Source organism: Rhinatrema bivittatum, chromosome 2 (genome assembly GCF_901001135.1).
Source record: "Rhinatrema bivittatum chromosome 2, aRhiBiv1.1, whole genome shotgun sequence".
Taxonomy (NCBI): Eukaryota; Metazoa; Chordata; class Amphibia; order Gymnophiona; family Rhinatrematidae; genus Rhinatrema; species Rhinatrema bivittatum.
In genome coordinates, this window is record NC_042616.1 from 134,620,344 (window position 1) to 134,908,701 (window position 288,358).

A 288,358-nucleotide genomic window follows, 5' to 3' on the forward strand; every position below is an offset into this window, starting at 1 on the left:
CAATTAAAAACTCATAAAAACTATTAAACATTCTCCAAACACCAATAAAATATTTCAAAACAGCAGACATCACACAATTAAAATGGCAGTCAAGAAAAATAAACTTAAAGCCACCTTTACTTACCCCCTCCAGCAGCTCTCTTACTCCCCTTCCCTGCAGGCCGTGGCACACACCAGAAGCAGCAGTAGAAGCTAAGCTCTATACTTATGGTCCTCTTCCTTAGTGCCCATGTCTCTCACACACACACCATACCAGTCATGCCCCCATGACCAGTTTCTGTCTCTCACACACCAATCATCTCCCAAACAGTCTTTGGCACACACACACCAGTCACCTTCCTGAACAGTTTCTCTCATGCCATACACACACACACAGGCTTCCCACTCCCGTGTTCTACTTACATATATGGGCTTCTCACTCTCATAATCACTTTCTCTGTCTCTCTCTCTCTCACACACACACACACACACTCACTCACCAGTCACTCACTCCCATGCCTGTTCTCTCCACATGCACAGGCTTCTCATTCCCATAATCACTTTCTCTCTCTCTCTCACACACACACACACACACACACACACACTCACCAGTCTCTCACTCCCATGTTCTCTTTCAGATATACAGGCTTCTCCCTCCCATGATGTGTCTCACACACACCCAGGTTTCTCACTCCCATGCTCACTCTTCACATGCACAGGCTTCTCATTCCCATAATCACTTTATTTCTCTCTCTCACACACACACACACCAGTCACCTGATCTCACTCATGCATACACACACACACAGGCTTCCCACTCCCAAGTTCTCTTTCAGATATACAGGCTTCTCCCTCCCATGCTGTCTCACACACACCCAGGTTTCTCACTCTCATGCTCACTCTCCACGTGCACAGGCTTCTCATTCCCTGAATCACATTCTCTCACATTCACACACACCAGTCTTTCTCTCACACACACCGTCACCTTACCAAGCAGTCTCTCTCTCTCATGCATGCACACTCACCCAGGTTTCTCACTCCCACAACACCAGGCTTCTTACGCTCATGCTTTCCCACATACCCAGACTTCTCACTTCCATGCTTTTTCTCTCAAACACACACACATCAGTCACCTCCCTGACTAATGTCTCACACTCTCACATACACATCAGTCATCTCCCTGAGCAATCACTTTCATTGCCTCTCACATACACACATACATCAGCTCTCTGACCAGTCAATCACACACAGGCTGGCTGGCTGCTTCTCTCTCTTTCTCTTACTCACTTCCTCTCCCCCCCCCCCCCCCCGAGCACAAATGGGAGCTGCAGCAGCCCCCGCAGGCCAAGAAAGAAGAATCCCATCGGCCGCGGGAGGCTCCTGCTGCTGACTCCTTTCTCGATTACTAGCTGCTTCAATTGCTCGGGGACCGACGCTGCAGCCGACGCAGCACGGCTCTTTCTCCTTCCCGCGCACCGCTCCGTGTATCACTTCCTGTTCCGGGGGGGGAGGCAGGCGCGGGAAGAAGAAAAGGCCAGCCGCAGGTGCCACAGCTTCTTCTTGCACCACTGCCGTTCCCACTGGGCTTGAACGTGCTGACAGCCCAGCGGCAACGGCAGCGGGAGAGACTGGGAGCGCGCGCCGCGGACCGGCAAAAAACTCCCACGTCCCGGTCCGCGGACCGGTGGTTGGGGACCCCTGAGATAAGAGACCACGAAAGGCGGAACTGTGACATATGCAGGAAAGAAACTCGAGCGAAGGCACGCTGCCCGATTGGCCGGTGCTGGGCAAGGCTTGCCCAGCACCGGCCAATCGGACAGCGTGCCTTCGCTCGAGTCACTCCCTCCCCCCCACCGGACGCTGTAAAAAAAACAGTTCATTCTCCGCTCCCTCGCTCCCCGATTGGCCGGCCAATCGGGGAGCGAGGGAGCGGAGAATGAACTGCTGCCTTCCCTCTGCCTACGGCTCTGCCTACGGTCTGTGACCGTAGGCAGAGCCGTAGGGCGGGCCGGTCACAGACCGTAGGCGGGCCGGATTCAGCCCGCGGGCCGCCCCTTGCCCAGGTCTGCCCTAGACCCTTAAATCACTTCAGTTGTGGCTAGTTTTTATTTATTTTTTATCTTACACCTCTTCCATAGGAGAAATAAACTTACATACTACTGGACCTGTGTGTACACCCAGGCCAGACCCCGAAATGCCCATGCCCAGACCACACCCACGTCCGACCCCTTTTTTAAAACTTTTGAGATGTGCGTGCAGAGGGAGATATGTGTATATCTGGGTGGCTTTTAAAATCCGGTCGGTGTGTGCCACCCCAACTTGTGTGCACATCTCCTAATTGATGCATGCCCCGGGCTTTTAAAATTCACCTCTAAGGGGTTCATATTCAGTAAGCCCTTTAGTGGCCGGTAGCCGGGTAACTTGTCCCTTATATCCCGCTGACTATGCTTGCTGAAAGCTATCTCACTAACCATAGCCGGATAAATTTAAAGATAACCGGATATTCTTTGTGAATATCACCGGTTATGTATAAAATTATCCAGCCTCGTGGGTGTTACAGTCCTGCCCGCGAGGAGCGCGGGCAGACCCTTACCTCCATGCGGCCAGTCGGGCCGCTGATGCTGCTGCCGCTGCCGCGGTCCCTCCGCAGTGTCCGGGCTCCTCCCCGGCTGCCTGCTTCTCCGTGCAGCGGGACCGACCCACCGCGAGCTCTCCCTCGGGGCCAGGAACCCCGCTGTCTGTCCGGGCTCTCCCCGACGTGCCTCTGCCTTCCTGGGGTCCTTAGCCGGCAGGGAGGGCGTCCCTGCCGGTGCCCGTGCTGCAGTCTGGGTCCTCGCCCGGCAGGGAGGCCGTCCCTGCCGGTGCCTGCAGCCTACTCAGCCTTACAGCCCCTGCAGCCAGCCTTACCTTCTCTCCTGCTTCTGACTTCACAGCTGGAAGCCGCTCCAGCAGCCTGCCACTTCTCCAGCTTCAGGGCAGGGCTGCCCCCATGCTTGCCTGGCTTCCATGGCTCCTCCACGTGGCTGAGGACGCCACCAGCTTCCAGCACTCATCTCTCCAGCTTCCTAGGGCGCGAGCGCGTGCCTCTCGTCTGTTCTTCAAGGGCCAGCCAGGTGTGGCCCCTGCTGGCTCCTCCCTGGGCGTTGTCCAACTCAGCTCTACAAAGGGATTCAGCGTCCAGTCTGTCTTTGCCTTCGCAAGGAGTTGGTCACTCCTGAGATCTTCGTTCCAGGAGCTGCCTGGTGTTCCAGCCTTCTGCAAGGTCCAGTGTTCCATGTTTTCCGTTGAAGCTTCCTGTCCTGTGTTCCAGTCCTGATGTCTCTAGTGGTTCCAGTCCTGATGTCTTCAGTTGTTCCAGTCCTGATGTTCGCTTGTTCCTGTTCCTGCCTTGAGGTCTGATTCCTAATCCGGTATCCATGATCCAGTCCAGATATTACAAGCCTTGTACCTTGATCCTGAAACTCGCCTGAAAGCTAAGTACCTTGCCTTGAATCTCCTGAAAGCTAGCACCTTGATCCTGTGTCTTCCAATGTCCTGCTACCTCGCGGCAAGCCACGCCGTGGTCCGTGACCAACCCTCGGGGCGGGCTGGTTAGGGCCATCTGTGATGCGAGCCATGTACCTCATTTCTAAGTCTCTGAGAAGTCCTTGTTCCTGACCCTGTATCCTGCCTTGGCTGCCAGTGCGCAGCAATCCAGCTTCTCCCCTGTGACCTTTGATGTCGGTGCCAGATCCAGTTCCTGATCCAGTCCTTTATGTGCTGCCCCTTCATCTTTGTCTGGTTCCTGAGCCTTCTGGCCTGTTGGGCCCTGGAGTGGCCAACAGGTGGGATTCATCCCTGCGCTTAGGAGCTTCTGCCCTGCCAGCCGACGGGGCTTCGGATGTCAGTATCCCAGCATCGGAGTTCGCGTCGCCTGGTTCTCTCCTGCATTATCCCAGCGTGGTCCGTGACCTGCCCTCCAAGGCAGTGTTGGGGACGCGTGGGACAGGGTGGCCCTTGACTCAGTCCCAGGAGTGGTCTGAGCAGGGTGCTCTGAGGGACTGTGCTCATGTCTTCCTTCAGTCCTTGTTCCTGAGTCTACACCTGCACCTTCAATACCTCACTTCTGAACCTACCCCTGCATCTTCAGTACCTCGCTTCTGAATCTACCTCTGCATCTTCAGTACCTCGCTTCTGAGTTTACCTCTGCACTCCCAGTACCTTGCTTCTGAGTCTACGTCAGCACGTCCAGTATCTTGTCTCTGAGTCTACGTCTGCACTCCCAGTACCTTGCTTCTGAGTCTACGTCTGCACTTCCAGTACCCTGCTTCTGAGTCTTGTCTGAATCTACCTTCCAGCCTTCGCTGTCCTGGCCTCCATCCGGCCTGCTGCTTCGTGCCGTACCCTGCGGCAGGTCCGAAAGGGCAGGGAACGGTCGGAGGACTGTTCACAAGACCAACATTGCGTTGTTGGGTCTTCCAAAGCATGCAGGTCCGGAGGAGGGCCTGTCGCCTGGTCATCACTCCAGTCTTGTTTCCGTCCTACCCATGCTCGGGCATGCCACGCCTCCCGCGGCCCTCTTCGGAATCCTCTGGGGCGAGCCGCGGCCCAAGGACACACCTCTCTCAGGAAGTGGGATCGCTCTCCGAGCGCTCCGCAACAGTGGGGTAGGACCATAATCCTAAAACCAAACTTGCAAAAAGGTATGGGGCAGGGAGGAGAAGGGAAGGGGCATTGGTAGGTGGGGGGAGCAATCTGGAGGGGACAATTTTGAATTTTTACAGTTAGAAGGGAAAGTCGGAGCAGGGGTGGGGGAGGGGCAGGGGGACTCCCGGCAGCAATAATTTAAAATCGTACTTTAATCGTGAGGCTTTGGGGGGTGACTAGTTTGGCCCCACAGGGCCTTGGCAGATCAGATGGTGGGAGGGAGGTGCTGGACAGGCCACAATTTTTTTTTAAGGGAACAAACCTTAACCGTATATATTCCCCAAATCGCGCCCAAAACACCCCTTTTATATCTAGGAAAATTATAGCTGAATAAGAACATATCTGGCTATAATTTAAGAACATAAGAACATAAGAACATAAGAAAATGCCATACTGGGTCAGACCAAGGGTCCATCAAGCCCAGCATCATGTTTCCAACAGTGGCCAATCCAGGCCATAAGAACCTGGCAAGTACCCAAAAACCAAGTCTATTCCATGTAACCATTGCTAATGGCAGTGGCTATTCTCTAAGGGAACTTAATAGCAGGTAATGGACTTCTCCTCCAAGAACTTATCCAATCCTTTTTTAAACACAGCTATACTAACTGCACTAACCACATTCTCTGGCAACAAATTCCAGAGTTTAATTGTGCGTTGAGTAAACAAGAACTTTCTCCGATTAGTTTTAAATGTGCCCCATGCTAACTTCATGGAGTGCCCCCTAGTCTTTCTACTATCCGAAAGAGTAAATAACCGATTCACATCTACCCGTTCTAGACCTCTCATGATTTTAAACACCTCTATCATATCCCCCCTCTGTCGTCTCTTCTCCAAGCTGAAAAGTCCTAACCTCTTTAGTCTTTCCTCATAGGGGAGTTGTTCCATTCCCCTTATCATTTTGGTAGCCCTTCTCTGTACCTTCTCCATCGCAATTATATCTTTTTTGAGATGCGGCGACCAGAATTGTACACAGTATTCAAGGTGCGGTCTCACCATGGAGTGATACAGAGGCATTATGACATTTTCCGTTTTATTCACCATTCCTTTTCTAATAATTCCCAACATTCTGTTTGCTTTTTTGACTGCCGCAGCACACTGCACCGACGATTTCAATGTGTTATCCAGCCGAGCACACTGTATAACCCGCAGTTGGACGCAGGCTGTACAGGCGCTAATTAATCCCCTTATGCAATAAGCGGATTAGCGCCTCTACAATGCATCCAATGGGGAGTGAATCTAATAGCGCTAATTACATGCAAATGCACATGATTGAGGCTATTAGCATTCATTCCCAATGCAAAAAAAAATAATGTGCGTCTAGGATGCACATTTAGTGATCAGAAATTAACGCCTGTCTGAAGCAGGCGTTAATTGCTGAGCACTCCTTAAACCAGTACAGAAAAGCAGAAAAAAATTGCTTTTCTGTACTGCCTCCTACTTAATATCATTGCGATATTAAGTAGGAGGAAAAAGTAAACAAATTTAATTAAAAAAAAAACAAACCCACCAGCAGTTGGGTGCAGGAAACGGATGCTCAATTGAGAAGCATCCATTTCCTGAACCCCCTGGCTGTGCGGTATTTCGGAAAATTGACGCCGATAAACTCGGCGTCGGTTTTCCTAATCAGTGGAGGGCCGACACATTCAGGCTCTCCTTGCTAATGTGATCCCCTAATTTAGATATTGCATGGCGCCCCCATGGGGGGCGCCTGGGGGTGCATTAAGAAAGTAGGCACTGACTGTTCAGCACCCGCTTTCTCCACCAAACTATTACATCAGCACCTTTGGGGGGGCCAATGTAATATTTGCCTGTAGACTTTAGCCGGTGCACATTGAACATATTCACAGGGAGTTACACCTGATCCCAAGCAAGTCTGTCTTTCTGCATGTATGTGCATACTTTAAAAAATAAAAAGTTTGCACATAATTGCTTTCTGCCCTCTCGAGTGCTTGCCGCCAATGTGGGGAATATTATATGCAAAATTGTGTTTTGTGCATACTTTTCCTTGTACAACCCTTCCCCCCCCCTGTTGATTTTCAAAAACCAATTTAAATACATAAACTGGGGTTTATGCATGAAAATCTATTTAAAAAGTACCCCCCTAATGTCTGGGATAGAGCATACATTAATGTGATAGTGTCAAGCTTCCTCCAGCCTGGGAGGAACACGGCTACAGGAACAATGGAGTCCCCTGCTCAAATACAATCAAAGGGCCTGATTTTAAAAAGAATTTACATGAGTAAGTGGGCTTTTGGAAGTTGCTACACCATAGGCATTGAATTGTCTGTAGGCTATACTTGCGTAACTGCACTTTACTCGAGTACATGGCTTTTGAAAATTGCTCTGATAGTTACATTTATATGCATTAACTCTTTTGAAAACTACCTCCTAAGGGGATTACTTAAGGCAAGGGAGATAAAGCAACTCTCTCAAGGTCCTGCCAATCGCCACTAGCGAGTAAAGCAGGATTTGAATCTTGGTCTACTTGTTGCGCTCGGGGGTGGACCCTTGTCCTGGAGCAGTGGAGAACGGCTCCCTGGTAGGGTCCAGGTAGCACCTGCCCCCAGGGGGTGGAGCACTGGAGGAGACAGATGCTAGGATGAGCTTCACCACTGGAAGTCCGTGGTTCCCCCGGGTGGAGCCCGTAGGGACCTGGGCCGCTTGAACTTAGGTGAGCCTCGCAGGGTCTCCTGGAGAGATGGTAGACAGGCGTGCCCACAGACAGGAGAGGAGCGTGATCGGGTTCAAGACTGGAGGTTAGATGGAGCAAGGAGGACCAGAACAGCGTAGGTGATGACAAGGCATGGGATAGAGCTAGAATCAGGAGACATAGTCAATCAGGCAGAGGTCAGAATCCGGGAGTCCGTCCAAGGAGTGGTCAACAAAGCAGACGTCAGGTTCCGGAGGTCAGACGAGGTCACAGGCAGGCCGATGTCAGAAGGCAGGTAGCAGGCAGAGTAGTCAAGAAATAAGCTGAGGTCAGAAGGCAAGCAGCAGGCAAGAGGGTCAAGGAACAAGCCAAGGTCAGTACCAGTGAGACAGTCCAGAGGTACTACCTGGGGAGATGACAGATGAACACAGGAACAAGAGGAAACTGGAATGGAAGGATGCTGGAACAAGGCTGGAACAGAAGGATCCTGGAATGAGACTGGAACAACACTGGAACAACACTGGAACAAGGCTCAGAAGGCAGTGACAATCTAGCACAATACTAACCCGATTGAAAAGGCAAGGAAGTGCAGGCAGGGACTTCCTTCTATCAGGCAATCAATCAGGGCGCGCCGCGGAACTAAGACCCGCCCCTGGCCCTACAAGAGGCCGGGCGGTCTGCATGCGCGCGCATAGCGGCGGGGCCAACGCCTTGGAGGGCGCCAAACTCTGGCATGAGGCCTGGTGCGCAGTGGAAGGCCCAGCGACCGCCGCCACGGGACGCCGAGGCCTGGAAGCACTTGCAGCTGCCACTAGGGAGGCCGACCCAGGACCCGCCGTGGAACCGGAGAGGTGAGCAGGCCCGTGTGCGAGCCAGACGCGGATGGGGTGCGCAACACTACTGGCTCTCAGTCTAACCACTAGGCTACCCATTCTCTCAGCTGACTTCACAAGAGCTACACCACTACAGAGAGCAAGTGGATTAAATTCATTTATGTTGGAATGCCCTACATGACTGGATGCAAGTTCCAAAATACTGTGTGGAATATAATATTTTGGTCCTCATCGAAAAGGATGAGCTATAGAATTAAATGGAGAATGTAAATTTTGGCAGGCCAGTGGTGAATAATCCAAAAATATAAATCAATTGACTGGTAGTGTAAGGAAAGGGCTATTGACTGAATATCTCCAGATACTCAGGAATTCTAAAGCACTGAGATTATCACTCTTGATGATTTTTTTGTTGTAGTTTTACTAATGCATTCTTCTTCTTACCATCACAGGAAAGTTTTCTGAACAAGCAATACACACACAGCATGATGAGCTCAAACAATATGGCATCACACAATCTAGATGAATTTAACTTTTATTCTTAATGGTTATTAAAATCACATATGTACCAAGATAAGGATAAAATATGACAATACTCAGTTTTGTTTTCAGTAATAAACAATAAACTAAAATTAAGTAGAATTCTTAATTCTTGTAATTCTTGTAATTCTTACAAATAAAACTACTTTATATTATACAGTCTTGTATTTTATAGTGCCAAATTTTGACAACATATATTTAGCAATAATGAGAGAAACATCATGATTCATGTATTACATTTTCAACAAAAATGGTATTTAATACAACATAAAATCCATCATTTTGACAATCTAAGACATTTGTTATATTAACTTATCATATTAACTGTAAACATATTAAGTGGTAAAGAGGCCTAGATGAACACTTCAGTGTGAGTGTGCTAAAAATGTGATTGTGCATGCAAAATCTGTACTTCATTACTATGCAAAGAGTTTATGCATCATCAACTTAAAATTTGACCACATTAATGAAGATATGAGAGTGGTGTGTATGGTAATCCCCCAAAAATCAATGGTGCATGTCACTACCATTAGAAAGTCCCAGTGCTAAGTAGCCAGAAGTGAAAGGGCCACTTAGCAGAGGGGATTTTCTCCCTCTATCTCCTGCAGCAGTGGAATTTTCCCCTCTCCACACTGATAACAACTAGGGATGTGCAGAGCAAAAGTTTATGTTCATATGTACATATGTCCAAAGGGGGTCCCATTTGCGGTCAATATGGACATAAAAAAAATTAAATGAGTTGGGTATATGTACATATGTGCAAAAAAAAAAAATTTTAACCCCCTCACCCTCCTTAATCCCCCCCCCAGACTTACCACAACTCCCTGGTGATCGAGCGAGGAGTGAGGACGTCATTTCTGCAATCCTTGGCGAGAAGCATGTGACGTCGGCGGCATGTCGCGTGACGCCGGCGTCACGTGATTCCCGGCGAGTTCGCGCCGGAAGGCTCGTTCGGCCCAAAAAGAACTTTTGGCCAGCTTGGGGGGACCTCCTGACCCCCCCAAGCTGGCCAAAAGTTCTTTTTGGGCCGAACGAGCCTTCCGGCGCGAACTCGCCGGGAATCACGTGACGCCGGCGTCACTCGACGTGCCGCCGACGTCACATGCTTCTCGCCAAGGATTGCAGAAATGGCGTCCTCACTCCTCGCTCGATCACCAGGGAGTTGTGGTAAGTCTGGGGGGGGATTAAGGAGGGTGAGGGGGTTTAAATTTTTATTTTGGCTCAACAATCGCGATTTCCCACATATCCAACATAGCTATGTTGGATATGTGGGAAATCCGATCGTTTATGTCGAATCCTTTTTTTAAGTTAAAAAAAAATATGAGTAGCGTTTTACATATGCGGTCAATACGAATGCACACCCCTAATAACAACCCACAATTCCCCCAAAAGCGAGACTCACCCTGCTCTGCAGTGATTAGACCCTCCAGCAGCACATGTAATTACCCCAGCATATTATCCCTCTGCCTGGGCCCCCTATTGCAAAATGCAGTCATCGCCCCCCACAGGTCTCTTCTGTACCCAACTCCATCATCTCCACAAGATGCAATCATCTCCCAGAGCCCTTCTCTGTTTGGGAATAAAGAGTTTTCTCTGATCCATTAAAGAGAGCAATACGTTAGCCATTACTAAGACAAGCAACTTTGCATACTGCTCGTGTCTAATGTAGTGATAGTTATACCACTGAATATCCCCACATCGGAATTGATTTATATTTATTTTATGAAATATTGAAGGTACTGTATATACATACTGAGCTTTAGTATCTTATCAAGTGAACACTTTAGTTAAAGGCAAGAGCAATTTGTACATATTTTGTTAGTTTATATTATTAGTAATGGCTCAAAAAAAAAAATCATGATCACAATTCTAAACCTTACTTTTAATCTAGGAATTTACCCATTTGTGAATTTTAAGGGTATAATGATCATTTATCACAATAAGATTCCTGAAAACAATGGTTATATTCCTCATTCTACTGGACACCTTGTTATTTTTCCTGGAATTTCAATGTTCATGTTATCTGAATCTGTGATCAGCATCTGAAAATCTTCCCTGTGCCTCCCTTTCCCTGTTAATCATCAAAAGTGTATGACACAATCTTAAATGATGACTTTTCAGTTCATCTCTGTATTTTAAATAACACACGTTTTTCCCTACAATCTAGTATTTTCTTCATCCATTTTTATGGCCAAGGGGCGCTTGCTCTTTTCAAGTGCAACGTTTTCAGAAGAGCTGTCTTCCAAAAGTAGTGCTAAAGATGAGAGTGTTGTGTTAGGGTCAAGTATTTTAACAAGAGGTACATTTACCTTTCTGTCATGAAAGATGCGATTTTGTAGAGTTATACCTAACATTGAATCCAATCCCAAAAATGTAGGAGATGTGCTTAGAGTAATATCACTGGTACTGATATTACTAAGTTCACTTATCACTGTCATAATATACTCCTGAGGTTTGACAACAGACTTTGCCTGCAGAGCATCTAGGTCTAAAATATCCTCCACTGTGCTGAATTCTTCCTGTAAAATTGTATAGCAGCGGTGTTTCAGTGCAGGAATGTCAGAAATAACCTTCTCATATAAAGCTCTAAAATCCAGTTTCATTACAGCTTGTTGAGGGCTGTTCTGGACTAAGCTTTTTCTAAGATATTCATAGAATTCTGGTAACTCCAGGATAAGTATTCCTTTGGCTTCCAAAAAGTGCTGAAGATAATTTTGATTCAGCAGTAATCCCAGATTTAAGGCACCCCAGTTGATGGACTGTCCAGAAAGCCCACGGTTTCTTCTGTAGTGACAGAACATGTCCAGAAATGAATTAGCAGCTGCATAGTTTGCTTGTGATGAGTTCCCTATAAATGAAGCAATGGATGAATAACATACAAAATAATCAAGTTCTTGATCTCTTGAAGCACAATGAAGATTTATTGCTCCAGCAATTTTTGGACTGAGGACTTTCTCAAAGTGTGATAAGCTCAAAGTTTCAAGAAGTCCATCATGCAGAACTCCTGCACTGTGAAAAATACCTTTGATTGGAATTTTTGAAAAAATCTCAGTTATTGATTTGAAAGCTTTCTCAACCTCATTAGAAAAGACAATATTGCATTGCATAGTGATTATTCTGGTTCCTTCCCATTGATTCTGTAGCATCTTTATTTCTTCTTGTTTCTCTCTGGTTGGATTCCTCCTTGACAAAATCACAATAGAGCCACCTCCATGCTGAGCAATAAACTTTACAGTTTCAAATCCAAGGCCCGTGAGTCCACCTGCTACTATATAAACAGCACCATGTTTAAATAGTTTCCCTTCCACACCATACACTGAAATGTCTGAAATCTGTTTGTTATGATCATCTTTAAGCATGACAAGTGGGATAGATCTGCAGGTTAAATAGGACGATACTATGGCACTGGTGTGATCAGGGTTTCCTTTCTGCTGAAAAACGAAACTGGAAAGGTTAAAGCGTTTCTCTGCTTTTATTGACTTTATCCAGTGATAGAATGATTTTGTGGATTGTGTTAGATATCCCTTCTGAAAGATAGTGGCAAGACTTACTGTATGAACTCGCATCTGTTCGTGACAGTTTCCAGTCAGGTTTCGCAAATATTCAGGCTGCTGATTACCCCCCACCATCACAATGTCTTTGACGAGAAGAAGATGCGATAGCTCTTGCTTTGACATGTCACCCAGTGAAGGAAGGAAAATGAGAGCGCTGCATTGCTTCACGTGCTGCCACTGAACCTGAGCTGATGCTCCAATCACTGTTCTCCAGCCAGCCTCTTCTGCGGTTAGAGTCAGCACTTGGCACAAAACCGATGCGGGTTCAGGAGTAATAATTGCTAAACCTGGCTGGCCTTTCACTTTTGGTAGTGTCTGATGAAATATTGTCCAGGCTATCATGAAGTAGGAGACACATGGCACATTTCTAAGCACTGGAACTTTCTTTGTACTGTAACAAGCTGTTTCTGGAATTGTGACTTTTGAAGATGCAATGATGGGATAGCATGAAATAACACGGTCGCCTACTTTAAGCTTTCTGACTTCTCTGCCTGTAGCTGTAATAATACCACTGAAGTCAAGAGCCAAAAGCTGATGCTTCTTTGCTGTGTATCTGTTCCAGTACACTGTGTTACCAAAGCTAGCACTAGAAGCAGTAACAGGATAGTAATCTTCTGAGTGGCTACATATTTTATGAACTTGAACTTCCACACTGTGATTTGTAAGTTTTGTGACCAGAGCTTTACTTACTTCAGCAGAAAGTTCTGTTACTTTGTAAGGATCTGCACTTTGCAAAGTGAAGCCCTGAGAGATTTGCAGGGGCATTTTCAGATGATGGTTTTTAGCATCCTGGAACACTGTGTGGGTGATTTCAGCAAAGTAAATTTTACCTTCATTTATCCAAATTTCTGCATAATCCTCTCCTTTAGATTCTACAATAAGTTTTGTTAAGGCTGCAATGTCCGGTGTATTTAAAGTACTAATATCAATTAGTTGAAATTTGATTTCTTTAATTTCAGTTAGACAGGATCTAGTCATACCTTGCAGAACAAATCCCGGATTAATATGATCCACCGTTTTGTCCGTTGTTCTGTATGTGATTGTTCTAAATGAAGCCTTGTACTTCTGTTCGCTCAATGCTAGAATAATTTGGCGATAAGCTTCGAGGCACACAGCTAGATACTGAACCAGGCTGTCTGGGAATTCTTCATTTAATCTGTGAATTCCCCACATGAATATAACTTCACTGTAGTCCCTGGAATTTATTTTCAGTTTATGCAGTACAGATGTTGCTGTGCTTCCAGTTTGCAGCATTGTCTCCCATTCTTTGTACACAATGTATGTTGACTCTTTATGTAAATGTTTCTTCAGGAGGTCAGCCATTCCAAAAGTGTCAGCAAACACTAAGGCCTTTGGTGGTTCTTCTGAGTTTTTTGTTTTCTGTAACTGAGATATGTTTCTCCATCTGCTTTCAAATAGGTAATCATTGCCTTCACTAGAATTATGACCCAGTTTTGTAATTCTAACATTTTTAAATTCTGCCAAAGTCAATCCACTTTTATCTGTAAAACATCCACAAACCTCTATGAAGTTCTCAGTAATACTGCAAGTTCTCATGTATATTAACATTTTATTCTGTAAGGGTCTAAAAACTACCAGACTGCCTATTGCAGAAGGGAAGCCAATTCCAGTTTTCAGATTTACATTAGCCATAATTGCTGACATTTGTAGAAAACCATCTAACACAACAGGATGAATAAAGTAGTCATAAAGTTCCTTTGCTATCTCTTCATGTACCTGCAAGCTTGCTATTGCTTCACTGAGTTCTTCACCATAAAACACATCATTTAGCTGTCTGTACACCAGCCCATACTGAAATCCCAATTGGGAGAGAGATTTGTAAATTTCATCTACTATTAATTGCTTTGTACACCTCTGAAAGATATTTCGAAATGCAATGCAGTTCTCTTCAGCCAGATTATTAATGTTCTGTTTAATTTTCCCTGTTGCATAAATGGAATGTGATGACCATATTTTAAAATTGGTCATTATGTCATTTGACTCCAATTGCACTTTGAGTTCATGAGAATTTTGACTTACGACACATGGACTGGAAAAAGTGATGCTAACTTGATAGGTACTTAACGGCACTTTAGGTTTTGCGCTGCTCATCACAGATGCCAAGACAAGCTCTACAAAAAGAGAGCCAGGGACTATAGCAATGCCATTATTCTTGTGTTCATACACATAGGGTGTCCTTGTTTCTGACACAGTGCAGCTGAATTCCATGTTGTCTTTGCTTGCACTGTGGAGCAGAGGATGGCTAGAATTTGCTACGATATGGTTTTGTGACTGATTCTTTTCAGAATATTCTTTTGCCTTTCTGTGATCAAACTGATATCTGGGATATGCTGTTGGAATAGTTTTATATCCTTCGTAGAAATGTTTCCAGTCAAGATTATAACTCTGTGCAAAAAGGTTTTCTATAAGTGTAAAAATTGTCTCATATTCTTTACTGGGTTGCACAGCTGGAAAAACTGAAGTTGTGCTGCCTAGAACTTCTGTTATGTTTCTTTGTAAGGCTCTTCTAGGCCCTATTTCAACAAACATTAGATTTTCCCTTCCTTTGGCCGCTGCTTGTAAGGCCTTTTCGAAAGCAACAGGCTCTCGAATATTCCTGGCCCAGTATTTCCCTGTAGCAAAATCCTTATCAAAAGCAACTTGACCAGTCACTGTTGAAATAAGTTCAGTTTCTAGCTTCTGACACTCTAGGCCTTGTAAACTCTCTTCCATCTCCTTTAATATTGGATCCATCATATGGCTGTGGTATGCTGCCGGAACATCTAAAATATGAAGGAATATATTCATTTTGCTGAACGACTGAACTAACTGTTTGTGAACCTTGTCTATTGAGTCAGCATCTCCTGACAATGAACAGGAATGAGAGCTGTTAAAAGCAGCAATGCCAACCCTTCCAGCGTATGGGTCAAGAAGTTTCAACAGCTCTTGCACTGGGACATTTCCAACTACCAGCATTTTTCCTCCTGTAACTTTTGACTGTAAAGTACTCCTGTAATAAATTACCTTTACAGCATCCTGAAGGGAAAGACATCCAGCGCAATGTGCAGCAGCAACTTCTCCCACTGAATGACCAATGATAGAAACTGGTTTGATTCCCCAGTAATTCAAAAGAGTCACTAAAGAAACCTGAATTGCAAAAAGCAATTGTTGTGCGATTTCTGGTTTTGAAAAATCATCATAATCATTTTCTATTAAATCTAAGATCCTGATGGGTGTGTATGCCTGAAACATGTTTTCTATTTCTTGGCATTTTTCTCTGAACACTGGCTCGGATTTTAGTAATGCCTTGCACATGCCTTTGTAATTGACGCCATTTCCACAGAACACAAACACTATCTGAGGACTCACCCTCACTTGTGCAATTTCTTTATTAGCTGCTAAAGCAAGTTGTTGCTGTAAGTGCTTTAGAGAAGAGGTAACAAAAGCCTTCCTGTATTTGTAGTTTGTATGGCTTCTTCTGCAGGCAGATGTGTAGGCCAGATCCTGCAGCTTGACTGAATCAGGTTTGCTTAACTGCTGAGTTGCATCTTCAATTGCTAGCTTGAGAGACTTTATAGAAGCTGCAGAGAGTACAAATATTTCAAGAGGTCTTTTCACAGAATGCACAGTCCGTGTTTGTTTGTATTGTCTGACAACAACGTGAGCATTTGTCCCCCCAAAACCAAAGCAATTGACACCTGCAGCCCTGCCCAGTTTTCCAGAATCTTTCCATTCTTCTGGACCTGTTGGAATTGATAGACAAAATTCCTCTTCATTTATATTACTGACGTCTGTTGAATAATGCAGGGATGGAACAATTACTTCATGGTGCATCATTAAAAGAACTTTAATTAACCCTGCAACCCCAGCAGCTGACTCTGTATGGCCAATGTTCCCTTTAACTGAACCTATTCTTAGAATGGATGATCCAGAAGACCTTTTTTTAGCAATGATGCTGCTTAAACTGGCTGCTTCTGCAGGATCTCCTACTGGTGTTCCTGTACCATGCGCTTCAACATACTGTACAAACGATGGGTCCATAACTGTTGAATATATGCTCTGCAGGAGCTTTTCTTGTTGTATCTGAGATGGTTTGGTGATAGGTGTTACTGATCTTCCATCCTGATTTACTGCACTAATGCTTATTACACCCCATATTTTATCACAGTCTTCTTCTGCCTGTTAAATAAAAATGAAAGAATGTTTATGGATATTATTTATTTATAGAATAGAATAATCAAACCAGAGAAATCACCAGAGTGCAAATCAATCAATTTTGTTTTAAATGAATGTGCATTCATTTAAAACGAAACTGCAAAACACGACAAATGAGACTCATTTATTTGTTTCATTTTAAACTGATTCAGGCATAGGTCTAGGCCCAAAAACAGGACCTCGCCTAGGGCATAGGCCGAGGCCCAAAGTAGGAGCCATGGCCTATGCTCAAGTGTGATGTAGGCACCTGGGTCAGGTTGTGACATCGGGTTTGGGTTTGGGCCCTGGCCTAGGCCGAGGCCACGGTGTGCGGACCCAGCTTCCAGGTCTAGTTGGAGCATCAGGCCTGGGTCTGGGCCCTGGTGTTGGGACCTGGCCTCCAGGTTGAGTTGTGACATTGGGCTTGGGTCCAGGCCGAGGCTCCAGCTTCGGGTCTGGGTCTGGGCCCTGACCTAGGCTGAGGCCCAGGAGTTGGGACCCAGCCTCCGAGTCAAGCTGAAGCCTTGACCTTAAGTAGGCCAAGGTTGCAGCAACCTATTGTGCTTCAGCCTCCACTGAACCAGGCTAAGTGGGGGCTGGTGGGGGATTGTGGCTCCAGCATTTTTTCAGGTGGGTGGGCAGGAGGCCCAAGGAGGCCTAGTTTTCGTCTTTTGGCCCTTCTTTTTTAAATTGTTTGATTCATCTTTTTTCTCATGAATGAAAATGAATCAAGCAATTCATGAACCAAAATTCCCGAAAATGTTCAGAAAACAAAAAAAAAACCCAACATTTTTCTCCTGCACATTCCAATCTGCTAATGCAAGGTGATCAAGCTTGGAGATTAAAAACCTTGTAGGTGAAAGATCTGTTGACATGCTCCACCATAATTCATTAATTGAAACAATTTATGAAAAGTAAAACTGCGATAGAAAAAGGATGCTAAGCAGAATAAATGTATATGGTGGAAATAGGGAAAGCTCATACTCTTGCTTTACATTCATATTCCATCTCAAGTATAACTAGAAGAAAAGTGAATCAATTTAAGCAATATTGTCACATGGGCCATTACTACCTACCAAGTCCAGCAAAAAAAGACCCATCGTAAAAGCATTCCAAGGAGGCTAATAGTTTATATACAGGGTGGCCCATGGAAAAGTAGCCCGCCTCCAATATCAGTGCATTGGAGGCAGGCTACTTTTCCATGGGCCACCCTTTATTAGGCAATGATTAATGAGAGGCTGATATCTGAAAAATGCTGAGCACCTAACATTATGGCCCTAAGGCTTAGATTCATCATTTCGCTATAATTGTAATTATAATTATAGTGAAATGATCGGCTGTGGTAGAAAAAGGGGCGTGGAGAGGAAAACGAGCAGCTGGCCGCATTGCAGCGTATGGTAATGCACGAGGTGTTGCATTATCGTATACGGTGATATCGGACGTGCTAGTCATTGTCGCCCCCATAGTGCCCCGGGAAAAGGGGTAGCTATTTCCTGTGAAATTGTCCATGCTAATTTGCGATGATTTATCGCACACAGCGATAGCAGCCCCTAGTCTCCCCAAACCCCGCCCAAACTCCTCACTGTTTAATAATACATTTTTAATTTGCATACGCAATTTGCATTAGGCTGTCATCGCACACGGTATGGCGTTTTCTCACAGGACAAGCAGGATGGTTGTCCTCACAAATGGGTGATCATCCTCGATGTCACCCATTTTCCGTGGTGGAAAACTTCTGTCAAAGTTTAAACAGAACTTTGACTGGCCCCTACTGGGCATGCCCAGCAAGGCACTGACCCTGCAGCCAGCAGGGGTCTCCCTTCAGTCTTCTTTTTTCCGCGTAGCAGTTGCCACGCGGTGAAAGGAGCTCTTCTTACCACGTTCCTGACAGGAATTCGGTTTTTCTTTCCGAAGAAAATTTGCCCCTCAGGGGTCTCCCTTCGACAAATTTTTGTCACCTTCGCGGACTCCGGTAAGTTTTTTGCCGTTTTTAATCGACTACCGTCGATTTTGGCCCTCGAGGCCTGTTGGCACTTACCGATCCCGCGGCTAAATTTGGCCCTTGGCCATGGCGACGGGGTTCCGTCGTTGTCCGGACTGTACCCGGACTATGTCAATCACAGACCCCCATAGGGTTTGTGTTTTGTGTTTGGGTAGTGAGCATGATGTCCTGACTTGCACCAAATGTGCCTTAATGACACCTAAGGGTCGCAAAGCCAGGATGGAGAAGATGGGGCTCCTCTTCCATGCACCCACCCCAACGCCATCGATAGCATCGACGACATCGGAACCGGCACCGTCGAAGTTGCACCACCATCGTCAACCCTCCGGTGACCGTCCACCATCGATGACTTCTCGGCCGTCGACTCCTGTCCCCTCCCCGGATGGGCGAGGAGAACGAAAGGACAAGCATCGCCATCGACGGCACAAGTCTCGGCCTGTCGAGGATCAACAGTCATCGACCTCTGAGCAAGCCGAGCCACCGACTAAGAGGCCTCGATCAGACTTGGCACCATCCACGTCTCGTTCGCAGGCATCGAGGAAACCCTCACCCTCTCAGGGTGTGGGAGCCGTGATCCCACCGGTTACGGTGGTCCCTCCGGCTCTGCCTCAGCCTCCCTCTCCCGTCGAGCCGGGTATTGTTACCCCTGGTCTCCGGGCAGAACTGGACCGGCTGGTCCAGGAGGCCATCGAGAAAGCGATGCAAAGGTTCCAACCTCCACCGGCACCGTCTCCGGCACCGATTCCGGCACCGCCTCCGGCACCAACTCCGCCACCGAGGAGGGAACCGTCCACCGAGCCTTTGGTGGAAGCGCTAGCACCGCTACTACACTGCATGGAGGCACTTGTACATGCCCTTCCATCGATGATTCCAGTAGCACTGACAGCGCCACCGTCTCCGACAGGATTCTCATCGGCGGGAGAAACACCGTTCCTGATTCCCCCTTCCGGGGTGGTCCCATCGGTGCCTTCTCGTATATCTCCACCGATTTATCCTTCGGCTCCATCGATTCCAAGACCGGCACCGACTCCATCGGCAGCACCGAAGCCCTCGATGCCATTCCCAGTACCACTTGCAGCACCGGTTCCTTCAAGGTTTCCTTCGATGCCTTCGGATCCTCAACCAGGTCCGTCAGGGCTTCAACCCCCAAGTGATCCCTACGATACCTGGGGTGATGATACATCTTCTGACACAGATTTACCATCACCACCTTCTCCTACAGAGAGTAGAAAAAGATCTCCTCCAGAGGATCTCTCCTTTATTAATTTTGTAAAGGAGATGTCCGAAATTGTACCTTTTCAGCTGCAATCTGAGACTGATGACAGACACCAGATGATGGAACTGCTCCAATTTTTGGATGCTCCAAAAATCATCGCTTCCATCCCCATTCACCAGGTGTTTCTCGATCTCTTAAAGAAAAACTGGGAATCTCCTTCATCTGTGTCACCAGTTAACAAGAAAGCTGACTCCACATACCTCGTCCAGTCAGCACCAGGCTTTCAAAAGCCTCAACTGGATCATCGCTCTGTTGTGGTTGAGTCTGCGCAAAGAAAGGCCAAGCGTCTAAAGCCACACTCTTCCACTCCACCTGTCAAGGACAATAAATTCCTGGATAGTGTGGGACGGAAAGTGTACCATGGAGCTATGTTGATTTCCCGCATAGCTTCATATCAACTTTACATGACTCAATATAACAGAGCCATCCTTAAACAGATGCAAGATTTCGCTGACACATTACCGGACCAATACCAGCCACAGCTTCAAGCCCTTCTTAACAAAGGGTTTGAGGCGGGGAAGCACGAGATCAGAACGGCTTACGATATCTTCGATGCTTCCACAAAAGTTTCAGCTACTGCCATCTCGGCCAGACGTTGGGCTTGGTTAAAGTCATCCAACCTTCGCCCAGAGGTCCAGGATCGTTTAGCGGATTTACCCTGCTTAGGGGACAATTTGTTTGGAGAACAAATTCAGCAAATTGTAGCTGAATTAAAGGATCACCACGAGACATTGAAACAACTTTCCTCTGTTCCGTCTGAGGTTTCCTCCAAACAACCACTTAAGAAGGACTCTAAAAAGTCGTTCTTTCGGCCACGTCGTTACTATCCTCCATCGGCCAGGCCTCGTCCAGCTCGATCCTCTACCAGACCTCAGCCACGTCAGCCTAGGAAACAAAGGCCTACTGTAGCCCCTCCTCCTGGGCCTGCAGCTGGCCTTTGACTCCCCTGTAGGGAGCACATGCCAAACCCCTCTTCCAGACATCCCTGTAGGAGGTCGACTGTACCATTTTTTACAAGCTTGGTTGCAGATCACCTCAGATCAGTGGGTATTAGCAATTATCGCACAGGGTTACCACCTCAACTTCATAACTCTTCCGACAGACTCCCCGCCTCTTCAAGCGTGGAGTCTAACCACCCATTTGGCTCAATTACAACAGGAAGTATCTCTTCTTCTGCAATCAAATGCTATAGAACCCGTCCCTCCCTCTCAACGAGGGAAGGGGTTCTATTCCAGATACTTCCTAATACCAAAGAAATCAGGGGGACTACGTCCCATTTTGGACCTTCGAGCCCTCAACAAATACCTTCAAAAAGAAAAGTTCAAAATGGTAACCCTTGGCGCGCTGCTCCCTCTGCTACAAAGGGGGGATTGGCTGTGCTCTCTCGACCTCAAGGATGCTTATACCCACATTGCGATCACACAATCCCATCGCAAGTATCTGCGGTTTCTGGTAGGCCGCGACCATTATCAATACCGGGTACTACCTTTCAGTCTGGCATCTGCTCCACGAGTCTTTACCAAATGTCTCGTAGTGGTAGCAGCATTCCTAAGGAAGGAAGGTGTCCACGTCTACCCCTACCTGGACGATTGGCTAATCAGGGCCTCCACCCAACAGATTGCTCAATCCTCCCTAAAATTGACAATACAAACCCTCCATTCCTTTGGGTTTCTTGTCAATTACGAGAAATCTTGCTTAGTCCCATCTCAAACCTTATCCTTCATTGGAGCAGACTTGGACACCTTACAGGCAAAGGCCTACCTTCCGCTTCAACGGGTCCAAACTCTCATGTCCCTAGCTCGCCAGCTCCAGTCTCAAAACACTGCTACGGCTCGCCAATTCCTCATTCTCCTAGGACACATGGCATCCTCGGTTCAAGTCACTCCCATGACCCGACTAGCCATGAGAGTAACCCAATGGACTCTGCGACACCAATGGATTCAAGCTTTTCAGCCTCTGTCCTCCATAGTCACAGTTACACAAGCGATGCGCCTGTCTTTAACCTGGTGGACGACTCAGGTCAACCTCCTTCAAGGCTTACCTTTTCTCCCACCGGATCCGCAAGTAATCCTAACCACCGACGCTTCTCACATCGGTTGGGGAGCCCATGTGAACGACTTCCAAACCCAAGGGTTATGGTCAAAAGAGGAAGCCGAACACCAGATAAATTTCCTGGAACTTCGAGCAATCCGCTATGCGCTCCGAACTTTCAAAGATCATCTATTCCATCAGATAATCTTAATCCAGACGGACAACCAAGTGGCCATGTGGTACATAAACAAGCAGGGAGGCACAGGATCCTTCCTTCTGTGTCAGGAAGCTGCACAGATTTGGGCGGAAGCCCTCTCCCACTCTATGTACCTCAGGGCCACTTACCTGCCGGGAGTAGACAATGTATTGGCGGACCAGCTGAGCCGTGTCTTCCAACCACACGAGTGGTCACTCAACCCTCTCGTAGCGACCTCTCTGTTTCGGAAGTGGGGTTTTCCCCGCATAGACCTCTTTGCATCCCCTCAGAACCACAAAGTGGACAATTACTGCTCTCTCATTCGGAGCCAGCACTCTCGGCCGAGGGATGCGTTCTCCCTCAAGTGGGCAACCGGTCTGCTCTATGCATTCCCTCCACTTCCTCTTGTGTCAAAGACTCTCGTGAAGCTACGCCAGGACGGAGGAAGCATGATCCTGATAGCACCTTACTGGCCACGCCAAGTATGGTTTCCCATACTCCAGGATCTCTCCATCCGCAGGCACATTCCTCTGGGAAGGGACCCGCATCTGCTCACTCAAAACGACGGATGCCTCCTCCATCCCAACCTCCAAGCCTTGTTCCTGACGGCATGGATGTTGAAAGGTTAGTCCTTCAACCATTTAACCTTTCAGATTCCGTTTCTCGGGTCCTGATAGCTTCACGAAAGCCTTCCACAAGAAGATCTTACTCATACAAATGGAAAAGGTACACATCATGGTGCACTTCTCAGTCCCTTGATCCCCTTTCCTGTCCAATCTCGAAATTCTTGGACTATTTATGGCATCTCTCTGAATCAGGTCTTAAAACCTCTTCTATAAGAATGCATGTCAGTGCGGTAGTCGCCTTCCATAAAGGTATTGGGGGTAGTCCTATTTCAGTACAACCCCTGGTAACACGCTTTCTTAAGGGCTTGCTCCATCTGAAGCCACCCTTGCGTCCTCCGGCCCCATCCTGGGACCTTAACCTGGTTCTTGGTCGTCTAATGAAACCACCTTTCGAACCTCTGCACTCCTGTGCCTTGAAATATCTCACTTGGAAAGTGTTATTCCTTTTAGCTGTTACTTCAGCTCACAGGGTTAGTGAATTACAGGCCCTAGTTACCTATCCGCCTTACACTAAGCTCCTGCAGGACCGGGCGGTACTTCGCACTCACCCTAAATTTTTGCCTAAGGTAGTTTCGGAATTTCATATCAATCAATCTATCGTGCTACCTATCTTTTTTCCCAGGCCCCACTCCAACTCTGGAGAACAGACCCTGCATACCCTAGACTGTAAACGGGCTCTAGCTTTTTACCTAGACCGCACAGTTTCTCACAGAAAGAGCACACAATTATTCGTCTCTTTCCATCCTAACAAGTTAGGACAACCTGTGGGTAAGCAGGCTCTTTCCTCCTGGTTGGCGGACTGCATTGTTTTCTGCTATGAGCAAGCTGGCATCCCTTTTCAAGACCGTGTTAAAGCACACTCTGTGAGGGCCATGGCGACGTCAGTGGCACACCTTCGATCGGTGCCGCTTCCGGACATCTGCAAAGCTGCAACCTGGAGTTCCCTCCATACATTTGCAGCCCATTATTGTTTGGACAAAGCTGGAAGACAGGACTCCATCTTCGGCCAATCTGTCTTGCGTAACCTTTTTCCAACCTGATGTACCAACACCCTTCCACCTGCCCGGTAGGGTGCGGATGCCCTTTCCCAAATTACACCCCAGTTGTTGTGCCTCTTGCACGCCGTTGGGTGCATTTGGTGCAAGTCGGGACATCCTCAGCTCGGTACTCACCCATTTGTGAGGACAACCATCCTGCTTGTCCTGTGAGAAAGCAAATGTTGCTTACCTGATGTAACAGGTGTTCTCACAGGACAGCAGGATGTTAGTCCTCACGAAACCCGCCCGCCACCCCGCGGTGTTGGGTTTGTTTTGTTTTTGCTTTTTAGGCACTGCCTGTAGCTTTGAAAATCAGACTGAAGGGAGACCCCTGCTGGCTGCAGGGTCAGTGCCTTGCTGGGCATGCCCAGTAGGGGCCAGTCAAAGTTCTGTTTAAACTTTGACAGAAGTTTTCCGTGGTGGGCTCCATCCTCGATGTCACCCATTTGTGAGGACTAACATCCTGCTGTCCTGTGAGAACACCTGTTACATCAGGTAAGCAACATTTGCTATCACACATGTAACTTGTGCGATAACAGCCTATCCCAAAATGATGAATGACCTGGTGAGTAAGGTGGCTAATTTCAGTGAAATTTAAGGGCCCAAGGGGTACATTTCCAAAGGGTTTATGCTACCAACTTTTGATTTTAGTTCCCTAAATTGGCCCTTTTGAAAAAGTACAAGGACTATGTGTGCAAATTTATGGGCCTAAAAATTGAGGGGTTATGGGAACTGAGTTGGGGGAGTAGAAAGGTTAGATGCCTAACACAAACTTTCAGCACTAAGCCCTTAATTTAGGATCCTAACTCTACGACGGTATATAAAAAAAACACCTAGGTAGGCAAATGAATAGTAGATCTAAATCTTAGGTACCTAAGTGTCCTAAATTTAGTGGCTCAGATTTCTTAATATTGGCCTGCTAATGTTGCTGGGCTTCTAAATTTTGGGGCCCTGAAAAGTGAGTGGCCATGGAAGCAAAATTAGGGCAGAGACAAAAGTTAGGTGCTTAGCACTGATTTTCAGCACTAGGCATGTAACTTAAGATCCAAAATCTAGGCAAATTAACAGCAGTTCTAAATTTAGAACCCTAAGGTTCAGATACATAAATGTAGGTGAATTTTCAGCCAAATATTTAGGCCCTTGTGTTTGAATGAAAATAGGCACTGACAACCAGTCCTATATGCTGAATTTATTGTTATACAGGTTTGATGCAAGAAAATGAAGTCATGAGGGAAAGAAAGCTGAGCATGCTCAGTTTAGAGCACACTCACTCTTTTTTTTATCAGCCCAAAATCAATGCATTTCAAAAGTAGCCTTCAGCATCCAGATGCACCCTCATGCCGCCTTCAGCATAGATCCATCATTCTCAGGTTCTAACCGTGTGCTCTCCAGAAAGAGCTAACCCCACACAGGAAGTGTCATAGGGGCCATGGAGTCAGAAAGATCCAACTTTTTACTTTCTAAATGCCAAATAGTTTTCTTCCTGCCTAATCCCAGTAGGTAATTTGTTTTACACTGTGGAGGCAATAATAGAAAAAGCTCTTGTTTGACACTGTGCTTGCCTTACTTCTTACACTAAGGGACCTCTAATTAGGTCCCCTGACTAGATCTGAGTGCCCTTGCTGGAACATACTATTTAATCTTTTTCATAGGTTTTCTGGACCCCACTCAGGAACCTAAAAGTCATGGTAAGCTTAAACATAGCCCTAACTCTTATGGGGAGCCAATGCACTTGGTGCAGAACTGGGGTAACATATTCTTATCTAGGCTTAACCTAGTATCACTTGCACAATTAGGGGTGCGTGAGGTTCCTGGCGCGCACACATAGACGCGTGGATTTTTTAACATGTGCTTGCTAGTGCACGCATGTTATAAAATCCATGGGCCGCATGCACAAGTGCACCGTATTTTATAATCCACGCGCGCATGTGCAGGCAGTGCGTGCAGGAGGGGATTTTAGTAAATTACATGTGGCGATGAAATTAGGCTTTCCCCCGATCCCTCCCAGTCCGCTCCAATTAACGAGCAGACTGAGAGGGAACTTCCCCACCCCTTACCTAAACTCCCTTACTCTTCCCCTCTCCTCCCTCTCCTCCCTCTCCTCCCCATCCTCTAAACCGTTCCTATCCTATTTTTTTGTTTGTTTTTCAATTTACTTCAGGGCTGGAGCTGAAGTAAGTTGCGCACACCAGCTGGCTACCAGAGCATGAGTCATTGGAACAGCAAACAGTGGTGCTGTCCCAGCCCGCCCCTGCCCCTTTGTAAGGGCCCGGCACTTGTGCTCATATTGGCAGTTACACGCATGGCCAGGCCCTTTTCAAAATGCGCACAGTGTGCACAGGGCCCAACCACGAGCGTAATTGCTGGAATTTGCACGCATGGCCGATTTAAAATTCAGCCATTACTTTTTAACCATCTGCAGTTTTTGTGTTAACTTGAGTAGTAGGCCAGTGTTTAAAGTATTGCAATAATCTAATTGTGATACAATCCATAAGTGCATTACTGACCTAAATGCCTTATTGTCCAGATAATAGCACAGTTTTTTATCATTCATAATATAACCCAGCCTTAAGATGAAATCAGTTATCTATAAGTTTCCCCTATCACAGTGCCCAAATTCTTCTTTAAATGGCCTATGTACATTTAAAGAAGAAATGACACTACCTCTCCATATTATAACAATAACAATCATGACAGGTTTCCCTGGAGGTAGGGGACAGAGGCTGGCACATATTTTTTTTATTAGATTTAAAACTATAAAGTAAATTTAAATTTAATGAAGATAATCACACTTACACAATAATTAAAGGTTTTATTTTAAAGTTTTAACAAATTATTTAATAAATAATTTTAAATATTTTCTAATTTACTTTATCACAAAGGAATCTTTAAATAGTTTCCAAATTAATCTATCCCTTTCTTTTGTTTTCAGGAATATCTCTAAAAGATATTTTTAAAAAGGTGTGTGTGTGTGTGTGGGGGGGGGGGGTCAAGAAGATATTCAGAGGGGCTCAAGGAGGCACAATTTTCTTTTTTTTGTTTGTTTGTTTTGAGGGTTTTATGTTTCCAATTTCATAAAGAATCCAAACCAAAATAAATATTAAACAAATCAAAACCCGAACTCCTGCCACCAAAAAATGAAATTTCAGGGGCTACTCACTCCTGGTAAGTATAGAGGGAGGAAATGGAGGACTAGGGGATGAGTGAGAGACAAAAGGGGAACATAGGCTGGGGAAGGTGTGAGAAATGTGGAGTGGGAAAAGAGATGGGATAAAAGTAGGAGTTAGAAAACTGGTAGGTAGGTGAGAGATGTGTAGAGAGCCTAAATGATCTCTACAAAGAGGATTGTTCCATTTTACTAGGGGGGACAGAAGTAGCTTATTGTGGGTTTTAGCTCCCTCATTTGGGAACCTGAAATGGTGAGTTTTTTCAGAGTATATAAACCACTGCCATCATTTTAGGGTGTGGACTTTTTAGTTAATCCTTGTAGCAGCAACAGGTCACTATGTTGTCCACTGCTTTTCTTAGTAAAGGAGCCTTGGGTCTCTAAGGGAGAGTTCTGGGTATATGAAAGCAGATAAAGTGCCTTTGCCTAACCTTACTATGTCTTTTTGGAAACCTATTGTTTTGGAGGAGGAAGTTGTGCCACCCTTTCTTTCTCTATTTCTGTTTCCCTTTCTTAAGACTTTTATTTTTCCAACATGCCTGAGTACAATAAGGACCAGGGGCTCAGTGTATGCCATCTAAGAAGAGTGGTGTCTCTCAACCACAGAGCATGGATGGACTATCATTAGTACTGTTGGAGGAATGAACCTGGGCCAAAGAATCTGATAACTTTGAAAAATACAAGACAAACTTCTACAACCTCTGTTACTCTTAATAAACCATTTAAGTCACAATGCAAAACACGTCATCTAGGACCTTCATAAATGAAAGGGCGAGGTGCTCAATTCTTGTTCTAATGGCACACTATTCAATTATGTGCCCAAAGTTTAGTCATTGGTCCATATCATTAAATGTCACTTTCTTTTATGTTCTCTTTTTTTTTTTTTAACTTTTTTTGTTTGCAAGTAAAGCAGTCTTACAACAAAATGAAAAATCATTAAAACAATCTTCATAAAGGATTTCACCCAGAACTTCCATGATATAGTCCGTGTTTCAAAACACAAGTCTCCTGCGTTAGGAGGACATTCCAGACCATCAGCATTTTTGTAAAGGCAACAAACACATGTGCATTTAAATCTTTACTCTGTCCAATCAATTTCTTACATGTGTCCTTCTTTGATTGCAAAAACTGATTGTATTGTAGCCAAAATAATGCAATCTCCCTGATTGTCTACTCTGTGAACTGATACTAATCAACAATTATAAAAAATTATACAAATATATACCATTCTACTTCAGAATTTAAACCTACAGATTGAATAGTGTTCTTCATGTCAATTTAACAAAGCTTCTCTGTTGCCTTCTTGCCAAGAAACTTGTACCTGCTAAATCACCAACCATTAGAGATCTGAAAACAATCGACATAATGTTGTACAACTGGTGCATGTAACTTACATGTGGTAAAAGAACTGAAATGTTCATTGAGTTGTATTTTAATGGTGCATTTCATGTGCCCAACATTTAAGAAGAACATACAATGGCATATAAGGGCATATTTTACCCATGAGGCCAAACAATCAGTGTGTTGTCTAAATTTGTTGATGCATTCCTTTAGTGGCATGATGCATTCAGGGCTTGTAATGGCTTGTACACAATGTGAACCACATTTAAAATGACTTGGGATCAGTACCATTAATGCAATTTGAGTGACAAACTTTATCTTTCTGCTTCTAGTAAAAGTGAAAAAAGTAATTGCTTGAAAGCTGAGTGCCAAAACAATATATGCCAATGTTTTTTGATGATATTCACAACAGATCTAGATTTTTCTGAGTGCTTCAATACGTATTTCAAACGCTGTGACTCCCTATGAGCTTCAGTATGCCATGCCTCCCTGCATCCAGTTCCAGACTTCAGTTTTACACCTACCTGAGCAAGGCAAAAGCAGAAGGCTTGGAAAGCCATAGAGCCAAAGCTGGAACAGAAGGCTTAGGAAGCCAAAGAGCAGAACTTGGAACAAGAAGGCTTAGGAATGCCACAGAGCATTCAGAAACATTGGGCCAAGCAGGGAGCAGAGCAGAATCAACGACAAGGCCCTGAGCATAACCAGAAGTAGGATTTAATAGTCTGGACCCTGATGATTCATGGGATAGCAATGACTATGAGTGGAGAAAGGGAAAGAGCAGCTCCCCAAGGGCCTCTGGTGATTGGGAGGCTGCATGATTAGCAAAATCAAAACAGCTGGTGCTTTTAGAAACTGGTAGCCCTGTGTGAAGGGGGCCACCATCATGTATTTTCGCCTTTTCCCTTCTACATTTTTATTATGGGTTTTTTCCGCAATAAAAAATATCCCAGGCAAATGGCCAAGATATTTTATCAGGGAGGCACCAAATATCATGAGACACCCCCCACCCCTGATATATAGGCAGCCTAATATGAAGACTTTGGCTCAGACTTTGATAAAACGGAAAATGTCATAATGCCTCTGTATCACTCCATGGTGAGACCGCACCTTGAATACTGTGTACAATTCTGGTCGCCACATCTCAAAAAAGATATAATTGCGATGGAGAAGGTACAGAGAAGGGCTACCAAAATGATAAGGGGAATGGAACAACTCCCCTATGAGGAAAGACTAAAGAGGTTAGGACTTTTCAGCTTGGAGAAGAGACGACTGAGGGGGGATATGATAGAGGTGTTTAAAATCATGAGAGGTCTAGAACGGGTAGATGTGAATCGGTTATTTACTCTTTCGGATAGTAGAAAGACTAGGGGGCACTCCATGAAGTTAGCATGGGGCACATTTAAAACTAATCGGAGAAAGTTCTTTTTTACTCAACGCACAATTAAACTCTGGAATTTGTTGCCAGAGAATGTGGTTAGTGCAGTTAGTATAGCTGTGTTTAAAAAAGGATTGGATAAGTTCTTGGAGGAGAAGTCCATTACCTGCTATTAAATTCACTTAGAGAATAGCCACTGCCATTAGCAATAGTTACATGAAATATACTTAGTTTTTGGGTACTTGCCAGGTTCTTATGGCCTGGATTGGCCACTGTTGGAAACAGGATGCTGGGCTTGATGGACCCTTGGTCTGACCCAGTATGGCATTTTCTTATGTTCTTATGTTCTTATCCAGAATCCTTTGCTGTCTCTGCCTACCTGCAACTTCTGCAATACAAGAAACTCAGACTGAACTGAGCTTGAATGGCTTCTGGGAGACATCTGGAATGAATTCAGACCTTTTCAGATATGATGGAGGGTCATGAAGTCACAACGAAAATATGGACCAGGCCATGTTCTCACAGACTACTGTCTAGACTTGAGGGACCCAGTGTAACTGGAGAACCCCATGAGATTAGGAGTCTGATCAAAGGACTGGAACGAGTGATAGAACAAAGAACTACTAGGATAATTGACAGCCATCAGCAGACACGTGGGCCTAATTGGATCTCAATATGGGAGGTGGGACCAGGGTATTTTAGATATAGGTTGTCTGATTTGGACATAGGACACATGGTACCTGATACTCTATGAAGTCCTATAAGGGATCATTATATGTTTTACCTATAAAAAGTCAGCACTCACTGACAAACACTGAGACACGCAGGGAGAGCCTTTAGAAACATAAGGCTCCCACTCTATATCTTCCAGAGGTCTCATATGATTGGCTTTCAATATTAAATAATAAACTTAAATTGGTTTGTATTAAATTTGGCCTCTGTGTGTTCTTGGGGCAGCACTTTGAAGCTGATTTTTCAACATTTTGGCACCCCAGATGGGACCCTTTAATGCTGCGGCTGTTTGGAGATGGTGTGAGTTTGCTTAGTCCGGAGGAAGATACCCAGATCCGTCTGGATGGCTGTTTTTTCAGCAGCAGTAATTCTTAGGAAGCTTTCCTAGATGCCTGGCCACATTTGGTCTAGAGAATATGGTAATTCCCAAAAGCTTTTGGAGGGCTGATTCTTCAGCAGTAAATCCCGGAAGATGGTAATGCTTGCTTTGGCAAAAGACAGATCTGTGTTCGGTGTAGGTAAGTATTTCATACCTTGTAATTATAATTGTTTAGTTAGTAAGCTAGATTTTCTTTGGCCATTTGTACATAAAAGTGCTTAAATTGTTTTGTAGTATATACTGTTTCTGGTTCATATGCCTGTATAGTTGTTAATAGATTTGCACTGGAAATAATACACTAGGGTTTTAAAACAACAACAGTCATTTCTTTGTCCTCGGACATATGGCTGGGCAGTTTGGTGCCACAATAGTTTCATATTACAATTGCCCGGGAGCTGCGGAGTTACTTATGGAGTTCAGTTAACTTCTAGTACACAGAGGGCTAAACAGCGGCAGTTAGTCCTTTGTTCTAAGCTGTTGCCTGGCATGCATGCTGAGAGGTTGAGACTCACAGCAGTTTCAACAGGAGAAAGAGGGAATTAAGTAAATTTCAAAGTTGTTTGTATGTGAACATAGACGCAGTGGGTAAGTTTGAAAGTTATAATTAGCCCGATGAGGAGTTACGGTTATGGAGACATGTGTTGCTTTCTACAGAAAGGGGATTTTAATTAGAGGATTGTTTACAAAAGTTGGGTTTAATCTGCTCTCTAAAAGTGCAGTGCTTTTAACCTGAATGGCAGGAGTCCTCGTTGTGTGCTGACTGGATACTGTAGTTTTCAGCTGTCTGTTGTTCCATGTGATTAGAGGTATAAAGATGCATTACATTTCTTTCAGTCCATGAGATTTATTTCTATAAGTTCATACATGAGTTTGCTTTGTTATTAAGGTGCTTATCTTAGCTGCATGTGTAAATTCGTCCTTTATTTCCATTTACTTTTTGTTGAATTTTTCTTTCATTACTGACTGTGCCATGAGGCTGTACTCAGTCTTCACAGTGTCCCTACTGTATTATAGCAGACATCCCAATTTAGTATGCTGGTGGTGCGGTATGAAGGGACATTTTTTGTAAGCATTTCGCTGTTTATCTAATGGCATTCTCTGTTCCCCGCGTTGTGTTATGCTTATGAAAAACTGTGTTTATTTCAAGCAATAGGGAGACTCCATTTTATTGAATCAGGGAATGCAGAAATTGAAATGTTATTACTGGAAGTTGTTTGAAAGTACGTGGAAGTGAATCTTATGGCATGAGTGGTGACATGGTAATGTTAAAGAGAGAATTGAGATTTATTTTTATGCTGGATGCGGGTGTGTAAAGTGATTTGTCAGTAAATTAACTATGCGTTACAGTGTAAAAGTAAAATAGGCAGATTGCTGTTTGGCGGGAGATTCGGAATGTCTTTGTTCGAGTAGAGAAAAATAAAATGTGAGTCAGTTGCATTTAAAAAACAAACAAACCCTGCACCGTGGGTTTGCTTTTAAAATGCCTTGCTGAGCTTTATTGTAGTGAGCAAATTATGTTTTATGGTTTTGGTAAGTTAGAGACTGACTGTGGCAAGTTAAATGTGTTAGAGTGAGGAAAGTAGATTGAAGATAAAAAAAAGAACTTATATGCATACAATCCAGGCTGCAGTATTTGTTAATTAAAGAATTTATGTTATATATCTGAGAGGAGAAATAGTTTGTGGGACAGTAAATAGCAGTATTTGTTAGTGCCCGCAATGCATCGTAAGCTGGTGTTTGAAAAAAAAAAAAAAAAAGGGAAATCCCTCATATACAGTTTTAGATCTTAGCTAATGCATATTAATGTAGGGCACTGTTATGTGTTACTTGTGTGATGTTGAAAATGAAGAATGAATGAATGCATGCCTTTATGTAACTGGTTCAGTGAAATATATGTTTTTATGTAATGTCTGAGTATTTAATTTGTTTGTGGTTTGGACTATTGCACGCTGCTTTGACATAATGTGGGAATATTATGCAGATGTAGGGATTAATAGATGCAGGGAGTCCATGAAATGATGGAATTTTCTTATTGATTAATTTGAGTTGTTGTACTTTTACCTAGGCTCTAATTCATAAATATGCATCTAACCTAATAAGGAGTTGAAAGACTCTGCTCCGATGTCAGCACTGAACCCTACTGAGAGAACTGTATACGCACTGATTGGTGCCTCTGCACAAGTTGTCTTCTATCTTATTCTTTCTTCTACAGCCTGCACCTAAGGTAATCACTTTGCTGGTCTTTAATATCTCAATATCCTATTCCCTTTTTATTATGATTTCTTTCTTGTAACCCTTTTTGAACATTGCTTCCTGTAACACTATCTATTAGGTTTTACCTAGAGTTTGTTTACACCCTCTCACTAATGTTTCCTGGTAGTGTGGCCTTTGGTGCTTATGATGAGATTGTCCTCCTTGAAAAAATGCACCCCTTATACATGATGCTCACTGTCATAGGGATATGAAACTATTCTATTACTATATCTTTTTGCATACTAATTGCTCATTGTTCTTTTCATCCTTATCTTGGCTCCAATACTATGTAGAACATAAGAACATAAGAACATAAGAAAATGCCATACTGGGTCAGACCAAGAGTCCATCAAGCCAAGCATCCTGTTTCCAACAGTGGCCAATCCAGGCCATAAGAACCTGGCAAGTACCCAAAAACTAAGTCTATTCCATGTAACCATTGCTAATGGCAGTGGCTATTCTCTAAGTGAACTTAATAGCAGGTAATGGACTTCTCCTCCAAGAACTTATCCAATCCTTTTTTAAACACAGCTATATTAACTGCACTAACCACATCCTCTGGCAACAAATTCTAGAGTTTAATTGTGCGTTGAGTAAAAAAGAACTTTCTCCGATTAGTTTTAAATGTGCCCCATGCTAACTTCATGGAGTGCCCCCTAGTCTTTCTACTATCTGAAAGAGTAAATAACCGATTCACATCTACCCGTTCTAGACCGCTCATGATTTTAAACACCTCTATCATATCCCCCCTCAGTCGTCTCTTCTCCAAGCTGAAAAGTCCTAACCTCTTTAGTCTTTCCTCATAGGGGAGTTGTTCCAGTCCCCTTATCATTTTGGTAGCCCTTCTCTGTACCTTCTCCATTGCAATTATATCTTTTTTGAGATGCGGCGACCAGAATTGTACACAGTATTCAAGGTGCGGTCTCACCATGGAGCGATACAGAGGCATTATGACATTTTCCGTTTTATTCACCATTCCTTTTCTAATAATTTCCAACATTCTGTTTGCTTTTTTGACTGCCGCAGCAGACTGCACTGACGATTTCAATGTGTTATCCACTATGACACCTAGATCTCTTTCTTGGGTTGTAGCCCCTAATATGGAACCCAACATTGTGTAATTATAGCATGGGTTATTTTTCCCTATATGCAACACCTTGCACTTATCCACATTAAATTTCATCTGCCATTTGGATGCCCAATTTTCCAGTCTCACAAGGTCTTTCTGCAATTTATCACAATCTGCTTGTGATTTAACTACTCTGAACAATTTTGTGTCATCTGCAAATTTGATTATCTCACTCGCCGTATTTCTTTCCAGATCATTTATAAATATATTGAACAGTAAGGGTCCCAATACAGATCCCTGAGGCACTCCACTGTCCACTCCCTTCCACTGAGTAGTGCTTTGACCTACAAAATATTATATGTGATTTAAACATTTTTCCCATCCTGCTATACTATGTTTTTTTCCTTTTCTTTGTCCACTTATTACTTTCACTGTACCCTTTAAGAATGAAGTCTTCCTTCTGCCAGTTGTTTAGTTGTTTACACTGTTCTTCTGATATTTATGTAATATAAATTGAAGCTTAAGACTAATGTGATGATAATCTAGTTGTATTTGCAGAGCTGACTGACTTTTATTGTAACTTCAGCCTTAATGCTGCCATTTGCTGTCTGAAGACTGCTTGAATCTGTGAGTATCACGTACCTAATTTAGGGATCTAGAGGGACACATGCTTGACACACCCAACACAAACCAAAGGTTAGTGGCTAGAATATACCTATAGGCCTATTTGCCCTAGATTGTCTGCTGTCATCGCCTCTGATGCTTTGATGTGCCACTTATGCCATTTGAAGTGACACAAGAGGGAAATGATATATGGGCAGGCTAATATGAAGACTTTGGCTCAGATTTTGGTTCACTCAGCTTATCCAGAATCCTTTGCTGTCTCTGCCTACCTGCAACTTCTGGCATACAAGAAACTCAGACAGACCCGAGCTTGAATGGCCTCTGGGAAACATCTGGAATGAATTCAGACCTATTCAGATATGATGGAGGGTCATGAGGCCACGATGAAGATATGGATCAGGCCATGTTCTCACAGACTACTGTCTCGACTTGAGGGGCCCAGTGTAACTGGAGATCCCCATGGGATTAGGAGTCTGATCAAAGGACTGGAACGAGTGACAGAACAAAGAACTACTAGGATAATTGACAGCCATCAGCAGACACGTGGGCCTAATTGGATCTCAATATGGGAGGCGGAACCAGGGTATCTTAGACATAGGTTGTCTGATTTGGACATAGGACACATGGTAACTTATACTCTATGAAGTCCTATTAGGGATCATTGTATGTTTTACCTATAAAAAGTCAGCACTCACTGACAAACACTGAGACACCCAGGGAGAGCCTTTAGAAACATAAGGCTCCCACTCTGTAACTTCCAGAGGTCTCATATGATTGTCTTTCAATATTAAATAATAAACTTACATTGGTTTGTATTAAATTTGGCCTCTGTGTGTTCTTGGGGCAGTACTTTGAAGCTGATTTTTCAACACCCCCCACCACCACCGTGATCTTTCTCCCCTCCTGTGTTAAAATATAGCATCATAGTAAATAACCCCCTAAGTTTGCCAACCAAGATCTTCTTACATTTCAAGCTCATATGGAGTCACAGCAAGTGAAATATGTGTTGAGGCACTCGGAAAAAATCTAGATTTATTGTTAATATCATCAAAAACATTGGCACATATTGCCTTGGCACTCAGCTTTTAAGTAATTTCCTTGCTTCGCTTTTACTAGAAGCAGAAATATTAAGTTTGTTAATCGAGCAGCGCTACTGAGCAATATGCCTATATCTGTATTTCCCCAGGTCATTTTAGATATTGAGGTTTACATTGTGCACAAGCCATTACAGACACTGAATGGGACGTGCCACTAAAGTAACATACTATCAAATTTAGATAACACACTGACTGTTTGACGCCGTAGGTAATATATGCCATTATATGCCCTTGCATGTTGATATACATTGAGTGCATGAAATGTGTCATTAAAACACAACTCAATGAACATTGCCATTGTTTCACCATATATATGTTATATGCAGCAATGATACAATACTGTGTCTATCACCAGCAATTGTTTTCAGATCTCCAATGGCTAGTGATTGAGCAGATACAATCTTCTTGACAAGGAAGCAACAGAGAAACTTTGTTAATTGACATGAACAATTTTGGATATTTATACTCAAAACTATGCAGCCTGCAGGTTTAAATTCTGAAGTAGAATGGGATACATTGGTGTCATTTATTATAATTGTTGATTAGTATCAAATCACAGTAGACAATCAGGAAGGTTGCATTATTTTGGCTACAATATAATCGGGTTTTCCAACAAACAATGACACATGTAAGAAACTGATTGGACAGAGTAAACATTTAATTGTGCATGTGTCTGTTTGTCTTTACAGAAATACTGATGGTCTGGAATGACCCTATGATGTAGAAAATTGTATTCTGAAACACAGACTGTGTCGGGGAACCTCTGGCAGAAATCCTTTAAAAAGATAGGTTTGGGGATATTTCATTTTTGCAGTAAGTCTGTTTTACATGGAAACAAAAAAAGATTTTAAAAAAGACAACATAAAAAAGTGACATTTAACGATAAGGACAAATGATTAAACTTCAGGGGCTGGATTTTCAAAGGGTTACGCGCGTACCCGGTCATATGCGCACTGGGCCTATTTTCAAAAGACCTGGCGATGCGCGTAAAGCCCCAGGAAGCGTGTAAGTCCCGGGGCTTGCAAAAAGGGGTGGTCCAGGGGCGGGGAGGGAGTGGGACGGGGTGTGGCCAGAGGCCTCTACATGGCCGCTGTGCTGGGGATCACGCATCGGCAGTTGGCCGGCACGCGCAACTTACTTCAGCCCCAGGGCTGAAGTTTTGTAAAAAAAAAAGACGAAAAAGGTGGAGGGAAAGGGCTGGGGAGGTAGGAGAAGGGAAGGGAAGGTGGGGTGGGGGTAGGGAACGGGGAAGGCAGTGCAGCTCAGAGCGGGCTCGGTGCGCGCAAGGTACACAATTGTGCACCCCCTTGCGCGCGCCAACCCCTGATTTTATAACATGTGCGCACATGTTATAAAGTCAGGCATATATGTGTGCACGCCCGGTAGCGCACACACATGTACACACGCGTGCATCTTTTAAAATCGATTCCCAGGTGCATAAGTAAACAGTGTGGCAGTAGCACAAGATTTGAGCACACCGCCCTTCCATTTATGAAGGTCCTAGTCACAGCGTTTCGCAGGAATGAACCTGGGTTCATTCTTTTGGAGAAGGAGGTGGTAAAGAAGATCTATGATCCGTTGTTAACCACATGTACATTTATTTATTTAGGGCCGGATTTTAAAATCTCTACATGCACCGGGCCTATTTTATAAAGGCCTAGCAATGCGCGTAAAGCCCCGGGATGCGTCTAAGTCCTGGGGCTTTACTAAAGGAGCAGTCTGGGGGTGGGGTGGGGCCAGAGGCCTCTGACACGGTGGCCATTTGCCACTGTATCAGAGGATGGTGTGCCAGGCAGGCGCAAAAGTTTAGATAAGAAATTGGGGGGGGGGGGGGTAGAGAAGGGCTGGCGGGGAAAGGTTAAGGGAAGGTTAGTTAAGGGGGGAGGAAACAGGGGAAGCCCTCGGGTGTTGGCACGCACAAGGTGCACTAGTGTGCAGCCCCTTGTGCGCGCTGACCCCCGATTTTATAACATGTGCGCGCATGTTATAAAATCTGGCATACATGTGTGCATGCCGGGTAGCGCGCACACATGTACGCCGCGCGCAGGTCTTAAAATCTACCCCTTAGTGTATTTAGCTCACACCTTTTCATTGAAGTGCAAGGCAAGTTACATTTAGGTACATCATTAAGATGTTGAAAGGAGGAGCTATCAGGGGTAGCAGGATTCAAATCCGTAGCCCCGGGGGTTCAAGACCAGAGGATAAGAACATAAGATAAGAACTGCCGTACTGGGTCAGATCAAGGGTCCATCAAGTCCAGTATCCTGTCTTCAACAATGGCTAATTGAAGCCACAAGTACCTGGCAAAATCCCTAGCAGTACAAAGTTCCCATATTTTTAATGCTCGGCAATAAGTAATCGCGCCAGAGCCACGGGGACTCTGAAGCAACAAGAATCCCCTGGTAAATATCAGGCAAAGTAATGTTAGGGGAGTCCTGCCTCTGGTGCCTCCTACTGAAACAACATTAGGTGTGGCCCTAATAGGTAGCTGTATATAAGGAAGCCCAATCTGCCACACCTTTGTTGGTCCAACAGCTCACTTGACTTCTGCTCCGTGGAAGCACTGTCAGTCTGCTTTCCTTTTACCTGATCATGTTCCTGTATTCCTGAATCTTAGTTCCTTCTCTGGTCCTGGACTGCTTCCTGCCTCAGTCTTGCCCTTCAGTGATGCTCCCATTTCCTGCTCTCTGCCTGGAAGTCCTGGTGACCGCCTGCACCCAAGGGCTTAACCCGTTGGGGGAATGGTAGTTGCTTCAGGCAAAGACAGCAGCTTCAGCACACCTGGTCTCTCAATGGTACTCCTGCTCTAGCAATAGTACTTAGCCACAGCGGAGTGGGCCATGACAGGAGCATGGAGGTACCCTCCTGGTACCAACAGGGAAGTAAGGAGAAGGAGTAAGAACTATGAACTACTGGACTAAGCTATGACTTGTGGGTCCTGATTTTCTATTAACCAAGTTGGGACTTAATATCTGATCCACCAAATTCTAGGAAGAAGCTCCAAAATGACCCCATTAATTAGAAAGGATTAGGAAAGAGATAAATTAATGGACAATAATAACTGGAAGCTAAATTTCATAACTTTATTAGAAGAGCTAAAAATGTAAATTAGATTGTAAATACCAAGAACTTGCAATTCAATACTTTCATGAAATTTCTATCTTTAATCAGTATAAGTTAACATATTAACATAGTAAGGATGGCAGAAAAGGACCAAATGGTCCATCCAGTCTTCCCAGCAAGCTTCTTATGGTACTATCTGCTGTGCCATGCAGGTTACCCTGTGTTTACCGTAAGGTTAGCAACTGCCACTCTGTGTACTTATTCAATGAGTTAAGTCTCAAATTATCATTTGCTTCCAGCATGATTATTAGTGCTATATATAAGCGAATTTAATGTTGAATATACTATTGAACAATGCTGAGGACCTTAGAAGATAATTTTCCCCCTGACAGGGAATATTGGACATCAGATTGGATTACTATCATAAGAGAACTTTAACAGCTTAAACCCTTATTTGATGTGTGGTCTTTGAGATCCTGGGATGCTAGCCCAGGGATTACAGATTTATTTATTTATTTGTTTGTTTATTTTTTAGTTTTTATATACCGACGTTCCTGTATAGCATACACATCACACCGGTTTACATAGAACTGAACAGTCGCCTGGGGGCGATACAAGGAACACAAGATACAAGAAACTTAAAAACTTTGCTAACAGATCAACTTAGCTACAATACGAGATACAAGAAACTTAAAAACTTTGCTAACAGATCAACTTAGCTACAATACGAGATACAAGAAACTTAATAATTTTGCTAACAGATCAGCTAAGCTACAAATTCAACTAGGGTACATTCAATTAATTACAGAGGAACTAGGAACTGATGAATGCTCGGTGAAAAAGTACACAATCTAAGCAACCGGATACAAGAGTACATTAGAAAAAACATATGCGATCCGTTAATTTTCAGAGTTAATTAAATAGGAACTTGATGCAGTTTAAGTAAAGTACCAGGTCTGATAGACTGGGTAGGGTGAGCTGGGCAAGCTGGATGGCAGGAGGCCAAGGGGCTTGGGGGAATGCCCATGAGAGACGAGGGCGGACTAAATCGATAGGGCGGCATGACCTTGCCCGATAAGCGGCTTCAGCGGAATATTATCTTTCCTGCAAGTCTAGGCTGAAAAGCCAGGTTTTAAGCTTTTTTTTTAATGCCAGAGGGCAGGGTTCTTGGCGGAGGTCCGGGGGAAGTGCATTCCAATGGGAGGGACACGTTGTTGATAAGGCTCGCTTCCTTAAAGAGGTTTTTGCAGGGGTGCAAAACAATGTGCCTTTGTAGGCACTTCTGATGGGTCTGTCTGATATGTGAGGGTGTAGTTGGATGGTAAGATTGAGGGGGGAGATGTTGTGAATAGCCTTGTGAAGACTAAAGATTGCAGAATGAGAGAGGGGAGGAGTGAAATCTATATATGAGAAACATTCTCTATCTAGAGATTCAGAAAAGAGAGAAATGGAGAAAAAAGATGACCAGGAAAGATCAATGTCAAAGACAGGTTTAAGAAAGAAAGTGAAGAAGACAGGATGACAGAGCAGAAATGACAAATGAATAGCAAATCCTAGAAAAATAATTGGATGACAGAGTAAAGAGGAAAAGAAAGACTAGAAGCAATGAAATGTCCAGATAGCAAAGATAGAAAAAAAAGCATTTTATTATCAGTACAATTAATATTTCAGCTTTGGGATGTGTGTCTCTGATATGTTTGTATTTTGCTCAGTACAGGAAGAGATGACTCCCAATTACCTCTTCTGTGGAAGGTCCTATTAGTAAAAAGGGCAGAAGGGCTGCCCACTCACCTTCTGTCTTTCAGACTTTGCTTCAAAATGGCACCAACTGGCCCAGAGACAGTACACAATATCGACATCAAAATGGTACTGCTGAGAGGATTTATCAAGCTTCTTTACCAATACAGCTCTACACAGCCCGTCCTAGATCTTCAAAAAAAGGGGTCAGGTTACCCCTGCCCCATCACTAACTAAGGGCACTCACTCCACCTAAACTAGTAGTGGAAGGACTTTGCTTGGAGACTGTAGAACCAGTGACCTGTATATTACCACTCACTTCTAATAGGCCACCCATCCTCATGCAGGAGCCTATCCTGATCTTGGAAGAGGATGTCCCACCACTTCTGCCAGTCCAGAGGACACATCAGTCGCTTGACCAAATTGCAGACTTGGTGAGGAGTTTCTTTACCTCTTTGACCAGATGGAAGGAAAATTTCATCCTCTCCATTCTACTATTGCTATGGCGATACCACAGACCAGAGTCCTGATATTAACTATAGGGGTAAAATCATCATCAGAACCCTTGCTAAGGGGTTCTTCATTGTCTACTGCAGTGGATTCTAGCACATCAGAGGTGTTAGACCAGGCTGAGTCAACCAGAAGCCCTTCATGGTTTAACTTCTTTGTCATTGGAGTCCTGGGTAAATGATCCAATACCTTTTAGGCTCAGATGAAGATTCTATTAGCAATACTCTGATCCAGATTCTTCGGACCACACATCCCCACCAGAGGATCTTACCTATTCTTTTATGGAGAACATAGGTACTGCACTTGGGGTCCATGTCCTGAAAGACAAAGACTCCCCCTATGAGCACCAGCTGAATCAGCAGTCCTTCCTGTTCACAACATACTCAATGTTTTGCAGATGAGAAGGTGGGGTAATCCCTTTTTGGTGATTCCTACAGCTAGAAAGTTGGACCTCTAAATGTGATAATGAATTCCTGAGCTGGTAAGTGATTTGGAAACTGGTTTATGCCACTGAGGTCATAGGGTTCATTCAGTTTGTCTCATGTGGATATATGCCAACAGTGTTACATGTATTGTTGATGCCATAAGGCCCAGCATCCTCAACATATCCCATGTTGATATCTGCAGCCTCTCCTTTATTCTTTTCACTATGGGGAACAAGTTGGTTATATTTTCTAGTGGAAGGAAGGCTTTTTTCCAGAGCTGTGTTTAGCAGAACTCCTATGAACTCCAAGTGTGATGATAGGCTTACGTGGGATTTCGGGTAAATTATTATGAACCATAGTAACTCCAACCCCCAGATAGTTTTGTTCATTCCTTCTGTGGCACTTCCTTGAGATGTTGTTTTGACCAACTAATTGCCATACTAGGTCAAACACAAAGTCCATCAAACCCAGTATCCTGTTTCCTACAGTGGCCAATCCAGGACACAAATACCTGGCAAGATCTTAAATAGTAGATAGATCCCATGCTGTTATGCCCAGGGATAAGTAGTGGCTTTCCCCAAGTCTACCTGGTTAATAACATTTTATGGACTTTTACTCTAAGAACTTGTTCAAATCTTCTTCAAACCCATTTATGCTAACTGCCTTTACAACATCTTCTGGAAATGAATTCCAGAGCTTAATTGTGTGTTGAGTGAGAAAATTACTTTTTCTGATTTGTTTTAAATGTTTTAACTTCCTGGAATGTCCCTGAGTCTTAGTATTTTTGAAAGAGTAGGCGACTGATTTTTATTTACTGTTTCCACCTCACCCATGGTTTAATAGACCTCTATCATATTCCCACTCAGTCATCTCTTCTCCAAGCTGAACAATCTTAACTTCTTTAGCTTTTCCTCATAGAGGAGCCATTCCATCCCCTTATTTTGGTTGACCTTCTCTGTACCTTTTCCAGTTCAACTATATATTTTTTGAGATGTGGTGACCAGAATTATACACAGTATTCTAGGTGTAGTCTCAGCATGGAACAATACAAAGTTATTATGACATCCTCCATTTTATTCTCCATTCCTTCCCCAATAATTCCTAATATTTTATTTGCTTTTTTGACCACTGCTACACACTGAGCCAAGGACTTCAAAATATTGTCCATGATGATGTATAGTGTAACTATAGTTTGAATAAAATTTCCTTATATGCATCACTTTGCTCTTATCCTATGACTCTAATTTTCTTAGGAGTCTCTTATGACGGATGTTGTCAAATGCCTTCTGAAAATTCAAATTCACTATATACACCAGCTCTCCATTAACCACATGTTTATTAAGCCCCTTCAAAAAATATAGTAGATTGGTGAAGTAAGATTTCCCTTGGGTAAATGCATGTTGGCTGTAGCACATTAAACCATGTTTTTTTTTTATATGTTCTGTGATTTTATTCTTTAGAGTAGTTTATATGATTTTCCCCAGCACTGAAGTCAGGCTCACCATTCTATAGCTTCCTAGATCATCCCTGGAGCCCATTTTAAAGATTAGCATTACACTAGCTACCTGCCAATCTTCAGGTACAATAGTTAATTTTAATGATAAGTTACAAATTAGTAGTAATATGTCTGCAATTTCATTTTTTTTAGGTCTTTTAAAACTCTGGAGAGTATACCATCTGATCCAGGTGATTTGCTACTCTTTAGTTGGTGATGATTCAGAGAAACTGAACCAAATCACTGTGAACCTGGAAGATATAGTAGGCCAGATTGACAAACTAAAGAGTAGCAAATCACCTGGACCAGATGGTATGCATCCCAGGGTTCTGAAGGAACTCAAAGATGAAATTTCAGATCTATTAGTTTAAATTTGTAACCTATCATTAAAATCATCCATTGTACCTAAAGACTGGAAGGTGGCCAATGTAACCCCAATATTTAAAAAGGGCTTCAGGAGTAAAATGGGAAATTATAGACCAATGAGCCTGACTTCAGTGCTGGGAAAAATAGTGAAAACTATTCTAAAGATCAAAATCACAAAGCATATACAAAGACATGGTTTAATGGAACTCAGTCAACATGGATTTTCCCAAGGGAAGTCTTGCCTCACAAAACTGCTTCATTGTTTTGAAGGGATTAATAAACATGTGGATAAAGGTGAACCAGTAGATGTAGTATATTTGGATTTTCAGAAGGTGTTTGACAAAGTCCCTCATGAGAGGCTTCTAAGAAAACAAAAATGTCATGGGATAGGACGCAATGTCTTTTTGTGGATTACAAAGTGGTTAAAAGACAGGAAACAGAGAGTAGGATTAAATGGTCAATTTTCTCAGTGGAAAAGGGTAAACAGTGGAGTGCCTCAGGGGTCTGTGCTTTTCAATATATATATATAAATGATCTGGAAAGGAATACAATGAGTGAGGTTATCAAATTTGCAGATGATACAAAATTATTCAGAGTAGTTAAATTACAAGTGGATTGCAGGAGGACCTTGCGAGACTGGAAGATTGGGCATCCAAATGGCAGATGAAATTTAAAGTGGACAAGTGCAAGATGTTGCATATAGGGAAAAAAACCCATGCAGAAGTTACATGATGTTAGGTTCCATATTAGGAGCTACCACCCAGGAAAAAGATCTAGGCATCATAGTGGATAATACATTGAAATCGTCAAAAAAGAAAACGAATGTTAGGAATTATTAGGAAGGGAATGGTGAATAAAACGGAAAATGTCATAATGCCTCTGTATTGCTCCATGGTGAGACTGCACCTTGAGTACTGTGTATAGTTCTGGTCACCACATCTCACAAAAGATATAGTTGCACTGGAGAAGGTAGAGAAAAGTGACCAAAATGATAAAGGGGATGGAACAGCTTCCCTATGAGGAAAAGCTAAAGAGGTTAGGGCTGTTCAGCTTAGGGAAGAGATGGCTGAGGGGGGATATGATAGAGGTCTTTAAAATCATGAGAGGTCTGGAACGGGTAGATGTAAATTGTTTATTTACACTTTTGGATAGAAGGACTAGGGGGCACTCCAAGAAATTAGCAAGTAGCACAGTTAAAACCAATCAGACAAAATTCTTTTTCACTCAATGAACAATTAAGCTCTGGAATTTGTTGCCAGAGGATGTGATTAGTGCAGTTTGTGTAGCTGGGTTTAAAAAAGCTTTGGATAAGTTCTTGGAGGAGAAGTCCATTAATTGCTATTAATCAAGTTGACTTAGGGAATGGCCTCTGCTATTACTGGCATCAATTGCATGGTATCTTCTTAGTGTTTGGGTACTTGCCAGGTTCTTGAGCCTGGTTTGGCCACTGTTGAGAACAGGATGCTGGGCTTGATGAACCCTTGGTCTGACCAAGTATGGCAATTTCTTATGTTCTTAAGTTGTACAACTACCACTGCTAAGCATTTCATGAATATGCGTGGTGCAGATGTTAGATTGAATGGCAAAAAAGCAATATCAGAGGTAGGTGTAGGTATCCTTTAAATCTAAAGAACAGAGCCAGTCTCCTTTTTCCAGGCAAGGGATTAAGGTGTTTAGGAAAATTATTTTGAACTTTTCCTTTACTAGAAACTTGTTCAAGACCCTTAGGTCTAGCAGTTCTTAATACTGAGAGGAAGACTATGAGCCTCCCATTGGCAGTCTGGTAGGGTCTTCATTAGATATAATTTGTATCCATTTTGAATTATACTGAGAACTCAGCTGTCTGAAGAAAATCTAGGTCAACCGTCAATGTAAAACTTTAGTCTTCCTCCCACAGGTTTTGACTGGGGAACCAACTGTGACTTAGGAATCCTCTGATGCCTGGGTTGAGATTGAGGACTGTGTTGTTGATGGGGTCAAGGGGGCACAAGATAATGGATGCTTTGATGATAGAAGTGCCTTCTTGCCACCCTACTCTGATACCTTGTAGTTGATGTGGAAGTTGTGTCAGAAGTGGCTGTAGAGAAGATCTGAAGAATGGCACTTTTATTTGATTTTTATCTCCACTGCAGGGCACATCAGCAAGCCTGTCTTGCATGTTTTCATGGCGATTTGAAGTTCTAGGTCATGACAGTTTGTGTGCTTCAAACCCAATGGCAGAGGTTCTTGGTGCTGTTTCAAAACATTGTTAGTTGATTTGACCAAATGATTCTTAAACTCCTGACCCTTATCCACTAGTGACTCCAGCTTGATAACTCTCCTGAAAGAATAAATTTGACAGGGCCTTTACCATCTGCAGAATGTTTTTCATGTACTAGCCCATGAAAAGTTAGTAGGATGCTATGTGGGAAGAGAACATAGTATTCTGATAATCCTTCCTCCCAAAAAGGTCAAGGGTATATGTCTCTCAGTTGCTATTTCTCAAATCCAGGAGCTTTTGATATAATATATTGAGCCCATCTTCCTATTGACTGGAGGTATAGAAATGGGATTGTCTCCCATATTCTTATTTGTTTGTCTTAAGAATATCATGGGAGATAGGAGGGGGTCACGTGGGGTGATGTGCTAGGGAAGACATGTTTTCTCTTAACTCCGGGTGCCACAGATGCAAATCTACCTGCACTGACTCTCCTTAACGGCGGTACGAAGTGCTAGCTGTCAGACCCTTACTAGCTCATGTCGATAGTCCATTTCATGAACAAATCGCCACAACCGATGGCCTCTCGAGGAGGAAAATGAGACAAGGAAAAAGAAAAAGGGAAGGCCGCGGATCCCAAGATGGCGGCAGGAGCAGGAGAGCCGGGGCCTTCGTTAACCAACCCGCTTACGGTGGAAGTTTTGCAAGCACTCTAGAGAGCATGCTGGATACTAAACTGGCCGGGATCACACAACAATATTTAGAACTTGGCCTGAGAATCAAGCTCTTAGAAGGGAGAATTGTCGGGCTGGAGGAGGGGCTGACAGAGAACACCGATAAAGTTAGCGCCCAAGCAGTGGCACTTCAGGAGTGTCAACAAAAATTAGACAACCTAGAGAATCGCGTGCAGAAAGATAATTTGCGGTTCCTAGGGCTGCCAGAAGCAGTGGACAATAAGGAACTAGTGGCGTTTTTGGAGGAGTGGCACCCGGAGGCCGTGGGCCTGGCGGAATTGAGGGGCGAAATCAGAGTTGAAAAGGCGCACAGATTGGGGAACAGGCGACCATTAGTCTTGCGGCCACGAATCACGATCGCAAAGATTTTAAACTCAGCGATCAAACAAAGAATTTGGTGTTACGATCCCGGTCACTAGCCTAGTGACCGGGCTCTTACCTTCCTCCGTGGCGCCGCGAACCGCCGGGTTTCTGGCCTCCAGGGCCGCATGGCAGCGGCGTCTCCTCGTGGAGACGTCGTCAGAAACTCCTCCCCCCAGCCCTGGTACGCGCGCGCGCGCGAAGAGCCGTGTTTTAAGGCGTCTGCACCCGGATGTGCAGACACGCCTCTTTTGACGTCAGCTGATTGAGCAGGGGATTTAAGCCGGGACTTTTGAAGTTGCAATTCGCCTTGCAACGAGGTTTCTCTTCGGAGTGCTAGTTGCCATCGTTCATCTGCCTGCCTGGTTCCTGACTTCAGCCTGCCTGACTCTGGTATCGTTCATCTGCCTGCCTGGTTCCTGACTTCAGCCTGCCTGACTCTGGTATCGTTTATCTGCCTGCCTGGTTCCTGACTTCTGCTTGCCTGACTCTGGTATCGTTTATCTGCCTGCCTGGTTCCTGACTTCTGCCTGCCTGACTCTGGTATCGTTTATCTGCCTGCCTGGTTCCTGACTTCTGCCTGCCTGACTCCGGTATCGTTTGCCAGCCTGGTTCCTGATCTCTGCCTGCCTGACTCCGCTCTCTGCCTGCTTGTACCCCGGTTCGTATCGCTTCCTTGGATTCTTCTGTTATCACCTAAGACCCAGCGGTCCGGGTCCCTACAGGCTCCTCCTGGGGGGATCTCGGGCTTCCAGGGCGAAGACTCCTAAGCCCTAGTGACCCGGGCCTCTACAGCTCCTCTGGAGGGGTCACGGGTTCCCAGGTGAAGATTCATCGTTTCATCTAGTCTGCCTCCCGTCCGTCTCCCTCCGGCGGTCGGCCCAAGGATCCACTTCCGGATTGGTCAATCACAACAGTTTGCAAGGCCATGGATCCGGCAGATCTCGCTGGGCTTCAGGCCATTCCTGGGTTGGCACAACGCCTGGTGCAGCAGCAACAGGTGTTGGATTCGTTAGTAGCCACGGTTGAGCGCATGGCTACTCGAATGGACAATGAACCTCCTGGACAGGCTCCGCCTCCGGTTCCGGCTCCAGTAGTCACATTCCAGACTCAGACCCAGCTGCCTGCTCCTTCTCGTTATGCTGGGGATGCCAAAGCTTGTCGTGGTTTTCTCAATCAGTGCTATGTGCGGTTCGCTCTACTTCCCAATCAGTTTCCTACTGATGCAGTCAAGGTGGCGTACATTTTCTCCCTGCTGGATGACAAGGCGCTGAATTGGGCATCTCCTATGTGGGAGAAGAATGATGCCGCTCTCTCGAGTCTGGACCTCTTTGTGGCTGAGTTCAGAGCCGCGTTCGATGAGCCTGCTCGCCAAACTTCAGCGACTTCGGAGCTCTTGCAAATTCGCCAAGGACCACGTACACTGGCAGAGTACGCTCTGGAGTTCCGCACCCTGGCGCTTGAGGTGGGGTGGCGAGATGATGCCCTTCGGGGGATTTTTCTTGAAGGTCTAGCAGGCCGGATTAAAGACATTCTTGCTGCCAGAGAGCTCCCTGAAGATCTCAATGCTCTCATAGAGCTTGCTGGACGCATTGATCAGCGGTTGCAACAGCGGGCTAGAGAGGTACGCCCACTACGGCGCATGTCGCCACTAGCGCCGGTCTCGTCTAGACCTCTTGCCTCTGTTCCCCGGTCTACGGGGGCTACCGCAACACCATCTTCTGATGAGCCAATGCAGCTGGGAAGAACTACCCTGACTGAGGAGGAGAAGCGCCGCCGCAGGACACAAGGTCTGTGTTTGTATTGCGGCGGGAAAGGACATTTCCTGTCTAATTGCAAAGAACGGCCGGGAAACGCTCACGCCTAGGAGTAAGGGAGGAGTGTCCCCTGGGCTGTTTGAACGCTGCTCCTCAATGTACGGTACCGGTAACTTTAAAATTTCCCGAGGAGTCTTTTGAAACTCGGGCTCTGATCGACTCAGGGGCTGGAGGGAACTTCATTGCTCAGTCTCTGGTTGAGCGCCTGCAAATAACTACTCAACCTCGGGAGCCCTCCTTGCGAGTCACCTCCATTCAAGGGACTCCATTGGCCGGGAGTATCTCCTTGGTTACAGCTCCGATTTCTCTCCAGACCGGCCTATTCCACAGCGAGGTGATCTCTTTCCTGGTCTTGGAAAAGTCGGTACATCCTATAGTTCTTGGCCTACCGTGGTTACAGCAACACTCTCCCATAATTCACTGGGACAATTTACAGATTGCTCAGTGGAGTCCACAGTGCTTCCAGTCCTGCATTACTACTACTGGGAGTTCTCCCATCACTCTGGCACATGCGGGGCCAATTCTTCCGGCGGTGTACAGTGAGTTCTCCGATGTATTTTCTAAGGAAAAGGCGGAGTTGCTGCCACAACACCGTCCCTTCGACTGTGCCATCGAGCTTCTTCCCGGTACTACACCACCCCGGGGTAGGGTGTATCCGTTATCCCAACCAGAGACTAAAGCCATGTCCGATTATATTAAGGAGAACCTCGCTAAGGGGTTTATACGTCAGTCTAAGTCTTCTGCAGGGGCAGGATTCTTTTTTGTAGCCAAAAAGGACGGATCTTTACGTCCTTGCATCGACTATCGTGGTTTAAATAGGATTACTAAAAAGAACCGCTACCCGTTACCCTTGATCCCAGAACTTTTGGACAGACTCCAGGGGGCTCGAGTTTTTACCAAACTGGACCTAAGAGGAGCCTACAATCTAGTGCGCATCCGTCCCGGGGATGAGTGGAAGACTGCTTTCAACACCCGGGACGGGCACTACGAATATCTGGTTATGCCATTCGGCTTGTGCAATGCTCCTGCCGTATTCCAGCATCTCATGAATGAGATTCTTAGGGAACTGCTAAACACTTGTGTCATTGTCTACCTGGATGATGTTCTCATATTTTCGCAAGATTTGGATTCTCATCGCCGACAGGTCCGGCAAGTTCTTCAAATTCTCCGAGACCAGCACCTTTACGCCAAACTGGAAAAATGTCTCTTTGAGCAGGACTCTTTGCCTTTCTTAGGGTATATCGTGTCTGCCACAGGATTTCGCATGGACCCAGAGAAGGTTTCGGCCATCAAGAAGTGGCCTCAGCCTACAGGATTAAAGGCGTTGCAACGCTTTCTGGGCTTCGCCAACTTTTACAGACACTTTATTCCAGGATACTCCCGGCTGGTGGCACCTTTGACAGCCTTAACAAGGAAAGGAGCGGATGTTCGCCACTGGTCTGCAGAGGCTTGTAAAGCGTTTCAAGATTTAAAGGACGCGTTTCTGTTGGATACTTGCCTACGACACCCTGATCCGTCACGTCCCTTCATAGTGGAGGTAGATGCGTCCAGTGTGGCGGTAGGTGCAGTACTTTCTCAGCACTCTAGTGCAGGAACTTTACTCCCATGCTCGTATTTCTCGAAGAGATTCACTCCTGCCGAAAACAATTACGGTATCGGCGATAAAGAACTTCTCGCCATCAAGTTGGCGTTTGAGGCATGGAGGCAGTGGCTAGAAGGAGCTCAGCACCAAATCACGGTGTACACTGACCATAAGAACCTGGAGTTTCTTTCCCAAGCCCAACGCCTCAATCCCAGGCAGGCGAGATGGTCATTGTTCTTTAGTCGGTTCGATTTTATCCTCAAGTACCGACCCGCCGCTAAGAACATCCGAGCCGATGCTCTGTCCCGTAACACCATCCTTGAGGAAAGGAGTGACTCTCCACAGTATATCATTGACCCAGCCAGGATTTCTCTTGACTGCACTAGTGTATCTCAGCAAGGACGAGTAGTAGTACCTCGACGAGACCGAAGGAAGGTTCTGGAGTGGGCTCACGACTCCCTTACAGGGATTCTACTGGTGGCCTCGGGTACGTCAGGACGTTCAGGAATACGTGGCATCTTGCCCAGTATGTGCCAGGCAAAAGCCACTTTCAGGTCGACCTTGGGGTCTGCTACAACCGTTACCCATTGCCACAGAACCATGGACACATATTGCCACAGACTTTGTGGTAGATCTCCCTCCTTCAGAGGGTAAGACTGTAATTTGGGTTATTGTGGACCGTTTTTCTAAAATGGTACATCTCGTACCACTGGACAAACTGCCTTCTGCACCTGAGTTAGCACAGCTGTTCGTACAACACATCTTTCGAGTCCATGGTCTTCCACAAAGTATAGTCTCTGACCGTGGACCTCAGTTTACAGCTCGCTATTGGCGAGCCCTTTGCAAACAGTTCGGGGTTCAGTTAAATTTCTCCACCGCTTTTCACCCCCAAAGTAATGGACAGACGGAAAGAATGAATCGGTCTCTCAAGTCTTTTCTCCGCAGTTTCATTTCTGAGAAAAGAGATAATTGGGTGGCGTTGTTGCCTTGGGCAGAATTTGCATATAATAACCATGAACACTCTGTCACGGGCCAATCACCTTTTCAAACGGTTTTTGGTCGTCATCTCAAACCTCCTGTCCCAGTTCCAGTGGAGGTGGCATCTCCTGCGGCTCAGTCAGCAGCGACTCAATTTCGTCACCTATGGCAATCACTTCAGCATCGTCTTTCGTCTGCAGCACGGAAAGCACAGACAATAGCGAATCGTCATAGACGGGCTGCTCCGACACTACTACCTGGTACTAAAGTATGGTTAAGTACCAAAAATTTGCACCTTTCAGGCTACTCTCGCAAGTTGGCTCCTAAATTCTGTGGTCCATTTCCAGTGGCAGAACGTATTGGATTGGTATCCTACAGACTTCGACTGCCATCATCATTGCGCATTCACAATGTATTTCATGTGTCCCTGTTAAAACCTGTGGTCCACTCCCGTTATCATCACCTCACTCCGGATGATGTCTCAGCATCATCTCCTGGGGATCCGGTCTATCAAGTACACGAGGTACGGGACGTACGATTTCACAATCGTCGGTGGGAATATTTGCTAGCCTGGGAAGGCTGTGGTCCTGAGGAGGATTCCTGGGAACCTGCGCGGAATATCCTGGATAAGACTCTGCTGTCCCAATTTCACTTGGACAACCCTGGAAGGCCCGGTCCTTCAAAGAGGGGGCGTAAAGTGGGGGGTACTGTTACGATCCCGGTCACTAGCCTAGTGACCGGGCTCTTACCTTCCTCCGTGGCGCCGCGAACCGCCGGGTTTCTGGCCTCCAGGGCCGCATGGCAGCGGCGTCTCCTCGTGGAGACGTCGTCAGAAACTCCTCCCCCCAGCCCTGGTACGCGCGCGCGCGCGCGAAGAGCCGTGTTTTAAGGCGTCTGCACCCGGATGTGCAGACACGCCTCTTTTGACGTCAGCTGATTGAGCAGGGGATTTAAGCCGGGACTTTTGAAGTTGCAATTCGCCTTGCAACGAGGTTTCTCTTCGGAGTGCTAGTTGCCATCGTTCATCTGCCTGCCTGGTTCCTGACTTCAGCCTGCCTGACTCTGGTATCGTTCATCTGCCTGCCTGGTTCCTGACTTCAGCCTGCCTGACTCTGGTATCGTTTATCTGCCTGCCTGGTTCCTGACTTCTGCTTGCCTGACTCTGGTATCGTTTATCTGCCTGCCTGGTTCCTGACTTCTGCCTGCCTGACTCTGGTATCGTTTATCTGCCTGCCTGGTTCCTGACTTCTGCCTGCCTGACTCCGGTATCGTTTGCCAGCCTGGTTCCTGATCTCTGCCTGCCTGACTCCGCTCTCTGCCTGCTTGTACCCCGGTTCGTATCGCTTCCTTGGATTCTTCTGTTATCACCTAAGACCCAGCGGTCCGGGTCCCTACAGGCTCCTCCTGGGGGGATCTCGGGCTTCCAGGGCGAAGACTCCTAAGCCCTAGTGACCCGGGCCTCTACAGCTCCTCTGGAGGGGTCACGGGTTCCCAGGTGAAGATTCATCGTTTCATCTAGTCTGCCTCCCGTCCGTCTCCCTCCGGCGGTCGGCCCAAGGATCCACTTCCGGATTGGTCAATCACAACATTTGGCTGGCAGGAAAAGCCCGGAGATAACATACAAAGGGCAACGCATTTGGATTACCCAAGATTACTCAGCCCAAGTGTCGCAGCAGCGCAGGAAGTTCTGCCTGATTTGCTCCAAGCTGTTTGAAAAAAAGATAAGGTTTGCACTTCAGTTCCCAGCAGTGCTGAAAATATGGCAGGATGACAAAACTCACGTTTTTAAGGTCCCAGAAGATGCCCAGAAGTTCTTACAAACAAAATTGAATGGCCAGACATGAATTCCCTGATTAGTCTTGGGCTCTAGACATGCTCCAGGGCAAATGGCCTTAGCATTGTGTTTTATTATTACTTTTCAACATACCAGTTATAAAAGTTTCAGTGCCATTTTGATACTGCACTTCACCCACCAGATACACCTTCATGAAGGAACAGCTAGCCTAACCATTCTGGGCTTTAGCTAGGAACGGACTTATGCAGGAAATCATTGGAATGGATCCCACCGAACTCCACATTATGGATATAGGCAAGGAATAGGGATCGGAGATGCTATGGCGGGAGCGCAGCATATGAACAATTTTAAGAAGTTGGATAGTATTGGTCGTTAAGATGGCTATCGAGTCTGTGGCACCCAAGCATCCTAAACTGACCCTCTCGATTGGAACCTCACCTTAGGGAGAGTATCCGATCGTTGACTACTTTTCTGTGTAGATGGGGGGAAGGGTAGGGAGCGGGAAGGGGGGTTGGATTGGGTTAGAGGTCACTTGGGTAGTGATATGCTAGGGCAAAGGGTACGGATATTTATTTTCTGGATTGCACGGATGATAGAGAGCGTGCATGAATGTATGATGGAAACCAGCAGGACTGGGGGGGGGGAGGGGGTGGCAGCTGGGACCCTCAACCCTGTAGAGCTCTTTTGTTTCATATAGACGATATGATACTGCTTGCTTACCCCTATGGTTAAGCTGGTGTTTTGGAATGTACACAGTCTGGGATCACCCATCAAGCGGAAGAAAGTTTTGTCACATTTAAAACGACTACATGGAGACATAGTATGTATTCAAGAAACACACCTTAATGCTACGGAGAGCCTTAAGTTATGTAGGGAATGGGTGAGTGCCTGTTTTTTTTGCAGAGGCAAGCCATTGTAAGCCTGGAGTAGCAATTCTTATAAGCAAGTCTACAGACTTTGTGTTAGACCGTACTATCTCTGACCCAGATGGCAGATACGTGATAGTGATCAGTCGTTGGCAAGGGAAGCTGGTTACCATCTGTAATGTTTATACGCCCGCTAGTAACCCTGAGAAGTATCTGGAATCACTTACAGTAGTATTAATGATGCACAGAGAGGGGCTGTTATTGGTTGCAGGGGACTTTAATTGTGTTATGGATGGCATGCTGGACAGATCACACCTGGGAGGGACCGGGACGGGGAGAAGAGGGGAAGGAGTAGATGTCATATGTACACAAGGTGGTGTGATTGATGTCTGGAGGATACTCCACCCGACAGAGAAGGCGTATACTTTTTATTCCAACCCCCATAGATCTTTTTCCAGAATTGATTATATCTTAATGGCTAGCTGGGTAACATCAAGCTAGGTGGAGAGAACATTGTACAAATCTCATCTTGGAGTGAGTTTCCTCACTCTGAAAGCCATCAGTTCTTCACAAGAGACCACTATACTGTTCATACGTGTCACGTAGAATGTCAAAGTGGCCCCTAACCCCCTACACTCATACCTAAACCCCACCTCAAGTTACTAGGTGGGCCTACCATAGGGTTACAAATACCTACCTATGGGGATGACATTATGGCCAGGTGCTCTCTCTCTCTCTCTCTGACTTCAATTCCCCTGAAATAGGCCTTACAGGAGACATCACAAACAGCAATGAAACCTTACCACATAGTCACAGCAGCTATCACACAGCCTAACACAATTCAAAAATCAGCGTTATGGCTGTGCAATAGCTCTTTGCAAACAGGCTAACCCAGCCCTCCTCCTATTTTCTAAATTTGCATCACACCATACGATATGGTGCTATCGCATGCGTTGGTGGGGCCTTTCACATGCAATAAGCCCTTAATGCATGCGAAAACGCCTTATTGCATTTTGATAAAGCCTAAGAGCAGGGCCTAGCTCAAAAGGACTTCTCAACCTGCCAGACTGCCCATGACCCTTAAACTCCTATGGAGGCGGGAATGAATATCAGATCAGTGCAAAGAGCATGGAGACCGGAGGAAGGAAGAAGCCCTACAAAACACCCTCCTTCTCTGTTCTCTTTTTTTTTCTTTTTTTAAGCTTTACCTGAGCTCAGCCCATCCTGACTGAGTACAGAGTTGGTTTCTGGTTGCGAAGGATGAGAGCATATACTGTCATCACTGTGCTCGGCTTCCTGCAGCCACCCCGGCTGAAAAACCAGCTACCAGACCAAGGCACTCATCTGAGGGACCATGGAAATCACCTCAGAAATTCTCAACTGGGGGGAAGGAACATTTGGTATCACCGCAGGAGAGTGGGGTGAATTAAATTTCCTTCTTTCTCCTTCTAAAACTTGAAGCAATCTCCAGTAGAGAGATGGACATCCACCATTGCTGGAGACGGAGAATACTGGCGAGCTGATGTCACTGCAGGGGTATATATACTGTGATGTCAGCTTTGCTCTGTCTCAATCTGCTGGTAGAGGTACATAATCCACTGGTTCTGGATTCATCTATCTGGACACTAAGAAATTTATAAATTTATATCACACATCAATCTCTTTTGCTAAGTGCTATGTACTGCCATGAGGAAAGTCCCTAGTTCATGCTCTGAGTCAACTCTTTCATTCTCCAGATTGGCTGGGGCTAGGGCTGGGACTGGGGCTGGAGCTGGGGATGCCGTGGAGGCAGCATTCACAGCACCTGGATGGGGAGAAAGAGAATCATGGTCATTGCTTAAAGATAACATCTACTGGCTGGATTCAGGATCCATAATTGCAGGGTCCTCGAAGGAGTCCTGGTACATGACCCTCAGCCTAGAACCTTCACAACAATGACCAGACTGGATATGTTAGGGGTTGGGGAATATGAAATAGAGGGAAAAGTAACCTGGAGTAGTTGCGAATGAAAGCTCATGGTGCCAGATCCCAGTCCTAGTACCAACTGTGCTGAAAGTACAAAGGAGAAGGAGGAAACTGCTGGATGACAAAGAAGGTTCCACAAATCTTTCTTGAACTACATTGTGCTTATTAAACTAACCATAAAATAAAAATAAACACTTTTGCACAGCAGAAGAACTAAGACAGCACGGTGAAAGCACCAACACAAAGCAACTAGACCAAGAGAAGATTAAAGAAAATCATTTCATCTTTCAATTGTTCTTTATCATATATATTTTGTAAAATAATTTACCTTTCTTAATGGTTTTAACAAAACCATGCCGCAGCCTTCTCCCCTTCCATAACCATCAGCTTTTATGGAAAATGGTTTACTAGTTCCTTCAGGAGAGATCATTTTTGCTTTGCTCAGAACGACAAAATTCCGGGGTTCTAAAATGCAATTCACGCCACCACAGATAACCATCTCACAGTCTCCTGTTGTAAAAGAATGCAAAACAATTTCATTAAATTTGAACCTCTACAGAACAGTAAATACTGCAAACCTCACTTGCTGAAAGGAAAATAAATATTAAAAAGTACAATTTTCCATACACCAAGGTGCATGTGGCAAGGTGGAAGAAGCAAACAAAAAAGAGTCCCAACTTTCACAGCTCTCTGCAGTGGACAATTTGTTCAGGGTAGTGGATGCGTGGAAATTTAAGCAAGGATTTAATAAACTGTGGGTGCTGCATTTCTGTCCTTAAAGTATAGATAGATAGATAGATAGATAGATAGATATAGATATAGATTTTCCAAAGCCAGAAAATACTTACTTTATCTATTTTATAAATGTACTCATTTATATTTTAGATGTATTCAAATATATAACATGTCTGTGTAATAACCCTGAATTAAACACAGAGGCAAGTATTTTATAAAGTATGAACATATGCCATTCTGAAAATACTTACATGCGTGCATACTTGACATCACTAGTTTGCTGATACCTCCACAAGGTCACCCAGTCTATCTCCAGTTCAACGAGACTCTCTGGCTCTTGACCCTGAAACCACACCAGTTTACCCAGACCTCAGAATCGAAAACTGCAGACAGCAGACAAGTCCAATTTCAATTGCAAAAGTCCATTAGCAAGCATAACATTTCGGACATGTTGGGTAAAGTATGCGTGTACCTCTTACAAAATAGCAATTTACATACATACGTCTGAGCCCTGCCCTGGAATGCCCCCAAAACGGATGTACTCTCAAGGTTTATAAAATAATACATGCTACTTACACACACATATATACTGTTTTTATATGCAAAATCCCTTTGAAAATTCTCTCCAGAGTGTGCAATGTGTACATTTATATTGGGTTTGGTGAAAAGGCTCCAGCAAAAGAAACCACAAATATATCACAACATATTTAGGAAGAACAGTTTCAGTGAGGTGTGAATTAACAGAGGTGTATTTGTTAAACTTTCTCTATTTGATTTTACCTGCAGAAATCATCAGTTTGAAAATTGCAGGTAAAAATACAAACACTGTTCCATAAGGCTCGCACTTATACCCTCATTGAAGTGAAGGAGGGTCTGAGTGGAAATAGGTCAAGGATGAAAACTTTGGGATAAATTTTCAAAAGGATTTTTCCTGTAATATTATCATTTATTTATGTACGTAGTAGCAACTTATGTACATGCTATGTTATAGATGTTGAGAGTACGCAGGTGTTTTCCATTTCATGTAGACATGTGGCGAAAAGAGGCAGGTTAGGGCCATTCTGGGACAGGACTCAGAAGTATGCACAGTAGTTACTATTTTGTAAGTGATATACAAGTATATACTACGGAATTTATTTGTTCATTTTTACATCTGCTAATTGGTGCAAGTGAAACCGGACTCATCCATTGTCTGCAGTTTTTGGGTGGGGGTTCAGGACGAAGTGCTAAAGGGTATCGGTGAACTGGACATGAAACTAGTTGAACTGGTGGAGATATCTGCAAACCGGTGATTTTAATACACGCATTAAGTATTTTCAAAATAGTATATGCTTATACTTTATAAAATACCTGCCTCTGCGTAGAAGTAAGAACATTAGATTTGCCATATTGGGTCAGACCAAAGGACCATCAAGCCTAACAGTAGCTAGGGATGTGAATCGAGTGCCCGATCGTTTTAACGATCGGGTTTGGCTGGGGGGGGGGGGAAATCTGATCGTTACGAGATTTGAATTGGAATCGGTTCCGATTCCAATTCACATCACTAATTTTTTTTAGTGAGGCCCGCGCCGATAAAAAAAAACCCCACCCCGACCCTTTAAAATTACCCCCTTAGCTTCCCCCACTCTCCCGACCCCCCCCAAAAAAGTTTTATACATACCTGGTGGTCCAGGGGGACCGCGGGGAGCGATCTCCTGTTCCCACGCTATCAGCTGCGCTACAAAAAATGGCGCCGATAGCCCTTTGCCCTTACCATGTGACAGGGCAAAGGTAGCGCCGGCACCATTTTGAATATTGGCAATACGGCCCGCGTGCAGGAGATCGCTCCTGGACCCCCACTGGACCCCCAGGGACTTTTGGCCAGCTTGGGGGGGGGCCTCCTGACCCCCACAAGACTTGCCAAAAGTCCAGCGGGGGTCCGGGAGCAACCTCCTGCACTCCAGCCATGTAAAGATGTCACAGGGGCCGACCGTCGGCCCCTATGACATAGTGAGGGCAAAGGTAGCGCGGCGCCATTTTGAATACTGGCAATATGGCCGGAGTGCAGGAGGTCGCTCCCGGACCCCCGCTGGACTTTTGGCAAGTCTTGTGGGGGTCAGGAGGCCCCCCCCAAGCTGGCCTACTGTTTATTGCTAGCCGTTGAGTTAGCAAGGGTGATCTTATGGATGGGATTCACTCTCCGTACCCAGCTACACTGCCTTCCAATTCCATTTGGACTCTTTCTGCTAACAGGGTACCAGCTCCTTGGGAGCCTCATTGTTTCTTTCAGGTTGCTATCAGGTAACCTGTACTCGCTCCTCGAGGGCCCATGTTCCCTGACTCGCTGCCTGCATCTATCTCCTCTTCTACTTGGAAGAATTCGCTACAGACACCATCAGTGAGTACTACTATCATCCACTCCTCATAGCTGTCTCCCTGGAACCAGGTACTCGCTCCTTGAGGTCCTGCCTCCATTCCAGTGCCAGTGCCATCACTTACGTGGAGCTGCTGTGTGAGTACTTTGCCAACAAGTCTCTCTACCTCCAGGGATCTGGTACTCGCTCCTCGAGGGCCAGCTCTCCCTATCTCGAGGCTTCTCCATAATTGGGACTCTGTGAATGTTCTATTGTACTCACTTTCTCAGTTCTCTCCACTACAGCACTGCTACCGGAGAAACCGCAGTTCCAGCGCCCTGGGGAATACTAGCCCAGCCGGGCTACATCATCTACTCACTACTGCCACCTCTGGTGGCTTCTCAAACTGTCTAAATAAAGAAATATCTGTGTTTGTGTGTCCAGAGCTGAGCCTGACCTGTGGCCACTCACGGAAATTCCCTGTGGACGTGGTCAGCTGCCACAGTGTTCAAGGGTCCACCCAAACCTCAGTAACTATAACAGGTGGAGAAATCCTTTTCAATACAACTCTAATGGCCCTATGGATACTCAGGTCTAAAAGGCTGAGGAGGGAAAGAGAGCAGAGGATTAGGAGGAGGAACCCCTTATACAAAGTATTCAGGATTAGGACACAGTTTTTGGATCTTTCTGAAGAGAAAGTCATGCACAGGTTCAAGTTCAACAAGGAAACCATACTGTAGCTATGCCAGCAGTTACAGTGGGACCCGCAACCTACCACCAAAAGGGTCCATGCTTTGCCAGTACATGTCAAGATCACTACCACCCTGGCATTTCTCACCACTGGTACTTTCCAGACACCTCTAGGGGTCAAGGCTGGAATAAGCCAGTCTGTCCTCGCTGTGTGTATAGATCAGTTCCTGGCTGCCTTGCTCAGGATAACACCCTACTATATATCCTTCCCTCGGAGCAGACACCAAAAACAACAAATCATAACTGATTTCTATCAAATAGCATGCTTCCCTTCTGTATTGGGAGCTTTCGTTTGCACTCACTCCCTATGAGGGCACCAGGGGAAGACGAGGCCACCTACTGCAACCACAAAGGCTTCAACTCCCTCAATATGCAGGTAGTCTGGGATGCCAAGGGCAACATTCTGGACGTCATGCCTAGGTTTCCAGGATCCACTCACAATGCCTACATCCTCTCACAGTCAGCCATTCATGACCGCTTCCAAGAAGGACAAATTACAGGGAGCTGGTTTCTAGATACGAATGCACTTATTACTACCACCACACACCAATTAATCTCTTTCTATTGTCTCCCTCAGATCTAGGTGGTCTGACAACTTTGGCCCAGGAGGACTGTTCTAATACTTCCCTGTGAACCTCCCTGCTGCCCAACCCAAACACATATCTAACTGCAATTCTTTGCTACAGATAATAGAGGATATTCACTCAAAACCTGGATCATGATCTTGCTGGCTAACCCCCAATCTGTTCAGAAATTTGCTACAACAGGGCCCATCAGCAGACCAGGGCAATCATTGAAAGAACCTTTGGCCTACTCAAAACATGTTTCTGCTGCCTGGTCACATCTGGGGGATGCCTTCTCTTCAACCCCCTAAGGTCTATAAGATCTTTCTAGCCTGCTCCATGCTTCATAATCTGGAAAATGCAGATGCCTCCAAAGAGACTGGAAGAAAATCCAGATGAGGAGGAGGAGGAACAAGAACTGAGTCAGGAAGAATTGCAAGAGATGTATCACCAGAGTCAATGGCAGACTATATAGGAAAGAACACTCTGATACAAAGAACGTTTTGCAGGTGATTGAGAATTTATTTACATAGTGTGCTATCGGTGATCCATGCTATGATAAATGTTGTTAGTGCCTCAGTGGCCACCATCTTTTTTGGGCTAGGAGGAGCTCTGGAGCCTTACAGATACCGATTCTGGCACTCTTCTTCAATGGTGTGCAATTGCAGCAGATTTTGCTCTCAGATGGCTTTGGATCTGGTAGGTGTGAGATCTCTGAGCTGCTGGAGGGGCCTGCATGGCTATTAGACCTCCAGAAGAAAGACCAGCAGCTGTGGTGGGCCTTTCTTCTTCTGCTTTCTGTGCCCCAGGAGAGGTAGTAGCATCTCTATGAGCTCGTGGCAGCGGTGGTGAGGCTGCAGGCTGCATGGCTGGAGATAGTTGTAGTGGTGGTCCTATAACAGGTGGTGGTAGAATGATGGGTGCAGGTGGAAAAGCTGCCACTAGTGCAGGTGGAGCTGCAGCCTCGGGAGGGGCCATCCAGCATGGTGCTGCAGCAAATGCTTGTGGTGGCTACATCCACTTGGCCATTAAACAGTAGGGAGCTAGTGGTAGCTATGGCTGCCAGGAGGCATTCTCTGCAGCATCTTCCTCCACACTGCAGTCTAGGCATCAATAACATTGTGAATGCCCTGCATTATATCCCTTGCCACTTCCTGTAGGACCTGCATCTCTTCTCTCACAATGTCTTGCAGGCCCTGCACCTCCATCCGCAATTCTGCTATCTCCTCCACCACTCTGCTGTTAATGTCCATAATGCTCCTGTCTGCAGGAGTGACCAGCATGTCCTCTTCTTGAGGCGAGACAACTTCCTCTCAGAAGAGCTGGACTCCTACTGGCCATCAGCTACCTGCCTCAGATCTGGTGTGCCCAAGTGAATAGGTACAAGCTAGGTCTCCTCCTCTTCCTCCTCAAGCCTCATGATGTGTTCTTTTGCCCCTCTGCAGCTCCATCTTCTGCCTCTGTTCAGGGCTATCAGGCAGCATTCATGCACGGCATCTTGTCCTTCAGAGGCCACTAGGTCCCGGGTGGTCTGACTCTTGACCAGACTGCTTCCCTGCAAAAATGAAATATGTACAAACTATTAAGATTCATGTTATGGATATATATTTTCACAATCTGTGGTAGGCGTGCATAGCAGGAAAAAAATTGTTTCATTTAAAAATTAATTTCATGGGGACCCCAATTCAAAACAAAAAAATGTGTGTTTTAGTTTAATTCATTTTCATTTGCCATTAAAGTAAACGTGGGAAGCAGTATAGGTCATTTACAGCCTATATTGGGCTCCAGAATAGAGGGTTTTAAATCAATTGTCTTAAAACTGATAGGAAGAAATCAACATAAGGTGGAAAGAACTCCAAGGTACCTAGAAAGATTGAGGAAATTCAATAGTGGCATCAAAGGTGGCATGAATGGCCTACAACTTCATAAAGGGACAAAGAAGTACCAGCATTTGCAGGATTTCACCAAGTTGCCGTGAGAGAAGCAAGGAAACAGAAAAAGTTGGAAGAACATCCCAAGGCTGCAAAAGAGGACACCAGCAAGGGTGACATGAGCATTTGATGGTATCTCAAGTGGCACTGGCAACCTGGAACCTAAAGTGCATTAGCATCCTAAGGCAGCATGAAGAGGAAATGAAGAAGAAAAAGTGGCAGAAAAACCTCCAAGGCAGGCACTGATAAAGGGGCCAAGTAGCATAAAAAGTGGCTGCAAGATTCCAAAGCACAATGAGTGGTACAAAGCAGGCCCCCACCCAGACTCACAAGGTGTTAGGTTTGGGGTATGACAGCAAGGGACAGTAGTAAATATAACTCCAAGGTGTAAGGCCTGGCCATGGAAGCAAGGCTGAGTGGCAGAAAGAGCCCAAGGTGCAAGATGGAATTTAGATTTTCTTATAGAATGAGCTTTCAGAATGTAAAGGATATCACATTCAGTATATGGAAATAGTTTCTCAAAAGATTGTGGCGTGGTTTTTCTGGAAAGTGGTAAGGGCTGCTTTATTTAGAAACTGTTTCCCATATCATTTAGCTGCCTTCAGCCTGTTCCATTTCTTGATTTTCTGGTCTTGCATGAAATATCTGGCACTACTCTGAAGTGTTATCACATTCAGAACATTGAAATGGTTATTTTTGAGCATCCTCTATCTTGTGCCAATATTTTGTCCTTCAGAATTAGTGCTTTTTTAACAAAAAAAAACCAAACCATCTCATATCCTGTCCCTGAACTCTGTTGCATTTTCTGATTTTGTAGTTTTGCACAAGTTCCCTCTTACTACTCTAACCTCTTATGACATTCTGTACAAGAAATTATTTCTCTTGAATATCTTTTGTCTTGTGCCGGTATTTCTTCCTCTGAATGATGGTATTTTTGGACAAACCACCCTAGTGTAATTAACCATCAAATAGGGTGAGAGAACCAAGCTGAGATTGTGGAGGGGCTGTATGCCTGCTGACTGTAGCACAATAATGCGTGTGTGCGGGGAGCACAGAGACACTGCTGCACTGATTGTCAAACTATGTGTCTGTGCACTAGTTCTCTGACACTGACAGGCTTACAACACAGCCTGGTATACTTCAGTTTCTGTTCTGCCCTCAGTGCTCACCTTGTGCCCACTGCCTATAATGCCCACTGCCCAGGCAGAGACAAAAACAGTACCAATTCTGCACAACTCTCCAGTCTGTCTCCAGTCACCACAAAGGTAAAAAAAGAACAGCAAGCAATAAATGTCTGCTCTGATGCAGTGCTGCTTCGCTGCTTTCCTCTATTGTGTGACTGGCACAGTGACAATGTAAAATGACAGCAGTGAAAACATTGTTTGAGAAAGCTTAACCTGGAACTCAGAGAGAGCTCAAATACTGCCCTTCTTCACAGACAATGCCTTCAGAAGAAATGCACAGTAAATCTCTGACATAGACTTCAAGATCAGCATAACTGTACCTGGTGCGCAGTGATAGGTCATATTGGAAAATTGCTTCACTACAATACGTTATCCCTGTTGTCTCCTTGACAGCATGTCCATCCTATCCATGTCTGTTGGCTGCCTGCTCTATACTTTATATCAATTAATTGTAAACGTGTTGTTCTCCTACTGATTTCTATGAGTCCTTTGAATATAATAGCTTATAGAAATCATTCAATTCATAGTGAATGAAATGAATAGTATTCATTTAATTTGGGGAACCCTCTCAATTTGTTTTGAGGCCCCCTGAAACAAGTTGGCCCCTATTTGTTTTATTGTTCCCATTCTTTTAAAACTAATGCACAAGCCTAGTCAATGGATCTTCCTTTCTGCCTAAGAGAACAGCTCTCTGATCCCTATTAAATCTCCTTCTGCTACACCACTAACTGTAGAGAAAGCATTCCCATAGTATTAATATATAACTTGGAAACACTTGTTAAGCACCAGGATGCAAAACCGGAGAGAAGACTGTGGATCTTCAAAAGAGTTGCAAGCCACTTGGTTACTCCTCCCTTGAATGCTCAATTCCATGATTCCCAGCATTGGGACGGAATTGTAACAAAAGAAGCTCAGAGGAAATTAGAGGAGTAGCTTTATAGATAATAATTTCAGAGAAGTTGATAACAGTGAGGAGAGAAAGAGGAACCAACAAGCAGACCAGTAGTATAAATGGAGATGCAACAGGTAGGGCATTCCAGCAAGGACCAGTCACCAGAGTCAGAGTCTGCTAACCTACAAGCTCCCCTAGACAGTAAGCAGAATAAACATGACATGGAGAAAGGAATGCAGCTATCTACCTTGTAATAGGAGTTGGGGGGACAGGGTGAAGTGGTACCTGTCCCTAAGACTACAGTCATGTATTGTGGGTTTGGAGGGTGACAGGAACATGGGTTCAAGAAGTTTCTGTGTGCATATTGATACAGAGGCTGCACGATATAGAAAATGTTCCTTGTTAGAAATTCCTTTCCAAATCATCTATCATTATGACTTTTCCCAGGCTATCAAGCCACAGTTTCTTTTAGGAGAGTTTCACTATAGAACAGGAAAAATCTCAGTGCTGACACTTGCATGATGGCTATTATAAGACCCAGTTTTTTTGCCTGTCCAGAAACCCAAGGAGGTCAGAAGGCCTAGAGTTCTTAGGCCCTTCCTTTGTGTATAAGTGCACAGGACCTTCACAAGACAAAGGGGCAGATTTTCAAAGGGTTACTCACGTAACTTATGCGTATAACCCCGAGAAAGTTCCCCTGCGTGCACCGAGCCTATTTTGCATAGGCTCGGTGACGCGTGCAAGCCTGGAGGCAGGCGTAAATCAAGAAACAAAGGTAGGGGAGGGATTTAGATAGGGCTGGGGGGCGGGTTAGATAGGGGAAGGGAAGGAAGGTGGGGGGGGGGGGGTGGAAGGAAAGTTCCCTCCGAGGCCACTCTGATTTCGGAGCGGCCTTGGAGGGAACGGGGAAAGCCATCAGGGCTCCCCTTGGGCTCAGCGCGCGCAAGGTGCACAAGTGTGCACCCCCCTTGTGCGCGCCGACCCCGGATTTTATAACATGTGTGCAGCTGCACGTGCATGTTATAAAAATTGGGCGTAGATTACAAAATCTGGCCCATAGTCTAGGAATATCCCAAAGAGGAAAAATACATATAATACATCAATCTATACACACAATTTTTCAGAGTTTTCTATACACAATGCTCATCTTGCTGGCATCCACGTTGGGAGGAGTCCAAAGGGCCAACCCCTCCCACTTTAGCTTCTGATATGGTGCTCAGCACCAACTGCTCTGCAGTGGTGAAGGCGATTTGGCTGTCAGGTCCCTCTGCAAGCATCATGGTCGGCTTTCTCTTTACCAGCTTTCTCAAGTCCTGCCACTTGTAGCTCAACTCATGTACACTGTGGTTATTTTTAAATATTGCATTCATCTTGTGATGGTTTTTTTCCCAGAACTGTTCCTTCCTGATAGGGGGCCATACAGAAGATGATGGACTTTCATAACTTGGAAGTTAGGCTTCCTGTTTTATTCGCAGCTCATGGGAGGCACCCCCAAGTCACACTAATCACATCGATGCTGGGCCTTTCTCCTCTTCGTCGTACAGCAGGACGACACCACGTCTGCTGCATCACTGTGCCCAATGTCCTGACCTTTAAAAGGCCTGCAGTCGGAAATGGTCGCAGTTCCTGAACATGATGTCACCAGCCTGAGTTCTGTTTAAGGACCTCACCGACAGTCCTTCCTTGCCTCAGCAACAGGTCTAGCTACTGTGTGTAGTGCATGTTGCTTCTTTGCCTTGTTCCAGCCTCCATCTTTAGTCTTATTCCAATCTTCGCCTTCAGCCTTTGTCTCAGCCTGTTCCAGCCCTCATCTGCCCTACCCGTTTTGCCTGCTCTTGACCTTTGCCTGGACTCTCATACAACTGATTATTACCTGCCCTTGAGGCTCATCTGGACCCTCTACATGTCAGTTCGCTGCCAGCCTATGACCTTAGCATGGCCTTGGACCACCTCTTCAGTCATCAGCAGGGACCCTCGCCAATATCTGTTGTCCCTGGCACCCAAAGGCCCAACTCGAGGGGAATGAGGGCTGGTAAAGGTGAAACTCTTGACTGGTCATTGCTTTGGCTGGATCTGCCTGCTGATAGTGAGAACCTGCAGGGCTCCTCCTTGCAGGTACAGCCAATTTCACTTCAGCCCAAGGATCCACTGACACACTTCTTCCTTAATAAAGCTCCACTTCTCTGTGATGTAGTGCAAGTAGGAAAATATGCATTGAAAGCCTACTCTTTTTTACCTGCATACACGCATAAATTGCACGTATTTGTATGTTCAAAGGTGCATCATTTATGCAGGTAAATATTTCACTTGTATATAAATAAAATAACTAAATTATGTGTGTTCATTGTTATTCAATAGGAAAAGGAGACGAAGGTACTCTCCACGGATTCAATCACACATACAAAGGGGAGAGCAGAAAACTTAAAGTAGTCCACAAACTTCCAAGTTCATATCAGAAAAGAGTTGTTTAATTCAGCTTTAAACGTTTCCAGATGGCTACTCCAAACATAATATACAGTATGAGGTTTTCAACCAGGTCCCCCGACACGGACCGTGTTTCGCAAAAAGCTGCGTCGGGAGGGACTGAGAATAGTATATATTTTCAACTACTACAAGGGAGAAGATAATATACATCAATATAATGTGGACTAATACTGAGGCAATAATTTTAAACATACTAGCCGGGACGCATACCTTAACTCAGGTCCAGGTTCAGATTGTAAGGAGAGCAAACAGAGTATACAGAATCGTCCATTTAACAAATGTCAAAAAATGGCGCCAACCCAGGAGCCAATCAGCCTGTGATGTCAGCAATGACGTCAATGTAGCAAGGTAGACAGAGTCTGACATAGTGATGGCAAAAGTAGCGCTAGCGCCATTTTGACTTTTGCCCTCACTATGTCAACATAGTGAGGGCAAAAGTAGCGCCGGCTCCATTTTGAATATTGGCAATACGGCCCGCGTGCAGGAGGTCGCTCCCGGACCCCCGCTGGACTTTTGGCACTTGGACTTTTGGACTTGGGGGGTCAGGAGGCCCCCCAAGCTAGTCAAAAGTCCCTGGGGGTCCAGCGGGGGTCCGGGAGCGATCTCCTGCACTCGTGACATCGGGTGACAGGAACCAAAATGGCGCCGGTGCTACCCTTTGCCCTGTATATGGTAAGGGCAAAGGGCCACCAGCGCCATTTCTATTAACGCAGCTGTGGCCCGAGAGCGGGAAGATCGCGCCGGGACCCCCCCCCCCCCCCCACTGGACCCCAGGTAATTTAAAACATTTGGGGGGTGGTTCGGGAGGGTGGGGGATTTGTTTGAAAGGGTTGGGTGGATTTTAGGGTTGTTTTGGTGTGCCGGTTTTTCCGCCCTCCCCCGATTTACAATTTTTAATGATTTAAAAAAAAAAAAAAAAACCATGACGATCAGATTTCCCTCCCCCCCAGCCAAAATCGATCGTCAAGACGATCGATCACACGATTCACATCCCTACTGGAAACTATTGCCAGGGGTCGGTCAGTTGTTGACGTGTGTTGCGAGTGTTGCGTGTTGCTGTTGACGTCTGTGACTTGCCCTGATATCGAGTGTTGCGTACTGTCCGAGGTGGTTGTACTGGAGGTGGTGGTTAAGGTGGGATATTCAGAGGTGGGTCTAAAAAAGAGGGGGATTTAATACTGAAGGAATAGATGAAGAGGAAGGACCACCAAATCCAGAAGAAATTACAGGTGCGGGGTACACAGTTCCTTGGCATCTGGTTGTATTTGTATTGTCTCCTGAATGTTGAATCTCGTCCCCTGATGAATCGTCGGAAGAATTGGCGAACGTGACCTTCCTGCGTGGGGGATGGATGGGGGCCATCCATGTGTACATAAAACCTTTTGAATAATCACCAGCGTCCCTCTGAAATTTTCTATACTTGACAGCTTTTAAATCACATTTAAACTTGTTTAAATTGGTATTAAAGTCCGCAAGTTGTTGGTCGAATAATTCCACTGAAGATTGTTGTTTAATCAAGTCCAGTTGCACTGCGAATTCGTCTTGTAATACCGGAGTAAGCTTTTTGGTAGTCTCAATAATGAGAATCATTAGATCAAAGGAACATTTATTCAAAATTTGGTTCCATCTAGTCACAAACTCTTTATTTTCTGTGTGTAAACGCGGTTCTTTTTGTACTCGGAGCCCGCGTGGGATCCTTTTCACTCGGCAATATTCAATAAGCGTTAGAGCGTGTAACTCTGCCCTTGTTATACGCTTCTGCAGATTAATAATGTCAGTCCAGGAGGGGTTATCAGTTACTGTTTCATCTTGAGCAAAAAATGGAGTACTAGTTAGACAAACCATGGCTGCCTCAGCTACACTGGAGCTATAAGCATCATTTCCACTTTGTCTGATATACATTTCTGTATTGTGCAATATATTAGCGGAATTGGAGGATAGGTGTATAAGAGGCTTTCTATCCAAGGAATCAGGAACACAACCTGGGATATTCTTTGATTGCTGGAAAGAAATGAACAGAAGATTTCCATCTTCATGTTACGTTCCATTGTAAAAAGATCTATGCAGGGAACTCCCCAGTGATCGAGTAGATTGTTCTCTATCCTCTGTTCCAGGGATCACTTGTGTGGGTGAAAAACTCTGCTGAGTTGGTCTGCCTTGGTGTTCACCAATCCCAGCAGGCAAGATGCCTGGAGAATCATTCTGCTCTGTTCCCCCCATTTGCAGATCTGCACAGCCTCTTTGCGGAGAGTCTTGGACCCTGATCCTCCTTCCTTGTTTATGTAGAACATGGCTACTTGGTTGTCCATGTGGATCAGCACAGACCTTCTTCGTATCATTGATTGAAATGTATGCATTGCATTTTTTATGGCTCTTAGTTATCTGTAGGTGGCTTTCTGCTGGGGACCATAATCCCGGAGTCTTCCAATGAAGGAGATGGGCAATCCAACCTTTTGTTGATGCATCTGTGTGGGCACCCATCACACCCCTTCCCTCAAAACAGCACACCACGCCTTCACCAGAGACAGAGCCTTCTCTATTGCTGGCCCCTCCCTATGTAACTCCCTACCTACCGAACTCGCTAGAGACATCTTTACGCAATTTCAAAAAAGGAATCAAGACATGGCTCTTAAAGCAGGCTTACCCTGATTTGAACCAAACCTAGCCAGATGCCCGACCTAGCCAAATGTCCTATATTTTAGCACATCCTCATATGCTGTCCATATAGTCCCTTAGTTTCCCCGCTCCTGTACCCCCAGCTCAGCCCCTTTGCCAGAATAGTTCTTCTGTTTAACATTGTATCTCCAATCAAAATAGTTCATCTTAGTAACATTATCCGTAACCGTTCAGTAATGTTATCCTCATTGCTAATTGTAATGTTGTAATATCTGTAAATGGTTTTTTAGTGTTTGTAGTATTATCCTCTCACAATTATTATAGTATATATCTTATGTTTCTATTGTATTTAGGTTATATTTCCACCTCAATTTCCAGAGCTTTGATCCTAGCTATTTTCTCTCTCTAATTCATTATTCTCCCATCGCCCCCTCCCCCTTCTTCTGGCCTGCTCCTCCTCCCCCTCTCCCTTTCATTGTAATTTCCCTTCTTCTACAGTTATTTGTAAACCGGCGTGATGTTTCTTACGAATGTCAGTATATAAAAGTGTATGAATGAATAAAGAAAGAAAGAAAATTAATTGATGAGGAGGATTCCTGAATGGTGCTCCTCTGAATAATACCGAAGGTTTCAGCCTCCGTTTGATGTCCTTCTTCATTGAGGTCATGAGGTCATGAATCAAATACTTTTTTACATTGGTTGATGTCGCTGATTCCATTGAAACTTTAATCCCCATGGTAATCACCTCATGTGAAGCTGAGTGTGTAGAATGACATGTATCGCTGCTGCCATGTATCCCAATAAGATTAGCACTCAGCATACTGTAGTAATAGTCTGCCTCTGGAGAATTCAGCATTGGGAATACAGGGTCTGAGCCCTGTCCTGGGGAAGGAATGCCCTGCATATTGGGGTGTGAACACTTGCTCCAATGAACTGAATAGTCTGCAGGATGAAGTTGGGATTTTTTGTAGTTTATGAACCAACCCAAGTCCTCTAAGCATTGAATTGTTCCTTCAGATGATCCTGCAATGCGTTTGGATTTGGAGACACAATTAGCCAGCCATCGAGATATGGGAATATTCGGATTCTCCATTTCCGTAAGTAAGCCACAACTACCTCAAGACATTTTGTAAAAACTCTTGGGGAAGATGAGAGTCCAAAAGGGAGGACTTTGTACTGGTAATGTTGGTTCCCAATTTGGAAACAAAGGTTCTGTCAATAGGCTCTGAGGATGGGAATGTGAGTGTAAGCATCCTTCAGAATCAAAGTGCACATCCAGTCGGGTTGTAGAAAGGGGAGGATTGACTTCAAAGAGGTCATTTTGAACTTCTGTCTTCAGACAAACTTGTTGAGAGAATGTAGGGCTAGGATAGGATGGCGACATCCTGATCTTTGGGGGATAAAGAAGTATTGGAAATAGTAGCCCCTGCCGACCTGCGAAGGTGGAAGAGGACAGATTGCTTGTTGGTTTAACAGAGTTTTCGCTTCCTGATGAACCATAGGAATGTGAGAATGTGTGGTTGGGGGGCTACTAACTGTAGTAACAGGGGTAGATGAATGAATTCCAGTCTTTAGCCCTGGGAAATTATATTTAGAATCCATTGATCGGTCATTATTTTGGTCCAGGCATGGAGGAAGGATGAAATTCTATCCCCAGCATGCTGTGGGTGTTGTAGTTAACTCTTCTTCAAAATCTCTGCTGTTTCTGAAATTGCAATTACTGCATTTTCTGGGGTCATTTACCCCTTGTACGGTTCCTCTGCCCTGCTGTCTTGGTTGCTGATAGACAGGTGGTTGGTAGGAATAGTAATAAGCCTGATAACTTCTATACAGTCTACAATGGTAGAAGCTTTTTCTGTATTGGGAATAAACATTTTTGCTGGAAGGCTGAGTCTCTGTTGGCAACATTAAGGAATCTACTGCTACTTTTTGCTCTTTGATCTGAAAGACTTTATCTAAGTTTCTCACCAAAGAGGTTGTTGCTCTTACATGGCAAGTTCGCCAACTTATCATGAAAATCCTCTTGAATTTCACTCGAATGGTGCCAAGTAAGGTATTTGGCCACAATAGAAGCTGCTGAGGATTGGGTCGACGTATCGAACCATTCGTAGGTAGTCTGCCAATGGCTAAGGCATCCCTATGTCTCCCTGCTCTCTTGAGAAAAGGCCCAGATTTTGAATGCATTCATACAGATATTGCATTATTTAAAATTGGTATTGGTGAATATTAGCACTGAGCATGGAATTCTAATACATTTTCTGCCCAAATTCATCCAGCAACCCGTTGTCCTTCCCAGGAGGTGTGTTGGAATGTAGCTCCGTTTTCTTCACCTTTTTCATGGCTGATTCCATTACTACAGAGGCATGTGAATCTGAAACATGCTGTTAGTGGTTGGATTTTTGCATTTTGTATTTGCAGTCCAACTTTCTAGATGTTGTAGCATATAGAATGGGGGGGATTCCCATTAGGGATGTGAATCGGGCTTTGGACAATTGAAAATATCGTACGATATTTTCAAAACCATCAGAAATCGGGGGCTCCCCCAAAACAATAGGAAAACCCCACGAAATTATTCGTAGGGGTTCTCTTATCGTTTTGGGGGAGGGCGGGGAAAAAACGGCACACAAAAATAACCCCCTAAACCCAACCCCGACCCTTTTAAAACTAATCCCTTAGCTTCCCCCACCCTCCTGACCCATCCAAAAACTTTTTACAGGTACCTGGTGGTCCAGTGGGGGTCCCAGGAGCGATCTCACGCTCCCGGGCCGTTGGCTGCCTATAATCAAAATGGCGCCAATGGCCCTTTGCCCTTACCATGTGACAGGGTATCCGTGCCATTGGCCGGCCCCTGTCACATGGAGGGAACACTGGATGGCCGGCACCATCTTTAAAAATGATGTCCATCTTGGAAGGTGATGGAGGGTGGTCAGAGTGAAAAGAACAACATCCCTCCATTGAAGTGGGAAGTGAGGGGCCCCAGACATCTGCTGAGATGGCAGGTTATAAAATAACGGACTGCAAAATAGAGGTGATCTGTACCATCATTTATGTGTGAGAGATGACAGGCAGTTTAATATGAGACCTCTCCAATGAGGAGTGTGAGGCAGAGCCTAGTGATGGCTGAGACCTGGATCTCTTTCCCTGTGGTAAGGGAATTGCTGCTATTAGATTGTTTTCCCTTGGTGCAATAGGTCTAGGTGCTGGAGGCTCAGTTAGTTGTAGCTTTGGCCTATCCAAAAGAAGCTCTTGTAAAAAAGAAGAATGACTACATTGGTTCAGGGAAAGTTCCCCATCAGATTGACCTGAATCTAGGGAGGAGACCAATGTTGAGACCGTCACTGCCCGACGGCTTCACTCCACCTACCTCTCCTTTTCTGCGACTCCTCCTGCTCCTCATGGATGCCTGGCTGCTGTAACGTCTGCCTGCCGTCCTCTCTGGCGTCCCCGGACTGGCTTGGGCACTGCCTCCCGCCATGCTCTTCAGGTACCTTAGGGCATACGCGCCGCGCAGCCCTCATTCTTATTTCCTCATTGGCGCATTCCTCAGGGGTGTCCCCCTGTGATGACGTCATTCTGCCTGGATATTTAAGCCTACTGTTTATTGCTACCCGTGAGTTAGCAAGGGTGATCTACGGATGGGATTCGCTCTCCGTACCCAGCTACTCTGCCTTCCAATTCCTATTGGGACTCTTTCTGCTAATGGGGTACCCACTTCTCGGGGGGGCCTCATTGTTTCTTTCAGGTCTCTATCAGGTAACCGGTACTCGCTCCTCGAGGGCCCATGTTCCCTGACTTGCTGCCTGCATCTATCTCCTCTTCTACTTGGAAGAATTCGCTACAGTCATCATCAGTGAGTACTACTATCATCTACTCCTCAGAGCTGTTTCCCTGGAATCAGGTACTCGCTCCTCGAGGGCCTGCCTCCGTTCCAGCACCAATGCCATCGCTTACATGGAGCCGCTGTGTGAGTACTTTGCCAACAAGTCTCTCTACCTCTAGGGATCTGGTACTCGCTCCTCGAGGGCCAGCTCTCCCTATCTCGGGGCTTCTCCATAATTGGGACTCTGTGAATGTTCTATTGTACTCACTTTCTCAGTTCTCTCCACTACAGCACTGCTACGGAGAAAGAAACCGCTGTTCCAGAGCCCTGGGAATACTAGCCCAGCCAGGCTACAACATCTACTCACTACTGCCACCTCTGGTGGTTTCTCAAACTATCTAAATAAAGAACTATCTGTGTTTGTGTGTCCAGAGCTGAGCCTGACCTGTGGCCCCTCACGGGACTTCCCCATGGGCGTGGTCAGCTGCCACAGTGTCCAAGGGTCCACCCAAACCTCACTAACTATAACAACCAATTCCACTGGAGAGTCCTCTTCCATCTCCTGATCAGACAATTGTAGTAAGATCTGTGAGATGGCAGTCCAGCTGCACTCCCAGATGGTGACCGATCTGGTCGAATAATAAATTTTGAGCACGCTTCAAGATTCTTTGAGGCTTTGTTATCCCAATGCTTGGTTGATCGGGAACCAGCAATCCTGCTGGATTTAGCATGCATCGAATCTTCTGATATTTTAGTGGGCTTCGACCAATGTGATGTCGAAAATTGCATCAATGTTTGCGTCGATTTTGCAGACGGCTTATGTGTCAACTTTTCAGATTTTTGCGTTGTCTTCCCCAACATTGTAGTATGTGTCATCTTCTGTGATTTAGTTTGCATCAATTTCTGTGATGCCTTGATCTGTGTCTATTTATTTGATGCTGTCTGTGCCGTGTTCGACACTGTTATGTTCAACACTCTGATTTGCATCATGTCCAATGCTCTGCTATCCAACACTTTGATGCGTTGTACCTGATGCTTTCTTTTCTGATGCCTTAATGTGAGTGAAGGCAGTTTGCATCGATGTCATTGAAGATTTTAGCTGCATTGAAGGGTAAGACGTCTTTTCTTTTGTTGACTCCTTCAATGCAATGTGCGTTCATGATGATGCTTTAGAAGTTTTAGCGGCCTGTCTTTGCTTCCCCTCGGATCCGGGGGATCCCACCAAGGAGGCTCACCTTACCCGGTCTGAGTGGTGAATCTTCGGGCCTGGAGAGGACTAAGTGGATCTTCCCTTCCCCGGGGAGGGGGGTGTAAGATCATGAGATTTCTTCCCTCAGCCTCTGAATCTTTAATCGCTCGCTGGCATTGGGCCCTGCAAGACATTCGCCCACAATGTCTACAGGCCTTTTGGTCATGCTCAGGATCGAGGCACAGATAACAATAATTGTGCTTGTCAGTCACTGACATGATTTTTCTGCATTGACAATATTTGAAACCAGGAGCCTTCGGCATGATAGCACTGAAAAGTGCTTTTGTTTTCTTCTCTTTTTTTTCTGAGGAAAAAAGTAGAGAGAACACTCCACACATCAGTGCAGAGCACAGAAAAAAATGAAACTGAGGAGAAATACTCAATTCACGCAAGAGCCACGCAGCCACGAAGGAAGAACTTTTTCAAGCTTAGAGAGATAGCTCCGCCCCATGACGCCTGCTTATTGATGATAAAATCTTTTTATCAATACAAATAAAATCAATGTTTTTAAAAACTATTTACAATGTTGAAATAACAAGAAACAGGGATGAGGCAAACTATGGTGCAAATTATTTACCACAAACAAAAAAGGGCCAAGAACTAGGGCGGCCTAAGAGCTGCAGACTTAGGCATATTGTTGATATGGTGGAAACCTCATTGGAATAAGCTGGACAGCCACAGTGGACCATTCCTAGTTCAGCAAGAGGTGCCCCACCATCCTGAGCAGACTCCTGAGGTTGGCTTGCATCCCTCTCATCTCCCCCACCATGATCTGCAGACCATCCCCAAAAAGGCACTGAGACACAGTCTCATCGCCTGAAGTGGGTTTTCCAGACAATAAGCCTGACTCAGCAGCCCCAGCAGGGCAGCAGATGATGGTAGTTAAAGATGAGTATCATCCAGGCATCCCTCGGCCAGCAAGGGCTGGCCAGTCTGAGCCCCAGCATCCTATATCACTAGGCAGAATGGGGAGGAGGCTGTAATGGGATGAGAAGAGGAATTGTGGGCTGATGGGCCCAGAGTCCACTGGCCGTGGGTAGAAGGGCTGACCTGCTATCACTGGGTTCCCTAGTAGTGGAGGGGTTAGGGGAGGAGCATCCTACTCCTCCCCAGCATTAGCATCGGCTGGGGATAGGGCTGGGGCCGAGATCTCATCTCTGTCTTCCCCTCCTCCTCTGGTGTTACCTCCTCCTTCCCTCTTCCTCTCCCTCTTCTTCCTGGGATGGGTGACAAGGTGTTGTCACCTGTGAAGAGAACAGCCATGACATGTGCTCACATGTGCAGGGTGTGATGTGCATGATCTTTGAGGAATTAGAGAGCATTGTTTTCTCGAAGATGTGTAGGCAAAGGGAAGTGCTCCTAGCTATGGAATACCCACATCATATAGGTGGTGGCAAGACCATAGAATGATCCCTTGACATAAAGAAGATTTATTTCAGTGGTTTTTTTTTAAATTTATTTGATTATCAACTCCTTGTGAAACAGGGACAGAGTTAGGCTTAGACTCAGTGTCTAGGTTTGAGGGTTGAGTTGTGGTCTAATTAGTAGCCTTCATGGGCCATGAGGAAATAAGAACATAAGAATATGCCATACTGGGTTCAGGCCAAGGGTCCATCAAGCCCAGCATTCTGTTTCCAAACAGTGGCCAATCTAGGCCAATCTAGGCAAGAACCCAAAAACCTAAGTCTATTCCATGTTACCGTTGCAAGTAATAGCAGTGGCTATTTTTTTAAGTCAACTTAATTAATAACAGGTAATGGACTTCTCCTCCAAGAAACTTATCCAATTCTTTTTTAAACACATTCTATATAACTGAAGTAACCACATCCTCTGGCAACAAATTCCAGAGTTTAATTGTGCGTTGAGTAAAAAAGAACTTTCTCCGATTAGTTTTAAATGTGCCACATGCTAACTTCATGGAGTGCCCCCTAGTCTTTCTATTATCCGAAAGAGTAAATAATCGAATCACATCTACCCGTTCTATACCTCTCATGATTTTAAACACCTCTATCATATCCCCCCTCATCCGTCTCTTCTCCAGGCTGAAAAGTCCTAACCTCTTTAGTCTTTCCTCATAGGGGAGCTGTTCCATTCCCCTTATCGTTTTGGTAGCCCTTTCTCTGTACCTTCTCCATTTTTATCTTTTTTTTTCTCTGTACCTTTTTTTTTCTCTGTACCTTCTCCATTATATCTTTTTTGAGATCTTCTTAGACTTCTGGCATTAGCATACAGACATTTCAAAGTTTGTTTTTTGTTAGTATTTTCATTCTGCTTTTTAATTGATAGGGATAAGTTAATACTTGTATATGATAGGAAGTATATACATTCAGTAAGCATGAATACCTAGATCAAGGAAATTCCAACAAGTCCTCCTGCCCACCTCCCCAGCCAGTTGGTTTTCAGGATATCTTAAATGAATATACATGAGAACTACTTGCATACATAGGAGGTAGTGCATGCAAATAGATCTTATGTATATTTATTAGAGATCCTAAAAACTCATCTGGCTGGGAGGCCCCCAAGAATTGGTTGGAGCACCCCTGGCCTAGATCTAAGTATGTGTGAATGAAGGTTTGTTTCAGCTGAAAAAGACAGGGTTGTGTAGAGCAGTAGGCAATAGTGTAGCAGATGAGGGAAACAGGGCATAGAGAGACCTTGTGAAAATCTCTCTGATGACCATATCATGAACTTACTTCCAGCCCCATCCTGCTTGGCTCACAACAGGTCCAGTCACCTCCTTTTCTTCTGGCACAGCTCCCGAGCCTTCTTCTTCAGGTCCTCAATCTATACAGAGAGACAGAATGACAAAACTGAATGTGCACTGTGAATGTCACTGTGACATCCATTCTGATAGGAGGCAATTTATTCTACTGACATCTGTAATAAGCAGTATGGCTCTGCGCATTCCCTTAATGCACACAGAAGTGATATGCTGCTACCTGGCCCAAAAGTGGACCACAAGAGGGAGCCTCCATGAATCACCATGGTACCCCTGTCCATGATGAAGCAAGCTGTGCAATCCAGCCAGTAGGAATATCTCTTTCCACAGAGCACACAGTTTAGAGAAGTAACAAGAACCAGATTTCTCTCTTCTGAATGGAAGCCATAGGTTTCCACTGCTATTGGGACCACCATTGAATGTAATAAATGTCCCACAGGAAGTTGTAGCTTGCAATTACACCTTTACTATAATTATGACTATTGATTTAAGTAATTCCTTGTTATCCTAGCATATTATTTCAGTCACATTATTTTAAATTGGCAACATCTGTACATTAATCATGCTACTAATGGAATGTACATCTGTTACTTTATCCAGAAATACCTATTGACTCTAGCCCTATTTGTAGGACTACGTTGGCCCTCTAGTGACCACCATACATAACGGACATGATCCCACCCCCATCCTATCCCACAAGTGACTCCTATCCTGACCCCACCAACACTACCCACATTCTACTCACCGCATGTAGGCAGGAAGCTCTGCCGTTGAAGAGGCTTCGCAACAGCCTCCAGGCCTGCTCATTTCTCTGCAGGTTGTGGCAGACCCTGGGGATGGGAACAAATCCCTTTCATGCTTCACTACCAGGGACATCAAGTTGGTGTCATCCCTGGCGTTTAAGTTGGGTTGCCATGCAGGAGCTGGTATTGCTGCAACAGTACACCTCTGAGGAACTGGAAGTTGTGCATCACGGAAGCATGCACCTGGATGTGCATGCATATTTGTACATAAACTACACATCGCGCACAAATATACACAAAAGACCACGTGCAATGTTGTATTTAAAGTTGTGTGTATTTTAGATCGTGTGTGTGCGAATGAGAACACAAGCACCTACACATTGGGGGTAATTTTCAAAAGGAGTTATGTGCATAAATGTAACTACTATTGTAGCAATTTTCAAACGCTATTTACTCACGTAAAGTGCATTTATGTGAGTAAATCCTATGGACAATTCAATGGCATATATTGTAGGAATTTTCAAAAACCCACTTACTCGAGTAAAGTGCATTTACTCGAATAAAGCCCAGTTTTACTCAAGTAAATGCTTTTAAAAATCAGGCAGCATGCACATGTTTAAACGTTATCTTCCCTGGGCGCACTTTCAGGGCAGAACTATGTGGTATTTTATAAATTGTGCTGCTCCGCCACACAATATATAAAATACTAGTATTAAACTCTGCACCTCCAGTTAAGCTCATAAATGTTGTACCACTGATAGGTTTTGAAATTTAGGATCCTTGTGCATAGTTTGGATCTGAAAAGTATCCGTAGAAAAAAGGAAATATAAAATTCTGCAGGTTTTTTTCCTTAGGCAGTTTTCAAAGTGAAAGTGCATGCATACTTTTCCTTTGAAAATTTGTGCAAAAATGTGTGGGCAAAACATACCTGAAGACATTGCAATAATACAAGTAGATTGAAACTTGCTTTCTATGAGGGTAATGCAACAGCCCACTTAAAACTGATAGCAAATACAAGCATAAGTTGCATCAGTTTTCAAAGTGAACATATGCACGTAAAGTTGCATTGAAAATTCTCCTTACGAACTACCTGCACACAATTATACTTGCTACTTTATGCACAAAAATTTCTCTTGAAATTTTACCTGCATGCTTTTGAAAATGGGAATGTATGTGCATAAACGCAAACTCATCCCCAACCCTGCTCCCGGGAACACCTCTGCTCAGTCCAGTTAAACTTATGCATATACATGACATATATATGTAAGATTACCCACATGTTAGGTAGGCAATTTTGGAGAAGTTCATTTCTGTAGGTAAACCATTGTTTTACTCATGAAAATGCCTTTAAAAATTACTCTCTCTGTGTCTGAGGGCCCTATGCAATAAAACTTGCACAAAAAACTGATTAGTATCTCCTCATATAAACTATTTACATGCATGCTAAATCACCAATTAATGTGGTATACAAATAGATTTTGCAACTACACATAAAAATGTTTCCACACTGTAGGGATAATTCAGACCAATATTTTCAGAGTTTATCTTAAAGGAGCTCATTCTCTCTTAATCTGAGAAATGGAAAATGGGACAGCAAGGCATTATGGACATTCTTCATATGTGCTGAGACTGAAGAAAAACAGGCCTTGCAGAAAGAATGCATATGTTGTAAAACCTATCCATGGCACTGCCGCCATACTGTCTATCTTAGCTCTGACTTGAACAAAGGGGTTTGATACTAATTGGAGGACTCTTATCTCTAATGGTGTTTTGAGGACTATGCAGGTCTCGATGTTAACATGAACTCTTCACTTTTATAAACAAAAGTGTGAAATTCCCAGTTTAGAGAGCTGGGTTGGCCCTAATCCCATATACATTGACTGCATACATTATGTGAATTCACTGCTATAAAGGTGTGTGAAATTAGGGAATGAAGGGTTGGCCAAAATTCCAGCCATCAAGAAGTCTATCAGAAACTTAGCCTGATAAGTAGTGATAGCCAAACTTATCTGGCTAAGGTATGTGGCTAACTTTAAACTTATCAGATATATTCAGCGGCATGGCTGCACCACTGAATATCCAGGTAAGTTATCCAGATAAGTCTTATCCAGCTAATTCACTTAGAGGGTAACTTTCTAACAGCCATGCGGGTGTACATGTATGTCTGTATGCTGGCTCGCACCAATGGAAGCGACCATTTTATAACATGCACGCGTATATGCATGCATGATATAAAATCAACTGTACGCGCATACATGTGCGTGCAATTTTATATGGACGTACACATGTGTATACAAAAGCTGGCTCCATCATGTAAATAGGGGGATTTTATTAGATACGCGCGCTGACACAATTACCAGTTTATCCAGTCCGTTCCCAGTTTGCCCAGGTAAAGGATAGGACTTTGTAATCCCCTTAGTTAATATGCCTCCTTTAACCCCTTTAGCCTCAACCCTTAAAACCCTGCTAATTAGACTCGTTTCTTTTTCATTACTTACACGCCATCAATAGTAGAAATAAAGTTATGTGGTAGGGGACCCCAGCGCACGCTTGTGTGCGTAAATACCTACGCTCATATTTCATTTTACAGACCCGGACTGCTCATGTTCCGCCCATGTTCTGCCCCATTTTTGCCTTTACCGTTTGTGCATATACCAAGAGATACACGCGTACTCGGTCGCTTCTTATAATTCATGCTGCTTGCGCCAACCCGAGATACTCACATATCTCCCCACTTTGGCATCTGTAGGGCTTTTAAAATTCACCTGTTAGCCAACTATGCTTGAATATGGACCTCATTATTATTAGTATTCATACAACAGCTTTAAAGTGCATGTTAAAGTTTAATGCATAGGTAACTAAGTCGCAAAGTTATGCATAAGGAACATTTTTTTTTACATCACAGACCTTCTGAAACTGAACAGAATCAGATGGAACAAATGCTCTTAATTTTAAGTTAAAAATGAAACAGTGAGGCTTACAATCTCGATTAGATGCCAGCATGATTCACTGAGCACAAAGCTGAGCATCTCTGTTTTAGGATGAGTATATATATTTCGTTTTTATGAAAAATGTTACATTTTAATAAAGTGCCTAAAATATATTGGTGTTGGGCAGTGGAAATATCTATCCTTTGGAGAATTATGATTCTTATTCAGTAGGGAGTTAGAAAGTATATGCCCTGCCAATTGTAAAATGTTTTATATTAAAATTAATGAAGAAAAAAATACCATGTTCCCCAATAAGAACCCCATTTCATCACAGCATCAATAGTAGGAGAAAGCATAATTGATTTTAAAAAGTGCAAAACTGAAACATAAAAAAGCATAAGCTTTTTTAAATAGACTTGATTCGATATGTATATCGAGAATGTCGGTATATAAAAACCCTAAATAAATAAATAAATAAATAAGCTATGGGATTAGTAGAATTCAGAGGAAAACTTTTTCTGTCATGAGTCCGACATCGTGGAATCAATTCACAAAGAGGCTAGATTTAAAATCTTTAGAAAAAATCTGAAAGCTCTTTGATTCTGGGATTTGTTTAATTTATAACTCACGCTATGTTTTAAATCAGGGTTTCCCAAACTTTTAGGGGCGGATTTTAAAAGGCCTGCGCGCGCCGGCGGCCTATTTTGCATAGGCCGCCGGCGCGCGTAAAGCCCCGGGACACGCGTAAGTCCCGGGGATTTCGAAAAGGGGCGGGAGGGGGCGTGTCCGGGGCGTTCCCGAAATGACGCAGCGTTTCGGGGGCGTGCCGTGGCATTTCGGGGGCGTGGCGCCGGCCCGGGGGCGTGGTCGAGGCCTCCGGACCAGCCCCCGGGACGGGAACACGAGCAGGGCTGCCGGCCGGCAAAGGTAGGGGGGGTTAGATAGGGCCAGGGGGGTGGGGTAGGCTAGGGGAAGGGAGGGGAAGGGAGGGGAAGGTGGGGGGGGGGCGAAGGAAAGTTCCCTCTGAGGCCGCTCCGAAATCGGAGCGGCCTCGGAGGGAACAGGCAGCGCCGCTGGGCTCGGCGCGCGCAGGTTGCACAAATGTGCACCCCCTTGCGCGAGCCAACCCTGGATTTTATAAGATACGCGCGACTACGCGTACTTTTGTTCACGCCTGGAGCGCGAACAAAAGTACGTGATCGCGTATTTTTTAAAGATATACCCCTTAGCCAATGTGACCTCATTTTAGAATAAGAAATTACTACTTACCTGATAATTTCAGATGAATCCAGAACAAGTGAGTTATGCACCACTAAGAGCAGATGGAGACAGAGCAAACTGATGTCACGGTGCATACACCCCTGCAATGACAACAGCCTGCCAGTATTCTCTTCAAAAGCCACTGTGGACAGACTACCAAAACTTGATTAAAAACAGATAACCATATCAATACTCAGCCAACCAGCAACACTGAGCTCAGACAGGAATGTAAGAACATGAGAACATTAAAAAATTGCCATACCGGGTCAGACCAAGGAGCCATCAAGCCCAGCATCCTGTTTCCAACAGTGGCCAATCTAGGCCTACAAGTACCGAAAAACTAAGTATATCCCATGCTACTCATGCTAGTAATAGCAGTGACTATTTTCTAAGTCAACTTGATTAATAGCAGGTAATGGACTTCTCCTCCAAGAACTTATCCAAATCTTTTTTGAACCCAGCTACACTAACTGCACTAACCACATCCTCTGGCAACAAATTCCAGAGATTAATTGTGCATTGAGTGAAAAAGTATTTTCTTCAATTAGTTTTAAATGTGCTACATGATAACTTCATGGAGTGCCCCAAGTCCTTCTATTTTCTGAAAGTGTAAATAACTGATTCACATTTCCCGGTTCTAGACCTCTCATGATTTTAAACACCTCTATCATATCCCCCCTCAGCCGTCTCTTCTCCAAGCTGAACAGCCCTAACCTCTTTAGTCTCTCCTCATAGGGGAGTTATTCCATCCTCTTTAAAATTTTGGTCACCCTTCTCTGTACCTTCTTTGTCGCAACTATATCTTTTTTGAGATGCAGTGACCAGAACTGAACACAATATTCAAGGTGCGGTCTCACCATGGAGCGATACAGAAGCATTAAGATATTTTCTGTTTTATTCACCATTCCCTTTCTAATAATTCCCAACATTCTGTTTGCATTTTTGACTACCACAGCACACTGAGCTGACAATTTCAATGTATTATCCACTATGACACCTAGATCTATTTCCTGGGTGGTAACACCTAATATGGAACCTAACATCGTGTAACTATTGCATGGATTACTTTTCCCTATATGCATCACTTTGCACTTATCTACATTAAATTTCATCTGCAATTTGTATGCCCAATTTTACAGTCTCACAAGGTCCTCCTACAATTTATCACAATCTGCTTGTGATTTAACTACTCTGAATATTTTTGTATGCGAATTTGATTACCTTTCCAGATCATTTATAAATATATTGAAAAGCACGGGTCCCAGTAGAGATCCCTGAGGCATTCCACTGCCCATCTCCCACCACTGAGAAAGTTGTCCATTTAATCCTACTCTCTGTTTCCTGTCTTTTATCCAGTTTGTAATCCACAAAAGGACATTGCCACCTAGCCCTTGACTTTTTACTTTTCTTAGAAGCCTCTCATGAGGAACTTTGTCAAATGCCTTCTGAAAATCCAAATACACTACATCTACCAGTTCACTTTTATCTACATGTTTATTAACCCCTTCAAAAAAGTGAAGTAGATTTGTGAGCAAGACTTTCCCTTGGGTAAAGCATGCTGAATTTGTTCCTTTAAATCATTGTCTTTTATATGTTCTGTGATTTTGATGTTTAGAAAACTTTTCAATATTTTTCCTGGCACTGAAATAAGGCTAACTGGTCTGCAGTTTCATGGATCGCCCCTGGAGCCCTTTAAATATTGGGGATACATTAGCCACCCTCCAGTCTTCAAGTTACAATGGATGATTTTAATGATAGGTTACAAAATTTTAACTAATTAATTTTGAAATTTCATTTTTTCAGTTCCTTCAGGGTGTATACCATTCGTCCAGGTGATTACTATTCTTCAGTTATCAGTCAGGCCTACCACATCTTCTAGATCACCGTGATTGGTTCAGTCCATCTGAATCATTACCCATGAAAATCTTCTCTGGGCGGGTATCTCCCCAACATCCTCTTCAATAAACACCGAAGCAAAGAAATCATTTAATCTTTCCGCAATGGCCTTATCTTCTCTAAGTACCCCCTTTAAGCCCTCATCATCTAACAGTCAACTGACTCCCTCACAGGCTTTCTCCTTCAGATATATTTTTAAAAGATTTTACTGTGAGTTTTTGCCTCTACGTACCAACTTTTTTTCAAATTCTCTCTTCGGCCTGTCTTATCAATATCTTACATTTAACTTGCCAACGCTTTATGTTTTATCCAATTTTCTTCTGTTAGATCCTTCTTCTATTTGTGAATGAAGATCTTTTGCCTAAAATAGCCGGTTGGTTTCTTTTTTAGAATACACAACATCAGACTTGCTGACACCTTCACTTAGGCTATATTATACATGTTTGTGGTTTCCCTTATTGACTGCAGTTTACTACGTGGGTTACTGTATTTGACTCTCTTTGATAATATAATATGGCAATTGAAATCTCCCACTATTACTTCACTACCAATTTGGTTAGTTTCCCTAATTTCTCTTAGCATTTCACTGTCCGTCTCACCATCTTGGCCAGGTGGACAGTAGCATACTCCTATCATATACTTTTCCCAACACACAAGGAATTTCTACCCATAAAGATTCGATTGTGCATTTAGTCTCATGCAGGATCTTTATCCCATTGGACTCTATGCCATCCCAGACAAAAGCGCCACCCCATCTCCCAAATACTCCTCTCTGTCATTGCGATATAATTTGTATCCTGGTATAGCACTGTCCCATTGGTTATCCTCTTTCCCACCATGTCTCTGAGATGCCAATTAAGTCTATGTCATCATTCACTGCTATATATTCTAATTCTCCCATCTTACTTCTTAGACTTCTGGCATTAGCATACAAACATTTCAAAGTTTGTTTTTTTGTTTGTATTTTCATTCTGCTTTTTAATTGATAGGGATAAATTGGAATCTTTTAGCTCAGGTGAGTTTTTAATTACAGGCACTTGAACTACTTTTCTTATTATTGGAATCTCACTGTTGGGATTGCCCTATTCCTTTGAAGATACCTCCCTCCGAACCATGCGCTGCTGAGTGCTGTCGGCTTTCCCCCTTTCTTCTAATTAAAACTGCTCTATCTCCTTTATAAAGGTTAGCACCAGCAGCCTGGATCCCACCCTGGTTAAAGTGGAGCCCATTACTTTAGAAAAGACTCCCCCTTCCCCAAAAGGTTCCCCTAGTCCTTACAGAAACTGAATCCCTCTTCCTTGCACCATCGTCTCATCCACGCATTGAGATTCTGGAGCTCTGTCTGCCTCTGGGACCTGCGTATGGATCAGGGAGCATTTCAGAGAATGCTACCCTGGAGGTTCTGGATTTAAGCTTTCTACCTAAGAGCCTAAATTTGGCTTCAGAACCTCTCTCTCACATTTCCTATGTCGTTGGGGCCCACATGTACCACGATAGCTGGCTCCTCCCCAGCACTGTCTAAAATCCTATTTAGGTGACGCGTGAGGTCCATCACCTTCGCACCAGGTAGACATGTACCAGGCAATCCTCATGCCTACCAGCCACCCAGCTATATACATTCCTAAAATCACAATCACCAGCTATGACAGCCAATCTAACCCTTCCCTCCTGAGACACATCCTCAGTGCAAGAGGACAATGCACCACCTGGAGAGCAGGTCCTTGTTACAGAATCCTTTCCTGCTGCGACAGGTTGATGCTCTTCAATCATGAGAACTTCTTCCTCCAAGGGCAGCACTGGGCTGTCAGTCTGAAGTTGGACTTGGTACTATGTCCCTGAAGGTCTCATCTATATACCTCTCTTTCTCCTCAGCTCCTCCAGTCTGCCTCCAGAGATCAGACTCTTTCTCTGAGAGCCAGGAGCTCTTTGCATCTCATGCACATGTACAACTTCTCACGATGGGTAACAAACTCATACATGTGACACTTGATGCAAAAGGCTGGGAGGGCCCCCTCTTGCTGCTGTACTGCTGCCTTCATCTCAGATTTGTTCAGTTCCTAGTTAGTTTTAGATTTCTGTGGGAGTAGGAATTTGTCTAATTAGGGTCTACAAGGAATGATCTCCATAAGCTGTGGGGAATTTGTGGAAGGTTAAAAGGCTGATATATGCATATATATATATATATTTTGTGTGTGTGTGTGTGTGTGTGTGTGAGAAAGTGGCACCTGCCTATAAATTAAGGATGAGCTAGGGGTGTGTGAGAGAGGGGTGGGAGGGGTGGGAAATACAAACTATCTTCTATTTATTATCTGCCTTACTGACTATTTAAAAATAAGCAAACAATAAATAATATACCCCAATAGTTTACTTCTCCCCAAAACTTTTAAAAAATTTCACAAGTAGATCTTACTGATTCCGTTCAGCTACCAGCAAGGTGATCCTCTCCTCTCAGTAATCCCTGTAACATGTGGCTACGCAGGAGGACCATAATACAATAATTTGGCAGCTAAGGGGAGGAAAGCTGGATTCATCGGACTGTCCTAAAGAAAAGGAATTGGTTCGGGTAAGTAGTAATTTCTATTTCTTAGCATCCAGTCATATGAATCCCAGAACATTTTGGATGTACACAAGCTACTCCCAAATAGGGTGGGAGGTTGCCCGCGGTCCAATCAAAACTGCACGTGAAAAGGTTGTGTTCTCCTGGGCTTGCACATCCAGATGATAACTTTCTAGTTCTCGGCAAGGTGGAAATTACTGCCGTAGAGTACCATGCTTCAGCAAGCGAGCCCTTTCAAGGGCCATACCATAAGACAAAATTGAATCGGATCTTCATGAAGAACAGGTCCCTGCCACAACAGGTTCCAGTATGCCATAAGTCAAAGGGATGAGTCCACCAGGAGCCTCTGCAAATCCTCACACCATGGTCTCCTGGGCCAACTGGAGAGAAAAAGATCACCATCCCTCTTTGGGCGCTCAATCCTTCGAACCAATCTGCCCAACATGGACCATGGAGGAAAGGCATACAGTAACTATCTTTTGGCCACTCCTGCACCAGTGCATTGATCCCCAATGACTTCAGATCTCTCCTGCGACTGAAGAATCATGGAACTTTCACATTGTGAGAAGTCGCTAGCAGGTCTAGAAAGAGGGGACCCCAGTGATCCAGAATTAGATGAAACGCTTCGTCTGACAACACCCATTCTCCTGGATCCAGACCTTTCATGCTGAGAAAGTCTGCTCTTACATTGTCTTTTCCTGCTATGTGTGAGGCTGAGATCATCTGGAGATGCACTTCGGCCTATTCCATAGGCTAATCTATTTCCGGCGACACTTGTTGGATCTTGGTTCCTCCCTGCTGATTTATGTAAGCCACAGTTGTTGCATTGTCCTACATTAACAAGTCCGATCAACCCTGCAGCCTGTAACCAAAATGCAGGCATGCCAACGGGACTGCCCTGGCTTCCAACTGATTAATGTTCCAGAGAGACTCTACTGATTTCCAGCACCCTTGTGCTGTCAGCTCCTGACAGTAAGCACCATGACCATGAAGGCTCGCATCTGTTCTCAGTACTAGCCAGATTGGTGGTGCTAGGGAAACTCCTTTCCTGTAGCCACCACTACAGTTGGGAGGAGACCTCCATCGGGAGGTGGAGCTGAATCGAATAGTCTTGAGACTGCGGGTTACATTGAGACAAAAGAGAAGGCTGAAGAGAATGCATATGTGCCCTCGCCCATGGTACCCGCTTTTTCAGGATTACTGCTATTAAACCAAGTACTTGCAGGTAGGATTATACGATCGGGCACAAAGTGTTCAGACATAGCTGTGCCATCAACTTCTGAATACAGCTTCTTGTTGCGATCCCCGGGTCGCTCCGGGATCGCCCCCCTACCTGCCTGCGGCTCCGACGTTCGCCCGTGTTCTCCCGGGCCTCCGGGGACCCCCGCTGAGCAGCCCCGACATCGGGCAGCTTCTCCGGGCCTGCAGGGCTCCTGCGGCCTCGTGTCCGCCTCGCCGGAGCAGCCAGCGTTCTTCGGCGTCTGGCCCCGCCCCCTAGACGCGGCGCGCGCGTCTCTGGCTATATTTAAAGGGGCCAGCGCAGGAAATTCTAAAGGGAGCCTCCGGTGACGTCAGACGCTGCAGGGCTACTTAAGCCCTGCAGTTGCTACCCTCCAGTGCCTTGCAACGAGGTTCCCAAGGCTGCTCCTGTCTTCAGTTGCTGCGTTCGTGCTGTCTTGTCTCCTATTTGGCTCCTGACTCGGATTGGCTTACGGATCTTCTTGGCTCCTGACCCCGGACTGGTTTGGTATCCTCTGGCTTCTGACCCCGGACCGGCTTACGTTGACCCCCCCTGGCTTCTGACCCCGGGACCGGCTTACGTTGATTCTCTGGCTCCTGACCTCGGACTGGCTGATGGCGATCCATTGGTTCCTGGACTCTGGACTGGCAAGCAACGACCCTTCGGCACTCAACCTTAGACCACAGCTGACCAGGCCCCCGCGGGCCCTCCTAAGTCCCAGCGGCCGGGTCCCTACGGGCTCCTCCTGGGGGGACTCCGGCTTCCCAGGGTGAATCTCCTAAGTCCCAGCGGCCGAACTCCTACGAGCTCCTCTCGGGGGAGGATCGGCTTCCAGGGTGAAGGTTCCCTCGACACAGTGCCAGCGCCCTTCACCACATCCGCCCTTGCCAGAGCTCTTGGTCGCATAGGGCTCCCAGAGTTCCACCTTCCGGCCAGCCACTAGGTCTGTCCCCCTCCGCCTCCCGGTCGGGGTCGCTGCTACAAACACCTACAGCAGCTCCTCTTCAGGCTCCGATCGGCCCAAGGGTCCACGAATCCAACAGATTGCAAGGCCATGGACCAGCGGACCTCGCCGGCCTCAAGGCTATTCCGGGTTTGGCCCAGAAGAAGCTACAACAGCAACAAATATGCCTCGAGACCTTGATGTCAACAGTCCAACGCCTGGCTGATCGGGTTGAGGGGGCCTCCACAGCCAGCCCCGCAGCATCCTCGTCATCATGCCCCTCCGGGTTTCCTCCGCTCCGGTGCAGATGCCTCCCCCGCCTCGGTACTCGGGAGATCCTAAGGCGTGCCGGGGATTCCTTAACCAGTGTTATATCCGCTTTCGACCCTCTGCCCCGCGCAATTTCCCACGGATCGGGTCAAGACAACATACATCATTTCCCCTCCTGGACGGGAAGCCCTTGGCGTGGGCCTCCTCTCTCTGAGAGCGCCAGGATTCCAGGCTGAATAACCTAGTGCACTTCGTTAAAGCCTTCCGGAGGATCTATGATGAAACCGTCCCGCGCCTCTACCGGCAGCCTCTCAGCTGCTCCAGCTGAGGCAGGGCAATCGCCCTCTTGAGGAGTATGCTATGGAATTCCAGGACTCTCCGCCCTCGAGTTAGCCTGGGGAGAGGACAGTCTACATGGAATTTTCTTGGAGGGGCTCTCTCCACGGCCTCCAGGACGAACTCGCTGCCCGGGATCTTCCGGACGACCTCCAGGAGCTCGTGGAACTGTGCAGGACGAGTCGATAGTCGCATCACAACGCCGCTTTCGGGAGCGGAGAACCGGCCCAGGGGCAGGGCCGGTCGTCGAGCCACGCCCCCCTCGGGTTCGTGCCATCCATCGACGACAGCTGCTCTGCCACCAGAAGAGCCTATGCAACTGGGTCAGGGTCCTCTCTCGGCTGAGGAGCGAGGCGGCCGACGCTCCCAAGGACTGTGCATGTATTGCGGGGGCCCAGGGGGCATTCCTAGCGTGCTGTGCCGAGCGTCCGGGAAACGCCCGAACCAGCTAGAGCTCAGCGGGGAGTTGACTCTAGGCAACATTTCTTCCAACTCCCCATGTACCGTTCCGGTACGACTTTGTCTTCCTGGAGAAGGGTTCGATACCCTAGCCTTACTCGATTCGGGTTCCGGGGGGAATTTCATCCTCCAGGAACTAGTACAACAGCTCCAGCTCGATGTTGGGCCTCAAGAACCGCCCATGCGTGTCTCGTCCATTCAGGGGAATCCACTTCCGGGCACCATCTCCACGCGCACAGCTCCCCTGAAGATGCTGGTCGGGGCCCTCCATCAGGAGGAGATCTCGTTTCTTATTCTTGAAAGATCCATCCACCCAGTCATCCTGGGTTTACCCTGGCTTAGGGAGCACTCACCGGTGATTGATTGGAGATCCCTTCAGATAACTTCCTGGAGTCCCGCGTGCCACCATCATTGCCTTCCCACACGCCCCACTGCAAAACAATTCCGCTCCTCACAACTCCATTGACGGTACCACCACAGTACCGTGCCTTCCAGGATGTTTTCTCTAAGGAAAAGGCGGAATTACTGCCAGAGCATCGACCCTTTGATTGCGCAATCAACTTGTTGCCAGGAACCACACCGCCCCGTGGGAGAGTCTATCCCCTGTCTCTGCCTGAGACCCAAGCCATGTCTGCATATATAAAAGAAAACTTGGACCGGGGGTTCATCCGACCCTCCAAATCTCCGGCCGGGGCCGGGTTCTTCTTCGTAGGGAAAAAAGACAGGTCCCTTCGCCCCTGTATTGATTATAGGGGCCTGAACCAGATCACTCGCCGAGACCGGTACCCGTTGCCTCTGATTCCGGAGCTTCTGGATCACCTCCAAGGGGCTCGTGTGTTCACCAAATTGGATCTCCGAGGCGCTTATAACCTCGTACGCATCCGCCCAGGGGATGAGTGGAAGACCGCTTTTAACACCAGGGACGGCCATTATGAGTATCTGGTCATGCCCTTTGGCCTCTGTAACGCCCCAGCGGTCTTCCAAAATCTTATGAACGAGGTGCTCCGTGACTTTCTCTATACTTCCGTCATCGTTTATTTAGACGACGTATTGATTTATTCTCAGGACCTCGAGGCACATCGGCAACACGTGCGCCAAGTTCTACGGAAACTAAGGGAGAACCGTTTGTATGCCAAACTAGAGAAATGCCAGTTTGAACAGGAATCATTGCCTTTCCTGGGGTATATTGTCTCGTCTACTGGCTTCCGGATGGACCCCGACAAGGTGAGCGCCATTAAGACCTGGCCGCAGCCCTCGGGAGTGAAGGCACTCCAACGTTTCTTAGGATTTGCGAATTTCTATCGACAGTTCATCCCGCACTACTCCGGCCTGGTAGCTCCCTTGACCGCTCTCACACGGAAGGGTGCGGACGCGCAAGACTGGCCGCCCGCCGCTGTCCAGGCCTTCCAGGATCTTAAGGAGGCTTTCTTACAGGACGCTTGTCTCCGACATCCAGATCCTCAGCGTCAGTTTATAGTAGAGGTGGATGCCTCTGACGTCGCGGTGGGGGCGGTGCTGCTCCAGACCTCCCAGACCGGCAAAACCTGGCCTTGTTCATACTTCTCCCGCAAGTTTTCACCGGCAGAAAAGAATTACGGGATTGGTGACAAAGAATTGTTGGCCATAAAGCTAGCTTTTGAGGAGTGGCGCCAGTGGCTGGAGGGAGCCCAACATCCGGTCATAGTGTACACCGACCACAAGAACTTGCAGTACTTGTCCCACGCGCAGGCACTCTCCTCACACCATCCCTCAAATCAGCACATTCATCTCATACCAGAGGGAGAGCGTTCTCCATCGCTGGCCCCACCCTCTGGAACTCCCTCCCCACCCTCCTACGCCAAGAGACATCACTCCACAATTTCAAGAAAGGAGTCAAGACTTGGCTCTTCCGACAGGCCTACCCTGACACAAACCAAACACCATCCCTCAAATCAGCACATTCATCTCATACCAGAGGGAGAGCGTTCTCCATCGCTGGCCCCACCCTCTGGAACTCCCTCCCCACCCTCCTACGCCAAGAGACATCACTCCACAATTTCAAGAAAGGAGTCAAGACTTGGCTCTTCTGACAGGCCTACCCTGACACAAACCAAACATAAATTCTTCCCTCCAGCCCCTCCCTGTCTCGACCATCCTCCGGCTGCTCCCCCCCTCCGTCAGACCCACCCCTACCCCTCTTCACTCCTAGTCACCTTCCAATCCTTTGTCTCCCAGCCGCCCCCTTCCCCCCTTCTACCCCCTACCCCCCCGTACACCTTTCAATCTCCCTCAAATAACCTTTCTCCGAATGAACACCATAGCCCAAGTAATACTGGTGGCTTTCAAGTCCTCATGAGTCCCTCCTTAAGTAAATGAAACCTGTACTTAAGTTACTGATACCTATACTCAAGTTAATGAGACCTGTGCACTCCGTCATCTGTACATAGTTTCCCTCTATTCCTATAGTTTTCATTCCTTTACTTCTCATCTCTCTATCTGCCTTTGTTCTCCTCTCTTCCCCATCCCCACATTGTTAATTGTTATTGCCAGTTATTTATTTACTATCATTATTATAAATATTGTTTTATCGTTACACTGTATTTTCCACCTGAGTTCATTGTAAACCGGCATGATGTGCTGCACGAATGTCGGTAAATAAAAGTTAATAAATAAATAAAATAAATAAATCCCCGACAGGCCCGCTGGTCTCTCTTTTTTAGTCGGTTCGACTTCTCTCTGAGATACCGACCCGCAGCCAAGAATGTTCGGGCGGATGCCCTCTCCCGCACCACAGAGGTGGACGATGTGTTGGAGACCCCTCAATACATTCTAGATCCAGCTAAAGTCCTACTGGCAGCCACGGACCTGGGATCTGAAGGGAAGACGGTGGTTCCGGCTCGTTCTCGGAGAAAGGTTCTGGCGTGGGCTCACGACTCCCTGACGGCTGGTCATCCGGGGATTGCTCGTACCCTTGAGTTGCTCACTGAGTTCTATTGGTGGCCGAGAGTTAAAGAGGATGTTCGGCACTATGTTCAGTCTTGTCCCACATGTGCACAACAAAAACCGCCTCCGGGCCGCCCCTGGGGCTTGCTCCAGCCGCTCCCTATTCCAACAGAACCATGGTCCCAGCTCTCCACCGACTTCGTGGTGGATTTACCTCCCTCCGAGGGTAAGACCGTGATTTGGGTCACCGTTGACCGGTTTTCGAAAATGGCTCATTTCATCCCGCTCCCCAAACTACCTACAGCCCCTGAGCTGGCGGATCTCTTTGTCCAGCATATTTTCCGCCTACACGGACTACCTTCGCATATTGCTTCTGATCGGGGTCCCCAATTCACAGCCAAATACTGGAGGGCTTTATGCAAAAAATTTGGGATACAATTGGACTTTACCACGGCCTTTCACCCCCAGGGTAACGGACAGGTGGAACGGACTAACCGCTCTCTGAAGACCTTCCTCAGAGCGTTTGTAGGTGAGCTCCAAGACAACTGGGTCTCTCTCATTCCCTGGGCTGAGTTTTCGTATAATCGCCATAAGCACTCCGCTACGCTACAACCTCCCTTCCAGCTAGTTTACGGGAGAGTTCCCAGACCACCGTTGCCATTGCCGGTACAGGTCACCTCCCCGGCGGCGCAGCTAACGGCCGACCAGCTCCAGCGCATCTGGCTTGCTACGCAGGAGAAACTCCGTAGTACGGCAGCCCGCTTCAAGGCAAATGCAGATCGGTTTCGACGGCCCGCTCCGGTCTTCCTACCCAGGACAAGGGTCTGGCTAAGTACGAAGCACATCCAATTGAAGACCCCCTCCATGAGACTCGCGCCTCGTTACATCGGACCCTTTCCAGTGGCCGAGCGTGTAGGGGCGGTATCCTATCGGTTGCGGCTACCTTCCACGCTCAGGATCCATGATGTCTTCCACGTGTCCCTCCTCAAGCCGCTAGTGCTCTCCCGGTTTCGGGCTTCCCCGCCGGAGCCCTCCGAGGTTTCCTCCGATCAGGAGGTCACCTACACGGTAAAGGAGGTATTGGATGTCCGGTGCCGTCGCCGTCGCTGGGAGTACCTTCTCTCTTGGGAAGGCTATGGTCCTGAGGAGAATTCGTGGGAGCCCTCTTCCCACATCCTGGATAAGGACCTCCTTCGCCAATTTCATGCCCAGCACCCGGACAAGTCCCGGCCCCTCGGAAGGGGGCGTAGGAGGGGGGGTACTGTTGCGATCCTGGGTCGGCTCCGAGATCGCCCCCTACCTGCCCGCGGCTCCGACGTTCGCCCGTGTTTCCCGGGCCTCCGGGGACCCCCGCTGACGCAGCCCCGACATCGGGCAGCTTCTCCCGGGCCTGCAGGGCTCCTGCGGCCTCGTGTCCGCCTCGCCGGAGCAGCCGGCGTTCTTCGGCGTCTGGCCCCGCCCCCTAGACGCGCGCGCGCGTCTCTGGCTATATTTAAAGGGGCCAGCGCGGGAAATTCGAAAGGGAGCCTCCGGTGACGTCAGACGCTGCAGGGCTACTTAAGCCCTGCAGTTGCTACCCTCCAGTGCCTTGCAACGAGGTTCCCAGGCTTGCTCCTGTCTTCAGTTGCTGCGTTCGTGCTGTCTTGTCTCCTATTTGGCTCCTGACTCGGATTGGCTTACGGATCTTCTTGGCTCCTGACCCCGGACTGGTATTTGGTATCCTCTGGCTTCTGACCCCGGACCGGCTTACGTTGACCCCCCTGGCTTCTGACCCCGGACCGGCTTACGTTGATTCTCTGGCTCCTGACCTCAGACTGGCTGACGGCGATCCATTGGTTCCTGACTCTGGACTGGCAAGCAACGACTCTTCGGCACTCAACCTTGGACCACAGCTGACCAGGCCCCCGCGGGCCCTCCTAAGTCCCAGCGGCCGGGTCCCTACGGGCTCCTCCTGGGGGGACTCCGGCTTCCAGGGTGAATCTCCTAAGTCCCAGCGGCCGAACTCCTACGAGCTCCTCTCGGGGGAGGATCGGCTTCCAGGGCGAAGGTTCCCTCGACACAGTGCCAGCGCCTTCACCACCTCCGCCCTCGCCAGAGCTCTTGGTCGCATAGGGCTCCCAGAGTTCCACCTTCGGCCAGCCACTAGTCTGTCCCCTCCGCCTCCTGGTCGGGGTCGCTGCTACAAACACCTACAGCAGCTCCTCTTCAGGCTCCGATCGGCCCAAGGGTCCACGAATCCAACACTTCTGGCAGGAAAATTTTGCCCTGCTTCATATCGAACTGAACCCCGAGGTATTCCAACGATTGAGCAGGCTGAAGACTGCTCTTGGCCAGACTCAACACCAAGCTGAGCTCCTGCAACAGGGAGATCATCTTGCAGGTCACCAGGAGGCTCTCTTCCAATGACTTGGCTCGAATTAGCTAGTCGTCCAAATATGGGTGTACCAGGATCCCATCCTTTCTCAATTCTGCCACAACTACTACCATTACCTTGAAAAAGGTCCTGGAAGCGGTGGCCAGACCAAAGGGCAGAGATCAAAACTGATAATGGCATCCCAGAACTCTGAACCACAGAAAATGTTGATGTTCTAGTCAGATGGGAATGTGAAGATATGCCTTGGAGAGATCCAGAGAGGTCAGAGATTCCCCCGACTGCATGGCCATTATAACTGAGTGCAAAGTTTCCATGCGAAAATGTTGCACTTGCAGATAACATTTGACATCTTTGAGATCCAGGATGGGACGAAAGGAGCCCTCCTTCTTGGACACAACAAAATAAATGGAATATCACCTCATATTTTCTTGAGACGTGGGCACTGGAACCAAAGCCCTCATACTGAGGAGCCTTGACAATTTATCCTTTACTGCCTACTTCTTCTTCAAAAAGTGGCAGGGAGACTCCATGAACACGTCCCGAGGAACACTACAAAACTTCATTGCATATCCTTCTTTTATCACCATCAGGACCCATTGATCCAATGTGATTTTGACTCATCTCTGACAAAAGAGAGAGAGGCGTCCCCCTATTCACTGTTCTCAGGGATGGGTCAGCAAACTTTCATTGGGAGGCTGAGGAGGTTCCACTACGCGAGCCTGCACCCCTTCTGGGTTGTCTGGGAGGAAAGGTCTGAGACATACCAAAGGCTCGAGTCCTCTGAAAGGTCACTCCTCTATAGGGTCGAAAATTCTTGGATCCTCTAGCACAGAGCTTTCCAAACTTTTCATGTTGGTGACACACTTTTTAGACAAACATAATTTCACGACACAGTAATTCAGTCTACTAGTAAACCAGAGGTTAAAGGTTAAACGAACGAAACATATTTCGACAATTTATGTATGTTTCCTTAAATATATACATAAATAAAATGTTTCACGACACAACCTATCTCATGAAAACCTTAAACTTATATTAAAAATATATATTCCAAGATTCATGTTATTGTTATAATTTATGAGAAACAATAATAAAACAAATTGTCTGTCCCCCACACACTCATCTCTCTCCTCCCCCCAGCACATGTCTGGCCCCCACACACTCATATCTCTCCCCCTCAAGCACATGTCTGTCCCCCCAGCACGTTTGCCCCCCACTCACTCATCTCTCTCCCCCCAGCACATGTCTGGCCCCCACACTCATGTACCTCGTCTTTTTGATTGTTGCCAGTTAAGTGCTTCACTCCCTTCCATGATCACCAGACACTGCTGCTTGCAGTCAGTACTCCTCATGGCCAGGCCTCATCGGCAGCAGCAGCCAATGCAAGGATGGCTGGGCTCGTTCCACCCACCAAGCCCCCCAAAAAAACGCGATTGACAGCAAAAATCACCCAATAATAAGCAACCCATAAACCGAAAAAAAAAAGTGAATCTCTAGAAAAAAAAAAGCCCAAACTCGCATCAGAGTTGACCGCGACACACCTGCACACTGCAGGCGACACACTAACATGTCCCGACACACAGTTTGGAAAGCTCTGCTCTAGCACAACCTCTCATGTTAAAGGAGTGCTGTGTCTGCTTCTTATTCTCTGGCAAACAAGGAAACGGTGATTCACCCCACTTACTGTCTAGTTTCTCCAACTCGCTCACAAATATGAGTGAGAATTTAAAGGGCAATTTTGTGAGGTTAGCCTTGGAGGTCACATCGGGTGACCAATTTCTCAGCCATAACTGAATCCTGGTCACTATTACCAAAGCCACCCCTGTGGCTAAAGTGTGGACCAAATCAGCCCACATCTGCCAAGAAGGCAGCTGCAGGCTCCATAACTGTACTGGAATTTACTAGAGATGTGAATCGTGTGCCAGATCGTCTTAACGATCAGATTCGGCTGGGGGGGGGGAAATCTGATCGTTAAGATATGTGAATTGGAATCATTTCTGATTCCAATTCACATCGCTAATTTTTTTTTTTAGGGAGGCCCGCGCCGCTAAAAAAAAAAACCCACCCGACCCTTTAAATCGACCCCCCTTAGCCTCTCCCACCCTCCCAACCCCCCCAAAATCTTTTAACATTACCTGGTGGTCCAGGGGGGCCTCGGGGGACGATTTCCCGTTCCCAGGCATCAGCTGCGCTAAAAAAAAATGGCGACGATGCCCCTTTGCCCTTACCATGTGACAGGGTATCCGGGCCATTGGCCGACCCCTGTCACATGGTAGGAGCACTGGATGGCCGGCGCCATCTTTAAAGATGGCGCCGACCATCATTTCTCATCAGCCCCTATTATATAATAGGGGCTGATGAGTAATTATATAATGATGAGTATAATATAATAGGGGCTGATGAGTAAAGATGGCGCCGGCCATCCAGTGCTCCTACCATGTGACAGGGGCCGGCCAATGGCACGGATACCCTGTCACATGGTAAGGGCATGTTAAAAGGTTTTGGGGGGGTCGGGAGGGTGGGGGAGGCTAAGGGGGGTCGATTTAAAGGGTCGGGTGGGTTTTTCGGGCCATCGGCGCCATTTTAATTAGTGGCAGCCAAAATGGCACCGATGGCCCGAGAGCGGGAGATCGCGCCGGGACACCCCCCCCCCCCCCCCCCACTGGACCACCAGGTAATTTAACATTTTGGGGGGGTTTGGGAGGGTGGGGGAGGGTAAGGAATTGGTTTTAAAGGGTCGGGGTGGGTTTAGGGGTTGTTTTGGTGTGCCGGTTTTCCCGCCCTCCCCCAATTAATTCCCGTGCCCTATTTAACGATTTATGATGATTTATGACGATAAATCGGGGGCATTTGTATTGTATCGTGCACTCTGACGATTTAGGACGATTTTAAAATTATCTGACGATAATTTTAATCGTTCAAAAACGATTCACATCCCTTAGAATTTACCCCAGAGATATCGACCTCCTGGGAAAGAAGTAAACAAGAGCGAGCCACTAGGGAACAACAAGAAGCGATCTGCAATGTCATTGCCACTGTTTCAGATGCTTGCTTAAAGATAGTCTCAATACTTCTATTATGAACATCTTTCAAGGCCACTCCTCCTTCCATGGGAATAGTGGTTTGTTTGGAAACTGCACACAGTCTGCACAGCTTCGGAAACCTTAAACTCTTGCTTACCACTGGATCCAAAGTATACAGGCCTTCTAAAATCTGGCCCCCTTTGAAATTAGTCTCTGGTACGCTCCATTCAAGAACAATCAATTCTTGAATGGCCTCCTTCACAGGGAGAAAACAAGAGGCTTTATGCAAGGAAACCAAAATAGGAATTTTCTTTGGCTCAGACACAGAATCTGCCCCAGGAAACCTGAGCATTTTCAAAGTCTGGGAAATCAGAGCTGGCAGTTAATCGCTATGAAAGATCCGTAGTATAGTCCTATATAGTTCTAATCTTGAAGGAATTTCACCATCCTCTAGAAAGTCAGGATCAGCCTTATCATGTGTGCCATCCAGATCTCTATCGGGCAGTCCCATTGCTGATCTAGGTATATCACGGTGCTTAATAGTAGGTCCAGGAATGTTTCCCACCTGCAACTCTGCCCTAGGAGCATTGGACAGGGTTGAGGACTACGCCTGAAGAAAGGATTGCAATTCCTGGAAAAATTCTACCTATCAAAATGAAGAAGTATCCATACCAAAACCAGGAGGTACCTGAGGCATACTCACTGAGTTACCTTCCCCTGCTGATAGAACAAGTTAGGGGATTTCCAAAATCAGGCGCCCCACCTGACACGTCTTTACCCAGGCGATGAACCAGGTTTAGTGAAATCAGAGGAAGATAATTCTCCCTGAGCCTCAAAACAGCACTAGCACAAGTTAGCAGGCACTCCAGGCTGAGATGCCTGAATACGACAGGTAGCACAAAGAGAAAGGCACTTAGGTTTCTTAGGCATAGGCGCCATTAGGCCAGCAATGTGCTGAGCAGCGACCGAAGGCATGCGTCCAGCTGTTTATTTATTTTTTTTAAGGCAGCCAAAATATTTAGGCATCCAACCTAGGTGTCCAAAAACCTAGGCGTCCAACACTTAGGCATCTCACACCTAGGCGTCTAAAACTTAGGTTTCCCTAGGATAAGCGCTGCAAAAAATGTAAGCACACAGCAACAATCAACTTGTGCACATAGGTAAGTGTGTGGCCATTAAAGGCACAGCTTAATTTGTATGCACAAAACGAGAGCTGACCAAGCGTGCAAAAACTGGACGTACAACCTTGGTGCACAGGTAGATGCACACACCAAACCGACAACCTATAGAGGGCAGCCTACAGAAAGCGAGCGAAACACTGTTAAGGCCTACCATGTGGTGCACAGCAAAAAAGCCTCAGAGCGAGACCTGGCCTGTAGAGGCTTCTCAACCCACCAGGTTGCACACATCCCTCGACCTTCTCAGAGCGGGTTGAACATTGGAACAGAGCACTGAGCACGGAAACCGGATGAAGGAGGAAGCCCTACACCAAAATACTCTCCATCTCTGTCTCTGAATGTATTTGTTTATTTATTTATTCTCCTTTAAAATTTACCTGAACTGAGCCCTAGCTGGCTGAATACAGAAATGGACTGTAGCTGCAGTGGGAGAGGACATATGATGTCACCACCACGCTCAGCTTCCTGTACCTGCTGCCTTTCAGCTGCTTAAACAGCTGAGTCCACGCTGGCTAAAAACCAGCTACCAGACCAAGGCACTCATCTGAGGGACCATGGAAATCACCTCAAGAATCCTCAACTGGGGGAGGGACATTTGGTATAACCGCAGGAGAGTGTGGTGAATTTATTTTCCTTATGTCTCCTTTTTTTCCCCAAATAAAAGTAATTCCCAATAGAGACATATGCGTCCACTATCTGCTGGAGATGGAGAATACAGGCAGGCTGATGTCATTATAGGAGTGTATATACTGTAATATCAGTTTGCTTCATCTCCATCTGCTGGTAAAAAATGCATAACCCTCTTGTTCTAGATTCATCTGACCTGATGCTAAGAAACTCGAAAATTCACATGACCCCAGAGGATGCAAAAAACAAAATTAGCAGGGGTGCGGTCTCCTCCAACAATCACTTCACTTTGACTTTCCACCCTCACCAGTCAATTTTTTCTCTCAACCTCTAATCCCTCCAGAGGACCTCCTCTCTCAGCCTCTGCCCTCCTAACTGAGCATCTCTTATATCCCCCAGCTCCTCTCACTTTCTCAGCTCATTCCCTCTCTCATCCCAACCAGCCTTTTCATATCATCCCAGTTGATCTTTTCTCAACCTCCCAACCATTTTCACAACCCTCAATTGATCCTCAGTCATCTCTTCCCTCTCACCCTTTTGCCCATCTCATCTCTCTCATCTTCCAGTTTCTCCTCATCCCCTCCAACCCTTCTCTCATATCCTTCTCAGTTGAGCCCCATTCCTCCCTGGCTCCAGTCTTACATACTCCCTCACCCTCCACAGCCAATCCCTCTCCAGCTGATCCAAGCCTCAAACTCCTCCTGCATTTGATCCCTCCTTTCAAACAGTACCACTTCTAAACACCTCCCTCTGACTCCACTCCTGGCTCAAAAAAAAAAGAATCCTGCCTGCCCGGGGCCTAGCTGGGGCTTGCCCAGGGCCCAATGTTTACATGTGCTGGGGCCAAGGAGCTCCTACCTTGGGTCCCACTTACCCTTTTCCCACATCCTGAGTGAAAAAGGCAGGAGCAATATCTACTTGCTCCTTCACCAGGTCCCAGTCTTTTAGAAATGTCGCCATCAGCCTGGAGGATGATGCTGAAGTGACATTATTTTGGCGTCTTTCTCCAGTATATCTCTTGTCATTTTGATGTACAATCCTTTAAAAATGGCACCAGTCACACCAAAAGAATATGCTAAAGTGATGTCACTTCAGCATCATCCTCCAGGTGGACGATGCATTTTTTTAAAGAATCAGGATCCATGTGGGAACGAATGGGTATCGCTTCTGCCCTTTTTCATTCAATACCCGGGAAGGGAATAAGTGGGAACCAGAATGGGAGATCCCTGGCCCCAATACATTTAAATGGAGGGACCTGGGTAATCCCCTGGCAGGCCCCAGCTGGACCAGATTAGTCTTTTGGGTTCGGAGTGGAGTTCGTAAGGGATCCAGAAACCCAACCAGGCAGGCCCGGGCCCTGAGTTCAGGTTTTGCTGGGCAGGAGGGGGGTTGCAAGGCTGTCAAAGGCCTGTTTTGTTTTGTTTTTATGACACAAATATGAAAATACCCCAGAATTTCAGGTATATTCATAGAAGGCCATTTTCAGTTTGTTCCATTTTTTGCATTCCTTTCAAATAACTCTCACATCATGTCTCTATCTAATTCTTGGTGAAGACTGTCAACTAATACCATTAGGACTGACTCGGTACTCCACTAAATTCTAAAACCTGACTGGTAGTTGAAAGTAAACATTAGTACTGTACCTTGTTTAATTGCTTGGCAGGCATAATGTAAAGCAACAAGAGATGATGAACATGCTGTGTCGATTACAAGTGATGGTCCAGTCAGATTAAAGCAATAGGAAATCCTGTTTGCTGCTATGCTCATTGCTGTTCCAGTGCCATTATAATGGCTGATAGACATTGGATACCTGTTAAAAATCAGCTCGTAGTCTCGATTCATAAGTCCTGATAAAAATAAAACATATGTTTAAATTACTTATGTACTAAGTCAAAGAGTGACACTTTTAAGAGTTAGGTGCCTAGATTTGTGAATTAAAAAATGTGCCGTCTCTGAGCACCTAAATTTAGGCTCTTTTAAATCAATGGGGGAAATTTTCAAAGGGTTTAATCTCCTAACTTTCAGAGTCAGGCTCCTAAAATGGCCCTTTTAAAAATGTTCTAGGGCTAAGTTTCTAAATTTAGGCTGCTTGTTTCATTAGGTTCCTAAAAAGTAGGTGGCTATTAGGACAGAGTGAGGGTAGGGAAACAAAGACAGGAGCTTAGCATTGATTTTCAGAATTAGCCACCTAATTTAGGTCCCTAAATCTAGGATCTCAGCATTTTTTGAATATTGGCCCCAAAGCACCTAAATTTAGGCCTCTAAAAAGGAGGCAGGGCCAGGTCAAGGGAATCGACTAAGGTGCTCAGAGCTGATTTCCAGCACTGAGTGACTAAGTTGGATGCTTAAACTTAGGTGAGTCAATATCTGCCCTCTGTTAGGAGCTTTAATTTGGATCCTTATTCAGGTGCCCATATTCAGCTGTTTTAAAGCCTCTTATTTAAGCGGAATATAGGCACCAAAATAAGGCTTCTAATTAAGAAGTGTTAAAACAAGGGCTGAGCCCTTTTTGAATAATGTGTCAGTAACCCTAAAAAATGCAATGCCAAATTGTGTATTTGGGGGATTGTCCTTGTCTGTGGATATTTTGGGTCTCTTGAGTCAATGTGTATCCTGCAATAAAGTATTTTTTAAACTTTATTTTAATAATCACATGGGAATATAAATTGAATTGCCAACAAATATATTCCGTACAATAAAATCTTTGAAATGACTAAAATATATTGGTAAACATAAAAAACACTTCCCATTTTCTTCATGAAAGGAAAGAAAAAGAGAAAACGAATAACTCCAAATTTAAATTATATCATTCCACTTATTTTTTAAAATGTATGCATAAAGAACGGAATTTGAATTGAACCCTCTTCGCACAAAATTCCAAAGGCATTGCAAAAACATCCCATAAAAACAGAAAGATCCTTCTCCTGGAAGACTCTTATCAAAGACATGAATTGAGGAACAACATTTGGAGGGAAACACAAAGCTAAAATGTCTACCAGGATCATCAATAATCAGGAATACAAAAAAAAAACCAGATTCTTATAGCAGCTAGAAATTGTTGTGGCATGGCACTGTATGTTAATGATTCCAGAGTCAAGAAGGATACAGCTTCTACAGGAAACAAACTGTATTCTGGAAAGAATATGAATAGAAAGTTCATGTGTGATAGGGAGGAGTATAACAGTAGAGGTTTACTACCATCTAGCTGACCTGGATGGTGAAACAGATTGTACAATGCTAACAGAGATTAGTAAGGCTACAAAGCATGGAAATACAATAATAATGGGAGATTTCAATTAGCAATACACTACTCGCACAAGGGAGTCGGTGGTTAACCACAACACAGAATCAAATATACAACAATGTGGAACCCAAATAATTTTCAAGAAATAGCCTATGAAGGTGTCAGCAAGCCTTGACGTTATGTATCTTTCAATTAGACACTAACCGGTCTTATCGATCATTCACCTTCCTCATTTATTTAATTCAACAATTTTTATCTTTTTTCTTTTTTCGAAAGATTAAAAATGTCCTCCGTTCAAATAAGCAAGAATGACTCTTTCATAAATATTTAACAGCATTGCCCAACACTGGCCGGTGTTTCGCTGGGTGAGCTTCCTCAGGGGCATATAAAAATAATTCAAGTAAGAGCCATGTATCTAGAAGAAAAATATTTAAAAAGTACCATTAATAATGTAGAGGAAGAAACGAAAATAGTACTTATCTCAATTCACCATGGCTACCTTCTTCAGCGGGACCAGACGTCTCAACCAACTTATAGAAGAAACAAACGGAGGAACCGGAACCGAGGCTAGGCGTCCCTTTAAATACGCCATTTTAAATTGACGTCAGCCATCGATGATGATGTAATCACTCTGCCAAACAAAATACTGTTAGTAATGTTTGAATTTAACCCAAAAACGCATGTAAATCCAGTTCATTATTCAATCCCAATGGGTAGACAGTTTTTAGACGATAGATCCAGCGTTGCTCTGATTGTAATAGAATACGCTCACGATCGCCACCACGCCAATGTGAGGGAACGTGATCTATTGCACAAAAACGTAAATCTTCAAAGGTATGTCCCTTATCCAAACAATGTGACACTAATGGTTCATTAATCCTAGCATTTTTGATATTAGAGCGATGCTCGATCATGCGTGTTTTCAAAAAACGCTTCGTTTTTCCAATATACAGTAGAGAACATGAACATTCAATCAGGTACACGACCATAGATGAATCACAGGTAGTATCAAAATGTAAAAAAATCTTATAACCAGAGGAAACAATCAATTGTTCACGAATAGTCATAGAGGAATGACAAACTGAACATGAATTGCATGGATTATGTGAGCCAGTAGTCCGCTGAGAACTCGATGATGTCAAAGAACTGTCAGATTTCACTAAGAAATGATGTTACAGACCAATGATGTTTTTACAATTCCTCCGCACATTACTTTTTCACGCGCTATGAATTTAAAAAATTTCTTAGTGAAATCTGACAGTTCTTTGACATCATCGAGTTCTCAGCGGACTACTGGCTCACATAATCCATGCAATTCATGTTCAGTTTGTCATTCCTCTATGACTATTCATGAACAATTGATTGTTTCCTCTGGTTATAAGATTTTTTTACGTTTTGATACTACCTGTGATTCATCTATGGTCGTGTACCTGATTGAATGTTCATGTTCTCTACTGTATATTGGAAAAACGAAGCGTTTTTTGAAAACACGCATGATCGAGCATCGCTCTAATATCAAAAATGCTAGGATTAATGAACCATTAGTGTCACATTGTTTGGATAAGGGACATACCTTTGAAGATTTACATTTTTGTGCAATAGATCAAGTTCCCTCACATTGGCGTGGTGGCGATCGTGAGCGTATTCTATTACAATCAGAGCAACGCTGGATCTATCGTCTAAAAACTGTCTACCCATTGGGATTGAATAATGAACTGGATTTACATGCGTTTTTGGGTTAAATTCAAACATTACTAACAGTATTTTGTTTGGCAGAGTGATTACGTCATCATCGATGGCTGACGTCAATTTAAAATGGCGTATTTAAAGGGACGCCTAGCCTCGGTTCCGGTTCCTCCGTTTGTTTCTTCTATAAGTTGGTTGAGACGTCTGGTCCCGCTGAAGAAGGTAGCCATGGTGAATTGAGATAAGTACTATTTTCGTTTCTTCCTCTACATTATTAATGGTACTTTTTAAATATTTTTCTTCTAGATACATGGCTCTTACTTGAATTATTTTTATATGCCCCTGAGGAAGCTCACCCAGCGAAACACCGGCCAGTGTTGGGCAATGCTGTTAAATATTTATGAAAGAGTCATTCTTGCTTATTTGAACGGAGGACATTTTTAATCTTTCGAAAAAAGAAAAAAGATAAAAATTGTTGAATTAAATAAATGAGGAAGGTGAATGATCGATAAGACCGGTTAGTGTCTAATTGAAAGATACATAACGTCAAGGCTTGCTGACACCTTCATAGGCTATTTCTTGAAAATTATTTGGGTTCCACATTGTTGTATATTAGATTTCAATTAGCCCAATATTCATTGAGGGGTCAAATTTCAACACTTTACACATAAAAATTAGCATAGACATGTGTAAGTAGCATCATCTACTAGCTTAGCATCTATTAGCGTAATCCATATTTTATAAAAGTAAAAAATACATGTATTTCATTTTTACATGCATATATACATGCACAAAAAAAGGGCAGACTAGGTGCATGTAAGTTGCTATTTTAAAAGACAAGTGCATACATTTTACCATTTACTCATGAATTTTTACAGCTGATAATTATTTGGAATAAGTGATACCAACAGGTTTATCGAGTAGTACCCGCAAGGTGGGAGGTTTGGGTAGACTAGGAAGAGTTCAGGCTGAAGAGCTAGGAAAGTCTTGATGACCTGAAGGACTGGGCAAACTGTCGGACTAAATGGCAAATTGGTTAATTTCATTTACACACATATGATTTAAAAATGGCTGATTTAATGCACATAAATCGAGACTTACGCAGTAAGACCTACTTTCCTTTCGGGCATACATGTTTGAAATAGGAAAAGTATGCATGTTCAATCCATTGATATATGTGGTTTCCGGCATTGCATGTATTTGCATGTAAGACTATATACATACATATATTGTGGTTAGAGATACGCATACTTTATAAATGCATGTATATTATGTGCATGTGTTACAAAATACTTGCGAAGATCTGCTCATGCCAATATATGCACATATATGCCTCTGCACACATTTGTTTGAAAGTTAACCTTCCTGTGAATATCTCATTTGGGCATATCAATGAGATTAAGTTTCAAGATACATAAATGACTGCTTTATGGAACAACTAACTGGTCCTAGAATAGACAAGAGGGAGAGTTACTTTATATCTAGTTCTCATTGGAATGCAGCTACTGTTGAAAGGTAGTGACGCCATTTGGCATAGAAACATGACAGCTGAAAAAGACCATATCCGTACAATTAATTTAGCATTATAATTCGCATAACTTCCTTAGAGATTCTCTGTATTTATCCCATGTTTTCTTTAATTCAGATACTGTTTTTGTCTCCAGTACTTCCAATGGGAGGCTGTTCCAAAGATTACCCCTTTTGTCTCCAGTACTTCCAATGGGAGGCTGTTCCAAAGATTACCCCTTTCAATCACATCTCATGACCCCTCGTTCTAAAGCCTCCTTTGAATTGAAGAAGGCTCACCTCCTGTGCATGGAAATCTTTCAGATATTTGAATGACTATCATATCTCCCCATCTCGCCTTTCCTCTAGGGCGAGATGGGGAGATCTTTAAGCCTATTCTCATATGCTTTAGAACAAAGACTACTGACCATTTTAATAGTCACCCTCTGGACCGACTCCATCCTGTTTATATCCTATTGAAGGTGTGGTCTCCAGAACTGTACAGAGTATTCCAAGAGAGGTCTCACCAGGGACCCATAAAGGAGTAATATCGCCTCCCTTTTACTGCTAACCATTCCTCTCCCTATGCAGACAAGCATCTTTCTGGCTTTTACCGCTACTTTATGCATCTTTTTGGCCACCTTAAGATCACAGATACAATTATCCCCCAGATCCCGCGCTTCCTTGTGCTTAGAAGAATTTCACTTCCAATATTGTACTATTCCCTTGGTTTTTTGCATCATAAATGCATTACTCTGCAGTTTTTAGCATTAAATCTTAGTTGCTAGACCTTAGACATTCCTGGAGCTTCGCTAGATCCCTTCCCATGTTTTCCACACCTTCCTAGCTCTCCACCCTGTTACAGATCTTGCTATCATCAGCAAAAAGACAAACCTTTCCTGACAACCCTTTCATTATGTCGCTCACAAAAGTGTTGAAAAGAACCGGTCCAAGGCACACTATTAGTAATAACTAGAGATGTGAATCGGAACCAGAATCGGATCCGATTTCAGTTCCGATTCACATCTCTATAGATGTGAATCAGAACCAGAATCGGATCCGATTTCAGTTCCAATTCACATCTCTAGTAACAACCCCCTCCTCAGAGAAAACTCCATTTACCATTACCCTTTGTCACCTCAGCTAATTTCTAACCCATTCAATCAGTCTAGTATCCATATCAAGGGCAGACAATTTATTTACAAGTCTTCTGTGTGGCGCCATGTCAAAGGTCTTGCTGAAATCCAAGTACACTATGTCTAGCATTCTCCCTTGATCCAACTCTCTTGTCACCCAATGAAAGAACTTGATCAGATTTCTCTGACAAGGTTTACCTCTGGTAAAACTATGCTGCCTTGGATCTTGTAATCCATTGGATTCCAAACATTGCACTATCCTCTGTTTAGAAGCAATTCTATTAGTTTGCTCACTACAGAGGTCAGACTAACTGGCCTGTAGTTACCAGCTTCCTTCTTACTTCCACTTTTTGAATAGGAACTATATCCACCCTTTTCTAGTCCTCCAGAACTACTCTAGATTCTAAAGAAGCATTGAAAAGGTCAGCCAGCGGAGCTGCTAGGACATCTCTAAGTTCCCTTAGTACCCTCAGATGTATGCTAGCTGGCCCCATTGCCTTATCTACTTTAAGTTTAGTTAGATCTTCATGAACACACTGTTCTGAAATTCAATTGAGGTTTACCTCATTTCCAATCTTATTTGTGCTTGTTTTATGTGGTCCTGCTCCAGGCCCTTCCACGGCGAACACCAAACAGAAATATTTGTTAAGCAATTTTGCTTTTTCCTCATCAGCCTCTACATATTACTTCCCTTAACCTTTGGGTCTTACAATGCCACTTTTGCATTTCCTTCCATTACTAACATACCTAAAAATAGCAGAGCTGCTTACCTGTAACAAGTGTTCTCCTTGGATAGCAGGATGTTAGTCCTCACACATGGGTGACATCATCAGATGGCGCCCGGCATGGAAAACGTATGTCAAAGTTTCTAGAAACTTTGACTGGCACGCTGAGCATGCCCAGCATGCCTCTATTCATGCGTTCATGCGGGGTCCCTCTTCAGTCTCGTATCATAGAATTACGAAAAAATAAGAAACAAAACAAAACTCACTCTGCAGGTTTTGTGAGGACTAACATCCTGCTGCCTGTCATGAGAGGACTAGAATAGGTAAGAACATAAGAACATTCCATACTGGGTCAGACCAAGGGTCCATCAAGCCCAGCATCCTGTTTCCAACAGTGGCCAATCCAGGCCATAAGAACCTGGCAAGTACCCAAAACTGGGGGCGTGTCGGCAGCGTTTTGGGGGCGGGTACGGGGCGTGGCTACGGCCCGGGGGCGTGGCCGCGCCCTCCGTACCCGCCCCCAGGTCGCGGCCCGGCGCGCAGCAGGCCCGCCGGCGCGCGGGGATTTACGTCTCCCTCCGGGAGGCGTAAATCCCCCGACAAAGGTAAGGGGGGGGTGTAGACAGGGCCGGGCGGGTGGGTTAGGTAGGGGAAGGGAGGGGAAGGTGAGGGGAGGGCAAAGGAAAGTTCCCTCCAAGGCCGCTCCGATTTCGGAGCGGCCTTGGAGGGAACGGGGGGAGGCCAGCGCGGCTCGGCGCGCGCAGGCTATACAAAATCGATAGCCTTGCGCGCGCCGATCCAGGATTTTAGTGGATACGCGCGGCTCCGCGCGTATCTACTAAAATCCAGCGTACTTTTGCTTGAGTCTGATGCGCAAGCAAAAGTAGGCTGATCGCGCTTCTTTTAAAATCTACACCTAAGTCTATTTCATGCTATCGTTGCTAGTAATATAGCAGTGGCTATTTTCTAAGTCAACTTAATTAATAGCAGGTAATGGACTTCTCCTCCAAGAACTTATCCAATCCTTTTTTAAACACAGCTATACTAATTGAACTAACCACGTCCTCTGGCAACAAATTCCAGAGTTTAATTGTGCGTTGAGTGAAGAAGAACTTTCTCAGATTAGTTTTAAATGTGCCACATGCTAACTTCGTGGAGTGCCCCCTAGTCTTTCTATTATCTGAAAGAGTAAATAACCGATTTACATCTACCCGTTCTAGACCTCTCATGATTTTAAATAACTCTATCATATCCCCCCTCAGCCGTCTCTTCTCCAAGCTGAAAAGTCCTAACCTCCTTAGTCTTTCCTCATAGGGGAGCTGTTCCATTCCCCTTATCATTTTGGTAACCCTTCTCTGTACCTTCTCCATCGTAATTATATCTTTTTTGAGATGCGGCGACCAGAATTGTACTTAGTATTCAAGGTACAGTCTCAGCATGGAGCGAATCAGAGGCATTATGATATTTTCTGTTTTATTCACACCATGCCCTTTCTAATAATTCCCAACATTCTGTTTGCTTTTTTGACTGCCGCAGCACACTGAACCGATGATTTCAATGTGTTATCCACTATGATGCCTAGATCTCTTTCTTGGGTTGTAGCACCTAATATGGAACCCAACATTGTGTAATTATGGCATGGGTTATTTTTCCCTATATGCATCACCTTGCATTTATCCACATTAAATTTCATCTGCCATTTGGATGCCCAATTTTCCAGTCTCACAAGGTCTTCCTGCAATTTATCACAATCTGCTTGTGATTTAACTACTCTGAACAATTTTGTGTCATCTGCAAATTTGATTATCTCACTCGTCGTATTTCTTTCCAGATCATTTATAAATATATTGAAAAGTAAGGGTCCCAATACAGATCCCTGAAGCACTCCACTGGCCACTCCCTTCCACTGAGAAAATTGTCCATTTAATCCTACTCTCTGTTTCCTGTGTTTTAGCCAGTTTGCAATCCACGAAAGGACATTGCCACCTATTCCATTACTTTTTACTTTTCCTAGAAGCCTCTCATGAGGAACTTTGTCAAATGCCTTCTGAAAATCCAAGTATACTACATCTACCGGTTCACCTTTATCCACATGTTTATTAACTCCTTCAAAAAAGTGAAGCAGATTTGTGAGGCAAGACTTGCCTTGGGTAAAGCCATGCTGACTTTGTTCCATTAAACCATGTCTTTCTATATATTCTGTGATTTTGATGTTTAGAACACTTTCCACTATTTTTCCTGGCACTGAAGTCAGGCTAACCGGTCTGTAGTTTCCCGGATCACCCCTGGAGCCCTTTTTAAATATTGGGGTTACATTTGCTATCCTCCAGTCTTCAGGTACAATGGATGATTTTAATGATAGGTTACAAATTTTACTAATAGGTCTGAAATTTCATTTTTTAGTTCCTTCAGAACTCTGGGGTGCAAATCATCCGCTCCAGGTGATTTAATACTCTTCAGTTTGTCAATCAGGTCTACCACATCTTCTAGGTTCACCGTGATTTGATTCAGTCCATCTGAATCATTACCCATGAAAACCTTCTCCTTTACGGGTACCTCCCCAACATCCTCTTCAGTAAACACCGAAGCAAAGAAATCATTTAATCTTTCTGCGATGGCCTTATCTTCTCTAAGTGCCCCTTTAACCCCTCGATCATCTAATGGTCCAACTGACTCCCTCACAGGCTTTCTGCTTTGGATATATTTTTAAAAGTTTTTACTGTGAGATTTTGCCTCTACGGCCAACTTCTTTTCAAATTCTCTCTTAGCCTGTCTTATCAATGTCTTACATTTAACTTGCCAACGTTTATGCTTTATCCTATTTTCTTCTGTTGGATCCTTCTTCCAATTAATGAATGAAGATCTTTTGGCTAAAATATCTTCTTTCACTGCCCCTTTTAACCATGCCGGTAATCGTTTTGCCTTCTTTCCACCTTTCTTAATGTGTGGAATACATCTGGACTGTGCTTCTAGAATGGTATTTTTTAACAATGACCACGCCTCTTGGACATTTTTTACTTTTGTATCTGCTCCTTTCAGTTTTTTTCTAACAATTTTTCTCATTTTCTCAAAGTTTCCCTTTTGAAAGTTTAGCACGAGAGCCGTGGATTTGCACACTGTTACTCTTCCAGTCATTAAATCAAATTTGATCATATTATGATCACTATTGCCAAGCGGCCCCACCACCGTTACCTCTCTCACCAAGTCCTGTGCTCCACTGAGAATTAGATCTAAAATTGTTCCCTCTCTCATCAGTTCCTGAATCAATTGCTCCATCATTTATTCCATCCAGGAACGTTATCTCTCTAGCGTGTCCTGATGATACATTTACCCAGTCAATATTGGGATAATTGAAGTCTCCCATTATTACTGCAATACCAATTTGGTTAGCTTCCTAATTTCTCTTAGCATTTCACTGTCCGTCTCACCATCTTGACCAAGTGGACGATAGTATACTCCTATTACTATAGTCTTCCCCGACACACAAGGGATTTCTACCCATAAAGATTCAATTTTGTATTTAGTCTCATGCAGGATGTTTATCCTGTTGGACTCTATGCCATCCCGGACATAAAGCGCCACACCTCCTCCCGGGTGCTCCTCTCTGTCATTGCGATATAATTTGTACCCCGGTAGTGCACTGTCCCATTGGTTATCCTCTTTCCACCATGTGTCTGAGATGCCAATTAAGTCTATGTCATCATTCACTGCTATACATTCTAATTCTCCCATCTTACTTCTTAGACTTCTGGCATTAGCATACAAACATTTCAAAGTTTGTTTTTTGTTTGTATTTTCATTCTGCTTTTTAATTGATAGGGATAAGTTAGAATTTTTTAGCTCAGGTGAGATTTTAGTTACAGGCACTTGGACTACTTTTCTAATTATTGGAACCTCACTGTCGGGATGCCCTAATTCTAATGCATCATTAGTATCCTTTGAAGATACCCCTCTCCGAACCATGCGCTGCTGAGCGACTGTCGACTTTCCCCTTTGTTCTAGTTTAAAAGCTGCTCTATCTCCTTTTTAAAGGTTAGCGCCAGCAGTCTGGTTCCACCCTGGTTAAGGTGGAGCCCATCCCTTCGGAAGAGACTCCTCCTTCCCCAAAAGGTTCCCCAGTTCCTAACAAAACTGAATCCCTCTTCCTTGCACCATTGTCTCATCCACGCATTGAGACTCTGGAGTTCTGCCTGCCTCTGGTGACCTGTGCATGGAACAGGGAGCATTTCAGAGAATGCTACCCTGGAGGTTCTGAATTTAAGATTTCTATCTAAGAGCCTAAATTTGGCTTCCAGAACCTCCCTCCCACATTTTCCTATGTCATTTGTGCCCACATGTACCACGACAGCCGGCTCCTCCCCAGCATTGTCTAAAATCCTATCTAGGTGACGCATGAGGTCCGCCACCTTCGCACCAGGTAGGCATGTTACCAGGTGATCTTCATGCCCACCAGCCACCCAGCTATCTACATTCCTAATAATCGAATCACCAACTATGATGGCCGACCTAACCCTTCCCTCCTGGGCAGTAGGCCTTGGGGAGATATCCTCAGTGCGAGAGGACAATGCATCACCTGGAGAGCAGGTCCTTGCTACAGGATCCTTTCCTACTGCACCCACTTGATGCTCTCAGGTAGATGTGAATCGGTTATTTACTATTTCGATAATAAAATGACTAGGGGCACTCCATGAAGTTAGCAAGTAGCACCTTTAAAACTAATCAGAGAAAATTCTTTTTCATTCAACGCACAATTAAGCTCTGGAATTTGTTGCCAGAGAATGTGGTTAGTGCAGTTAGTGTAGCTGGATTTAAAAAAGGTTTGGATAAGTTCTTGGAGAAGTCCAGTCAAGTTGGCATGCCTGTAATAGCCACTGCTATTACAGGCATTATTAGCATGGGATCTACTTAGTGTTTGGGTGCTTACCAGTACTTGTAGCCTGGATTGGCCACTGTTGGAAGCAGGATTATGGGCTTGATGGACCCTTGGTCTGACCCAGTATGGCAATTTCTTATGTTCTTATGTCCTAGAGAACACCTGTTACAGGTAGCAACTCTGCTTTCTCCTGGGTAAGCAGGATGGTAGTCTTCACACATGGGTGAACCCCTAGCTACAGGCTGCTCCCGAAAAAAAAAATAAGACCAACAGGCACCTAACCAGGTGCCAAAAGGCACAGTAACACAGGCGCTGCTGGCAACAGAGGGAGACAGTCTGAACCCAAAAAAAGGGCCCTAGGCAGGAATAGTTGGGTTTCATAGCTGAAAGAGATTCCAGAGGACAGACTGGCCAAAGTTGCTATCGCATTGGCAAAAGTGTGGAGGAAAATCCACATCACAGCTTTGCAGATCTCATCCATGGGGACCGTTCTCAAATGGGCCACTGAAGTTGCCATGGCTCTAACAGAATGAGCCTTGACATGGTCCCAAAGCTGCAGCCCCACCTAAGAATAGCAGAAGGAAATGCAACCTGCCAGCCAGTTGGACAAGGTCTGCTTAGCAACCACAACTCCTAATCTATTTCTGTCAGAAGTGATGAAGAGTTGCCTATGGCCTGCTGTTCGCTCCAAATAGAAGGCTAAGGCTCTCTTGCAGTCCAGACTGTGTAAAGCCCATTCACCCTTATGCGAATGAGACTTGGGAAAACAGGTAGGCAGAATGATTGACTGGTTAAGATGGAAATCCATCTCCACCTTAGGTAGGAACTTAGAGTGCATATGAAAAACCATCCTATCATGAAAGAATTTTGTGTAGAGTGGATACGTCACTAAGGCCTGAAACTCACTGACGCTGTGCACTAATGTGCACAGCATCAGTGCACGTCCAAAACGATAACCTTCCAGGTCATGTTCTTGAGGTCACATACCCTGCAACAGTGCCCAAAACCAGATCTGAATGGCTTCTTGGTACAGGAGGAACAACCCCATACCCCCTGCTTGTTGATGTACCACATCACTACTTGGTTATCGGTCTGGATCAAAATCAGTTTGTTGACCAGTCAATCTCTGAATGCCCAGAGAGCATACCGGATGGCACGGAGCTCCAAGAAGTTGATCTGGCACTGTGCCTCCTGGGCGGATCACAAGCCCTGGGTGCAGAGCCCTTCTACATGGGCACCCCACCCCAGATTGGACATATCCGTAGTTATAGTTAGCACAATCTGGACAAGGGGACTTTGAAAAGGCACCACCTGCTCCAAGTTGGCCAGACTATCCCACCAAGACAAGGAGTCCTGGCCAGGTGAAGTAATATGGATGCAGGCATGGAGGTCCTGGGTAGCCTTCCACTACTGGGACCGCAAGTCCACTGAACTCTGCGCATGTGTAAGTGAGCTAAGGGGGTGACATGGACCGTTGTGGCCATGTGTCCTAATAGTCGCAGCATGTAGTAGGCCAAAACCTGCCGACTCTAATAGACCACTCCTGCAATGGATGCCAATGTGAGTGCATGATCTCAGGGAAGATCTCAGCGCCAGGTTGGACTCGGGCATGAGCCGTGTCCAACCTGGCGCTGATGAAGTCCAGCTGAGTTGATGGGTCGAGATGGGATTTCGGGTAGTTGATTATAAACCCCAGGAACTCTAACGCCTGAAAGATCAAGTGAAGAGTTCACACCGCACCCTCCTGGGAGGAGCTCTTGATGAGCCAATCATCTAGGTAGGGGAATACATGAACCCCCAATCTGCGAAGGTACGCACCCACCATGGCCAGTAACTTGGTGAAGATGCATGGGGCCGATGCCAGGCCGAATGGCAACACCCTGTACTGAAAATATTGTTCGCCCACCACAAACCGCAGGTACTTCCTGTGCCCATGGAAGATCCCAATGTGGGTGTAGGCGTCTTTTAGATCAAGGGAGAAAAGCCAGTCTCCTCTTTGTATGAGAGGAAGCAGGGTGCCTAGGAGACCATCTTGAACTATTCTCCTTTTAGGAACTTGTTCAAGTCTCTCAAGGAATCAGGAAATATCAGGAGTAGAACCCCCACCCCCTCTAATCCCACTGAACAGGCTCGATTGCCCTGTCCATTACGAGGGTGGTGAGTTCCACCAACAGTATTTCCTGATGTGAGGACTGACCCCAAGAGGGGCAAGGGGAAGAGTCTGGAGGGACACCCAGAAGATTCAGCCGGAACCCTCAATGCACGATGGACAAGACCCACTGAGCCAATGTGACACTGGGCTAATTTAATTTAATTTAATTTAATTTTAAAAACTTTTCTATACCGTTGCTAAGTTAAATACCATCGCAACGGTTCACATGTAGGCACATATTTAATGTAGGTAAAAGTGTACTATAGTACATTCTAACAGGTGCCGTCATAGGTTCGGTTACAATATATCATTAAACATAGACATTTAGTGAAGTAGTTCATGACCAATTGTATCAAGGTACTTACACCGGTAGTTTTGTCACATATAGTATTATCGTTACGCTTTAATGTGGTGTGGAGTTTGTAGACTAATCTGCTGTACAGTCCTCGGACTGTGTGTCGGTGCCTTTCTGTCTTTTCCTGAATAATTTCTCTCTATTTTCCTGTCTCTTTATAAAATGCTTGTTTAAAAAGCCATGATTTTAAACTTTTCTTAAATGTCTTGAGATCACTTTGTAGTCTGATCTCTGGAGGCATTGTGTTCCAGATTATGGGTCCTGCTAGTGATAGGGCTCTGTCTCTCATTTGGATTAGTTTTGCTGTTCTAACTGATGGAATGATCCCAAAAGAATCGTAGTCAGCCCCCAACTGGAGGGTCCTGCGTTGAGGGGACAGGCGGTTGGCTTATGCTCTCTCGCAGCCATTCTGTTGGGTTTGAGGCATAGTGTGGACTCTTAGTCACAGTGGTGATGACTCCTCCCATGGGGAGGGGCCCCATGGGGAACCAAAGCGAGAGGCTAGACTCAGGGAGCAGACACTGGAGATGGAAAGCTTTATTTACTGCTGTAGAATGATGGTAATGGTGCAGGAGGATATGGCACAGAAGTCCAGCAAGGTGCCAATACGTTCAGACAGCCTCAGATGACTAGGTTTCACCCAGATGTAGAAGGTTGGTTGTGTTCCATAGAGCGGGATAAGCTGAACCTGGTGGGTGGAATTGGAGAGCTGGATCATAGAGGTACTCACTGAAGAGTAGTGCAGGAATCCCCCTGGTGGATGGTGACGATGGGACCCGAGGACTGTGGTGCAGGATACTCTGAGCTGGATAGGCCCTCGAGGAGCGAGTACCTGGAAGCGCAGAATCCTGAAAAGAGGAAAAAGACCCCAGAGGAGCGGTTGTCTAGCTAATGGTAGTAACCCCAAAGGGTAGTTGGAAGTGAAAGGCCCCCGAGGAGCGGGTGCCCAGAGCTTCTTCAGGAGCGAGATACTCCAGAGGCTAGCGAGGAGTCTAAGCGTGCAGCTTAGAAGCGGTTAGAGTAGCTAAACCGAAGTCCTTGCTAACTCGTTTGTTCTGAGTAGAGCGGAAGCTTAAATAGCCAGAGGTATGAACTTCATGCGGTGGGGATACCCCCGAGGTTCCCGCCATGACATGTAGATAAGCGTAGGCAGCGTGCAAGCGCGCACCCTAAGAGGCCATGGGAAGGAGCATGGCGGACGGGGGCACCCATGCTGAGTTGGAGATGCCAAGGGTTTTGGCACTCAGCACCGGAGGCAGCCATCTTACCCATGGAGGTTGAAAAAGGCAAAAAAGAGGTGAGGCAGAGCAGTCGCAGCCGTCTGCAACCGATGGACGCAACACATTTAAATCTCCATAGCAGGGCTTCCCTGGGCCACCAGTGGAGGCCTGGGGTCCACTGCTATCTAGCACGGCCCATAGATCCCACCCACTGGGCTTGAGTGTGAGGAGCAGGAGGATAGTATTTCCTCTGGTGGTAAAAGGACTGTCTTGGGTCTTGAAGTGAGGACTTTCTGGCCGAGGGCAATCGGTCTGTCGCACTGGCCAAGAGATGCTGCAGGGTCTCATGATGCTCATTCATCTGAGCCACAACATCCGTCACTTTATCACCGAAGAGGTTGTTGCCAGTACAGGGCAGGTCCATGGGTCTCTCTTGCACCTCAGGGTGGAGATCTGAGATAAGCATATAGGATGCCTAGTGGCTAAATGATGGAGATGAATAAAAAGGTAACCTGCATTGACTGAAGTAACTGGCACAGAGCAAAAATTACCCTAAGAATAAAACTAATAATAATAATAATAATAATAATAATAATAATAAAAAACAGCTTGCAGGACAGACTGGATAGCCTACTTGGGACTTTTTCTGCTGATATTTACTATATTAGTGGCAAACCGCAGGACTGTTCCTGGGGCTAGTCCTGTTCAATATCTTTGTGAGCAGTATTATGGACAGATTAGAAGGAACATTTTATTTTTTTGTGGATGATGCACGGATCTGCAAGACAAGGGTACATTCCTGAGGGAGTAAATGAAATGAAAAGTGATTACAGGAAGCTTTAAAGAGTGATCGACTGCTTGGCAGCAAAGTTTCAATGCAGAAAAATGAAGAGTATGCATTTTGGGCACAAAAATCCAAGGGAGCGGTGCATGATAAGAGTTGAGATGCTAATGTTCCTGAAGCAGGAAAGAGACCTTGGAGTGATTATAAAGGATGATTTGCAGGTAAAACAGTGCAACAGAGCAAATACTAGATCTGGAGGGATGCTAGTATGTATAAGTGAGTTATAATAACTAGCAGAAAGAAGTAGGTGATTAAGCTGTTGTATAGATCATTAATGAGAACTCACCTGGAGTTCTACCACCAAAAGGATATAAACAGAATTAAGGCAATTCAGAGGATTTCCAAAATGGAATTGGGTCTGCATCAGGAATGCTATGAAATGAGATTTAGCAATCTAAACATGTACAGTCTAGAGGAGACATGAGACAGGAGAGAAATGAGAGGGGCATTTATAATACCCTATAGGCATTAGTAATGCACAGGAAGTAAATAAGCTTCAGGGGGAGGGGGATATTCTAGAACAAGGGGTTATAATATGAAGATCTGAGGAGGCAGACTGAGGAGAATCATCAGGAAATATATTTTCATGGAAAGGGTGGTGGAAGCATGGGACGCCTCCAGGTGTGGTTGATAGTGGCTCAAGCAGTAATATAAGTTAAGAGGATATGGGATAAGCACAAAGAATCTTTAATTGCTTAAAGATGAGAGAGCAGAAAGTATGACCTAGCATAGGAGCCAACTTATGAAAATGATTGGGGGTGCTGATTTCAACATAAATTACATCACCTCCAGCAAAAAAGTAAAAAACAGTACACAGTGGGGCAGATTTTCAAAGGGGTATGCGTCTAAGATACATGTGTACCCCCTCCCCCCCCCCCCCCCGAAAACCTGCCCCAACCTCCCCCTGCACGTGCCGAGCCTATGTTGAATAGGCTCGGTGGGACGCGTGTAAGTCCCAGGGCTTTGCTAGGGGGCATGTCGGGGGGTGTGTCCTGGCGGCACGTCATTCGGGGGCGGGGCCGTGGGCCCAGCCTGGGGGCATTTCGGGGGCATGGCCGAGGCCTCTGACACCGCTCCCGGGCCAGGGAATCGTGCACCGGCCACACCTGCCTCAGGCAGGCGTAACTTTTCTAACAAAGGTGGGGGGGTGGGTTAGGTAGGGGAAGGGAGGGGAAGGTGCGGGGGGGGTGGAGGGAAAGTTCTCTCCGAGGTAGGCTGTGCGGCTCGGCGCGCGCAAGCTGCTGATTTTGGGTAGCCTTGCGCGCGCCGACCCCGGATTTTAAAGGATATGCGCCGCGCGTATCCTTTAAAATCTGGCATACTTTTGTTTGCGCCTGGTGCGCGAACAAAAGTACGCACGGGCGTACTTTTATAAAATCTACCCTAGTGGGTTGAGAGTGTGGCTGACCTGCTTATATTTAAATGTCCAAAGAAAAACAGGTAATGTGGATATGAGGAAGACGTATGTGACCAAGCTACATCAAAGCTAGGGAAGATTCAAAGTCCCATCAGTCATTCTTCTCTCCAATCCCAGCTCATCCCCATCAGTTTCCTCCCTCCTGCTCCATTACCCCTAACAGCCCATCCTCACTACAGCCTCTTCCCTCAACTTCACCTGTCATCACCATGCTTTCTCAAACCTGTTTTCTCTGATTCTCCTAATCTCCTCTTCCTCCTGTCCCCATCTTTTCTTCATTTCCCCCTCCCCATCTTCTCCATCTGCACTCTTAATTCTCTCCCTCCTGCAAGGACATTCTTTGAATTTAATATTTGGGGGAGGGGGTTTAATACCTCTCTTCCAGCTCCACTCCCTAATCCAAAAGCCTGCTCTGCTTCCCATTTCCCACTGACCTGTTCTCTGTTCCCTTACTAGTTCCTTTTCCCCTCTCTTCACTCCCCAGCAGGTTCCTCCTTATCCCTCCTTAGCCAGTTATCCTCTTCTGCAGACTTGGTTCAGCCATCACTTCACTGATTCCCACTCCTCATGAACATGTTAGGCTTCCCTTCATTGGCAAGTTCAGCTCATGTTTCAATTTGTGATTCGACTCCTCCACAGGCTTGGATCACCTCCCCTACTCTGCAGTCCCTCAGACCAGGCACTTTTTTTTCTGGAATTTCTCCTAGTACTCAAAGATTCCAAGCTAGAAACAGTCCCATGCCTGCAGAGTCCACATGAAACACTCCACCACATCATGTCCTGAGTCCTGGCATTCAATAGTCTGTTTCTCCCCAGCGTGTGTGTTACGCTCCGGCCTGTGGACCCCATCCCGCGAACAGGCCCTTCACTTACCACAGGCTGGCCCAACGCTGCTGTGTCCCTTCCTGCGGCCTGGGCTGCCCCTGGGCCATGCTGCCTCCGTCCTCTGTGGCATGGAGTCGCTGGGGTCCCTCCGTGTGGCAGGAGGCCGCCGCTGCTTTCTCTTTGCGGCGGGAGCCACTGCCGGAGTGAGTCTTCAAGGCTCTACTGCCACCACTGCTGTTCCCTCCACCTACGCGACCCGAGCACCGCCGTCGGGGTGCCTCTTCATGGCAGAAAGTCGCCTCCAGCCCTGCCTTCCATTGCGGCAGGATGTCGCTGTATGGCTCTGTTTCCCTGGACTCTCCCGGGCTCCTCTAGGCATGGGTGCGTGCCTCTTCTTCATATTTAAAAGGCCAGCAGCGGGAAAAGCCCGTGGCCCCACCGGATGATGTCATCACCGTGTTCCCTAGTCCAGCCCTATAAAAGGGCTCAGTTTCACTTCTTCAGGGCCTTCGAATCGGATTCCATGGTCGTCCATGTCTCCTCATCTCCAGTCAAGGTCTCCCATGGGTGCTACTGTCCAGATGGCTTCGTGTTCCATGTTCTTCTTGTTCCTGATCTTCTCCGTCTGATGTTCCAGGTCTCATCCCTCGTTGGAGCTCCTTCATTGCATGAAACTTGTTCTGGTGTTCCTCGTCCAGGAGTCCTGATGTTCTTCGTCTAGAAGCCCTGATTTCCTGAAGCCCTGATGTTCCTTGTCCAAGTCCTGATGTTCGGAGTCCTCATGTTCCTTGTCCAGAAGTCCTCATGTTCCTCATCCAAGCCCTGATGTTCCAAGTCCTGATGTTCCCGGTCCAGAAGTACGGGATGTTCCATGTTCCGTGTTCCAGATGTCCCTGATGTTCCATGTTCCAGTCCTGGTCCTGATGTCCTCCTCATCTCCAGCTCTTCGTCCTCCTTCCAGGTTCCTTGCTACTCTCCCTTACCAGGCGTGCCATCGTCGTGGTTCGTGACCAGCCCATGGGGGTCTGTGTAGGGTGCCTCGTGGTACAAGGCCTCATTCCTGCAGCACAAGTCTCCGGAAGGCCCTTGGTTTTAATGCCAAGTTCTGTTCCTGAATTCCGAGTTCCAAGACTTGAATCCTCAGTCTTGTATCCTGTCCCGGTCTTTGGAGTACCTTGCCTGCTTCCATCCATGCCCAAGACTCTGCCTGAACCTGCTCCGCTTCTGCACGGTCCGCAACCAGCCACAGGCGGCTGTGTAGGGCGCACCTCGGTGCAGACCTCTCCTGAATCTTCAACATGTCCTGGTTCCTAGTTCAACTGCTTCACTTGGAGTCTGCTTCGCTTCCGGCATGATCCGTGACCAGCCATGGACGGCTGTGTAGGGCGCGCTGCATTGCAGCTTCCACTCAGTACTATCCTGAATCCTTGCCTGAGACTCCCAGCTTCCACTAATCCTTGTCAGAGTCTTCCAAGCACCCTGAGCCTTCCAAGTCCCCATCTGAGTCCTCCAAGTATCCTGAGTCTTCCAATTCCTTGTTTGAATCCTCTAAGTATCCTGAGTCTTCCTCGTCCTCGCCTGAGTCTTCCAGCACCCTGAGTCTTCCAAGTCCTCGTCTGAGTCCTCCTAGTATCCTGAGTCTTCCAAGTCTTCATCTGAGTCCTCAGTACGACTCCTCCAAGTATACTGACTCTTGTTGATGTCTTCCAAGTAACCTGAGTCTTCTGAGTCTTCAAGTCCTCATCTGAGTCCTCAGTCCGAGTCCTCCAAGTCCGTGTCTTACAAGTATCCTGAGTCTTCTGTTCCAGTTCCATGTCTCATCTTGTTCCTGCCCTCAGCCTCCATCTGGTCTCTCGCACTCATCGTTCCCTAGTAGCGGGTCCGGAAGGGCAACGGAGTGGCCGGAGGGCTACTCCTGAAACCAACATTGAGTTGCTGGGTCTCACTGATGCGTGCAGGTCCAGTGGAGGACTGAGCCTGTCTTGTTCCAGTTCCTGACGTTCCTTGCCTGGTTCTGTCCAGCCTTGTTCCTGCTCCGCCCGTGCCTGTACTCGCTCATCTCCCAAGGTGTGCACCTTGGGGCTCCTCCCTGAGCTGCCCTGTGGCCCAAGGGCTCACTATCTCCCAGGAGCAGGCAATCGCGCCTCTGCGTCCCTCAACAGGATTTGAAGGGCCTGCGGTCACAACAATATGGTGCTTCCTGTGCTCAGTTTGGAAATCCCAGAGATAACTGCTGTCTTAAGGCATATAACAGGGGAATGTTTTATTTATTTTGGTGAACAAGGGGAACAATGTTCACCTAAATTCCCCCTCAGTTCAAGCCCTGACTGCAGCTGCTTACAATATTGGAATATTTAGAAGAGATTCAGAGTCTTTCTTCCTCATCCTTTTAGTAAAATACCTTGAGATCCATATTCAGAGGCATTTAGAAAGATACCTCACAAGTTAACCAGGTAAATGCCAACTTATTAATATTTTGGGCACTTATCTGGTTAAGGTTTAGTTGGCTATCTCATTATCTGGCTAAAATTTAGCCAGATAATTTAGGGGTGTTCTGGGGCATTTCTGGGAGGAGTTAGATTAGCCGGATAAGTTATCTGGCTAACTCTAGCCATACCATAGCACTATCCTAATATTAGGTAGATAAACCTATCCAGCTACCTTTAAGATAGTCATCTATATTCAATAGTGCAGCTGCACTACTGAATATCCCTCCAAAGTTAGCTGGATAAGTGGGTCATTTATCAAATCGCGTTATGGCGTTAAGCACCTTTAACGCATGGTGCGATGCAAGTCTGAAAAACAGGAGGATTTAGGTTTACAAACCCAATCACATGCTGCTATCAGGGAGACAGGGAGAGAGAGAGTAGCCATAATGCCCTCATACTAGATAGGTAATTATATGTCTTTCGGAGTCCCACCTAGTAACTTGAGGTGAGGTTTATGTATTAGTGTAGGGGTTAGGGGCCACTTAGACTTTCAGAGTGAGACGTACGAACAGAACAGTGCTCCCTTGTGAAGATTTGATGTCCTTCGGAGTGAGGAAACTCACCCAAAGATGAGATTTGTGCAATGTTTTCTCAACCTACCTTGATGGACTCTCTACCTGGGTAACATCATAGGTTGAGAAAATATTGTACAAATCTCATCTTTGGGTGAGTTTCCTCACTCCGAAGGACATCAAATCTTCACAAGGGAGCACTGTTCTGTTTGTACGTCTCACTTTGAATGTCAAACCGGCCCGAATGAACCCAAACCCCTACACTAATACATAAACCCCACCTCAAGTTACTAGGTGGGCCTCCTATAGAGATATAAACCTATCTAGTATGTAGGCATTATGGCTTCTCTCTCTCTCTCATAGCTAGGCTGGCTCTCCAGGAGCTTAAAAATGGTCCACCCAGTGGTTGTATGCAGGAAATACAACAGTTCTGGCACTTATCACAAAAAAATTAGCACTTTGCTTGGGTATTAGTATAAAACACACCCCTTTTGCTGTCACATGAGATACTTATCACATTTTGTTAAATGACCCCCTAACTTTGCTATCCAGCCAGTGACAGAATATGGACCTCCTTATTTACCCTGGTGACTACAGGACTGGAAGAAAAGGGAAGATATCATTATTCCTCCTCTCCTGACCCTACCCAGCTGACACAAAAATCTTCAAACTTTAAATAAACAATTTTCCAACCTTTGTGTCTGTATTTTATCCTCTATTTTTGCTTGTGCTTGGCTTTTTCTTAGTTTCTTTTCTGCCTCCTAATTCCTTTTTTCTTTTAACACTTAATTTCTGGTCTTCCATTCATTTCCTTATCATTTATTATTTTTCCTCTGTATGTATATCTCTTTCTATCCACTAGCTGTCTTTCCAAGGTTCATTATTTTCTCTTATCTCCTCCTAGTGTCCCCTCCTGCCACTACCATCTCTCTCCTCACCAATTCTTGCCTCTTCCCTCAACTAAGATCCCCCTGTCTTCTTACAACATTTCTCTTAAATGTACCTCCCTTATTAGCCCCTCTTCTCTGTCCACACAGCTCATTTTCCAGTCACCTTCACCTCTCTTTCCAGGGCCAGATTAAGGTGACGTGCTCATTGGCAGTGAAGAAAGGGGTGTTATCCTTCCCCTCCTCCTTGAGGGGCTGGGAATGGGTTTGGGATGATTCATCCTGCCAAAATACCCTACCCCCTCCCTCCTTACATCCAAGCTGGTGCCTGAAGTGGAAGAAAAAGCAGTGTGGGGCCTTCAGCAGCCCTTATATATTGGTGAATATTGAGATTCTCTGCCCCTTGCATCAGCTTCCCTGGTACTAGGAAGCCTGTACAGGAGAAGAGGGCAGAGCATTAGAGGATCTATTAGTGTGTGAGGACTATTGAAGGCACTTCACTGTTTCCTCGTCAACTTTTGATGCCATTAGAGGACAGAAGCGGCACAGTGGCTGCAGGCTGAAATGTAGGCATGGCAGTGACGGTGATGCTCTGATGCTGGTAAGAATTTGGCACCAGAGGCAGTTGCCTGTGTTGCCTATGGCTAAATCCAAGTATGTCTCTCTCCCTCTTAAGTTCCCTTCATCTAACCACTCATCCTGCTCCTCTTCTTATCACAGCTCATGTCCTCTCTCACAGCTCGGAACTCCTTATCCCTTTTCTCAGCTACTGTCCCCTTTTCACAGCCCAAATCCTCTCTCTCAGCCATCTCTGGCCTCAAGCCTGTGTCTACTCTTCCTCTCCCACAGCTCCTCTCCAGTTCCTCTTCTCCTCACAGTTGCTTGCCTCCAACTCTCCTAGCCAGAATTCCTTCTTTTCAGGGGCGGATTGACCAATCGGGGGATCGGGCTTCCCCCGGTGGGCCGGTCACTCCTGTCACATGATTTTTTTTCTTTTGTATTATAAAGTTTCCAACCAAAGTATTAGGGGGCGCCGCGAGCAGTTGTAGCCCGAGGGGAGCCAATGCCCCCGGGAGCAAGGAGGCTCATGCGGCCGCTGAGCAGCGACAGACAGATGGGCAGGGCCGTGGTGAGGCTCACGTCACCACGGCCCAAAGAAAAAGATCGCGTTTAAACGTGCCGATGCTCATCCTCCTTCCTGCCTGTGCGGCCCCGGAAGTAAATGTTGCCGGAGCCGCGTGGGCAGGAAGGAGGAGGAGCATCAGCCCGAGAAGAGGAAGAGGCTCGGTAGCAGGGCCGCCGCGGCCCGAGAAGAGGAAGAGGCCCGGTAGCAGGGCCGCCATGGCCCGAGAAGAGGAAGAGGCCCGGTAGTAGGGCCGCCGCAGCTCGAGAAGAGGAAGAGGCCTGGTAGCAGAGCTGCCGCGGCCGAGAAGATCAGGGCTGCTGCAGAGCCCATCTTGCGGCGACCCGCGAAGAGGAGGCACAGAGGTGAGAGAGAGGCTGGGGGTCTGTAGAGCGTGTATGTGCGTGTATGAGATGAGTTGAGAAATTGTGTGTGGGAGTGAGGATCTGAATGTTTGCAGAGACAGTATGTGAGGGCCTCTGTGTGTGTGAGAGAGACAGCATGTGAGAGTGAGAGCCTGTGCTTGAGCAAGACAGCATGTGGGAGTGAGAGAGAGCCTGTGTGTGTGAGAGTCAGACAGCATGTGCCAGTGAGAGACTGACAGCATGTGCCAGTGAGAGACTGTGTGTATGAATGATTGTATGAGAGAGAGCATGTGACAGTGAGAGCCTGTGTGTATGAATGATTGTATGAGAGACAGCATGTGAGAGTGAGAGCCTGTGTGTATGAATGATTGTATGAGAGACAGCATGTGAGAGTGAGAGCCTGTGTGTATGAATGATTGTATTGAGAGACAGCATGTGACAGTGAGAGCCTGTGTGTGTGTGTGTGTGTGTGTGTGAGAGAGAGAGAAAGCATGTGAGAATGAGAACCTGAGTGTGTGTTTGAGGGAAGAAGATGGAGAGAAAAGAAATAGAAAAAAAGACAATATAAAAGGAATTGGCAAAAAAATAAGAAAGGGAAGGTGGAAAAAAAAGCCTGTGACCAACCGATTAGAAAACTAAGATCAGCCAGCAAAGTTAAAAAAAAATAAATTACTTTTTAGTGATTGGCACATGTAATCTTTGGGAATGTGCAAGAATAGCACTTTCTCTATGCGGATCTCACAATGTATGAGATCAGCATGGAGAAAGTGGAAGCCCACGGGGCCTGCACAGAGGAGGCAGCAGAATGGGCTTCAATGTCAGTAGCAGCAATCGGCACCTCCCCAATAGCCATGTGGCAGCAGTGACAGTGGCAGCAGAGGAATGAGAGCAGTTCCGAGGTTGTTGGCAAAAGAAAGAGAGGGGGGTCTGCCTTTAGTGTGTGCATGTGTATGAATGGGACTCTGCCTTGGGGTGTATGTGTGTGAATGCACAGGTGCCTGCCTGGGGGTCTGTGTGTGAGAATGACTGTGTGCATGCCTGGGGGATGGGGAGGGAGTGGTGTGAAAATGAATGGGAGCCTGCCTGGGGGTCAGTGTGTGTGTATGTGAGTGTGAGAGCATGAGTGTGTATGAGAAAATCCAAGGGAGTAAGAGTTTGTGTGTGGGGGTGGGGGTGTGTGGAGGGGGAGTGTCTTAGAGCCTGAGAGTGTGTCAGTGTCAGTGAGAGTGAGAAGTTATGGTGGGTATAAGAGCATGAATGTGTATGTATGTGACAGTGTATGTGTGAGAGAGAATGGACATGTGAGTATGTGTGAGAGAGAGAGGATAACCTCCTAATCCTCGACAATATCAGGGTGACTGGAAATAAAGAGCTCCCACAAAAGGGGACAGCAGGGGCTTTTTAAAATCCTTATTAGTTTTAATTATTGATGTTTTTTGATATATGTGCTGTTTTGAAATATTTTATTAGTGTTTGGGGCATTGTAAAAAATGTATATGATTTTAATTAATAGAAATTCTATTTATCAGTAGTTTTAAAATAGTCTTTTATTATGGTTTTACTATTATAACTGATGCTTTATGTTTTTTTATTTTATTTGTTTTATGAGGAATGGTGGTTCCATTTTTCTATTGTTAATACATGGAGTCTGGCTTCTTGGAGTTTCCATTTCAGTTTTTGTCATTTATGCTCCTTCATTTTGTATTCTGTATTTGGTGAGAGTTTGTGTTCTGCATGCAAAGACTGAGATGAAGCATTCTTTTAGCATGTGGTTTCTCTGTAGGGATCTGTAGTAGCTTGGCCTGTTCTGTTTTCCTGATAGAAGGTGTATTGATATTTTAGATTCTGGTGTAATATTTGTGGTATTCTTTTTCATAGGTGGGGTTGTTATTCTTTGAGTGTTGGCAAATAGTACTGTGTTGATATGGGAGGACCATACCGAAATGTAGGGGTGTGTACATATATATGTAAATTATATGTAAATTATATATGTAAATTATATTGTATATGTAATTGGGTACCCATGGGCCAGTATGGAGAAAAATCCCCCAGGCCACTATTTTCCCACAATCCACCCCTGCTTTTTTTAGTTCCTCTTCTAGACCCTCACAGCAGAATTCCCTCTCTCAGCCACTATCCTCTTTTGAACCATCTTCTAGCAGTTCTCTCAGCCCCTCTGTCAGCCTCCTTATAGCTCTCTTTGTTCCTCTTTATCTTTCCCTACCCCTTCAGCAGCCCTCTCCATCTCCACTGCCTTTCCGTAAGATTGTCTGCCTACGCTGTAGCTACTCTCTGGTGCCCCTGCAGCCCATTGGTCAGATATTCTACAGTCAGCCAATGACCGGCAGGGGAAGGCAGAAGCAGAGGCAAGGAGACTGATGTACTTCCTTACTGCCCTCCCCCACAGCCCTGCAGCATGGAGCTCTCAGCTCCTGATTCACAGGAGTGCAGAAGACAATACTGGGGGATATTTAAGCACCCATAGAGCTGATGCATATGTGACCTAGTGACACATGTTTGAGCGGTCATGGCACCATACTTGCTTGATTCTATAACAGATATCGGTGCTGACTGAAGGTATGGCAAAAATATTAATATGAAATGACAAAAACTCCTTGAAGTACCAAAGATATGTCTGGGGTGTCTAATAGACTGTGATGGTGGACTCAACTCACAGCTGGATCTTAAGAGATTTGCAGCCCCAAAAATATTTGGTTTGGTTCATTGTTTCATTCTGTGGGGATTTCATTTTTATTCAGTTCATTATATGTTTTTTTCTTTTCAGTTCATTTGCCAAACCAAAAACAACATTAAACACCCGCTAAAACAAAATGAAATTTAACCACTAAAAAATGAAAGGCCTCCAACTAGGCCTCAGTATCGCGCTTAACCCAGGACTAGGCTTCAGCATCAGGCCCAGCCCAGGGCTAGGCAACAGTGCTGGAGTTAGCCATTGGTACTGAGATTAGGCCTCGGTACTGCTCCCAGCTCGGAGTAGACCTTGTGCCGGGTCTAGACCTCAGTGCTGGGCCTGGCTCAGGTTTAAGCCTCAGTACTAGGCCTAGGCTGGGCTAAGCCTCGGCTCCGGAGCAAGATTTTAGCCAGGCTTCCCTGAGTCTAGGCCTTGGTGCTGGATCTAGGCCTCCATACCAGTCCTGGCCTAGGGCTAGGCCTCGGCACCAGAGCTAGGCTTTGGCGCTGTACCTGGCCTGTGGCTAGACCTTGGTGTAGGGCCCACCCTAGGGCTAGGCCACAGCATTGGGGCTAGACCTTAGCACCAAGTCTATGCTTTGGGTCCAGGCCTTGCCCGGACCTAGGCCTCACATTGAGCCTAGACCTCTGTGCCAGGCCTGGCCCAGAGCTATACCTCCCTACCAGGGCTAGGCATCTGTGCTAGGCCCGGGCTGGGGCTAGACTGCAGCACTGGTCCCCAGCCCAGGGCTAGGCCATGGTGCTGACTGCTGAGCCATCAGAGGCACTTTTTTTAAATGCAAGGAATACAAAAATACCCCAAAATTGTTTGGTATTTTCATCAGAGGCTATTTCGGTTTGTTCCATTCAGAATAACCAAAAATGGCCTCATTCATTTCATTTTTGCATTTGTTAAAAATGAAAACATATCCCTACTGGTTCTCTCTGGAAGGCTGCATGTTTTGAAATAACTAAAAGGCCTAGTAAAAATACAGGCTCATACATAGCCAGGTCTGTCTGGCAGGCTCCAGTGGGAGCACTGAGAGGAGAGGATCACCTTGCTGGTGGTTATAAGGAATCAGTCAGTAAAGCAGCTATTAAACAAGTTAGTGTGTTTGTTTGCCAACTCTCACCCACCCACCCCAGCTCATCCTTTAATTTATAGGCAGATGCCACTTTCACAGACAAAAATAAAAAAATAAGCCCTATAACTTCACAAATTCCCCATATCTTACTGAGAGTTTGATCATTCCCTTATAGGCCACAACCAGATATATAGTGAATATACTAATATATTTAAAGGACCCTAATTTGACACATTCCTACTCCCTTAACTAAGAACTGAACAATTTTGAGATGAAGGCAGCATTCCAGCAGCAAGAGGAGGGCCTTCCAGTCTTTTGCATCAAGTGTCACATGTATGATTTTTTACCCGCTGGTGAGAAGTTGTATATGTGCATGCGATGCAAAGAGCTCCTGGCTCTCAGAGAACGAGTCTGATCTCTGGAACTAGAGTGGCAGACCTGGAGGAGCTCAGGCAAAGAGGTATATAGATGAGACCTTCAGGGGCATAGTAGCCAAGTCCCAACTTCAAACTGGCACCCCTGGTGCTGCCTTGGAGAAAAAAGGTCTCATGATCGGAGCGCATCAATCTGGTACAGCAGGAAAGGATCCTGTGGCAAGGACCTGCTCTCCAGATGGTGCATTGTCCTCTCGCATTGAGGATGTATCTCCCAGGGATACTGCCCAGGAGGGAAGGGTTAGGTCAGCCGAAATAGTTGGTGATTCGATTATTAGGAATGTAGACAGTTGGGTGGCTGGTGCGTGTGAGGATCGCCTGGTTACATGCCTACCTGGTGCAAAGGTGGCGGACTTCATGCGTCACCTAGATAGGATTTTAGAAAGTGCAGGGGAGGAGCCGGCTGTCATGGTACATGTGGGCACCGATGACATAGGAAAATGTGGGAGGGAGAGGGAGGTTCTAGTAGCCAAATTTAGGCCCTTAGGTAGAAAGCTGAAATCCAGAACCTCCACGGTGGCATTCTCTGAAATGCTCCCTGTTCCATGCGCAGGTCCCAAGAGGCAGGCAGAGCTCCAGAATCTCAATGCGTGGATGAGATGATGGTGCAAGGAAAAGGGATTCAGTTTTGTAAGGAACTGGGGAATGGGGAGTCTTTTCCAAAGGGATGGGCTCCAGCTTAACAAGGGTGGAACCAAGCTGCTGGTGTTAACCTTTAAAAAGGAGATAGATCAGATTTTAAACTAGAACAAAGGGGAAAGCTAACAGTCGCTCAGCAGCACATGGTTTGGAGGGAGGTATCTTCAAAGGATACTAATGTCGCATTAGAATTAGGGCATCCCAATAGTGAGGTTCCATTAATAAGAAAAGTAATCCAAGTGCCTGTAATTAGAAACTCACCTGACGGAGAGCAAAATGGCGTCGTAGAGAGAGGACGCGCCGAATCGAGCTCCTGAACTCGTAGAGTTTTCTTTTTGCCCCGAATAATGCCACACACGAAAAGAAAGGGGAAGATAAGGGAGGGAGCCTCAACCCCCCTTGGACCTACCCCAGTTCAAGCGAGGATCCAGGAATTCTTTGACGCGGTGGGGATATTGCCGGGAGAGTCGGCTGTGACACGGGAGTTGGAGCGAGCTTCCGTGTCAATCGACGAACCATCTTTGAGCAATGCAGGCAGTTTTCTGCCATGGAACACTGCCACTGGAAGGAGACAGATGGATCTGGAGGGAGTGGGACAAACATTGCAGGATATACCGGTAACCTCTATAGAGTCTAAGCTCCTAAACAAGCCTGAAAATGTAACGTTAGACTCACTTTGGACTGGAATAGCTACTCTTGAGAAAGCAATTGTGTCACTAATGTTGATGGTAAAAGGATTCCAAGACCAGTTCAATGTAGTTAATCCTATTGTATTATCCAATACAACAAAAATACAAGAAATGGATCAACAAATACATCTAATTCAGCAGATACAAACAGATTTAATCCAAGGAGAGTCTAGACTTGAGAAAAGAATGGAACTTTTGGAAAACAATCTTAGATATAACAGACTAATCAACTTCCCTAAATGTAAATTAATTTCACCTAAAGAGCAGCTAAAGAAATTTTTTCAGGATTCATTGTCTATTCCTACGGAGATTTACCAAAAATTCAAAAGGCCTATTTTATAACTGGGCCTCAGAAAAAAGAAAATGGTGGAGGACTAGGGGCCATTGAAGATCGGAGTAGGCCCCCAGAGACTTCTTCACCATTGGAAGATTTGACGGGATTTCTTGAGACAACTCAAGAAGAGCAAATTGAGGAAAGAGGAATACTTCTAGCAAAATTTGCAATCCCCGAGGAAAGAGACATGATATTAAAGTCCTTTTATAGAAATAGAAGCAAGCTCTATTTAGGAGGGAAAATCTGGGTTTTCCCAGATATTACGAAAACAACGCAAATGCGAACAAAAAAATTCCTTTCACTATGTCCTAGAGCACGGCAGTTGGGTGCCAAAATAATGATTAAATTTCCCTGTAAATGTTCTTTGAGTATTAGAAACAATAAGTATATGTTTATGGAGCCAGACCAGTTAGAGATTTTCCTCAATTCAAGAAGTGAATCTCTACCAGCTCCTGTTATTAGTACTGAAATAGTCTAAACAAACCCACCACTCTCTGGGGTAGATTTACAAAAAATGCGCGATCGCGTACTTTTGTTGGCGCACCAGTCGCAAACAAAAGTACACTGGATTTTAGTAGATATGTGCGTAGCCACGCGTATCTCCTAAAATCCAGGATTGGCGCGCGCAAGGCTGCCGATTTTGTGCAGCCGGCGTGCGCCAAGCCGCGCAGCCTGCCTCCATTCCCTCCAAGGCCGCTCTGAAATCGGAGCGGCCTCGGAGGGAACTCGCTTTCGCCCTCCCCTCACCTTCCCCTCCCTTCCTCTATCTAACCCACCCCCCCGGCCCTATCTAAACCCCCCCCCTACCTTTGTCCGGGGATTTACGCCTCCCGGAGGGAGAAGTAAATCCCCGCGCGCCAGCAGGCCGCTAGCGTGCCGAGACGCGACCCGGGGGCGGTTCCGGAGGGCGCGGCCACACCCCCGGACCGCCCCGTGCCGAAACCACGCCCTCGAAATGCCGCATCCCGCCCCCAAAATGCCGCGTCGATCGGCCCCGCCCCCGACACGCCCCCGACACGCCCCCGACAAAAAACCCCGGGACTTATGCGAGTCCCGGGGCTCTGCGCGCGCCGGCAGGCCTATGGAAAATAGGCGCGCCAGCGAGCAGGGCTTTTAAAATCCGCCCCTCTATTTCAGAAGTAATTTCCTTAGTCTGCTCCTTTAATGTTATTTTTTGCTCTCCCAAATTGCATGGTATGTTCAGATAGTAAGAGTAGAAATTGCTTTAAATATACAGATAGAGTGAAGCTTTAAGGACAGTATTTGAATATTTGGTTTTTCTGGAATATATGTTTCCTGTTAAACAATTCTATTGCCTTATTGTAAAGTACTATCTGAAATTTATGGCATGTATTAATGCTTGTGACAATGATAAAAGTTAATAAAGAAAAAAAAAAAAAGAAACTCACCTAAGCTAAAAGATTCCAGTTTCTCTCTATCAATTAGAAAGCAGAATGAAAATACAAACAAAAAAAAACTTTGAAATGTTTGTTTGCTAATGCCAGAAGTCTAAGAAATAAGATTGAAGAATTAGAATGTATAGCAGTGAATGATGAAATACTTTACTGGCATCTCGGGGCTTGTGCACGTCGCCGAGCCTTTGCCAAATAGGCTCGGTGTGCGCAGCAGCAGGCGCGCGTAACCCTTTGAAAATCCGCCCCAAAATGCACAATCGAATCTTTATGGGTAGAAATCCTTTGTTTGTTGGGGGAAAGTATAGTGATAGGAGTATACTACTATCCACTAGAGATGTGAATCGTGTGCCAGATCGTCTTAACGATCAGATTCGGCTGGGGGGGTGGGGGGAATCTGATCGTTAAGATATGTGAATTGGAATCGTTTCCGATTCCAATTCACATCGCTAATTTTTCTTTTAGGGAGGCCCGCGCCGCTAAAAAAAAAAAAAACCCACCCGACCCTTTAAATCGACCCCCCCAAAACCTTTTTAAGTTACCTGGTGGTCCAGGGGGGCCTCGGGGAGCCTCGGGGAGAGATCCAGGGGGGCCTCGGGGAGAGGAGAGATCCAGGGGGGCCTCGGGGAAAGATTTCCCGTTCCCAGATCTTTACTCAGATCTTTACTCATCTTTACTCATCGGCCACTATAGGGGCTGATGAGTAAAGATGGCCGGCCATCCGGTGCTCCTACCATGTGACAGGGGCCGGCCAACGGCACAGATACCCTGTCGCATGCTAAGGGCAAAGGGGCATTCGCGCCATTTTTTTTTAGAACAGCTGATGCCTAGGAACGGGAAATCTTTCCCCGAGGCCCCCCTGGATCTCTCCTCTCCCCGAGGCCCCCCTGGATCTCTCCCCGAGGCCCCCCGAGGCCCCCCCAGGACCACCAGGTAACTTTAAAAGGTTTTGGGGGGGGTCGGGAGGGGGGGTCGATTTAAAGGGTCAGGTGGGTTGTTTTTTTTTAGCGGCGCGGGCCTCCCTAAATAAAAAATTAGCGATGGGTCGGGTCAGGAGGGTGGGGGAGGCTAAGGGGGGTCGATTTAAAGGGTCAGGTGGGTTGTTTTTTTTATCGGGCCATCGGTGCCATTTTAATTAGTGGCAGCCAAAATGGTGCCGATGGCCCAAGAGCAGGAGATCGCGCCGGGACCCCCCCCCCCCCACTGGACCACCAGGTAACAACATTTTGGGGGGGTTCGGGAGGGTGGGGGAGGGTGGGTTTAGGGGTTGTTTTGGTGTGCCGGTTTTCCCGCCCTCCCCCAAATAATTCCCGTGCCCTATTTAACAATACAATACAAATGCCCCTGACGATAAATCGGGGGCATTTGTATTGTATCGTGCACTCTAACGATTTAGGACGATTTTAAAATTATCTGACGATAATTTTAATCGTTCAAAAACGATTCACATCCCTACTATCCACCAGCCAAGATGGTGAGATGGACAGTAAAATGTGAAGAGAAATTAGGGAAGCTAACCACATTGGTAGTGCAGTAATAATAGGAGATTTCAATTACCCCAATATTGACTGGTAAATGTAACATCAGGACATGCTAGAGAGATAAAGTTCCTGGATGGAATAAATGACAGTTTTATGGAGCAATTTGTTCAGGAACCGAAGAGAGAGGAAGCAATTTTAGTCATAGTGGATAACACATTGAAATCGTCGGTGCAGTGTGCTGCGGCAGTCAAAAAAGCAAACAGAATGTTGGGAATTATTAGAAAAGGAATGATGAATAAAACAGAAAATGTCATAATGCCTCTGTATCGCTCCATGGTGAGACCGCACCTTGAATACTGTGTACAATTCTGGTCGCCGCATCTCAAAAAAGATATAATTGCGATGGAGAAGGTACAGAGAAGGGCTACCAAAATGATAAGGGGAATGGAACAACTCCCCTATGAGGAAAGACTAAAGAGGTTAGGACTTTTTAGCTTGGAGAAGAGACGACTGAGGGGGGATATGATAGAGGTGTTTAAAATCATGAGAGGTCTAGAACGGGTAGATGTGAATCGGTTATTTACTCTTTCGGATAGTAGAAAGACTAGGGGGCACTCCATGAAGTTAGCATGGGGCACATTTAAAACTAATCGGAGAAAGTTCTTTTTTACTCAACGCACAATTAAACTCTGGAATTTGTTGCCAGAGAATGTGGTTCGTGCAGTTAGTATAGCTGTGTTTAAAAAAGGATTGGATAAGTTCTTGGAGGAGAAGTCCATTACCTGCTATTAAGTTCACTTAGAGAATAGCCACTGCCATTAGCAATGGTTACATGGAATAGACTTAGTTTTTGGGTACTTGCCAGGTTCTTATGGCCTGGATTGGCCACTGTTGGAAACAGGATGCTGGGCTTGATGGACCCTTGGTCTGACCCAGTATGGCATTTTCTTATGTTCTTATGTTCTTAGATCTAATTGTCAGTGGAGCACAGGATTTGGTGAGAGAGATAACAGTGGTAGGGCTGCTTGGCAATAGTGATCATAATATTTTAGTTAATGACAGGAAGGGGGTCATTAGGTAAATCTTCTGCTCTAGTGCTAAACTTTCAAAAGGAAAACTTTGATAAAATGAGAAAAATAGTTTAAAAAAAAAAACTGAAAGGAGCAGCTACAAAGGTAAAAAGTGTGCAAGAGGCGTGGACTTTGTTAAAAAAAATACCATCCTAGAAGCACATTGGAGATGTATTCCACACATTAAGAAAGGCGGAAGAAAGGCAAAACGATAACCGGCATGGTTAAAAGGTGAGATGAAAGAGGCTATTATAGCCAAAAGATCTTCATTCAAAAATTGGAAGAAGGATCCAACAGAAGAAAATAGGATAAAGCATAAATATTGGCAAGTTAAATGTAAGACATTGATAAGACAGGCTAAGAGAGAATTTGAAAAGAAGTTGGCCATAGAGAGAAAATCTCACAGTAAAAACCTTTTTTAATGTATCTGAAGCAGAAAGGCTGCAAGGGAGTCAATTGGATCGTTAGATGATCGAGGGGGTAACTGGACACTTAGAGAAGATAAGGCAATTGCGGAAAGATTAAATGATTTCTTTGCTTTGTTGTTTACTGAAGAAGATGTTGGGGAGATACCCATTCCAGAGAAGGTTTTCATGGGTAAGGATTCATATGAACTGAGCCAAATGACGGTGAACCTAGAAGATGTGGTAGGCCTGATTGACAAACTGAAGAGTAGTAAATCACTTGGACCGGATGGTATACACCCCAGAGTTCTGAAGGAACTAAAAAATGAAATTTCAGATCTATTAGTTAAAATTTGTAACCTATCATTAAAATTATCCATTGTACCTGAAGACTGGAGGGTGGATAATGTAACACCAATAATTAAAAAGGGCTCCAGGGACAATCTGGGAAACTACAGACCAGTTAGCCTGACTTCAGTGCCAGGAAAAATAGTGAAAAGTGTTCTAAAAATCAAAATCACAGAACATATAGAAAGACATGGTTTAATGGAACAAAGTCAGCATGATTTTACCCAAGGCAAGTCTTGCCTCACAAATCTGCTTCACATTTTTGAAGAGGTTAATAAACATGTAGATATAGTTAAACTGGTGGATGTAGTGTATTTGGATTTTCAGAACGCAGACAAATGGCAGATGAAATTTAATGTGGATAAGTGCAAGGTGATGCATATAGGGAAAAATAACCCATGCTATAGTTACACAATGTTAGGTTCCATATTAAGAACTACCATACAGGAAAGAGATCTAGGCATCATAATGGATAATACTTTGAAATCATCGGCTCAGTGTTCTCTGGTAGTCAAATAGCAAACAGAATGTTAGGAATTATTATGAAGGAAATAGTGAATAAAACAGAGGATGTCATAATGCCTCTAAAAAGCATCATGGTGAGATCACACCTTGAATACTATATACAATTCTGGTTGCCGCATCTCAAGAAAGATATAGTTGTGATGCCGAAGGTACAGAAAAGTTCAACCAAAATGATACAGGGGATGGAACTGCTCTCCTATGAGGAAAGACTAAAGAGGGTAGGGCTGTTCAGCTTGGAGAAGAAACGACTGAGGGGGGATATGATAGAGGTGTTTAAAATCATGAGAGGTCTAGAATGGGTAAATGTGAATTGGTTATTTACTGTTTCAGATAATAGAAGGACTACAGGGCACTCCATGAAGTTAGCAAGTAGCACATTTAAAAGTAATCAGAGAAAATTATTTCACTCAACACACAATTAAACTCTGGAATTTGTTGTCAGGGGATGTGGTTAGTGCAGTTAATATAGCTTGGTTTAAAAAAGGTTTGGTTAAGTTCCATTACGTGCTATTAATCAAGTTGACTTAGAAAATAGCTACTGCTATTACTAGCATCAGTAGCATGGGATATACTTAGTTTTTGGATACTTGCCAGGTAATTGAAGCCTGGATTGGTCACTGTTGAAACAGGATGCTGGGCTTGATGGACCCTTGGTCTGACCCAGTATGGCAAATTCTTATACTAAACTCCCGAATTTAGCACTTGAAGATAATAAAATCAATCTTGTAATAGGAAGCAACACATGTGATTTAGGAGTTATTATAGACTCTGAACTTAATTTTAAAAAACACATCTCTATTAAGTTAAAAGAAGGCTATAATAAATTGCATATGCTCAAACGATTAAAACCATTATTTGACTAAAATAACTTCAGAACTGTACTACAAACTCTGCTGTTTTCTAACATAGACTATTTTAATGCATTACTGTTAGGTTTTCCTCAATTAACCATTCGCCCTCTACAAGTTCTCCAAAATGCAGCACTAGGGTACTAACAAATACTAAAACATACGATCACATATTGTGCTCCTTACACTGGTTGCCTATAAATTACTGTATTGAATATAAAACTCTGTGTATTATACATAAAATAATTGACGGTAAAGCAACAGAATGGTTCAATGCATCTATCAGGCTACACACAGCCCAAAGAAATTTAAGATCTAGTAACAAAGGGCTTTTATCTATCCCAACGGTACAATCAGCCATCTATCACAAGTTAGAAATAGAGCCATTTCCCTAGCTGGCCCAAAAAATTAGGAATATGCTACCTGAAAAGTTAAGACTACAGTAGAACCTGAAGGATGTAAAAACATGGCTCTTCTGTAAGGCCTATGATGAAAATTACCATGACTAGAATTGCGCCACTATGCAGGACAGTTGATATGAACTCAAGCTTTAAAAGTACTTGGTATTATTGATGTTCTTTTTTTTTTAGTTATTTATTTATTTATTTATTTATTCTTGCCATTTGATTTATTTTACTTTATTGAATGATCATATGCTATGTTCCTTTTTATTTTTGCTTATTGTTATAGTTGTTTATTATTGTATTTTATTATATTTGTTTTTATCATGTTGTATTTCTTTTAATTATTTTATTATGTAAACCGTTATGATGGTATAGTCTGAAAGACGGTCTATAAAAATGTATAAATAAATAAATGTATAAATAAATGTTCTTATATCCTGGAAGACTCACTGGGAATGGTAGTTATTTAGATGATTCTAGGATGATAGAATCAAACTAGCAGTTAGGTCATCCTGGCATACCAAGTTCTAAAATTAATTATAAGTCCTATTAGAAATGCACATGCTCACATGACTGGTTGTATCTGGCAGGCTATGTAGGGGACCTAGGAAGCTAAATGCTTGGACAAAGACCACATTAGTATTGCTGCCTATGTGGATAATTACAGAACCTTGCAGCTAGGAATGGTAATAGTGGGTGCTAGAGGGAATTAAGTAGGGATTTTGTATGGAGGAAGACAAAAAAGAATGTCCTATATATGGGGAAATCTTGCAGGTGGTCACAGTCAATGGCTGGAAACTGGGATGTATCATTAGCAGTGTGAACAGAATAACTGGGCAGACTGGATGGGGCAGATGTTATTTTTTTGCCATCATTTATGTGTTACTATGTAACCCAATATAAGGAAAGAGAGAGGAGAACCCCTGATTAAAGTCCCTCTCTTGTTCAAACAGATTTAAGTATCATCCATTGATTTTCAAACAAGCTATTGCCTTACTGTAGGATTTATAAATCCAGTTTTTAAACTTTTCACCCAAGAAAATACCCATTCACCACATTAAATGAACATAACATAAGAACATAAGAAATGCCATACTGGGTCAGACCAAGGGTCCATCAAGCCCAGCATCCTGTTTCCAACAGTGGCCAATCCAAGTCACAAGTACCTGGCAAGTACCCAAACATTAGATAGATTACAAGCTACTATTGCTAATGCTTATTACCATAATAGCAGTTTATGGATTTATCCTCTAGGAACTTATTCAAACCTTTTTTAAACCCTGTTATACTAACTGCTATAACCACATCCTCTGGCAATGAATTCCAGAGCTTAACTATGCGCTTACTGAAAAAGCATTTTCTTTGATTTGTTTTAAACAAGCTATTTGCTAACTTCATGGAGTGCCCCCTGGTCCCTCTATTATCTGAGAGAAAAATAACCAATTTACATTAACTTGTTCAAGACCTTTCATGATTTTGTAGATTTCTATCATATCCCCCCTCAATCGTCTCTTCTCCAAAGTGAACAGCCCTAACTTCTTTAGCCTTTCCTCATAGGGCAGCTATTCCATGCCCCTTATCATTTTAGTCACCCTTCTCTGCACTTTCTCCAGTGCAGCTATATCCTTCTTGATATGCAGTGAATTAGGCAGAAGAGAGATGAGCAACAGAGAGCATAGCCTTCTGCGACCAATGGGCACAACAGTACCCCCCTTCTTAGGGCCCCTTCCAAGGGGTTTCGGTTTCCTAGGATGCATCTGATGGAAACGTCGAACCAAATCTTTGTCAAGTATGTTGACAGCAGGCTCCCAAGAGTTCTCCTCCGGTCCGTATCCTTCCCATGAGATAAGATTCTCCCATCTTTTACCATTCTTGCATACATCCAAAATGTCATCAACTGTGTAAGTGATATCCTCTTTAGTATCTAGATGTACAGGATCTGGTGTCTTAGATGAGAATTCAGAAAGGATGAGCGGTTTTAAGAGTGCCACATAAAAGGCATTGTGGATTTTCATGGATTGTGGTAATCTCAAGCTGTACGTCAAAGGTCCCAAAAGTCGGAGGATGGAGAAGGTGCCAACGTAGCGTGGTGCGAAGTGCACAGAGGGTAGCTTGAGGCGAAGGAATCTCATACTGAGCCATACTTTATCTCCAGGCTGAAATTGAGGCGCCTCTCTGTGGTGAGCATCATATATCTTGTTGGCCCTTTGATCAGCCTTTAGCATTAGGTCTTTGGTTTGACTCCAAAGTTGTTGCAACTCTGATGCAGTGGATTGGGCCACTGGAGAAGCTACGAAGAGAGGCAGAGGTAGTGGAGGTAACGGCTGGCAACCATTCACAATTTGAAATGGAGTGGATCCAGTGGCAGAAGCGGGATGAGAGTTCAGAGCAAACTCAGCCCAGGGGAGTAATTCTGCCCAGTCGCTCTGCCTGGAGTTTACATATGAACGAATGAATTGCTTGAGTGTCCGATTCATTCTTTCCGTCTGTCCATTGGATTGTGGGTGATAGGCCGAAGTTAAATCCAAGGCAATGTAAAATTTCGACAAAGTGCTCTCTAGAATTTGGTGGTGAATTGGACACTTCTATCCATTAGTATATGTTTGGGCATGCCATGCAGACGGAAAATGTGCTTCACAAATAACTTGGCCAATTCAGCGGCAGATGGTAGGCCCGGGAGTGCCACGAAGTGTGCCATCTTCGAGGACCGATCGACAGGTACCCATATTGTGTTGTTCCCGTTGGAGAGTGGCAAATCCACCACGAAGTCGGTCGAGATCTGTATCCATGGTTCTTCAGGCACTGGCAAGGGTTGAAGGAGACCCCAGGAACATCCGGCAGGAAGTTTCTGTCTCGCGCAGGAAGCAACATATGCTTGGAAATCTTCCTTCATTGAGAGCCACCAATAAAAGCGTCGAAGCATGGCCAGCGTGCATGCCTCTCTGGGGTGACCGGCCAAACAAGAGTCATGTGCCCACTTCAGTAGTTTCTTCCTCATTGTGGGGCAGATTTTAAGAGCCCTGCTCGCCTAAATCCACCCGGATTTAGGCGAGCAGGGCCCTGCGCGCCGGTGCGCCTATTTTACATAGGCCTACCGGCGCGCGCAGAGCCCCGGGACTCGCGTAAGTCCTGGGGTTTTCCGAGGGGGGCGTGTCGGGGGCGGGCCCGATCCGCGCGGTGTTTTCGGGGCGGGACGTAGCATTTCGGGGGCGGGCCCGGGGGCATGGTTACGACCCGGGGCGGGCCGGGGGCGTGGCCGCGCCCTCCGGAACCGCCCCCGGGTTGCGTCCAGGCGCGCCAGCAGCCCGCTGGCGCGCGGGGATTTACTTCTCCCTCTGGGAGGTGTAAATCCCCCAACAAAGGTAGGGGGGGGTTTAGACAGGGCCGGGGGGGTGGGTTAGGTAGAGGAAGGGAGGGGAAGGTGAGGGGAGGGCGTTAGAGAATTCCCTCCGAGGCCGCTCCGATTTCGGAGCGGCCTCGGAGGGAACGGAGGTAGGCTGCGCGGCTCGGCGCGTGCCGGCTATACGGAATCGGTAGCCTTGCGCGCGCTGATCCAGGATTTTAGCGCATACGCGCGGCTACGCGCGTATCTACTAAAATCCAGCGTACTTTTGTTTGCGCCTGATGCGCCAACAAAAGTACACCAAATCGTGCTTTTTGAAGATCTACCCCACTCTGAGGAACTATGGTTTTACCAGCAGGAACCACATGAGTGGCTGCCAGAACCACCTTCTCTGGGTTTATGATGTGGCGAGGCTCATCGGGTACATCTTCAGGAAGGAAGGAGCGGGATAGCGCGTCTGCCCGGACATTCTTCTCCGCAGGACGGTATTTGAGCAGAAAATCGAATCGGTTAAAAAATAATGACCATCTGGCCTGCTGATGGTTAAGTCGCTGTGCATGTCATAGATATTCCAGGTTCTTGTGGTCTGTATACACCATTTTTTGGTGTTGAGCTCCCTCCAACCATGGGCACCACTCCTCGAATGCAAGCATAATAGCAAGCTCTTTATTCCCAATTCCATAATACTTCTCGGCCGGAGAAAAGTGTCGAGAGAAAAATGAGCAGGGGTGAAGTGTGTTGGTATCACTGTGTTGGCTTAGCACGGCCCCCTCGCCGACGTCGGAGGTGTCGACTTCGACAATGAATGACCGACGAGGATTGGGGTGTAGAAGACAAGGGTTTTTTTAGGAAAGACTCCTTGAGAGTTTGAAAGGCAGTTACTGCTTCTGGAGATCACTGAGATGGGTTCGCTCCTTTCCTAGTCATGGCAGTGAGTGGCACAGTTAAGGTGGAGTAATGTTTGATGAATGTATGATAGTAATTTGTGAAGCCGAGAAAGTGGAGTAGTGCTTTTAATCCTGATGGTTGAGGCCAGTCTTGGATGCTTTTAGTCTTCTGAGGGTCCATCTGGAACCCTTCTTTGGAAACGATATAACCAAGAAAGGACACGGACTCTTGGTGGAAGGAGCACTTCTCAAGTTTTGCGTAGAGGTGGTTGTCACGTAGTCTTCTGTTGCGACCGGCGCTGCCCGATGTCTCCTCTCCGCCCTCTTTACCTCTTGGCGACTCCCTCTCTGCTCGCTGGAAGATTTGGTTACCGCGGCGTCATCCTGCCTTTCTCCTCCGGAGTCCCCGGACCGGCTAGACGCTGCACTCCGCCATGTTCCCAGAAGGCCTAGGGGTGCATGCGCTGCGCGGCCCCGACTAAAGTACCAGCAGTGGCACGAACCTCAGGGGCCTCCCCCTGAAATGACGTCATATGCTCCAGATATATAAGGTCTTTGAAATTGCTAACTAATCGAGTTAGCAAGGGTTACTCTACCTAAGCTACTCTGCCTACTCAGACTTACCAGGGGTACCCGCTCCTCGGGGGCCTCGTTCTCTCTTTGCTTTTCAGGTTGCAGGTTGGAACCGGTACTCGCTCCTCGAGGGCCAATGTTCCCGAACTTGCTTCTGAATACCTTTTTGGCCTGGAAGTCATCGCTGCCTACAACACCAGTGAGTTACCATCTCTTTCTCAGAGCTTTCCCTGGAACCAGGTACTCACTCCTCGAGGGCCTAATTCATTCCAGCTCCTGGGCTGCTTCTAAGAGACTGTTTGGTGAGTGTTACCATCTAGGTTCTATACCTGAACTGCATATCCTGCCTACTCACTATATTCAGTTTCTCTACAGCTCAGCCATCCTGGGATCGCTGTTCCAGTATCTGAGGGACTACAGCCCAGCCGGGCGCTACCTGCTCACTACTGCCACCTCTGGTGGTTCAATATTGTGTTTAATAAAAGAATTCGTGTATGTTTGTCTCCAACTTCTGAGCCTGACCGGTGGTCCCTCTCGGGATCTTCCCCCGGGGGCGTGGTCATCTGCCACCGGCCCAAGGATCCACCCACAACTACTCCAAATAATAACATCTTCGTAGTACCTTTACCACATCTGCTTGATGTGTCTGGAGGTCCTGGGAGAAGATTAAGATGTCATCTAAATATACCACCACGCATTGGTAAATCAGGTCTCGTAGAATGTCATTCATAATATTTTGATATACCGCTGATGCATTGCACAAGCCAAATGGCATGACTAAGTACTCGAAGTGTCCATCATGGGTGTTAAAGGCTGTTTTCCACTCATCCCCGTGACGCATGCGAACCAGGTTGTAGGCCCCTTTCAGATCTAGCTTGGCAAAGATCTTGGCCCCCTGGAGTCTGTCAAATAGTTCTGATATCAGCAGTAGAGGATAGCGATCCTTTATGGTGATCTCATTGAGGCCTCTGAAATAAATACAAGGGCGAAGGGATCCATCCTTTTTCAAAAGAAAAAAACCTCACACCAGCCAGGGATTTGGAAGGCCTGATGAACACTTTCTGTAGGTTCTCCTGGATATAGGCCGACATGGCTTCTGTTTCAGATAACGAGAGGGGATATACCCTTCCTTTGGGAGGCTCAGAGTTAGGCTTCAGGTTGATTGTACAATCAAAGGTTCTATGTGGTGGTAGTACATCTGCTGCTTGTTTGGAGAAGACATCCTGAAAGGATGTGTATTGAGGTGGTAAGCTGGGTAGAGATGGAATAGTGGGCACACATGGTAAAGGTGTAATTCTTGATAGACACCGATCATGACATCCAGATCCCCATTTGGAAAGTTCCAGCATAGCCCAGTTAAACTGGGGTGTGTGTTCTTGTAGCCAGGGTAAGCTGAGCACAACAGGGTGGATGGCTTTATCAAGAACCAGGAAGGAGATAGTCTTGGTGTGTAAGGCCCCTGTGTGTAGGCATATGGGCTGTGTAGTAAGGGAGACCTCTCCTGGTGGAGGTTCGCCATGTATTGAAGACAGCAGTAGTGGAGTAGCCATGGGTGTAGTGGGAATCCGCAGGTCCTCTACTAATCTTTTCAAAATAAAATTCCCTCCAGCACCTGAGCCCACGAGTGCAAGTGTCTGGAACTCAAGACTCCCAGATATGAAAGAGACAGGGAGAGATAGTGGAGGAGAGGGTGTAGTCAGACCTAGGAAGAGTCCTCCCGTGGATCCTAGGTCTGCATGCTTCCCGGACAGATGGGACAGGTTTGGACAGCATGGCGGACTGCCCACAGTACATGCAGATACCCATCCATTTTCAGTAGCGCCTCTCCTTAGCGGTTAAATGCTGCGGCCTAGTTGCATAGGCTCGTCTTCTTCACTGGGTGCAGAAGGTTGGGTGGAAGCCGTATGCATGGTTCGAGGGCGAATACCTCCTGAGGTGTGCTTCTTGGGACTCTTTGCCTCCTGGGTCCGATCATGTATCCAGCGATCGACTCTCCCGGCTAAGTCAATGAGAGATTCCAGCCACTAGTTCATCCTTTATACGGGAGTTGAGACCCTCCAGGAAAATTGCATGTAGGCTTCCCAGGTCCCAGTGGAGTTCTGAAGACAGTGTCTTAAATTCAATAACATAGTCCGGTAGAAGTCTTCTCCCTTGTTGAAGGTGTAGAAGAGTGGATCCTGCTATAGTCTGGCAAGCTGGGTCGTCAAACACAGACTTGAAAAGTGTCAGGAACCCAGTTAGGTTGCTCAAGACTGGATCATTGCATTCCCAAAGAGGTGAACCCCAGGCCAGGGCTCTTCCATCGAGTAGCGATAGGATATATGTAGGCTTGGAAACAGCACTGGGGAAGTAATTTGGTTGTAACGAAAAGTGCATACAGCACTGATTAAGGAAGCACCTGCACATCAGGGCATCACCAGAAAAGCGTGTAGGGCTGGTAGGGGCACAGTGGTTCGAATGGTAACCACTTGAGAGGAAGCATCTTTATCTGGACTAGCAGTAGTGTTCAATCTGGAGCTCAGTTGATTGAAGGCGATGGCTAGTGTCTCCAGAGATTTCTGTTGCTCGGTGATCCATTGGGCCAGGCCAGGGATGGCCTGTAGGGCTGAGAGCTGAGCCGGGTCCATGGAGTAAGCAATCTGTTATAATTTGGTTGAAATCGTGGGCCCTTGGTCGCAATAAGAGATGGTTCCTCCCACAGGGTAGAGCCCTGTGGGGACTTATTGCGATAGGTTGGCTCTAGGTAGACAGACACTGAGGACAAGAAAGTCTTTATTATACTGCAAATGAGAAAGGAACCCGAGGAGCGGGTGAAGAACCTCAGTCCAGAGGAGGAGAATCTCCGATGAAGTATTCAGTCTGTGTTCAATAGCATGTGCAACGCAGAGAAGGTTTCTCACCAGATTAGGCAGGATCCGGTAGTGGTACGCAAAGAGGGTATGCCGAGAATCTCAGACTGTAGAGGGAAGGCCTGTGAGCACTGGATCCGGTAGTGATCCACAGAGCGGGGTACACCGTAAATCTGAGCCGTAGATAGAAAGCCTGTGAGGGCTGGATCCAGTAGTGGTCTGCAGAGCGGGGTACGCCATGAATCCGAGCTGTAGATGGTGAGAGAGAACAGAGACAGGTTTGAGAGCAGGAGCACTCACTCTGAACCTAATGACAGAAGTAGAAGGGAACTTCCGTGGAGCGGAAGTCTGGGACGAGACAAGGCCATCGAGGAGCGGGTACCATAAACGTCTTAGCTGAAGCAGTCGACTCCGAGGGGTAGATAAGGAGTGAGGCAAGGCCCCCAAGGAGCGGGTACCTAAGTTGTCCAAGGCAGGAGTACAGCGCGGCGAGCGTCTGTAGTCGAGGCGAAATCAGCAGGAAGGAATCCTTGCTAACTCATAGAAGGGTTAGCGAGGGGAGTTTAAATATACGTAGGCAGTGACGTCATGCAGAGGGGATGCCCCCGAGGTTCCCGCCATGATGCATGTAAAAGGAGGGCCAGCGCGCGCGCGCGTGCGCGTGCCCTAGGTGGTCCCAAGAGGAAAATGGCGAAAGCAATCGCCCATGCCGGTCCAGGGATGCCGGAGAGGAAGGCGTGCAGAAGCAGAGGCAGCCATCTTACCCCATGGAGCTGAATTAGGCAGAAGAGAGGTGAGCAGCCACCTGTGACAGACGGGCGCAACACCTCCATTTTCTTTTCCATTCCCTTCCTAATAATTCCTAACATTCTGTTTTCTTTTTTGATCACAAATTGATCCTAGTAACATTATCAGAGTTTTATTATCCATGGCCACCCATATCAGATTTAGAATTTTGAAAATGTTATTTCCAGTCTGCCAAGAATAAAACTTGCTTGATCATTGGGACTTATGCATTATGCACAAATTATCCAGCTAAATGCTGTGTTGTCAATATTTCTTCTATTTATCCTGCTAAAGTTTAATTGATTAACTCACTACATGGCAAAATTTAGCCAGATTACATAGGGGCATTTTGCGGACATTCCAGAGCAAAGTTAAGATAGCTGGTTACCCAACTAACTCTAGTTATGCCATAGAGTAGTCCTAAAGATAGCCAGCTAAATTTAAGATAGTCAGCTATATTCAATAGTGTGGCTGCATCACTGAATAACCCTCAAGTTTCTCCAGCTAATTTTGCAAACTGGCCAGTTAGTGCATATTACCCCCTAAAAATCTTCACTAAAAGATTTTATGGTGTGTGTTGTTAAAAACTTAATATGCATGCTTAAATGTCATTCAACAACTTATTCACTAAATTTTAGTCTGCATGTAGTAAAAATCAGGTGTAATAGTGCTCCCATACTATTAGTGTGCTTGTTAATGCAAAAATCTATAGCATCTAAGTGTTAATGAGCATGATCATTTCTCTTGTACACAAGTCTCTGCCACCTTTTTCCAAAACTGTATAAAAGCAAACCTTGCACTTGGGGCTGCTTGTCAGTGTTAAGGGCAAAGTGGGAGGACATCTGGACCCCAGGAGAGCAGATAAAAGAAGAGAAGAGCTAAGAAACCAAACCAAAGCACATGCCTCAGATGGGTGCCAAATTGCTAGAGAATATAGCAGAGAAGCAGGAGGAACATGCAGAGGAATTAGAGCATGGAGGTGATGACATCATCTTGAATGCTGTGCCTTACACACATGTGAGATGCCCTCACATGTCATCCAGCCAGGAGAACCTGCAAAAGACTGGCCAAGACATCAGATGGTGTCTTGGCCAGTCCTATCATATTTATCCCATTGACTCCATGGAGACAAATCTGCCAGCTCTGATTCTGGAGATTTGCATCTGTCCACACCCTCCACCACAAACACTCCATCATTTTGGAGCCAGAGCTAGTCATTGCTCCAGAGGTGGCCTGGGCAGGTAATCAAATTATATTGAATTGTGGGCTGCCACTGCAAAAGCAGTTGGAAGAGAGGATGCAGTTACAGCTCTGCCTGAAGCTGCAACCACAGAAATGACACAGACTGTGAGGGCCTCAAAATTATCTGAAAAGAGTATGCAGTCAAACAAAAGGAATTGACCTCAAAGTAGTCCTTATCACCTAGACCTCTGTTCTGGATCAAGATTGAAAATGCCTGCAATGGTCTTTGGATAGATGCACAAGTTCAAGGCCATGTTTTAAGGTTTTTAACAGAAGGTTTAAGCCTCCTGCTTTGGCAATGGTCGTTATATCATCATGTCCTTCTTGCGTTTGAGTGCCAGGGTGCTAACCCCCCTATTCATTTATTTATTTATTTATTTAAAGGCTTTTATATACCGGAGTTCATGCACTTGTGCATACCACTTCGGTTTACACAGAACAAAGAACAGAAAATTACATCAAACAGATTGAACAATTAAACAAATATACAATTATATCCAGCAATTGGGTATAAATAACATGGCTAACTTAGTAGGAACTTAGAGTTGAGGTAAAGGAGAGAAATAGTACCAAGTGGTAACAGAACAATGTTAATGGCTAAATAATAAATATAAATAGTAAATACAGGTGTTTACAGATTACAGTCTTCATGAAAAGTTTACGTCTACAGAATAGGGTTAAGTAAATAAGAACTGGCGGTTATTTCTATAGGAGTGAAGACTTCAAAAAACTGAGGTTACATCTGGATTAAGAGGTATTGGTGTAGCATGCTCAAATATTTAATGATTTGGAATTGTGAGACCAAGGATAAAATTAGGAGTTGTTTGATATGATTATAAAAGCGAGAATGATTCAAGTTCTGGGATGTGGTTCTGAGCTAGATCTTTAGGTGTAGGCTTTTGTAAAGAGCCAGGTCTTGAGTTTCTTTTTGAATGTTCGAATACATGTTTCGAGGCGAATGTCCGTGGGGAGGGCATTCCAATGAAGAGGGCTGGCAGTCGAGAATGCACGTTTCTTGAGTGAGGACTTGGCTGAAGGTACGTGTAAGGTGCCTAAGTATCTGTTTCTGATTGGTCTTGAAGACTCGTGTAGGCGAAGTGGAAGGCTTAGATCTAGCGACGTTTGTGAATGGATGTTCTTGTGTGTTATAGTTAGCACTTTGAAAATGATTCATCAGGTGGACAATAATTAAATCCCATTGGGCCTTCAGATATCAGGATACTGCAGTCAGCCGCAAGACGGGAAACAGTCTCCAGTTGTGAACAACAAATTTTCATTTCTCTGTTTCCTTCCATTTTTTTCTATGCTTGCAATGAACTTTAAAGGGCATTTTCTCTTGTTTTCAAATTCTGTTGCTTCTTTCTCTACATGTGCTGGTATATTCTCACTCATTCCATTTATTCTTCACAACACTTGCCCAAGTTTGATGAGGAAATTTTAGTTATTTACTTTTGTAATTTAGTACCTTTTGAGCATTTGGACCTAAGGGTATTGCAGTTTTTCATGTGTTACAACTTTCATAGATTACTTACCAATGAAAACTCCAGTCTTGCTTCCACTAATATTTTCCAAGGGAATTCCTGCATTTTCCAAAGCTCTGTACGTACACTCTAGTAGTAATTTTTGTTGGGGATCCATGGAATCAGCTTCTATATCATTAATTCCAAACAGTCTATTATCAAACTTATTAAATCTGAAAAAAAAAATGAAAAACACGAATGTAAGGTTGCATGCAATGACAATAGCAAGACATCCAAATATGTTGTATGCTGGTCCATTTAAGGGCAGATTAAGGGCCTTATTTACTAAGGGACCAATATTCAGTAAGACAATGAGCAGTTAAGTTATCCAATTAAACAGATAATTTGTCTTGCATATTCAGTGGGATAAAGGACCCACTGAATATCCCCTATTAAATTTATCAACTTAACAGTAGCCAGACAACTTTGAAAATACCTGGATATTAATTTGAATTTTGCTGGTACAGTCAAAAGAATAGAGCCAGTTAAATGCTTAAGTGTTAAAAAAAAAAAAAGGACCCACATGCTTTAACCAGTCCCCCTCTTCCCTACTATCTTAGCTTCAAAGATTCAGCCTTGATGGGTGAGCATGCTGGCTCTTCCCCAAAGCACAATTGCAAATCGATGGTGCCACCGGTCAATTTTAACTAATATAAATTTTTAGCCAAGTACATATGTGGGCCCCTTACTCTAAGGGTCTGTATTGGAGCACAGACTCTAATATGATGTGGGGTCACCTTACTTTAATTATAACATCATTTTTTGAGATTTTTGTTTTATATTAAAACTTATTATTACTTCCCAGTCTCAGTCAATTATTCATTATCGCTTTATCGCAATGTTCAAAGATACAAGAGGAACAATAATACTCATCTGATCCAATCTTGGTTGATCTCCCGACACGCACGTGTTTCGAACAGAAAGTCCTGCTTCAGGGGGTTTCCTTCAGTATCTACTTCTAAAAGCGTCTTCCATTGTTGAATGATGCGATTTTCACCTTCATATCCTCCTGGCTTTTGTGTTCGTCTTGATTCCACACCAGCCTCTTTAAGCCGCGTATATTCTTGAAATGGCATACCACACAAAGTAATCCTCTTATACCCCGAAACCGGAACTTACGTCACCGAAGGCATCAGTCTCCTTTCACGTCCGGATCGTCTCTCTTAATATCCAGGATTGCCACCTCTTCATCCTTTAAACCAAAATTATTCCAATGAATTTCCAGACCTCCACTATCCTCCTCGATGATCTTATTTTAGATCGGCTTCTTTGAATATTTCCTCCACGTCATCAGTCACGTCGGCTTCCTTCACAATATAGACCACCATCGCGTTCATCTCCAAGTTCTCTGTCACGTCCTCATCTCTTGAAGGAAAGTCATTTCCAATGTCCTCTTTCACGTCGTCACTTCTTCCTTAGGCACATGAATTATAGATCTTATAATCCATCACTTGATTCAATGTCCTTGATCGCAAGAGTCTCTCCCTCGTTTCAACCAGCAATCACGCGGCTTATCCTCCATTAAGGTTGCATAAAATCCATGTTGAAACCCCTTGTTACAACCCCTTATTTCATCACATAATCACGGGTATCTAAAAAATCAGAACTTTTGCTTTCATACAATCAGCGCAGGATCCCTTGTACAGTGATCAATCAATCGGCACTAAATGAGGGAATACCAATTGACCTTCTCGTTTAGTCCAAATGGATCCACTGTATTTAACCAGGAGATCCAGAATTATTCGCGCATATTTAAGCGCAATTGAATGTCTCCCCCAGGTGGGCCACATTGCACCTGTTCTAAGACTAGCCAATTCAAATCTGTAAAATTATGATGTAATGTAGCTCAGTGTTGTACCATTGGTGCTGTTACTTTCTCAGTCTTTATACAACTTCTGTGCTCGATTAATCTTATTCTGATCTTACATTTAGTACGACCAATGTATAACAGATTGCACGGGCACTGAATGGCGTAAATGACCCTTTCTGACTCACAATTTGTGAATCCATTTAGTCTTAAGTCCTTATCTGAGTTTGGCACTTGCCACTGTCTCCCTGTCACTGCCAGGGCACACATGTCGCAGTGGCCACACACCTGGTGGCCATCCGATGGTTGGGGCACTATTGTAGATGCAAACGTCAATTTCACCACCATATCCCTGATGTTTTGGCCCCTAAAGAATGCGAACCTCGGTCCAGTCTGAAATATCGAATGTAGGGTCAATACATGCCAATGAGTCCTAATAATGTTGATCAATGTGCCAGCCTGTTTAGAGTGTTGGAGGGTACATGTGATATTTTGTGAGAATGGGCGTTGTTGGTATTGTAATAACAGTGTCCTATTGGCATATAGGGCCCTCTTATATGCTTTTTTAATAATCGCTCTCGGATATCCTCTATGTACAAATCTTGCTGTCAATTCTAAAGCTTGTGTCCGAAACTCTTCTGTGGATGAACAGATATGCCGCAATCTCAAAAACTGAGAGATGGGTAAGCCATTCTTTAAGCCAAGGGGATGAGCACTAGAATATTTTAAATAATTATTCCGATCCGTATTTTTCCTGTATAAGGTTGTTTTAATAGCATCTCTATCTCGTTGGATGAGAATATCCAAGAATGCAATAGACTGTCGATCAAAATGTGCTGTGAATTGTAAATTCCTATTAACTGTATTCAGCCAAATCAAAAAAAGCTGCAAGTTGTCTACAGATGACACCCAGATAAAAAATATGTCATCTATGTATCTCTTGTATAGTTTCATATATTGAAACCAGTGAGAGGTATACAGTATTTGTCCTTAAAAATCAACCATGTACAGGTTGGCAATATCGGGGGCAACTGTAGCCCCCATTGCCACCCCTTTCACTTGGAGGTATAGTGTATTATCGAACTTGAAAAAGTTCCTGAATAGTAATAATTCCAAAAACTCCAATAGAAAACTTGAAGGAACAGAATGAGGGCGGGGACGAGACTGAAAGATTTTTTTCAATAAATCAAATGCCTCCCATTGAGGGATATTGGTATATAATGTGGTGACATCAAGGGTAACCAACCAATATTCTTCAGGTAAGTCTGATACCTCATCAAGAATCCGCAACATATGAGATGTATCTTGTAACATATGGTGCCCATGCAATCTGTTATACATTGGTCGTACTAAACATAAGATCAGAACAAGATTAATCGAGCACAGAAGTTGTATAAAGACTGAGAAAGTAACAGCACCAATGGTACAACACTGTGCTACATTACATCATAATTTTACAGATTTGAAATGGCTAGTCTTAGAACAGGTGCAATGTGGCCCACGTGGGGGAGACATTCAATTGCGCTTAAATATGCGCGAACAATTCTGGATCTACTGGTTAAATACAGTGGATCCATTTGGACTAAACGAGAAGATCAATTGGTATTCCCTCATTTAGTGCCGATTGATTGATCACTGTACGAGGGATCCTGCTCTGATTGTATGAAAGCAAAAGTTCTGATTTTTTAAATACCCGTGATTATGTGATGAAATAAGGGGTTGTAACAAGGGGTTTCAACATGGATTTTATGCAACCTTAATGGAGGATAAGCCGTGTGATTGTTGCTGGTTGAAACAAGGGAGAGACTCTTGCGATCAAGGACATTGAATCAAGTGATGGATTATAAGATCTATAATTCATGTGCCTAAGGAAGAAGTGACGACGTGAAAGAGGACATTGGAGATGACTTTCCTCCAAGAGATGAGAACGTGACAGAGAACTTGGAGATGAACGCGATGGTGGTCTATATTGTGAAGGAAGCCGACGTGACTGATGACGTGGAGGAAATATTCAAAGAAGCCGATGTAAAATAAGATCATCGAGGAGGATAGTGGAGGTCTGGCAATTCATCGGAACAATTTTGGTTTAAAGGACGAAGAGGTGGCAATCTTGGATATTAAGAGAGACGATCCGGACGTGAAAGGAGACTGATGCCTTCAGTGACATAAGTTCTGGTTTCGGGGTATAAGAGGATTACTTTGTGCGGTATGCCATTTCAAGAATATACGCGACTTAAAGAGGCTGGCGTGGAATCAAGACGAACACAAAAGCCAGGAGGATATGAAGGTGAAAATCGCATCATTCAACATGGGAAGACGCTTTTAGAAGTAGATACTGAAGGAAACCCCCTGAAGCAGGACTTTCTGTTCGAAACACGTGCGTGTCGGGAGATCAACCAAGATTGGATCAGATGAGTATTATTGTTCCTCTTGTATCTTTGAACATTGCGATAAAGCGATAATGAATAATTGACTGAGACTGGGAAGTAATAATAAGTTTTAATATAAAACAAAAATCTCAAAAAATGATGTTATAATTAAAGTAAGGTGACTCCACACCATATTAGAGTCTGTGCTCCAATACAGACCCTTAGAGGAGGGGGCCCACATATGTACTTGGCTAAAAATGTATATTAGTTAAAATTGACCGGTGGCACCATCGATTTGCAATTGTGGTATACACATTAGGGTACACTGGAATACAGTGGTTTGTGGGTGAAAGGTTGTGATTGATATCGTAATCTTCCCCAAAGCATCCACCATCACTCCCATTGTAACTGCTTAGCAAAAACAGAAGCGCAGGGCCCAGATCAAAAGAGGAGGCTACTGCAATCTGGGCTGAAGATAAATATAAATGTAAGGTATAAGGAGGATGGGACATTAAGGGTGGAGATGGTGGCATGGAGTGGAGGTCCTGAAGTAAGGAGATTTAAAAAAAAAAAAGATGGGACCCAAGTTCAGGGGGTGGTGGGAGGGGAACGACAGACACCAACTGTTGCACTCGGGGGTGGACCCTTGTCCTGGGGCAGTGGAGAACTGCTCCCTGGTAGGGACCAGGAAGCACCTGCCCCCAGGGGGGCGGAGCACTGGAGGAGACAGAGGCTAGGATGAGCTTCACCACTGGAAGCCTACGGTCCGCCCGGGTAGAGCCCGTAGGGACCCGGGCCACTTGGACTTAGGTGGGCCTCACAGGGTCTCGGAGAATTTGTAGACAGGCGTGCCCACGGATAACAGGAGAGCACGGTCGAACTTGGAACTTTGGTTCTGATGGAGCAAGGAGGACCAGAACAGCATAGGTGATGACAAGGCAAGGAGAGAGCCAGAATCAGAGATGTGGTCAAGGGCAGCCGAGGTCAGAATCCAAGGATCAGTCTGAGGAGTGGTCAATGAGGCAGGGGTCAGGTTCTGGAGGTCAGATGAGGTTACAAGGCAGGCAGAGGTCAGGATTCAGGCAGCAGGCTGAATGGTCGAGGAACAGGCTGAGGTCAGTACCAGAGAGACAGTCCGAGGGTACTATCTTGGGAGACGAGACAGACGGACATTGGAATGGAAGGATGTCGGGACAAGGATGGAACAGTAGGATGCTGGAACAAGGAGAATGCTGAAACAAGGAGGATGCTGGAACAAGATTGGAACAAGGCTGAAACAAGCCTAGAAAAAGACTATGAACGAGGAGGCAAACTATCACACAAGCAGTGTCGACCCAATTGCCAAGGTAAGGAAGTGCAAGCAGGAACTTCCTTATATCAGGTAATCAATCAGGACATGCCACAGAGCTAGGACCGCCCCTGGCCCTAGATGAGACCAGGCGGAGCACGCGCATGCACATAGGGGCATAGCCAATGCCACTGAGGACGCCGAACTCCAGCATGAGGCCTGGCGCGCAGTGGAAGACCCGCGACAGCCGCGGGATGCTGAGGCCTGGAGGAGCTCACAGCTGCCACTGGGGAGGCCAACCCATGACCTGCAGAGGAGTTAGCGAGGTGAGCAGGCCCATGCGCGGGCCAGGCGCATAACATTACCCCCCCCCCCCCTTCTAGGCCTCCCTCTACGCGGTCTAGGCTTATCAGGATAAGTCCTATGGAAGGTTCTGAGGAACTCCTTATCAAGGATATTGTGGGAGGGTTCCCATGAATTCTCCTTGGCCCCATAACCCTCCCAGGCTAAGAGGTATTCCCATCTACCTCGACGCCAACGGATGTCAAGGACCTCTCTTACCTGGAGAGACGAGTCTGGTTCCATAGAGATCCATGGAGGTGATGGATCTCTACAAGAGGACCAGAAGAGGACCAAAGGCTTCAACAAGGAGACATGGAATGTGATGTGAATGCCCATAGCACAAGGTAGCTGAAGCTGATAAGACACTGCTCCCACTCTTCGCAGCACTGGAAATGGACCGATATACTTGGGAGCCAGGCGATGAGAGGTTAGTCTCAACCTTATGTGTCGGGCGCTTAACCACACTTTTTGACCAGGGTGGAAGAGTGGTGCGGACATCTATGGGCTTCAGAAGTCCGCTTGGAACGCTCAGCGGCTTAGTGTAAGGTGTTCTTTGACTTGATTCCACACCTGACGAATGGTGTGGGCCATTGAATGTGCAACTGGAGAAGGAACAGTCAGAGGGACTAGGAGTGGCAGCCGAGGTTGCCATCCAAATACCACAGAGAATGGAGATACATCGGTGGCAGCAGCGATGTGGGTATTGTCAATAGCTCAGCCCAGGATAGTAGATCATAACAGTTGTCCTGCTGATCATTTACATAGGAATGAAGGAATGTCTTCAAGGTTCAGTTGGTCCTTTCAGCTTGACCGTTGGCCTGTGGGTGATAGGCCGACGTAAAATTCAAAACGATGTTAAACTTCTTACATAGGGAGTGCCAGTACCTGGCGGCAAACTGTGGTCCTCGGTCGTAGATTTCCTTTGGAAGTCCATGGAGGCGGAAAATGTGTTTCAGAAACAACTTGGCTAATTCTGGGGCTGATGGGAGGCCCAGCAAGGGAATGAAGTGACCCATTTTTGAAAAACGGTCGATGATGACCCAGATTATGGTATTCTTCTGGGACAGAGGCAGGTCTGTGATAAAGTCCATTGAGATACTGGACCATGGCTCGGTAGGTGCAGGCAGGGGTTGAAGTAGGCCCCAAGGCCGTCCAGTAGGCAGCTTCTGCTGTGCGCAGACGGGACACGAATCCACATAGTTATCAGAGTCTTGCACCATGTTGGGCCACCAGTAGTATCTCCGCAGCATCTCTAAGGTCCTGGCATGACACAGGTGGCCTACCAGCTTGGAATCATGAGCCCATTTCAGAACTCGTTCACGTAATCTACGTGAAACGACAGTTTTCCCAGCTGGGACTGTAGTGGTCATGGCGAGGGATACGCAGGCAGGATCTATGATGTATCTAGGAACATCAGGCACATCCTCTGGTTCAAAGGATTTTGAGAGTGCCTCAGCACACAGGTTCTTAGAAGCTGGGCGATAGGAGAGAACAAAGTTAAATCATTCAAAGAAGAGCGCCCATTGGGCCTGTCGAGGGTTCAGAAGTTGAGCTTCTTTAAGGTGCTCAAGATTCTTATGGTCGGTGAAAATGGTAAATTTGTGCTGCACCCCTTCCAACCAGGGAAGCCACTCTTGGAGTGCTAACTTGACGGCGAGAAGTTCTCGGTCACCCACGGTGTAGTGCTGCTCTGTAGGCGAGAACTTTGTGAGTAGAATGAGCAAGGTATCAGTTTACCCTTGGGAAAAAACTGGCTTAAGATAGTTCCTGCTCCAATTGCAGAGGCATCAACTTTGACGACAAAAGGACATCTTGGATCTGGATGCTGGAGTCAAGGACCAGAACAGAAAGCTTCCTTGAGCGTCTGAAAGGCAGCTTGTGCTTTGGGAGTCCACACACGAGTGTTAGCCCCTTTCTTGGTCATGGTGGTGAGCGGAGCAGCACTACACCGTGGGTGACTGAGAACTTCTCGCCGTCAAGTTAGCACTCCAAGGGTGGCTTCCCTGGTTGGAAGGGGTGCAGCACAAATTTACCATTTTCACCGACCATAAGAATCTTGAGCACCTTAAAGAAGCTCAACTTCTGAACTCTCGACAGGGAGGGAGCTCAGAGATGTGCTGGCGGGTCCACTGTGTGACCTGTTCAATAGATCCCTAGAAACGGGAGTGGTGCCGAGTGATTGGAGAAGAGCGGTGGTGGTCCCGCTTCACAAGAGTGGGAATAGAGAGGAGGCTGGTAACTACAGACCGGTTAGCCTCACTTCAGTGGTAGGAAAAGTAATGGAGTCACTATTGAAAGAAAGAATAGTGAACTATCTACAGTCCAGAGAATTGATGGACCAGAGGCAACATGGATTCACCAGGGGAAGATCCTGTCAGACAAATCTGATTGACTTTTTTGACTGGGTAACCATGGAATTGGATCAAGGAAGAGCTCTCAATGTCATCTACTTGGATTTCAGCAAAGCTTTTGATACGGTTCCGCACAGGAGACTGGTGAATAAAACGAGAAGCTTAGGAGTGAGTGCCGAGGTGGTGACCTGGATTGCAAACTGGTTGACGGACAGAAGACAATGTGTGATGGTAAATGGAACTTTCTCTGAAGAGAGAGCGGTTTTAAGTGGTGTACCGCAAGGATCGGTGTTGGGACCGGTCCTGTTCAATATCTTTGTGAGCGACATTGCGGACGGGATAGAAGGCAAGGTTTGTCTTTTTGCGGATGACACTAAGATCTGCAACAGAGTGGACACGCCGGAAGGAGTGGAGAGAATGAGACGGGATTTAAGGAAACTGGAAGAGTGGTCGAAGATATGGCAGCTGAGATTCAATGCCAAGAAGTGCAAAGTCATGCATATGGGGAGTGGAAGTCCGAATGAACTGTATTCGATGGGGGGGGAAGGCTGATGTGCACGGAGCAGGAGAGGGATCTTGGGGTGATAGTGTCTAATGATATGAAGTCTGCAAAACAATGCGACAAGGCGATAGCAAAAGCCAGAAGAATGCTGGGCTGCATAGAGAAAGGAATATCGAGTAATAAAAGGGAAGTGATTATCCCCTTGTACAGGTCCTTGGTGAGGCCTCACCTGGAGTACTGTGTTCAGTTCTGGAGACCGTATCTACAAAGAGACAAAGACAAGATGGAAGCGGTACAGAGAAGGGCGACCAGGAAGGTGGAGGGTCTTCATCGGATGACATACGAGGAGAGATTGAAGAATCTAAATATGTACTCCCTGGAGGAAAGGAGGAGCAGGGGTGATATGATTCAGACTTTCAGATACTTGAAAAACTTTAATGATCCAAAGACAACGACAAGCCTTTTCCGTCAGAAAAAAATCAGCAGAACCAGAGGTCACGAGCTGAGGCTCCAGGGAGGAAGACTAAGAACCAATGTCAGGAAGTATTTCTTCACGGAAAGGGTGGTGGATGCCTGGAATGCCCTTCCGGAGGAAGTGGTGAAGTCTAAAACTGTGAAGGACTTCAAAGGGGTGTGGGATAAACACTGTGGATCCATCAAGTCTAGAGGGCGTAAATAAAGAGGAGGCAGCAAAACACTGCACGGAGCGTCAGTAGCCACAGAGGCATTCACGGAGCGGGATGCCAGTGGCCAGTGGTTGATTTTCCACCTTCACGGAGCGGAAGGATGGAGGGCTGCCATCTCCAAAAAAACAAAACAAAACAAAACAAACAAACAAACAAAAAAAAAACCAGGGGTGGGTAAGAGTATGGGGCAGGGGTGTGGCCTGCTTGTTACAGCGGTTGCTACCCCTAATTGAGCTGGATGTTCACTTGGATGCAGATACGGCGCTGCTCTCTACATCGGTGGTGGGGTGGAAGGGAATTAGGGCCTAAGGGTACTGGAAGCCAATAGTAACAGGTAGGAGAGAGAAAAAGGGGAAACAAAATGGATAAAGTGCGTAGCTTGCTGGGCAGACTGGCTGGGCCGTTTGGTCTTCTTCTGCCGTCATTTCTATGTTTCTATGTTTCTAATAATTGGCAATGAAGCTCCGGTAATAATTAGTAAAGCCAAGGGACCTTTATAATGTCCGCAGGCCTACTGGCTGGGGCCAGTCACAGATCCCCTGGACCTTATCTGGATCCATGGAGAAAACTTGATCGAATATGATGTACCCTAGGAAGGGTAAGCGATTCAGCTCAAAGAGGCACTTTTCTAACTTGGCATAAAGGTGGTTTTCTCTTAGATGTTGGAGGACAATCCGGACATGATCTCGATGGGATTCAAGATCTTTGGAAAAGATCAGGATGTCATCAAGATACACGGCTGTTGTGATGGAAGGAATCCGGAAGTGGACCCTTAGGCCGACTGCCCCGCGGGGACAGTCGGGAGGCAGAACTCCCACTGGGCAACTGGAGCTTCACCTGGAAACCCGCGGCTCCTCCAGAGGAGCTGTGAGAGCCCGGGTCGCTAGGACTTAGGAGTCTTCGCCCTGGATGTCCGAGGTCCCCCCAGGAGGAGCCCGAAGGGACCCGGACCGCTGGGACTTAGGCGAGGATGAAGAAACCCAGGAGTGAAGTACGGACCGGAGTCTAGGCAGGCGGCAGGCAAGCAAGAATCGGAGTCACGGACCGGGGTCAAGGCAGGCTGAAGACAAGCAGGAATCGGAGTCACGAACCGGGGTCAAGGCAGGCTGACGATAAGCAGGAATCGGAGTCACGAACCGGGGTCAAGGCAGGCTGAAGACAAGCAGGAATCGGAGTCACGAACCGGGGTCAAGGCAGGCTGAAGACAAGCAGGAATCGGAGTCAAGGCAAGCAGAAGTTCAATAAACCAGGCAGCAGGCAGAATCACGGTCAGACAGACGGAATCCAAGGACAGGCAGCAGGAATCAGGAACCAGGTTAGCAGCAAGGCAACTAGTACTTCAAAGAAGGAACCTCGTTGCAAGGCAATTCGAAAAGCCCCGGGTCCCGGTTTAAATCCCTTACCCGACGTCTGACATCACGGGGAGCGTGTCAGCACATCCGGGTGCTGACAGCAGAAAAACCCGCCCGTCGCGCGCGCGCGTTCCCCCAAAGGGGAGGAGTCCCTCGCGACGGCCGGCGGCGTTTCGCACGAGGAGGAACCAGGCCCATGCTGCCTGAACGAGCCCCGAGCCCGCGGACCGCGGCCTAGACCCGGGACCCGGAAGGAAGGTAAGGGCTCCGGCGCCCCCGTGGCGGCCGAGACCGCAACAGTACCCCCTCCCTTACGCCCTCTCCGCCGAGGACCGGGTTTCCCAGGATTGTCCAGATGGAACTGAGTTAGCAGAGACTTGTCCAAGATGTTCCGAGCTGGTTCCCATGAGTCCTCCTCGGGACCGCACCCCTCCCATGCCAGCAGGTACTCCCAGCGACGGGCGCGGAAGCGGACGTCCAGAACCTCCCGTACCTGATACGTATTCTCTCCTGAAGAAGAAGAAGAAAGTGCATCCGAGGAGGGGTGATGGAAGCGTGAAAAAACCACCGGTTTCAGCAAGGAAACGTGGAAAACGTTATGTATGCGAAGTGCAGAGGGAAGGCGAAGTCTGTAGGATACCGCTCCTATACGTTCCGCAACTTGAAAAGGGCCGCAGTAACGGGGGGCCAACTTGCGAGAACGATTAGGTAGGTGAATGTTCCGGGTGCTTAGCCACACCTTGGTGCCAGGCAGGAAGACTGGCGCTGGACGTCGGTGGCGATTAGCAAACTGCTGAGACTTTTTCGCTGCGATGGTTAGTCTGTGTTGAATTCCCCTCCAGAGACGATGCACTTGACGTGCTGTTGTTAATGCAGCTGGGGATGGAACGGAAACAGGAACTGGTATTGGGGGCCGCGGGTGGCGACCAAACACAATCTGAAAAGGCGTTTGTCCCGTGATGGCATGGGTGTGATTGTTGTAGGCGAACTCAGCCCAAGGCAGAAGAGAAACCCAGTTAGTCCCCTTCTCAGAGACAAAACTTCGGAGGAAAGTTTTAAGAGTACGATTTGTGCGCTCCATCTGACCATTGGTCTGGGGGTGGAAAGCCGTGGACAAATTCAGCTGTACCCCGAATTTCTTACAAAGGGCACGCCAGAAACGGGCCGTAAACTGTGGTCCTCTGTCGGATACGATACTCTGAGGTAGTCCATGAGCCCGGAAGATGTGCTGAGTAAACAAGAGCGCGAGTTCCGGTGCAGAGGGTAGTTTAGGCAGGGGCACTAAATGGATCATTTTAGAAAAACGGTCTACGGTTACCCAAATCACCGTATTACCTTCTGAGGGTGGCAGATCCACCACAAAGTCCGTGGCAATGTGGGACCACGGTTCCGCGGGAATAGGTAGCGGGTGCAGAAGGCCCCAGGACCGGCCATTCAAGGGTTTTTGCCGGGCGCATACTGGACACGAATCCACATATAACCGTACATCCTGACGAATTCGAGGCCACCAGTAATAGCGATTTAGTAGATCGAGTGTCCTTGCCCTGCCAGCATGACCTCCCGAAAGGGAATCGTGGGCCCAGACTAACACCTTTCTTCGGTCCCTGCGGGAAACCACAACTCGACCTAGAGTAGAAACTGTGGAACTGGCCACCTGGATCTTAGCCGGGTCAATGATGTGCTGGGGAAAATCTTCCTTTTCCTCCTGGATTTCATAACGGGAGAGTGCATCAGCCCGTACGTTCTTCGCGGCAGGTCGATATTTTAGTATGAAATCAAAACGGTTAAAGAAAAGAGACCAACGTGCTTGTCTGGGATTCAGTCGTTGGGCCTGGTTTAAGAACTCCAGGTTCCGATGATCAGTATAAATCGTGACCCGATGGAGAGAGCCCTCCAACCACTGTCTCCACTCTTCCAGCGCAAGTTTGACGGCTAGCAACTCCTTATCCCCTATGCCGTAGTTACACTCAGCTGAAGTGAACTTTTTGGAGAAATAGGAGCAGGGCAGGAGATGTCCGGAAGTAGAAACTTGCGAGAGGACCGCTCCCACCGCAATATTCGAAGCGTCTACTTCGACAAAGAATGGCCGAGTGGGATCCGGGTGGCGTAGACAAGTATCCCGGAGAAACGCCTTCTTCAACTGTTCAAAAGCCTCGCAAGCTTCTTCAGGCCAAAGACGGGTGTTAGCCCCCTTCCGAGTTAAAGCGGTTAAAGGTGCCACCAAACGAGAGTACTGGGGAATAAAGTGTCTATAGAAGTTAGCAAATCCCAAAAAACACTGCAACGCCTTAAGCCCCTCAGGGCGGGGCCACTTCCTGATGGCGGACACCTTACTGGGGTCCATTCGGAAACCGGTAGAGGACACTATATACCCTAAGAAGGGTAACGACTCTCGCTCAAAGAGACATTTTTCAAACTTTGCATACAGATGATGGTCCCGTAGGATCTGGAGTACTTGTCTCACATGTTGCCGATGGGAGGTAAGGTCTGGGGAATGTATGAGCACGTCGTCCAAATAGACAATTACACAGGAGTGCAATAACTCTCGTAGAATCTCGTTCATTAAGTGCTGGAATATGGCAGGGGCATTACACAGCCCAAACGGCATTACTAAGTATTCGTAATGGCCGTCCCGGGTGTTGAACGCCGTCTTCCATTCATCCCCGGGACGGATTCGGACCAAGTTGTACGCACCGCGAAGATCCAATTTGGTGAAAACTTGAGCCCCTTGGAGTCTGTCCAACAACTCTGGGATAAGAGGCAGCGGGTAGCGGTTCTTCTTGGTGATAGCGTTGAGCCCACGGTAATCTATGCAAGGCCGCAAGGCTCCGTCCTTCTTTGCAACAAAAAAGAAACCAGCTCCTGCGGGAGACTTTGAAGGGCGGATGAAGCCCTTAGCCAGATTTTCGGTAATGTATTCTGACATAGCCCGGGTCTCAGGCTGAGACAAAGGGTATACCCGTCCCCGAGGGGGAGTAGAACCCGGGAGCAGTTCAATTGCACAGTCAAAAGGTCGGTGTTGTGGTAACAGTTCCGCTTTTTCTTTGGAAAAGACATCCATAAAATCTGCGTACGGGGCCGGTAACTCCGGCTCAATGAGTGCCAACGGAATCCGTTGGACTTTCTTTGCTCGGAGACAGGACTGGAAACAGTCGGGACTCCACTGAGTGATCTGGAAGTCCTTCCAACGAATTACAGGAGAGTGCTTTTGGAGCCAGGGTAGACCAAGGACCACCGGATGTACAGCTTTCTCCAGAATCAAAAATGAAATTTCTTCGGTGTGCAATAACCCCGTCCGCAGAATCTGCGGAAAGGTCTCTGTGGAAATGCACCCAGACAGAGGAGTACCCTGAATAGACTTTACCCTCAAGGCAGGAGTCCTAGTTCGTGTAGGAAGAGACAACTGTTGCACGAGTTCCTTTGTAATGAAGTTGCCTCCAGCCCCGGAGTCGACCAAGGCTTGCGTGAGAAAAGAACCACCAGGATATTCCAAAGTTACCGGTATGGTACATTGAGGAGCGGCGCTAAGGCAGCCTAGGGGACACTCCTCCCTTACCTCTAGGCGCGGGAGTTTTCCGCTCGTTCCTTGCATTGCGCAAGGTAGTGACCCTTACCGCCACAGTACAGACACAGCCTCAGGTTGCGGCGACGCTGCCTTTCCTCGGGCGACAAAGAAGAGCGACCCAATTGCATAGGCTCCTCTGAAGAAATTGCTGAAGAGGCAGTATTACCTCGAGAGCCCGAATTCAGGGTCTTAGGTGCCACAGATGTCAGGCGTCGAAAAGGGCGATCCTCTTTCGCCCTCTGCTGTAAACGCCGATCAATTCGGCCCGCCAGGTCAATAAGGGAGTTGAGGTTCTCTGGCAGATCGCGAGCCGCTAGCTCGTCCTTAATACGGCCCGCTAAGCCCTCCAGAAAAACGCCCCGTAGAGCTTCATCTTGCCAGCCTACCTCCTGGGCGAGCGTGCGGAAATCCAATGCGTAGTCCACAAGAGACCGTGTTCCTTGCCGAAGCTGGAGCAACTCCGAAGTAGCGGAAGCTTGTCGTGCTGGCTCATCAAAAGCCGCTTTAAACTCTTCCACAAAACGGTTCAAATCTCCCAGGGCCGGATCACTATTCTCCCACATGGGAGAAGCCCAGTTCAAGGCCCGTCCGTCCAAAAGGGAGAAAATGTACGCCACCTTGGCGCCGTCAGTAGGGAACTGGTTAGGCAATAGTGCAAAGCGCACGTAACATTGGTTTAAAAACCCTCGGCACGCCTTGGCATCCCCGGAGTAGCGAGATGGGGCTGGAAGCTGCGTAGGAGACTGGAGGGTTACCAGCGGTACAGGAGCGGGTACTGGTACCTGTACAGGTGCGGGCGGCTCGACATCCATGCGAGCCGCCAACCGTTCTACTGTTGCGGCCAGAGAGTCCAAGACTTGTTGTTGCTGAACTAAGCGCTGGGCCAAACCCGGAATGGCCTGTAGCCCGGCGAGGTCTGCCGGATCCATGGCCTTGCAAACTGTTGTGATGGAAGGAATCCGGAAGTGGACCCTTAGGCCGACTGCCCCGCGGGGACAGTCGGGAGGCAGAACTCCCACTGGGCAACTGGAGCTTCACCTGGAAACCCGCGGCTCCTCCAGAGGAGCTGTGAGAGCCCGGGTCGCTAGGACTTAGGAGTCTTCGCCCTGGAAGTCCGAGGTCCCCCCAGGAGGAGCCCGTAGGGACCCGGACCGCTGGGACTTAGGCGAGGATGAAGAAACCCAGGAGTGAAGTACGGACCGGAGTCTAGGCAGGCGGCAGGCAAGCAAGAATCGGAGTCACGGATCGGGGTCAAGGCAGGCTGAAGACAAGCAGGAATCGGAGTCACGAACCGGGGTCAAGGCAGGCTGACGATAAGCAGGAATCGGAGTCAAGGCAAGCAGAAGTTCAATAAACCAGGCAGCAGGCAGAATCACGGTCAGACAGACGGAATCCAAGGACAGGCAGCAGGAATCAGGAACCGGGTTAGCAAGGCAACTAGTACTTCAAAGAAGGAACCTCGTTGCAAGGCAATTCGAAAAGCCCCGGGTCCCGGTTTAAATCCCTTACCCGGCGTCTGACATCACGGGGGGCGTGTCAGCACATCCGGGTGCTGACAGCAGAAAAACCCGCCCGTCGCGCGCGCGCGTTCCCTCGAAGGGGAGGAGTCCCTCGCGACGGCCTGCGGTGTTTCGCACGAGGAGGAACCAGGCCCATGCTGCCCGAACGAGCCCCGAGCCCGCGGACCGCGGCCTAGACCCGGGACCCGGAAGGAAGGTAAGGGCTCGGACGCCCCCGTGGCGGCCGAGACCGCAACACACGACTTCGAAGGATTATAAGAGGTCTCAGAGTATTTAGTTCATAAGGCATTGAAAGACCACTGGGGCATTGCATAGCTCAAAGGGCATCACGATATATTCATGTAACCATCCCTCGTGTTGAATGCGGTTTTCCAGATGTCTTCAGGTCAGATGCGTACCAGATTGTAAGCACCCCTGAGATCCAACTTGGTGAAGATCCCTGCCCCTTTAAGTTGGTCAAACAGTTAGCTGATAAGGGGAAAGGGATATTGATTTTTGCGGGTTTTAGCATTGAGCCCCCTGTAATTGATACAAGGGCGTAAACCACCATCTTTTTTCTTGATGAAGAAAAAACCTGCTCCGGCAGGCGAATCAGAGGGACGAAACAACCCTTTCTCTAGGTTCTCTTTGATATACTCAGACATGGCTAGGGTTTCTGGGTGAGACAATGGATATGTTCTGCCCTTGGGAGGCATGGTACCAGGCAGACGTTCTATGGGACAATTGAACTTGCATAACGGAGGCAAGGTATCCACCTTCTGCTTCGAGAAGATTTCTTCGAAGTCTGCATACTGAGTAGGCAACCCAGCTAGCATGGTAGAGTTTAGAACAGAGACTGCAGGAGATACTTGATGCAGACATGTCTTCTGGCATTTGGAGCCCTACTGCACCAACTGCAGGGAATGCCAATCGAACTGGGGTTCGTGGGCCTGGAGCCAGGGCAGCCCCAGGATGACTGGGTGAGTGGAACATTTTAACATGTTGAAGGACATCTCCTCCTTGTGGAGAGTGCCCACAGTAAGACGGACTGCCACTGTTCAATGGGTTATGAGTCCTGGAAAATGTTCTCCTTGAATGAAGGCAATACGGAGACACACATCCAGTGGCTGAAGAGGAATGTTCAAGTGTTTGACAATGTACTCCATGATGAAGCTGCCACTTGCTCCTGTGTCGACAAGTGCAGTGGTGGCGAAGGAGTGGGCCTCGATGCCCATAGAGACAGGAAGCAGGAGTTCGGGGCCAGTGACAGTAGCGCCTAAGCTTGGGACCCTCCGCTGGCCTCAGGCATTGCAGTTTTCCGGACACACCGGACACGACTGCCGAAGATGTCCAGGAGTGCCATAGTAAAGACAAAGACCCTCCTTCCTCCGACAGAGATGTTCAGTTGGAGATAGTCGCCCACGGTTCACCTCCATAGCTTCCACCACAGAAGAGGACGGTGGTGCTGGAGTCTTTGAGGACTTAGGACATGTGTGGGATGTGATGTAGGAGAATGGGAAGCCTTTACTTCTAGGCGCCTCTGCCGGAGATGATGGTCGATCTTCACGGTGAGGGACATCAAGTCCTCTAGAGACGTGGGAGTCTCATGGATGGAAAGTTCATCTTTGAGAGTGCTGGAAAGTCCAGCTAGGAAAATGGCTTGCAGACAATCTTCTTCTCACCCGAGCTCAGTAGCCAGGGTCCGGAAATCCACTGTATACTCAGAGACGAAGATGGAGCAGATCATGGCTGGATACAGCTTGACAGCCTGGGTCTCCGAAGGTCTGCTTGAAGAGAGCAACAAAGTCAGATAACTGGGAAAGTATGGGATCAACGCGTTCCCATAAGGGAGAGGCCCATGCCAGAGCCTTCTCTTCCAGACGGGAAAGGATGAAGGTCACTTTAGTGGTTTCCTTCAGGAACAAAGAGGGTTGCAGTGCAAATTGCATGAAGCACAGATTGAGGAAGTGTTATGATTTAGTGATGTTTGGGTGGATTTTTGGGTACTGTGGCAGATGACCATGCCCATGGGGAGGAGCCCCGTGGGGAGCCACAGTACTGGGCTAGACTGAGGACACACAAACACAGAATTAGATCTTTTATTGTACAGCTGATGTATACCACCAGAAGTGGCAGTAGTAGGGTGATCCAGAGGTATCAGTCCAGGGACCCTAGGCAGAGGGAACCCATCTCACCAAATTGGTATAGGGAGATCCAGGTATAGGTTTCCCAGTCCAGCAAAGCTGTAGATAAGACAGATTGAGAATTAGATTACTCACTAGATGGTAGCTGTAAGGTTGGCGGTTTACACCAGGCTGAGGTAGATGGTTACAGGCACCAAGGCAGGGAGAGCAGGCCCTCGAGGAGCAAGTACCTGATCCCAGTAAAGCATCTGAAAGGAAAGCAGAGAGCCCCCGAGGAGCGGGTACCCAGGTTAGAGAATACCCCAAAGGGCAGAGAGAGCTTCCAGCAGCAGCACGGAAGCGGCACAGTAGCTTAGACCGGACAAGTCCAATCCTTGCTAACTCAATGAGCTAGCAAATAAGCGTAGGCTAAATACCCGGATGGCGTGACGTCAGTCGAGGGGGATGCCCCCGAGGTTCGCGCCATAGCTGGAAGAAAGATGTGGGTAGCGTGCACCCTAGGAGACCTTTGGGAGAAACATGGCGGGAGGCAACATAGCCGTTCCAGGGACGCCGGAGAGAGCGGCTTGCAGATGCGGTGGTGGCCATCTTCCCAAGGCTAGCGGGGAGAGCAGAGAAAAAAGGTGAGGCACAAGGGTCGAAGCTGTCTGAGACTGACAGACGCAACAGTACCCCCCTTCAAAGGACCTCCTGCAGACCTCCTACCTGGTCTTGGTTTCTGAGGATGCATTCTGTGGAATTGCTAAAGCATTTCTTTATCCATATTTGCCAAAGGTTCCCAAGAGTTTTCTTCAGGTCCATAACCCTCCCATGACAGGAGGTATTCCCATAATCTGTCTCTCTTTCTGACATCAAGGATAGGGTCCAATTAGATTCATCTGTCGAAAGAGACTCAATTCTGAAGTTGTTCTTTCGGAACCAAGATCAAAAATTTTATGGCTACCCGGTTAAAATTTTCCCTGACCTCACCAAGATAACACAGTTAAGAAGGAAAAAGTTCCTGGAAATGCGGGGGGAGGTTTTGGCAAGAGGGGCAAAATTTTTGCTCCGGTTTCCTTGTCAGTGTTTAATTCTATATAAAGATTCCAGGTATAAATTTAAAGAACCGGATCAGTTACGTATGTACCTTAATTCTCATTCCAGTTAGCTTCAGGAGGAAGTAGGTATTTGGATATATGCTTAGGTTAACTCAGAAGCAATGTTGTATAATAATGTGTAGATTTCCTTTGATTCTGCTCTTTATTCAAAATTGTCTCCCCCATTTATTATAATGATGGGCTAAATAGAAGGGATGTTTTCTCATCTAATTTTTTCTTTGTTAAAAAAAATGGTATTACTTTTCCCTTACTATTGTGAATGCTAACAGTATGTCTGTAAAAAGTGTGAAAATTCGATAAAAAAAAACAAAACAAAAAGGATAGGGTCTACCTTGTATTCGATGTCTTCTTCTGCATCAATAGGTGTAGGTTCATGTGCCTTGGTTCAGAACTCACTAAGGACTAATGGTTTCAATAGTGAGACATGGAACGCATTATGAATCTTCAATGCTGGTGGAAGTTTCAGACTGTACATAAGAGTACCTAGTCGTCAGAGAATGGGAAAGGGTCTGATGAAGCGTGGAGCAAAACGAACTGATGGTAGCTTGAGTCTTAGATGTTTTGTAGACAGCCAGACTTTGTCACCAGGCTGGAATTCTGGAGCCTTGTCATGATGAGCATCATAGCCTTTCTTTGCTCGCTGTCCTGCTTTACGAAGCATCTCTTTACTTTTAGTCCATAGTTGTTGAATATCTTTGGCAGTAGATTGAGCTGCCGGGGATGACACTGAAAGTGGAAGTGGTAAGGGTGGTGATGGTAGTCGTCCGTAGACCACTTCAAATGGTGTTGATCCAGTAGATGTTGCTGTATGAGAATTGATGGCGAATTCAGCCCAGGGCATCAGTTCAGCCCAATCATTTTGACAAGTACCCACATAAGCACGAATGAACAGCTTGAGTGTCCTATTCATTCTCTCCATTTGCCCATTAGACTGAGGATGGTATGCAGAGCTGAAGACGAGAGAGATATCAAACTTCTTGCACAATGCCTTGGGCTCCTCTATCAGAGACAATGTGCTTTGGCATGCTGTGTAGGAGAAAGATATGAGTGATGAAAAGCTTTGCAAGCTCCATGGCTGAGGGCAAGCCAGGGAGAGCCACGAAGTGAGCCATTTTCAAGAAATGATCCACTGTTACCCAGATGGTGTTGTTTCCTCCTGAAAGTGGTAAGTCTACCACAAAGTCTGTAGCAATGTGAGTCCAGGGCTCATCTGGCACTGGCAAGGGTTGGAGTAGGCCCCAAGGACGACCAGGCGGCGGTTACTGTCTGGCACAATTGGAACAAGAAGCAATGTAGGAGAACATGTCTTCCTTCATGGTGGGCCACCAGTAGTACTTCTGTAGTTTTGACAGAATTCTGCATTGACCAGGGTATCCAGCCAGTTTAGAGTCGTGAGCCCATGCTAACAGCTTTTTTCTTAGGTTCTTGGGTACAACGGTCTTACCTGCAGGTACTGGGTGAGTAGCATATGATAACTCTTTTCAGGTCGATGATATGTTGGGATTCATCATGTACGTCCTCAGAGAGAAATGAGCGAGATAGGCATCTACTCTGACGTTCTTATCTTCAGGGCAATATTTCAGCACAAAGTCAAATCTGTTGAAGAACAGGGACCATCTCACCTGCCTATAGTTTAGGTGCTGAGCGTGGCGGAGGTACTCCAGATTTTTGTGATCCGTGAAGACTGTGATCTGATGTTGTGCCCCTTCAAGCCGGGGTGCCACTCCTCGAATGCCATCTTCATCGCCTATGCCGTAGTTCTTCTCTGCTGGTTAGAAGCATCGGGAGAAAAAAAAGAACATGGGTGTAAGGTCTTTCAGTCACAGGTCTGGCTTAGCACAGCCCCTACGCCTATGTCTGAGGCATCGATCTCAACAATGAAGGGCCGAGTCGGATCCGGATGTCAAAGGCATGGCTTGCTCGAGAAGGTGTCTTTCAGTTTCTGGAATGCTGTTACTGCCTCTGTAGACCAATTGGCGACATTGCCACCTTTCTTAGTCATAGTTGTAAGCGGGACTGTTAGTGAGGAGTAGTTCTTGATGAATGTTCTATAGTAGTTGGTAAATCCCAGAAATCATCTAAGAGCCTTTAGACCTGTGGGTTGTGTCCATTTCTTAATGATCTCCAGCTTCTGTGGGTCCATCTGGAAACCTTGGTTGGAAACAATATACCCTAAGAAAGGCACTGATTCCTTGTGAAACTTGCACTTAGACAACTTGGCGTATAGCCGATTCTCGCTGAGTCTTTGCAGCACTCTTTTGACATCTTCCAGATGAGTGTTCATGTCCTGGGAAAATATCAATATGTCATCTAAGTACACAATGACACATTTGTAGAGTAGATAACACAGAATGTTATTCATCATGTTCTGGAAGACAGCCGGGGCTTTGCACATGCCAAAGGGCATCATAGGATATTCAAAGTGCCCATCCCGGGTATTGAAGGCTGTCTTCCATTCATTGCCAGAGCGAATGCAAACTAGGTTATAGGCTCCCTTGAGATCAAGCTTGGAGAATATCTTGGCTCCCTGTAGTCTATCAAATAGCTCTGAGATGAGTGGTAAGGGATAACGGTCTTTCACAGTGATCTCGTTTAGACCTCTGTAGTCAATACATGGATGCAACGTTCCGTCCTTCTTCTCCACAAAGAAGAAGCCTGCGCAGGCAGGAGACTTGGAGGGTCTTATGAAGCATTTCTGAATGTTCTCCCGTATGTATTCAGACATGGCTTTATTTTCTACCACGGAAAGAGGGTAAACCCTTCCTTTGGGTGGTTCAGTGTTAGGCAACAAATTGATGGTGCAGTCGTAAGATCTGAGTGGTGGTAGTACGTCTATGGCTTCTTTGGAAAATACATCTTGGAAAGATGCATATTGAGGCAGCAACCCAGGCAATAATGGGGTAGTTGGCATGTAGGATATAGGAGAGAACTCCATCAGACATTTACCATGGCAATCTGGACCCCAACATGAAAGCTCCAGAGTAGCCCAATTGAATTGAGGCATATGCTGCTGCAGCCACGGTAGCCCCAGTACTATAGGGTGCATGGCCTTCTCTAATACAAAGAAGGAGATAGTTTCAGAATGGAGAGCACTGGTCCGTAAACACAAGGGTTCAGTGAGCTCAGTCACTTCACCCTGTAAGGGCTCCCCATGAATTGAAGATAGGAGTAGCGGAGACGTCATAGTGGTGGTGGGAATCCACAAGTGCTCCACTAATCGTTGCAAAATGAAATTGCCTCCTGCCCCTGAGTCCACTAGGGCAAGAGTCTGATATTCTAAGAGTCCACAGATCAAGGATACAGGAAGAGAGAGTGGAGGAGAGGGTGCAGTTAGAACTAATAAGAGTCCTCCAACAGGACTTAGGTCTGCCAGTTTCCCGGACATATAGGGCATGTTTGTACAACATGACCAGCTTGTCCACAATACATGCATAGTCCCAACTTCTTCCATGTTCTTCTCTCCTTTGACGTCAGGTGACTGCAGAGACCAGACGGAGCGTGTGCGCGTGCATAGCGGCGTTTCCAATGCCACTGAGGATGACGAAATTCGGCGTGACGCCTGGCGCACAGTGGAAGGCCCGGCGACCGCCGCTGCGGGATGCCGATGCCTGAAGGAGCTTGCAGCTGCCACTTGGGAGGTTGACCCGTGACCTGCAGAGAAGTTAGTGAGGTAAGCAAGCCCGTGTGCGGGCTGGGCGCGTATGGGGAGCATAACACCAACCCCCGGCTCCTATATTTTTTCATGAAGAGATGGCAGGTACTTTGGGAAGGAGGTGGCAGGCTTAGCCCATCAGGCTGATCCTTTGAAGCTTGGGTGGGAGGGAGGTGGGAGACTGGTTAGAGCCTGTAGGCTCACAATCTATGGGTTTTTTTTTTAATACTGTGGCACTTAATCGGTTATATTCTTTTACATATAGCCGGTTGTAGTATGATGGAAATTTTCATCATTATTTACTATTGGAAAAATTTGTATGGATTGTTATTCTGTTGAGATGATTTTATGGTCTTATGCAATAAACAGAATTTTCATAAATATAGCTGGTTAAATCTAAAGTTATCTGGGTAACCATTGTGGCGACCCCCTGATCGGCCACTAGATGGCCCTACATCCCTACCAATGTCATCTAGTTAGAAGGGAATATCACTTGACAGTACTGATGCTGATGCTGTCTATAGTCGATGGACCTTTGACTATAAGAGGGGGCTAGGAAAGTGATAGGTATGGATTTTGAGTTGGCTTTTGAGGTGTGGGTAGCTCCTGGTGTGTTTTCTTTGAGAGTGAGGCCTCTTCCCCTCACTGTTCTATATTTTTTAGAGGCCATTCATTCCTAGGTACTCTCACTGTCTGGAGGGGGTGTGAGCGGAGTCTATCCCGCTTGTGGCCCAGAGAAGTAGAGGAGTAGAGACTTGGTGGGCCGTGAGCGGCGCCCATCCTGCTCACAGCCCAGAGAAGCACAGAATCAGCTGGCTGCGAACAGTACCCATCCTGCTCACGGCTGAGAAAAGCAGTCACTCGGCAGGCCACGAGCAGCATCTCAGTGAATGAGGTCAGGATGGGGCTGGGGCTGGGACTGGGGGAGGAGGGAAGGGGTTAGGCTCAAGGCAGAAGGTTCACCTAGAGCACCTAACACCCTTGTACCGGCTCTGCTTGGATTTACTATAGTGTATTCATGGATTTTTAGTTCTAATTTTCTCAAGGAAATCAATGGCATAATTAGAACCCCAAGTCCATGCAAGCAAATAGTACAGCCAGGACTGAATTAACATATTCTTTTTGACAAAGACAATGGTGACAGTCCTAGTCTTAAGACCTATATTTTATTTACTGCTCTATTGTGTAGCCCAATAGCTTACAGCATCCCTCTTTACAATCTGAATTCTACCTTCTATGCCTCCCTCTCTCCAGATTAGGCGTATGAGTTTTAAGAAGAGCATAAGAACATAAGAAAATGCCATACTGGGTCAGACCAAGGGTCCATCAAGCCCAGCATCCTGTTTCCAACAGTGGCCAATCCAGGCCATAAGAACCTGGCAAGTACCCAAAAACTAAGTCTATTCCATGTTACCTGCTAATGGCAGTGGCTATTCTTTAAGTGAACTTAATAGCAGGTAATGGACTTCTCCTCCAAGAACTTATCCAATCCTTTTTTAAACACAGCTATACTAACTGCACTAACCACATCCTCTGGCAACAAATTCCAGAGTTTAATTGTGCGTTGAGTAAAAAAGAACTTTCTCCGATTAGTTTTAAATGTGCCCCATGCTAACTTCATGGAGTGCCCCCTAGTCTTTCTACTATCCGAAAGAGTAAATAACCGATTCACATCTACCCGTTCTAGACCTCTCATGATTTTAAACACCTTTATCATATCCCCCCTCAGTCGTCTCTTCTCCAAGCTGAAAAGTCTTAACCTCTTTAGTCTTTCCTCATAGGAGAGTTGTTCCATTCCCCTTATCATTTTGGTAGCCCTTCTCTGTACCTTCTCCATCGCAATTATATTTTTTTTGAGATGCGGCGACCAAAATTGTACACAGTATTCAAGGTACGGTCTCACCATGGAGCGATACAGAGGCATTATGACATTTTCCGTTTTATTCACCATTCCCTTTCTAATAATTCCCAACATTCTGTTTGCTTTTTTGACTGCCGCAGCACACTGAACCGACGATTTCAATGGGTCATCCACTATGACACCTAGATCTCTTTCTTGGGTTGTAGCACCTAATACGGAACCCAACATTGTGTAATTATAGCATGGATTATTTTTCCCTATATGCATCACCTTGCACTTATCCACATTAAATTTCATCTGCCATTTGGATGCCCAATTTTCCAGTCTCACAAGGTCTTCCTGCAATTTATCACAATCCGCTTGTGATTTAACTACTCTGAACAATATTGTGTCATCTGCAAATTTGATTATCTCACTCGTCGTATTTCTTTCCAGATCTTTTATAAATATATTGAAAAGTAAGGGTCCCAATACAGATCCCTGAGGCACTCCACTGTCCAATCCCTTCCACTTAGAAAATTGTCCATTTAATCCGACTCTCTGTTAACTGTCTCACCCTTGTGCCTGCTGAATTGATTGTTTTGATCTACAAAACAATACATGTATTTATTATCTATTTCTAAGATCATTCTTAGTACATATGAATATTATCAGTACTCTTCTCTTCAATACATCCAAATACTATGTCATAATATCTTACAGATAAAATTTCATTTCCTCTTGAAACTGTCCAGAAAAATTATTTGTCAACAAGTATGATCTCATTAAAGCCTGACTGGGATTACGAAAACAATAACATGGTAAACATGGTAAATGATGGCAGAAAAAAACAAACAGGCCGATACAGTACAGTGCACACTGATGGAGCGCACTGTTAACCTGCCCTTGGATGCGCGTTTTCCCTTACCCCTTATTTAGTAAGGGGCGGAAAACGCGTGTCCAACCCGCGGCACCTAATAGCGCCCTCAACATGCAAATGCATGTTGATGGCCCTATTAGGTATGCCCGCGCGATACAGAAAGTAAAATGTGCAGCCCAAGCCGCACATTTTACTTTAAGAAATTAGCGCCTACCCAAAGGTAGGCGCTAGTTTCTGCTGGAATCGGGAAAGTGCACAGAAAAGCAGTAAAAACTGCTTTTCTGTGCACCCTCTGACTTAATATCATGGCGATATTAAGTCGGAGGTCCCGAAGGGTAAAAAAAGTTAAAAAAAAAAAGAAAAAAAATATTTAAAATGGGCCGGTGGCTGTCGGGCCGAAAACCGGGCTCTCAATTTTGCCGGCGTCTGGTTTCCGAGCCCGTGGCTGTCAGCGGGCTCGAGAACCGACGCTGGCAAAATTGAGCATCGGTTGTCAAACCCGCTGACAGCCGCCGCTCTGGGTCAAAAGAAGGCGCTAGGGACACACTAGTGTCCCTAGTGCCTCCTTTTGCCCGTTTCTACTGCACCACCTAATTTAAATACAGAATTGTGCGCACAGCGAGTGGCCTGTGCGCGCGCTGGGAGAGCAGGCGTTCATCTGCTCTCCCGCGGACTTTACTGAATCGGCCCGAAAATTGGCCCATCCCATCTGCTCAGTTGTGATTCTAACTCATTGGGTAGGTGAGCAAACAAATTCCCATACTCAGATTGGCACATCTCTCAGCAGGGCCGCCATCAGGGCAGTATTCTTGGGCCTGCAGTATGGGGCCCCAGGATCTACTGCCACATATGGGGGCCCGCAGCCGCCAGGCGGCAGGTGCGCTTGGGGGATGTATTAGTTCATGGCAAAGAGGCCCACTGAGGCTCTCTCCGACAGTCTGTCGCCCAGGGGCCTACTGAAACCTGGAGCCGGCCCTGGGTGCGGGCCCCAGAGAAGGGAGAGAATCAATGCTATGCGTGTCTTTTAGACACACATAGCATTGATTTACAGAGCACCGCAGACAGAGACTCGTCCGCGCGCTCTGTCCTGCCAGCGTTCACTGTCTGACGCGGCTGTGACGTCACCGCCGCGTCAGACAGTATGCGCCGCGTCAGACAGATACTGTGCATTTATCTAAGTGATTTGAGTTTGTTGACTTGTTTTATTTTTTTACACCTATGGTGGAGTTTACACATAGGTATAAACATTGTTGCATATACTTTATCCACTGAATGCTTGTGGCCCAGACATTTTGGCTGTATGGGGCCTCAAAATTCCTGATGGCGGCCCTGTCTCTCAGTCACCATGTCATTTACCTGAACTTTTAAACCTTTTCCAGCCACTGTCCTGGATAAACTCACCCATCAATGAGTGCAGCTCTCTTGGTGCGTATTTTTCCAGGTTTGTTGTCATCTGCATCATACCAGTCTTGAAGATCAAACCTTTCTACTGGTATCTCTATAGTACAGTTTCTGCCTTCAACAAGCACATTCCAGAAATTGTCAATTCCTTCTCCTGTTGAAAGATTATATACACTGTGCATAAGTTACTAACAAATATACAAAGACTATATATATTATACTTATGTAATTTTTTTCCCCATGTTATTATGTTCTCATTTTTAGGCTTCTCTAGAATGTGATTTTTAGAATATTTTTTATGTCTTTTCTAGATACACTGATTGGATCTTAGATGTTCAAGAAATCGGTAGTGTCTGCAATAGGATGAAACTTACAGTGCTGCAGGCGACAGGAGATTCAGCACTTTAATTCCCATCCCAGAGCACTATGGAATTTAAAATCCTGAGGATATCCATTAAGAGATAAGAGCTCAAACACCAGATTGCTTTGGAATGACAATTAAACAAGAGCAGGAGTAGATCAGCTAGTCCCTAGTCTCTGTCCAAATGTATAGTCAAATGACCATTGACAAAAGGAATCAGAGAACAATAGATGTAAATTTGCAGAATAAAATTTGTTCTGTGTTATTCTTTTTAAGCTTGTTAAGATGCAGTAAAGCCTTGAGTGAACTGAAGCCTTGCAGAGATTTTTAGTGTTATCGCTTGATAATCAACTGCATAAGCCTTTTTTACTGCTACTTTTGGAAGATCTGATAATGTGAGTCTCACATACTGCCTACTCAGTTTTTATTGTGATAAGGCACAAGCACTGTATGCACCAGCATTCTCAGTATCACTTTTTTTCATAGTAATGGAGCTGGGCTACAGGCCTGCTAAACCACTGTATCCACCTGTGCTAGGCTGAGCAACTCATAGGAGAGAATTTCATTTTAGTAATAATACAGGCAGTAGTTAGACAGGGGTCAGAAGATATTACTACTATTACTACTTATTTTTATGCTGCTACTGGTATAAGCAGTGCATTCAATTAAAGAATGAGCTCCTGAGTAGAATAGCTGGGATCTGTCAGGTTTTACCCATAAACTCCTGGTTTTCTCTAAACTTGCCAAGGCTCCAGAAGAATGCCGGAAATATCTAGGTGTCAGTAGTGAAGCAGAGGAAACAGAGGAGGTGAATTGCTGTGCTCTCTGTCATGCAATGTGTCAGGCAGAAGCTACTGGAATTGCTGGATGTGGGTGGCAATAGCAAAGTCAGCAGAGTGTAGGCTCATTGCCGTGCTTTCAGTTGTGCTGTCTGCTGCAAGCTGAGCACATGGCCAAGTGATGGAACCATCAGGGAAACACATCAGTGTGAGGACTGAGGAGCCATACAGGCGCACAATTGGCTTTTCTCTCTCTCTGTGGAGCAGTAGAGGACTAGTGGAGAGTAGGGATGTGCAGCCAAAACGTTTTCGTTGCATTTGTGATACATATTCGTGGATGGTCGATTCCGTTTCATGCGGAAGTATGGAGAATTTCATACTTTGTCGATCTGTCAATACGTTTCCCGGTTCCCATTAAAGTCAACGGGGAAAGGATTTCCTAAATAAAAATTTAAACCCCCCACCCTCCTGACCTCTCCAAGACTTACCAAAACTCCCTGGTGGTCCAGCGGGGAGTCCCTGCACTCGTTTGCTGGTTCATTATGGCGCCGATAGCCTGTGTCACAGGGGCTACCGGTGCCATTGGTCAGCCCCTGTCACATGGTCACCGGCACCATCTTGTGCTCCTGTCATGTGACAGGGGCTGACCAATGGCACCAGTAGCCCCTGTGACATAGTATGGGCAAAGGGTATCGGCGCCATTTTGAGTCCTGGCATCGGAAGGCCGGCGTGCAGAAGGTTGCTCCGGGACCCCCGTTGGACCCACAGGGACTTTTGGCCAGCTTGGGGGGGCCTCCTGACCCCCACAAGACTTGCCAAAAGTCCAGCGGGGGTCCGGGAGCGACCTCCTGCACGCAGGCCGTCCGATGCCAATACTCAAAATGGCGCCGATCGCCTTTGCCCTCACTATGTCACACATAGTGAGGGCAAAGGCGATCGGCGCCATTTTGAGACTCAAAATCGCCGTCCGATGCCAATACTCAAAATGGCGCCGATCGCCTTTGCCCTCACTATGTGTGACATAGTGAGGGCAAAGGCGATCGGCGCCATTTTGAGGGTCCGGGAATCAAAATGGTGCCATTTGCCCTCACTATGACACACATAGTGAGGGCAAAGGCGATCGGCGCCATTTTGAGGGTCCGGGAATCAAAATGGCGCCATTTGCCCTCACTATGACACACATAGTGAGGGCAAAGGCGATCGGCGCCATTTTGAGGGTCCGGGAATCAAAATGGCGCCATTTTGAGTATTGGCATCGGACGGCCTGCGTGCAGGAGGTCTCTCCCGGACCCCTGCTGGACTTTTGGCAAGTCTTGTGGGGGTCAGGAGGCCCCTCCAAGCTGGCCAAAAGTCCCTGTGGGTCCAATGGGGGTCCCGGAGAGACCTCCTGCATGCCGGCCGTCCGATGCCAGGACTCAAAATGGCGCCGATAGCCTTTGCCCATACTATGTCACAGGGCTACCGGTGCCATTGGTCAGCCCCTGTCACATGGTAGGAGCACAAGATGGCGCCGGTGACCATGTGACAGGGGCTGACCAATGGCACCGGTAGCCCCTGTGACACAAGCTATCGGCACCATAATGAACCGGCAAACAAGTGCAGGGACTCCCTGCTGGACCACCAGGGAGTTTTGGTAAGTCTTGGGGGGGTCAGGAGGGTGGGGGGTTTAAATTTTTATTTAGGAGGCCGAATAAAACAGAAATCTGTTTAATACGTGGGGAGTCGCGAGTAAGAAACATATAACTTATATTAAGAAAAAAAAAGGATAATGTAGGAGGGAAGGAAAAAAAGAGGGAAAAGATTTCTGTGAGCAGAAGGGAAAGAAAGAAAATCTGGACAACCATCACTCTTTCCCTCCCTCTCCACACCAACCTGCTAATTTCTAGGGAGGTGCATTTGTTTAAAATGAATGGCAAAACAGGACAAATAAGGGCAATTTGTTTCATTCGTGGGGCCACAAAACAAATCAAGGGCCCAACCAAATGAAACAAACCTTGTTCATTGCATTTATTTTAAATGAATACATTGGGCCTAGGCTTAGACCCAAAGCTGAGGCCTTGCCTAGGGCATAGGCTGAAGCCGATAGCAGGGGCCACGGCTTAGGCCTGAGCACAAAGACACGGTCTCAGCCTAGGCCTGGGCCACTGTCAGGGCCTAGGCAGAGACCTGAGCTCTACCCCACCTGAACACTTACCAGATCTGTCGTGAATCGACAGAAACAGCCAGGCTGGGCTCCAAAGCCTGATCCTCAACTCGGACCCAGGCACTATGCCAGGGATGGGCCTGGAAGCTGGATTCTAACACCTGGGCCTGGTCCAGGCCAGGCCTGGAGCAGCTGCCTCGACATCCTCTTCTTTCTTCTTTTCATCTTCAACTGACACCATCTGCTGAGATCACGCCGGAGTTAATTAACTCTGGTGCATTCACCCCATCGGATGGCTCCATTGCTGCACATCAAAATGGTGCCATCTGCTGGGGTGAATTCAGTGGAGTTAATTAACTCCAAGTGGACAGCATCAGTTGAAGAATAGAAGAAAGAGGACATCCATGGAGCTGCTCCAAGGCCTGGTCTCCAAGGCCCAGGCATCGGGTCTTGACCTCCTGGCCAAGCCCCAGCATTGGGACTGAGTCAGGGTCAAGACCCCGGCATCGGAATTGGGACCAGGCCAAGGCCCCAGCAGCAGGACCCAGCCTCCAGGCCAGGCTGCAGTGTCGGGCCTGGGCTCAGGTTCCAGCCTAAGCTGAGGCCCAGAGCCCTGACCTGGGCCTCCAGGCCAGGCCTTAGAGTCGGGCTTGGGTCTGGGCTGAGGCCCCGGTGTTGGGACCCAGCCTTTAAGCTGGGCCGAGATATCTGGTCTGGGCCCAGTCTCCAGCATAGGCTGAGACCCAGATGTCATGACCCAGCCTCTGAGCCAGGCCCCAGCATCAGGTTTGTGTCTAGGCTGGGGCCCCAGCATTGGGTCTCGGCCTCTGAGCCAGGCACTAGCACCAGAACCCAGTCTCTAGGCTGGGCCGCAGAGTCAGGTCCAGGCCAGAATCCAGCCTAGGCCAAGGCCACGGTGATCTACAGCATCCTCAGCCTATGCAAGGTAAAGGCTTTGGCCTGGGCCTAAGCCTTGCAGGCGGATCCTGGTCCTGGCATTTTTCCAGGTGGGTGGGAGTGAATGACAGGAGACTTGGGAGGCCCCATGATCAATTTTTGGCTATTTTGGTTTTGATTTTTTTTTAATATTTGATTTTTTTTTTCACACAAATGAATCAAACATTCCAGAAACCGAAGTTCATGAGAAAAACCTCCCAAAAACGAATCAATTAAGGAGAATGAATTTTTTTCCCTGCACACCCTTACTAATTTCAGGGTGCACAGAACTCAAAAAATTCCTAAGTGTGCTAAGTGAAAGCAAAACTGGAGCACCCCCAGCCTCCATTTCTCCCTATTCCCACGATGGCAATGTCATCTTCAGGCTACTTCATATTTTCAAATATATTCTAAAATATAAAAAATGGACTATGATCGATATAGTTGGATTTTGTGGCATGGCCTTGAGAACTACAAAACTTCAGATTCTGAGAAAATAATGGAATAGCAGTACAAGATTGATGATTATAATGGCTCAAGAAAAAAAGAGAATTTGAATGATGTTCACTTTTTTCCTAAAAATAGAAGTCATTGGGCCTTATTCTAAGATGACTTTTTCCCATTCTGTGCCTATGAAAAAAATCTTTATTGCATTGTTGGGTTATGCCTTGTAAAGCAATTTCCTTGTCTCATAGGACTGAGTTTTGCATAGTACATAGGTAACATTGGAAAGCTCTCTACTCTGACACCACAGTTCATGCCTCATTTAATATCCTCACAAATAAGTTGAAATGCATTCCACTGAATGTGAAAACACATTTGAGATTCAACCATAATGATTTTGAGATACATTTGAGAAAAAGATAAAAGAGGGCTGGGAGAATTTTGTTTGTGCACCTTTTTCACTTTGAATAGAATTCAAGACTTGTAAATGGAGACTGGTACTTTTATTTTTAAATATATTTATTCAGAGGACCTAAATATTTGGGGGAATTAATAAGTAAGTTTATATATTTTTGTTATATTTTAATATTCCCTTGCAGAATTAATTTTAATGTGATCCCCTGACTCATCTATAAAAGAGTTAGTTTGAACCTGACAAGTTATTCTAGCCCAGGTTTCACCCTGGTAAGTCCTCACTGTACCTCTGGACTGTCTGCTTCAAACTGGGGAAGTTTGAATTTTGGAAAGAGATGTTTTCCTGTTTTTGAAGAACTAACAAAAGGGCTGCTGGAGGCAATTAAAGGGCATATAGGCATGGGTAAATGGATTTTTATGGGCTGATACAGTTCTGGTTTTGACCCCGTGCATCTTTGAACTTTTAGCTCCATTATCACCAAGGAAGATAAGTCTACAAGTTCATGGATGCAACAGGGCAAAATCAGAAGTAAATCAGCCCATCAGCGTTGATCAGGGCTGGGTGAAAGCTCTTGTAGGCAGAGTGGAGGGCAATAATGAAAAGTTTATGGCATCTCCTCCTGCTCAGTTCAAATAACCTTTTAATAGATAGTGATGGATATTTTTTTTCTTGTCAAATACCTCCTTCACAAATACCTTCTTCAGGTTTTGGGACCAATTGACCCTAGGGGGAGTCAGAAGATTTTGAGAGAATCAAACCCTATGTATATGAACTACATAGTGTTATATATAGAAACATAGAAACAGAAATGACGGCAGAAGAAGACCAAACGGCCCATCCAGTCTGCCCAGCAAGCTTTCACACTTATTTTTCTCATACTTATCTATTACTCTAACCACTGAGGTCAGGGCCCTTATTGGTAACTTTTTGGTTCTAATTTCCTTCCACCCCCACCATTGTTGTAGAGAGCAGTGCTGGAGCTGCATCTAAGCGAAATATCAAGCCTAATTGGTTAGGGACAGTAACCAATGCAATAAGCAAGCTACTCCCACGCTTATTTGTTTGCCCAGAGAAGGAATTAGATTATTTGGATAATAATGACAAAATATTCTTTTTTTTTTTTTCATTCATGCAAGGTTTACCTCCTGGAAAATTGCATCCTATTCCCACGATGGCAATTTCATCTTCAAGCTCCTTCATTTTTTCAAATATGAAATGTCAAAGACTTTGATTATGATATATCTGGATTTTGTGGCACATTCTTGAGAACTACAAAGCTTCTGGTTCTGAAAAAATGATAGAAAAGCAGTGCAAGGTTGATGATTATATTGATTGAAGAAAATAAACACTGAACAGACAAGAATTTTAACAGCAGATTACCTTCCATGCATTTCTATCTGCCCAAGTACTTTATTTCAATTTTAACAGTAGGGAGGAATTCAGGTCACAGTTATTTCATGGTGAGGGACACAGTAACTCATGCTGAGTTAAATGCACATAAAGTATATACCGCATGTATATTAATAAATAGAGGAATTAAAAACAGGGAAATCAAGTTATTTAGTGTCTTGCAACACAGAACTGAGATTTAGACTTCTAACTTCATATTTCACAATATTGAGCTCTAAATACTAAGCTATAGAATTAATTCATGGCTTACTTTATCTCCCTGATAACAAAGTTATCACACACTGTAACTCAGTAACTGGCCCAAATTATCAAATCAAATTACTTTTTTAAAATCACATTTGCTTTTTTACAGTTTACAAAAATCCCTTTCAGTGGTATATAGTTTGAAGTCACTGAAGAAAACCCATTTATTTTAATTGCAAGCCATAGGATCTTCCATGAGGAGATTTTCTTTAAAGGCGATCATTTTATTGTAGGACTGGTTTACTTTCTGCCAGGCTGACCACCACTGCCTCACTAGACAGCCAAACCTCCAGATTGTCCTGAAGAATCCAGCAAGCAACTATGGAGAAAACTCTGGCAAGGTCCCTATTTTTTGTTTAGCTCGAGTTGTGGACCCTTGGGCCGACGGGAGGATGGAATTCCTTAGGAGGGCAGTCCGAAGGTTCTCCCGTCGGGTGGCAAGGCTGAGCAGAAGATATGACCAGCAGACCTATGGCACTGGAGATTGTGGCAGCGGTGGAAGCGGAGAAAGAGTCGAGAAGAAGAGCTGTGTCTTCACCCCTGGAAGTCTGCGGTTCCCCCAGGAGGAGCCCGTAGGAACCCAGACCGCTGGGACTTAGGCGGATCTTTGAGAGGTCAGGAGACGGTGCAAGGGTTGACTGGAGCTTCACCCTGGAAGCACGCAGTCCCCCTGGGAGGAGCCCGTAGGGACCTGGGCCGCTGGGACTTAGGTGGGCCCTTGGAGACAGTAGTCTTGAAGGAGTCCTAGGTCAAGTGCCAGAGGGTCATCGCTCACCAGTCCGAAGTCGTACACCAGAGAATCACCGCTTGCCAATCCGAAGTCAGGAACCAGAGAATCACCGTAAGCCAATCTGAAGTCAGGAACCAGGAACACCAAGACGGAATAGGATCCAAAGCTCAAGGAACTCACCAAAGCAAGCAGACTGGACAGCGCTGGAGGACGTTGCCAAGTCACTGGATGAGCAGAGGAAGCTGCCTTTTATACTTCCCCTGCCCTGGCTGATAGAGAACCAGTGAGGCCATTTAAAGGGATGGGTCCCTTTAATTCTGTGGAGGGGGCGTGGCCTTGCGCTTAAGAATGGTGGTGGCCATTTTGGATTTCCCCCGCGGAGGGGAGATGCCGCTGGGGGGAAGCAGGACGGCTTCCCCTGCAACGGGCAGCGCCGGAGGCCGCGCGGGCATGATGGCCCGAGTCGGAGCCCTCCCCCGGGGCTCCTGGGCGAAGAAACGCCACCAATCAGGTAGGGGGCCGCGGTCGTGGGGCACCACAACCGCAGAACACAACAATACCCCCTCTTTAGGGCGTCTCCCCAGAGGCCTGGGTTTAGCTGGATGGTCCTTGTGGAACTGCTCCAGCAAATTCCAGTCCAGGATGTTAGCCAGAGGTTCCCAGGAGTTCTCCTCGGGGCCGAAGCCTTCCCATGCTATCAGGTATTCTCATTTCTTCCTGTGTTTCCTCACATCTAGGACCTCTCGGACTTGATAAGTGAGGTCATCTTCAGAGGCAACAGGTTGCGGAGTCGGAGGCGTGCTGGAAGGCCATGATAATACCAGAGGCTTCAGTAGGGAGACGTGGAACGTGTTGTGAATCTTGAGAGACGGGGGGAGACGAAGTTGATACGAGACTGCTCTCACCTGCCTGATGATGGGAAACGGTCCAGTGAATCGCGGGGCCAGTTGCAATGATGGCAGCTTCAAGCGGATGAACTGTGTGCTCAACCAAACCTTCTGGCCCGGCTTGAGAGGTGGATATGGTCTTCTGTGCCAGTCAGCATTACTCTTAGCTGCCTGGCCGGCCCTGACCAGGGCACGTTGCGTGGATATCCACAGCCGATGCAGCTCATCGGCAGAGAGTTGAGCTGTCGGAGATGCAACCGTGATGGGGACAGGCAGTGGCAGGCGTGGCTGTTTCCCATACACTATCTGAAACGGAGAGGCCCCCGTAGCTGCAGAGATATGAGAATTCAGCGCAAATTTGGCCCAGGGTAACAGGCTAGCCCAGTCATCTTGTTTTTCATTAACATATAGACAAAGGAATTGCTTCATGAACATAAGAACATAAGAAAATGCCATACTGGGTCAGACCAAGGGTCCATCAAGCCCAGCATCCTATTTCCAACAGTGGCCAATCCAGGCCATAAGAACCTGGCAAGTACCCAAAAACTAAGTCTATTCCATGTAACCATTGCTAATGGCAGTGGCTATTCTCTAACGGGCGGATTTTAAAAGCCCTGCTCGCGTAAATCCGCCCAGATTTACGCGAGCAGGGCCTTGCGCGCTGGCGCAAGGCCCTGCTCGCAAGGTCTCGCAGAGAGAACCAACCGGTCTGGTTGGTTCTCTCTGCGAGACTGTTGGTTTGTGGATGGTAGCCGGATGTATAATCTAGGGTGATGTCGAACTTCTGGCAGACAGCCCTCCAGAATTTGGCCGTAAATTGAGGCCCACAATCAGACAGGATGCCTTTAGGTAGGCCATGAAGCCTGAAGATGTGCTGGACGAACAGCTGGGCCAGCTGGGGTGCCGATGGCAATCCTGGTAAAGGCACGAAATGCGCCATCTTCCTAAAATGATTGACTACCACCCAAATTACCGTGTTGCCATTGGATAGTGGCAGGTCCACCACGAAGTCCGTCGCCACGTAGCTCCACGGTTCAGAAGGTGTGGGTAATGGTTGAAGTAAGCCTGGGGTGGACCCGAAGATTCTCTTGTGGCGGGCACAGGTCTGGCAGGATTCCACATAGGCCCGGACATCCTTATTTACCTTTGGCCACCAGTAATATCGGCGCAGAGTCTGCAATGTGCGGGATTTCCCAGGGTGGCCAGAACAGCGGGAATCATGAGCCCATGCCAGCACTTGTTTCCGTAAGCGTGGCGGAACCAGAGTTTTCCCAGGCGGAATGATGGTGGTAGCTGACAGGAGGATGCGGGATGGCTCAATAATGTACTGAGGTTCCTCAGAACCTTCTGTTGAATCAAATACTTGAGATAGGGCGTCAGCCTTGATGTTCTTCCCAGCCGGTCTGTACCGGAGAATGAAATTAAAACGGGTGAAGAACAGGGCCCACCGGGCTTGTTGTGGGTTGAGCCGTTGTGCCTGGTGCAAGTATTCTAAGTTCTTATGGTCCGTGAAGACCGTAAACTGGTGTTGTGCCCCTTCCAGCCATGGGCACCATTCTTCCACGGCCACCTTGATGGCCAAGAGCTCCTTGTCGCCAATGGCATAATTCCACTCAGCAGGCGAGAACTGGCGGGAGAGGAAGGCACACGGATGTAGCTTATGGCCCTCGGAGGCCTGGCTCAGGACGGCCCCTACTCCATCTGAAGATGCGTCCACCTCTATAAAGAAGGGTCGTTGCGGATCCGGGTGCCGAAGGCATGGTTGCTGCATGAATGCCTCCTTGAGACGACGAAAGGCGGCCTCTGCTGCCGGAGGCCATTTTTTGGGATCCGCCCCTTTCCGGGTCAGAGCTGTCATCAGGGCAACAATGGACGTGTAGTGAGGGATGAAAGGCAGTGAAGACTTCCTGGCAGAAGTGGTATTCAGTAGGGGTGTGCATTCGTTTTCGCCATATGGGCGATCCGCAACATATCTTGCCATATAAGTTATATACGTGTGGAGGCGAAACACATCGTGACTCCCCACATATGTAATGTATTATCTGTTTAATTCGGTGCGCCCCGCGGCGCACGCTTTTCTTCACCCCCATCAGCTACTAGCTAGCTTAGGATTTTCACAAAATGGCAGCGCCCATGACCCTTTCCTGTGAGTCACTGTGACTCACAGGAAAGGGTCAGACAGGTTGGCATGGATACCGGAATGCATCGTATCCGCGCTGAAATTTTGTGAAATGCACTGAATGCAGCCAATAGCGCTGTCATTCAGTGCTCTCTGTTGATTTTACTGATGAGCCAGCACTATATAAAGATCAGCATGAGGAGACCAACGCATTTTATTTCCAGCGATGCTGTGGGGAGGTGGACTTGGTGTAAGAGGAGGCTGCACTGAGAGATAGGCTAGTTAAGGAAAGAAAAAGCTAATTATTCTTTATTTTGCTGCAGTGCCAAGGCCAGCTAGTCCTGTTTCTTTCAAGCTGTTTATTTAGGTGATCTGACTGAGAAGAGAAGCAATGCTAGGGAGAGAAGCAGCTACCACTCACCAGTAGGGTATTGTGGCTGCAGGGGCAGATTGACCTATCGGGGGATTGGGCTTCCCCCGGTGGGCCGGTCACTCCTGTCACGTGATTTGGGTTTTTTTGTATTATAAAGTTTCCAACCAAAGTATTAGGGGGTGCCACAAGCAGTAGTATCCCGAGGGGAGCCAATGGCCCCGGGCGCGAGGAGGCTCATGCGGCCGCTGAGCAGCGACACTAAAATAGCAGGCAGGCAGATCGGCAGGGCCGACGTGAGGCTCATGTCACCACGGCCCGAAGAAAAAGATCGCTTTTAAACGTGCTGATGCTCCTCCTCCTTCCTGCATGTGCGGCCCTGGAAGTAAATGTTGCCGGAGCCGCGTGGGCAGGAAGGAGGAGGAGCATCAGCGCGTGCAGAAGAGGAGCAGCGCTTACGGGCCGAGAAAAGGAAGAGGCCCGGTAACAGGGCCACCGCGGCCCGAGAAGAGGAAGAGGACCGGTAGCAGGGCTGCCGTGGCCCGAGAAGATCAGGGCTGCTGCAGAGCCAATCCTGCGACGACCCGCGAAGAGGAGGCACAGAGGTGAGAGAGGCTGAGGGTCTGTAGAGGGGATGTGTGTGTGTGTATGAAATGTGTTGAGAGATTGTGTGTGGGAGTGAGGACCTGAATGTTTGCAGAGACAGCATATGAGACAGCATATGAGAGCCTCTGTGTGACAGTGAGAACCTGTATATATGAATGATTGTGAGAGGGAGACAGCATGTGACAGTGAGAGCCTGTGTGTATGAATGATTGTGAGGGAGACAGCATGTGCCAGTGAGAGACTGTGTGTATGAATGATTGTATGAGAGAGAGCATGTGACAGTGAGAGCCTGTGCTTGAGCAAGACAGCTTGTAGGAGTGAGAGAGAGCCTGTGTGTGAGAGAGTCAGGCAGCATGTGCCAGTGAGAGCCTGTGTGTGTGTGTGTGTGTGTGTGTGTGTGTGTGTGAGAGAGAGAGAGAGAAATGCATGTGAGAATGAGAACCTGACTGTGTTTTTGAGGGAAGAAGATGGAGAGAAAAGTAATAGAAAAAAAAGACAATAAAAAAAGAGCTATTTAACATCTTAGACTCACCCCATAATAATATAGAATCCCAGTGTTACTGTTTTAAGCTTTAAGTTTTTTAAACTATTTTAGATGTAATTTTAGTAATATTTTATGCTATTAAAACCTAGTTGTATAGCTAGGATTTAGTTTGACAATTAGAAATGTGTTTTAGATTGACAATTAGAAATGTGTTTTAGAGAGATTATAATAGTATGATTTATTTTATTATTGATGTTAATTGACTGATTTTTGGAAATGGAACTATGTATGGAAATGTGTGCGTCATCATGATCTTATAGATCTGTATAGACGTTTTACTCTGTTAACCGTCTTGATTTCTTTTTGAGGAAAGTCGGTATACAAAAATATGTAAATAAATTAATAAATAAATAAAAGGAATTGGCAAAAAAATAAGAAAGGGAAGGTGGAAAAAAAAAAGCCTGTGACCAATCAATTAGAAAACTAAGATCAGCCAGCAAAGGTAAAAAAATAAATAAATTACTTTTTAGTGATTGGCACTAGGGATGTGAATCGTTTTTCAACGATTAAAATTATCGTCCGATAATTTTAAAATCGTCTTAAATCGTTAAAGAACACGATACAATAGGAATTCTAACGATTTATCATTAAAAAATCGTTAATCGGGTTAGTGCGCACTAACGGGAGTTAGTGCACACTAACCGGGAGTTAGTGCGCACTAACAGAAAATGATACAAATTGACACTTTTCAGGTCAGTTAGGAATGAATATGTATTCCTATTGGCTGGCTGCCCTCTTATTTATTGATGTTACCAAGGTTCCCACTGAGGTGATGGTTGGGGGGTTTGGGAAATGGAAACGGTTGGTAGCTTGACAAAAAAAGTAATGTGATCAGTCAATGTGACTAGAACTTGTGCCTATCCCTAATACCGGGAGTGTTGTGATCTTCCTGCACACAGTTCCCTAACCCTGATACCGGGAGTGTTGTGATCTTCCTGCACGAAGTGCCCTAACCCTGATACCGGGAGTGTTGTGATCTTCCTGCACACAGTGCCCTAACCCTGATACCGGGAGTGTTGTCATCTTCCTGCATGCAGTGCCCTATCCCTGATACCGGGGGTGTTGTCATCTTCCTACACTGAGCAGGGATACGGCACTGCGTGCAGGAAGATGACAACACTCCCGGTATCAGGGTTAGGGCACTGTGTGCAGGAAGATCACAACACTCCCGGTATCAGGGATAGGGCACTGCATGCAGGAAGATCACAACACTCCCGGTATCAGGATTAGGGCACTAGTGTGTGCAGGAAGATCCCAACACTCCCAGTATCAGGGATATGGCACTGAGTGCAGGAAGATCACAACACCCCTGGTATCAGGGATAGGGCACTGTGTGCAGGAAGATGACAACACTCCCGGTATCAGGGTTAGGGCACTGTGTGCAGGAAGATCACAACACTCCCGGTATCAGGGTTAGGGCACTTCGTGCAGGAAGATCACAACACTCCCGGTATCAGGGTTAGGGCACTGTGTGCAGGAAGATCACAACACCCCTGGTATCAGGGTTAGGGCACTGTGTGCAGGAAGATCACAACACTCCCAGTATCAGGGATATGGCACTGAGTGCAGGAAGATCACAACACCCCTGGTATCAGGGATAGGGCACTGCATGCAGGAAGATCACAACACTCCCGGTATCAGGGTTAGGGCACTGTGTGCAGGAAGATCACAACACTCCTGGTATTAGGGATAGGGCACTGCATGCAGGAAGATCACAACACCCCTGGTATCAGGGATAGGGCACTGCGTGCAGGAAGATCACAACACTCCCAGTATCAGGGATACGGCACTGCATGCAGGAAGATCACAACACTCCCGGTATCAGGGATAGGGCACAAGTTCTAGTCACATTGACTGATCACATTACTTTTTTTGTCAAGCTACCAACTGTTTCCATTTCCCATCCCCCATATATTGTCAGTGGGAACCTTGGTAACATGAATAAATAAGAGGGCAACCAATAGGAATACATATTCATTCCTAAACTGACCTTAACTGACCTGAAAAGTGTCAAATTGTATCATTTTCTGTTAGCGCGCACTAACAATGGTTAGTGCGCACTAATCGGAAAAAACGATTTTTTTAACTAAAAAATCGTGCCAAACACGATTTTCTTCTCCTGCCAGACGATTTCAATCGTTAAGACGATCAGGCTCACGATTCACATCCCTAATTGGCACATCTAATCTTTGGGAATGTGCAAGAATAGCACTTTCTCTATGCTGATCTCACAATGTACGAGATCAGAATGGAGAAAGTGGAAGCCCACGGGGCCTGCACAGAGGAGGCAGCAGAATGGGCTTCAGTGTCAGTAGCAGCAATCGGCACCTCCCCAATAGCCATGTGGCAGCAGTGACAGTGGCAGCAGAGGAATGAGAGAGGTTCTGAGGTTGCTGGCAAAAGAAAGAGAGGGGGGTCTGCCTTTAGTGTGTGCATGTGTATGAATGGGACTCTGCCTGGGGGTGTATGTGTGTGAATGCACAGGTGCCTGCCTGGGGGTCTGTGTGTGAGAATGAATGTGTGCATGCCTGGGGGATGGGGAGGGAGTGGTGTGAAAATGTATGGGAGCCTGCCTGGGGGTCAGTGTGTGTGTGTGTGTGTGTGTGTGTGTGTGTATGTGAGTGTGAGAGCATGAGTGTGTATGAGAAAATCCAAGGGAGTAAGAGTTTGTATGTGTTGGGGGGGGGGTGTGGAGGGGGAGAGAGTGTCTTAGAGCCTGAGAGTGTGTCAGTGTCAGTGAGAGCGAGAAGTTATGGTGGGTATAAGAGCATGAATGTGTATGTATGTGACAGTGTATGTGTAAGAGAGAGAGGATAACCTCCTAATCCTCGACAATATCAGGGTGACTGGAAATAAAGAGCTCCCACAGAAGGGGACAGCAGGGGCTTTTTAAAATCCTTATTAGTTTTAATTATTGAATGTTATTTCATATATGTGCTGTTTTGAAATATTTTATTAATGTTTGGGACATTGTAAAAAATGTATATGATTTTAATTAATAGAAATTCTATTTATCAGTAGTTTTAAAATAGTCTTTTATTATGGTTTTACTATTATAACTGATGCTTTATATTTCTTGATTTTATTTGTTTTATGAGGAATGGTGGTTCTATTTTTCTATTGTTAATACACGAAGTCTGGCTTCTTGGAGTTTCCATTTCAGTTTTTGTCATTTGTGCTCCTTCATTTTGTATTCTGTATTTGGTGAGAGTTTGTGTTCTGCATGCAAAGACTGAGATGAAGCATTCTTTTAGCATGTGGTTTCTCTGTAGGGATCTGTAGTAGCTTGGCCTGTTCTGTTTTCCTGATAGGAGGTATATTGATATTTTAGATTCTGGTGTAATATTTGTGGTATTCTTTTTCATAGGTGGGGTTGTTATTCTTTGAGTGTTGGCAAATAGTACTGTGTTGATATGGGAGGACCATACTGAAATATAGGGGTGTGTACATATATATGTAAAATATATGTAAATTATATATGTAAATTATATTGTATATGTATTTGGGTACCCATGGGCCAGTATGGAGAAAAATCCCCCGGGCCACTATTTTCCCACAATCCGCCCCTGTGTGGCTGGCTTGGAGAGATATATTATTTTCAATTTCATCCATTTTTCTGGAGTGACAAAAATTCCAGCTTTTTTATACTGATTTTTTTAATTCAAGTCACTTAGTCTCTCTGTGCACTGGGCTTCAGTGGGTAGTGGTTAGTTTTAACAGACTGAACCTAACTATTGGGTGGGTCTGTGCAGTCAAGTGACCAGGGAGTCTGCCTCTTTTGTGCTTACAATCAAGCAGCGTCTGTATGCACACCACACAAATTAGTGCACAGCCAGGCACCGTGACAGTGGGCAGTGGGTATTTTTAACAACCTGAATCTAACTATTGGGTGGGTCTGTGCAGTCAAGTGCCCAGGGAGTCTGCCTCTTTTGTGCTTACAATCAAGCAGCTTCTGTGTGCACACCCCACACATTAGTGCACAGCCAGGCACCATGACAGTGGGCAGTGGTAGGCACTACTCAGTGACATTAAATCCATAATGTCAGGGAAAGATAGATGTAGTCGAGTGATTGGGACTGGCAGAGGAGGAATCTCAAAAGACACTAGTGCAACACCACCAGTACTGTTAAAAAGGCACCTGTCGCAATCTAAACTCATTGTAGGGGCTGGCAGTTCCATCCCGAAAAAAATGAAATCTGACCATGATGCATCGCCATCGCCACCACATGTTTCTGGCCCTGTAGTTTTGGAGGTGAGGGAAGGGGAGTCATGCCAAACCAAATGGGGACACACAAAAGCAGCAGAGGGGACAGAAATCTCGACTAACACTTAGCGTTGACAAGGTAGCGCAGTCACTGTTTGCTTCAGACTCAGATGAAGAATCTTCTTGTGTGGGATTCTCATCAGAAACGGAAGAAGTAATAGGTGAAGAATCTTCGGTAGGATCAGTTAGTCCTGCCTTAGCCTCCACTTCAGTGCTGCAGGGGAGAGATGAAAGTGATGATGAGGAGGAGGAGGAAGAGCAGTCAGCACAGGCACAGAGAGTGACTGAGGCTCCCCCTGGCATTGCTTCTCAGGGTGCACCCACTACCTCAGCTCTAGTGCCAGCATCCACCCCCAAGGCTTTAGAGAGGGGAGGATCCCAAAAGACATCTGTGATCTGGAGCCACTTCAAAGTGATGGAAGACCTGCGTTATGCTCAGTGTAATTACTATGCCAGGGCTATTAGCAGAGGCAAGCAAATGGGACATCTATCTAATTTCGGCATGAACCATCATATGAAGAGGCAACACCCAACAAGATTACTGCCATCTGGGGATGGTGGCAGTACCAGTCGGGGGTCCCCTTCCAAAATGTGTGCAGTGGTAGAAAAGCAGCAGAGTCAGCCCACGCCCTCATCCCCTTCTAGCAGTCAGGTAGCAGGCCAGCAACCCCCTGACATGTGGCAGAAGCGACAATCCACCTTGGAGGAAATGGGGTGGAGTGTGGTAATGCTATCCCGGGGTAGGAGGCAGGCAGCCTCAAAAGTTGTAACCAGGACCATTGGGGAAATGATTGCCCTTGATGACCAGCCCTTGCAGTTAGTGACGAATGTGGGCTTCAAGCGTTCTCTGAAGGTCGTACTTCCAAATTACAAGGTCCCCTCCAGAACCACATTTATTTTTATTTATTTATTTAACAATTTTATATACCGACCTTCATAGTAGATTACCATATCGGATCGGTTTACAGTTTAACAAAGGGAAAAAAACTAGAGTAACAAATTCACGTAAACGAAAGATAACCAAAGCAGGAATAAGTCAAAATTACAATCAACAGGGGGCGAGAACTTGGAAGCTTGCAACAAGCTGGAAAGAAGAAAAGGCCAGTAAAGTAATTTTACCGTAGAGTGTACAAGTTACAAACTTAAGAACGGTGCTTTAATCTGAAGTCTAAGAGTCCATTTATTTTTTTCTTTGAGAAATGGAGTGACAGACTGGGTAAGAAAGAAGGCCAGCTAGTGATTGTCTGGTGGTTCAGGGAAGGCTTGGAGAAAGAGCCAGGTTTTAAGATTTTTCCTGAAAGTTAATAGGCATGGCTCCAGTCTGAGGTTTGATGGGATACTATTCCAGATGGAAGGGCCTGCTGTCGAAAAGGCTCTGTCTTTGGTCGTAGCGAGGCGTGTAGCTTTAGTGGGTGGAACATTAAGAGTGCCTTTGTAAATGTCTCTAGTTGGTCTGTTAGAGGAGTAAAGTTTGAAAGGTATTTCTAGGTCAAGTTGAAGTTGATGATGGATGGTTTTATGGATTAAGGTGATTGATTTGTATAGAATTCTGTAATTTACTGGTAACCAGTGTAGGTTCCTGAGAATTGGTGATATGTGTTCGTAGCGGCTGGTGCTGGTCAACAATCTTGCTGCAAGGTGCTGGTCAACAATCTTGCTGAAAGGTCATCCCCAGCCTGTACAAGCAGTGTCGCAGTCGCATGCAAGCGCTGCTAGCTAAGGCAGAGGGAAGAGTGCATTTCACCTGCGATATATGGACCACCATGAATGCTGCACACTCTTACCTCTCTCTGACAGCACACTGCTGGGACATGGCTGAGGCAGGGGCAGCCAGCAGCTCTATTACTGAAGAAGTATCAGGGTGGAGATTGGCTTTACTGCACACCCACCTGACGGACCAGGCCCATACCACAGCCAATATTCTAGAATGCGTCAGACAGATGCTGGAGGGCTGGCAAGTACACCAGCAAGACAGGAAAACTCAGGCAGGGTTCTTTGTCACAGACAATGGTGCAAACATGGTTAAGGCAATAAATGATGGGCGCTTTAAGAACATCCGATCTTTTGCACATACTCTGCACCTGGTAGTGAAGTCAGCTCTGGGGTTGGATTCCAATGACAAAGAGAATGAATACCTGCATAGGGTAATACACAAGTGCAGGAACATAGCAGCACACTTCCACAGAAGTGTGAAGGCAGGGCAGGTTCTCTGACAAAAGCAGACAGATTTGGAGATGCCTCACAAATGTCTCATTCCAGACATTGCCACCCGGTGGAATTCCACCTTTTTGATGCTGGAGAGATTAGTGGAGCTGCAGACAACCCTTCATGAACTTTCTGGAACAATGGACATAGGTGTGCAGAATCCCCTAGGGCATCATGATTGGTTAGTCACGAGTCAGCTGGTAAAAATCCTGCAGCCCTTCAAGGGTGTCACGGAGGAGCTGAGTTCTAGAAGTGCCACCTTGGCTGACATCATCCCTAAAGTTAATCTCTTGGATGAACATTTGGAGGCCTTTAAACGGGAAGAGGGAATGACAGTTAAGGTGCTGCATTGTCTGGACGTTTTGCAGCAGCAGGTGAAAGAGAGATTAAGGCCTTTAACAGAACAGAACACATACATGCTTGCCACAGTCTGTGATCCCCGTGTGAAAGGGAAACTCGCTCTATAGTAAGATTGTCTCTTATTGGTGAAGGACCTGCTGTTAGCAAAAGTCCCTGAACAGGAGCGCCATAGGCAGAGACAGATTAGGCTTCAAGCAGAGGTGGAAACAGCAGGTACTTCAGAAAGTTGTGCTGCTAGCCCAAGCAGGAGCAGCACTGTGTCAGCGACAGATAATACCTTCTCCTCCATGTCAGAACGCCCAAGGCATGATGCTCATAAAGATTCATCTTTTGTGCAATGGGCGAGAGAGAAAGCAGCTGGCATGAGTGACTCTCAGCCCGCCCAAGCAAAGGAGACACCAGCACAGCTGTCAGTGACACTGTATCTCTCAGAGTCGATAGAGAACATGCAGACAGAGCCGCTGGCATATTGGGCACACAAGCCCACTGTCTGGCCACACCTAGCCAAAGTGGCTCAGCGATATCTGTCATGTCCACCAACCAGTGTGCCCAGTGAATGTGTCTTTTCAATGACAGGGGATATCATGAGCCCTCACCACTCAAGGCTGGCACCAGAGTTCATAGAAATGCTAGTGTTTTGAAAGTAAACCGGCCTTTGCTTGGGTTTCCAAATTTTCCCTGTGAATGGCAAGAGGAATAAAAGCAATTGAAAGCCTTGCAGCAGCTCCAACTGCCTACTATGCTCCAGATAATATAAGCACTTCAGCACATGTACCTGACCTCAAACGCTGTTCCTGACAGTCCACCGCCCAGGCCGTATGTCCCTACAAGGGCCTGACCTCAAACGCTGTGCCTGAAAGTGAACTGTCCAGGCCTTATGTTCCTACAAGTGTTTGACCTCGATTGCTCTGCCTCTCCGTCCAGGCCTTCTGCACCTAGGTGGGTTTGACCTCTGTCCTAGACTGCTTTGCCTGTTTATCCAGGCCATATGTCCCTAGGTGGGATTGACCACTGTCTTCGACTGCTTTGCCTGTCCGTCCAGGCCTTATGTCCTAGATGGGATTGATCTCTGTCCTCGACTGCTTTGCCTGTCCATCCAGGCCTTATGTTCCTACAAGTGTTTGCCCTTGACTGCTTTGCCTGTTCATCCAGGTCTTATGTCCCTAGGTGGGATTGACCTCTGTCCTCGACTGCTTTGCCAGTCCATCCAAGCCTTATGTTCCTATAAGTGTTTGACCTCGATTGCTTTGCCTGACCATCCAGGCCTTATGTTCCTATAAGTGTTTGACCTCGATTGCTTTGCCTGACCTTCCAGGCCTTATGTTCCTACAAGTGTTTGACCTCGATTGCTGTGCCTGTCCATCCAGGCCTTATGTTCCTACAAGTGTTTGATCTGGACTGTTTTGCCTGTTCATCCAGGCCTTATGTTCCTAGGTGGGATTGACCTCTGTCCTCGACTGCTTTGCCTGTCCATCCAGGCCTTATGTTCCTACAAGTGTTTGACCTCGATTGCTTTGCCTGACCTTCCAGGCCTTATGTTCCTACAAGTGTTTGACCTCGATTGCTGTGCCTGTCCATCCAGGCCTTATGTTTCTACAAGTGTTTGACCTGGACTGTTTTGCCTGTTCATCCAGGCCTTATGTCCCTAGGTGGGATTGATCTCTGTCCTCGACTGATTTGCCTGTCCGTCCAAGCCTTATGTTCCTACAAGTGTTTGACCTCGATTGCTGTGCCTGTTCATCCAGGCCTTATGTTCCTACAAGTGTTTGACCTCGATTGCTGTGCCTGTCCGTCCAGGCCTTATGTTCCTACAAGTGTTTAACCTTGACTGCTTTGCCTGTACGTCCAGGCCTTATGTTCCTACAAGTGTTTGACCTCGATTGCTCTGACTGTCCGTCCAGGCCTTATGTTCCTAAAGTGTTTGACCTCGACTGCTTTGCCTGTTCGTCCAGGCCTTATGTCCCTAGGTGGGATTGACCTCTGTCCTCGACTGCTTTGCCAGTCCATCCCGGCCTTATGTTCCTACAAGTGTTTGACCTCAATTGCTCAGCCTGTCCGTCCAGGCCTTCTGTCCCTAGGTGGGATTGACCTCTGTCCTCGACTGCTTTGCTTGTCCGTCCAGGCCTTATGTCCCTACGTGGAATTGACCTCTGTCCTCGACTGCTTTGCCTGTTCGTCCAGGCCTTATGTTCCTACAAGTGTTTGACCTTGACTGCTTTGCCTGTTCGTCCAGGCCTTATGTCCCTAGGTGGGATTGACCTCTGTCCTCGACTGCTTTGCCAGTCCATCCCGGCCTTATGTTCCTATAAGTGTTTGACCTCGATTGCTTTGCCTGATCATCCAGGCCTTATGTTCCTATAAGTGTTTGACCTCGATTGCTTTGCCTGACCTTCCAGGCCTTATGTTCCTACAAGTGTTTGACCTCGATTGCTGTGCCTGTCCGTCCAGGCCTTCTGTCCCTAGGTGGGATTGACCTCTGTCCTCGACTGCTTTGTCTGTCCGTCCAGGCCTTATGTTCCTACAAGTGTTTGACCTCGACTGCTTTGCCTGTTCGTCCAGGCCTTATGTCCCTAGGTGGAATTGACCTCTGTCCTCGACTGCTTTGCCTGTTCGTCCAGGCCTTATGTTCCTACAAGTGTTTGACCTCGATTGCTCTGCCTGTCCGTCCAGGCCTTCTGTTCCTAGGTGGGATTATCCTCTGTCCTCGACTGCTTTGCCTGTCCATCCAGGCCTTATGTACCTACAAGTGTTTGACCTCGATTGCTTTGCCTGTACGTCCAGGCCTTATGTTCCTACAAGTGTTTGACCTCGACTGCTTTGCTTGTCCGTCTAGGCTTAATGTTCCTACAAGTGTTTGTCCTCGATTGCTGTGCCTGTTTGTCCAGGCCTTGTGTTCCTACAAGGGTTTGACTTGGATTGTAAGCCCTCTGGGGATAGGGAAATACCGACAGTACCTGAGTGTAATCGAGTATGAAGTGCTGGAAATATTTGAAAATAGCAAGATAAATAAATAAAGAAGAAAAACCTGCTTTGCCTGTCCATCCAGGCCTTATGTCCCTAGGTGGGATTGACCTCTGTCCTCGACTGCTTTGCCTGTCCACCCAGGCCTTATGTCCCTAGGTGGGATTGACCTCTGTCCTCGACTGCTTTGCCTGTCCGTCCAGGCCTTATGTTCCTACAAGTGTTTGACTTCGATTGCTTTGCCTGTCCGTCCAGGCCTTATGTTCGTACAAGTGTTTGAGCTCGACTGCTTTGCCTGTACGTCCAGGCCTTATATTCCTACAAGTGTTTGACCTTGATTGCTTTGCCTGTCTGTCCAGGACTTATGTCCCTAGGTGGAATTGACCTCTGTCCTCGACTGCTTTGCCTGTCCATCCAGGCCTTATGTTCCTAGGTGCGATTGACCTCTGTCCTCGACTGCTTTGCCTGTCCATCCAGCCCTTATATTCCTACAAGTGTTTGACCTCGATTGCTCTGCCTGTCCGTCCAGGTCTTCTGTCCCTAGGTGGGATTGACCTCTGTCTTCGACTGCTTTGCCTGTCCGTCCAGGCCTTATGTTCCTACAAGTGTATGACCTTGATTGCTTTGCCTGTCCATCCAGTCCTTATGTTCCTACAAGTGTTTGACCTCGACTGCTTTGCTTGTTCGTCCAGGGCTTATGTCCCTAGGTGGGATTGACCTCTGTTCTCGACTCCTTTGCCTGTCTGTCCAGGCCTTATGTTCCTACAAGTGTTTGACCTCGATTTCTGTGCCTGTCTGTCCAGGCCTTGTGTTCCTACAAGTGTTTTACCTCGATTGCTTTGCCTGTCCATCCAGGCTTAATGTTCCTACAAGTGTTTGACCTCAATTGCTGTGCCTGTCCATCCAGGCTTTATCTTCCTACAAGTGTTTCACCTCTGTCCTGGAATGTTGTGCTTGTTTGTCCAGGTCTTATGTCTAGTCCTAACGGCTGAACCCTATTTGCACAGGGAAACCTCAGTCTCTGGAAATTAAAACAAGTAATCCATTACAGCATGGATCCTTAAATAAAACAAAGAGTTTTCTTTAGTTTCAGGGCAGAGAAGAGAACTTCCTTCGTCTTGCATATGATGTCATGATCTGTTTGCAAATGATTAAATCCTAACAATTTGTACCATTATCCACTCTAGCGGTCAATCCATTCCAAGGAGCCCTTTCCTGCTCAAAGAAAGGGAACTCTCCCCCTTGTTGCAGCCTATCTCTTAGGACCTGTTGACCCATGTTGAACTGCTGTTTAGGGGTGATCCCATTCTAGGGAGCCCTTTCCTGTGCAAAGGAAAGGGAACTCTCCCCGGGTGTAGCCTGCCTGTATCTACCCTCTGACCCATGTTGAACCGCTGTTCCCATGCACCCTCCTCCGCCTCAGCCTTGACAATTCTCGTTTGTATATTCAAGTTTCATATCACCAAAATGCCAGGAAGAGTGCAGATGATAGCACATATCAAATCTTGATTCTTCTAAAGTATAATTCATCTGTATATACTCTTTTCTATCTGTGTTGCTATGTGCCAAGTACACTTTATTAGTACTTCTTCTTAGCTTCGGAATAGTAAAGTTCTTCAAAGCCTCTTTTTCTACTAACACAACAGCTGGCATTTGGGATTTTACTTCACTTGATGAAGTCCTTTTTATTAGTGTTTTACCTCCGTCATTTCTTCCATTTTGAAATCAGCCTCTTTCTATGCCAAGCAGTACTCTGACTGATTTCCGGCCTATCTGTCTTTTGTCAAGGATATTCTCACACTACAATCCCTGGGAATCCTGGGTGCAGCCAGCCTGATTTTAAAAGACCAGCGAGAGCCCACTGGACCCCAATGGAAACCCCCCACTTTAGGGGCAAACCCATTCTAGGGAGCCCTTTCCTGGCAAAGGAAATGGAACTCTCCTCGGGTGTAGCCTGCCTGTATCTTCCCTGAGACCCATGGTGAATTGCTGTTCCATTTTGAAATCAGCCTCTTTCTATGCCAAGCGGTACTCTGACTGTTTTCCGGCCTCCCTGTCTTTTGTCAAGGATATTCTCACACTACAGTCCCTGGGAATCCCGGGTGCAGCCAGCCTGATTTTAAAAGACCAGCGAGAGCCCACTAGATGCCAATGGAAACCCCCCCCCCCCCCACTTTAGGGGCGAACCAATTCGCCCCTAAAGTGGGGGGGTTTCCTGCCTGTTTCTACCCTTTGACCCATGTTGAACCACTGTTTAGAGGTGAACCCATTCTAGGGAGCCCTTTCCTGCTCATAGGAAAGGGAACTCTCCCCAGGGCTCTTGTTTGAATATTTGCTACTACCAACAAAATCGGCACCTGCAGATGCTCCACTCCACCCAGGCATAGTTCATCATATTTCAGGTCCTAGCACTCATGTTAGACTCCCTGGTCCCTGTTTGAAGACGGGTCGGATGCACAGTACGCCCAGTTGACAGTCCCACCACATGCTGAGCCTCGTCTTGTCTTGCCTCCTTGTCATCAATTCATCCACTACAACTAGTTCAAAATAGTGCTGCTCGCTTATTATCCGGTACCTCCATTCGCAATCATATTACACCCATCCTACATTCTCTTCATTGGCTACCCATAAAGTACAGGATAAAATATAAAGTAATCTCAATCATTCACAGTCTAATTAATAATTCCTCATCCACCTGGCTTTGCACCTTACTTCGTATTTACAAACCCACCCGACACTTAAGATCACTTACTCAAAATCTCTTAGACATTCCATCACCACGACAGGCCAGATTAGACATCACCAGGAAAAGAGCTTTTTCAGTAGCAGGACCATCACTCTGGAACTCACTACCCAACCCTCTTCGCTTAATATCAAATCCTCATCATTTCAAAAAAGCTCTAAAAACATTCCTCTTTCAACAAGCATTTAATACTTCCACTAAGCAACCCCCTGATCATAAATGAAACTTCATCTCCCAAATTTCTCTCATCAGTTACATGTCACTTTAACTTCCCCCTTCCCCTATCTTCCCATCAGTGTTCTTTAAGGATATTACGATTCGTCCCTTCTCGTTCCCCCTTTTTACCCTCCCTGCCCTCCTTGCTCAAGGCACGCTACTTTTATTTTATTTTAATTTTAATTAATAATTTGTTTTTAGCTAGTCATCATCTAGCTATTTAGTCAAATTTATGTATTTAAGTTTATTTTAGTTATATTTTATTTTATTTTTAACATGTTGTAAACCGTTTTGATAAAATTTTATTTTAAAAAACGGTATATAAATACCTTTAAATAAATAAAATAAATAAATAAATATCAAACACAGGGACCAGACTACCTCAGCTCTGCCAGCCTGTCTTGCCCCTATCAACTTTCTGGCACTCTGCCTTGCTGCCAATCACCAGATGACTCACTCATCTCCTTGTGGTGTTATTGCCACTATCATAGTTCCTCAGTGTGTTGGTGCTAGTCTTTCTGCTTGCTATGTTCCCCCTTCATTGTGCTGTAGGATGTCAATGCCGCTTGTTTTGCCACTTTGCCTGTCGTGCTGCCTTCGAGGGTTCATGCATCTGTTATCGGTGCTCTCTATTGAAGCTGTGGTGTGTTTTTTACACTCTCGCTGCACTCTTGCCACTTCTGGTACCTCTTTGCACCTTTACAGTGCCTTAGGCTATTCATGCCACTTTGGTGCCACTTTGCCACAGTCTAAGTAACTTGGAGCTCTTTTGTTGTTGTGATGATTGCTCCCCAGAAGTTTCATCAAAATTGATAATAAAACCCCAATTCTGTAGCCAAAAATAGGCTGGAAATCCTTCCCCCATTGACTTTAATGGGAACTGGAAAACGAATTCACATATCAACGTATTGGGGCGCCATACGTCCGAATGCAATGGAAATGACCCCCGATGAATACGTATCATGAATGCAACGAAAACGTTTTGGCTGCACATCCCTAGTATTCAGTAGCAAGTCCGGGAACGTGGGCCCTCGAGGAATGAGTACCGGTTCCAGACTGCGACTTGAAAAACACGAGAGAGAGCGAGGCCCCTGAGGAGCGGGTACCCCTGGTAAAGTCTGAGGAGGCAGAGTAGCAAGGTATGCGGAGAGAAAATCCCATCCGCAGCATACCTGGAGGAAGCTAGGAATCCTTTCCATTGCTAACTCGATTAGTTAGCGAATTCAGAGACCTTAAGTATCCAGTGAGGATGACATCATCTCAGGGAGATGCTCCTGAGGTTTGCGCCACTGCTGGTACTTGAGTTGGGGCCATGCCGCACACGCGCCCTTAGGCTTCTGAGAAACATGGTGGATAACAGCGTCTAGCTGGTCCGGGGACGCCGGAGGAGGTCGGCAAGATGACGCCACAGCGGCCAAACTTTCATCAAGCAAAGAGGGAGTCGCCAAAGAGGTAAGGTGGGCATAGTGGAGATGTCGGGCAGTGAAGATCGCAACACCTGTATGCCTATGACTCTGTTGATGCCTGGGTTACCACCTCAATATGCATCGTTTCAAGATGTGTTCTCTAAAGAAGCCGCTGATATACTTCCCCCACACAGACTTTATGACTGCTTGATCAATTTGAAACTGAATACTGAACCACCTAAGGGAAGAGTTTACCCCCTCTTGGTGGTGAAAAATAAAGCGATGTCAGAATACATACAAGAAAATCTACAAAAAGGTTTCATAAGGCTATCCAAGACTCCTGCAGGAGCAGGATTTTTTTTTTGTGGGAAAGAAGGACGGAACCCTATGTCCATGCATTGATTATCGTGGTCTAAACGAGATCACGGTCAAAGACCACTATCCCTTACCACTCATCTCAGAGTTGTTTGACCACCTACAGGGGAATAAGATCTTCTCCATGCTGGATCTTAAAGGAGCATATAACCTTGTTCACATTCGTTCAGGTGACGAAAGGAAGACAGCTTTTAACACCAGGGACGAACACATTGAGCATTTGGTAATGCCTTTCGGCTTATGCAACGCTCCAGCTGTCTTCCAAGGCATGATGAACAACATCCTGCGTGACCTACTCTACCAATGTGTCGTTGTCTATCTGGACAATATCTTGATCTTCTCTCAAGATCTGAATACCCACATTATGGATATCAAGAGAGTGTTACAAAGACTGTGGGAGAACCATCTATACGCTAAGCTGTCCAAATGCAAATTCCATAAGGAATCTGTACCGTTCCTAGGGTACATAGTGTCTAACAAGGGGACCCACAAAAGCTGAAGAACATTCAGAAATGGTCCCAACCTACTGGTCTAAAGGCTATCAGAAGGTTTCTGGGATTTACAAATTACTATAGAACCTTCATTAAGAATTACTCCTCACTGACTGTGCCTTTAACTGCTCTGACGAAGAAGGGTGCCAATGTTGCCAATTGGTCTATACAGGCTGTCACCACCTTCCAAAAACTGAAGGACGCTTTTTCCAGCAAGCCATGTCTCCATCGCCCGGATCCCACTCGCCCCTTTATTGTCGAGGTGGATGCGTCTGATGTTGGTGTAGGGGCTGTACTAAGTCAAACCAGTGACTCCAAGATCCTGCGGCCATGTTCCTTCTTCTCCAGCTGAGAGGAACTATGGAATCGGAGATAAGGAATTGTTGGCGATAAAGTTGGAGTTCGAAGAGTGGAGACCCTGGCTCGAGGGTGCTCAATACCAGATTACGGTTTTTACTGACCATAAAAACCTAGAATACCTTCGTCACGCCCAGCGCCTCAACCATAGACAGATGAGGTGGTCCCTGTTCTTTAACAGGTTTGATTTCAACTTAAAGTACTGACCTGGGGATAAAAACGTCAGACCGGATGCTCTATCTCGCTCCTTCCTATCTGAAGATGTGCCTGACGCTCCGCAACACATCATTGAACCTGAGAGAGTCATTCTATCAGCTACTCACCCAGTACCTCTGGGCAAAACGATTGTGCCTATCAACCTTCGGAAGAAAGTACTCACATGGGCTCATGACTCCAAACTGGCTGGATATCTCAATCAACGGAGAACCCTGGCAAAGCTGCAAAAATTCTATTGGTGGCCGTCGATGAGAGAAGATGTCTTTGCTTATGTAGCGGCCTGTACCAACTGTACCAGACAAAAACCTCCTCCCGGATGTCCTTGGGGTCAGCTACAACCTTTACCCATACCAGATGAGCCCTAGACTCACATCGCCACGGTCTTTGTGGTGGACTTACCCCTCTCCGGGGGCAACAACACTATCTGGGTAACGGTGGACAGATTATCAAAGATGGCTCACTTTGTAGCACTTCTTGTTACCATCTGCCGAAGAACTTGCAAAGCTTTTCATCAGCCACATATTCCGCCTACACGGAATACCGAAGCAGTTCGTCTCAGTCAGAGGCATACAATTCAAAGCCAAATTCTGGAAGGCTCTTTGCAAGAAGTTTGATATCACACACGACTTCACTTCTTCTTACCATCCGCAATCCAACGGCCAAAGTGAGAGGATGAACTGTACCCTCAAACAGTTCCTCAGAGACTATGTCTCTTCATGCCAGAACGATTGGGCTGAACTTCTACCATGGGCCGAGTTTTCCATCAACTCTCATCCAGCAGCATCTACTGGATCAACACCATTCGAAGTGGTATATGGACGACTAACTTCACCACCCTTGCCACTTCCACTTTCATTGTCATCCCCGGCAGCATGAGCCACAGCTGGTGAGATTCAACAACTTTGAAAGAAGACAAAGGAGATGCTCATCAAAGCTGGAATTCGAGCAAAACGAGACTATGACATTCATCACGGCAAGGCTTCTGAACTCAAGCCTGGTGATAAGGTCTGGTTGTCTACGAAAGTGCTGCTTCTGCTGCTGCTTCTGCTGCTGCTGGAAGCTATCTTCACCCTCCAGGGTTCTACTAACCTGGGTACCCGCTCCTCGGGGGCCCTTTGCTTATTTCCAGGTGCCTATCCTGAATCCAGGTACTCGCTCCTCGAGGGCCTGTGTGTCTATCCTGGTGCCTGCTACCAATTCTTCTACCTGCTGGAACATCACCTATCACCTACAGAGAGTGAGTACTACTTCTCCCAGTCTGTTCATCTACAGCTCCTCGTTGTCTATCTGCATCGGGCCCTACACCACCATTGTGGAACGGGACTCCTCTGCCGAGGATCACAGACTGTTGCTACCTATCCTCTCTCTACTGTTTATTGTGAATTCTATCTACTCAGCTACAAGGGAGTGTGTAATAACATCTGCCAGTCTGTCTCTCCTACATAAGAACATAAGAAAATGCCATACTGGGTCAGACCAAGGGTCCATCAAGCCCAGCATCCTGTTTCCAACAGTGGCCAAACCAGGCCATAAGAACCTGGCAAGTACCCAAAAACTAAGTCTATTCCATGTAACCATTGCTAATGGCAGTGGCTATTCTCTAAGTGAACTTAATAGCAGGTAATGGACTTCTCCTCCAAGAACTTATCCAATCCTTTTTTAAACCCAGCTATACTAACTGCACTAACCACATTCTCTGGCAACAAATTCCAGAGTTTAATTGTGCGTTGAGTAAAAAAGAACTTTCTCCGATTAGTTTTAAATGTGCCCCATGCTAACTTCATGGAGTGCCCCCTAGTCTTTCTACTATCCGAAAGAGTAAATAACCGATTCACATCTACCCGTTCTAGACCTCTCATGATTTTAAACACCTCTATCATATCCCCCCTCAGTCGTCTCTTCTCTAAGCTGAAAAGTCCTAACCTCTTTAGTCTTTCCTCATAGGAGAGTTGTTCCATTCCCCTTATCATTTTGGTAGCCCTTCTCTGTACCTTCTCCATCGCAATTATATCTTTTTTGAGATGCGGCGACCAGAATTGTACACAGTATTCAAGGTGCGGTCTCACCATGGAGCGATACAGAGGCATTATGACATTTTCCGTTTTATTCACCATTCCTTTTCTAATAATTCCCAACATTCTGTTTGCTTTTTTGACTGCCGCAGCACACTGCACCGACGATTTCAATGTGTTATCCACTATGACACCTAGATCTCTTTCTTGGGTTGTAGCACCTAATATGGAACCCAACATTGTGTAATTATAGCATGGGTTATTTTTCCCTATATGCATCACCTTGCACTTATCCACATTAAATTTCATCTGCCATTTGGATGCCCAATTTTCCAGTCTCACAAGGTCTTCCTGCAATTTATCACAATCTGCTTGTGATTTAACTACTCTGAACAATTTTGTGCCATCTGCAAATTTGATTATCTCACTCCTCGTATTTCTTTCCAGATCATTTATAAATATATTGAACAGTAAGGGTCCCAATACAGATCCCAGAGGCACTCCACTGTCCACTCTCTTCCACTGAGAAAATTGCCCATTTAATCCTACTCTCTGTTTCCTGTCTTTTAGCCAGTTTGCAATCCACGAAAGGACATCGCCACCTATCCCATGACTTTTTACTTTTCCTAGAAGCCTCTCATGAGGAAATTTGTCAAACGCCTTCTGAAAATCCAAGTATACTATATCTACCGGTTCACCTTTATCCACATGTTTATTAACTCCTTCAAAAAAGTGAAGCAGATTTGTGAGGCAAGACTTGCCCTGGGTAAAGCCATGCTGACTTTGTTCCATTAAACCATGTCTTTCTATATGTTCTGTGATTTGATGTTTAGAACACTTTCCACTATTTTTCCTGGCACTGAAGTCAGGCTAACCGGTCTGTAGTTTCCCGGATCACCCCTGGAGCCCTTTTTAAATATTGGGGTTACATTTGCTATCCTCCAGTCTTCAGGTACAATGGATGATTTTAATGATAAGTTACAAATTTTTACTAATAGGTCTGAAATTTCATTTTTTAGTTCCTTCAGAACTCTGGGGTGTATACCATCCGGTCCAGGTGATTTACTACTCTTCAGTTTGTCAATCAGGCCTACCACATCTTCTAGGTTCACCGTGATTTGATTCAGTCCATCTGAATCATTACCCATGAAAACCTTCTCCTTTACGGGTATCTCCCCAACATCCTCTTCAATAAACACCGAAGCAAAGAAATCATTTAATCTTTCCGCGATGGCCTTATCTTCTCTAAGTGCCCCTTTAACCCCTCGATCATCTAACGGTCCAACTGACTCCCTCACAGGCTTTCTGCTTCGGATATATTTTAAAAAGTTTTTACTGTGAGGTTTTGCCTCTACAGCCAACTTCTTTTCAAATTCTCTCTTAGCCTGTCTTATCAATGTCTTACATTTAACTTGCCAATGTTTATGCTTTATCCTATTTTCTTCTGTTGGATCCTTCTTCCAATTTTCGAATGACGATCTTTTGGCTAAAATAGCTTCTTTCACCTCCCCTTTTAACCATGCCGGTAATCGTTTTGCCTTCTTTCCACCTTTCTTAATGTGTGGAATACATCTGGACTGTGCTTCCAGAATGGTATTTTTTAACAATGACCACGCCTCTTGGACATTTTTTACTTTTGTAGCTGCTCCTTTCAGTTTTTTTCTAACAATTTTTCTCATTTTATCAAAGTTTCCCTTTTGAAAGTTTAGCACGAGAGCCTTGAATTTGCACACTGTTCCTTTTCCTGTCATTAAATCAAATTTGATCATATTATGATCACTATTGCCAAGCGGTCCCACCACCGTTACCTCTCTCACCTTACTGGATACCTGCATCGGGGCCTTACACCACCATTGTGGGACGGCTCTCCTCCACCGAGGCTTACAGACTGTTGCTATCTAATCCACTCTCTACTGCCAACTCTGGTGAACCATACAAGCTGCATAATAAAGATATATTCTCTGTGCTTGTGCATCTGAGTCTAGCCTGGTGCTACAGTTTCCTATGGGGCTCCTCCCCTGTGGGAGTCACTATCACTGTTGCCCTTAGGAATCCACCAAACACCTCGATATCATAACACGGAGGTGACCTGGGTGCAGCAGGCGCCAGCTTATCCGCAGTGCCTGCACATCCATGCTGGGGTGCCTCCATGAAGCAGAGGACTGTTCTCTACAGGGCACTGGCCAAGAGTTAGAGCACCAGAGTTCTATGCCCTGACCTGAGATAGCACCAGAACTTGGTAATTATCCACACTATTAACAATTGTGTACTCTGCAATTTTAATTACTGTTATTAGCAGTATTATGTATTTTTTTTTTCTTTTCTTTCAACTTATTTTATATATTGCTCTGGCAACATATGTACAAATTTTGTCATGAATATAAAGTTTCCTAAATCTAAATTTGAGAAAGGTACCAGTAAGGGAGGGAGAGGAGCGAGAAGAAAAAAAAGCACCTGTGAGGGAAGAAGGGAGAGAGAGAGAAAAGCATCAATGGTGTATCTCTCTCTCTCTCAACCTACCGCAACTGGTGCTTTTCTCATGCCATGATGGTGGCAGAGGAGGCAGTAGTAATGAATACTGCTCTCTTATGTCTCCTGCCTGTGGGAGGGAGGATAGGAAAGTAGGAGGCAGGGCTACTGTGAGATTGCAGGACACTGGGCGATTACCCTAATTCTCCTCACCGTAAGATCAGCCTTGCAAATGAGTACCGGTACCCTTCTTTCTAGGAAAAAAGCACTAGACATAGCGGTCAACAAATTGTGTACTTTTAGCTGGAAATAACACTTCCCTCTACTTAAATTAAATTTTCAAACCTATATGTATTATTTTCAAGACAAAAAGTACCCACAGAAAAAACAGGAGCAAACCTCAAGGGGAACTTTTTCCTTGGGCAATTTATAAAAAGAAATTATTTTTGTACTTTCCCTTTAAAACGTAGTGCAGTGCCCACAGCTAAAAGTACCCACGGACTGTGAATCAATGCACCAAGGTTTGAAAATTGCCCTTCCTACATCTAAAGTATAATGGATGTTTCTTTTTTATATAGCCTTTTATTTTTATATCAATCGTTAATGCTGCGTTTCTGCTGAAATGTAAGTGGGCAATTTACATACACAAAAGTAATGACACCCAGCATTAAAATCGGATTTTAAAAAATCAAAATATAAATATCATTAGCTGTATCAAAATTCTAGCATATGAAATGTGGTGCGCCATCTGTTTTAAGGATGGCCGGTATTAACTCTGGGACAGCAGTTACATAAGATTGCTTTTTTAGCTAGAATACTAGAGAAAATGGTAAGGTACATTAATTTCTAGTTGCAATATATAGCCTTTTATTTTTATATCAGTCATTAATGCTGCGTTTCTCTTAAAATGTAAGTGGGCAATTCACATGCACATAAATAATGACACCCAGCATTCAAATCTGATAGAAAATCAATATATAAATATTGATAGTTATATAGTAATTCTAACATATGAAATTTGGTATTCCAGCTGTTATGTAATGACCTGCTAATGGCCGGTATTAACTCTGGGACAGCAGTTGTATAATTGCTTTTTACTTAGATTAGTAGAAAAATGGTAGAGTACATTCATTTCTAGTTGCTATATATAGAACTATTATTTTCAACATGGTATGTAAAAATATTCTATTTGAATGATATTGGACTACGTTTTTCACCCTAAAGTCTGTTGTAGCTCAGTGCATGTGAAGAGCAGAAGTAATCTTTTGTCCTTACCTTGTAATGTGCTTCTTAAGTGTGGTAAAAAGGAGTGAACCAAGAAACTGAAACCACTCCCTTTATAAATGTCCTGCTGTCATAACTGGATTAGACCTTTATTTGTAAGGAACATGACTGGGGGGTTTTTTGCTAAGAAAAACAGGTCAGAGTTCAATTTCCAGAGAGCTATTGTACACATTAGAAGACTGTGATGCAGTTGAAAATATTTAACTTAGGTAAATATGCTTTGAACTCATTTTAAGATAACATGTCATTTTCTGATCATAAAGATTTGCATATCATTCTCTAATAGTTAATCCTTCTTTCTTTATTTTAGTCTTCACTGGAATTTTATTTTCCTTGTTACATTCCAGACTATGAGCTTCAGAACAGAAGTATTAATTGTAGTTTGTGTGCTTGGTTCCAGCTCATTAGCAACAAGGAAATCAGAATACATTCTTGTTCCTTATGCCCAGGAGACAAATGGTCATTCCAAGTTATTGAAAACTATTGGTGCATACGTTCTTTCCTAAAAGGCAGCTCTATGTAGCTGAGGGTTGACAAGTAAGTGCTAAATCACAGCTCTGAAGACAGAATGTGATGGTAGCAATTCAGTGCACTAACATACAGACGGAATCAGCAGACATAACTGATAGCCAGTGATGAAAGATCAAATATTTTTATTCTTTGGAAGTAAAGGGTTTAAAAGTTTGTGTGATTATCTTTAGTCCTTGAAAATGTTTCATAACGTACAAGAATTCAGGTTTATCCAGAATGAATATGGCTACTAGAATTCTAGAAAAAATATGTATGTAGAGGGTAATTTTCAACAGTGTGTATGTCAGCTCATAAAAGAGTATAAGTGAAAATAGATACAGTTATATATGTATTCTATAAACTGTGCAGTGACAGGTGCACATTTTATAAAATATCCATATTGCCATCCCCAAAAGCACGTGTATGTTTGCAAAAGTAGGCACATATGTTACATTTATTTATTTATTTATTTATTTAATATATATTTCTATACCGGACTTCATGAATAAAATTCACATCAGGCCGGTTACATGAGTACCAATTCTGCTTTCAGCAATGTGTGAAGACATTGGCAAAATGGCTTCCAGAGCCCACAGTCCATATTTTACAGAGGCAGATGTAAAACAGCTGGTCAACCTCGTTGTGTTGAATGAAGGGGAACTGTTCCGCATTGTTAGGGTGTGGAGCTTGCTTTGTGAAGGTTGGAGGTCTTGTGTGCAGACACATTTCTGATGCCTGAAAGCATTGGGCTTGCCAGAAAGAGAACAGTCCTTGCTAGATTAATATTAAGATTCTAGGGAGGTCTATGAAATCCATCTTGCCTGATCCTTCTACTGTGGAGGACTCCTCAAACAATGTTAAATGAGTAAGTAGTGTGGATCCTGTACATACAAGAAAAAGCAGTTAGGCAAGAGAAAAGTCACCATGAGGAGGTTAAGTATTAAGGGCTAAGTTTCATTTTCATTAAGTGTTATAAATCAACTTAAGTGTGTAGAAAATGCTGTACTGATTTGAATGTTGAAACTGATTATTATTATTGAAAACCATGATACAATCAAACATGTAGCACATAGTGGTTTCTAAAATACACTACACATAAGCATGTTTTTACATTTTAACATTTTCAAACCAAAAGTAGGCTAGTATGTCAAAAAGAGAAGAAAATTCAACCCTCCCTCCCCCCTGTATCCCTTCCCAAACCGCACCCAATTTCCATCATAGCAGAATTGTCTTAAGGCATTGAGTCAATGGATGTAAAAAATTCTGCTCTGCATTAATCCTTCCAAAACAATTTTTTGGTTAAAAGAGAGACAGCACCTGTACCATTTCTTGGCCTTGTTCTAGATGACTGTAATGGAGTAGCCCTCCAGCTACTGCTCCAGTCCTTTCAGGCCTGTCATGGGCTGAGATGTGAATGAACCCTTTGGGCCACTGTCAGACTGGCACTGCCTGATCTGCAAGCAGATCTGGCGCTAACAGATGGCAGCCGACAGCAGGAATTGGTGTGCAGAAGCAAGGAAGCAATGAAGTTAGACAGGGAAGGGTCAGGGCAGGTGGAGTGCTTCTCAAAGAGGAGAACTATACCAAGGCCAGGGCAGGTGGCAAGCAGAGCAAAGTCAGAAACAGGAAAAGAAGGAGTTGAGTACTCAAGTACAGAGCTAACAGAACTTGTTGCTGAGGCAGGTGTGAAGTAAACTGGGCTTCCTTATATACTTAAGTGGTGCTTATGTAATCAAATTGTGCACAGGACTACCTGTCCTCAGGCCCTACAAAGCTTGATAGTTCCTGGGCGTGTCTCTAGTCAGCTACAGAATGTAGAGCAGAGCCAGGACTCCAGGATCCATGCTGGAAGCCACAAGGAAGTGCAAGACACCATACTGGAGCCAGGACATAGATGTATTGAGGGTTGGTCGCATTTTAATTAAAATGCGTTTTTAATGTCACTCACCCACTGGGGTGGGTGACACATTAAAATGATTTTCAGATGCCATATAAGTTGAGGTTCAGAATCTAGAAATTCCTATGAATTCTACATTGAACATTGAATCACATATCACTGCCTTAGCCAAGGGTAACGAACATGGTGGTTAGAATTGCGCAAAACATTTATGTATTTATTTATTTAAAAGCATTTCTATATCATCTTTCACAATGAATATTGACCAAAACGGTTCACAAAACATCAAATAATTATAGAGTATGTTAATTAAATTAATAAAACTTGGTCTCCAATGCACTTGATATGTTTTTGATGCATTCATGGACTTTTTCATGTGTAAAATAGCAAATCTGTCGGTTTTGTTTGCCACCATTCCATCTTGGATCTCTAACCCTCTAGAACAGAGCAATGTTCGTCGGTCATCATCTGAGGTTATTTCCACATCTGACACTGTTAAGGCTATCTCAAAGGTTAACAATTCCTTCTGTCCATTGAATATTTATGATGCCACTGCTTTAAAGTGCTAAGAGAGTTCGGGGTCAATTTTATTAAACAAGCGCGCGTGCCCCCATACACGTACTTATTGTCGCACGAGCAAGGATACACTAGAATTTTTAAACCTGTGCGCACATGTGTGCGTATGTTTTAAAATGCACCAACCGCACCTAAGTATGCTCCTAATTTTAAGCAGTTACTCAAGCCCAGCTAGCACATGTGTGCCTTCCATAGGATAATGTCGGCTTTTATGCACATAGGTCAGCGAATTTAAAAATATTTTCGCACAAGGTACATTCTCAGTTTTCCAATTAGTCCACCAGTTTGTCCAGTTGATAGCGAGTTGTTTCAGACCCCTCTGATTCTTCATCTTGCACGCTGCCCAGTTGACCCGTTCCACTCACCCTGTCCTATAAGCCCTAAAATTTGAGATCTACAGACTTCCTCCTTATCAGGAGCAGCAGTAAAGTTACATGGATATCCAAGATATGCGTGCACTGTAGGTTTCGCTTTTAATTCAGAGTTACACATGTAAGATTCGGTCCTGCCCTGGAATACCCATTCCCTGCTACTTTTCCCGCCCCCTTATTCCTCTCACTTATTGCTCCCTGCTTAGATGGTGAGAGGACAGAAATGGATAGCGTGCAAGGGGGTAAGTTGTTGGTGCAGCGGTTACTACCTTTAACAGATGCTCTCTGCTCTTACAGGAGGGGGAAAAGAGGAATTGGTTTTAGATACCGATACACAGACATAAGGGAAAAGGCACAAGACTGCTTCTGCGGCCAAGTCGTAAAGAAAATGAAGAAAGCGTGCATGGGGGTAACTTGCTATTGTGGCAGTTACTACCCTTAGCAGAAAGCATGGAGATTACTACCTTTAACCAATACGTCTTGATGCTTTAAATGCAACTGAAACATTGCTCCCCGCTTCAATGGCAGGGGAAAAGGGAAATTGGATTCAAACTGCAACCAAGAAGCCCTGACTTCTATGGTCTGAGATACTAATACGAAGATGTAAGGGAAAAAGCACAGGACTGCTTCTACGGCCAAGCCCATAAGCAAAGCACATCAAGCAACACTATGAATTTTCAAGAAAGCTCATCACCCAGTAAGAAATGTTACTAACTGAAGTTTCTATGGGTATCATAAGGTTTGGGGATAACTGAACAGAGCGACAGTTACTACACTTAAGAGGCATATGGGAGTAACCTGCACAGACTGGCAGTTACTACCTTAAGCTTGCTGGGCAGACTGGATGGAACATTTATTTATTTTAAAATATTGTAGACCACAACTTCTAAGAAACCGTTCAGAGCGGTTTGCAATTTACACTCATAAAATCACAGAAAACAATAGAAGCCATTTGCTCCTTTTCTGCCATCACTACTATGTATGTGTCACTATGTTATGTCATGCACGACCATGTACATACACAGATATTTTGTGGCTTTTTAAAATCCGTATTACTTGTGCGTGGCCCATGTACATGTGTGTGGGAATTTTTGTGCAAGCAATACTTTTAAAATTGTCCTGTAAGTAACTCCTCCTTTAGCACAAATTATAAATCATTCCTTGGCTGAAGGAGTGGATCCATATTCTTTGACAAGAGCAGTGTTTAGACCCCTTTAAAAAAAAAAAAAAAAGGTCCCAATCAACAAAATCTGTCCAACTACAAACCAGTCTCTTCACTTCCTTATGTAGTTAAGGTCCAAGAATTTTTAGCACTGAAATAGTTGACAGATTTCCTTGATGACCATTGTATTTTAGATCCCACTTTTAGACAGTGCTGGGGAGGTACATGTGAGCACCAACGACACAGGAAAATGTGGGAGGGAGGTTCTGGAAGCCAAGTGTAGGCTCTTAGGTAGAAAGCTGAAAACCAGAACCTCCAGGGTGGCATTCTCTGAAATGCTCCCTGTTCCATGTGCAGGTCCAACTCTGGAGTCTCAATGCATGGATGAGGTGATGATGCAGGGAAGAGAGATTCAGTTTTTTAAGGAACTGGGGAACGGGGGAGTCTTTTCCAAAGGGCTGGTGTGATGCAGTCCTGTGGCTTGATACCAGTCTCTCTCTTCTGGAAGTGCACCTAATGGGTTCCACATCCCTCTTTGTGACTCCAGATAATAATTTCAACTCTCAGGTGTTCTCCTGACTAGGGTCTGGAACCCCCTCTCCACCTGGTTTCCACTGTCAGCCCCTTATCTGTGGAGCCACAGAAGCCCAAGACTTAACACAGTCTTACTACCTGGTTGTCTCACCCGGTAGCACATTTATACGTCTTTTAGTCTTGGTCCACAACTTCAGTAAATCAAAACAGACAAGGGAGAACAAAATCCCAAAGGAAAATAAATGTCAGCAAACCTTGCTCTTTTCTCTAGAGGGTCGAGATTCCTGGTCCCTCCACAAGGAGACCCCATCGCCCTTACCTCCTAAGGGAGACTGCCGTAGCTCTCCCGAGGTTCCCTCCCTTGAACTATCCCGATTGGCCCAGTCGTCCTGCCTGCCCCCTTTGCACAGCTGAAACTGCTTTCTTGACTCTGTTAGTGGAAGAAACAAAAATGTGGTTCTCTTCACCCTCCCCTCTTGAGTTTTTCCCCCATTGATTCTCTGGTTCTCAGTGTGGAGACATACACTCCATCACATTCCACCCCCCTTTGTTGAGGAACCTCGCGGTCATCCATCGAGGTTCCAGCCCCCGAGTAGAATGCATAAAAACACTTTATATGCAGTGGCCTCATCTATTCTCCACCTATTTAACCTGACTCTTCTATAGCCCTCCATAGTTTTCAGTTCTGTCCTTTCAAACGTCCCCCCACTCTGGTCCTTTCTATTCCAGCCAGAGACCCCAGGTTGTGTGACCTCAGTAGATGTATTTTCCTTATTTGATAACACAGTCTTAAGCTGAAAGCCTTGGTAATCTTTGGCTTTCCTCCCAAGTTCCTTCTCGTATGTCCCATCTCTACCCTGGGGTTCTCCTACTCTCTTAAGGACCACTGTTCTATACCCTAGCAGTGGTATTGGCAGTTCTTGCAAGTCTATCTTTAATGTGGAAACAACCTGAGCTACCTCTCCAACTTCCTTCTCCATCTTTATCAACTCTACCCCTATTTCCTGGAGGTTTCTCATAAGCTGCATTATTTTCTCTCTGCGTTCAAACTGCATACACTATTTCTTCCACCTTTTCATGTTGCGGCTCCGGGTCGGCCCCGGCCGCTCCGCTCACCTCTGCGGGGTTCCGCTCCTTCCCAGCCCTTCCCGGGCCTCCGGGGGCCCGAACCGCCGCGCTCCTGGCGTCCCCACGCGGCGTCCGGGCCTGCCTCCGCTTCCTCCGTGCTGCTTCCGTGCCGCCGGAGCAGCCGGCGTCCTGCCGCGGTTGGCTCCGCCCCCTAGGGGCACGCGCGCGTCTCGGCCCGAGATTTAAAGGGCCAGACGCGGGGATCCTGCCTCCTCCCTCCAGTGACGTCAGACGCGACTGGGCTACTTAAGCCCTGCAGTCCCTCTCCTCAGGGCTTTACAACGAGGTTCCCAGGTTCATCCTGCTCCCAGTTGCTGTGTTCCTGCTCCTCACTTGATCTTCTGGTTTCGACTTCGGATTGGCTTGTGGTTCTCCCTGGTTCCTGACTTCAGTTTGGCTTCGGTGATTTTCTGGTTCTTGACTCGGTTTGGCTTACGGTACTCCTCTGGCTCTTGACTCGGACAGGTTGACGACGATCCTCTGGCTCTGGACTCGGACTGGCTGACGACGACCCTCCGGCACCTGACCCTGGCCTGGTGAGCGACGACTCCGTCGGTAGAGATCTCCTAAGTCCCAGCGGCCGGGTTCCTATGGGCTCCTCCCGGGGGGACACCGGCTTCCAGGGTGAATCTCCTAAGTCCCAGCGGCCGGACTCTTACGAGCTCCTCTCGGGGGAGTACCGGCTTCCAGGGTGAAGATCCTCTTCCACCAGGTCAGCCTCTTCTCCTGGCCCTTGGTCGCATAGGGCTCTTCGTGTCTTCCCCTCAGCTGTCCGCGAGCCCGCCTTCGCCGCCTCCCGATTGGAACCGGTGTCACAACCTCTCTAAGGCATTCCATCTTCTAGTTCCGATCGGCCCAAGGGTCCACGAAGCTAACAGATTGCAAGGCCATGGACCCGGCGGACCTTGCCGGCCTCAAGGCTATTCCAGGCTTAGCCTAGAAGTTGCAGCAGCAACAGATCTGCCTCGACACGCTGATGTCGACAGTACAACGTCTGGCAGATCGCGTTGATGGAGCCTCCGCAGCAAGTTCCCGGGCGTCTACGTCTCAGGCCAATCCAGACTCCGTCGCTCCCGTACAGATGCCTGCTCCATCCCGGTACTCAGGGGATCCGAAGGCGTGTCGGGGGTTCCTCAATCAATGCTACATCCGCTTTGATCTACTACCCGCACAATTCCCTACGGATCGAGTCAAGACGACCTTTATAATCTCCCTCCTGGATGGGAGACCTTTGTCTTGGGCTTCGGCCCTCTGGGAACGTCAGGATTCCCGCCTGAATAACCTGGTTCAGTTTGTCAAAGCCTTCCGCAGAGTCTTCGATGAGCCTTCCCGGGCCTCCACGGCTGCTTCTGAACTGCTTCAGCTACGGCAGGGCAATCGGTCCCTAGAGGACTACACCACAGAGTTCCAGACCCTGGCCACTGAGCTGGCCTGGGGGACCGACAGCCTGCATGGCATCTTCATGGAAGACATCTCTCCTCGTCTCCAGGACGAGCTCGCCGGTCGTGACCTGCCCGACGACCTTCAAGAGCTCATTGAACTAGCTGGGCGCATAGACCGACGAATTCAGCGTCGGTTCCGAGAGCGACGGCCTACTCAGGGGCAAACTACCCGCAGGATCACTCACTCCGCCTCGAGTCCGGTCGTCACCGCCTGCAGCCACCACTCCATCAACCGAGGAACCCATGCAGTTAGGCCGTGGTCCTCTATCTTCTGAGGAACGCAGACGCCGCCGTACCCAGGGACTGTGTCTTACTGCGGGGGCCAGGGGCATTTTCTGGCCCGCTGTACCGAGCGTCCGGGAAACGCCCGAACCTAGAGCTCAGCGGGGAGTTGACTCTAGGCAACATTTTCACCCCGCTCCCCATGTACCGTTCCGGTACGCCTGTGTCTTCCGGAGGGAGGCTTTGATACCCTAGCCTTACTCGACTCTGGGTCCGGGGGGAATTTCGTCCTCCAGGAGCTGGTACAACAGCTACAGCTCGAGGTTTGCCCGCAAGAACCGCCTGTGCGGGTTTCTTCTATTCAAGGGAACCCACTTCCTGGTATAATATCCACTTGCACCAGCCCTCTGAAGCTTCAGGTGGGAGCCCTCCACCAGGAGGAAATCTCGTTTCTTATTCTTGAAAAATCCATCCACCCAGTCATCCTGGGCCTGCCCTGGCTTAGGGAACACTCTCCGGTGATTGATTGGAGGTCCCTTCAGATTACCTCCTGGAGTTCTGCGTGCCACCGTCATTGCCTTCCCGCACGTCCGCTGCAACCCATATCACTCTGCACAGCCCCGTTAACGGTACCTCCGCAGTACCATGCCTTTCAGGATGTCTTCTCTAAGGAAAAGGCAGAATTACTCCCGGAGCACCGACCCTTTGATTGCGCAATTAATTTACTACCAGGAACCACACCGCCCCGTGGAGAGTCTACCCCCTGTCTCTGCCGGAAACCCAAGCTATGTCAGCCTATATTAAGGAAAACTTGGATCGGGGTTTCATCAGACCATCCAAATCCCCGGCCGGGGCCGGGTTTTTCTTCGTAGGGAAGAAAGACGGGTCTCTTCGCCCCTGTATTGATTATCGGGGCTTGAATCAAATCACTCGCCGGGACCGTTACTCCTTGCCTCTGATCCCGGAACTGCTGGACCGCCTCCAAGGGGCTCGTGTGTTCACCAAATTGGACCTCAGAGGGGCTTATAATCTTGTTCGCATACGCCCAGGGGACGAGTGGAAGACCGCGTTTAACACCAGGGACGGCCATTACGAATATCTGGTTATGCCGTTTGGTCTCTGTAACGCCCCAGCTGTATTCCAGAATCTGATGAACGAGGTTCTCCGCGACTTTCTGTACACCTTCGTCATCGTATACCTGGATGATGTCTTGATATATTCCCAGGATCTCGAGACACATCGACAGCACGTGCGGCAAGTTCTACAGAAACTGAGGGAGAACCGTCTGTACGCTAAACTAGAGAAGTGCCAGTTCGAACAGGAATCGCTGCCCTTCCTAGGATATATCATCTCCTCTACAGGCTTCCGCATGGACCCGGACAAGGTGAGCGCCATCAAGGGTTGGCCGCAACCATCGGGAGTGAAAGCGCTTCAGCGGTTCTTAGGATCTCTAACTTCTACCGCCAATTATCCCGCACTACTCCAGCCTGGTAGCCCCCCTGACGGCCCTCACACGGAAGGGCGCGGATGCACGAAACTGGTCTCCCGCTGCTACGCAGGCCTTCCGGGATCTCAAGGAGGCTTTCCTACAGGATACCTGTCTCCGGCATCCTGACCCTCTACGTCAGTTTATAGTAGAGGTGGATGCTTCTGATGTCGCGGTAGGGTCGGTGCTGCTCCAAACCTCTCCGACCGGCAAGACCCGGCCTTGCTCATACTTCTCCCGCAAGTTTTCACCGGCAGAGAAGAATTACGGGATTGGAGACAAGGAGCTGTTGGCCATAAAGTTAGCGTTCGAGGAATGGCGGCAGTGGTTGGAGGGAGCCCAACATCCGATCATAGTATATACCGACCATAAGAATCTGCAGTACTTATCTCATGCTCAGAGGCTCAATCCACGACAGGCCCGCTGGTCCCTCTTTTTTAGTCGGTTCGACTTCTCGCTTCACTACCGACCCGCAGCCAAGAATGTCCGGGCGGATGCTCTCTCCCTCACCACAGAGGTTGATGACGCAACGGAGACCCCTCAGTACATATTAGACCCAGCTAAAGTCCTACTGGCAGCCACGGACTTAGGACCTGAGGGGAGGACGGTGGTTCCAATCCATTCCCGGAGGAAGGTCCTGGCATGGGCGCATGACTCCTTGACGGCTGGCCATCCTGGGATTTCTCGAACCCTTGAGTTGCTCACTGAGTTCTATTGGTGGCCACGAGTGAAGGAGGATGTCCGGCACTATGTTCAGTCTTGTCCCACATGTGCTCAGCAAAAACCGCCACCGGGACGCCCATGGGGCCTACTCCAGCCGCTCCCTATCCCCACTGAACCGTGGTCCCACCTATCCACCGACTTTGTGGTGGAGTTGCCTCCCTCTGAGGGGAAAACTGTAATTTGGGTCACGGTTGACCGCTTTTCAAAGATGGCACATTTCATCCCTATACCCAAGCTACCTATGGCTCCTGAGCTGGCTGACCTATTTGTCCAGCATATTTTCCGATTACATGGACTGCCCTCGCATATCGCTTCGGATAGCGGTCCCCAATTTTCGGCTAAGTACTGGAGGGCATTATGCAAAACGTTTGGGATACAGTTGGATTTCACCACGGCATTTCATCCCCAGGGTAACGGCCAAGTGGAGCGGACCAACCGATCTCTTAAGACCTTTCTCCGAGCTTTTGTAGATGAGCTCCAAGACAACTGGGTCTCTCTCCTTCCCTGGGCGGAATTTTCTTACAATCGCCACAAGCACTCCGCTACGCTACAGTCCCCCTTTCAGCTAGTTTATGGGAGAATCCCAAGACCCCCACTGCCATTACCGGTGACCGTCACCTCTCCGGCAGCGCAGCTAACAGCTAGCCAGCTTCACCACCTCTGGATTACCACTCAGGAGAAGCTCCGCAGCACTACAGCTCGCTTCAAGGCGTATGCAGATCGGTCGCGACGGCCCGCTCCGGTATTCTTACCCGGGACGAGGGTATGGCTAAGTACTAAGCACATTCAACTGCGGACTCCCTCCATGAGACTAGCACCTCATTACATTGGACCCTTTCCGGTGGCCGAACGCATAGGGGCTGTATCCTATAGATTGCGGCTGCCCTCCTTGCTTAGGATCCATGATGTCTTCCACGTGTCCCTCCTCAAACCGCTGGTGCTCTCTCGATTTTGAGCTTCCCCGCCAGTGCCCTCCAATGTGTCCTCAGATCCGGATGTCATCTACACGGTAAAAGAGGTCTTGGATGTCCGGTGCCGTCGCCACCGCTGGGAGTACCTACTGTCTTGGGAAGGATACGGCCCGGAGGAAAATTCTTGGGAGCCCTCTTCCCACATCCTGGATAAGGACCTTCTTCGGCAGTTCCACCTCCGACATCCAGACAGACCGCGACCCCCCGGGAGGGGGTGTAAGGGGGGGGTACTGTTGCGGCTCCGGGTCGGCCCCGGCCGCTCCGCTCACCTCTGCGGGGTTCCGCTCCTTCCCAGCCCTTCCCGGGCCTCCGGGGGCCCGTACCGCCGCGCTCCCGGCGTCCCCACGCGGCGCCCGGGCCTGCCTCCGCTTCCTCCGTGCTGCTTCCGCGCCGACGGAGCAGCCGGCATCCTGCCGCGGCTGGCTCCACCCCCTAGGGGCACGCGCGCGTCTCGGCCAGAGATTTAAAGGGCCAGACGCGGGGATCCTGCCTCCTCCCTCCAGTGATGTCAGACGCGACTGGGCTACTTAAGCCCTGCAGTCCCTCTCCTCAGGGCCTTACAACGAGGTTCCCAGGTTCATCCTGCTCCCAGTTGCTGTGTTCCTGCTCCTCACTTGATCTTCTGGTTTCGACTTCGGATTGGCTTGTGGTTCTCCCTGGTTCCTGACTTCAGTTTGGCTTCGGTGATTTTCTGGTTCTTGACTCGGTTTGGCTTACGGTACTCCTCTGGCTCTTGACTCGGACAGGTTGACGACGATCCTCTGGCTCTGGACTCGGACTGGCTGACGACGACCCTCCGGCACCTGACCCTGGCCTGGTGAGCGACGACTCCGTCAGTAGAGATCTCCTAAGTCCCAGCGGCCGGGTTCCTACGGGCTCCTCCCGGGGGGACACCGGCTTCCAGGGTGAATCTCCTAAGTCCCAGCAGCCGGACTCTTACGAGCTCCTCTCGGGGGAGTACCGGCTTCCAGGGTGAAGATCCTCTTCCACCAGGTCAGCCTCTTCTCCTGGCCCTTGGTCGCATAGGGCTCTTCGTGTCTTCCCCTCAGCTGTCCGCGAGCCCGCCTTCGCCGCCTCCCGATTGGAACCGGTGTCACAACCTCTCTAAGGCATTCCATCTTCTAGTTCCGATCGGCCCAAGGGTCCACGAAGCTAACATTTCAGATCCCATCTAAACTCGTATGCAGCTGCCAGTAGGGAAATCTGATTGTTGTGCACCCTCTACCAATTCCTCAACCTGCCCAACAGATCTGATTGACATCCCTTGCTCCTCTAATGGGGTCTCTAATTTTTGAGCTGAAGATTGGTGTCCCTTGGCCTTTTCTATTTCTAAATCCTGCTGATGAATTTTAATTTGGGCCTGTAAACTCTGTACCAATTGGCCAACCTCCTCTTTTTGCCTCATCTTTTTCCCACACTAACCTACTGTTGCGCCCATCAGTCGCAGGCAGCTGCGACCTCTCAAGCTTACCTCTCTTCTCCTCACAACTCCAAGTCTGGGACAGAGGGCAGCCTCTACTTCCTCATAATGACCTCCTTGGTGTGCCCGGGACAGGCGTGGGCACTCCCAGCAGCCATCTTGCATCCGGGTTTCTCTAGGCACGCACGTGCCTAAACCACCTTTAAGGATGTCATGGCGGGAACCTCGGGAGCGTCTCCCACCGCATGACGTCATCCGCATATCGTATATATCCCCCAGCTGACTTCCTTGCTAGTTCCTTCCTACTGGGACTTCGCCTCACTGTCCGACAGAGTGGTTCAGGTACCCGCTCCTTGGGGGGCCTATTCTGCACTCTAGGCTATCCGCACCTCGGAGGACCATTTCTCTGTCTTGCTTTTCTCCAGTGAGCAGTCGCATCATATTGGAGGATCTCGCCTTCCAACTCCAGTTCTCCTTGATACCTACAACTACCTATGCTCTGGATCAGTGTGAGTACAGCACCCCATCTCTACCTTTGTGGCACAGTTCCTCGGGTCATCCCGTTCATGGGCTTACATTGGAACCGCTGGCTTGTGCTTTGTTCCCCATCTACCGGCTATCCTGTTCCTGTGAACACCTCTGGACCTACTGTACAAAGCCACGCCTAGATAAGGTATCGTCTGCTCCATTTCTTGGACCAGCCTACGAGTCAAACTCACTGCCCTGACTGCTTACAAGATTCTTCATTGGCTGTATAATAAAACTAATACTCTGTTGTCTTTCACTGCTGAGACCCCGCCTGTTGTGGCGAGAGCCCACAGGGCTCCTCCCTGTGGGCGGAGCCTACACTCGCCACAACACAAGAGCCCACTTTAGTTCAAGACATACAGAACGTAACACTTACATATCTTTTCTTTCCCTCTCGGCTAATTTCCTCTCGGCTAATGGAAACCTCTCCTTTCTGGCGTAATTCTAGGTTTACCTGCTATGCGTCCTGTAGGTTGCTTACCTTCTTTGCCTCAGCCTCACATTTGACCCTGTGGGCTTCCATTAACTCCCTACAGAGGCATTCCACCTCTTCCCAGGTTGCTGTATGAAGGCTAAGAAAATCTGTGATTATCAGATTCAAAGTGTGCCTCTCCTCTGTTTCCTGCTTTACCAATTGCAAGGCTTCCTCCAGTTCTAGCTCTACTTTTACTTTCTTCTGGACTACTATTGCTAAAAGAAAAGTATTCCTTATCTGCTAATTTTCATTCCTGTAGTACCACAGATCAGTCCAGACAGTGGGTTATGTCCCCCTTCCAGCAGGTGGAGTCAGAGCAAAACTCAAAGGCTGGCCTCTTATAAGCTGTCCCTTCAGTATTAAGAATATCAAAGCAAGAAAAAAAACGTTTGGATGGATCAAGGAATCAGTATAAAATACTCAACATATGAACCACATCAAAATTTTGGAAGAAACATGCCAACAGGCAAAAAACTTGCAACATGAACCAAATGGTAAGAACAGTAATAAGAGCAGAGAGCAGATAGGAAAACAGATTCTGGTAAGGAGAGCCGCTATCCCAAACCCATGATTCTGAGGGTGGGAGTCTGGACTGATCCGTGGTACTACAGGAACAAAAATTAGCAGGTAAGGAATAATTTTCTTTTCCCTGTATGTACCCGGATCAATCCAGACAGTGGGATGTCCAAATCTTCCTATGTAGGTTGGGCCCCGGATAGCCCGGCTCGAAGGACCTGGTCGCCAAAGGAGCCAAACCCAGGAGGTTGTAGATTCAAGGAATAGTGCCGTGCAAAGGTATGCAATGATTTCCATGTAGCAGCTCTACATATCTCCTGCGATGAGACAGATTGACTCTCAGCCCAGGAGGTTGCTTGAGCACAGAGTGAATGAGCCTTGATGCCGTCCAGAAGGCGACGGCCGACCCCAATATACACTGAGGCAATGGCATCCTTCATCCAGCGCGCGATCGTGGTTTTGGACGCCTGATGGCCGTGCCTGGGACTGCTCCAGAGAACAAACAGATGGTCCGATAAGCGAAACTCATTGGTGACCTCCAGATATCGAATAAGAACCCGCATGACATCCAGTCTCCGAAGTTCCAGCCGATCCTCGGCGGCGAAGGAAGGAAGTTCCACCGACTGATTCAGATGAAAACGTGAAACCACCTTAGGCAAGAAGGAGGGCACTGTGGACAGGGACACCCCAGAGTCTGTAAAACGGAGAAAAGGTCCTCTGCAGGATAGAGCCTGTAACTCCGAGATCTGGCATGCAGAGTAAATGGACACAAGAAAGGCTGCCTGGAGGGTGAGATCCTTGAGAGATGCGCTTCACAAAGGCTCAAAGGGCAGGCCGGTGAGCACCTGAAGGACCAAGTTGAGACTCCACAAAGGACAGAGGAGGTGAATCGGTGGCCTGACATGCTTTACTCCTTTGAAGAATCGGACGATATCCAGATGTGCCGAAAGAGGAGCTGTCTCCTGATGATGAACCAGAGCCCCAAGTGCTGCGACCTAAACCCACAGGGAATTGTATGGCAAAGACCCGTAGGAGGTCATAAAGAGTGTCCGCCCCATATGCCATGACTGCTTCCAGTTGCTCAGCCTGCTGAGCTTCCTCGGGCGGCAAATACTGGGCACTGAGCAGTTGCTGTAGCCAACGAAGCCCTGCTCACTGCATGAGAGAGCTGCAGACGGCAGCCCGGACCCCCAGAGCAGACACCTCAAAAATTCATTTGAGGAAGTCCTGCAGATCCTTTAGGGCTGTTCCACCAGTAACTGGAATTGTGGTGTGTTTCGTAACCGCCGACAAGATGTGTCCACTTTAGGGACCCTCAGGAGCTCCATAGCTCTGCCCACCTTGAGAGAAGACTCTGGCGAATCCCATTCTCTAGTCAACAGTTGCAGTAGCATTGGATGGAAAGGGAAAGTTCGAAAAGGAGGGTGCAGACCGGCGAGGAGCGGGTCGCCCTTCCGGGATGATGCAGTAGGAGCAGGAGGGTCTGGTGGGGTATATATGCCCAGCTCAGCTAGGTCATGAGGAATCAGGGGGTCCAAATTGTCCCTTTGAAAGAGACGCAGGACCCTTGGGTCATCCCCTTCCACCTGCAAGGGAGAAGAATAGTCATCTGTGTCTGGATCATCTGGAGTGGATACAGGTGGTACTACCCGTATCCTGGGAGGTGGCTGCTGTCCCCCTGCTCCAGGGGGGCCAGGGGCTGACTGGCTCCTAGCGTACCCCCCCGATTGGGAGATCCCCACATCATCCTGGGATCCAGAAAGCTGACCATAGCCTGGATATGACCAACGAATTACTTTGGGAGGTAGAGGCCCCGCAGCAGAGCCCTGCTGGTGGCTCATGCTGGCCAAATATGCACTGGTGTAACAATAAAATGAATCAGTGGAAAAAGGACCAGGGGGAGGGCCCGACGGAGCAAATGCCAGGGTAGGGGGGGTTTCCCATGGGCTGAGCTGAAGGAGGCTATGGCTCCGGGTCTGGGGGAGTCACTGGAGAGAATTCTGGTGGAAAATCGAGGTTCGAGTCAGGGCCTGGCTGCGCAGGAGCTGGCGGCAGGGAATCCAAAATGGCCACCTTTCCCTGGTAGTCTGATCTGTCCCTTGTGGGGGGTTACCCCTGCCACCCAACCTAAGAATCCTACCTGAGGGACCTCCAACTCTTGGTTCCCTTCCTTGAGTCCTTGCGGCTCCAGGTGGGGCTCTACTTCCTGCTGGGTACTTACTTCCTGATAGAGGCCTGTCCTATGACTTAGTTTCTCAGGGAGAGAACTACCTGGGAAGAATCCTTCCATCTCCCCTAGTATTCCCTGTTCCCTAAAATCATCCTTCAGACTTTTGGCTCTACTATCTTGTGGAACCACGTGGGATATTCCTTCCATGGCATACACCTCATAATTATTCCCTTTTCTTAGCATTCCAAAGAGACCATTAACTGTAACCCCATTGCCTATTTGCTGAGGTAATTCCAGGACAACCTGTTCCTCTGTCCTTCTCTTACACTGACTTCTTAAAGGGCCCTTAGGGCAAGCTTCCCTTTCATAGCTCCCCTGTTCATGCATCTTGTACTTAAAACCTTCTCCTAGAACACCACTCCTTTCCTCTTCTCCCAGGGATGTGTTCAGGTCTTCCCTTTTCTCTACACTCCTCATATTAACTTCTGGTTCCATAACCATGGCCTCAGGCCCTTCTGCTTCCACTTCTTCATTCTTAACCCATATTGTATGCTTAGAAAAGGGCCTTTCCCTCATATTTATCTTCTCCTGGCCTGCCTTCCTTTGGCTCTTTTTATTAAAATCAGATCCTGGCATGCTATCAGTGCACTTATCTGCCATTTTTATGGGAGCAGTACCTTGTCCCTGCGGGGCCACACCAATCACAAGGGAACATTTCCCCCATTACCTTTTTAAGATCCCTTTATAGCTTTAGTTTGGCTCTACTGTTCCTTGGGGATCTGCTACCTGACATAGCCCTGTCTCAGAGGCTGAGTTACTAGGCAGCTGACCATAGAGGGGGACCAATTCTTCGCCCCATATCACTTCCTGTCTCCTGGGACTCTTCTCCTTCCTTGGGGTTTCTATGCCTCCACCAGCAGAACATAGGTAACTCTGTACAGCCCTCTCCTCAGGATCACTTCCATTGGTCCATCATCTATACAAAGCTTCCAAAGGATCTATAATACTAGCCTCTTGCCAATGCCTTTCACCCACTGCACACCCCCAACATAAGGGTGAGTTCCTAAAATCCCCCCTTTTCCTTTCTTTTCCCGGGGTACCTTAATATAAATGTCTCCTCCAGGCGAACCCTGCTTCTTAACCTTGCCACTCTGGCTATAAGTAGAACCATAAGGTTCCCTAATATAAACATCTTTCCCCAACACTTTATCCACAGTTTTCCATACTTGGCAAAACCAGTCCAATAGTTTTTTTAACTGAAGGCCCAATCTCCCATTTTGTTTTCCTTAGCTGGGGGTAGTAACCACCATTCAGAAGACTATAGGCATCCTTGTTTGCCAGTCCCTTCAAAGCTCTGACAACACCACTCTTCGAGCCTTCTGAAACAACCTGGCTGCTTGCATCCTACTTCTGCAGCATGGTCTGCTCATCCAGCTTCCACTAATTCCTGTAGGCAGTCATCCTCTGGCCAGCTTGAAATCCTAGAAGGGAAGGAAAACCAAAATCCAAGTGTAGACCATTTCATCCAGGGCCCGCTCCCACATGAACCTCAACCCCTTACCAGATTGTCAGAAAAAGCCTGCATTTTGGGGGTCATGCACTCTGCTCTCCTATGGCTCACCGACCTGGGTCCTTTATGCCATGCCCAGCACAATCTCCCACACTCCCTGAACCACCACACTTCCTCCGGAGGGTACAGTTAGTCTAGGTACACTTACCTGAGGCCATCAAAAACGGGCATGTTGAGCTCTCCACGCCTCCTGTAGAACTGGTCTGCTCCCCTCGATACCCCCTGGTCCTCCATCGATCCGTCTCAGCTTAGCCCCCTTGTCCAGCAGGTTGGTGCTCTTCTACTGGGTCCTTCATTCACCAGCTGCCCCTGCAGTCTGGCTCCCTATGGAGGAAGGGAAAGAGATCCAAGTGCAGACTGATTTTCCTACAACATCTTACGCCTTTGCTAGCCCATCAACCTTACCAAATAGACAAAGTATCCACGCATGACAGCTACACAAAATTTCCCTTTATACATCAGCATACTCTGTAGCTCCAAGTTCCTCTCCAAGCACATAACCATAAACACCAGCCCCTGAGGCGCCACACTCCTTCCGGCTGGTACGGTTAGCCCCAGGTACTCTTACTGGAACCAAAACAAAACAGGCATCTAGAGTTCTCCATGGCTCATCCCCAGCCTGGTCTGCTCCTTGTGATCCCTTCCAGTCCCCTCAGCAGCCTGGTCAAGCTCTTGAGGCTCAAGAAGATGATTTCACAATCCGACTTCTGACACCATTTTGTGATTATAGTCCTGTGGTTTGATGCCAGTCTCTCTCTTCTGGAAGTGCACCTAATGGATTCCACATCCCTCTTTGTGACCCCAGATAATAATTTATTAGTCTTTTTCACTCAATGCACAATTAAGCTCTGGAATTTGTTGCCAGAGGATGTGGTTAGTGCAGTTAGTGTAGCTGGGTTCAAAAAAGTTTTGGATAAGTTCTTGCAGCAGAAATCCATTAACTGCTATTAATCAAGTTTACTTAGGGAATAATCACTGCTATTATTTTTTTTTTTGTCAGAATAATTTTTATTGGCAAAAACACAACCAACCAGCCAAGGAAAACAGAAGATAACAAAGATCAACCCCACACAAGGAGGGAAATACAGCAAAAAGGCAAGACAGTCCCTAATAGCAGTAACCGCCCAGGCCAGTAGATGCGCTCTGCCCTTTTCTTATTTCTGAATATACCACCTCACCCCCTCCCCCTTCCACCACTGCTATTAATTACATCAGTAGCATGGGATCTTCTTGGTGTTTTGGTACATGCCAGGTTCTTGTGACCTTGTTTGGCCTCTGTTGGAACCAGGATGCTGGGCTTCATGGACCCTTGGTCTGACCCAGCATGGCAATTTCTTGTGTTTTTATGTTCTCCTGACTAGGGACTGGAACCCCCTATCCACTTGGTTTCCACTGTCAGCCCCTTATCCGTGGAGCCACAGAAGCCCAAGACTTAACACAGTCTTACCACCTGATTGTCTCACCAGGTAGCACATTTATAAGTCTTTTAGTCTTGGTCCACAACTTCAGCGAATCAAAACAGACAAGGGAGAATAAAATCCCAAAGGAAAATAAATGTCAGCAAAGTTTGCTCTTTCTGTACAGGGTTGAGATTCCTGGTCTGGCCAGTCTTCACTGCTTCATGAGCTCCCTCCACAGGGAGGCCCCATCACCCTCACCTCCCGAGGGAGACTGCCATACCTCTCCCAAGGTTCCTTTTATATAGGCCCTAGGCCCCTCCCCTGAACTATCCCGATTGGCCCAGTCCTCCTGCCTGCCCCCTTCACACAGCTGGAACTGCTTTCTGGACTCTCTTGGTAGAAGAAACAAAAGGGTGGTTCACTTCACTATCCCTCTTGAGGTTTTCCTGCATTGATTCTCTGGTTCTCAGTGTGGAGACATACATTCCATAACAGAGAGCTCCACCTTAACCAGGGTGGAACCAGGCTGCTGGTGCTAACCTTTAAAAGGAGATAGAGCAGCTTTTAAACTAGAACAAAGGGGAAAGCCAAGTCGTTCAGCAGCACATGGTTTGGAGGGAGGGTATCTTCAAAGTATACTAATGAAGCATTAAAGTAGGGGCATCCCAACAGAGAGGTTCCATTAATAAGAAAAGTAGTCCAAGTGCCTATAATTAAAAACTCACCTGAGCTAAAAGATTCCAATTTATCCCTAACAACTGTAAAGAAAAATGCAAATACAAACAAAAAACTGACTTTGAAATGTTTGTATGCTAATGCCAGAATTCTAAGAAGTAAGATGGGAGAATTAGAATTCATAGCAGTGAATGATGACATAGACTTAATTGATCTCTTAGAGACATGGTGGTAAGACGATAACCAATTGGATCATGCTATACTGGGGTACAAATTATATCTCAATGACAGAAAAGGAGAATCTTCGTGGCAGGGTGGCACTTTATGTCTGAGATGGCATAGAGTCCAATAGGATAAAGATTCTGCATGAGACTAAATGTACAATAGAATCTATATGGGTAGAAATCCCTTGTGTGTTGGGGAAGAGAATAGTGATAGGAGTATACTACAGTCCACCTGGCTAAAATGGTGAGAAGGTCAGTGAAATGCTAAGAGAAATTAGGGAAGCTAACCAAACTGGTAGTGCAGTAATAATGGGAGATTTCAATGAAGTGAAACATCAGGGCGTGCTAGAGAGATAAAGTTCCTGGATGGAATAAAAGACAGCTTTATGGAATAATTGGTTCAGGAGCCAACCAGAGAGGGTGCAATTTTAGATCTAATTCTCAGTGGAGCGCAAGACTTGGTGAGAGAGGTAACGCTGGTGGGTCTACTTAGCAATAATGATCATAATATGATCAAATTTAAAATAATGACTGGAAGGGAGACAGTATGTAAATCCACAGCTCTAGTGCTAAATGTTCAAAAAGGAAACTTTGACAAAATGAGAAAAATGGAAAAAACTGGAAGGTGCAGCTATAAAGGTAAAAAGTGTGCAACAGGCATGGGCATTGTTAAAAAATACCATACTAGAAGCACAGACCAGATATATTCCATGCATTAAAAAGGTGAAAGGAAGGCAAAACAATTACCAGCATAGCCAAAAGATCTTCATTAAAAAATTGGAAGAAGGATCCATCAGAACAAAATAGGGTAAGGTATAAGCACTGGCAAGTTAAGTGTAAGACATTGATAAGTCAGGCTAAGAGAAAATTTGAAATTAAGTTGTCCATAGAGACAAAACTCACAATAAAAACTTTAAAAAATATTTCAGAAGCAAAAAACCTGCAAGGGAATCAGTTGGACCGTTGGATGATCAGTGGGTTTAAAGGGGCACTTAGAGAAGATAAGGCCATCACAGAATGATTAAATTATTTCTTTGCTTCAGTGTTTACTGAAGAGGATATTGGAGAGATACCTGTTCTGGAGAAGGTTTTCATGGATGATGATTCAGATCAACTGAACCAATCAGGGCTACCAAGATGTGGTAGGTAGGCCTGATTGACAAACTGAAGAGTAGTAAATCACCTGGACCAGATGGCATACACCCCAGAGTTCTGAAAGAACTAAAAAATGAAATTTCAGAACTATTAGTAAAAATGTGTAACCTATCATTAAAATCATCCAATGTACCTGAAGATTGGAAGATGGCCAATGCAACTCCAATATTTAAAAAGGGATCCAGGGGTGATCCGGAAAACTATAGACCAGTGAACCTGACTTCAGTATCAGGAAAAATAGTGGAAAGTGTTCTAAAGATCAAAATTACAGAACATTAGGAAAACATGTTTTAATGAAACAAAGTCAGCATGGCTTTACCCAAGGCAAGTAATTCCTCACAAATCTGCTTCACTTTTTTGAAGGGGTTAATAAAATGTAATGGGATAGGTGGCGATGTTCTTTCATGCTTTACAAACTGGTTAAAAACAGGAAACAGAGAGTAGGGTTAAATAGACAATTTTCTCGGTGGAAAAGGGTATACAGTGAAGTGCCTCAAGGATCTGCACTAGGACCAGTGCTTTTCAATATATTTATAAATGTTCTGGAAAGGAATATGATGAGTGAGGTAATCAAATTTGCAGATGATACAAAATTGTTCAGAGTAGTTAAATCACAAACAGATTGTGATACATTCCAGGAGGACCTTGCGAGACTGGAAGATTGGGGATCCAAATGGCAGATGAAATTTAATGTGGACAAGTGCAAGGTGTTGTATATAGGGAAAAATAACCCTTGCTGTAGTTATACGATGTTAGGTTCCATGTTAGGAGCTACTACCCAGGAAAATGATTTAGGCATCATAGTGGATAATACTTTAAAATCGTCGGCTCAGTGTGCTGCAGCAGTCAAAAAAAGCAAACAGAATGTTAGGAATTATTAGCAAGGGAATGGTTGATAAAACAGAAAATGTCATAATGCCTCTGTATCGCTCCATGGTGAGACCACACCTTGAATACTGTGTACAATTCTGGTCGCCACATCTCAAAAAAGATATAATTGTGATGGAGAAGGTACAGAGAAGGGCGACCAAAATGATAAAGGGGATGGAACAGCTCCTCTATGAGGAAAGGCTGAAGAGGTTAGGGGTATTCAGCTTGGAGAAGAGACGGCTGAGGGTGTATATGATAGAGGTCTTTAAAATCATGAGAGGTCTTGAATGAGTAGATGAGAATCGGTTATTTACATTTTCGGATAATAGCAGGACTAGAGGGCAAACCATGAAGTTAGCAAGAAGCACATTTAAGACTAATTAGAGAAAATTCTTTTTCACTCAATGCATAATTAAGCTCTGGAATTTGTTGCCAGAGGATGTGGTTAGTGAAGTTAGTGTAACTGGGTTTAAAAAAGGATTAGATAAGTTCTTGGAGGAGAAGTCCATTCACTGCTATTAATAAAGTTGACTTAGGGAATGGCCTCTGCTATTATTAGCATCAGTAGCATGGGATCTTCTTGCTGTTTGGGTAATTGCCAGGTTCTTGTGGCTTGGTTTGGCCTCTGTTGGAAACAGGATGCTGGGCTTGATGGACCCTTGGTCTGACTCTGCATGGCAATTTCTTATGTTCTTATGTCTGGGTACACCTCCCTATAGGTTCTACTCTCTACACAGCCTCCACTCGGCTCACTGTAGCCACTCTGATCCCTGAGGGTTATTGAACTGTATCTGTCCCCCATCTAGAGTTAGTACACCATTCTGCACCAGTAACCGTGCATGCAATCGGTCATCTGCTGGGGCCTCAATTATCACTGTGCTATGTGCAAAGGTGGCATTAACTTTCAAGGGGTTATTTAACTCCTTTACTTCTCCTAGGGGTATTTCAATAGGGGTTTTGCTCGTTTCTCGTATCTCCTCCACTAAGTCCAGCACCTCACTTCTCTGCTGTCTCCCTACAAAGTACACTTGTAACAGCATTACATCTGAAGAGGGATGCCAGTCTCGGCTGCCCTTGTCCTCCTGGCATGCCTGTGCCAATCGACCAAACATGTGCGACTTGGTAACTAATTGTACTGGGATATGGGTTCCAAAATAGGAAGCTGGACACACCAGCATCAAAGCTTTTAGCTGCTGAGTTCCTTCCAGTAAGACGTTGGGGGAAACTTCCCTGTCACCACTATATAGCCCTCATATGGACAACTATGGTTATTTATGCCCCTCAGCTCCAGTCTCTGCAATGGTTGGAGTGGGATGTGTGATAACCTAGCATTATAGAAGCTCCAATATACAAGGGAGACTTGGGATCCACTATCTAGTAAGGCCTAGGTGGTCACAGCTTCAATTTGGATTGGGACAGTTGTTTTGGGTCCCACTAACCCCTCTGGCATAGGGTCTCCTGCCTAATTGGATGGGCTCTGGTGTGACTGAACGCTATCAACATATAGGACTCCCAGGTGTTCTCCCTCACTGGATCCTCCATGGCTCCTCTGATTTTGGGAGTCTCCACCCCTCCCCATGTAGCTAGGGGGAACCTACATTCTTTCTTTTAGTGCTCTGGCTTCCCACACATGTGACACACACCAGAATGCTTAGTGTTTCTTCTTGATGATAGCGCATTGTTTCTAGATTGTCTGGGAAGTTCTTCCCCCCTCCCATTCCTATGGAGGGAGGGAGCCCTCATTGGAGAGTCGAGTCTGGCCTGAAGGACCTCCAGCCTTGACTCCAACTCATGGATCCTAGCCTGGTACTCCTTCCCTGGGGTTGAGGTGGGTTCATGGTACCCTCCCTCACTCACTCCTATGTTTCCATGGATTCTGAACCATAACAGGGGTTTTTGGATGATCCTGAATGGACTTAACCTCTGGTATTATTTTCACTTCCAATTTGGGGTAGGGTCCCTCTCTGTTGGGATGATTTAGAGAGCCCCTCATAGCCTATAGGTCTTTCTCTTCCCTGATCCCCCTCATTACAATAGCAAAGAGAGGAGGGTCCCTCCTCTTTTCTGCTAACCCAGGTTTCTTCACAGTCACATCTGAATATAAGGCCCTCCTGACTATCTATTCAATTTGAGCCCTGTCCATGTCTTGTACCATGATTGCCCCTTTCCTCACAGCTTTAAGTAGGAGATGCTCTAAATGGGATGCATATTGAGAGAGCTTTTCCGCAGGCTTCTGCATGGTAGTTTTGAAGTGGATCAAGCAATCCTCTTTGTCTTCTATACTACCATACATGCCTTCTAAAATGTCCAAGCAATCCTGGGCAGTAGCATCAGGCTTGGAAATGGTCAGAGACATTACTGCATCAAAGGCAGGGGAACGCAAACTCTCTATCATCCCCTTCTTTTTCTCCAACTCAGTGCAATGCCATTCTTGTAGCATCTGAGGGGCCAGAACCATCCAGTGGTCAAATTCCTCCTCTCCTGCTGGGGTGGGCTCAACTCCTGAGAATACACAAACTCTTGTATGAGCTGGTATCATAATGGGACGGCAGGTACTTCTCTAACACCTTCCCCATGGTATCAATCAGTGTATCAGGGGAATAGATTGATTGTCCCACCTGGGGTAGAATCCCTGCTACATCCTGCAGAGTTTTAACTTTACTTCTTAATAGGGCAGTAATTTATCTTGCCAGCACCAGGACGCTGGGATAGAACATCCACCCTCCCACTAGGGCTAAGGGGAACAGACACTTTACTCTCCATAGTGGCAAAAGGAACAGATACCTCTTCTCCCAGCAAAACTGTAAGAGGTGGTTTGTTAGCATCTAAATCCATAGAGCAAGTAAAGAAAACTTTCACATTCCCCTGTGCATCATCATAAAATCTCCCCCTAAACTTTACTTTCCCCAACAACTGGAGTCCGTTAGGGTCTGCTCAATGGCAGCTGACTCCATATCCTTGGGGACACCACTCACCAATATAGCCCATGATAGGTTAACCCCTTCACCTCTACACCAATTTTTCACCATCAATACTTCCTTAGCATCCATTTTTCCCAAACTGCCAGTCCTGTTCACAGTATGAAAAATCAAAATTAATCAAATTGATCCCAGCAATGCCTCCAAAAATGTATGTAAAGCCCCCTTGACCGCTTACTTTGCAGGGTGTTCCTGGGTCCAGGACACATCTGGCAGGAGCCCCAATAGCGCAGACTCCATCGGTCCTCATGGTCTTGGTGCCTGATACCCCCACCTAGGGGAAGAAGGTGTTAGTGAGTGGGATTCCCCTCCCTTCAGCCCAGGAAATCAAATGTGACTGTGAACAAGGTTGGCAGTTTATACAAATATATAAATGAACTGTGAACAAGCCTGGCAGTATGTACAAATATATACTGGTTTATTAGATTATACAAGCATATACATTTCTATATGACTATGTACATTGCTAATATGATGTCAAACAGCACAGAAATCTACTTGTGGTTAGTAGGCCCTTACAGCTATATACATTTCTACAAGATTGCAAGAACATCTAAAATTTGGCAATTTGGGCTTGTTGGCCCCCATGGTTTACCACCATATGCAATAGAAGGGACCTCTTATGTCCCCGCTTAAGCAAGTATTATTATTATTATTATTATTATTATTATTAATAACCTCCTCCTTTTTTTTCCCAAGTCTCACCTATGTGATAAAGTTGCAACTGGGCTGATGGGCAGTGTTAGCTTGGGGGGATCCTTTGTATCTAAACAGAAATGAGCACCCGGGAGGCAGTGTTGTGCTTTATGTCCAGGATGGCATAGAGTCCAACAGGATAAAGATCCTGCATGAGACTAAATACACAATCGAATCTTTATGGGTAGAAATCCCTTGTGTGTTGGGGAAGACTATAGTGATAGCAGTATACTACTTTTCCACCTGCGCAAGATGGTGAGATGGACAATGAAATGCTAAGAGAAATTAGGGAAGTTAGCCAAATTGGTAGTGCGGTAATAATGGGAGATTTCAAATACCTCAAAAGAAAACGTTGTATCACAATTTTTGTTTTTTTATAGGTGCTATCAGTCTCTTTATCTTTTGAAACTTAATATTCACACACACTTCTCATTCATGAATTAGGAACCTTCATAACACCCGCGGTGCTGCAAGTATGCACTTGTGTTCTTGCACCTGTGTGGGTCCTTTTTAATCATAGGTCCAATAATCCACTATTTGCACAGTGATTTTTAACTTTTTTTGCATTTTTGCTTTTTTTCTTAAAACAAAGAATGTTACTTCCCTTTTATTCTTTGTCAGAGTCAGAGGTCCGACGCGCGCGTTTTGCGGGCCGCTGCTTCAGGGACATCTCGTGCTGACTCACACCGCCTAGCACACTTCCAATACTTCACAAAGTGCTGCTGCGGGAAGAACTTTAAGTACGTCGTTTGTGGTAGTTTTACAGAGGTCCCTCAAAGTATTTCTAGAAATTAAAACACTTTTAGTTGCATAGCCATTATAGCATCACTCATAAACTGTTTTACAACATGCACATCTCACACAGATGGGAAAAACACCGATCAAATTCACTTACCGGACCTATCTCCATTTTCAGTCTCGGCATGTAAGCAGGTAGCTGACCAAGAACGAGTCTTATTTATGGGCTAATTCACTGATCTCGCCTGATACCAGACTTGACCCTGATTTAACTGGCAAATCGCATAAAGTGAAACCACACGATTTCTTTATTAAGTCCACCCAGGGTGACTGATTTCAAAAGGAAAATCCACTTTTGTTCACATTGTCTGAGCCTCTTCGATTCTATTTCCTCCTCTCCAATGCTGGTTAACCACCTCCAAAATTGTCCACTTAATATCCTTGAATTCATGATTGCATTCTTTAAAGTGAGCAAACAGAGGTTCCTCAAGCCTGCCTGTATTAAGGCAGCACTTGTGCTCAGTTAAATGAATCCTTATTTGACATTTTGTCATACTCACATATGTCAAGGGGCATGGGCAAAAAATAGCATAGACCACAAATGTGGAATGGCAAGAAAACTTGGGTAGGGCTATCACTCTGCCCGTTGCTGTAATGATGTTAGTCTATGTAATTTAAGAGGGCAACACATGCATCTAGTGCATGGTTTGGATGGCTCCAAATTAGTTATATCATTGCATTGCTTGAACTAGCACTGAGCAAAATTTATTTTATGTTTGAGGACAAATTCTATTTGCAAATTCGGGGCACAGAGATGGGTGCCGCGATGGCCCCCGGTGTGTGAGATGTGCATGTTGTAAAACAGTTTATGAGTGATGCTATAATGGCTATGCAACTAAAAGTGTTTTAATTTCTAGAAATACTTTGAGGGACCTCTGTAAAACTACCACAAATGACATACTTAAAATTCTTCCCGCAGCAGCACTTTGTGAAGTATTGGAAGTGCGCCGGGCGGTGTGAGTCAGCACAAGACGTTCCTGAAGCAGCGGCCTGCGAAACGTGCGCGTCGGACCTCTGACTCCGACAAAGAATAAAAGGGAAGTAACATTCTGTGTTTTAAGAAAAAAAGCAAAAATGCAAAAAAAATTAAAAATCTCTGTGCAAATAGTGGACTATTGGACCTATGATTAAAAAGGACCCACACAGGTGCAAAACACAAGTGCATATAGCACCATGGGTGTTATGAAAGTCCCTAATTCATGAATGAGAAGTGTGTGTGAATATTAAGTTTCAAAAGATAAAGAGATTGATAGCACCTATAAAAAAACAAAAATTGTGATACGTTTTCTTTTGAGGTTACTCAAATCGTTGCTCAGTGGACAAAGAGATTCGTCTTTTATAGATTTCAATTACCCCAATATTGACTGGGTAAATGTATCATCGGGACACGCTAGAGAGATAACGTTCCTGGATGGAATAAATGATAGCTTTATGGAGCAATTGGTTCAGGAATCAACAAGAGAGGGAGCAATTTTAGATCTAATTCTCAGTGGAGCACAGGACTTGGTGAGAGAGGTAATGGTGGTGGGGCCGCTTGGCAATGGTGATCATAATATGATTAAATTTGATTTAATGACTGGAAGAGGGACAGTAAGCAAATCCACGGCTTTCATGCTAAACTTTCAAAAGGGAGACTTTGATAAAATGAGAAAAATCGTTAGAAAAAAACTGAAAGGAACAGCTACAAAGGTAAAAAGTGTGCAAGAGGCATGGTCATTGTTAAAAAATAACATCCTAGAAGCACAGTCCAGATGTATTCCACACATTAAGAAAGGTGGAAAGAAGGCAAAACGATTACTGGCATGGTTAAAAGGGGAGGTGAAAGAAGCTATTTTAGCCAAAAGATCTTCATTCAAAAATTGGAAGAAGGATCCAACAGAAGAAAATAGGATAATGCATAAGCATTGGCAAGTTAAATGTAAGAAATTGATAAGACAGGCTAAGACAGAATTTGAAAAGAAGTTGGCCGTAGAGGCAAAAATTCACAGTAAAAACCTTTTTTAAATATATCAGAAGCAGAAAGCCTGTGAGGGAGTCAGTTGGACGGGTTAAAGGAGCAAATATTTATTTATTTATTTAACATTTTTATATACCGGAGTTCATGTAGCAAAATTACATATCACTTCAGTTTACATTATAACAGTAACAAGCATGTAAGAATGCGAATACATTAAACAAGGCATATAACATGGATCAACAGAACAGGGGGATAAGGATAGCTGAAAATAATAGAATAAAAAATGATTATTTACATGGAGCCAAGACTAATCCTGGCTCAGGATTAGTCTTGGCTCCATGTAATAAGAAGATAAGATAAGGCCATCGTGGAAAGATTAAAGGATTTTTTTGCTTCAGTGTTTAATGAAGAGGATGTTTGGGAGATACCCGTCTCAGAGAAAGTTTTCATGGGTGATGATTCAGATGGACTGAACCAAATCATGGTGAATCTAGAAGATGTGGTAGGCCTGATTGACAAAGAGTAGTAAATCATCTGGACCGGATGGTATACACCCCAGGGCTCTGAAGGAACTCAATAAAATTTCAGACCTGTTAGTAAAAATGTGTAACCTATCATTAAAATCATCCATTGTATCTGAAGACTGGAGGGAGGCTAATGTAACCTCAATATTTAAAAAGGGCTCCAGGGGTGATCCGGGAAACTATAGACAGTTAGCCTGATTTCAGTGCCAGGAAACATAGTGGAAAGTGTTCTAAATATCAAAATCACAGAACATATAGAAAGTCGTGGTTTAATGGAACAAAGTCAGCATGGCTTTACCCAGGGCAAGTCTTGCCTCACAAATCTGCTTCACTTCTTTGAAGGAGTTAATAAACATTTTATTTATTTATTTATTTATTTTAAGTTTTTCTATACCGGCATTCGCGATGAGAATCGCATCATGCCGGTTTACAATTAAATGTAGATAAAGGTGAACCAGTAGGTGTAGTATATTTGGATTTTCAGAAGGCATTTGACAAAGTTCCTCATGAGAGGCTTCCAGGAAAAGTAAAAAGTCATGGGATAGGTGGCGATGTCTTTTTGTGGATTACAAACTGGCTAAAAGACAGGAAACAAAGAGTAGGATTAAATGGACAATTTTCTCAGTGTAAGGGAGTGGGCAGTGGAGTGCGTCAGGGATCTGTATTGGGACACATACTTTTCAATATATTTATAAATGATCTGAAAAGAAATATGACAAGCGAGGTAATCAAATTTGCAGATGATACAAAATTGTTCAGAGTAGTTAAATCACAAGCAGATTATGATAAATTGCAGGAAGACCTTCTGAGACTGGAAAATTGGGCATCCAAATGGCAGATGAGATTTAATGTGGATAAGTGCAAAGTGATGCATATAGGGAAAAATAACCCATGCTATAGTTATACAATATTAGGTTCCACATTAGGAGCTACCACCCAAGAAAGAGATCTAGGCGTCACAGTGGATAATACATTGAAATCATCGGTTCAGTGTGCTGCGGCAGTCAAAAAAGCAAACAGAATGTTGGGAATTATTAGAAAGGGAATGGTGAATAAAACGAAAAATGTCATAATGCCTCTGTATCGCTCCATGGTGAGACCGCACCTTGAATACTGTGTACAATTCTGATCGCCGCATCTCAAAGAAGATATAGTTGCGATGAAGAAGGTACAGAGAAGGGCGTCCAAAATGATAATGGTTAGGACTTTTCAGCTTGGAAAAGAGATGGCTGAGGGGGGGATATGATAGAGGTGTTTAAAATCATGAGAGATCTAGAACGGGTTAATGTGAATCAGTTATTTACTTTTTCGGATAATAGAAAGACTAGGGGGCGCTCCTTGAAGTTAGCATTGGGCACATTTAAAACTAATCAGAGAACGTTCTTTTTCACTCAACGCACAATTAAACTCTGGAATTTGTTGCCAGAGGATGTGGTTAGTGCAGTTAGTGTAGCTGTGTTTAAAAAAGTATTGGATAAGTTCTTGGAGAAGTCCATTACCTGCTATTAAGTTGACTTAAAGAATAGCCACTGCTATTATTAGCAACAGTAGCATGAGATAGACTTAGTTTTTGGGTACTTGCCAGGTTCTTATGGCCTGGGTTGGCCACTGTGGGAAACAGGATGCTGGCTTGATGGACCCTTGGTCAGACCCAGTATGGCATGTTCTCATGTTCTTATCTTCCATACTGCATAATTAGTCTTCCTCTTATCTCGAATCCTTTTTTAGGTTTCACTGGAATTTTGTGATATCAGTGAACTTTAGTCTGAGAGAACTTTAGTCTGAGAGAAACAAAATAAAACAGTACAACTTGATCCCAAATACAATACTTATCATTCTATATTTGTCATGTCAACTGATTCATGTCTCCAATGATTTAATATACACAGATTTCCTCTTAACTGAAAAGGAAACACTCATTTATATATGCAATGCTAAATCATTTGGCATGAATAACTCACTGTTGCAAGCACTGGCAACTTAAAATTCACCGGAAAACACCTAATGTTTATAAAATGAATCTTTGTACTCTCTTCCATTGTGGTTATTCATGGGAAGGGTGGGTTGCTGGATGTGAACTACGTTTGGGATCTTGTATGTTCATCTTCCCAAGATGGTGGGGTACAGAGGAGGAAGATTTCAAACACCACCTTGGAGGAGTGATATCTTATAGGTGGTCACGCTCTATGGGTGGCACCTGGGACATTCCCTTAGCAGTGTGACTGGGAATAGCTAGACAGACTGGATGACCAGCTGGTCTTTCTCTGCTAGGTTGCTTTATAGCCTTTTATTTCATTCCATTTTTATTACTGTATTCTTATGAACAAGTTAATAATAAAATAGGTTTTATGACTTTATATCTTTCATAGATTTTACCATTTTTACTCAGCTGCATTATTTTGTTTGCTTTGGTTGTTGTGGTCACAAGGCAATCAACAAGCCAGCAGGACAATATGTTGTCCAAACCAGGCAGCAAGTTGTAAGAGAGTAACTTAGAGGTCAATATTCAGAAGGCCGGTCAGCTGCATAGTTATCCAGGTAAAGTTACCCAGATAACTCAGCCAAATATTCAGCGAAACAAATTTCTCACTGAATATACTTGGCTATACTTACCCAGATAAAGTTTTCTTGGTAACTTGGCCCTTAGGGGCTTATTGAATATTGGTTTTATTATAATGTAAATTATAATCGAGCCCTGTCCATCGCAGGTCCCACCCACTGGAATACACTACCTGCAAACCTTCGCCTCGAGCTCTGCACCACCAAATTCAAGAAAAAGTTAAAGACCTGGCTCTTCAAACAGGCATACCCAGATTAGGACCCTCCCCATAAACCCATCCCCTCAGTCGTTTTGCCTCTAAACTACTAATTTCATGTTATGATGTTATCATGTTATCATGTTATTTTTACATTTATTCATGTTATAATGTTAAAATTTTTCTGCAGCTTCGATTTCTCACCTTTCTTTAGTTAGTTCTCTAGTTTTTTAATCACTGCAATCCCTCCCCCCTTCCCTGTTTTATGTAATTTTCTACCTTCAGTTTGATGTAAACCGATATGATGTTCCCACTAATATCGGTATAGAAAAGCCTCTAAATAAATAAATAAATACATTATAATGTAGCCAGCGAGCAGCCCCATTCCTTCTCACTCTCTCCTGAGCCCCTGAATAAATTATTAAGTTGTGGGCAAGCAGCCCCTGTTCCTCCACCTGCTTCCAGGAGAAGTAACCTAGTGGTTAGAGCAGTGGGATATAAACCAGGGAAACCAGTGTTTTAAATCCCACTGCCACTCCTTATGACCTTGGGCAAGTCATTTTACTCTACATTGCATCAAGTACAAACTGAAAGGCCAATGCAATAATCTTGGCACTAGTAAAATGTGTGCTGGTTTTTAACATACATCTTTATTGCTAATGATATGCTAATGCATTGGGAGCTGAAAAGCAAGTTAAAACTGTAAAATGTGCATTTGGCATAGGTCGAACCCACATTTTAACTAGGGAAGGGGCTGGAGGCATCCTGGACAGGCTATCCAGGTAAGTGGCGGTAGCCGACACCGCCACTTACCTGAATAAATACTGGTTTATCCGTCTATCTGGCAGTGGGAAACAACCTCCAGATAGATGCATAAATCAGTACTTACCGTATATGACTTTCTTGCACGGATTGTGGCTATTTAGTCAGATACATACTTTATCTGGCTAGATAGCAGCATGCCAGATAGCTGCAGCGGCTGCAGGCACTTAACCGGAGATTTTCTGACTATTTTTTTAACTTTTTAACTACTTTTTTTCATAGCACTGGAAACTTAACCCCCACACTGGCCAATGGTTAGGTCTCTCTGCATTAGGAGGGTAATGCTTAATGCCCTCATTTGCATGGGATTTGCATGCGAGGGCACAAGGAATTACTCACATTTGCAAATGTGCATTTTCTACATGCAAAACTCCTTACTGCCTTGGCAGTAAGTTTTGCCCACAGAAAATGCACATTGAAGTGTAAGCAGAAAGTTGCAATCGGCTTAATGCACCTTTCTGCCCTGGCTTCTTAGACTGTAAACACTCTAGGGATAGGGAAATATCTACAGTACAAGAATGTAATCCAATTTGAAGTGCTGAAAAGCAAAATATAAATCAAATAAATATTTCAAACCTTCCTCCCCCACTCCCAGTCTCCAGTATGGCAGAGAGTTGTATCGGCATTTAATAATAATCAGCATTTATGAATGTCTCATCAAACTATAGAATAGCCATGATTTATGAAATTCTCTTGTGAGTCATTGTGATGTTTATTAGGAATGATGATATATAAAATGCTTAATTAAATAAATACATACATAATATGCATTTATTCACGTCATTGGCTTTCTGATTGGTCCTTTCATATAAAATGCCAGCACTGCTCTCTGCCTTACCAGCATTTAATTCTGTAGCCAGAGGGAGAAGGACAAAATCTCTCCTTCTCTTGCTGGTGTTCCAGGGCAGGCCTAAGTTATATGGCTAACATAGCCGACTTTTAATTGTAAGCAGCTAAGTTACCCAGATAACTTTATAGTGGATCTCAAGTTCTCTGGCCCTGCGTGACCGGATAACTTGATACTTCGGGTTTCTTGATATTTAACCGGATATCTGGTTAAGCAGCACTGGTAAACAAAAAAAAAGAACTTGTGGGCCTGCAGCCTGATTCCCACCTCCTTACCCCCACCCCAATATGTTTAAATTGGCCCCACTGGGCCAAGCACCCAACCCCCCCAAGCCTGTACTACATTTTAGGGGGCACAGATCCCCCCAACTGCTTCTTCCCTGCCCATCCTCTACCCTCCCGCCAACTCAGTAACATTAACCCCACCCCACATCATGAAAACCCCGCTTCTGATAAAACAAGCACTGGAAGTATAATTATTAGGGATGTGAATCGTTTTTTGACGATTTAAAATATCGTCCGATATATTTTAAATCGTCAAAAATCGTTAGAGGCGATATTTAATAGGAATTCCCCCGATTTATCGTCAAAAATCGTAAGTCGGGGGAAGGGAGAGGGGAAGGGGGAGGGCGGGAAAACCGGCACACTAAAACATCCCTAAAACCCACCCCGACCCTTTAAAATAAATCCCCCACCCTCCTGAACCCCCCCAAAATGTCTTAAATTACTTGGGGTCCAGTGGGGGGGTCCCGTTGTGATCTTCCACTCTCGGGCCACGGGTGCGTTGATAGAAATGGCGCCGGCGCTACCTTTGCCCTTTCATATGACAGGGCAAAGGTAGTGCCGGCGCCACTTTGCTTCCTGTCCCCCAACGTCACGAGCGTAGGAGATCGCTGCCGGACCCCCGCTGGACCCCCAGGGACATTTGGCCAGCTTGGGGGGGCCTCCTGACCCCCACAAGACTTGCCAAAAGTCCAGCGGGGGTCCGGGAACGACCTCCTGCACTCGAATCGTGTTGCCATACGGCCGGCGCCATTTTGCAATACGGCAACACGATTCGAGTGCAGGAGGTCGTTCCCGGACCCCCGCTGGACTTTTGGCAAGTCTTGTGGGGGTCAGGAGGCCCCCCCAAGCTGGCCAAAAGTCCCTGGGGGTCCAGCGGGGGTCCGGCAGCGATCTCCTACGCTCGTGACGTTGGGGGACAGGAAGCAAAGTGGCGCCGGCACTACCTTTGCCCTGTCATATGAAAGGGCAAAGGTAGCGCCGGCGCCATTTCTATCAACGCACCCGTGGCCCGAGAGTGGAAGATCACAACGGGACCCCCCCACTGGACCCCAAGTAATTTAAGACATTTTGGGGGGGTTCGGGAGGGTGGGGGATTTATTTTAAAGGGTCGGGGTGGGTTTTAGGGATGTTTTAGTGTGCCGGTTTTCCCGCCCTCCCCCGATTTACGATTTACACGATATTTAATAAAACAAAACCGCGACGATCTGATTCCCTCCCCCCCCACCCTAAATCGATCGTTAAGACGATCGATCACACGATTCACATCTCTAATAATTATAGCTCCCCACAGCTTTCACTTCCAGTCCATGACTTATCAGAACAGCACTGGAAGCGCCAGGAGCAGGTAAGAGGTCACCTCACTCCCGGCATGGGATTTGTGGTCGGGGGGGGGGGGGGGAGAAGCTGGGGGGTGCGGCTTAATGTTACTGAGGTTACAGGTGGGTAAAGGGTAGGGAGGGGGTTTTAGGGAGACATTTTACCAAAAAAATAGAAAAAGGGAATGGAGGGGGTGAAAGGATCTGCAATCTCTGGTGAGGTTTGGGGCTGCGCAGCCCAGGGGGGGCCAATTTAAACATTTTGGCTTCCAGTGGATATCTTTGAAGATATCCACTGGAAGCCAGGGTGGGCCAAAGCACGAGCTGTGTTTCAAGTCCCGCACCAGTGAAAGCGCTCGTCTAGGCATAGGCGATTAATCAATTTTAATAAATACAAATTTCCAGTCCTGCTTCTATCCGTCCCCAAAGTGCCTGCTGTCTGGTGCCTCTGCTGCAGCTTTTGAACTAGAATCACTTCCCGGCAGGCTCCGTGGACCTGCCCTAAAGCAAAAGCTGAAGAGAGCAGGAGCCACAGCGATCAAGCTACTGAGGGAGGAGGAGCCTGGAGCCCCCATCAGCAAGGATGAACGCTGTTGCAATGGGGAGAAGAGAAGGAGATTCTGGGGGGAAGGAGGAGGAGAGAGAAGAAAGGGAGAAAAAAGGGGTATTTGTGGTGGGAGGGGAGAAAGAGGCACCCTCTAGGCAGGGGTTGGAGGGAGAGAGGTGGGATGTTGCTGAGTGGGTGGGTAAGAGAATCTGCTTAATATTGTTTTACTGTTCTGGTTTCTGTCCACCAAAATTAATTCCAGTATTTACCCAGAAAGATGAGTCCTTTTTTTCCCACTAATTTTCTACTGGTTTTTGTTCTTGTCATAAATTCCTGGGAAAAATAAAAAAAATATAAACTGAAAATGAAGTTCCCTATGAGAATGGCACGCTGGTACAAAAAGACAGTTCTGACTAGGGAACCCATTCTTTTGAACAATACTTTTTCTTTTATAATAACCAGGAACTACAGTAACTCTTCTTGTTGTTTCTAGGTTCACTTAATGCTCCTGAAAAAAGCTCTATTATTCAAATAAGTGCTGTGGCTTTACTTTCCCTCTTATTGTCTTTAGTTACCACAGGTTAAAATAATAGACTGTAACCTCTTACTTTCTTTTACAGGTCCACAGCCATCAAACACCGATGGAAGACCAGCATTTGTGTCCCTAACCACTGTTCCATGACACAGACATTTCTATTCATGAATGCGTTTCTTTTCCTGAAATCTCTTATGCTTTTCTTTCAGATGTATAAATACCTTTTCTGTATTTACCTTAAATTACTCAAATACTGATCAGAATTTCAGAGGTTTTGTGCTGATACGTGATGAGTGATGTTGGTGAGCTCACAGCTGATGGAGCCCTGTAAAAGCTGTAGTAGGCTGTTGGTGGTTTCTCCACAGGCTTTTCTCCGGCCCTCTTGACACAAGCTACTGAAGGTCTCTAGCTGGAGTAGGAATCCATGCAAGACTTTAAGGCTTAGCTGCAATTATAAGTGAAAAATAACTGAAATTATAATGCAAAGACAGGATCCAAGCCAAAAAAACGTCAGAAAAGTGTAAACAATGTATCTTACTTGATGGATGGCACCTAGTTATCTCTGGTCACTGTGACATATTCATCTTAGTCCCTGAAAATATTCTAAGCTCAGGATTGTGTTAGGCCTACCGGCCTAGGGAATTCTTCCCGATGCTCCACCGACGCTCCTGGCCCCCGGCAGGGCCGACGCTACCCACACGCCACTGGGGCCACTCCATTAACACTCCGAGTAGAGACACCGCCGACTTCGGCCTTTTCGGCCCCACCCCCTAGATGCGCACGCGCACGGCCCGCACAAATTTAAAGAGCCCATGGCAGGGAGACGCCGCCGACTCCTCCCGATCACGTCGGGGCCTCTCCCTATATATACCTAGCGGCGACCTCGGTCTGACGACTTGGCAACAGGTCTTCTTGGTGCTTCTTGCTTGCTCCAGCGTTGGACCCTGCTTCCTGTTCCTGCCTGCGCCTGCCTGTTACTGTTCCTGCCTGCGCCTGCCTGTTCTTGCCTCAGACTCCCTTTGCCTGATCCGGTCCCCTGCTTCCTCCTCTCCCTTCAGACAGATCTCCCTGGCTTTACCTTGGACTGGACCTCACATTGCCTGATTGCCACCTACCAATGACCAGTGGACTGGATCTCATGTTGCATGATTGCTGCCTGCCACCGACCACTGGACTGGATCTTGCATCGCCTGCTTTCCATGTCTTCACAGGGGTCCTCCTAAGCCCAGCCGGTCCCGGCACTCAAAGGCTCAACCCGCGGGAAATGGGATTGGTATTGGTGAAGTTCCAGCCGGCCCCTGCCTTCTGTCACCCTCACCTCCTGTTGTTGGGAACCTGCGGCAAGGTTTCCTCCCAGGTAGCATCAATCCCAATACAAGCCAAGGGTACACATTTCCTTTGAGGTCGTAACAGATTGCCAAGTCAATGGACCCAATGGAGGTCTCTGCCCTGCAGGTGATCCCTGGTCTGGCCCAAATAATTCTCAAGCAGCAGAGGGTGCTGGAGGCTCTGGCATCAGCGGTAGAATGGCTCAATTCCCACTTGGTTTCCTCGGTTCCTGCGGCTCCTTCAGTTTCTTCTGCACCGGGGTTCGTAGCAGCCATGCCTGCGAACCAACCGGTTCTTCCTCTGCCGGTCCCTCCACGCTTCTCGGGAAACCCAGCATCTTGTTGAGGATTCCAGAATCAGTGCAGTATGCACTTTAGTCTTCAGTCCGCTTTCTTCCCCGATGACCTCATCAAGACCACCTATATCCTTTCTCTGTTGGATGGCAAGGTGCTGGCATGGGCTTCTCCCCTGTGGGATCAGGCAGATACCATACTCCAGTGTTGCGTCCGTTGATCTTAGACAGCTTCAACCTTTGTGCCTCACCTTTCTCTCTGCTCTCCCCGCTAGCCTTGGGAAGGTGGCGACCGCCATGTCTGCATGCCGCTCTCTCCAGCGTCCCTGGCATGGCAATGGCAAAGCCTCACGCCATGTTTCTCCTAAGGGCCTCCTAGGGTGCGCGGGCGCGCATGCCACCCAAGTCTTTATCCATGCCATTGTGGGAACCTCGGGGGCGTCCCCCTCGAGTGACATCACGCCATCCGGGTATTAAGCCTGCCCTTGTTTGCTAGCTTATTGGCAGGCCGATACAGTACAGTGAGCTCCAATGGAGCGCACTGTTAACCTGCCATTGGGCACGCATTTTCCCTTACCCTTATTCAGTAAGGGGCGGAAAACGCGCATCCAACCCGCCAAACCTAATAGCGCCCTCAACATGCAAATGCATGTTGACGGCCCTATTAGGTATTCGCGCACGATTCAGAAAGTAAAATGTGCAGCCAAGCCGCACAGTTTACTTTCAGAAATTAGCGCCTACCCAAAGGTACACTTATGTCAGGTTTCCTGGCCCTTGGCCGACTATGTTATTGAGTTCCGGACCTTGGCCACGGAGCTTCACTGGAGCGAGGATTGCCTTCGTTCCATGTTCCTGGATGGTCTTGCAGCCCCCATAAAAGACGAATTGGCGGCCCAAAAGCTCCTGACTTCCCTCGATGCTCTCATCGAATTGACCAGCCGCATCCTTTCCACTTGACCATTTGCTTGTGGGTGATAAGCAGTGGTGAAGTCGAAAGTGATATTGAACTTCTTACAAAGCGTTCTCCAGAACTTTGCTGTGAACTGGGTGCCGCAGTCGGATACTAGGTGTTTGGGAAGACCATTAAGCTGACAGATGTACTGGATGAAGAGTTGTGCGAGTTGAGGAGCTGAAGGGAGGCCTGGGAGCGGGCCTGAGAACAGCAATCCTCCAGGAGATCTTCCTCCACCCTTCTGTGTCCGTGGCATTTACCATCTCCTGGACGGGCTACTCCTCCACTCGAACCCCTTCCAGAAGAACCGATTCAGATAGGTTGAGGCAAGTTAGCTCTGGAGGTACGCTGCCGACACCTACATTCAGGGCTGTGTCTCTACTATGGAGAAGCCGGACACATCTTGTCCTCATGCCCGGTGAGGCTGGGAAACTCCCAGGCCTAGGTTGCAGAGGGGGACTGCTCCTAGGCCTGACGCATCCTGCCCTATCACTTACGCTTCCGGTGACCATTCGGATGCCCGACCAGGACTTCCATATGCTGGCCCTAGCAGACTCCTGGGCCGGGGGGAATTTCATTATGAGACAACTGGTCACGCACCTTCGGATTTCTACCTATTCCGCTCCAGTCCCGCTCGTCCTTTCGTACATACAAGGGGAACCCTTGCCGGGTCGAGTCTCCCATATTACTGCTCCAGTAAAGCTCCATACGGGCACCTTGCATGAGGAGACCCTGGCTTTCCACATTATCGAGAAGGCTATTCATCCCATAGTCCTGGGCCTTCCCTGCTTCAATGGGTCACGCTAGAGAGATAACATTCCTGGATGGAATAAATGATAGCTTTATGGATGGAATAAATGATAGCTTTATGGAGCAATTGGTTCAGGAACCGACGAGAGAGGGAGCAATTTTAGATCTAATTCTCAGTAGAGCACAGGACTTGGTGAGAGAGGTAACGGTGGTGGGGCCGCTTGGCAATAGTGATCATAATATGATCAAATTTGATTTAATGACTGGAAAAGGAACAGTGTGCAAATCCAAGGCTCTCGTGCTAAACTTTCAAAAGGGAAACTTTGATAAAATGAGAAAAATTGTTAGAAAAAAACTGAAAGGAGCAGCTACAAAAGTAAAAAATGTCCAAGAGGCATGGTCATTGTTAAAAAATACCATTCTAGAAGCATAGTCCAGATGTATTCCACACATTAAGAAAGGTGGAAAGAAGGCAAAACGATTACCGGCATGGTTAAAAGGGGAGGTGAAAGAAGCTATTTTAGCCAAAAGATCTTCATTCAAAAATTGGAAGAAGGATCCAACAGAAGAAAATAGGATAAAGCATAAACATTGGCAAGTTAAATGTAAGACATTGATAAGACAGGCTAAGAGAGAATTTGAAAAGAAGTTGGCTGTAGAGGCAAAAACTCACAGTAAAAACTTTTTTAAATATATCCGAAGCAGAAAGCCTGTGAGGGAGTCAGTTGGACCGTTAGATGATCGAGGGGTTAAAGGGGCACTTAGAGAAGATAAGGCCATCGCGGAAAGATTAAATGATTTCTTTGCTTCGGTGTTTACTGAAGAGGATGTTGGGGAGGTACCCGTAATGGAGAAGGTTTTCATGGGTAATGATTCAGATGGACTGAATCAAATCACAGTGAACCTAGAAGATGTGGTAGGCCTGATTGACAAACTGAAGAGTAGTAAATCACCTGGACCGGATGGTATACACCCCAGAGTTCTGAAGGAACTAAAAAATGAAATTTCAGACCTATTAGTAAAAATTTGCAACTTATCATTAAAATCATCCATTGTACCTGAAGACTGGAGGATAGCAAATGTAACCCCAATATTTAAAAAGGGCTCAAGGGGCGATCCGGGAAACTACAGACCGGTTAGCCTGACTTCAGTGCCAGGAAAAATAGTGGAAAGTGTTCTAAACATCAAAATCACAGACATGGTTTAATGGAACAAAGTCAGCATGGCTTTACCCAGGGCAAGTCTTGCCTCACAAATCTGCTTCACTTTTTTGAAGGAGTTAATAAACATGTGGATAAGGGTGAACCGGTAGATATAGTATACTTGGATTTTCAGAAGGCGTTTGACAAAGTTCCTCATGAGAGGCTTCAAGGAAAAGTAAAAAGTCATGGGATAGGTGGCGATGTCCTTTCGTGGATTGCAAACTGGCTAAAAGACAGGAAACAGAGAGTAGGATTAAATGGGCAATTTTCTCAGTGGAAGGCAGTGGACAGTGGAGTGCCTCAGGGATCTGTATTGGGACCCTTACTGTTCAATATATTTATAAATGATTTGGAAAGAAATACGACGAGTGAGATAATCAAATTTGCAGATGACACAAAATTGTTCAGAGTAGTTAAATCACAAGCAGATTGTGATAAATTGCAGGAAGACCTTGTGAGACTGGAAAATTGGGCATCCAAATGGCAGATGAAATTTAATGTGGATAAGTGCAAGGTGATGCATATAGGGAAAAATAAACCGTGCTATAATTACACAATGTTGGGTTCCATATTAGGTGCTACAACCCAAGAAAGAGATCTAGGTGTCATAGTGGATAACACACTGAAATCGTCAGTGCAGTGTGCTGTGGCAGTCAAAAAAGCAAACAGAATGTTGGGAATTATTAGAAAAGGAATGATGAATAAAACGGAAAATGTCATAATGCCTCTGTATCGCTCCATGGTGAGACCGCACCTTGAATACTGTGTACAATTCTGGTCACCGCATCTCAAAAAAGGTATAATTGCGATGGAGAAGGTACAGAGAAGGGCAACCAAAATGATAAGGGGAATGGAACAACTCCCCTATGAGAAAAGACTAAAGAGGTTAGGACTTTTCAGCTTGGAGAAGAGACGACTGAGGGGGGATATGATAGAGGTGTTTAAAATCATGAGAGGTCTAGAACGGGTAGATGTGAATCGGTTATTTACTCTTTCGGATAGTAGAAAGACTAGGGGGCACTCCATGAAGTTAGCATGGGGCACATTTAAAACTAATCGGAGAAAGTTCTTTTTTACTCAATGCACAATTAAACTCTGGAATTTGTTGCCAGCGAATGTGGTTAGTGCAGTTAGTATAGCTGTGTTTAAAAAAGGATTGGATAAGTTCTTGGAGGAGAAGTCCATTACCTGCTATTAAGTTCACTTAGAGAATAGCCACTGCCATTAGCAATGGTTACATGGAATAGACTTAGTTTTTGGGTACTTGCCAGGTTCTTATGGCCTGGATTGGCCACTGTTGGAAACAGGATGCTGGGCTTGATGGACCCTTGGTCTGACCCAGTATGGCATTTTCTTATGTTCTTAATGACATTCTCCCCTATTTGATTGGACAGCTCTGCAACTCTCCCAGTGGGGGGGACTGTTGTCACGAATCCTGTCTGAGACCTACTCTCTAACAGTCCTGTCTGACAACCACTCTTCTCCCTCCGGGGCTCCTGCCTCAATATGCATCCTTCCAAGATGTCTTTTCCAAGGAAGGCACTGAGACTCTACCACCCCATCGTCAGTATGTCTGCACTATAAACTTACTCCCTGGTACCGAACTCCCCTGATGTCGGGTCTACCCCTTGCCTCAAACCAAAACTAAAGCTATGTCTGACTACGTCCAAGAGAACCTGGCCAAAGGCTTCATCCGGCCTTCCGACTCTTCCGCAGGGGCAGGAATTCTCTTTGTGGCAAAGAAAGACGGGGCGCTCTGCCCATGTATCAATTCCCACGGGCTAAATGCCATCACCCGCAAGGACCGCTATCCCTTGCCACTTATCTCTGAACTCTTTGATTGCCTACAAGGAGTCCGCATCTTCTCCAAGTTAGACCTCCAAGGAGCGTATAATCTCATATGCATCCAGAGCGGTGACAAATGGAAAACCACCCTCAACACCAGAGATGGCATTTCGAGTATCTTGTTATGCCCTTCGGCCTCTGTAATGCACCCGCGGTTTTTCAAAACATGATGAATGATGTATTTTGAGATATGCTCTACAAATGCATAGTCGTCTACCTCGATGACATCTTGATTTTTCCCGAGACCTCACCCCCATCGCCGAGACGTCGCTCGGGTGCTTCAATGTCTCAGAGACCATCAACTTTTTGTGACGCTCGAGAAGTGTACCTTCGAACGAGAGAGCCTGCCCTTTTTGGGCTATATAGTCTCAAAACAAGGCTTTTCCATGGATCCGGAGAAACTCGTCAGTATTCAACATTGGCCACAACCTGTTGGTCTCAAGCCTTTACAAAGATTTCTTGGTTTCGCCAACTACTACTGGAGTTTCATCCACAACTACGCCAGCCTAGCCACACCTCTTACGGCCCTGACTCGGAAGGGAGCCAACCCCAAACGATGGACTCATTCCGAAGGGATGGGGCTGTTCTAAGCCAACATTCCTCCACCGGCATGCTACATCCCTGTTCCTTCCTGGTTAGATGGTTCTCACCAGCTGAAAGGACTCATGAATCGGAGACAAGGAGTTGCTAGCTATAAGACTCGCTTTCAAGTACTGGCAACTCTGGCTGGAAGGGGCACAGCATTGCATCACCGTATACTCTGACAACAGAAATCTTGAATATTTGTGCCAAGCCCAGCGCCTGAACCCACGACAGGCCCGATGGGCCTTTTTCTTATCATGATTCAACTTCATGCTCCGATACCAACCCATGACCAAGAATGTCAAAGCAGATGCCTTGTCCCACTCATTCATCCCTGATGACACTCCGGAACCACATCACCATATCATTGATCCTCCTCATGTGCAGCGTGCATCCACTGTCTCCGTACCGCTGGGGAAGACGGTGGTGCCCTGCCAACTACGGGAAAAGGTACTCCGGTGGGCCCACAACTTGCGTACAGCCGGGCACCCAGGACATATGCGTACCCTGAACTCCATCCAGCGGTTCTACTGGTGGCCCACCATGAGGAGAGACGTCCAAGCATATGTGGATGCATGTTCGCTATGCGCACATCAAAATCCATTGTGTAGTCAACCTTGGGGGACTACTGTAGCCTCTACTGGCACCTAGAGAAACTTGGACGCACATATCCATGGATTTTATTGTGGATCTACCAACCTCTGAGGGTAAGACCACCATCTGGATAGTGGTCGACCGCTTTTCCAAAATGGCACATTTCGTCCTTCTCCCAGGCCTCCCTTCAGCTCCTCAACTCGCACAACTCTTCATCCAGTACATCTTTCAGCTTCATGGTCTTCCCAAACACCTAGTATCCGACTGCGGCACCCAGTTCACAGTGAAGTTTTAGAGAACGCTTTGTAAGACATTAGGAAGAGAGGCCAGAGGTGGGAGTATCTACTCGCCTGGGAGGGTTTTGGCCCAGAGGAAAACACCTGGGAAACTGCCACAAACATCCTGGACAGAACCGTCCTGCAGGAATTTCATGCTTCTCATCCCAAGAAGCCTAAACCTCCTGGGAGGGGGCCTAAAAAAGTGGGTACTACCGGCCTAGGGTTGGCTACCCGATGCTCCACTGCTGCTCCTGGCCCCGGCAGGGCCGACTCTGCCCTCGTGCTTCCGGGGCCACTCCATTCTCATGCCAAGTAGGGACGCTGACGACTTTGGCCTTTTCAGCCCCGCCCTCTAGACGCGCTCATGGCCCATGAGAATTTAAAGGGCCCATGGCAGGGAGATGCCACTGACTCCTCCCGATCACGTTGGTGTTACGTTCTGTATGTTTTGAACTATAATGGGCCCTTGGGTCGTAGCGAGTGTAGGCTCCGCCCACAGGGAGGAGCCCTGTGGGCTCTCGCCACAACAGGCGAGGTCTCAGCAATGAAAGACAACAGAGGATATTAGTTTTATTATACAGCCAATGAAGAATCTTGTAGGCAGTCAGGGCAGTGATCTTGAACCGTAGGCTGGTCCAAAGTATGGAGTTGATGATACCTTATCTAGGCGTGGCTTTGTACCGTAGGTCCGGAGGTGTTCACAGGAACAGGATAGCCAGTAGATGAAGATCAAGGCACAAGCTGTCTGTTCCAATGTAAGCCCTTGAACAGAATGATCCGAGGAACCGTGCCACAAAGGTAGAGATGGGGTGCTGTACTCACTATGACCCAGAGCGTAGGTAGTTGTAGGCATCAAGGAGAGCTGGAGCTGGAAGGCGAGGTCCTCTAATATGATGTGAATGCTCACTGGAGAAAAACAAGACAGAGAGATGGCCCTCTGAGGAGCGGATAGCCTAGAATGCAGAATAGGCCCCCGAGGAGTGGGTAGCTGAACCACTCTGTCGGACAGTGAGGCGAAGTCCCAGTAGGAAGGAACTAGCAGGACTATATCCTTGCTAACTCGATTAGCAAGGAAGTCAGCTGGAGTTATATAAGATATGCGGATGATGTCATGCGGTGGGGACGCCCCCGAGGTTCCCGCCATGACATCCTTAAAGGTGGTTCAGGTGCTTGCGTGCCTAGAGGAACCCGGATGCAAGATAACTTCCAGGAGCGCCCAGGCCATCCCGGGCACACCAAGGAAGTCGTCGTGGGGAAGCAGAGGCCGCCCTCTGCCCCAGTCTTGGAGTTGTGAGGAGAAGAGAGGTAAGTGCGAGAGGTCGCAGCCGCCTGCGACCGACGGGCATAACAGTTGGGGCCTCTCCCTATATACCCAGCAGCAACCTTGGTCCGACAACTTGGCAATAGGTCTTCTTGCTGCTTCTTGCTTGCTCCAGCATTGGACCCTGCTTCCTGTTCCTGCCTTCACCCGCCTGTTCCTGTTCCTGTCTCAGTCTCCCTTCGCCTGATCCAGACCCCTGTTTTATCCTGCTTGACCTTGGACTGGACCTCACATTGCCTGATTGCTGCCTGCCACTGACCATTGGACTGGACCTCACGTTGTCTGATAGCTGCCTGCCACCGACCAATGGACTATATGTTGCATTTCCTGCTTTCCGCATCTTCACATGGGTCCTCCTAAGCCCAGCTGGTCCCGGCACCCAAAGGCTCAACCCACAGGGAATGGGATTGGTATTAGTGAAGCTCCAGCCGGCCCCTGTCTTCCGTCAGCCTCGCCTCCTGTCATTGGGAACCTGCGGCAGGTTTTCTTCCCAGGTAGCATCAATCCCAACACAGGCCAAGGGTCCACATTTCCATCAAGGTCTTAACAGATTCTTTGTTTTTTTGTTTTTTGTAACTAAGAAACATAAGCCTGCCAAATTTTCATAAATGTATCTACAATATCCTGTCTTATTGCTGTTAATTTCCCAATATAATACATAACATGCATCTTCGGTTCAACCATTTCCATTGTAGGACATTCCTTTTTCTTCCTGTATGACACAATAGCAAACTAAGCTGCTATGGCCAACTGAGTTACCAGAGTCTGTGCAACTTTAGGTACATCCGTTCCAGGTAAATTTAATAAGAAATATCTAGCATCTTTAGGTGTAGTACACGCCAAAAAAGCTTGAAGAAATTAAAGATTCATATCCCAAAATGTACTAATTGTACTGCACTTCCACCATATATGATGCATGGTTCCAAGTACACCACATCCTCTCCAATAATTCAGTAAGGAATTAGAATATATTTTGTGTACTTTTTCTGGTGTGAGATACCATCTGTATAAATGTTTATATCCATTTTCTACAAAAAGAGAGGAAATTTAGTTATGGACTACTGCAATAAAAGAAAGATCCCAATCAATATCTTCAAAATACTTATTTAAATCTTTTTCTTAAGACAAGTTGTTACGTGCCCTGTCTGCATCCGGCCCGCGCATGGGCCTGCTCACCTCATTTGCACCTCTGCAGGTCACAGGTCAGCCTCTCCAGTGGCAGTCGCAAGCTCCTCCAGGCCTCGGCTTCCCACGGCGGCGGTCGCCGGGCCTTCCACCGTGTACCAGGCCTCACGTCAGAGTTCGGCATCCTCAGTGGCATTGGCCACGCCCCTATGCATGAGAGTGCACTCCGCTTGGTCCCTTGTAGGGCCGGGGGTGGGTCCTAGCTCCATGGCGCGTCCTGATTGATTGCCCAAGATAAGGAAGTTCCTGCCTGCACTTCCTTGCCTTTGCAATCAGGTCCACACTGTATGTGTGCTAGTTTGCCTCCCCGTTCACAGTCTTGTTCCAGTCTTGATCCAGCCTTGCTCCAGTCTTGTTCCAGCGTCCTACTATTTCAGCCTTGTTCCAGCATCCTACTGTTCTAGCCTTGTCCCAGCTTCCTTCCATTCCAGTGTCCGTCTGTCTCGTCTCCCCAGGTAGTACTCGCGGACTGTCTCTCTGGTTCTGACCTCAGCCTGTTCCTCGACCATTCTGCCTACTGCCTGGATCCTGACCTCTGCCTACCTTGTGACCTCATCTGACCTCCAGAACCTGACCCCTGCCTCATTAACTACTCCTCGGACTGATCCTCGGATTCTGACCTCGGCTTCCCTTGACCACGACTCTGATTCTGGCTCTGTCCCTTGTCTTGTCATCGCCTACATTGTTCTGGTCCTCCTTGCTCCATCAGACCTACAGCCTTGAATCCAACTACGCTCCCTTGCTGTCCGTGGGCACGCCTGTCTACTATCTCTCCAGGAGACCCTGCGAGGCCCACTTAAGTCCAAGCGGCCCGGGTCCCTACGGGCTCCACCCGGGGCAACTGCGGGCTTCCAGTGGTGAAGCTCATCCTAGCCTCTGTCTCCTCCATTGCTTCACCCCCTGGGGGCAGGTGTTTCCTGGTCCTTACCAGGGAGCAGTTCTCCATTGCCCCAGGACAAGGGTCCACCCCCAAGTGCAACACAAGTGTGTGGGAATATTCTCCAATTCACCCAATAACAGAAGATATAATTTAGAAATCACTTTCTTCTGGCAATTAGGATTAGCACACATACTTTCAAACAATATTAAACCACAAAATAAATCCTTTCTAATATGTGGAGATTGCATATAATGAGAAATCTGTAAATATGAGAAATAATCTTTTGGCAATAATTTGTACTTTGAACACAGATGTGCAGATTTAATCACTCGAGATGGGCCGATACAGAAAGGAGCAGTAGGAAGAGCTGCGTTAGTGCCGGGCGCACCCGCGTTTGCCGCACGCACAGTCTGGCTCACCTACTGCTCGATACTGTATTAAAATGGTATGCAAATGCAAGCCGTGTCCAAGAAGCGTCCGTGAAGCGTTAGGCCCGCGCAATCCATTTTACTGTATAGAGCGCTATACAGCGCCTATACAGTAACCTGGGTGCGCTTAGTACCTGTCATTTCAAATGACATTTGAAATGACAGGTACCAGGAAGTGGACGGTTCTCCTACGCTCGGGACTGCCAGTCCTCTCTACCCTCCTCCCGAAGCAACGAAAAGCGAAGAAGGAGAAAAGCGAAACGACATGTGAAGTGTAACTTACTTTTCTTGCAGCCCTCCTCCGGAGACGCACCGTGGCTCCCCTGCCTCCCGGGGGCTGCCTCCTGCCTCCCGGGGCAGCCGGCGGCGAAGCGGCCCCGTCAGCGAAGATGGATGCCTGCACGGGCCCTCTGACACGATCGCTCCCAGGAGAATCCTTTACTGAGCTGCGGCCATTTCTCCTGCGTGCATTCAGCCTCTGCGTGCAATTTGGCCGCTCAAGGCGTGTCGTCACTACGTTTGGCGTCATGGCGTGTGACTTCGGCGTTCGCTAATGCACTGCCTTGAGCGCCGGCGAAGGTGAATGAATGCAATTTGGGCGCTCAAGGCAGTGCATTAGCGAACGCCGACGTCACACCCCGTGACGCCAAACGTAGTGACGTCATGCCTTGAGCAGCCAAATTGCACGCACAGGCTGAATGCACGCAGGAGAAATGGCCGCAGCTCAGTAAAGGATTCTCCCAGGAGCGATCGTGTCAGAGGGCTCGTGCAGGCATCCATCTTTGCTGGCGGGGCCGCTTTCGCCGCCGGCTGCCCCCGAGAGGCAGGGGGCAGCCCCCGGGAGGCAGGGGAGCCGCGGTGCGTCTCCGGAGGAGGGCTGCAAGAAAAGTAAGTTACACTTCACATGTCGTTTCGCTTTTCTCCTTTTTCGCTTTTCGTTGCTTTGGGAGGAGGGTAGAGAGGACTGGGCTGCCCCGGAGACTGGCACCCATGGACGCGGCCAGGGCAGTGAGCAAGGGCTGGGGGAAAATTTGCCGCCTACCCTTACCCCTGCCTCTAATGCAGGGGTAAGGGTAGGCGGTAAGTTAGCAGGTTAAATGAGCGGCAAAACTGCAGGTTTAAAAAGCGATAATCGGGGCGCGCGTTACTGTATGAGAGGGAATAGCTAATCCGATCGTTTACATCTCATATACATGCCGCGGGCGGAAGGGGTTACCCATTGATTTAAAGAGGCAGTAAGGATGGGTTAAAAGGGTTAGTGAATCGCGGGTTGGACTAACGCGGCCAAATTGTGAGTAGAAAGCGGGTTAGAAGCAGGGTAACCGCGATCGCACTTTACTGTATTGACCTGTCTATTATTCACCCACAGATGACCAGAATACATTAAACCCATATCTTCCTATCTCTGGAAAGCCTTAAAATTATAACCTACTGCAAAATCTCTATTGTATAAAATATGTGTATTATGGGTAAAGTTTTCTGCCCTAATGAGACTTTTTTTTATCTTATAAACAAAAAGTTAGCTGCGTATAGGGAGACAGAATATCTAGTAAAACTCTCAATTTTTTGGCAACCAGAACTGCATATGAATTGGAATGTTTTCTGCTATGGCTTGTTCTGTTACAGACCATTGTTTGCAATCTTTAATTAAGTGCCAATCCATCACTGAACATACTTGTGCTGCTATAAAATATTTTTTATGTTAAGAATTCCCAACCCTCCGACCCATTTAAGTTGATATAAAATATGACGAGCCATCCTCGATGATCTTCTCCTCCAGATAAACTAAAAATGCGGTCTGTATTTTCTTCAGAAAGGCATCATCAAAATATATAGGCAAATCATGAAAAAGATAAAGTAATCTAGGAAGCACACTAATTTTCACTGTGGCCATTTTTCCTAAACAAGATAGAGTATATCATTCCCAAATCTCCAAATCTTGAAAATATTGGAAAGTAAAGAATAACAATTGAGTTGAAATAAATATTTGGCTTCATTACTAAGACCTATACCTAGATATTTCAATTTATGCCTGGACCATTTAAAAGAAAATTTCAAACACAACTATGATTTGATATCATTGGGTATCCAAATTTCCAAAATCTCAAACTTATCTGAAGTTAATTCTGAAACTAGGCACCTTCCCATAATGATCCATCTCATGAAGCAAAACCTCAAGAGAATGTAGTGGAGTACTCAGAATAAAAAGAATATCAACATCAGTTTATACTAACTGTCCTGTACCAACTATCTGCCCATGCTGTCTGATTCATTCATCACCAAAGCAAATAACAAAGAGGACAAAAGACATCCTCACCTGGTTCCTCTACCTATTGGGAAATTGGCAGAGTAGCCACCATTAATTTTTATACATTCTTCTGGTCTTGTTTAAAGTTTCCTTACCCAACACATAAAGTTAAGACCCATTTGTTGTGTTCGACCAGCCACAGTCCCGTCCTGTGACTGGTCCCCCTTATCTTGTCTCCTGAGTCAAGGCAGGATGTTGGCAAAGAAGAATGCAGCCGGCCACCGTGAATGCAGACATGTCGCACCAGGGTCATCACTCTGCTGAGTGTCCCTAGGTATGCGCGACTGGGCTTCTCTTAAAGGGCCCATGGTGGGAAATTGCCCACGGCGCCCTGTGATGATGTCACAGGCCTGGTTCTATTTAAGGCTTGCTCCCCTCTCTACTGATGCCTCAGCAATAGGTCTTTCTCTTGGGCTTCAGTTTGCCACGGTGTAAGGATTGCCTGTCCTACTTGCGTTGTTCTGCCTGGTCCTGTTTCCTTGGTGTTCCTGTGTTTTGCTTGTTGTCCTCGTCCTTCTTCCAGGACTTAACCTTGGTTCACCTCGTGACTATGTCTTTTTGTGGATTCCTGGCTGACTTCATACCTACACTCCATGAAGTTAGCATGGGGCACATTTAAAACTAATCGGAGAAAGTTCTTTTTTACTCAACGCACAATTAAACTCTGGAATTTGTTGCCAGAGGATGTGGTTAGTGCAGTTAGTATAGCTGTGTTTAAAAAAGGATTGGATAAATTCTTGGAGGAGAAGTCCATTACCTGCTATCAAGTTCACTTAGAGAATAGCCACTGCCATTAGCAATGGTAACATGGAATAGACTTAGTTTTTGGGTACTTGCCAGGTTCTTATGGCCTGGATTGGCCACTGTTGGAAACAGGATGCTGGGCTTGATGGACCCTTGGTCTGACCCAGTATGGCATTTTCTTATGTTCTTATGTTCTTACTCTTGACCTTGCTGATTGCCACCTGCCTTGATCTTGGACCTCCTCTTTGTCTCTGCTGCTTGCTGCCTTCCCCGACCTCGGACCTCGTCTTCGTTTCTGCTGTCTGCCACCAGCTTGACTCAAGTCTGTACAGATTATCTTCTCCTGGCTAGTCTCCCTCCTCTACATCAAATTTTTTACCACCCAGAGGTCTGCATCTAAGTCCAGCTGGCCCCAGCACTCAAGGGCTCAACCTGTGGACAACATGGGCTGGTAGTGGTGAAACTCCAGTTGGACCTCTGCACTGACCAGCTCTGCCTGCTGATGGTGAGGACCCACAGGGCTCCTCCTTATGGGTTGCAGTAACCTCACCTTGGCCTAAGGTTCCACAAATTGCAGCAGATTGCCAATGCCATGGACCCAACGGATCTCTCAGGCCTCCAGGCCATCCCAGGTTTGGCACTGAAGATACTACAGCAACAACAATACCTGGAACTACTAGCAAAGTTCCCTGGAGTGTCTTAGCACTCATCTTGATGCAAAAGCTGCCTCGGTAATTGCTCCACCACCAGTGGTCACCTCCCATAGCAGCAACAGCATCTCTAATTTGTCTTCCGGTGCTGCTGGGCTAAACAGGAGACTCTGCACAGTGCCGTCGGTTTTTGAATCAAGGTTTTCTACCCTTGGCACTCCAACCAGTGAAATTCCCAGCGATTCCATAAAAGACAATCTTCATTCTCTCCCTCTTGGATGGGAAGACCTTGGCCTGGGCCTCCCATTTGTGAGAACAATGGAACCTGCTATTACAAGATCTACAAGGATTCATCAAGGCCTTCAAGCAGGTGTCGATAACCCCGACCAACTCACCATAGTAGGTTCAGACTTCCTGCACCTTCAGCAAGGGACACATCCACTCATGAACTACGCCATCAAGTTTATAACCTTGGCCACCGAACTGAATTGGGAGAGAGGACTGTCTCAGGCATATCTTCCTGAAGGGACTATGCTCTCAGATAAAGGATGAACTGGCAGCAAGAGAACTGCCAGTCTCTCTAGACGATCTCATTGACCTGGTCGGTCGGATAGACCTACATCTGCAACAGCGGTCCTGAGAGATGAAGACTCTGTGGCGACCAGTGGTGTTAGCTCCTGCATTCTCACGTCCCCTTGCCGGGCCACAGATAGCCACCCCTAACACCTCACAACCCAAGAAGCCTATACAGTTGGGACAAAGTTGCCTCGCTATGGAGGAGAAGATTTGCCACCAGACCTTATGGCTCTGCTATTACTGTGCTGGGGTGAGGCATCACCTGGCATAGTGCCCTCAAAAGCCAGGTAATGGGCAAGCCTAGGAGCCAGAGGGGAGTTAATTCTAGGGCTTGCCACACCAGCTCCCCAACTCATGCTGCCAGTTTCATCATCCTGGTCAAGCAAGAGCTCTCAACTCTGGCTCTAGCCAACTCTGGCGCTGGAGGAAACTTCATATGAGGCCACCTATGGACCACTTGAAACTACCGGTGGTGCCTTGCAAGAAATCATTGGTTATTTCCACCATCCATGGCGAGCCTCTTTCCTGGCTGCATTACGACCTACCACGGCTCTTCTCCGTTTCCGTACCGGGATTCTGCATACGAAGAGTATAACCTTCCAGGTAATTGACAAAGCAGTCCATCCTATCATCCTAGGGTTGCCCTGGCTGCAGCTCCACTCTCCCCAATTTAAGTGGGGGATGCTTCAGCTAACAAGTTGGGGACCCCACTGCAATGATTCCTGTCTTACTCGTAAACCGATGCCCTTGGTACCGCTGGCTGCTATCTCCCTGGCCTTTCCTCCACAGAACACGGACTACTCTGATGTATTCTCCAAAAGTAAGTCAAAGAACTACCTCCCATCGGCCCTACAATTGTGCCATTAACCTGTTACCGGGTACCACCCATCCATATAGGGAGAGTATATCGTTTATCCATTCCAGAGACCACCACCATAACACAATATGTCAAGGAAAACCTGGACCGGGGCTTCATTAGGCCCTCTACATCTTCCATGGGAGCAGGGTTCTTTTTTGTGTTGAAAAAGGACAGATCGCTATGTCCATGCAATTGATTATCAGGGCCTGAACACCATAACCAAGAAGGATCATTACCCCTTGCCACTCATTTGAAAGCTCTTTGATCACCTACAAAGGGATCAAGTGCTCACAAAGCTGGATCTCTGTGGAGCCTACAATTTGATCCACATAAAGCAGAGAAATGAGTGGAAAATGGCATTCAACATGCAGGATGGCCATTACGAGTATCTGCTAATGTCTTTTGGCCTATGTAATGCTCCTGTGGTATTCCAGAACCTAATTAATGACATTTTCCAGGACCTTATGTACAGCTGCATGGTAATCTATCTCGATGATATTCTCGTTTTCTAAAAGGATCTCCTCTCACACTGCCAGCATGTCTGCCTCATCCTTCAGTGATTTCGGGCAAATAAATTGTACGCCAAACTGGAGAAATCTGTTTTTGAGAAGGAGAGCTTACCTTTTCTCAGATGCAATGTCTCCAGCTGCGGGTTCCCCATGGATGTGGAAAAGGTTCGAAGCATCCAGGACTGGCCCCAACCTTCAGGACTTCGTGTGTTGCAGAGATTTTTGGGGTTTATGAACTACTACTAATATTTCATTCCGCATTACTCTAGGATTGCAGCCCCTCTCACAGCACTCACCGAGAAGGGAGCCAATACCAAAGCCTAGCCGCCAGAAGCGGTGATGTTGTTCCTTGTGTTAAAGCAGGCCTTTCTTCAGGAACCATGCCTCCACTACAAAGACCCATCTCGCCCATTCATCCTTGAGGTTGACTCCTCTGCTTCAGGCATTGGAGCCATCTTAAGTCAACACTCTGACACAGAGGTTTTCCGTCCTTGCTCCTTCTTCTCACAGAAATTCACACCCACCTAGCGCAACTATGGAAATGGAGACAAGGAGTCACTGGCCATCAAGTAAGCACTTGAGAAGTGGTGACAGTGGTTGGAATGTGCACAACATCAGATTACAATATACCCAGATCATAAAAATTTGGAACATCTCCAACAAGCATAATATCTGCTGATAGGCTAAATGGTCCTTGTTTTTCATATACTTTGATTAAGAAAAACAGTACCATCCTGCTTCTAAGAACACTTGGGTGGATGCCCCCTCCTGATCCTTCGAGAGTGAAGATATACCTGATCTGCCACGACAGATAATTGACCTAGTTCGCATCCTTCTGGCATCCTCTCTGACCATCTGACCCAGGGAAGATGGTCGTTCTGCATCCTCTTCGACTAAAGTAGATAATGTATGGGAAGAGCTAAAGAATCTGAAAGTGGACAAAGCCATGGGGCCTGATGGGATTCATCCAAGGATACTGAGGGAGCTCAGAGATGTGCTGGCGGGACCGCTGTGCGACCTGTTCAATAGATCCCTAGAAACAGGAGTGGTGCCGAGTGATTGGAGAAGAGCGGTGGTGGTCCCTCTTCACAAGAGTGGGAACAGAGAGGAGGCTGGTAACTACAGACCAGTTAGCCTCACTTCAGTGGTGGGAAAAGTAATGGAGTCACTGTTGAAAGAGAGAATAGTGAACTATCTACAGTCCGGAGAATTGATGGACCAGAGGCAGCATGGATTCACCAGAGGAAGATCCTGTCAGACAAATCTGATTGACTTTTTTGACTGGGTAACCAAGGAATTGGATAGAGGAAGAGCACTCGATATCATATACTTGGATTTCAGCAAAGCTTTTGATACGGTTCCGCACAGGAGACTGGTGAATAAAACGAGAAGCTTGGGAGTGAGTGCCGAGGTGGTGACCTGGATTGCAAATTGGTTAACGGACAGAAGACAATGTGTGATGGTAAATGGAACCTTCTCTGAAGAGAGAGCGGTTTTAAGTGGTGTACCGCAAGGAGCGGTGTTGGGGCCGGTCCTGTTCAATATCTTTGTGAGCGACATTGCGGACGGGATAGAAGGTAAGGTTTGTCTTTTTGCGGATGACACTAAGATCTGCAACAGAGTGGACACGCCGGAAGGAGTGGAGAGAATGAGACGGGATCTAAGGAAACTGGAAGAGTGGTCGAAGATATGGCAGCTGAGATTCAATGCCAAGAAGTGCAAAGTCATGCATATGGGGAGTGGAAATCCGAATGAACTGTATTCAATGGGGGGGGGAAAGGCTGATGTGCACGGAGCAGGAGAGGGACCTTGGGGTGATGGTGTCTAATGATCTGAAGTCGGCGAAACAATGCGACAAGGCAATAGCTAAAGCCAGAAGAATGCTGGGCTGCATAGAGAGAGGAATATCGAGTAAGAAAAGGGAAGTGATTATTCCCTTGTACAGATCCTTGGTGAGGCCTCACCTGGAGTACTGTGTTCAGTTCTGGAGACCGTACCTTCAAAAAGACAAAGACAAGATGGAGGCGGTACAGAGAAGGGCGACCAGGAAGGTGGAGGATCTTCATCGGATGACGTACGAGGAGAGATTGAAGAATCTAAATATGTACACCCTGGAGGAAAGGAGGAGCAGAGGTGATATGATACAGACTTTCAGATACTTGAAAGGTGTTAATGATCAAAAGACAACGACAAACATTTTCCGAAGGAAAATATCAGCAGAAACCAGGGGTCACGATTTGAAGCTCCAGGGAGGAAGATTCAGAACCAATGTCAGGAAGTATTTCTTCACGGAGAGGGTGGTGGATGCCTGGAATGCCCTTCCGGAGGATGTGAAGACCAGAATTGTGAAGGACTTCAAAGGGGCGTGGGATAAACACTGTGGATCCATAAAGTCAAGAGGCTGCCAATGAAGAGTGGGTGACTCGCCAGAATGATGGCTACTGCCTGGAGTCAATACCCTTATTAAATAAACATACACAGGCTTACTGTGACTCCAACATCGCTCTAAGCTTCAACAGCAAGAGGAAATGTGGAAAAAAGGATTCACACTCACAAAGAGGGGAGTAGCGGCTTGTTACGGCGGTTACTACCCCAAATCAAATAAGCCTGATACTTCACTTTCAATGCATATACAGCAAAGTTCTCTGATTCAACGGCAGGGGAGAAGAAAAACTGATACTTCACACATCCAGCAGAGCTCTCTGCTTCAACAGCAGGGGAGAAAGAAAAGAGGTTCGCACTCACAAAGCGGGGAGTAGCTGGCTTGTTACGGCGGTACTACCCCAAACCAAATGTGCCTGATACTTCACTTTCGATGCACATCCAGCATGGCTCTCTGCTTCAACGGCATGGGAGAAGACTTATACGTCACGCATATCCGAATAGCTCCCTGCTTCAACGGCAGGGGAGAAGAAAAAACAACCAATAAGGGCTAATAACATAGTCTGGGTAAAACAAATAAGCATGGGTGCAGCTTGCTTATTGCGGCGGCTTACTACCCCTAACGAATCAAGCTAGATATTTCACTTGGATGCAGCTCCATCACTGCTCTCTACATTAAAGGTGGGGGTGGAAGGGAATAGAACCAAGAGCTAAGAGAAACAGATAAGTATGAGAGAAATGTGTGAAGCTTGCTGGGCAGACTAGATGGGCCATTTGGTCTTCTTCTGCCGTCATTTCTATGTTTCTGTGTTTCTATGTTTCTATACTGAAATGGTCCCATGACTCTCAGGTTGCAGTTCACCCTGGTGGGCCCAAACTCTCGCACTACTCCAATGGTATTATTGTGGCCTCGAATATAGCGAGATGTCAAGGCCTATGTGGAGTCTTGTCCTACCTGCGCCCAGCATAAACCTATGGTGGGATGACCTCGGGGGCTGTTACAGCCACTGCCAGCCCCCAAGGAACCCTAGACCCATGTGTCCACTGGTTTTGTGGTGGATCTTTCCCTCTCTAATGGCAGCAGCACTATTTGGATTATTGCTGACCGATTCTCAAAAATGCTTATTTTGTTCCCCTTCCATGTCTCCCCTCTACAATTTTAGTTGGCCCACCTGTTTGTCACTCATATCTTCCGTCTATATGGCCTACCAAATCATATTACTTTGGATATTGGCACACTCTATGTCGAAAAAGTTAATATCACTCTGGATTATACCACTGCCTATTATCCCCAGGCCAATGGTCAATCAGAACGGACCAATAAGACTCCGAAACCTTCTTGAGGGTCTATATTTATTTATTTATTTATTTAAATTCTTTTACTATACCGATACTCAAGACGCGGTCTTATCGTACCAGTTTACAATAGAACAGGGGGAAACCAATTAACAACTATATAGAAGGTATATCAATGAGTACCAAGATGACTGGGCGGCTCTTCTCCCATGGGCCGAAGTTTTGCATAATTTTCACATCAGCTCCGCCACTGGGGTTTCACCATTCCACATAGTGTACAGGAGGCAGCCCTTACATTGTCTGTGTCCTCATTGGCAGCCCAATTAATTGTGCAAGAGCTCCAGAACCTCTGGATCCACACCAAGGATATTCTCAAAAAAGCTGCACAAAGGGCAAAGAAAGCAATGCTAAGGGCCTTGAAAGTAATTTTCCCCCCTCTCAGGGAACCCTGCAAAATTGTCTTGAACCATCTGCAAATGCACTGACTTAGAACTGTGATTTGAGATATGGTCTCTAGCACCTATTATCTGTGTTCAACCATCCCAGGGTTCATACCAGTTATCCAGCATAGAGCTTTTCTGCAACGTAGTAGTCATTTGATACATAATTGCATTCCCTAGTCCTTCAATAGTTTCAACTGTGTACACCAAAGTTCTTACCAAGCTCTCCAAGAACTGTTAATGATGAAATCACAGATAATTGTGCAACCGAAGAGGAACTCACCATGCCAACTTTTACATGCTCATTTCGTGCTGGCAAAACAATTGCTCCTTCTGACTGTGGAACCCCTAGGCCGGCTCCTCCTGCTCTTCAGCAACTCCCTGCCATGCCGCCGGTCCCCGGGCCCTTGGTTGCAGCAGCCTGTCTCCTCTGTTAGGCTCCGCTCTTTGGCGCTGGGGCCCCCCTGGTCTTGCTGGGGCTATTATGGTTAAGCGGTGTTTGGGTGGATTCTTGGGTACTGTGGCAGATGACCACGCCCAGGGAGGAGCAGCCATGAGGCGCCACAGTACTGGGCTAAACGCAAACGCACAAACACAGAGTTAGTTATTTTATTAGACAGCTTGACGTGTATCACCAGAGGTGGAAGTAGTGAGGTAGTCTGGATGTAGCAGTCTCAGGACCCTCGGCAGAGGGAACCCTTCTCATCCCGTTGGTATAGGGGAAGTCTGGTGTAGGTTTCCCAGCAAGTTAGTGCTGTGGATGAGATAGACGGAGAGTTAGATTACTCACTAGATGGCTGCAGTAGGTACGCGATTCCACCAGGTTGAAGAAGCTGGTACTTGGCACCGAGGCAGGGAGAGCAGGCCCTCGAGGAGCGAGTACCCAATCCCTGTAAGGCACCTGAAATAAAGCAGAGGGCCCCCGAGGAGCGGGTTCCCAGGTTAGCAATACCCCGAGAGGCAGAGAGAAGGCTTCCAGTGGCAGCACGGAAGCGGCAGAGTAGCTCAGACCAGCCGAAACCAATCCTTTGCTAACTCAACGAGCTAGCAACAAAGTACAGGCTATATACCCAGATGGCATGATATCAGTAAAGGGGGACGCCCTCGAGGTTCACGCCAATGCTGGAATAAAGATGTGGGTGGCATGCACGCGCACCCTAATAGGCCCTTGGGAGGAGCATGGCGGGATGCAGCACCATAGCCATTCCTGGGACACCGGAGAGGTCGGCTTGTAGACGCAGCAGTAGCCATTTTCCCCAAGGAAATGGGAGGAGCCATGAACAAGGTGAGACAAACAGGGTGAAGCCGTCTAGCACCAACGGACACAACAGTACCCCCTTCATAGGGCGTCCTCCGGACTGTATCCTACCTGGTCTTGGTTTCTGAGGATGCATTCTGTGGAATTCTTGTAGCATCTCTTTATCCAGTATATTAGCGAAAGGTGTCCAAGAGTTATTTTCAGGTCCATAACCCTCCCATGACAGGAGGTATTCCCATACTCTGCTTCTTTTTTTTATGACAAGGACAGCATCTACCTTGTACTCGATGTCTTCTTCTGCACCTATTGGTGTAGGATCAGATGTCTTGTTAGAGAACTCACTAAGGATCAATGGCTTCAATAGTGAGACGTGGAATGCATTATGAATCTTCAATGTAGGAGGTAGCTTCAGACTATAGGTGAGATTGCCTAATCATCGGAGAATGGGAAAAGGTCCAATGAAGCATGGAGTGAAGCGAGCTGAAGGTATTTTAAGTCTTAAGTGCTTAGTTGATAGCCAGACTTTATCACCAGGCTGGAAATCTGGAGCCTTGCAGTGGTGAGCATCGTATCCTTTCTTAGCTCGAAGTCCTGCTTTGAGAGGCATCTCTTTGGTCTGAGTCCAGAGTTGTTGAATATCTTTGGCAGTAGATTGAGCTGCCAGGGACGACACTGACAGTGGAAGTGGCAGAGGTGATAAAGGTAGTCGTCCGTATACCACTTCGAATGGTGTTGATCCAGTGGATGTTGCTGGATGAGAGTTGATAGCAAATTCAGCCCAGGGCAACAGTTCTGCCCAATCATTCTGGTGAGTGTTCACGTAGGCATGCATGAATTGCTTGAGTACCTGTTCATCCTCTCTGTTTGCCCGTTGGATTGGGGATGGTATGCTGAGGTGAAGTCGAGAGAAATGTCAAACTTCTTGCACAATGCCTTCCAGAATATAGCTGTGAATTGGACTCCACGATCGGAGACTATTTGCTTGGGCATGCCGTGTAGGCGGAAAATGTGCGTGATGAATAGCTTGGCAAGCTCCATAGCTGTGGATAGTCCAGGGAGACCCACGAAGTGAGCCATCCTTGAGAACCGATCAACAGTTACCCATATCAAGTTGTTTCCTCATGAGAGTGGTAAATCCACCACAAAGTCTGTAGCAATGTGTGTCCATGGCTAGTCTGGCACTGGTAAGGGTTGGAGTAGACCCCAAGGATGACCGGGTGGCGTCTTCTGTCTGGCACAATTTGTGCAGGAAACAACTTAGGAGAATGTGCTTCCTTCATGGTGGGCCACCAGTAAAACGTTTGCAGTTTAGACAGAGTTCTGCGTTAACCAGGGTGACCAGCCAGTTTGGAGTCGTGAGCCCATGCTAACAACTTTTTTCTGAGGTTCTTGGGTACAATGGTTTTACCTGCAGGTACTAAGTGAGTAGCTGCCAAAATAACTCTCTTCGGGTCGATGATATGTTGCGGTTCCTCTGGGATATCCTCAGCGAGGAATGAGTGAGATGGGGCATCTGCTCTGATGTTTTTATCTCCAGGGCGATATTTCAGCATAAAGTCGAATCTGTTGAAAAACAGAGATCAACTCGCTTGCCTATAGTTTAGGCGCTGTGCGTGGTGGAGGTATTCCAAATTCTTATGATCTGTGAAGACTGTGAATTGATGTTGCGCTCCTTCGAGCCAAGGGTGCCACTCCTCAAATGCCAACTTTATTGCCAGGAGCTCTTTATCTCCTATTCCGTAATTTTTCTCTGCTGGAGAGAAGCGACAAGAGAAGAACGAGCATGGGTGTAAAGCCTTGGAATCACCGGCCTGGCTTAGCATGGCCCCTACTCCGACATCTGAGGCATCGACCTCAACGATAAAGGGCTTAGTGGGATCCTGGTGTCGGAGACACGGCTTTCTCAAGAAGGTATATTTTAGTTTCTGGAATGCAGTTATAGCCTCCGTAGACCAATTAGCATCATTGGCACCTTTCTTCATCATAGCTCTAAGCGGAACAGTGAGTGAGGAGAAGTTCTTAATGAAGATCCTGTAATATTTGATGAAACCTAAGAAACATCTGAGAGCCTTCAGACAAATGGGTTCAGCCCATTTATTTATGCTCTCCAGCTTCTCAGGATTCTTTTGGAAACCTTGGTTGGAAACAAGTAGCCCAGGAAAGGCACTGATTCTTTGTGAAATTCACACATAGACAACTTAGCATATAGATGATTCTCACAGTTTTTGCAGCTCTCTTTTGACATCCTCCAGATGAGTGGTCATGTCTTGGCAGAATATCAAGATGTCATCTAAGTATATGATGACACATTTGTAGAGGAGATCTATGAAAATGTCGTTCATTAAGTTTTGGAAGACAGCAGGGGCATTGCACAGGTCAAAGGGCATCACTAAATATTCAAAGTGACTGTGCTGGGTGTTGAAGGCCGTCTTCCATTCATCGCCTGAGCGGATGCGAAGTAAGTTTTAGGTTCCTTTAAGATCAAGCGTGGAGAAGATCTTGGCTCCTTGTAGTCTGTTGAATAGCTCTGAGATGAGACGTAGCGGGTAACGATCTTTCACAGTTATCTCGTTGAGACCCCTGTAATTTATACATGGATGTAATGTTCCATCCTTCTTCCCCACAAAGAAAAAGCCTGCACCAGCAGGAGATTTGGAGGGTCTTATGAAGCCTTTTTGAAGGTTTTCCTGAATATATTCGGACATGGCTTTATTCTCTGCCACGGAGAGAGGGTACACCCATCCCTTGGGTGGTTCAGTGTTTGACTTCAGATTAATAGCGCAATTATAGGGTCTGTGAGGCGGTAGTACGTCTGCAACTTCTTTTGAAAAAACATCTTGGAACGATGCATACTGAGGCGGCAATCCCGACATCACTGGGGCAGTTGGCATGCATGGTATAGGAACGACCTCCAACAGGCATTTACCATGACAGTCTGGACCCCATCTTGAAAGCTCCAGTGTAGCCCAATTGAATTGAGGCATATGCTGCTGCAGCCACGGTAGCCCCAGTACTATAGAGTGCATTGCCTTCTCAAAATCAAAGAAGGAGATGGTTTCAGAATGGAGAGCACCAGTTCACAGACATACTGGTTCAGTGAGCTGAGTTACTTCACCCAGCAAGGGCTCTCCATGAATTGTAGACAGGAGTAGCAAAGTCTTCATAGTGGTAGTGGGAATCCGCAAGTGCTCCACTAATCATCGAAGAATGAAATTACCTCCTGCCCCTGAGTCCACTAGGGCAAGAGTCTGATACTCCAAGGGTCCGCAGATCAAGGATACAGGAAGAGAGAGCGGAGGAGAGGGGGGCAGTAAAACCTAAGAAGAGTCCTCCCACTGGACTTAGGTCTGCCAGTTTTTTCCATGTTCTTCTCTCTTTGGCTGTCAGATGGCTGCGGCCTAATTGCATGGGTTCTTCATCACTAGCAACTGGAACCGGGGTATCAGGCCTGGGTGTTGTCTTAACTCGACTTTCACCCTGAAAGGGTCTTCTGGGGGTCTTGGTCTCTTGAACCTTGTTACGAAGTTGGCGATCAATCCTTGTTGCCAACTTCACTAGTTCAGCCAAGGTCTCAGGTATTTCACGAGCAGCGAGCTCGTCCTTCAGATGAGAGTTCAGTCCTTCAAAGAAGAGGGTCCTCAGGCACTTTGGGACCCAATGCAAATCAGACGCCAGTGTCTTGAATTTGATAGTGAAGTCAGCTAAAGGTTTATTACCTTGCTTCAGGTGAACCAAAGAAGATCCTGCAGTGGTATACCAGTCAGGATCCTCAAAAACTGATTTAAACACCTCGAGGAATCCTTCAATGTCATGTGGAATAGGATCCTCGCGCTCCAACAGTGAAGAGGCCCAAGTCAACGCTCTTCCATCAAGATAAGACAAGATATAGGTGGTCTTTGTATAAGCTGTGGGGAAATGGATAGGTTGCAAGGCAAAATGCATGCAACACTGATTAATAAATCCTCTGCATCTGCAAACCTCCCCCGAGAAGCATGTAGGAACAGATAGAGGTACAATAGTCTTGACCGTCACTTCTGGCAGTATATCTTCTTTACCTGTGGGGGTGGGTAGATTCATCTGTGTGTGCAGCAAGTTGAACTCTGTAGTCAAACTCTCCAGCGCACTCTGCTGTTTGGAGATTCTCTGGGCCAGGCCTGGAATGGCCTGCAATGCGGTGAGCTGAGCCAAATCCATGGAGTTAGCAATCTGTTATGGGTGGATTCTTGAGTACTGTGGCAGATGACCACGCCCACGGGGAGGAGCCCTGTGAGGCGCCACAATATTGGGCTAAACACAGATGCACAAACACAGAGTTAGTTCTTTTATTAGACAGCTTGAAGTGTACCACCAGAGTTGGCAGTAGTGAGGTAGTCTGGATGTAGCTGTCTAGGACCCTCGGCAGAGGGAACCCTTCTCACCCCATTGGTATAGGGGAAGTCCGGTGTAGATTTCCCAGCAAGGCAGTGCTGTGGATGAGATAGACTGAGAGATTACTCACTAGATGGTTTCTGTAGATATGCAATCCCACCACGTTGAAGAAGTTGGTACTTGGCACAGAAGCAGGGAGATCAGGCCCTCGAGGAGCGAGTACCTGATCCCTGTAAGGCACCTGAAATAAAGCATAGGGCCCCCGAGGAGCGGGTACCCAGGTTAGCAATACCCCAAAGGGCAGAGAGAAGGCTTCCAGTGGCAGCACGGAAGCGGCAGAGTAGCTCAGACTGGCCGAAACCAATCCTTTGCTAACTCAACGAGCTAGCAACAAAATACAGGCTATATACCCGGATGGCGTGACGTCAGTAAAGGGGGACGCCCTCGAGGTTCACGCCAATGCTGGAATAAAGATGTGGGTGGCTTGCGCACCCTAGTAGGCCCTTGGGAGGAGCATGGTGGGAAGCAGCACCATAGCCATTCCAGTTACGCCGGAGAGGTCGGCTTATAGACGCGGCAGTAGCCGTTTTCCCCAAGGAAGCGGGAGGAGCCGTGAACAAGGTGAGGCAAATGGGGTGAAGCCCTCTAGCACAGATGGACACAACAGGGGCATGGAATGCTGCCGGCTTCTGGCCCTGCCCAGGGTTCCCCTTCGCACGTGTGTGGCTCCAGCTGAGATTTAAAGGGACAACGGCGAGAAACCTACGCCAGACCCAGAAGATGACATCATCAACCCGGGCCTATTTAAGGCTCTTCTGGGCTGAACCCACATGGCTTGGCAAAGAGTCTCCTGTGCTGTCTCCTCTTGAGATCCTGTGCTGCTTCCTCGAAGTTCTCCAGTTCTTGACTCCTGTTCCAGTTTCTGACTCCTTCTCTGGTTCCTGACTCCTGTTCCAGTTCTTTGCTCTTCGTGCCTTCTCCCCTCAGACGGATCTCGCTGGCTCCTGACCTTGGAATGGACTTCACCTTGCCTTCTAGCCACCTGCCATTGGACCTCGGACTGGACTTCGCCTTGTCTGTTAGCCACCTGCCATTGGACCTCGGACTGGACTTCACCTTGCCTGCTAGCCGCCTGCCTTTCTATCTTGGACTGGACTTCACCTTGCCTGCTAGCCACCTGCCACCGAACCTTGGGCTGGGCTTCACCCTGCCTGCTAGCTGCCTGCCTCTGACCCTCGGACACACTGACCATACTCCAGAGCATCTCCACAGGGGCCCACCTAAGTCCAGCCAGCCCCGGTACCTAAGGGCTCAACCTGTGGGAAACGAGAGCTGGTAGTGGTGAAACTCCAGTTGGTCCCTGTCTTCCTCCGGCCTCGCTTCCTGACATTGGTGACCTGCGGGGGGGTACCCCTCTCGGGTAGCAACAACACCAACTCAAGCCATGGGTCCACAGTCTACATTGTGGTGGCAATAGGTATCACCTGATCATCGCATCAGGAGCTGCCGCAGCTCTGGCTCCCTCCATGCTCCCTGCTTCAGGCGCCTCTGCCAAGACATCATCCATTGGCGACTCTTCTGGCTGCAGAGTTGAGGCTTTGCAAATGGCTGGATCCAGGAGAGGCGTTTGAGCTGCTGGGCTCAGAGAAGCTGATAATCCTGGAGGAGTTGAAAGCAATCCTTCTGTTTGCATATTTCCCAACAGATCTCCCACCAGCAGAGTTGTACCCTTGGAAAATATGAGCATTAATCAAACCTCACAGTGAAGATGTGGACGGGGGTCGCAGACTCATCCCTGTATCTAGCTTTCCTCTTGCGACCCATCTGAGATAATAAATATAATAAGAAAAATGCAGTGAGGGAAGGAGCTCATCCGCCATATTGAATTCCTCTACGTTTAAGTGCTGTTTTTTTAACCTTTTCATTCCTATGGAGCCATTGCAATAAGAAGTCAATATTCTGCCATGGGATATCTGGAAAAGTAATCCGGATAAATTAAAATGGATATTAATTAGCAAAGCTGCACAGATGAGTGTCAAAGCTGCACAGCTGCTAGTTAAGCCCAAATTATTCAAATACGTTTATCTGTGTAACTTTAGGAATGCTCTGAGATGTCCTAACTTATCTGACTGTCTTGTACAGATAATGCTGAATATCAGTGTTATCTGCCCCTGAATGCCCCTAATTTATCCAGGTAAGCTTTATTACCCTGATAAATCAGCAGTAGTTAGCATGGTAGAAAATTTAAATCCTGCAGTTTGTCAAGCTAAGTCCAATACTTAGCACAACAAACTATATGAATATGGATCTCTAAGTGTTTCAGAGCGTATGCAAATGAAGCAATGCTGAGATTGAACTTTGGGCAGGTGTTTACGACTTATCCTCAGATTATGCATGGTTTTTGATATCTGCACAATTAGTGCAGTCTCCCCATCTTTTTTTGTACGTGTCTGATGTCACACAAGCAACTTTACATGCCTGATAAGGGATAATAAGGTTAATGTACAGGAAAACAAAGCAGTTAATGCATTCTATGGCTCAGAGAAGCAAAATAAAACAGTACAAAGTGATCCCAAATACAATGCTTATCATTCTATATTTGTTTCTATCTCCATGTCAACTGATCCGTTCTTCCTGTTAATTCATTTACAGAGATTTCCGCTGAATTGAAGAGGAAACACCCATTTATATATGCAATGCTAAATCATTTGGCATGAATAACTCACTGTTGCAAGCATTAGCAACTTAAAATTCACAGGAAAGCACCTAATGTTTATAAAGTGAATCTTTGTACTCTGCAATAATTTTCTCTTTTCCATTGTGGTTATTCATGGGAAGGGAGGGTTGCTGGATGTGAACTACGTTTGGGATCTTGTATGTTCATCTACTCAAGATGGTGGGATACAGAGGAGGAAGATGTCAAACACCACCTTGGAGGAGTGATATCTTATAGGTGGTCACACTCTACAAGTGACACCTGGGACATACCTTTAACAGTGTGACTGGGAATAGCCAGACAGACTGGATGACCAGCTGCTAACAAATATTAGGTTGCATTTATAGCCTTTTGATTCATTCTATCTTTATTACTGTATTCTTATCTGCAAGTTAATGTTAAAATAGGCTTTATGACTTTATATCTTTCATAGATGTTAACCATTTTTTTCTTAGCTGCATATTTTTGGTTTGCTTTGATGGGATTTGTCGTCATGGGTAATCAACAAGCCAGCAGGACAGCATGTTGTCCAAACCAGGTAGCGAGTAATAAGATAATAACTTAGAGGTCAATATTCATTAAGCCGGTCAGCTGCATAAGTTATGCAGGCAAAGTTACCCAGATAACTGAATATACTTGGCTAAAGTTACCTGGATAAAGTTTATCTGGTTTTATTATAATGTAGCCAGCGAGCAGCCCCAATCCTCACTCCCTTTCAAATCCCCTGAATAAATTATTAAGTTGTGGGCAAGCAGCCCCAGTCTCTCCATTCAATTCCAGGAGAAGTAACCTAGTGGTTAGAGCAGTGGGATATAAACCAGGGAAACCAGTGTTTTAAATCCCACTGCCACTCCTTATGACCTTGGGCAAGTCATTTTACTCTACATTGCATCAAGTACAAACTGAAAGGCCAATGCAATAATCTTGGCACTAGTAAAATGTGTGCTGGTTTTTAACATACATCTTTATTGCTAATGATATGCTAATGCATTGGGAGCTGAAAAGCAAGTTAAAACTGTAAAATGTGCATTTGGCACAGGTCGAACCCACATTTTAACTAGGGAAGGGGGTGGAGGCATCCTGGACAGGCTATCCAGGTAAGTGGCGGTAGCCGACACCGCCACTTACCTGGATAAATACTGGTTTATCCGTCTATCTGGCAGTGGGAAACAACCTCCAGATAGATGCATAAATCAGTACTTATATGACTTTCTTGCACGGATTGTGACTATTTAGTCGGATAGGTACTTTATCTGGCTAAATAGCAACATGCCTACTTTTTTTCATAGCACTGGAGACATAACTCCAGCTCTGGCCAGTGATTAGGTTTCTCTGCATCAGGAGGGTAATGCTTAATGCCCTCATTTGCATGAGATTTCTATGTGAGAGCGCTAGGAAGTACTCCCACTTGGAAATGTCTAACTGGGTTAAAATAAGAGACTGCTTTTGCATATTCCAGGGTGCAAGGAATTGCTGGCAAGCAAGGTAAGTATGTGTAGAAAAGTCAACAGATTTCTTCATGGCTATACAATCTTTAGTCTGCATTCTTCCATCAGAGCTTTCCTTTCCAAGAAGGCAAAACCATCACTAAACACTGGGCATGCACCAGAGATGAGAAAACCCTGATTCCCAGCAAAAGTCTTCTCATTCTGCTGGGTCCTGGCTATAAACCTGGACAAAATTAATTTTTAGTGCCTTTTAGAGAACACTTCAAACAAGATAGGTGGGCTTGTTCTCCAGGCTTCATCCCGGATGCTTCCCCAGCAGGGTTTCAGATCAAGACTGCTTGCAATACACAGTTCAAACAAGTTAATTGTGCTTGCGCTCCAGGTTTGCTCTAGCTGCTTCCTTCAGCAGAGGGTTAAATCAAAACTACTTTCAATAAAGGGCTCAGGCAAGTCAGCTATGCCTTTATCCCAGGTGTAACCCCTCATCACAGGGTAAATATCAGTACGCTTACCCAATCGGTCATTCAGATGCAAAACTGGGCCTGTGGTGCTCTTCTATTAGCTAAGGAAACCCTTTCTGTCTGATGTACAAAGGGTTCCTGCTTATCCTTTTTTGACCAGTAGGGAGGGAGGGGAACTGCAGGGTTTTGTTTTTTTGTTTGGAATGACAATAGAGAAAGAATAGAACAATACTGCTGCCAAGAGACTTTTATAAAATGTAAAGAGTTGGGCTGGAGGGAGAGAAGGAATGGACCTGCCACAGATTTGATTTTTTAATTGAAGAGTCAGAAGGGAGGGAGGGAAGGGACCTAATGACTCAGGTGTATTTTTTAAATATAAGGAGCAGGGAGGGAGGGAAGGAAGGGGTGTTCATTTCACAGGGGGGAAGAAGTTTAAATTTTTGAGATCGGATCCCAGAGGTAGGGAGGGACTCCTTTTGTTTAGGACTTAGATGTTTAGTGCTTGATTTTCAACACTAACCAGCTACATTTAGACTTTCTAAATCTTTATCCATTTTTTTAATTTATTGCTTTTTTAAATTATTAATTATAAGTAAATTAGTTTCCACAAAAAGATATCAGTTCCTCATGATTACAAGAAGAAAGAAAAAGGAAATCAACAAACTATATGCCTGAATAAGTCCAAACAATTTGTTGCCAAGAACAGCACTCAGCAGAGAAGGATCAAAAAATTGATGAAGTTTCAAGGAACTAAATCTAACATTTACATGGAGACCTAAAAGAAAAACAATCCTAATTGTTGTACCATTGTCAACTTCAGTAAAAAGAAACTATTTCCTTTTCTTTTCTATAACTTTAAAGACATCTGGAAATATACATACATGACAATTCAGGGAGAGCATCCATCACATCACTACTCCACCTGAAAGGTGAAAACAAATCGCTGTTGCGTCTGTCGGTCCTACACGGCTTCGCTCCGTTTGCCTCACCTTATTCACTGCTCCTCCCGCTTACCTGGGAAATATGGCTACTGCCGCGTCTACAAGCTGACCTCTATGGCGTCCCCAGAACAGCTATGGTGCAGCCTCCTGCCATTGTTCCTCCCAGGTACCTACTAGGGTGCGCGCGTGCAACCCACATCTTTGAACCACCCTTGGCACGAACCTTGAGGGCGTTCCCTCACGCTGATGTCACGCCATCTGGGTATATTACCTTCACTAATTTGATGGCTCATTGAGTTAGCAAGGACTCAAATCCATTCTTGTCTACGCTACTCTGCTGCTTCTGTGCTGCTGCAGGAAGCTCTCTCTCTGCCTGCCTGGCCAATCCAGGTTGCAAGTACCCAGTGATTTCCCAAAGAATAGATTCAATCCTCTTGTTTGCAACCAGTGATAAGCAGTAGCTTTCCCAAGTCTATATAAAGATTTACAGGCTTTTCCTCCAGGAACTTATCTAAACCTTTTTTTAATCTAGATATGGTAAATGTTTTCACCACATCCGCTGGCAACAAATTCCATAGTTTAATTGTGCACTAAGTGAAAAAAAATACATTATCCAATTTGTTTTAAATGTGCAACCTATTAGCTTCATTGAAACATAGAAACATAGAAATGATGGCAGAAGAAGACCAAACGGCCCATCCAGTCTGCCCAGCAAGCTTTCACACTTATTCTTTTTTCTCATACTTATCTGTTACTCTTGGCCCTTATTAGTAACTTTTTGGTTCTAGTTTCCTTCCACCCCCGCCATTGATGTAGAGAGCAGTGCTGGAGCTGCATGTAAGTAAAGTATCTAGCTTAATTGGTTAGGGGTAGTAGCTGCCGCAATAAGCAAGCTACTCCCACGCTTATTTGTTTACCCAACCTGTGCAATTCAGTCCTTTTTGGTTGTTGTCTGAATATATATCCACTTTTCTTTATCCCCCCCCTACCGTTGAAGCAGTGAGCTGCGCTGGATATGTATTCCAAGTGAAGTATCAGGCTTAATTGATACAGGGTAGTAACCTCTGTAACAAGCAAGCTACACCCATGCTTATTTGTTTACCCAGACTACGTAATTCAATCCTTGTTGGTTGTTGCCTGAATATAAATCCTCTTTTCCTCTTTCCCCCCTGCCGGTGAAGCAGAGAGCTATGCTGGATATGCATTGAAAGTGAAGTATCAGTCTTCCCCCCCCCTGCTGTTGAAGCAGAGAGCTATGCTGGATATGCATATGTCTCAACCCTATCTTTTTCTTCTCCAAGGCTCAGACCGGCCTTAGCCCAGCAAATGACCGGGACCAAGAACGCCTGCTCCCATAGGCAAAGACTGCCTCCTCAGAGACTGCTTGAGGGTGAAATGGAAGGTAATCTCCTAAGTTTAGTTAGCTGACCTAAGCAAGTCAAGGTCTCTGATATGTTAAGTTTACTAATGATGCAGAGCTTTATTCAGTATAAATTGATGCTGAGCAGCAAGGACTGTCTATTTTATTCTATCTGATAAACCTGAAAAGTCTAACAAATAAAAATCTAATTCTGTGAAAATCTCTGGAGTCTTTTCTGAGCTATTCGGATCATATAGGTATAGGGGGTGCTAGAGGTAATTGTCTCTAGCACCACCCATCCTGACAAGTATGGAGGAGAGGGAAAGAGGTGCACAATATCAGACAGGTTCCTTATATTGCTTACACTAATACTATTTAAAATGATTCTCTGTTTATCCATTCCACTCAACTCTTTTTTTATTAGATCTCTATCATATCTCTGCTCAGCCATCTCTACTCCTTGCTGTTTATTTTTTTTAAATGAAGAACCAGAAGGGTGTAAAGGAAGATACCTGTTGTCATGGGGGCTTTTTATAAAATGAAGAGCTGACAGGGAATAAACATGGTTTAATGGAGGAGAGTCACATGGTTTTTGCAAAGGGAGGTTTTGCCTTACCAATTTACTAGATTTTTTTGAGGCTGTAAATAAACATGCGGACAAAGGTGAGTCTGGATTTTCAGAAACCATAGAAACATAGAAATGGCGGCAGAAAAAGACCAACGGCCCATCCAGTCTTCCCAGCAAGCTCCCACACTTATTTTCCCATACTTATCTGTTTCACCGACCACCAATTTCAGGGCATTTGACAAAATCCCTTATGAGATGATCCTCAAGAAATTGGGAGGTCACTGGATCAGAGGCAGTGTCCTATTGTGGATTGGTAACTGGATAAAAGATAGGAAACACAGGGTAGAAATAAATAGTTTCCAAATGGAGAAAGATCATTAATATTTGAAACCAGAATAATTGTGAACTGCTGTAATACGATGTGTAGATCTAAATGTAATAATACAGAAAAATCATATTTCTGAAGCCGATATTATATTAATATTTGATGCTCATTTGTTAGAAAAACTTTGAAAACCTCATAATATATGACAATAACTCACTTTAAACCAGCCGTAAAACACAACTTTTTTAGCGATACTTTTTCACGCTTATTTTTTCCTTTTTGTATGTGTGTATTTCTGGCTTGGCTTTTTAAGCGTTAATTTGCAACCTGATTATGAAACACAGGTTGTCAAATTTTAATCATTGGTTTCCAAGTTGAAGTAATATATTCTTGAGCATTAATTTTAACTTTTACGTTTTAAACTTTTAAAGACACTGGCACTTATTGATAAGAAGAGAGCAGCACTTCTGAAACACCCAACCCAACACGGCTTGTGTTTCGTACACTTCCTCAGGGGTGGCTTTTAAATTGTGCTCTACGAAACAAAAATACGTATAGTTTCATTATTCTCATATTGAAAAAATGTAACTTGTTAAAGTTATTCAATTACATACGTTTACAAGTATCAGGACTCGTTTCCCAGCAGTTGCTGAACGTTGGCTTTACCAGAGCTAAACATTCGCCATTTTTCTGACTAGATTTAAACTGACTGGCAGATGTGAAACTAACCAATGGGATGAAAGCAGAACAAATGCCACCAATGAGAACTCATAGCAATGTTGACCATTCAATGCTTTCATTTAAGCCTTTAGGTGCTTGTGCAGAGAGAGTGAAGATCCACCATTGTTCACGGTAATTTAATTGACGGTGAATATCACCATCACGAGGATGTTGTGACATTTGTTCCAATATTGTCCATTTGAGTTGAGAAAAAGTATGTTGGGCCTGAATACAATGATTAACTATAGGAGCTTCTGAGTTGGCTGACTCCTATGCTCAAGTAAGCGGATTTTAATCTGATGACTGGTTCTGCCTACATAAATTGATGGGCACGGGCACTGAATTTAATATATTACTGAAATAGATTCACAGTTGGTATCATTTTTCTTTTTATAAATTATTTTACTATGAGATGTTGCCAGGAATTGACCTCTAAAGTATTAGAACACATGTCACATCTTCCGCATTGGCGATGGATTCCTTCAAATGACTAAGGAATCGGAGTCAACAGTGATGCTTGAACAACGTAGTCCCGAATATTTTTCTCCTTTGAAATGAAAATATTGGAGTATCTGAAAATATGGGATGAAGCTGTAACACATGCTAATGGTGGTGAATGCAGTTGGCAATCAGATGAGATTTGTCACTTTGTTGTAATACACAAATGTCTGCTGTGGGCGCAGTCCTTGTTTGATATTGTAATAGGGCTGTACGTGGAGAGAAATATGCTCTCTTATATGCCTTATATACTACACTGTAAGGATATCCACGTTCAAATAATCTATATGCCAATTGAGATGCTTGAATTTTGAATTCTTCCTTTGTTGCACAAAGTCTACGAGCTCTAAAAAATTGACTGGTGGGAAGGCCATTCTTAAAAGCCCTAGGATGAAAGCTATTATATTTAAGCAGGTTATTCTGGCAATGGGTTTCTGGTACATTGTTGTATGTAGTGTTTCGCCTTCTTTAAATATCAATATGTCTAAAATTCAATTTTTTGTGGACTTGATTGTACCGTAAAATTTAAATTTGGATCTAGTGTGTTGATCCATACTGAAAAATTCTTTAAAGAAAAAGAATCTGAAGTCCAAAAAAAATAGAAGGTCATCAATGTACCTGATCCAGAATGGGATGTGAATAAACCATGATGATGAATAAATGAAATTTTGTTCGAACCGATCCATAACTAAATTTGCAATAGACTGTGCTACTGATGAGCCCAACGCTATACCGTGAACTTGTAAATAAAATTAATCTTGAAACTGAAAATAATTATGTTGGAGTACCAGCTTAGCTAATTCAAGCACAAAAAAATAAGGAATGCGAGTTTGTTGTGATTCTGTTGTGAAAGTGGACCCTTGTTTCGAGGTAGAGGACTACCATCGAAGGGCGAGGCCTCTTGGACTGAAGAGACTTGCTAGAAGTCTTCACCCTGGAAGCACGCGAGCCCCCCAGGAGGAGCCCGTAGGGGTCCAGCCGCTGGGAATTAGGCACTCCTCTGAAGACTGTAGAAGGTCTGGATGCAGGTGCCTCCTGCAGGTCGTGGGTTCCAGACGGCTGGCGCCTCCAGCAGGTCGAGACAGTCTGAGTACGGAGACGGGGAAGAGTCCAAACCGGTCCGAGAATCAAAATACCAGCGGGGTCCGAGTCCAGTCCAGGGTCAAGGCAGGAGAAGGGTCCAGAGCCGTACCGGGATCAAGCCAGGAGAAGACACGTCCACCAGTCCAGAGGTCAGGAGCCAAGAATCAATCCACTGAGCAGGGAAGAAGAGCAGGACGAAGAACCAAGAACCAGGAGCCAGGAACACACTCAGGTCGGAACCTCAATACCAAGGCAAGGTCTGAGGGGCAGACCTTGCCTTTAAATACAGGAACCTGGAGGAGGTGCTTCAGAAGGGAGCCACGACACTTCCTGTCGTGGCCACTTTAAATCTTGTCTTCAGCCATGCGCGCAGCCCTAGTGCAGCAGGGGAAAAAGGGGCGGAGTTACCACCTGAAGCAGAGCCCCGCGGCCAGCCAAGCAGTGGCCCAGGCCGCGCGGAGAACGTCGGAGGCTCCCTGCACCTGCAGGAGCCTCAGCAGAGACCCGACGCCGCGGGTAAGTGCTGGGACCCGGCCGCGGACCGCCACGGCCGGCGGCCATGACAGTCGACCCCGGTCGCGGGCTGCCGTGGCCGGCGGTCGTAACAGTACCCCCTCCTCTAGGCCTCCCTCTAGAAGGCTTTGGTTTACTCGGATGTTCATTGTGAAAGTTCTGAAGAAGAGTTTTATCCAGGATGTTCTTAGCAGGTTCCCACGAGTTCTCTTCTGGTCCAAATCCTTCCCACGCTAGGAGGTACTCCCATATGTTGCCCCGTTTTCGGATATCTAGTACTTCGCATACTTGATATATCGTATCCTCCTCTGCTCGAGGTGGAGGAGCATCAGGAACTTTTCGATGAAGCCAGATGAGAACCAGAGGTTTTAAAAGGGAGGTGTGGAAAGAGTTATGTATACGCAAAGTGGTAGGCAACCGCAGTTGGTAGGTCACAGGACCAAGCTGTCGTAATACAGGAAACGGTCCAATATATCGTGGCGCCAATCGCATAGAAGGAACTCTTAACCGGATATGTCTCGTGCTAAGCCACACTTTCTCTCCTGGCCGAAATCGTGGGGCAGGTCGCCGATGCTTATCAGCAAACGTTTTAGCAGTATTGGCTGCTTTGCGGAGCATGTGTTGGGTCTGAAGCCAGAACTGCCGCAACTGTAGAGCCGTGAGTTGAGCTGCAGGCGAAGATAATGGAGGTCTGGGTTGCTGGCCAAACACGATCTGGAACGGGGATGCCCCCGTGGAAACACAAGGATGAGAATTATGAGAGAACTCAGCCCACACTAATTACCAATTATTAGGCTTTTCAATATTTGATGATAGTTAATGTGACTTTCAAGGCAAACTTCACTTTCAATGCATATCCAGCATAGCTCCCTGCTTCAACGGCAGGGGAGAAGAAAAACTAATACTTCACGCATATCCAGCATTGCTCTCTGCTTCAACGGCAGAGAGCTATGCTGCCGCTTACCCAACTAATCAAACTTAATATTTCACTTGGAAGCAGCTCCATCACTGCTCTCTACATTAATAGTGGGGGTTAAAGGGAAATAGAACCTAAGGTTACTAAGAGCCAAGAGAAACAGAAGTGTGAAGCTTGCTGGGCAGACTGGATGGATCGATTGGTCTTCTTCTGCCGTCATTTCTATGTTTCTATGTAATCATCTTGACGGGAATTGATGTACAAACAGAGAAATTGTTTTAAGGTGCGATTGGTTCGTTCCGCCTGACCGTTTGCTTGTGGGTGAAAAGCAGTCGTGTAATCCAGAGAGATGCTGAACTTCTTACAAAGATTAAGCCAGTAACGAGCAGTAAACTGTGGTCCTCGATCCGATGCAATGTGTTGCGGAAGACCATGTCGACGAAAAATATGAAGCATGAACAACTGAGCTAAGCGAGGAGCAGATGGGAGGGAGGGTAGTGGGATAAAGTGGGCCATTTTCGAAAAACGATCCACTACTACCCATATCATGGTGTTCCCCTCTGAAGGCGGAAGATCCACAATAAAATCCGTGGAAATGTGTGTCCATGGTTTTTTGGGTATAGGTAACGGTTGCAAAAGTCCACAGCTTTTCCCAACTGGGATCTTATGTTACGCACAGATGGGGCAGGAGTCCACATAAGCACGAATATCCTTGCACATCTCAGGCCACCAGTAATATTGTTGAAGGAGTGCTTGTGTCCGGGCTCTTCCTGGGTGTCCTGCAAACTGTGAGTCATGCCTCCATTCCAGTACCTTATTACGTAGTCGTTTGGGAACCACGGTTTTTCCAACTGGGATGGTAACTGTAGTCGATAGGATGATATGAGCTGGGTCAATGATGTATTGCATAGGTTCCTCCATATCCTCAGTTACAAAGGACCTGGACAAAGCATCCGCCTTAATGTTCTTTTCGGCTGGTCGATATCGCAGTTCGAAATTAAAGCGAGTAAAAAACATCGCCCACCGAGCTTGCCGCGGGTTCAAGCGTTGGGCTTGCTGAAGATATACGAGATTTTTATGGTCCGTGTAAACTGTGATGCGATGTTGAGCACCTTCCAGCCATTGCCGCCATTCTTCAAAGGCTAATTTTATTGCAAGTAACTCCTTGTCGCCGATAGCATAATTACATTCTGCTGAAGAGAATTTCCTGGAGAAATAGGAACACGGATGAGCAACTCCAGTGGTATCGTTTTGGCTTAAGACAGCTCCTACTCCTTCGGCTGATGCGTCCACCTCGACTACGAATGGGCGTCTAGGGTCCGGATGCCGAAGGCAAGGTTTCTTAAGGAATGAGTCTTTTAATGCTTGGAATGCCTCTTCCGCTTCGACAGGTCAAGACTTAATATTCACCCCTTTGCGAGTGAGGGCTGTTAGTGGAGCTGCTAACTTAGAGAAGTTCCGGATGAAACTACGATAGTAGTTGGCAAAACCCAGGAATCGCTGAAGAGCCCATAATTCATTAGGTTGAGGCCATTCTTGGATGCATTTTAACTTGGCGGGATCCATTTGAAATCCTTGTTTCGAAATGATGTACCCCAGGAAAGGTAAAGATTCTCTTTCAAAAATGCATTTTTCAATCTTGGCATAGTTTGTTCTCTCTTAGGCGTTGTAACACTTGGATAACATGTTGTCGGTGGGACTGTAAACTGGAAGAAAAAATAAGAATATCGTCCAAGTAGACCACTATACAAACGTAAAGTGGATCCCGAAATACTTCATTGATGAAGTGTTGAAAAACAGCAGGTGCATTGGTCAGTCTGAATGGCATTATGAGATATTCGTAATGATCATCTCTTGTGTTGAATGCCATTTTCCATTCGTCCCCTTCCCAAATCCTGATTAAGTTATAGGCTCCTCTGAGATCCAATTTAGAAAAAATCCGGGCTCCTTGTAAACAATCAAAGAGTTCAGCAATTAAGGGTAGTGGGTAGCGGTCCTTTATGGTGATGGCATTGAGTCCGCGGAAATCAATACATGGCCTCAGGGTTCCATCCTTTTTCCCTACAAAGAAGAAACCAGCTCCGGCTGGTGAAGTAGAGCGTCGAATGAACCCTTTTTGTAGATTCTCCTGAATATAGCTGGTCATCGCCTGAGTTTCTGAAACGGATAATGCATAGACCTTCCCTCGGGGAGGCGAGGCCCCTGGAACTAGGTTAATGGCACAGTCGAATTCTCGATGCGGAGGCAAGATATCCGCAGCCTTTTTAGAAAAGACATCCGCAAATTGGTTATACTGTGCGGGTAGGCCTTCTAGCCATGCGATACAGACGTAGCTGTCAGTTGGTATTGATCCCCGTAGACAGGTTTCTTGACAAGTAGATCCCCATTGCAGAAGTTTAAATGTAGTCCAATCAAACTGAGGGTTATGCCGTTGTAACCAGGGAATACCCAATACCACGAGATGGATGGCCTTCTGGATGTTTGGGGGCGATGTGACACGCCAGAGGAACAGTTTGGTGGATTATTCTTCCTGGTAGAGGATCTCCATGAATGGAGGATATGATCAACGGCATGGGGCAAAGTTGAAGAGGAATATGGAATTTCTCCACGAGATCTTGAAGGATGAAACTCCTGCCGGCACCGGAGTCTACTAAGGCCATGGTAGAAAATTGGAGGTCCTTCAGTGCCAAAGAGATCCGAAGAGTGAGTGGAGGAGCTGGAGAGGTAATGCCTAGGGTTACTCCCCCGCTGGAGCCTAGGCTTTGAAGTTTCCCGGACAGATCAGGCAACGGGCTATGAGGTGACCCGTTCTTCCATAGTACAAGCAGAGGCCAGCACGACGGCGTCTTTGCCTTTCTTCCAGGGAAAGAGGACCACGACCCAGTTGCATAGGTTCTTCTATGTTGCCTCCGGAAGCCGAAGTAGTTTGTGAGACCATCGGTACTGGACGAGGGGAATTCCATGAGGTGGTTCTTTTGGAGTTAGCTCCTTCACGAGCCCTTTCTTGCAGGCGACGGTCAATCCGAGTTACTAATTCAATAATTGAGTCCAAGGACCTTGGTAATTCACGAGCCGCCATCTCATCCTTGATCTTTGATGACAGACCCTCCAGGTATATGGAACGCAAACAATTCTTCTCCCAGTGAAGTTCTGAAGCCAGTGTTCTAAACTCGATGGTATAATCTGCGAGAGCTCGGTTCCCTTGTCGTAGTTGCAAAAGTTTAGAACTGGCTACCACCTGCTTCCCAGGGTCATTGAAAACTGCAAGGAAGAGTTCCAAAAACTTTTGAAGATCTTGTAGGATTGGGTCTGATCGTCGCCAATAGGGGGAAGCCCATGCCAAGGCCTTCCCTTCCATGAGTGACAAAATGTAGGTAGTTTTAGTGAGGTCGTCTGGGAATGAAGAGGCTTGAAGCTGAAAATGCATGCTGCACTGGTCGATGAATCCTTGACACAACTGAGGATCCCCTGCATAGCGTGGAGGTATGGGTAGTGGAATTGTAGTTCGGGCGGGGTTTGTCATCAGCGTGGGCACAGCAGCTGCAGCAGCTTGGGCCACTGCCATGGAATCCAGGCGTGCATTGAGTCATTCTAAGGATGAAGCCATGGATTCTAGGATACGTTGTTGCTCCAGGACCATCTGGGCCAGTCCCGGAATGGCTTGCCATGCCGAGGCCTCTGCCGGGTCCATGGCCTTGGTATTCTGTTGTGAAAGTGGACCCTTGTTTCGAGGTAGAGGACTACCGTCGAAGGGAGAGGCCTCTTGGACTGAAGAGACTTGCTAGAAGTCACCCTGGAAGCACGCGATCCCCCCCCAGGAGGAGCCCGTAGGGGTCCGGCCACTGGGACTTAGGCGACTCCTCTGAAGACTGTAGAAGGTCTGGGTTCCAGATGGCTGGCGCCTCCAGCAAGTCGAGACAGTCTGAGAACGGAGACGGGGAAGAGTCCAAACCAGTCCGAGAATCAAAATACCAGCGGGGTCCGAGTCCAGTCCAGGGTCAAGGCAGGAGAAGGGTCCAGAGCTGTACCGGGATCAAGTCAGGAGAAGGGTCCAATGCCGCACCGGGATCAAGCCAGGAGAAGACACATCCACCAGTCCAGAGGTCAGGAGCCAAGAATCAATCCACGGAGCAGGGAAGAAAAGCAGGACGAAGAACCAAGAACCAGGAGCCAGGAACACACTCAGGTCGGAACCTCAATACCAATGCAAGGTCTGAGGGGCAGACCTTGCCTTTAAATACAGGAACCTGGAGGAGGTGCTTCAGAAGGGAGCCACAACACTTCCTGTCGTGGTCCCTTTAAATCTTGTCTTCAGCCGCTCGCGTGGCCCTAGTGCAGCAGGGGGAAAAGGGGCGGAGTCACCGCCTGAAGCAGAGCCCCGCGGCCAGCCAAGCAGTGGCTCAGGCCGCGCGGAGAATGTCGGAGGCTCCCTGCACCTGCAGGAGCCTCAGCAGAGACCCGACACCGCGGGTAAGTGCTGGGACCCGGCCGCGGACCGCCATGGCCGGTGGCCATGACAGTCGACCCCGGTCGCGGGCTGCCGCAGCCGGGGGTCATAACAGATTCAGTGCTGAAAAGATCATCAATGATAGAAAGAGCTGTTTTCTGAGAGACATTCGTGTAAAGTGATATGACGTCCATCGTGACAAGTGTGATAGATGAAATAGGCACAGTCATTTCTTTCAATTTTAGTAAGGTCTGTGTGGTGTCTTGAACGTAGGATCGCATGCGCTTTACATAAGGTTGTAATAAAGTATCCAAAAAAATTGCCAAAGGCTCAAGGACTGAGCCATTGCTAGAAATAATTGGACGGAGAGAAGGGTTGTCCAATGTTTAATGGACCTTAGGCACGCCGTACAGCATGGGGATGCGTGGATGTGAAACAAACAAAAAATTCCTCTCTTTTCATGTCAAAAATGGTGTCAAATTTTCGTCTAACAACATCTTTATATTGTTTTGTATTTCCAAAGTAGGATCACTAGATAACTCACGATAATATTTAGACTCGGATACATGAGTCAAAAGAGATTGTACATATTGGTTGTGGTCTTGTACCACTACACTACCGCCTTTATCCGCGGCTTTAATAAT

At 46.1% G+C, this 288,358-nt stretch overlaps 1 protein-coding gene and 2 long non-coding RNA genes across 3 annotated transcripts; 1 reads left to right on the forward strand and 2 right to left on the reverse strand.

Annotated features, from left to right (window-relative positions):
- Positions 1–9,948: 9,948 nt before the first annotated feature.
- On the reverse strand, positions 9,949–208,620 carry LOC115084158 (highly reducing polyketide synthase PKS6-like). Its single transcript, XM_029588643.1, has 7 exons — positions 208,597–208,620; positions 181,480–181,623; positions 175,260–175,413; positions 148,497–148,657; positions 101,205–101,408; positions 55,856–56,037; positions 9,949–16,418 (listed from the first exon to the last, which is right to left on the reverse strand). Exons 2-7 carry the CDS (start codon positions 181,535–181,537, stop codon positions 10,842–10,844), a joined length of 6,336 nt encoding a protein of 2,111 aa, XP_029444503.1. The 5' UTR covers positions 181,538–181,623; positions 208,597–208,620; the 3' UTR covers positions 9,949–10,841.
- On the forward strand, positions 30,697–33,195 carry LOC115084159. The gene is made up of 3 exons (XR_003854485.1): positions 30,697–30,733; positions 32,660–32,818; positions 33,141–33,195. It is a non-coding gene; the product is annotated as an uncharacterized LOC115084159 (long non-coding RNA).
- Positions 208,621–209,643: 1,023 nt separating the features above from the next.
- On the reverse strand, positions 209,644–226,806 carry LOC115086051. The gene is made up of 3 exons (XR_003855037.1): positions 226,455–226,806; positions 226,126–226,217; positions 209,644–209,996 (listed from the first exon to the last, which is right to left on the reverse strand). It is a non-coding gene; the product is annotated as an uncharacterized LOC115086051 (long non-coding RNA).
- Positions 226,807–288,358: the final 61,552 nt, after the last annotated feature.

What these genes read in the sequence shown, in the direction of transcription:
- LOC115084158 (XM_029588643.1), bottom strand. Translation starts at nt 181,537, where the DNA reads ATGAAGGAGCTTGAAGATGAAATTGCCATCGTGGGAATAGGATGCAAT. An exon ending in AGGATGCAATTTTCCAGGAG is followed by an intron (nt 175,414 to 181,479) that starts GTAAACCTTGCA and finishes ATCTTTCAACAG; the next exon opens with GAGAAGGAATTGACAATTTC. An exon ending in CAAGACTGGAGTTTTCATTG is followed by an intron (nt 101,409 to 148,496) that starts GTAAGTAATCTA and finishes TATTTTTATCAG; the next exon opens with GACTTATGAATCGAGACTAC.